Source organism: Ranitomeya imitator, chromosome 1 (assembly GCF_032444005.1).
Source record: "Ranitomeya imitator isolate aRanImi1 chromosome 1, aRanImi1.pri, whole genome shotgun sequence".
Taxonomy (NCBI): domain Eukaryota; kingdom Metazoa; phylum Chordata; class Amphibia; order Anura; family Dendrobatidae; genus Ranitomeya; species Ranitomeya imitator.
The window spans coordinates 7,239,837-7,468,245 of NC_091282.1; the positions used below are offsets into that span (position 1 = coordinate 7,239,837).

Sequence of the window (228,409 nt, forward strand, 5' to 3'; positions counted from 1 at the left end):
GGTGACCGCCTGTCACCTCCATCATCAGTATCTGGTGACCGCCTGTCACCTCCATCATCAGTATCTAGTGACCGCCTGTCGCTTCTATCATCAGTATCTAGTTACCGCCTGTCATCTCCATCATCAGTATCTAGTGACCGCCTGTCGCTTCTATCATCAGTATCTAGTGACCGCCTGTCGCTTCTATCATCAGTATCTAGTGACCGCCTGTCACCTCCATCATCAGTATCTAGTGACCGCCTGTCACCTCCATCATTAGTATCTAGTGACCGCCTGTCACCTCCATCATTAGTATCTAGTGACCGCCTGTCACCTCCATCATCAGTATCTGGTGACCGCCTGTCGCCTCTATCATCAGTATCTGGTGACCGCCTGTCGCTTCTATCATCAGTATCTAGTGACCGCCTATCGCCTCCATCATCAGTATCTAGTGACCGCCTGTCGCTTCTATCATCAGTATCTAGTGACCGCCTGTCGCTTCTATCATCAGTATCTACATAGTAACATAGTAACATAGTTAGTAAGGCCGAAAAAAGACATTTGTCCATCCAGTTCAGCCTATATTCCATCATAATAAATCCCCAGATCTACGTCCTTCTACAGAACCTAATTGTATGATACAATATTGTTCTGCTCCAGGAAGACATCCAGGCCTCTCTTGAACCCCTCGACTGAGTTCGCCATCACCACCTCCTCAGGCAAGCAATTCCAGATTCTCACTGCCCTAACAGTAAAGAATCCTCTTCTATGTTGGTGGAAAAACCTTCTCTCCTCCAGACGCAAAGAATGCCCCCTTGTGCCCGTCACCTTCCTTGGTATAAACAGATCCTCAGCGAGATATTTGTATTGTCCCCTTATATACTTATACATGGTTATTAGATCGCCCCTCAGTCGTCTTTTTTCTAGACTAAATAATCCTAATTTCGCTAATCTATCTGGGTATTGTAGTTCTCCCATCCCCTTTATTAATTTTGTTGCCCTCCTTTGTACTCTCTCTAGTTCCATTATATCCTTCCTGAGCACCGGTGCCCAAAACTGGACACAGTACTCCATGTGCGGTCTAACTAGGGATTTGTACAGAGGCAGTATAATGCTCTCATCATGTGTATCCAGACCTCTTTTAATGCACCCCATGATCCTGTTTGCCTTGGCAGCTGCTGCCTGGCACTGGCTGCTCCAGGTAAGTTTATCATTAACTAGGATCCCCAAGTCCTTCTCCCTGTCAGATTTACCCAGTGGTTTCCCATTCAGTGTGTAATGGTGACATTGATTCCTTCTTCCCATGTGTATAACCTTACATTTATCATTGTTAAACCTCATCTGCCACCTTTCAGCCCAAGTTTCCAACTTATCCAGATCCATCTGTAGCAGAATACTATCTTCTCTTGTATTAACTGCTTTACATAGTTTTGTATCATCTGCAAATATCGATATTTTACTGTGTAAACCTTCTACCAGATCATTAATGAATATGTTGAAGAGAACAGGTCCCAATACTGACCCCTGCGGTACCCCACTGGTCACAGCGACCCAGTTAGAGACTATACCATTTATAACCACCCTCTGCTTTCTATCACTAAGCCAGTGGTCTAATCTAGTGACCGCCTGTCCCCTCCATCATCAGTATTTGGTGACCGCCTGTCACCTCTATCATCAGTATCTGGTGACTGCCTGTCACCTCCATCATCAGTATCTCGTGACCGCCTGTCGCTTCTATCATCAGTATCTAGTGACCCCCTGTCGCCTCCATCATCAGTATCTAGTGACCGCCTGTCGCTTCTATCATCAGTATCTAGTGACCGCCTGTCACCTCCATCATCAGTATCTGGTGACCGCCTGTCGCCTCTATCATCAGTATCTAGTGACCGCCTGTCACCTCCATCATCAGTATCTGGTGACCGCCTGTCACCTCCATCATCAGTATCTAGTGACCGCCTGTCGCTTCTATCATCAGTATCTAGTGACCGCCTGTCGCTTCTATCATCAGTATCTAGTGACCGCCTGTCACCACCATCATCAGTATCTGGTGACCGCCTGTCGCCACTATCATCAGTATCTGGTGACCGCCTGTCACCTCCATCATCAGTATCTGGTGACCACCTGTCGCTTCTATCATCAGTATCTAGTGACCGCCTGTCGCCTCCATCATCAGTATCTAGTGACCGCCTGTTGCTTCTATCATCAGTATCTAGTGACCGCCTGTCGCTTCTATCATCAGTATCTAGTGACCGCCTGTCCCCTCCATCATCAGTATCTGGTGTCCGCCTGTCACCTCTATCATGAGTATCTAGTGACCGCCTGTCACCTCCATCATCAGTATCTGGTGACCGCCTGTCGCTTCCATCATCAGTATCTAGTGACCGCCTGTCACCTCCATCATCAGTATCTAGTGACCGCCTGTCGCTTCTATCATCAGTATCTAGTGACTGCCTGTCACCTCCATCATCAGTATCTGGTGACCGCCTGTCGCCTCTATCGTCAGTATCTGGTGACCGCCTGTCACCTCCATCATCAGTATCTGGTGACCACCTGTCACCTCCATCATCAGTATCTGGTGACCGCCTGTCGCTTCTATCATCAGTATCTAGTGACTGCCTGTCACCTCTATCATCAGTATCTAGTGACCGCCTGTCACCTCCATCATCAGTATTTAGTGACCGCCTGTCGCTTCTATCATCAGTATCTAGTGACCGCCTGTCCCCTCCATCATCAGAATCTGGTGACCGCCTGTCACCTCTATCATCAGTATCTAGTGACCGCCTGTCACCTCCATCATCAGTATCTGTACCGCCCGTCACCTCCATCCTCAGTATCTAGTGACCGCCTGTCAGGAATCCCCTGACCGCTGCCACCAATTTGTCACAATTCACACCGGGACCGTCACCCCTACGTCACGGGTCGGGGTGACTTTGGGCCAACAGACGGCTATCACATGTGCAGGGGGGCTTATCTTAGTTATCCCTCCACTGCTAACAATGCGATGAGAAAACACACACAAGGCTATTGACCTCTTAGTTTACAGCAGGGGCTTATTCTAGGTATCCCACTGCTTTCAATATACCACAAACTGCAGGGATTTATCTATATCCTGCTTACAGTTCCACTTAACACTTGCAGCTCTCTGGCGCCCCCCTTACTCTCAGGTCAGATTAGGTACTGCACCCTGGGTAATTAGTCGCCAGAAAGGTTGCCTGCTATGTACTGGCTATTGGGCATGCTGCAGCGACGCGATAAACTACTCCCACTCAGGCAGGAACAATAATTATCAACGCCGCAGTCGCTTCAGCATAACCCAAAAGTCAGCACACTCTCGCTGCCACCAGCTTCGATTAAACGGGTTCGAAGCTAACCCAACACAACATTAGCGTATTTCCCTTCAAGAGACTTAGGGTACGTTTAGAGCATGGAGAATGAACTAACATATGATATTATATCCCATAAAAAATTAGGCAGTGCTTTATCAAAAATATTTTATAAAGATGTTACAAATGAGACAATTGCAAATATGTACAAGGGTAATTATAACATAAAGGGAATAAAGGAGAAAAGCTAACACTCACATGTTCAAAGCATGGCAGGCACCCAGGCTAGTGCAGTTTTCCATACGTCCCAGTTCATGGGATGTGCTCAGCTCTTCCAGGGAAAAAAAAAGACCAGAAGAAGCTGGGGATGTGTGCAGACAGTTATAGCTAAGCCTGTAACATCCCAGAAAGGGGTTGGATCACCTCGTCCCTCCTACCTCTTCAGTTAACTCATTTTATTCTAATCTATATTTCGATAACTCCGCTACAAAACATGTCATAGTCCTAACAAACCCATCATTCATCTCGGATTAACGTAAGCATTCTAATGAGATCAGATATGTCCTATCTGGGATACATATTTACAGAGAAAACCCTACTTCTTTACCAGATGGAGTTAGAAGCCCGTGTTTCGGGGGATGGGTAGGTCCACCGAGTGAGAATACGAATATATATTTTCGTGATCTTAACGTAAACATTGTGCATAATATCGTGCAAAAACCAGACAAAGAATCTTTCATGGATCCTAGAAACTTCTAGACACTTCTAAACAGTTCTCTGCTAGAGGAAGATTTGAGCCTAGTCGTAAATACCTCTCAGCCATAAACCTCCCCAGTACATTGGCAAAGCAGCTTTTGGCTGAGTGAAAGGGAAGGGGGGCTTGTTAGCCCACAGCCTTGAGCAAGAGAAGCTACTTACATGATATTTCATACAATATCGTGACACTGCCTGTCCCCTCCATCACCAGTATCTGGTGACCGCCTGTCCCCTCCATCATCAGTATCTAGTGACTGCCTGTCACCTCCATCATCAGTATCTAGTGACCGCCTGTCACCTCCATCATCAGAATCTGTACCGCCTGTCACACCTCCATCCTCAGTATCTAGTGTCCACCTGTCACCTTCATCATCAGTATCTAGTGACCGCCTGTGTCACGATTCACACCGGGACCGTCACCCCTATGTCACGGGTTGGGGTGACTTTAGGCCAACAGACGGCTGTCACATGTGCAGGGGGGCTTATCTTAGTTATCCCTCCACTTCACAATGTGATGAAAAAACACACACAAGGCTATTGACCTCTTAGTTTACAGCAGGGGCTTATTCTAGGTATCCCACTGCTCTTCAATATACCACGAACTGCAGGGATTTATGTTTATCCCGCTTACAGTTCCACTTAACACTTGCAGCTCTCTGGCGCCCCCCTTACTCTCAGGTCAGGTTAGGTACTGCACCCTGGGTAATTAGTCGCCAAACAGGCTGCCTGCTAGGTACTGGCTATTGGGCACGCTGCAGCGACGCGATAAACTACTCCTACTCAGGCAGGAGCAATAATTATCAACGCCGCAGTCCCTATAACATCACCCAAAAGTCTGCACACGGTATCACTGCCACCAGCTTCGATTAAACGGGTCCGAAGCTAACCCAACACAACAGTAGCGTAATTCCCTTCAGGAAACTTAGGGTACGGTTTAGAACAGGAGAACAAACTAGTATTAAATAATATACCCCATCAAAAGTTTCAGGCAGTGTTTTATCAAAATATTTTACAAATGATGTTACAAATGAGACAATTGCAAATGTGTACAAGGTAATTATAACATAAAGGGATTACAGGAGAAAAGATAACACACATGTTCTCAGAGCATTGCAGGCACCCAGGCTAGTGGAGTTTCCATTCATCCCAGTTCATGGGACGTGCTCAGGGCTCTCCAGGAAAAAGACAAGAAGAAGCTGCTGAGATCTGGGCAGACAGTTATAGCTGCAGCCTGTAACATCCCAGAAAGGGGTTGGATTACCTCGTCCCTCCTACCTCTTCAGTTAACTAGTTTAACCTAACCTATATCTAATTTCTATAGCTCCGCTACAAAACATGTCATAATCATAACAAATCCAGAATTCATCTCGGATAAACGTGGGCATTCAAATGAGATCAAATATGTCCTATCTGGGATACATATTTACAGAGAAATCCCTACTTCTTTACCAGATGGAGTTAGAAACCCGTGTTTAGAGCGATGGGTAGATCCACCGAGGGAGATTAAGAATATATATTTTCGTGTTCTTAATGTAAACGTTTTGCGTAATATCTTACAAAAACAAAACAAAGAACTTCCATGGATTCTAGAGACTTAGAATCCGGTTCTAGCCTGTCACTTTCCACTGCAGGGATGCCGGTCGTAAATACCTTTGCTCTACGAGCTAGAGGTAATAAACTCTTCTTCCCCCATCCCTTGGAAAGGAAAGCTCTTGGCTGAGTGCAAGAGAAGGGGGACTTTTTTAGCCCGCAGCCTGCTAACAAGAGAAACTACTTATATGATATTTCATACCATATCGTGACAGCCTGTCACCTCCATCATCAGTATCTGTACGGCCCGTCACCTCCATCCTCAGTATCTAGTGACCGCCTGTTCCCTCCATCATCAGCATCTGGTGACCGCCTGTCGCCTCTATCATCAGTATCTGGTGACCGCCTGTCACCTCCATCATCAGTATCTGGTGACCGCCTGTCGCTTCTATCATCAGTATCTAGTGACCGCCTGTCGCCTCCATCATCAGTATCTAGTGACCGCCTGTCGCTTCTATCATCAGTATCTAGTGACCGCCTGTCACCTCCATCATCAGTATCTGGTGACCACCTGTCGCCTCTATCATCAGTATCTGGTGACCGCCTGTCACCTCCATCATCAGTATCTGGTGACCGCCTGTCACCTCCATCATCAATATCTGGTGACCACCTGTCGCCTCCATCATCAGTATCTGGTGACCACCTGTTGCCTCTATCATCAGTATCTGGTGTCCACCTGTCACCTCCATCATCAGTATCTGGTGACCGCCTGTCACCTCCATCATCAGTATCTGGTGACTGCCTGTCCCCTCCATCATCAGTATCTGGTGACCGCCTGTCACCTCTATCCTCAGTATCTAGTGACCGCCTGTCGCCTCTATCATCAGTATCTGGTGACTGCCTGTCCCCTCCATCATCAGTATCTGGTGACCGCCTGTCACCTCTATCCTCAGTATCTGGTGACCGCCCGTCTCCTCCATCATCAGTATCTGGTGACCGCCCATCTCCTCCATCATCATTATCTGGTGACTGCCTGTCACCTCCATCATCAATATCTGGTGACCACCTGTCGCCTCCATCATCAGTATCTGGTGACCACCTGTCGCCTCCATCATCAGTATCTGGTGACCGCCTGCCACCTCCATCATCAGTATCTGGTGACCGCCTGTCACCTCCATCATCAGTATCTGGTGACCGCCTGTCCCCTCCATCATCAGTATCTAGTGACCACCTGTCACCTCCATCATCAGTATCTGGTGATCGCCTGTCACCTCCATCATCAGAATCTGGTGACCACCTGTCGCCTCCATCATCAGTATCTGGTGACCACCTGTCGCCTCCATCATCAGTATCTAGTGACCGCCTGTCACCTCCATCATCAGTATCTGGTGATCGCCTGTCGCCTCCATCATCAGAATCTGGTGACCACCTGTCGCCTCCATCATCAGTATCTGGTGACCACCTGTCGCCTCCATCATCAGTATCTGGTGACCGCCTGTCACCTCCATCATCAGTATCTAGTGACTGCCTGTCCCCTCCATCACCATTTTCTGGTGACCGGCTGTCCCCTCCATCATCAGTATCTGGTGACCGCCTGTCCCCTCCATCATCAGTATCTGGTGACCGCCTGTCCCCTCCATCATCAGTATCTAGTGACCGCCTGTCACCTCCATCATCAGTATCTGGTGACCGCCCGTCACTTCCATCATCAGTATCTACTGACCGCCTGTCGCTTCTATCATCAGTATCTAGTGACCGCCTGTCCCCTCCATCATCAGTATCTGGTGACCGCCTGTCCCCTCCATCATCAGTATCTAGTGACCGCCTGTCGCCTCTATCATCAGTATCTGGTGACCGCCTGACGCCTCTATCATCAGTATCTGGTGACCGCCTGTCTCCTCCATCATCAGTATCTGGTGACCGCCCGTCGCCTCCATCATCAGTATCTGGTGACCGGCTGTCCCCTCCATCATCAGTATCTAGTGACCGCCTGTCTCCTCCATCATCAGTATCTGGTGACCGCCTGTCACCTCCATCATCAGTATCTAGTGATCGCCTGTCACCTCCATCATCAGTATCTGGAGACCGCCTGTCATCTCCATCATCAGTATCTGGTGACCGCCTGTCCCCTCCATCATCAGTATCTGGTGACCACCTGTCACCTCCATCATCAGTATCTAGTGACCGCCTGTCACCTCCATCATCAGTATCTAGTGACTTCTTGTCGCTTCTATCATCAGTATCTAGTGACTTCTTGTCGCTTCTATCATCAGTATCTAGTGACCGCCTGTCCCCTCCATCATCAGTATCTGGTGACCGCCCGTCTCCTCCATCATCAATATCTGGTGACCGCCCGTCGCTTCTATCATCAGTATCTATTGACCGCCTGTCGCTTCTATCATCAGTATCTAGTGACCGCCTGTCACCTCTATCATCAGTATCTGGTGACTGCCTGTCGCCTCCATCATCAGTATCTGGTGACCGCCCGTCGCCTCTATCATCAGTATCTGGTGACAGCCTGACGCCTCTTTCATCAGTTTCTGGTGACCGCCTGTCACTTCCATCATCAGTATCTAGTGACCGCCTGTCGCCTCTATCATCAGTATCCACTGACCGCCTGTCGCCTCTATCATCAGTATCTAGTGACCACCTGTCGCCTCTATCATCAGTATCTGGTGACCGCCTGTCGCTTCTATCATCAGTATCTAGTGACCGCCTGTCTCCTCCATCATCAGTATCTGGTGACCGCCCGTCGCCTCCATCATCAGTATCTGGTGACCGCCTGTCACCTCTATCCTCAGTATCTAGTGACTGCCTGTCACCTCTATCCTCAGTATCTAGTGACCGCCTGTCGCCTCTATCATCAGTATCTAGTGACCGCCTGTCCCCTCCATCATCAGTATCTGGTGACCGCCCGTCTCCTCCATCATCAATATCTGGTGACCGCCCGTCGCTTCTATCATCAGTATCTAGTGACCGCCTGTCGCTTCTATCATCAGTATCTAGTGACCGCCTGTTACCTTTATCATCAGTATCTGGTGACTGCCTGTCGCCTCCATCATCAGTATCTGGTGACCGCCTGACGCCTCTTTCATCAGTATCTAGTGACCACCTGTCGCTTCTATCATCAGTATCTAGTGACCGCCTGTCGCTTCTATCATCAGTATCTAGTGACCGCCTGTCGCTTCTATCATCAGTATCTAGTGACCGCCTGTCGCCTCTATCATCAGTATCTAGTGACCGCCTGTCGCTTCTATCATCAGTATCTAGTGACCGCCTGTCGCTTCTATCATCAGTATCTAGTGACCGCCTGTCGCCTCTATCATCAGTATCTGGTGACCGCCTGTCGCCTCTATCATCAGTATCTGGTGACCGCCCGTCTCCTCCATCATCAATATCTGGTGACCGCCCGTCGCTTCTATCATCAGTATCTATTGACCGCCTGTCGCTTCTATCATCAGTATCTGGTGACTGCCTGTTGCCTCCATCATCAGTATCTGGTGACCGCCCGTCTCCTCCATCATCAATATCTGGTGACCGCCCGTCGCTTCTATCATCAGTATCTAGTGACCGCCTGTCGCTTCTATCATCAGTATCTAGTGACCGCCTGTTACCTTTATCATCAGTATCTGGTGACTGCCTGTCGCCTCCATCATCAGTATCTGGTGACCGCCTGACGCCTCTTTCATCAGTGTCTGGTAACCGCCTGTCACTTCCATCATCAGTATCTAGTGACCGCCTGTCACTTCCATCATCAGTATCTAGTGACCGCCTGTCGCCTCTATCATCAGTATCTGGTGACCGCCTGTCGCTTCTATCATCAGTCTCTAGTGACCGCCCGTCGCCTTCATCATCAGTATCTGGTGACCGCCTGTCACCTCTATCCTCAGTATCTAGTGACCGCCTGTCGCCTCTATCATCAGTATCTGGTGACCGCCCATCTCCTCCATCATCAGTATCTGATGACCGCCCGTCTCCTCCATCATCAGTATCTGGTGACCGTCTGTCACCCCCATCATCAGTATCTGGTGACCGCCTGTCGCCTCCATCATCAGTATCTGGTGACTGCCTGTCGCCTCCATCATCAGTATCTGGTGACCTCCCGTCGCGTCTATCATCAGTATCTGGTGACCTCCCGTCGCCTCTATCATCAGTATCTGGTGACCGCCTGACGCCTCTATCATCAGTATCTGGTGACCGCCCGTCACCTCCATCATCAGTATCTGGTGACCGCCTGTCGCCTCTATCATCAGTATCTGGTGACCGCCTGACGCCTCTATCATCAGTATCTGGTGACCGCCTGTCCCCTCCATCATCAGTATCTAGTGACCGCCTGTCACCTCTGTCATCAGTATCTGGTGACCGCCTGTCTCCTCCATCATCAGTATCTGGTGACCGCCCGTCGCCTCCATCATCAGTATCTGGTGACCGGCTGTCCCCTCCATCATCAGTATCTAGTGACCGCCTGTCTCCTCCATCATCAGTATCTGGTGACCGCCTGTCACCTCCATCATCAGTATCTAGTGATCGCCTGTCACCTCCATCATCAGTATCTGGAGACCGCCTGTCATCTCCATCATCAGTATCTGGTGACCGCCTGTCCCCTCCATCATCAGTATCTGGTGACCGCCTGTCCCCTCCATCATCAGTATCTAGTGACCGCCTGTCACCTCTGTCATCAGTATCTGGTGACCGCCTGTCTCCTCCATCATCAGTATCTGGTGACCGCCCGTCGCCTCCATCATCAGTATCTGGTGACCGGCTGTCCCCTCCATCATCAGTATCTAGTGACCGCCTGTCTCCTCCATCATCAGTATCTGGTGACCGCCTGTCACCTCCATCATCAGTATCTAGTGATCGCCTGTCACCTCCATCATCAGTATCTGGAGACCGCCTGTCATCTCCATCATCAGTATCTGGTGACCGCCTGTCCCCTCCATCATCAGTATCTGGTGACCGCCTGTCACCTCCATCATCAGTATCTAGTGACTTCTTGTCGCTTCTATCATCAGTATCTAGTGACTTCTTGTCGCTTCTATCATCAGTATCTAGTGACCGTCTGTCTCCTCCATCATCAGTATCTGGTGACCGCCCGTCTCCTCCATCATCAATATCTGGTGACCGCCCGTCGCTTCTATCATCAGTATCTATTGACCGCCTGTCGCTTCTATCATCAGTATCTGGTGACCGCCCGTCGCCTCTATCATTAGTATCTGGTGACCGCCTGACGCCTCTTTCATCAGTATCTGGTGACCGCCTGTCACTTCCATCATCAGTATCTAGTGACCGCCTGTCGCCTCTTTCATCAGTATCTGGTGACCGCCTGTCACTTCCATCATCAGTATCCACTGACCGCCTGTCGCCTCTATCATCAGTATCTAGTGACCGCCTGTCGCCTCTATCATCAGTATCTGGTGACCGCCTGTCGGTTCTATCATCAGTATCTAGTGACCGCCCGTCGCCTCCATCATCAGTATCTGGTGACCGCCTGTCACCTCTATCCTCAGTATCTAGTGACCGCCTGTCACCTCTATCCTCAGTATCTAGTGACCGCCTGTCGCCTCTATCATTAGCATCTAGTGACCGCCTGTCCCCTCCATCATCAGTATCTTGTGATCGCCCGTCTCCTCCATCATCAATATCTGGTGACCGCCCGTCGCCTCTATCATCAGTATCTAGTGACCGCCTGTCGCTTCTATCATCAGTATCTAGTGACCGCCTGTCGCTTCTATCATCAGTATCTAGTGACCGCCTGTTGCCTCTATCATCAGTATCTGGTGACCGCCTGTCGCCTCTATCATCAGTATCTAGTGACCGCCTGTCGCTTCTATCATCAGTCTCTAGTGACCGCCTGTCGCTTCTATCATCAGTATCTGGTGACCGCCTGTCCCCTCCATCATCAGTATCTGGTGACCGCCTGTCACCTCTATCCTCAGTATCTAGTGACCGCCTGTCACCTCCATCATCAGTATCTAGTGACTTCTTGTCGCTTCTATCATCAGTATCTAGTGACTTCTTTTCGCTTCTATCATCAGTATCTAGTGACCGCCTGTCTCCTCCATCATCAGTATCTGGTGACCGCCCGTCTCCTCCATCATCAATATCTGGTGACCGCCCGTCGCTTCTATCATCAGTATCTATTGACCGCCTGTCGCTTCTATCATCAGTATCTGGTGACCGCCCGTCGCCTCTATCATTAGTATCTGGTGACCGCCTGACGCCTCTTTCATCAGTATCTGGTGACCGCCTGTCACTTCCATCATCAGTATCTAGTGACCGCCTGTCGCCTCTATCATCAGTATCCACTGACCGCCTGTCGCCTCTATCATCAGTATCTAGTGACCGCCTGTCGCCTCTATCATCAGTATCTGGTGACCGCCTGTCGCTTCTATCATCAGTATCTAGTGACCGCCCGTCGCCTCCATCATCAGTATCTGGTGACCGCCTGTCACCTCTATCCTCAGTATCTAGTGACCGCCTGTCACCTCTATCCTCAGCATCTAGTGACCGCCTGTCGCCTCTATCATCAGCATCTAGTGACCGCCTGTCCCCTCCATCATCAGTATCTTGTGATCGCCCGTCTCCTCCATCATCAATATCTGGTGACCGCCCGTCGCCTCTATCATCAGTATCTAGTGACCGCCTGTCGCTTCTATCATCAGTATCTAGTGACCGCCTGTCGCTTCTATCATCAGTATCTAGTGACCGCCTGTTGCCTCTATCATCAGTATCTGGTGACCGCCTGTCGCCTCTATCATCAGTATCTAGTGACCGCCTGTCGCTTCTATCATCAGTCTCTAGTGACCGCCCGTCGCCATCATCATCAGTATCTGGTGACCGCCTGTCACCTCTATCCTCAGTATCTAGTGACCGCCTGTCGCCTCTATCATCAGTATCTGGTGACCGCCCATCTCCTCCATCATCAGTATCTGATGACCGCCCGTCTCCTCCATTATCAGTATCTGGTGACCGTCTGTCACCCCCATCATCAGTATCTGGTGACCGTCTGTCGCCTCCATCATCAGTATCTGGTGACCTCCCGTCGCCTCTATCATCAGTATCTGGTGACCGCCTGACGCCTCTATCATCAGTATCTGGTGACCGCCTGACGCCTCTATCATCAGTATCTGGTGACCGCCTGTCACTTCCATCATCAGTATCTGGTGACCGCCTGTCGCCTCCATCATCAGTATCTGGTGACCGCCTGACGCCTCTATCATCAGTATCTGGTGACCGCCTGTCACTTCCATCATCAGTATCTGGTGACCGCCTGTCGCCTCCATCATCAGTATCTGGTGACCGCCCGTCGCCTCTATCATCAGTATCTGGTGACCGCCTGTCACTTCCATCATCAGTATCTGGTGACCGCCTGTCGCCTCCATCATCAGTATCTGGTGACCGCCCGTCGCCTCTATCATCAGTATCTGGTGACCGCCTGACGCCTCTATCATCAGTATCTGGTGAATGCCTGTCAATTCCATCATCAGTATCTAGTGACCGCCTGTCGCCTCTATCATCAGTATCTACTGACCGCCTGTCGCCTCTATCATCAGTATCTGGTGACCGCCCGTCACCTCCATCATCAGTATCTGGTGACCGCCTGTCGCCTCCATCATCAGTATCTGGTGACCGCCTGTCTCCTCCATCATCAGTATCTGGTGACCGCCTGTCTCCTCTATCATCAGTATCTGGTGACCGCCTGTCGCCTCTATCATCAGTATCTGGTGACCGCCTGACGCCTCTATCATCAGTATCTGGTGACCGCCTGTCACTTCCATCATCAGTATCTGGTGACCGCCTGTCGCCTCCATCATCAGTATCTGGTGACCGCCCGTCGCCTCTATCATCAGTATCTGGTGACCGCCTGACGGATCTATCATCAGCATCTGGTGAATGCCTGTCAATTCCATCATCAGTATCTAGTGACCGCCTGTCGCCTCTATCATCAGTATCTACTGACCGCCTGTCGCCTCTATCATCAGTATCTGGTGACCGCCTGTCACTTCCATCATCAGTATCTGGTGACCGCCTGTCACTTCCATCATCAGTATCTGGTGACCGCCCGTCTCCTCCATCATCAGTATCTAGTGACCGCCTGTCCCCTCCATCATCAGTATCTGATGACCGCCTGTCACCTCCATCATCAGTATCTGGTGACCACCTGTCGCCTCCATCATCAGTATCTGGTGACCGCCTGTCGCCTCCATCATCAGTATCTGGTGACCACCTGTCCCCTCCATCATCAGTATCTGGTGACCGCCTGTCGCCTCCATCATCAGTATCTGGTGACCGCCTGTCTCCTCCATCATCAGTATCTGGTGACTGCCCGTCTCCTCCATCACCATTTTATGGTGACTGGCTGTCCACTCCATCATCAGTATCTGGTGACCGCCTGTCCCCTCCATCATCAGTATCTGGTGACCGCCTGTCCCCTCCATCATCAGACTTGAAGTCTGTGGTAATCAAACCCTCGGACAAGGGTGGCAACGTGGTAGTATGGTCCACTGAACTTTATGAGAGGGAGATGTTAAAACAACTCAATAACACTGAGTGCTATAAACGTTTGACCTTTAACCCCCTCTTGAAATTTAGATCCGAACTGAGAGAGCTCCTCATGAAAGCCGTGGAACAGGACATTATCACCATGAAGCAGATGGAAGGACTCCTGATTGAAGATCCTACTGTAGCAGTAATTTACTTATTACCTAAAATCCATAAGGATCCAGTTACCCCCCCTCGTAGACCTATAGTGTCGGGGGTCAACAATATCTGTGATCCCCTATGTAAATTAATCGACTATTACCCTTTGTTGAGACCCTCCCGTCCTATCTATAGGACACTACAGACGTCCTTAGGAAGTTGGAGGGGATTCATCTTGAGGAGGACATGTGTCTTGTGACGTGTGACGTCGAGTCACTTTACACATCAATCAGGCATAAGGATGGAATATGGGCCACACAGTTCTTTCTTGAATCTGGCGGTTGTGATCAAGCATTATGTGATTTTCTAGTTAGCGCCCTGTCCTTTATTTTGAAACACACAATTTTTTTTACTTTAAGGAGGGGCGTCCTGTGCACCCTCGTATGCAAATCTCTTCCTGGGGCTGTGAGAGAGGGACATCTTTCAGACCGACCCAAATATTTTTTGTGCAGGAGTTGTGGCGTGGTGGCGCTTTATAGATGATGTGCTTTTGGTGTGGCAGGGTTCAGAAAAGGATTTGCATTCATTCTTTGACCATCTCAATAGGAATGATCTGAACATTAAGCTAACCTATAAGAGTAGCAGACAACAAATTGAGTTCTTGGATGTCCTTATCCAAGTTGATGAGCTTGGGGACATCCAAACGGACCTTTTCCATAAGAAGACGGCAGCCAACACATTACTCCACGCCACCTCCCAACATCCTAGACACCTGCTCAGAAATATCCCTACCGGTCAATTCTTGAGAGCGAGAAGAATTTGTTCTAATAATTCCTTTTTTTGAAAAACAGGCCAATGATCTGTGTACAAGATTTGAGGAACGTGGGTACTGCCGGAAGTCAATTTGTCAAGCCTACACGCGGGCACGGATGAGCAACCGGAGTGAGCTGCTACAATACAAACCAAGGAAGGACAAAGTCCATGACTCTAAGGTACGTTGTATCTTCGACTTTAATTCTCGGAGTGATGAGGTTTTCAGGATACTACAAAGACATTGGTCCATCTTGTCGCTTGACAGCACTCTGAATTGGCAATTCCCCCTCGTTTACATATAGAAGAGCACGTAACTTAAGGGACCATTTGGTGCATAGTCACCATAAAGGTGACACGTCTAAATTCATTTTTGGCTCTAAGGGTCCAGCATGGGGTTGTAATCCCTGCAACAATGTGTGGCCTGCAAGAATGTGGTGAGAGCCAAGGAGTTTGTTAACTTTGACTCAAGTAAAACATTTACCATCACCCACAGTATCAACTGTACTACCAGAGCCGTCATATACCATGCCACATGTTTATGTGGCCTCATCTATGTCGGTATGACGACTCATGAATTTCGAAGACGTGTTAGGGAGCATATTCTGGACATTGAAGGTGCTAAAGACATCAGTGACACCTCAACTCTAAAGTCTATTCCACGTCATTTTCGGGAGGCACATAACTGCGATCCCACTGGCCTGATCTTCAAAGGCATTGACAGGGTTTTTATAGGACCACGAGGGGGTAATTGGAAACGTTTATTAGCACAGAAAGAAACTAAATGGATCTACAAACTAAATACACTATCTCCAGCCGGATTGAATGAATACAATAGCTTTCAGCCTTTCTTATAATGCTTGACGTCTAGTACGTCATCTGATTTTTTGCTCTCAGTTTTGCTCCTATGTCTGCTTTCTCATTTTTAATTGTTTTTAATAAAATAATAAATTATTTCAATTGTGTCTGAGCTGTTTTCAGTCGTTGGTTTTAATCTTTGTTTTTTTATTCAGGTTTTGGTCCCCAGTGTTGTCTTCTTTCGTGTGGTGATTCACCTCCTTCAATTTATATTCCCTTGGTGTCACAAGTGTCATCACACTGTCGCCTAATATTTTTATTATATACTAGCTGAAGAGCCCGGCGTTGCCTGGGCATAGTAAAATATCTGTGGTTAGTTATAGCACTTCACTTCTCTTACTTTCCCATCACGCCTCTCATTTTCCCCATCACATCTTTCATTTTTCCCCTCACTCCTCTTATTTTCCCCCTCACTCCTCTCATTCCCCCCTAACACTTTTTATTTCGACCTCACATCTGTCATTTTCTGATCACTCCACTATTTTCCCTCACTCCTCTCATTTTGCACTCACAACTTTTCATTTTCACCTCACACCTCTCATTTTCACATCAGTATATACATGTTTGTCATCTCCTTTATATATAGTATACACCTGTATGTCATCTCCTGTATATAGTATATACCTGTATGTCATCTCCCCTGTATATAGTATATACCTGCTGTGTGTCATCTCCCCTGTATATAGTATATACCTGTATGTCATCTCCTCCTATATATAGTATATACCTGTATGTCATCTCCTCCTGTATAGAGTATATACCTGTGTGTCATCTCCTCCTGTATATAGTATATACCTGTGTGTCATCTCCTCCTGTATATAGTATGTACCTGTATGTCATCTCCTCCTCTATATAGTATATACCTGTGTGTCATCTCTCCTGTATATAGTATATACCTGTGTGTTATCTCCCCTGTACATAGTATATATCTGTATGTCAATTCCTCCTGTATATAGTATATACCTGTAGGTCATCTGCTCCTGTATATAGTATATACCTGTATGTCATCTCCTCCTGTATATAGTATGTACCTGTATGTCATCTCCTCCTCTATATAGTATATACCTGTGTGTCATCTCCTCCTGTATATAGTATATATCTGTGTGTCATCTCTCCTGTATATAGTATATATCTGTGTGTCATCTCCTCCTGTATATAGTATATACCTGTGTGTCATCTCCTCCTGTATTACACCGCGTTCACACGTTATTTGCTCAGTATTTTTACCTCAGTATTTGTAAACTAAATTGGTAGCCTGATAAATCCCCAGCCAACAGGAAGCCCTCCCCCCTGGCAGTATATATTAGCTCACACATACACATAATAGACAGGTCATGTGACTGACAGCTGGCGTATTTCCTATATGGTACATTTGTTGCTCTTGTAGTTTGTCTGCTTATTAATCAGATTTTTATTTTTGAAGGAAAATACCAGACTTGTGTGTGCTCTAGGGCTAGTTTCGTGTGTCAAGTTGTGTGTGTTGAGTTGCATGTGACGACATGCATGTTGCGACTTTTGTGAGATGAGTTTTGTGTGGCGACATGCGTGTAGCAACTTTTTGTGTGTCCAGTTGCATGTGACAGGTTAGTGTAGCAAGTTGTGTGCAGCAAGTTTTGCGCATGGCGAGTTTTGCCCGTGGCGAGTTTTATGTGTGGTGCCTTTTGAGTATGTGCAAGTTTTGTGTGAGGCAACTTTGTGCATGTGGCAATTTTTCCGCGTGTGCAAGTTTTGCGTGTGGCGAGTTTTCCCATGAGGTGAGTTTTGCACGTGTGGCGAGTTTTGCGTGAGCCTAGTTTTGCATGTGGCGAGTTCTGCGCGTGGTGAGTTTTGAGCGGCGACCTTTGTGTTTCGACTTTTATGTGGCGAGGTTGGTGTATTTGTGGTGAAATGTGTGCTGAGGGTAATATGTGTTCAAGCACGTGGTAGTGTGTGGCGCATTTTGTGTGTGTGTTCATATCCCCATGTGTGGTGAGTATCCCATGTCGGGCCCCACCTTAGCAACTGTACGGTAAATACTCTTTGGCGCCATCGCTCTCATTCTTTACGTCCCCCTTGTTCACATCTGGCAGCTGTCAATTTGCCTCCAACACTTTTCCTTTCACTTTTCCCCATTATGTAGATAGGAGCAAAATTGTTTGGTGAATTGGAACGTGCGGGGTTAAAATTTCACCTCACAACATAAAATTTTGTGGCTGTAGCTGCAACGGTGCAGATGCCAATCCCGGACACACACACACACACACACACACACACACACACACACACACACACACACACACACACACACACACACACACACACACACACACACACACATTCAGCTTTATATATTAGATGTTCCTCACTTTTTGTACACCAGTGAATATGTCCTTGTATGTGTATTGTTATATATGCTATCATTGCTTTTGGTTATATTGGTGCTATATTTATTCATAAATGCATATTTTATACATCTATTATAGTGCACATGTTTTCTCTATGCGTCTTGTTTTATGTTAACGCAGCGCTATGGTTACCTTTTTGCTGGTTTTGCCATTGCCTTATTTATGGGTTGCTGTCTGTTTTATTTTGCATATTGCACTTTATTCACTTTATTCACTCCACTCAGCATATATACTTCTGCGGTGTTGTAAATTTACATCCCAATATTTGTCACTAATGTTTTTTTCTTTTTCAGCTTATATTCTGCTTATTGTACTTCACCCAGTATGCACTTGCTCTGGGGCTGTAAATTTACTTCCCTATATGCATCACTGAAGCTTTCTCTTTTTCAGCTTCATATTTCTCTTCACATACTTACCGACAGTGGCGCCATCTGTTGGTTTTTTTACCTGGCGCGCGTGAGGTATGCACACGCTGGCGTTGCTAGGTTACTGCTATGCAGCGGCGCTGGTTCGGCAACTTGACCTTCTTTCACGTCACCTGTTCACTTTGCGGCCGGTCACCCGGAAGTGCTTCGTGGAGCGGCCGCTGCACTTATCACATTACGGCTTATTCGGCTCTCCGTTTTACCGTTTATGTGTCTTCTTATGGTGCGGTGTTCCGTAAGATACTAAATGGAGGCTTTCTTTCTGGTTTTCTGTGGATGCATCCCTCTGGTCGTATTGTTATCGCCATGGCAACGGCACCTTCCGGTTCTCTAGCGCTAGCGTTGCTCAGCTGTGTACACTTCTGTGGCCATCTATCACATATAAAAAGGTACCCGTCCAACGTCTATCCACCCCTGGACGAAGCATTTCCTTGTGAAACGCGCGTCGGGTGTGGTGGACTCCTGGTTCTTCTCTACCATTTGGGTAAACACTTGTTATTTAGGCACTTCAGCGGTTAATTGTTAGGCAATGGCGGTTTCTATATTGCTCACAGACCGGTGTTTATGGCTTATTTAGCCTTGTTACTCAAAGTTTGGTACACACTGGTTCTGTGTGCAATATCCAGGCTACTTTCTATGTTAAGTAAGGCTTCTTTCACACTAGCGTCAGAATCTCCCCGTCACAATGCGTCGGGGAGAGATTCCGACGCTAGCGTTTGCTGCATTGCACAATGGGTGCAGCGGATGCATTTTTCCGGCGCATCCGCTGCCCCATTGTAAGGTGCGGGGAGGTGGGGGCGGAGTTCCGGCCACGCATGCGCGGTCGGAAAAAGCGGTCCGTCGGGAGAAAAAAACGTTACATGTAGGGTTTTTTTCTCCCGACGGTCCACCAAAGCACAACGCATCCGTCGCAAGACGGATGCGAAGTGTGGCAATCCGTCGCAAATGCGTCGTCAATAGAAGTCTATGGGGAAAAAACGCATCCTGCAAGCACTTTTGCAGGATGCGTTTTTTCTGCAAAGTGACGAATTGTGACGGATTAAAAAAAACGCTAGTGTGAAAGTAGCCTTATGTGTCTCTTTGTCCCTTATATATTGAGTATTAATCAGAGTACTGACTACTAATTACTCTTGTTATACGCCATCCTATTTGCCTTGCCGCTTGATTTAGTATACCTATATCCCATATGTGTATTACATTGTCACACTAAGTGCTCATACATGTTTTGTTGTTACTTCCAGGTTTTTTGTCCACCATTGTTTTGTGTCTGTTGTGTCTCACTCTTGCCTGTTTAGGCAATTTTATGACCACTTTGTGGTCTTTTTGTTATCAATAAAGGACTTTTTATATGCTAATTTGTGTGTGGTGCCTTTCTCTGTAGGTGATTATTTCATGCTTGGCTAACCATGATAGGATACATTATTGGTGTTGTAAACTACACACACTGTAAAAAGCAGAACGTGGCTGGCAGATATACGCCAAACAGAACTCACGTTAATCCACTTAGTGGCAATTTAAAGCAGCCTTTTTTCTTTTTTTGGGTGGGAGACTGCAGGTAAAAACAGGCCCTGTGTATTACACTACACAATGGACAAGGGAGAAAGTGGATTGCTGCAACATTTTTTCAAACTGAGTGTTTTTGGTTTCACTATTCTCTTTTGTGTCTTCAGGTTTCTTGGTGGTGTGTGAACATGATCATACAGACTTGTTCACTGTGCAAGTAGCCCATGTGTTCCTGTTTCCATAATTGTTCTCTTGTGTCTACAAGACTGGGGAGTTCCACCACTCCTCTTGGGCTATCTGCACAAAAGCTGTTCTACCCTGTATGCACACATGGATTTTTCCTCTCTGAACCCTGTTCACACAGGTTATATACAGATGATCAGGTTTTTAAATACATCAGATAGGGATTGCATACATTAGTTAGGACTGCTCTGATAAGGGTATACCGTGAAGATTGGTAGAGCAGCTTAGTATACATTTTTTGCAAAAAACGTATCAACCAAATACCCTGTTTTTTACATCTTTTACTAGCACTTGCGGATTACTGCAACATTTTTTTAAACTGAGTGTTTTTGGTTTTACTATTCTCTTTTGTGTCTTCAGGTTTCTTGGTGGTGTGTGAACATGATCATACAGACTTGTTCACTGTGCAAGTAGCCCATGTGTTCCTGTTTCCATAATTGTTCTCTTGTGTCTACAAGACTGGGGAGTTCCACCACTCCTCTTGGGCTATCTGCACAAAAGCTGTTCTACCCTGTTCTACCCTACCCAGCAAACAACTGGCTAAGACGATGGTGCAGACAACAAGGATTCGGATTCCTGGACCACGGTGTGAATTACTGGTACGATGGACTCCTCGCCAGAGATGGACTACACCTCAACAAACCTGGGAAACACACATTCGCCAGAAGACTCGCTACACTCATCAGGAGGGCGTTAAACTAGAAGAAGAGGGGACGGGAAGAAAAACATTAGACTTGAACAAAGACGACCCAGGAAAACATACTCAGAAGGGAGGTAAGAACATTTCTAAAACAATCCACAGCGAGGAGATTGGAACAAAACAAAATCCTCTAAACTGCATGCTCGCAAACGCCAGAAGCCTGACAAACAAGATGGAAGAACTAGAAGCAGAAATATCTACAGGTAACTTTGACATAGTGGGAATAACCGAGACATGGTTAGATGAAAGCTATGACTGGGCAGTTAACTTACAGGGTTACAGTCTGTTTAGAAAGGATCGTAAAAATCGGAGAGGAGGAGGGGTTTGTCTCTATGTAAAGTCTTGTCTAAAGTCCACTTTAAGGGAGGATATTAGCGAAGGAAATGAGGATGTCGAGTCCATATGGGTCGAAATTCATGGGGGGAAAAATGGTAACAAAATTCTCATTGGGGTCTGTTACAAACCCCCAAATATAACAGAAACCATGGAAAGTCTACTTCTAAAGCAGATAGATGAAGCTGCAACCCATAATGAGGTCCTGGTTATGGGGGACTTTAACTACCCGGATATTAACTGGGAAACAGAAACCTGTGAAACCCATAAAGGCAACAGGTTTCTGCTAATAACCAAGAAAAATTATCTTTCACAATTGGTGCAGAATCCAACCAGAGGAGCAGCACTTTTAGACCTAATACTATCTAATAGACCTGACAGAATAACAAATCTGCAGGTGGTTGGGCATCTAGGAAATAGCGACCACAATATTGTGCAGTTTCACCTGTCTTTCACTAGGGGGACTTGTCAGGGAGTCACAAAAACACTGAACTTTAGGAAGGCAAAGTTTGAACAGCTTAGAGATGCCCTTAATCTGGTAGACTGGGACAATATCCTCAGAAATAAGAATACAGATAATAAATGGGAAATGTTTAAGAACATCCTAAATAGGCAGTGTAAGCGGTTTATACCTTGTGGGAATAAAAGGACTAGAAATAGGAAAAACCCAATGTGGCTAAACAAAGAAGTAAGACAGGCAATTAACAGTAAAAAGAAAGCATTTGCACTACTAAAGCAGGATGGCACCATTGAAGCTCTAAAAAACTATAGGGAGAAAAATACTTTATCTAAAAAACTAATTAAAGCTGCCAAAAAGGAAACAGAGAAGCACATTGCTAAGGAGAGTAAAACTAATCCCAAACTGTTCTTCAACTATATCAATAGTAAAAGAATAAAAACTGAAAATGTAGGCCCCTTAAAAAATAGTGAGGAAAGAATGGTTGTAGATGACGAGGAAAAAGCTAACATATTAAACACCTTCTTCTCCACGGTATTCACGGTGGAAAATGAAATGCTAGGTGAAATCCCAAGAAACAATGAAAACCCTATATTAAGGGTCACCAATCTAACCCAAGAAGAGGTGCGAAACCGGCTAAATAAGATTAAAATAGATAAATCTCCGGGTCCGGATGGCATACACCCACGAGTACTAAGAGAACTAAGTAATGTAATAGATAAACCATTATTTCTTATTTTTAGGGACTCTATAGCGACAGGGTCTGTTCCGCAGAACTGGTGCATAGCAAATGTGGTGCCAATATTCAAAAAGGGCTCTAAAAGTGAACCTGGAAATTATAGGCCAGTAAGTCTAACCTCTATTGTTGGTAAAATATTTGAAGGGTTTCTGAGGGATGTTATTCTGGATTATCTCAATGAGAATAACTGTTTAACTCCATATCAGCATGGGTTTATGAGAAATCGCTCCTGTCAAACCAATCTAATCAGTTTTTATGAAGAGGTAAGCTATAGACTGGACCACGGTGAGTCATTGGACGTGGTATATCTCGATTTTTCCAAAGCGTTTGATACCGTGCCGCACAAGAGGTTGGTACACAAAATGAGAATGCTTGGTCTGGGGGAAAATGTGTGTAAATGGGTTAGTAACTGGCTTAGTGATAGAAAGCAGAGGGTGGTTATAAATGGTATAGTCTCTAACTGGGTCGAAGTGACCAGTGGGGTACCGCAGGGGTCAGTATTGGGACCTGTTCTCTTCAACATATTCATTAATGATCTGGTAGAAGGTTTACACAGTAAAATATCGATATTTGCAGATGATACAAAACTATGTAAAGCAGTTAATACAAGAGAAGATAGTATTCTGCTACAGATGGATCTGGATAAGTTGGAAACTTGGGCTGAAAGGTGGCAGATGAGGTTTAACAATGATAAATGTAAGGTTATACACATGGGAAGAGGGAATCAATATCACCATTACACACTGAACGGGAAACCACTGGGTAAATCTGACAGGGAGAAGGACTTGGGGATCCTAGTTAATGATAAACTTACCTGGAGCAGCCAGTGCCAGGCAGCAGCTGCGAAGGCAAACAGGATCATGGGGTGCATTAAAAGAGGTCTGGATACACATGATGAGAGCATTATACTGCCTCTGTACAAATCCCTAGTTAGACCGCACATGGAGTACTGTGTCCAGTTTTGGGCACCGGTGCTCAGGAAGGATATAAAGGAACTGGAGAGAGTACAAAGGAGGGCAACAAAATTAATAAAGGGGATGGGAGAACTACAATACCCAGATAAATTAGCGAAATTAGGATTATTTAGTCTAGAAAAAAGACGACTGAGGGGCGATCTAATAACCATGTATAAGTATATAAGGGGACAATACAAATATCTCGCTGAGGATCTGTTTATAGCAAGGAAGGTGACGGGCACAAGGGGGCATTCTTTGCGTCTGGAGGAGAGAAGGTTTTTCCACCAACATAGAAGAGGATTCTTTACTGTTAGGGCAGTGAGAATCTGGAATTGCTTGCCTGAGGAGGTGGTGATGGCGAACTCAGTCGAGGGGTTCAAGAGAGGCCTGGATGTCTTCCTGGAGCAGAACAATATTGTATCATACAATCATTAGGTTCTGTAGAAGGACGTAGATCTGGGGATTTATTATGATGGAGTATAGGCTGAACTGGATGGACAAATGTCTTTTTTCGGCCTTACTAACTATGTTACTATGTTACTATGTTACCCTGTATGCACACATGGATTTTTCCTCTCTGAACCCTGTTCACACAGGTTATATACAGATGATCAGGTTTTTAAATACATCAGATAGGGATTGCATACATTAGTTAGGACTGCTCTGATAAGGGTATACTGTGAAGATTGGTAGAGCAGCTTAGTATACATTTTTTGCAAAAAACGTATCAACCAAATACCCTGTTTTTTACATCTTTTACTAGCACTTGCGGATTACTGCAACATTTTTTCAAACTGAGTGTTTTTGGTTTTACTATTCTCTTTTGTGTCTTCTAATTACTCTTGTTATACGCCATCCTATTTGCCTTGCCGCTTGATTTAGTATACCTATATCCCATATGTGTATTACATTGTCACACTAAGTGCTCATACATGTTTTGTTGTTACTTCCAGGTTTTTTGTCCACCATTGTTTTGTGTCTGTTGTGTCTCACTCTTGCCTGTTTAGGCAATTTTATGACCACTTTGTGGTCTTTTTGTTATCAATAAAGGACTTTTTATATGCTAATTTGTGTGTGGTGCCTTTCTCTGTAGGTGTTTATTTCATGCTTGGCTAACCATGATAGGATACATTATTGGTGTTGTAAACTACACACACTGTAAAAAGCAGAACGTGGCTGGCAGATATACGCCAAACAGAACTCACGTTAATCCACTTAGTGGCAATTTAAAGCAGCCTTTTTTCTTTTTTTGGGTGGGAGACTGCAGGTAAAAACAGGCCCTGTGTATTACACTACACAATGGACAAGAGAGAAAGTGGCTGGAAGATATATAAAAAAATACGAGGACTGTAGCACAATTTCAATCTCCTTACAATGATCTCAGGACAAGTATGGCAGCAATAAAAAGGACTGCTGCACACAAAAGTGTGGACAAAGAAACAAGATAGCTGTGCAGAAAGGAGCAACAGGATTTGTGCTTTGAAAAAAGCAGTTGGTTTGCACAGCGGCGTACACACAGCAATGCAGCTATCAGGGAGCCTTCTAGGGCAGCCCAATGAGCTACAGCGCTGAGGGGAAAAAAATGTAGCTTCCACTGTCCCTGCACACCGAAGGTGGTGTTGGGCAGTGGAAATCGCTACAGCACAAGCGGTTTGGTGGTTAATGGACCCTGCCTAACGCTATCCCTGCTTCTGACGAAGCGGCAGCAACCTCTCCCTAAGCTCAGATCAGCAGCAGTAACATGGCGGTCGGCGGGAACTCCCCTTTATAGCCCCTGTGACGCCGCAGACAGCAAGCCAATCACTGCAATGCCCTTCTCTAAGATGGTGGGGACCAGGACCTATGTCATCACGCTGCCCACACTCTGCGTTTACCTTCATTGGCTGAGAAATGGCGCTGAAAGCGTCATACGAAACGCGACTTTGGCGCGCAGATCGCCGACCTCATGGCCGATACCACAGTGGGATCGGGTCGGGTTTTACGAAACCCGACTTTGCCAAAAGTCGGCGATTTATGAAAATGTCCAATCCGTTTCGCTCAACCCTAGTTATAAATATCTAATAAAGACATTTCATTGGATCTAATGAGAAGTTCCAAAAATATTTTTGAGCAGCTCGATGCTGCACCCTCCCATGCTTTAGTGAACTCCTGATTATTCACAGGGAAGGAAGGAAAAACTTGAATTCTCAGACCACGTGGGATTAAGCCACAATCAACATATTTTTCTAGGAACGCCTTATTCCACCGCAACCTGGTACGTTTCTGGAGCAACTCCTTATATTTCCTTATCAACTCAACATCATCTCTGGACTTCGGTCACATGAGGCACCCAGACCCTCATCAAATACTCTGTTCAATTGTGTCCGCCACGTTTTTTCACGTTCGCGGAAATCCATCTGGCCCGAGACGGATGCTGTAAATACACAGAAGACAATCAAATACAGAATCTCAGGAACAGATACCATAAGGGTATGTGCACACGTCCGGATTTTTAGCGTTTTGGAATTTCGCCATAAAAACGCTATAATTCCGCATCAAAAACGCTAAAAATATGCATCCTATCATTTAGAATGCATTCCGGAATTTTTGTGCAGATGGATGCGTTTTTTTCCGCAAAAAAAACGCAATCCGCAAAAAAAATGAACATGCTCATTCTTTTTGCGGATTTTTTGCGGATTCCCTGATAAAAGGACATTCAGGAAAAAAAAAAAAAAAACGCAAAAAATCCGCAAAAATTCCGCGCAAAATCCGCGCAAAAAAAGCGCAAAAACCGCGAAAAATCCACGCGGAAAAAAACGTAAATTTCTGCCAGAAAACTCCGGATTTTGTCAGGAAAATAACCTGACGTGTGCACATAGCCTAATAGTCGTCCTGGGGATGAAATCACACAACTACTTCGGATAATACCTAGTGACGCTTCCTACTGACATCCACAACATAATATGAAGCATATACTCACACAAAAGTAAAAACAAAAATATATTTTATTCAATACTTATAAAACGTTTATCATGAATTACATGTATATAACAGTCGGGATACAATTATTAGTAACAGAGCAATTTGAATATAAGGCACAGGTGCAGCCATGTAAAATGTGAAGCACCACAGGGAGATCATAGGTAAGATGGTGGAAGGATTGGGGCCAATACAACCAGTCTGTCTACAGTGCCAGTGCATGATAACCACAATAAATGTAGTACACTTGCTAATGTAATAGTATAAAGAAATCCTCATCTCTCAGTTTTAAATCAGCCACAACCGCATAGCAAAGGAGCCCCCTTCTATCCACAAACCAGTGTTCCCATCCCACATTGTTACCCATATCCTTCTCCATATGTGCACATACGCGCCCCGACGCGCGTTTCGCCTTTGGCTTCCTCGGGGGGGCAGTATCATTTTACCTATGATCTCCCTGTGGTGCTACACATTTTACATAGGTGCACCTGTTCCTTATATTCAAATTGCTTTGTTAATAATAATTGTATCTTAACTGTTATATACATGTAATTCATGATAAACATTTTATAAGCATTGAATAAAGTATATTTTTGCTTTTACTTTTGTGTGAGTATATGCCTCATATTATGTTTTGGACCCTTGGAACAATGCGATGTGATCACGTTGTTCTGAGCGTCTCCTACGCCCTCCTCCCTGCAGGCCCTGGATCCAAGATGGCCACGGGGGTCTTCCGGGTCCTGCAGGGAGGTGGCTTGCAAGCACCTGTTGAGAGCAGGCGTCGGCAAGCCTCCTGCACTGCCTGTCAGATCGCTGATCTGACACAGTGCTCTGCAAAGTGTCACATCAGCGACCTGACACTATATAGTGTCATGTGTAAAAAAAAAAATTAAAAAATCCTAAATAAATAAAAAAAAAAAAAAAAAAATATATATACAGTGGGGCAAAAAAGTATTTAGTCAGTCAGCAATAGTGCAAGTTCCACCACTTAAAAAGATGAGAGGCGTCTGTAATTTACATCATAGGTAGACCTCAACTATGGGAGACAAACTGAGAAAAAAAAATCCAGAAAATCACATTGTCTGTTTTTTTAACATTTTATTTGCATATTATGGTGGAAAATAAGTATTTGGTCAGAAACAAACAATCAAGATTTCTGGCTCTCACAGACCTGTAACTTCTTCTTTAAGAGTCTCCTCTTTCCTCCACTCATTACCTGTAGTAATGGCACCTGTTTAAACTTGTTATCAGTATAAAAAGACACCTGTGCACACCCTCAAACAGTCTGACTCCAAACTCCACTATGGTGAAGGCCAAAGAGCTGTCAAAGGACACCAGAAACAAAATTGTAGCCCTGCACCAGGCTGGGAAGACTGAATCTGCAATAGCCAACCAGCTTGGAGTGAAGAAATCAACAGTGGGAGCAAAAATTAGAAAATGGAAGACATACAAGACCACTGATAATCTCCCTCGATCTGGGGCTCCACGCAAAATCCCACCCCGTGGGGTCAGAATGATCACAAGAACGGTGAGCAAAAATCCCAGAACCACGCAGGGGGACCTAGTGAATGAACTGCAGAGAGCTGGGACCAATGTAACAAGGCCTACCATAAGTAACACACTACGCCACCATGGACTCAGATCCTGCAGTGCCAGACGTGTCCCACTGCTTAAGCCAGTACATGTCCGGGCCTGTCTGAAGTTTGCTAGAGAGCATTTGGATGATCCAGAGGAGTTTTGGGAGAATGTCCTATGGTCTGATGAAACCAAACTGGAACTGTTTGGTAGAAACACAACTTGTCGTGTTTGGAGGAAAAAGAATACTGAGTTGCATCCATCAAACACCATACCTACTGTAAAGCATGGTGGTGGAAACATCATGCTTTGGGGCTGTTTCTCTGCAAAGGGGCCAGGACGACTGATCCGGGTACATGAAAGAATGAATGGGGCCATGTATCGTGAGATTTTGAGTGCAAACCTCCTTCCATCAGCAAGGGCATTGAAGATGAAACGTGGCTGGGTCTTTTAACATGACAATGATCCAAAGCACACCGCCAGGGCAACAAAGGAGTGGCTTCGTAAGAAGCATTTCAAGGTCCTGGAGTGGCCTAGCCAGTCTCCAGATCTCAACCCTATAGAAAACCTTTGGAGGGAGTTGAAAGTCCGTGTTGCCAAGCGAAAAGCCAAAAACATCACTGCTCTAGAGGAGATCTGCATGGAGGAATGGGCCAACATACCAACAACAGTGTGTGGCAACCTTGTGAAGACTTACAGAAAACGTTTGACCTCTGTCATTGCCAACAAAGGATATATTACAAAGTATTGAGATGAAATTTTGTTTCTGACCAAATACTTATTTTCCACCATAATATGCAAATAAAATGTTAAAAAAACAGACAATGTGATTTTCTGGATTTTTTTTTCTCAGTTTGTCTCCCATAGTTGAGATCTACCTATGATGTAAATTACAGACGCCTCTCATCTTTTTAAGTGGTGGAACTTGCACTATTGCTGACTGACTAAATACTTTTTTGCCCCACTGTATATATATATATATATATATATATATATATATATATGGTTCCAATAAATATGTTTCTTTATGTAAATAAAAATAACAAAACAATAAAAGTACACGTATTTAGTATCCCCGTGTCCGGAGCGACCTGACCTATAAAACTGTCCCACTAATTAACTTCAGTGAACACCGTAAAAAAAAAAGAAAACGAGGCAAAAAACAATGCAAAGCAATAAAAAATACGGATATAAATTACCATGGTACCGCTGAAAACGTCATCTTGTCCTGCAAAAAACGAGCCTCCATACAGCATCATCAGCAAAAAAATAAAAAAGTTATAGTCCTGAGAATAAAGCGATGCAAAAATAATTATTTTCTCTAAAAAATAGTTTTTATTGTATAAAAGCACCAAAACATAAAAAATGATATAAATGAGGTGTCGCTGTAATCGTACTGACCCGAAGAATAAAACTGCTTTATCAATTTTACCAAACGCGGAACGGTATAAATGTCCCCGCCCAAAAGAATTTCATGAATTGCTGGTTTTTGTTCATTCTGCCTCACAAAAATCGTAATAAAAAGCGAGTAAAAAAAATGTCATGTGCCCGAAAATGTTGCCAAAAAAACGTCAACTCGTCCCGCAAAAAACAAGACCTCACATGACTCTGTGGACCAAAATATGGAAAAATTATAGCTCTCAGAATGTGGAGATGCAAAAACTATTTTTTGCAATAAAAAGCGTCTTTCAGTGTGTGACGGCTGCCAAACATAAAAATCCGCTAAAAAACCCGCTATAAAAGTAAATCAAACCCTCCTTCATCACCCCCTTAGTTAGGGAAAAATAATAAAATTAAAAATATATTTATTTCCATTTTCCCATTAGGGTTAGGGTTGGGGCTAAAGTTAGGGTTAGGGTTTGGATTACGTTTACAGTTGGGTTAGGGGTGTGTCAGGGTTATGGTTAGGGTTGGGATTATGGTTAGGGGTGTGTTGAGGTTAGGGTTGGAGTTATAATTGGGGGCTTCCACTGTTTAGGCACATCAGGGGCTCTGCAAATGCAACATGACGTCCGATCTCAATTCCAGCCAATTCTGCGTTCAAAAAGTAAAATGGTGTTCTTCCCTTCCGAGCTCTCCCATGCACCCAAACAGGGGTTTACCCCCACATATGGGGTATCAGCATACTCAGGACAAATTGGTCAACAACATTTGGGGTCCAATTTCTCTTGGGAAAATACAACACTGGGGGCTAAAAAAATCATTTTTGTGGAAAAAAAATATTTTATTTTCACGGCTCTGCCTTATAAACTGTAGTGAAACACTTGGGGGTTTAAAGTTCTCTCAACAACACATGTAGATAAGTTCCTTGGGGGGTCTAGTTACCAATATGGGGTCACTTGTGGGGGGTTCTACTGTTTAGGTACATTAGGGGCTCTGCAAACGGAATGTGACGCCTGCAGACCATTCTATCAAAGTCTGCATTCCAAATGGCGCTCCTTCCCTTCCGAGCTCTGCCATTCGCCCAAACAATAGTTTTCTCCCACATATGGGGTATCAGCGTACTCAGGTCAAATTGGACAACTTTTGGGGTCCAATTTCTCCAGATACCCTTGGGAAAATACAAAATTGGGGCTAAAAGATCATTTTTGTGAAAAAAATAATATTTTTGATTTTTAAGGTTCTGCATTATAAACTTCTGTGAAGCATTTGGGGGTTCAAAGTGCTCACCATCATCTAGATAAGTTTCTTAGGGGGTCTACTTTCCAAAATAGTGTTGCTGGGGGGTTTCCACTGTTTAGGCACATCAGGGGTTCTCCAAACGCGACATGGCGTTTTATCTCAATTCCAGCCAATTTGGCATTGAAAAGTCAAACGGCGCTCCTTCCCTTCCGAGCTCTGCCATGCGCCCAAACAGTGGTTTATCCCCACATATGGGTATCGGTGTACTCAGGACAAATTGTACAACCTTTGGGGTCCAATTTCTCCTGTTACCTTTGGTAAAATAAAACAAATTGGAGCTGAAATAAATTTTTTGTGAAAAAAAGTTAAATGTTGATTTCTTTTTAAAACATTCCAAAAATTCCTGTGAAACACCTGAAGGGTTAATAAACTTCTTGAATGTGATTTTGAGCACCTTGAGGCATGCAGTTTTTAGAATGGTGTCACACTTGGGTATTTTTTTTTATCATATAGACCCCTCAAAGTGACTTCAAATGTGATGTGGTCCCTGAAAAAAATGGTGTTGTAAAAATGAGAAATTGCTGGTCAACTTTTAACCCTTATAACTCCCTAACAAAAGTAGACTGATGTAAAGTAGACATGTGGGAAATGTTACTTATTAAGTATTTTGTGTGACATATCTCCGTTATTTAAGGGCATGAAAATTCAAAGTTGGAAAATTACGAAATTTTCAAAAGTTTTGCCAAATTTCCGTTTTTTTTTCACAACTAAACACAAGTAATGTCAAGGAAATTTTAGCACTAACATGAAGTACAATGTCACGAGAAAACATTGTCAGAATCACCGGGATCCATTCAAGCGTTCCAGAGTTATAACCTCAGAAAGAGACAGTGGTCAGAATAGTAAAAATTGGCCCGCTCATTAACATGCAAACCACCCTTGGGGGTTAATGGGTTAATGAAGGTATGCACAAGGAATACCACAGGGTTGACCATACCCAACCTGTTATGGCTGGCAATCAGGCAACACAGCGTGCAGTAATCAGCGCACATACAGAGATCTGGCAATAACCAAAAACAATAGGACGAGCTCTGAGACGTGGAATCTCTGTAGACTGCAGTACCTGATCTATCCTCACACAACTATAAGCAGCAGTGGATTGCGCCTATCACTACCTATGCAACTCGGCACTGCCTGAGGAGCTGACTAGCCTGAAGATAGAAATACAAGCCTGACTTACCTCAGAGAAATACCCCAAAGGAATAGGCAGCCCCCCACATATAATGACTGTTAGCAAGATGAAAAGACAAACGTAGGAATGAAATAGATTCAGCAAAGTGAGGCCCGATATTCTAGACAGAGCGAGGATAGCAAAGAGAACTATGCAGTCTACAAAAAACCCTAAAACGAAAACCACGCAAAGGGGCAAAAAGACCCACCGTGCCGAACTAACAGCACGGCGGTGCACCCCTTTGCTTCTCAGAGCTTCCAGCAAAAGTTAATAGCAAGCTGGACAGAAAAAACAGAAAACAAACTAGAAGCACTTATCTAGCAGAGCAGCAGGCCCAAGGAAAGATGCAGTAGCTCAGATCCAACACTGAAACATTGACAAGGAGCAAGGAAGACAGACTCAGGTGGAGCTAAATAGCAAGGCAGCCAACGAGCTCACCAAAACACCTGAGGGAGGAAGCCCAGAGACTGCAATACCACTTGTGACCACAGAAGTGAATTCAGCCACAGAATTCACAACAGTACCCCCCCCTTGAGGAGGGGTCACCGAACCCTCACCAGAACCCCCAGGCCGACCAGGATGAGCCACATGAAAGGCACGAACAAGATCTGGGGCATGGACATCAGAGGCAAAAACCCAGGAATTATCTTCCTGAGCATAACCCTTCCATTTGACCAGATACTGGAGTTTCCGTCTAGAGACACGAGAATCCAAAATCTTCTCCACAATATACTCCAATTCCCCCTCCACCAAAACAGGGGCAGGAGGCTCCACAGATGGAACCATAGGTGCCACGTATCTCCTCAACAACGACCTATGGAATACATTATGTATGGAAAAGGAGTCTGGGAGGGTCAGACGAAAAGACACCGGATTGAGAATCTCAGAAATCCTATACGGACCAATAAAACGAGGTTTAAATTTAGGAGAGGAAACCTTCATAGGAATATGACGAGAAGATAACCAAACCAGATCCCCAACACGAAGTCGGGGTCCCACACGGCGTCTGCGATTAGCGAAAAGCTGAGCCTTCTCCTGGGACAAGGTCAAATTGTCCACTACCTGAGTCCAGATCTGCTGCAACCTGTCCACCACAGAATCCACACCAGGACAGTCCGAAGACTCAACCTGTCCTGAAGAGAAACGAGGATGGAACCCAGAATTGCAGAAAAATGGAGAGACCAAGGTAGCCGAGCTGGCCCGATTATTAAGGGCGAACTCAGCCAACGGCAAAAATGACACCCAATCATCCTGGTCAGCGGAAACAAAACATCTCAGATATGTTTCCAAGGTCTGATTGGTTCGTTCGGTCTGGCCATTAGTCTGAGGATGGAAGGCCGAGGAAAAAGATAGGTCAATGCCCATCCTACCACAAAAGGCTCGCCAGAACCTCGAGACAAACTGGGAACCTCTGTCAGAAACAATATTCTCAGGAATGCCATGTAAACGAACCACATGCTGGAAGAACAAAGGCACCAAATCAGAGGAGGAAGGCAATTTAACCAAGGGCACCAGATGGACCATTTTAGAAAAGCGATCACAGACCACCCAAATGACCGACATCTTTTGAGAAACGGGAAGGTCAGAAATGAAATCCATCGAAATATGTGTCCAAGGCCTCTTCGGGACCGGCAAGGGCAAAAGCAACCCACTGGCACGTGAACAGCAGGGCTTAGCCCTAGCACAAATTCCACAGGACTGCACAAAAGCACGCACATCCCGCGACAGAGACGGCCACCAGAAGGATCTAGCAACCAACTCCCTGGTACCAAAGATTCCTGGATGACCGGCCAGCACCGAACAATGAAGTTCAGAGATAACTTTACTAGTCCACCTATCAGGGATGAACAGTTTCTCGGCCGGACAACGATCAGGTTTATTAGCCTGAAATTTCTGCAACACTCTCCGCAAATCAGGAGAGATGGCAGACACAATGACTCCTTCCTTGAGGATACTCGCCGGCTCAGATAACCCCGGAGAGTCGGGCACAAAACTCCTAGACAGAGCATCCGCCTTCACATTTTTAGAGCCCGGAAGGTATGAAATCACAAAATCAAAACGAGCAAAAAATAACGACCAACGGGCCTGTCTAGGATTCAAGCGCTTGGCAGACTCAAGATAAGTAAGGTTCTTATGATCAGTCAAAACCACCACGTGATGCTTAGCACCCTCAAGCCAATGACGCCACTCCTCGAATGCCCACTTCATGGCCAGCAACTCTCGGTTGCCCACATCATAATTACGCTCAGCAGCAGAAAATTTCCTGGAAAAGAAAGCACATGGTTTGAACACTGAGCAACCAGAACCTCTCTGTGACAAAACCGCCCCTGCACCAATCTCAGAAGCATCAACCTCGACCTGGAACGGAAGAGAAACATCAGGTTGACACAACACAGGGGCACAGCAAAAACGACGCTTCAACTCCTGAAAAGCTTCCACGGCAGCAGAAGACCAATTAACCAAATCAGCACCCTTCTTGGTCAAATCGGTCAATGGTCTGGCAATGCTAGAAAAATTACAGATGAAGCGACGAAAAAAATTAGCAAAGCCCAGGAATTTCTGCAGACTTTTTAGAGATGTCGGCTGGGTCCAATCCTGGATGGCCTGAACCTTAACCGGATCCATCTCGATAGTAGAAGGGGAAAAGATGAACCCCAAAAATGAAACTTTCTGCACACCGAAGAGACACTTTGATCCCTTCACGAACAAGGAATTAGCACGCAGTACCTGGAAAAACATTCTGACTTGCTTCACATGAGACTCCCAATCATCTGAGAAGATCAAAATGTCATCCAAGTAAACAATCAAGAATTTATCCAGATACTCACGGAAAATGTCATGCATAAAAGACTGAAAAACAGATGGAGCATTGGCAAGTCCGAACGGCATCACCAGATACTCAAAATGACCCTCGGGCGTATTAAATGCCGTTTTCCATTCATCTCCCTGCCTGATTCTCACCAGATTATACGCACCACGAAGATCAATCTTAGTAAACCAACTAGCCCCCTTAATCCGAGCAAACAAGTCAGAAATCAATGGCAAGGGATACTGAAACTTAACAGTGATCTTATTAAGAAGGCGGTAATCAATACACGGTCTTAGCGAACCATCCTTCTTGGCTACAAAAAAGAACCCTGCTCCCAATGGTGACGACGATGGGCGAATATGTCCCTTCTCCAGGGATTCCTTCACATAACTGCGCATAGCGGTGTGTTCAGGTACGGACAAATTAAATAAACGACCCTTAGGGAATTTACTACCAGGAATCAAATTGATAGCACAATCACAATTCCTATGCGGAGGTAGGGCATCAGACTTGGACTCTTCAAATACATCCTGAAAGTCCGACAAGAACTCTGGGATGTCAGAAGGAATGGATGACGAAATAGACAAAAATGGAACATCACCATGTACTCCCTGACAACCCCAGCTGGTTACCGACATAGAGTTCCAATCCAATACTGGATTATGGGTTTGTAGCCATGGCAACCCCAACACGACCACATCATGCAAATTATGCAGTACCAGAAAGCGAATAACTTCCTGATGTGCAGGAGCCATGCACATGGTTAGCTGGGCCCAGTACTGAGGCTTATTCTTGGCCAAAGGTGTAGCATCAATTCCTCTCAACGGAATAGGACACCGCAAAGGCTCCAAGAAAAATCCACAACGTTTAGCATAATCCAAATCCATCAGATTCAGGGCAGCGCCTGAATCCACAAACGCCATGACAGAATACGATGACAAAGAGCACATTAAGGTAATGGACAAAAGGAATTTGGACTGTACAGTACCAATAACGGCAGAGCTATCGAACCGCCTAGTGCGTTTAGGACAATTAGAAATAGCATGAGTGGAATCACCACAGTAGAAACACAGTCTGTTCAGACGTCTGTGTTCTTGCCGTTCTACTTTAGTCATAGTCCTGTCGCACTGCATAGGCTCAGGTTTACTCTCAGACAATACCGCCAGATGGTGCACAGATTTACGCTCGCGCAAGCGACGACCGATCTGAATGGCCAAGGACATAGACTTATTCAAACCAGCAGGCATAGGAAATCCCACCATTACATCCTTAAGAGCTTCAGAGAGACCCTTTCTGAACAAAGCCGCTAGTGCAGATTCATTCCACAGAGTGAGTACTGACCACTTCCTAAATTTCTGACAATATACTTCTACATCATCCTGACCCTGGCATAAAGCCAGCAGATTTTTCTCAGCCTGATCCACTGAATTAGGCTCATCGTAAAGCAATCCCAGCGCCTGGAAAAATGCATCAACATTACTCAATGCAGAATCTCCTGGTGCAAGAGAAAACGCCCAGTCCTGTGGGTCGCCGCGCAAAAAAGAAATAATAATCAAAACCTGTTGAATAGGATTACCAGAAGAATGAGGTTTCAAGGCCAAGAATAGCTTACAATTATTTCTGAAGCTCAGGAACTTAGTTCTGTCACCAAAAAACAAATCAGGAATCGGAATTCTTGGTTCTAGCATCGATTTCTGATCAATAGTATCTTGAATCTTTTGTACATTTACAATGAGATTATCCATTGAGGAGCACAGAGCCTGAATATCCATGTCCACAGCTGTGTCCTGAAGCACTCTAATGTCTAGGGGAAAAAAAAGACTGAAGACAGAGCTAAGAAAAAAAAATGATGTCAGGATTTCTTTTTTCCCTCTATTGGGAATCATTGGTATGGCTCCTTGTACTGTTATGGCTGGCAATCAGGCAACACAGCGTGCAGTAATCAGCGCACATACAGAGATCTGGCAATAACCAAAAACAATAGGACGAGCTCTGAGACGTGGAATCTCTGTAGACTGCAGTACCTGATCTATCCTCACACAACTATAAGCAGCAGTGGATTGCGCCTATCACTACCTATGCAACTCGGCACTGCCTGAGGAGCTGACTAGCCTGAAGATAGAAATACAAGCCTGACTTACCTCAGAGAAATACCCCAAAGGAATAGGCAGCCCCCCACATATAATGACTGTTAGCAAGATGAAAAGACAAACGTAGGAATGAAATAGATTCAGCAAAGTGAGGCCCGATATTCTAGACAGAGCGAGGATAGCAAAGAGAACTATGCAGTCTACAAAAAACCCTAAAACGAAAACCACGCAAAGGGGCAAAAAGACCCACCGTGCCGAACTAACAGCACGGCGGTGCACCCCTTTGCTTCTCAGAGCTTCCAGCAAAAGTTAATAGCAAGCTGGACAGAAAAAACAGAAAACAAACTAGAAGCACTTATCTAGCAGAGCAGCAGGCCCAAGGAAAGATGCAGTAGCTCAGATCCAACACTGGAACATTGACAAGGAGCAAGGAAGACAGACTCAGGTGGAGCTAAATAGCAAGGCAGCCAACGAGCTCACCAAAACACCTGAGGGAGGAAGCCCAGAGACTGCAATACCACTTGTGACCACAGAAGTGAATTCAGCCACAGAATTCACAACACCAACCCTCCTAGTCTCCTCGTAAGGTAAGTAACTTCCCTCTTGACCAAGTTCAGTTTATTCCCCCATAACAGTTGGAAGAACAAACTGTAGACCCGAGTCCAGAGAGATTTCGGCAAGATGCACACGCTGCCAAGATAAATCAGTAAAGAGAGCAGGTAAGTTTTGATCAGGTTTACCCTTTCCCTTAGGGTCAAATACCAACCCTTCCTTTGGTTCACCTTCTGGGCGGCGATCTCTAGCCTGCTATGCCAATTTGTTTGGGGTAATGCTCTTAGCCATATTCTGCAAGGAATTTTGCAGAGATTTGGGGCCCTGGAAATGTGTCTGAGAGATCAAAACCAGGATCTTCTCCACCGAGATTGATACTCTCACTTATATCACGGTTGATCTTGGACCCAAGTGGCGATCTACCTCTGACCTCAGCTACTCTGCCTCCACATCTGAAGAAGCAAAAATGGTGACATCATAGGTATATGCTACCACCCTCAGAGTGGCTTCCGGTGCTGCCCGGTCTATCCTGACCCCGGCCAATGGTCCATAAACTGCCCTCCTATGAAGTTGGCAACAAGCTCAAGGGACGGCCCTGACAAACACCAAACCCAACCTCAAAAGAGCTGCCCATCCAACCCTTCACAAGCGGGAAACTCTCTGCCCCACCGTACAAGGTCTTAAGCCAATAAACAAACCGCCCAGGGAGGCCATACCTCAAAATGAAAGACAAGGGTACATCAATATGTGGAAAAGAAGGTGATCTGTGCTGTTGGATATGTGTCCATAATATACATCCAATATGCAGCATCAGGGTGTCATTGTGGTTTATTCTTAATGTGTTTTGAAGATGACAAACTTTTTCTTCAGGAGAACAATAACCTTTTGTGGTTCCTCTGAAGAAAAAGTTTGCCAACTTCAAAATGCATGGAGAATAAACCACAATGACACCCTGATACTGCATATTGGAATTTTATTGTGGGCATGAAATCAGCGGCATAAATCACCTTCTTTTCCACAAATCTATTATCGTGTTGGATTCTATAGCTTTCCAAAAGCTTACCCTAGAGCTGTGGTACGCAACCTCACAATGTGAGCAGTTATTGATTTTTTTATTTCAATTTTCACTGATTTATTAGATTAGACTCTTTTGAATTGTCCCCCCAGTCTCTTCAGACCAGGATACATGTGGTTAACCTGATCCAATGGCAGAGAGTACTCCTTCCAGTGACAAGTGCTTCACCGCCTCTCATGTACTGCAACCTGGATCAGAGATTTGCTGGACCCTCGAAAGGAGCAGCTGCACAACCGTCACAAGCTGATTAAACAGCACCTATTGCCAAAACCTCCCTGCCTGCATTAAGAAGTACTGTGGGATGCCTTACTCTTTGACAAGATAAACAGGACAGACCTCATAATTGACTTTGTCAAAGTTCCCGAGGAAAGACACTCATTGGATACTTAAGTCAAAATGGTTACCAAGGCGTCCTTAAAGGTCTTATAGAAATCAGATGTTAAAGTGAACCTGTCACCATTTATGGCCGATATAAGATACAGCATTCTATAATGCCGTACATCTGCCCCCAACCCGACCTGTAAGAGAAGAACAACTTTTATTATACTCACATGCGGGAAGGTCCGGTCCGAGGGATGTCGCTCTACTTGGTCCAGCACCTCCCATCTTCATGCGATGCCATCCTCCTTCTTGCTTCGTGTCGTGCTCCTGCCCAGTCGTACTTCTCGGTCCTGTTGAGGACAGAGAATAGTGCTGCAGTGCGCAGGTGCCAGGAAAGGTCAGAGAGGCCCAGCGCCTGCGCACTGCAGTACTTTACTCTGCCCTCAGCAGGACCGAGAAGTACGCCTGGGCAGGAGAGCGATGCTGAGGAGACTGTGTGGATGATGCAGGGACTCGTCATCCACATGAAGCAAGCAGGAGGCCGGCATCGCAAGAAGATGTGAGGCGCCGGACCAAGAAGAGCAACACCCATCGGACCGGACCACACCCCCGGGTGAGTATAATAAGTTATTTTTCTTCTCTTACAGGTCAGGTTGGAGGCAGATGTATGGCATTATAGAAGGCTGTATATGAGCCATGAAAGGTGATGGCCGCATCTTATATCAGCCAAAATTGGTGACAGGTTCCCTTTAATTCATTTAGAGCATTCATTTTTTTAGGGCAAGCCCTTCAATCATCAATCTAACTTCCTCTTCCCTGATCATCTCCATCAAGACATAAAGAGCAGTGTCTATCTTTGGTTCAGGGACAGTTTCAGCCTGGAAAGCCGAAATATCATCCAAATCCAGTTCACCCTTCCCCAAGACGTGAGAGTAGAATCCTAGAAGAGTTGGAAGGGACCTCCAGGGTCATCATGTTCAACCCCCTGCTCAATGTAAGATTCACTAAACCATCCCAGACAGATGTCTGTCCAACCTCTGTTTGAAGACTTCCATTGAAGGACAATTCATCACCTCTCATGACAGCCTGTTCCACTCATTGATCACCCTCACTGTCAAAAAGTTTTATCTAAGATCTGATCTGTATCTTCTCCCTTTCAGTTTCATCCCATTGCTTCTCGTGTTTCCATGTGCAAATGAGAATAAGGATGATCCCTCTACACTGTGACAGCCCTTCAGATATTTGTAGAAGGATCTGGCAATCTTGAGGGGTCCCGATCTGAATCTTTTCAGGGACCTCATAGTGTCAACATATCCTATGAGACAGTACTTCCTATAATCCCTATAAATCCAAAGATGCATGTCTATCATACCGACACCCCATAAGCAAAGATGTTATACTGGAACTGGAGATCTCCTCATGGCTACCTTCAGTCAAGATAAGATGCTTAAGTTTCCTCCTCAGACTCTGATACAGGCAGTACCTGCTCAGACTTCTCAAGCTCGAGAGCTGGAGTAAGAATCTCGCCACCCTTTTCTTAAATATCTCCCACAACTCAGAGTTACTACTACAAAGATAGAGTAAGGGTATCTGGCTATGAAGAAAATCCTCAAAGGACTGTCTTATCTCCGCTTCTTCCAAGAGATACAAATTCAGCTTCCAAAAGCCTCTTTGTAGGATTCATAGAAAAACAGCTTGAAGAGCAAAAACCCACTAGAATAAAACATAACCTTTACTAATAATATTATAAAAAAGTGGACGAAACAATACAACATATACACAAAGTGCTCACGCCGAAAACCGTGCTCATATAAAAATTGGTTTGATCTCACCAATGATGGACGATAGGAACCCACACCAATGTAGGAGGGTCCCAGGGAGAGTCCAATAGTTTTGGGGTAATGAAGGAACGGGGGATTTCTGTCCTATGCAACCCCTGTCGTGCCCCAGCAATGACTCCTGTCCTAACAAGGACAGGCCCAAATAAGCCCCACTATGGACATCCCTCCACCGTATAAGATGTGATATAGCGCCTCCCTACGCGTTTCCTCTCCAGTCTTGAAGATTCATCAGGGGAGTTTCAACGGCCACCAAACAAAAATATATGGTTTACAAGTCCATATCGTTAATAGTCCATTAATCGGAGTTATATGCAGTGGCAATATATCCTCCAAATATCGGCAGTCCTGTGTGGTGTCTGCCACAAGAAGTGAGTCAGCAGTGTGTGACGCCAACTTCCCCCCTTTTAAGACAAGGTGCCACTCCCCCAGACCAATGATGTCATAAGCGTACATTCCCACCAATCTGTAGCCAAGCCAAATGTGAGGTACAGTTACCGTTACAGTTCCGGAGCGCATGCTGTGATCCCCCCCATGCCACCATGCTGTCGGCGTCTGGGCTCTGCGCCTACAGTGCGGTGCGTTTCAAAGGTGGAATGCATACCTAAGGCGCTGAAAGATGATCAGTTACCCCAGAACCGGAAGTGCCGGTGCCATATTGGGATGTGACATTTTAGATACGCCACTTACGGTGCGCCACTATTGCGGTGCGCTCCAGAGGTGGAACGCGTACCTGAGGCGCCGATTGATGACAAATTGTACCAGACCCGGAAGTGTCGGCGCCATATTAGAAGCGCCGTTTTAAACAGCCACGGTAACACCAGTGACGCTACACATGCGTTACCATGACGACATGTTGGACGCATAGGACGCGTAACCCGGGCACAGTATAATATCAAAGTGTCATTCCATCAATGTGGCCGTGGCAATACCCGTAATACTATCCCCCATATTCATGTATATATGTTAGGCAAATGCAGTCTCACAAAGTACATAACTACCCGCAAACATAGAGATGCACTCATGCTTCGTGGACCGATATTCTACCTATACGCCACAAAGGATATCCAGTAGTGTGTATGAGAGGCTAATCAAATGCCGCACACGTGTATAACCTAAATATTGTATATAGATGGAAAAATGTGGCCGGAAGTGTCCGCTCACATAATTTAACAAACACATAATACATGATATATATATTTTTTGTTGATACACATATACCAAAATATAGTGCTCGCGGGAACAAAAAATCGCTGGAAGTGTCCAGACTCAAATATATATCATCGGTACCTATCATGGGAGGAGGATCCGTATGGCTTAGTGAGGACGGCGCTTCTAATATGGCGCCGGCACTTCCGGTTTTGCGGAGCCCAGACGCCGACAGCATGGTGGCATGGGGGGGATCACAGCATGCGCTCCGGAACTGTAACGGTAACTGTACCTCACATTTGGCTTGGCTACAGATTGGTGGGAATGTACGCTTATGACATCATTGGTCTGGGGGAGTGGCACCTTGTCTTAAAAGGGGGGAAGTTGGCGTCACACACTGCTGACTCACTTCTTGTGGCAGACACCACACAGGACTGCCGATATTTGGAGGATATATTGCCACTGCATATAACTCCGATTAATGGACTATTAACGATATGGACTTGTAAACCATATATTTTTGTTTGGTGGCTGTTGAAACTCCCCTGATGAATCTTCAAGACTGGAGAAGAAACGCGTAGGGAGGCGCTATATCACATCTTATATGGTGGAGGGATGTCCATAGTGGGGCTTATTTGGGCCTGTCCTTGTTAGGACAGGAGTCATTGCTGGGGCACGACAGGGGTTGCATAGGACAGAAATCCCCCGTTCCTTCATTACCCCAAAACTATTGGACTCTCCCTGGGACCCTCCTACATCGGTGTGGGTTCCTATCGTCCATCATTGGTGAGATCAAACCAATTTTTATATGAGCACGGTTTTCGGCGTGAGCACTTTGTGTATATGTTGTATTGTTTCGTCCACTTTTTTATAATATTATTAGTAAAGGTTATGTTTTATTCTAGTGGGTTTTTGCTCTTCAAGCTGTTTTTCTGTCAATTACCCTAAGAGTAGTGCAACGGTTTTGGTATTTCTAGCCGCAGCTGTTTCATTAGGATTCATAGAAAACAAAATTAAGCAGGAGTCGGGGGACTCCGCCTCAACAACAAACACTGCTGAACAGATGGCTTCCTCCTTGAAATAAAGCCTTTCTATTCTATGGGGCACATTATTTTATATGGAGGACTATAGGTCACATTATACTATATGGAGGACTATGGGGCATATTGTACTATATGGAGGACCATGGGGCACATTATACTATATGGAGGACTACTGTCACGCTTGCGCCCTGACTGGTGGGCGTGAGCTTGGGGGTTTGTGGCCCCACTGTGCCACAAAACAGACTACTCTGGAAGGGGCGCGACTATGACAGCTGCCTTGGTCTTCACTGGAGCCTCTGATAGTGAGGTCAGGCTTGTGCGGCAGGCAGCTGCCAGGTGCTACTCCAGGGTGGTGTCTGGCTGTGGCTGCTGATCCCACTTGGGAAACAGGAACACCACGATTGGTACGGGCTTCAGACAGGACTGGCAGATGAGGACAGCTGAAACTAGGACAAGTAGCCTGGCACGGCTGAGACACAGGGCTGACAGGAATGGCAGAGACACAGGGCTGGCAGGAACAGCAGAGACACAGGGCTAGCAGGAATGGCAGGGACACAGGGCTGGCAGGAACAGCAGAGACACAGGGCTGGCAGGAATGGCAGGGACACAGGGTAGGTTGGTGTGGTGTATGAAGGAACAGGTAGGGACATGTTCACACAGGAGGTGCAGGTACGGATATGAAGTATGAAGGAACAGGTTGAGACCTGTTCACACAGAAGGTGCAGGTAAGGAAACAAGCAGGAAGGATAGAAGTATGAAGGAATAGGTTGGGACCTGTTCACACAGAAGATGCAGGTACAGAAACGAGCAGGAAGGAAAGAAGTATGAAGGAACAGGTTGGGACCTGTTCACACAGGAAGAGAACCGCAAGGCTGCAGATAAGAGCGGTAGAGCAGCAAGAGATAGAGCAGCAACAGAAGCTGAGCAGAGCAGATCCACAAGGAATGCGGAGAGGAGCTGGAGCAAGAGATTCCTGCAACAACAGGAGCGGAGCAGAGTAGAATGGAGCAGAACCCCAGGAGTGCGGAGCAGAGGGAAAGCTGCAAGAGAGCGGAGCACAGGCAAAGTCACAAGAGCTGCAAGAGTGCTGAGCATAAGCAAAGAGAGAGGACACAAGGAAAGACACCGCAGGGAGAGAAGTCACAGACAAGGAGACAGAGGTAGGACAAAGTTCAGACAAGGTAATGGAACAAGACAAGGTACAAGAACAAAGACACAGGGACCAGGAGACGTTCGAAAAATCTTAAAGACTTACTGACACGTAGTCATGACCGCGTATCGCCAAAACAGGGTCTTTCCCGTACTCAATCTTCCTGACCCCCACCCCATCCCCAGGGGGCCATTCTCCCCTTCTCCTGTAAATTTAAATTAAACACCAACACGTAAATTTCTTTGGATAATTTTGGCCACAGCGGCCATTTTATTAAACAAACAATAACATAAATAACAACATATATACCATATGTAAAAAACCTGGAGGGGAGGGTTCTTGGGGGTAAGAAATCTGGCTCAAAAATAGGCATAAAGCCACCACCAACTTTAAAACCAAACACTTCTTTACCCTCAGCCGTGACCACCAGCTCAAGGGCACCATGTAACCCATTTCGGGCAAACCAAAACCCCAAAGCTCCCGAGGTAAATTCCCCGTCCAGAGCCCGTAAACAAAAGCCAGATCAACCCCGTAAAAACGTCATCACCACCTCCAAGAACCCCACCCCCCGCCAAAACTGCCACTGTGACAATGATAACGAAAACTCCCCTCTGGCAATAACTGATTAAAAAACCGAGATGAGAAAAAACCCAACTCCCCGGCTACCCCTCCATCAAACTGTTCACTTAAACTAATCCACAATAAAGGGAGGGAGGGTGGGCTTCTCTCCTGATGATTCACCTCACAAGTGATCCTTCCCGCACTTCTCCAGCCCCTGCCTCCTTTCCCCACTAGGTCCACCCCTTATTCAAAAATTTCCACCAATCACCTATAAGATCCCTTTTTTTATTCAAAACTCTAAAACTCCCTTCTTGGCAACGCAGTCATGTGGGGGCTTTCATCCAGCTGCGCCCATTACAGCCCCCCTTCTTGACCGCGTATCGCCAAAACAGGGTCTTTCCCGTACTCAATCTTCCTGACCCCCACCCCATCCCCAGGGGGCCATTCTCCCCTTCTCCTGTAAATTTAAATTAAACACCAACACGTAAATTTCTTTGGATAATTTTGGCCACAGCGGCCATTTTATTAAACAAACAATAACATAAATAACAACATATATACCATATGTAAAAAACCTGGAGGGGAGGGTTCTTGGGGGTAAGAAATCTGGCTCAAAAATAGGCATAAAGCCACCACCAACTTTAAAACCAAACACTTCTTTACCCTCAGCCGTGACCACCAGCTCAAGGGCACCATGTAACCCATTTCGGGCAAACCAAAACCCCAAAGCTCCCGAGGTAAATTCCCCGTCCAGAGCCCGTAAACAAAAGCCAGATTAACCCCGTAAAAACGTCATCACCACCTCCAAGAACCCCACCCCCCGCCACACACGAACAGCCCTGACCACCTCAGGCTCGTGAGTGCCCCACCGCCACCAAAGCTCTCTCGACTCCTTCCTGTAGCCCGAGTGCCCATAAATCCATACCAACATCATTAAGATGCACTCCATCATCCCTCCAATAATTGCCAATCCCATCCTCCAGCTCCAAATGTCTAACGGCAATACCCCCGTTCCGAGACACAAATCCTGCCACCGCCCTATTCAGCTTCACCCGGGCTCTATTGATCCCTCTATGGGACCGTACATCACGCCACTTCCGCCTTGGTACAATGTCCGACCACACCGTCACAACACCCGGGAAAGATACCCACAACCGTAAAAAATCAAAACGAATGTCTCTGATCAACTCCCTCACTGGCCTAACTCCCAAATCATTTCCTCCAAGGTGAACCACCAAAATGTCCGGGGGTCGATCCAATCTAGCGGCATTGGCAACTGCCGGCAACAAACTCCGCCATAACATACCCCGGAATCCCAACCATCTAATAACCACCGAATCCCTTACAAAGCCTAATTGCCTACCATTTCGCCTGACATCCGCACGAAGCGCACCCCAATGAACAAATGAATGTCCGATAATCCATGCCAGGAGGGAGGTTCGACCTGAAAAAACACAACAATGATTAACACCATAACAAGGCTCTCTCCCCCACAGACCTAATTCCTAATATAAGACAGATATCGATCCGAACTCCATCTGCCTATTCTTTTGATAACATCAACGCCTAGGCCCAGACCATCCGCCTCGGACGCAGCACCAATTCGAAATGAATGCGACCCGAAATTCTTCGGGTCAACACCCAACGATCCCAAACCCCTCTTCAACAGCGCCGTAAATTGGTAGCGCGACAAAAATTCCCCGTTCTGATGTCGTAACAAAGGGCCTGCCCTCAGTGCCGACAGACGCCAATAAGATTCCAAACAGTGCTGCGGGCACATCCCGCTACCGTCAACTCTCCCCAGCACCACTCGCCTACCCCTACCAAGCTGATCAGTCTTAGAACGCCTGATCCAAAATACAATACCTCCTGCCCAAAAGTCAACATCTTCCGCTAACAGACCACCCACCTTATTTTTATTTGGGGACACCAGCTCCCCCAGGCGCAAAGCGCCAAAGAACGCTAAAGAGAAGGCTAACCTAAACAATACAACCTCAAACTGCGAACTACAAATACCGCCCAAAGCCTCCCCAAGCCGTTCCAGCATACCAAAAGAAATCGGCCTACGCTTATCAAAAGACACATTGCCCTTCCGAAAACCCTTCAAAGCCTGCCTTATCAAAAAATCTTTTGTCAGATCAGCTGAACCTTGCAACCGAAAACCAAAGGCCAGACCCGCAACAACTTTGTTTAACCTCGAAACGGACCATCCCCATTCGGCCGCCTTACCCATCAAAGCCAGCAGAGCCATAATCTTATCGCCGTCGGATTCCACTGGGCCGCATTGGACCAACCAACCTTCCCACATCTCCCACGCCGCTGCATAATCCGACCATGTCCTGCTCGACAGTGAGGCCTGTATCAAGCGACCACCCCTTCCGCAACAATCTGCCACAGATGCGAAGGACATCCCGCTCCTGTAGGTTCCGAATCTGGCGCCAGTTCCCGGAATCGGTCCCACTGAAAACGAGATAAAGCATCAGCTATATTGTTTTGGACACCTGGTACATGCACCGCCGAAATCCACGAATTCAATTCCAAACACCTCAACACCAATTCCCTAACCAACCTAATCACGGGGGGAGAAGAGGAAGATAAACTGTTGATAACTGACACGACACTCAAGTTATCACAATGGAATCGTACCCGACGATCCTTAAAATTCTCGCCCCAAATAAACGCTGCCACTACAATTGGGAACAACTCCAACAATGCCAAATTTTTGGTTAGCCCGTTTTGCCGCCATTCTTCCGGCCACACTCCGACACTCCATTTGCCTGCACAGTAGGCGCCATAACCGGCTCCCCCTGCTGCGTCCGTATAAATTTCACAATCAAAGGCGTTCAAATCCTCCTGCTGAATCAATGATCTGCCATTATAATTTTCCAAGAAACGCTGCCAAACCAACAGATCGTCCTTGTGCTCCCGGCTCAAACGTATGAAATGATGAGCTGCACGGACTCCCGCCGTAGCTCTGGACAACCTTCGGCAAAAAATCCGGCCCATAGGCATGATCCGGCACGCAAAATTTAAGCGCCCTAGCAACGACTGTAACTCCTTCAACGTCACTTTCCTCAATTTTCCGATTCTGGACACCTCCTGCTTCAGCAACAACAATTTGTCGTCGGGCAACCTGCATTCCATCTTTCTAGAATCGATAAGAATCCCGAGAAAACTTAAGACCGTACAGGGACCCTCTGTTTTCTCCTGCGCCAAAGGGACCCCGAAATGCCCGGACACCCATTCCATGGTGGCCAATAAATTACCGCAAACCGCAGAGTCCGGGGGGCCCACAAACATGAAGTCATCCAAATAATGAATGACCGAAGCAACATCAGAAACGTCTCTAACAACCCATTCCAAAAAAGTACTGAAAGTTTCAAACAACGAGCAAGAAATGGAACAGCCCATCGGCAAACACCTGTCTAAATAAAATTCTCCATTCCAAAAACAACCTAGTAACGGAATGCTCTCCGGATGTACCGGCAGAAGCCGAAAGGCAGACTCGATGTCTGTCTTCGCCATCAAGGCCCCCGCTCCGTACATACGAACCCATTGCACTGCCGCATCGAACGACGTGTATACAACCGAGCATAATTCCTCCGCAATGCCATCGTTAACAGAACAACCTTTTGGGTACGATAGGTGCTGGATTAAACGAAACTTATTTGGCTCCTTCTTGGGCACCACCCCCAATGGAGAAACGATCACCCCTTCCATAGGCAGCGAACTAAACGGGCCCGCCATTCTTCCTAACTCCACCTCTTTTGCTAACTTACTCGAAACAACATCCGCATGTAAACTTGCTGACCTCAGATTTTTTGTAGAAAAGGGGACCGTATGATTCGGGTGAGGAATCCTAAAACCTTCAGCAAAACCGTCCCTAATCACCACCGCCTTCAACCGGTCCGGATATCTACTTAGATAAGGGGCCATCTTTTGAAGCCTCACCGGCGTCACCCCCATGACCGCTACCCCCTGCTGGCTTGCCCCTTGCTTTTCTGAAACATTTTGAAGCCCCGTGTGAAGCTCCGCTACAATGGGAACACACGTGCTTAAACCTGCAGGTATTGCCATACTTGCACTGGCCGTCATTGAACTGCCAGCACGTTCCCGTTTTTTCCTTCGCCCCTTGATACCCCTGTCCTCCTCCTCCCCCTTGTCCTGATTGCTGACTACTACTCCCCGCGCCCCCTTGAAAGGACTGCCCGTACCTCACAGGGGCCATCACCTTCAGCCACAATCCAATGTCCTTATGCTCCCATTTTATCTCAGGCCTAACCGCCTTCCGCTGCCTGAATTGTTCATCGTAACGCTGCCAAGCCTGGCCCCCATACGTACGATGTGCCTCACCAATAGAATCAAAGTAACAGAAAAGACCCGAGCAATTTTCCGGGAATTTTTCTCCTATCACACTGGCCAAGATAGCAAAAGCCTGTTGCCAATTAACAAACGTTTGCGGAATCAGGCGCCAACGCCTTTTTTCCTCCTCTTCCTTTTTGCTATCATCTTTTTTCCCTTTGTCCAGATTAAATTTTTCCAAAGGGAGGAGGGAGAAAATCTCGACAAATTCATCCTTCCAGATCTTCTCCTTCACCTCCTTCTTTAAATGGGCACCGAGGGGACCCTCAAAGCACACAAAGACCTCCCCTTTTGCCCGATCATCCAACTTTATCTCATCCTTCTTACCCGTCTCCGTTTGAACCGACACTGACACCCCAGCTGCCTGGGCCGACGCGGCCGCCCCAGACCTCACTAATTCACCGGAGCCCCCTCCCCCGGCTGTACTAACAGGATCCACCAACCAAGCCCCAGCAGGTGACCCTCCCATATTACTTGCTGGCCCCGCGTCCAATCGCCTCAAAATATGCGACATACCTGCCAAAAGCTCTCTAACGCCAGGAAGCCCAGAACCAGCGTCCCCTACCCCCTCCACTAACCCCACCGTACCCGGCACCGAAATAGGAATAGACATGTACTCACGAGGCTGCGCAGGTGCTGTGTCCCCACCAGCCGTGTCTCCGGAATCCCGCTGTTCGCCATCTTCTGGATGTTCGCTCTCAGATCCGGGGTCGTCGCTGCCGCTGAATTGCCCCAGGCCCGCGCCCCTGGCCTCCACGTCACCAGGGGGGACCGAGACTGGCGATACACTCCTGTCGCTGGACCTCCTGGCGGATCTTGACCTGACGGCTGTTTGCAATCCACCTCGGCCTCCTGGCCTACTTGCCCGACCGGCACCTGCCCCACGACCAACGCGTCCCGGGCCCAGCTGAACCACCGATGCCAGCCTGCCCGTCGCCCTACTCTGTCGTCTCGTGCCGCTGCCAGGCCCACCTAGGGGAGGTGAGCCCGCCGCTGTCACCGCTGCTCCATGGCTCCCCCTCACTGCTGCCGTCGCTGGACTCCTGGCTCCTCCTGTTGTCGCCGCCGCTGACTGTGCTGTAAGTCTGCTGTTCCTGGCGCCGCTGGGGGGCGCCGCACTTCCCCTCGATCCCGGACTAGGCCGCACTACCTGTGCGGCCCTCACCGCTGACGTCGCTGTGCTCCCTTCTCCTCCTGACTCTGCCGCCGCTGCCCGCGCTGTGCTCCGGCTGCTTCTGGCACCGCTAGAGGGCGCCGCACCGCCGCTCGCTCCCGGACTAGGCCGCACTTCCGTTGCGGCCCTGGCTTCCGCTGCGGCCCTGGCATCGGGCCGTGCCTGGCTGGTCGCCGCTCCACGTCGCCGCCTCGCGCCGGCAGAGCCGCCGGGTGGATTCCTGCCGGAGGGGGGGACGGGCAGGATGGTCGCGCCGCGTCCCGCAGCCCCCGCAGGGTCCCCGGAGGGGCTCCGCGGCCTGCGCCTGCCGCGCGGTGACATGTCGGGGGACAATCTTTCTGGGGGCCGGGTTCTCCTGGTCCTGCTGCCCCGGCTCCCGCAGTCGCCCAGCAGCCTGGTGAGCTGCTCTTCCAGCCATCCATCGCTCCTGGACCTGGATTCCCTGCGCAGCTGCTCCACGAGGCTGTCTATGGAGGCCATGGTGAGTAGCTGCACACTTCTTCTCTCCTGATGATTCACCTCACAAGTGATCCTTCCCGCACTTCTCCAGCCCCTGCCTCCTTTCCCCACTAGGTCCACCCCTTATTCAAAAATTTCCACCAATCACCTATAAGATCCCTTTTTTTATTCAAAACTCTAAAACTCCCTTCTTGGCAACGCAGTCATGTGGGGGCTTTCATCCAGCTGCGCCCATTACAGCCCCCCTTCTCTACGTGGCACCCTATAGGACGCCCTTTACTGATGCAGTAGGTCCGAGGTGGAGCAGCTTCCAATGTGGTGACTGTTCTGCATGCCAATGTGTAGAGAGAGCATTTACATTTGACAACAGTGATGCCACTCGTACATATACGATTACACACCATATCTCATGCACTACAGACATGGTCATTTACTACGCGTACTGTCTCTGCAAACATATCTACATAGGGATGACAACTCGTCAGCTTAAAGTAAGGGTTCTTGAGCATATGCAGGACATCAAAAAGGCAGTTACTGCTCAAGATACTACTATACTCAAAATGATTCCGAAGCACTTTTTTGAGGTATCATGACGGTAATCCTAAATGGCTTAAAGTCAGAGGGATTGATAGGGTACAGCTGGGCATACGAGGAGGGGACTACAAAAGAGAACTACTTAAAAGAGAAACGAAATGGATAGTCTCCCTTAATACTATTACTCCAAAAGGCCTTAATGATGCTTTGAGCTTCAAGCCTTTTTTGTAGGTTAGTGCGAATTTTAATCTTTCTTTTTATATGTTTTTTAGCTGTTATATGTCTTTCCATGTATGTTTTTACTTTACCATCCTATTCCTCTGAGCCTGGTGTGTGTGAAGCCTTAATATGGTATACGATGTGTATAACATTGCTATTTACATCTATTTTAGTTTTGTTGCAATAGAGGTGTCATCTTTGACTAGAAACATGAAAATTTGATGACTCTGCCGTGCCTGGCGTGAAAAATCCTTAAGAATTTATATGCGATATGAGGACTAATTATTTAGAACACCTTCCTTGAAAGATCGTGAGGTCTCTTATCAAGCTCGAAGAACAAGATGCCATTTATGGACAGATACTTTCTAATTATTTGATATTGTTATTTTATAAATGCTGTATTGGATGATGTATGAATTTGCCTGTATATTGAATGGAATTAGATATGCTTTTTTCTATGTTTATTATGTTGGGCATTTACATTTGCATATTACTGTCATAGTTATGATAAATGGCAGTTTGTTTTGGAGGTTGTGTCACAATATATATTTCTTTTGTGACCCACCTCCGCACTTGTCTGGTAACAATGTTTTATGTTCTTCTGTGGATTCAGGCACACTTCTATTGCGGTTTGTATACGCCCACACCAGTGAGTCAGGTTAGAAGCTGGAGCGCGCACCGCGCATGCGCTGCCTCTCGACGAGATGGGCGGCTGCTCTCTATGGGACGCGTCGGCATGGTTACGGTCCGGGTCATGTGCCCGGGTCACGTGTCTGTGTGACGTATTCCTTGAGCGCCGCTTCCCTCTCCGCGACGCAACATGGCGGGGGCGCGCCGCTATCAGCTGTTGGTGAGATTCATTAGGATGGGAGCAGTACAAATAGGTGGATGTTAGGCTATTCATTACCTCCTGACGAAACTGCGGGGGCAGTGAAACGCGCCTCGAGGTGCGCTACGGGACCACCATTTGGGGTGCATCATGGCTGCAGGTAATATATCAGTTTCCTATGGCGTGTGACATCATTAGATTGTACAATTACTCTATGGGCACTATTTAGCCTTTGCCTTTGGACTGTTAGTGTGGCTATCACCTTAGCTGGCTACTCTTTAGAGTAACGGATACTATTGGTATATACGCTCCTGATACCTCTGTATATATTATTTGAACGGTTCATTTTGGATCCTGGGAGGTGAGTGTAGTTACTGATTGCCAGCGTAGCTATTACCTTAGTCAGATGTCCTTCTAGGACACTCACATTATTGTGGCTTGCCTCACTAATATTGTTATACTGCTAGTTATTTGGTGTTTGGCTGGCCTCTATTTTTGAATTAGAACTGTGTTACCACATATGCCAACCGTGGAATACGGATATTTTCCATCTTTTGCTATTACTTTACATATGTGGGGCACATTTCGGAACTGGCTTTAGGTGCAATAGCTATTTGTATGGTGCTGGTGTTGTTTATTCCAGATGGATTGTGGTCCCTTCCGGTTTTTTGCTAATATATAGCCTGTCTTACTCTCCCCTTATTTTTAGGGTACTGTTATTGTTTGCACATTTCTCTTTATTTTGCTATTCAATGTCTGTATTTATTGATATATATGCGTGCTTAATAAATTTATACATTTTTACATAGTTTGTACCTTCCTTTTTCTCTATTGGGTACAGTTCAGCAGTGGAAGGGATCACCTGGTGATCATATGTTAGGCTGTTTCGCCGTAGTTTTTACAGGGACCAGGATATTCTGCTTCCTGGAGGGCGGACAACAAGATCAAGGCAAGGCTAGAGCAGAAACACTGAGACCGGGATATACAGCCTCCTGGAGGGCAGACAGACAAGATCAAGGCAAAGTTAGGTGTAGAACCTCCAGAGGAGGAACACAGAGCAAGGCCTGGCAGCTCAGAAGCAAAACACTAACTGAGTTAACACATTGCCCAGGTCCAGTCCACTGGGTGGAGCTGCACTAAATACTGGAGGCCTCTTGGTAATTGGTCAGGAACAGATTAGACAGGTGCACCTGATTCCTATAAGAACCAGAGAGTTCAGGCGCCGACTCGCTATGCACACAGCCAGGAAGCATGCAGAGGGCAGAGGCACAGAATATGGAGCTGGCAACAGACAGAACACAGCATGGAGCAATGAGTAAGATGGTGTGTGAGGGATGGGAGGCCATGTAGTGATGCCAGCAGAGTTGTTACAATTACAACTATTACTATTATTAATAGATCTAATAGTGATTGTTCTGTGCCGTCAGTCTTCCTCAGCCGGTGTAATGAGGGCGGTAAACAAGCATCGAATTATTTCAATATTGTTGATCACTCTCGTTTAATGGCCTGAACTCAGCGCACGTAAATACAACCGAAATGTTTCTGTGTGATGGAGCAATATGTCAGCATTCGGGGCCCCTATTTAAAGTTTTTCCCAGGGTCCCACTTTCACTAAAACTGGCCCTGTCTCTACCACCAATTACCGCTCATTATGTTTAGAGGAACCTTCCACCACCAGTCGCCCCATACAGGTACAATATAACATACAAGACATAATTCTCAGTCTATCAGTGGAGACATGTAGGCTGTACGAGTCCTGTGATATCTGTGGGCTGTATAATATATTCATCATTATATTTATCAGCTTCCTTCCTCTTTCTTCTTCATACATTTGCTGTTACAGTAATTTCATCTCTATTCTCCCCCGGTGATCAGGACACACATGGCTGAGGCTGTGACTTACGCTGACCTGAGATTCGCTGAGATTCCACTAAAGAAGATGGATGCTTCAGGTAACGTCCTGTCTTCTCGGGGACTGGGATGGATTTCTGTAGACTCATGGATGAGACTTGTATTAGACATTATTATAAATAGCTTTTCTACACCTTGTTTCACCAAGTAGTTTTTATCACTTCTTTGGTGTAAATTTTACAACATTTTTGCTGTTTTTATGCCAGTCCCGGCAAATTTTTTTAAAGAAATTGGACATGCCTTATCATTGCATGAGCATGTTTGGGTGGGGTATGTTATGGGGCAGGGTTTATAGGGTGTTTCCTGTGATGGGGCAAAGTTTGGACACACCTTATCATTGGATGAGCATGTTTGGTTGGAGTATGTTATGGGGCAGGGTTTATAGGGTGTTTCCTGTGATGGGGCAAAGTTTGGACACACCTTATCATTGGATGAGCATGTTTGGTTGGGGTATGTTGTGGGGCAGGGTTTATTGGGTGTGTCCTGTGATGGGGCAGAGTTTGGACACACCTTATCATTGGATGAGCATGTTTGGTTGGAGTATGTTATGGGGCAGGGTTTATTGGGTGTGTCCTGTGATGGGGCAGAGTTTGGACACACCTTATCATTGGATGAGCATGTTTGGTTGGGGTATGTTATGGGGCATGGTTTATTGGGTGTGTCCTGTGATGAGGCAGAATTTGGACACACCTTATTATTGGATGAGCATGTTTGGTTGGGGTATGTTATGGGGCAGCGTTTATTGGGTGTGACCTGTGATGAGGCAGAATTTGGACACACCTTATCATTGGATGAGCATGTTTGGTTGGGGTATGTTATGGGGCATGGTTTATTGGGTGTGTCCTGTGATGAGGCAGAATTTGGACACACCTTATTATTGGATGAGCATGTTTGGTTGGGGTATGTTATGGGGCAGCGTTTATTGGGTGTGACCTGTGATGAGGCAGAATTTGGACACACCTTATCATTGGATGAGCATGTTTGGTTGGGGTATGTTATGGGGCAGGGTTTATTGGGTGTGTCCTGTGATGGGGCAGAATTTGGACACACCTTATCATTGGATGAGCATGTTTGGTTGGGGTATGTTATGGGGCAGGGTTTATTGGGTGTGTCCTGTGATGGGGCAGAATTTGGACACACCTTATCATTGGATGAGCATGTTTGGTTGGGGTATGTTATGGGGCAGGGTTTATTGGGTGTGTCCTGTGACGGGGCAGAGTTTGGACACAATTAACGATAAAATACACTGGCGCTATAACTACAGGTATAAGCTACACAAGTGCCGCTGGTGTCCCAGTCGGATAATGTGCCCGATCCGACAAAGAAGCAAGAAAAACCAATATGGAACAATTAGGAATACCGCGCTACAAGTGACTAAGACTGATCCACGTCCGTGATACTAATGTGACATATTGAAACTGCCTATGATGTTGAGCGGCAGCCACTACTGTCTATCCAGTTTGCCGGTTATTGTATGTTTAGTATAGAAGGGTTGCACTAATCCACTATATGCGTAATGTAGCTATTAGTAGCTCACCAGCTGAGCCTGTATGGTAATATTACTATGTCGCACCAATAGATAATGGCTATTGATGTTCTATTACCTACTGGATGCAGCCGTGTGGAGATCATTGAGCGGCTGGGCTGCTTGCTTCAGGTTCAGATGTCGGACCTGCACTCCTAGATGTCAGCTGTGTCAGGAGGCAGTTCCCGTCCGCTTGGCAGGTGAATGTGCAGGTGCCAGCGTCAGCCGATACCAGTGGCTGTGGGTACTGCAGGCGGAGACTGCGAGAGTTACGTGTAGCGCCAGAGACGTCCCAAGCGGGGGCGTCCCTGGATACACGTGGAAAATGGCCGACACTGCAGAGCAGTGAGTGACGTCACTTGGCCTATGGAGCCTCAGTAGGGCCAATTCTAACCTACGCGTTTCAAAGTATCACGCACTCCTTCATCAGGGTTACCGCCCACTGTCTCCAGCCCCGCTGTGCACTAACACCTTCACAAAGCTGCATGTTTCTGACCGCTCTTGATCCCCCATAGAATATTGGCAACTATATATTATCCCTCATCGGGTAAAGGCAGGCACACGGTCGCCCGCTGTGTGTAATCTAATAGATAAAGCTGAATGTGTGTGTATGTATGTATGTATGTATGTGTGTATGTCCGGGATTGGCATCTGCACCATCGCAGCTACAGCCACAAAATTTTGCGCAGTCAAACGTCTGGACCCTGAGAGCGTCATAGGCTATATTGTGAGGCGAAATTTTAACCCCACGCGTTACAATTCACCAAACAATTTTGCCCCTATCTACATAATGGGGAAAAAGTGAAAGGAAAAGTGTTGGAGGCAAATTGACAGATGCCAGATGTGAACAAGGGGGACTTAAAGAATGAGCGCGATGGCGCCAAAGAGTATATACCGATCAGTTGCTAAGGTGGGGCCCCGACATGGGATACTTACCACACACGGGGATATGAACACACACACAAAATGCGCCACACACTACCACGTGCTTGAACACATATACCACCCTCAGCACACATTTCACCACACATACACCAACCTCGCCACATAAAAGTCGAAACACAAAAGTCGCCGCTCAAAACTCGCCATGCGCAAAACTCGCCACATGCAAAACTAGGCTCACTCAAAACTCGCCACACGTGCAAAACTCACCTCATGGGAAACTCGCCACACGCAAAACTTGCACACGCGGAAAAATTGCCTCATGCACAAAAGTTGCAACACATCCAAAAGTTGCCTCACACAAAACTTGCACATACTCAAAAGGCACCACACATAAAACTCGCCACGCGCAAAACTCGCCATGCGCAAAACTTGCTGCACACAACTTGCTACACTAACCTGTCACGCGCAACTCGACACACAAAAAGTTGCTACACGTATGTCGCCACACAAAACTCATCTCACAAAAGTCGCTACATGCATGTCGCCACACGCAACTCAACACACACAACTTGACACATGAAACTCGCCCTAAAACACACACAAGTCTGGTATTATCCTTCAAAAATAAAAGTCTGATTAATAAGCAGACAAACTACAACAAATGTACCCATATAGGAAATACGGCAGCTGTCAGTCACATGACCTGTCTATTATGTGTATGTGTGAGCTAATATATAATGCCAGGGGAGAGGGCTTCCTGTTGGCTGGGGATTTATCAGGCTGCCAATTTAGCTTACTATATACAGGAGGAGATGACACACAGGTATATACTATATACAGGAGGAGATGACACACAGGTATATACTATATACAGGAGGAGATGACACACAGGTATATACTATATACAGGAGGAGATGACATACAGGTATATACTATATACAGGAGGAGATGACACAGGTATATACTATATACAGGAGGAGATGACATACAGGTATATACTATATACAGGAGGAGATGAGACACAGGTATATACAATATAAAGGAGCAGGTGATACACAGGTATATACTATATACAAGAGGAGATGACTTACAGGTACATATTATATAAAGGAGGAGATGACACACGTATATACTATATAGAGGAGGAGATGACTTACAGGTACATATTATATACAGGAGGAGATGACACACGTATATACTATATACAGGAGGAGATGACATACAGGTATATACTATATAAAAGAGATGACACATAGATATATAGAGGAGGAGATGACATACATTAATGATCTGGTAGAAGGTTTACACAGTAAAATATCGATATTTGCAGATGATACAAAACTATGTAAAGCAGTTAATACAAGAGAAGATAGTATTCTGCTACAGATGGATCTGGATAAGTTGGAAACTTGGGCTGAAAGGTGGCAGATGAGGTTTAACAATGATAAATGTAAGGTTATACACATGGGAAGAAGGAATCAATATCACCATTACACACTGAATGGGAAACCACTGGGTAAATCTGACAGGGAGAAGGACTTGGGGATCCTAGTTAATGATAAACTTACCTGGAGCAGCCAGTGCCAGGCAGCAGCTGCCAAGGCAAACAGGATCATGGGGTGCATTAAAAGAGGTCTGGATACACATGATGAGAGCATTATACTGCCTCTGTACAAATCCCTAGTTAGACCGCACATGGAGTACTGTGTCCAGTTTTGGGCACCGGTGCTCAGGAAGGATATAATGGAACTAGAGAGAGTACAAAGGAGGGCAACAAAATTAATAAAGGGGATGGGAGAACTACAATACCCAGATAGATTAGCGAAATTAGGATTATTTAGTCTAGAAAAAAGACGACTGAGGGGTGATCTAATAACCATGTATAAGTATATAAGGGGACAATACAAATATCTCGCTGAGGATCTGTTTATACCAAGGAAGGTGACGGGCACAAGGGGGCATTCTTTGCGTCTGGAGGAGAGAAGGTTTTTCCACCAACATAGAAGAGGATTCTTTACTGTTAGGGCAGTGAGAATCTGGAATTGCTTGCCTGAGGAGGTGGTGATGGCGAACTCAGTCGAGGGGTTCAAGAGAGGCCTGGATGTCTTCCTGGAGCAGAACAATATTGTATCATACAATTATTAGGTTCTGTAGAAGGACGTAGATCTGGGTATTTATTATGATGGAATATAGGCTGAACTGGATGGACAAATGTCTTTTTTCGGCCTTACTAACTATGTTACTATGTATGTTACAGCAGGTATATACTATATACAGGGGAGATGACATACAGGTATATACTATATATAGGAGATGACATACAGGTATATACTATATATAGGAGGAGATGACATACAGGTATTTAGTATATACAGAAGAGATGCCATGCAGGTATATACTATAAACAGGAGGAGATGACACATGGGTATATACAATATACAGGAGGAGATGACATACAGCAGGTATATACTATTTACAGGGGAGATGACATACAGGTATATACTATATACCAGAGAAGACATACAGGTGTATACTATATATAAGGGAGATGACAAACATGTATATACTGAGGTGATGAGGTGAAAATGAAAAGATGTGAGTGCAAAATGAGAGGAGTGAGGGAAAATAGTGGAGTGATCGGAAAATGACAGATGTGAGGTCGAAATGACAAGTGTTAGGGGGGAATGAGAGGAGTGAGGGAGAAAATGAGAGGTGTGAGGGAGAAAATGAGAGGTGTGAGGGAGAAAATGAGAGGAGTGAGGGAGAAAATGAGAGGTGTGAGGGAGAAAATGAGAGCTGTGAGGGGGAAAATGAAAGATGTGATTGGGAAAATGAGAGGCGTGATGGGAAAATAAGAGAAGTGAGGTGCTATAACTAACCACAGATATTTACTATGCCCAGGCAACGCCGGGCTCTTCAGCTAGTATATTATAAAATGTTTATTTTGATGTGCATTAGATTAGACTGTGTTTGCATGTGTGCTTAGAATTAAAAGACCTGCTAGCATTATGCTTGATTAATTGCTGCAAATACATGGTGCGGTTTTAAAAAGAACCTATCCTACTACGGGTTAAAACTTCACTTTTATTAAAAACATAAATATATAAAAATAATAAATGTATGGGGGACATAAATATATAGAACAAAGGGCTATTATAAAAACAATAAAAATATATTGGTATTTATAAAATTGTAATATTAGTACCCTGTGGTGGTATAATACATACACCTATAATATGTAGCGGGTAATGTATCAACAACCCCCTAGGAGTGTGTGTCTGCTCCTACGTGACATACTGGCTCTTCCCGTTTGGGTCCCCAGCGACAGAACTAAGTAAGTAAGCAGTGTGGTATGTGTTGTGAATTCTGTGGCAGAGCTCCCTCCTGTGGTCACAAGTGGTACTTCGGCTGATTCTCTCTGGAAGCTTCTGTTTGTGGAGGAAAGTGGTACTGCTGCTTCTGAGTTTCCTCCCTCAGGTGATCTGGTGAGCTCGTTAGGTACTTCTCTACTTAACTCCACCTAATGCTTTGATCCATGCTTCCTGTCAATGTTCCAGTGTTGGACTTGTTTTTCCCTGGATCATTCCTGTGGCCTGCTGCTCTGCATAGCTAAGTTTTGCTTATGTTATTTTGTTGCTTTATTTCAGTCCAGCTTGCTTTATTGGTTTTTCTCGCCTGCTGGAAGCTCTGAGACGCAGAGGGACCACCTCCGTACCGTTAGTCGGTGCGGAGGGTCTTTTTGTCCCCTCTGCGTGGTTATTTATAGGTTTATGTGCTGACTGCAAAGTTATCTTCCCTATCCTCGTTCTATTCAGCTAGTCGGGCCTCACTTTGCTAAATCTGTTTCATCTCTATGTTTGTGTTTTCATCTTACTCACAGTCATTATATGTGGGGGGCTGCCTTTTCCTTTGGGGAATTTCTCTGAGGCAAGGTAGGCTTATTTTTCTATCTTCAGGGCTAGCTAGTTTCTCAGGCTGTGACGAGGCGCCTAGGTTCTGGTCAGGAGCGCTCCACGGCTACCTTTAGTGTGGTTTGATAGGATTAGGGATTGCGGTCTGCAGAGTTCCCACGTCTCAGAGCTCGTTCTATTATTTTGGGTGTTTGTCAGATCACTGTATGTGTTCTGACCGCTATGTCCATTGTGGTACTGAATTGCCTTTCATAACAGTTATCATAACAGTACAGGAAGCCATAAGTGCTAATGATTCTCAATAGAGGGAAAAAAGAAGTTCTGAGACCATTTTTTTTTCTTTGCACTGTGTTTTGTCTTTTTTTTCCCCTAGACATTTGGGTAGTTCAGGACACAGGTGTAGCAATGGACATTAAAGGTCTGTCTTCATGTGTGGATCAGCTCACGGCAAGAGTTCAAAATATTCAAGATTTTGTGGTTCAGAATTCTTTGCTAGAACCGAGAATTCCTATTCCAGATTTGTTTTTTGGAGATAGAACTAAATTTCTGAGTTTCAAAAATAATTGTAAATTATTTCTGGCCTTGAAACCTCGCTCCTCTGGTGACCCAGTTCAAAAGGTTAGGATCGTCATTTCTTTTTTGCGCGGCGATCCTCAGGACTGGGCGTTTTCTCTTGCGTCAGGAGATCCTGCATTGAGTAATATTGATGCGTTTTTCCTGGTGCTTGGATTGCTGTACGATGAGCCTAATTCAGTGGATCAGGCAGAAAAAAATTTGCTCGCTCTTTGTCAGGCTCAGGATGAGATAGAGGTATATTGTCAGAAATTTAGAAAGTGGTCAGTGCTCACTCAATGGAATGAATCTGCGCTGGCAGCTATATTCAGAAAGGGTCTCTCTGAAGCCCTTAAGGATGTCATGGTGGGATTTCCTATGCCTGCTGGTTTGAATGAGTCTATGTCTTTGGCCATTCAGATCGGTCGACGCTTGCGTGAGCGTAAATCTGTGCACCATTTGGCGGTATTACCTGAGCTTAAACCTGAGCCTATGCAGTGTGATAGGACCTTGACCAGAGTTGAACGGCAAGAACACAGACGTCTGAATGGTCTGTGTTTCTACTGTGGTGATTCCACTCATGCTATCTCTGATTGTCCTAAGCGCACTAAGCGGTCCGCTAGGTCTGCCGTCATTGGTACGGTACAGTCAAAATTTCTTCTGTCCATTACCTTGATATGCTCTTTGTCATCGTATTCTGTTATGGCATTTGTGGATTCAGGCGCTGCCCTGAATTTGATGGACTTGGAATATGCTAAACGTTGTGGGTTTTTCTTGGAGCCCTTGCAGTGTCCTATTCCATTGAGAGGAATTGATGCTACGCCTTTGGCCAAGAATAAGCCTCAGTACTGGACCCAGCTGACCATGTGCATGGCTCCTGCACATCAGGAGGTTATTCGCTTTCTGGTGTTGCATAATCTGCATGATGTGGTCGTGTTGGGGTTGCCATGGCTACAAGCCCATAATCCAGTATTAGATTGGAAATCCATGTCGGTGTCCAGCTGGGGTTGTCAGGGGGTACATGGTGATGTTCCATTTCTGTCAATTTCGTCATCCACCCCTTCTGAGGTCCCAGAGTTCTTGTCTGATTGCCGGGATGTATTTGATGAGCCCAAGTCCGATACCCTACCTCCGCATAGGGATTGTGATTGTGCTATCAATTTGATTCCTGGTAGTAAATTCCCAAAAGGTCGATTGTTTAATTTATCCGTACCTGAACACACCGCTATGCGTAGTTATGTGAAGGAATCCCTGGAAAAGGGGCATATTCGCCCGTCATCGTCGCCATTAGGAGCAGGGTTCTTTTTTGTAGCCAAGAAGGATGGTTCGCTGAGACCTTGTATAGATTACCGCCTTCTTAATAAGATCACGGTTAAATTTCAGTACCCCTTGCCATTGTTATCTGATCTGTTTGCTCGGATTAAGGGGGCTAGTTGGTTCACAAAGATAGATCTTCGTGGTGCGTATAATCTGGTGCGAATTAAGCAAGGCGATGAATGGAAAACTGCATTTAATACGCCCGAGGGTCATTTTGAGTATCTTGTGATGCCGTTAGGACTTGCCAATGCTCCATCAGTGTTTCAGTCCTTTATGCATGACATCTTCCGAGAGTACCTGGATAAATTCCTGATTGTGTACTTGGATGACATTTTGATCTTCTCGGATGATTGGGAGTCTCATGTGAAGCAGGTCAGAACGGTTTTTCAGGTCCTGCGTGCTAATTCTTTGTTTGTGAAGGGATCAAAGTGTCTCTTTGGTGTGCAGAAGGTTTCATTTTTGGGGTTCATCTTTTCCCCTTCTACTATCGAGATGGATCCTGTTAAGGTCCAAGCCATCCATGATTGGACTCAGCCGACATCTCTGAAAAGTCTGCAAAAGTTCCTGGGCTTTGCTAATTTTTATCGTCGTTTCATCTGCAATTTTTCTAGTATTGCTAAACCATTGACCGATTTGACCAAGAAAGGTGCTGATGTGGTCAATTGGTCTTCTGCTGCTGTGGAAGCTTTTCAAGAGTTGAAGCGTCGTTTTTCTTCTGCCCCTGTGTTGTGTCAACCAGATGTTTCTCTTCCGTTCCAGGTCGAGGTTGATGCTTCTGAGATTGGAGCAGGGGCTGTTTTGTCGCAGAGAGGTTCTGATTGCTCAGTGATGAAACCATGCGCTTTCTTTTCCAGGAAGTTTTCGCCTGCTGAGCGAAATTATGATGTGGGCAACCGAGAGTTGCTGGCCATGAAGTGGGCATTCGAGGAGTGGCGTCATTGGCTTGAAGGAGCTAAGCATCGCGTGGTGGTATTGACTGATCATAAGAACTTGACTTATCTCGAGTCTGCCAAGCGGTTGTATCCTAGACAGGCTCGTTGGTCGCTGTTTTTTGCCCGTTTTGACTTTGTAATTTCGTACCTCCCGGGCTCTAAAAATGTGAAGGCGGATGCTCTGTCTAGGAGTTTTGTGCCCGACTCTCCGGGTTTGTCTGAGCCGGCGGGTATCCTCAAGGAAGGAGTAATTGTGTCTGCCATCTCCCCTGATTTGCGGCGGGTGCTGCAAAAATTTCAGGCTAATAAACCTGATCATTGTCCAGCGGAGAGACTGTTTGTCCCTGATAGGTGGACCAATAAAGTTATCTCTGAGGTTCATTGTTCGGTGTTGGCTGGTCATCCTGGAATCTTTGGTACCAGAGAGTTAGTGGCTAGATCCTTTTGGTGGCCATCTCTGTCGCGGGATGTGCGTACTTTTGTGCAGTCCTGTGGGATTTGTGCTCGGGCTAAGCCCTGCTGTTCTCGTGCCAGTGGGTTGCTTTTGCCCTTGCCGGTCCCGAAGAGGCCTTGGACACATATCTCTATGGATTTTATTTCAGATCTTCCCGTTTCTCAAAAGATGTCAGTCATTTGGGTGGTCTGTGATCGCTTTTCTAAGATGGTCCATCTGGTACCCTTGTCTAAATTGCCTTCCTCCTCTGATTTGGTGCCATTGTTTTTCCAGCATGTGGTTCGTTTGCATGGCATTCCAGAGAATATCGTTTCTGACAGAGGTTCCCAGTTTGTTTCGAGGTTTTGGCGAGCCTTTTGTGGTAGGATGGGCATTGACTTGTCTTTTTCCTCGGCTTTCCATCCTCAGACTAATGGCCAGACCGAACGAACCAATCAGACCTTGGAAACATATCTGAGATGTTTTGTTTCTGCTGATCAGGATGACTGGGTGTCCTTTTTGCCTTTGGCTGAGTTCGCCCTTAATAACCGGGCCAGCTCGGCTACCTTGGTTTCGCCATTTTTCTGCAACTCTGGGTTCCATCCTCGTTTCTCTTCAGGACAGGTTGAGTCTTTGGACTGTCCTGGTGTGGATACTGTGGTGGACAGGTTGCAGCAGATTTGGACTCATGTAGTGGACAATTTGACCTTGTCCCAGGAGAGGGCTCAACGTTTTGCTAATCGCAGACGCTGTGCGGGTCCCCGACTTCGTGTTGGGGATGTGGTTTGGTTATCTTCTCGTCATATTCCTATGAAGGTTTCCTCTCCTAAGTTTAAACCCCGTTTCATTGGTCCGTATAGGATTTCTGAGGTTCTTAATCCTGTGTCTTTTCGTCTGACCCTTCCAGATTCTTTTTCCATACATAACGTATTCCATAGGTCATTGTTGCGGAGATACGTGGCACCTATGGTTCCATCTGTTGACCCTCCTGCCCTGGTTTTGGTGGAGGGGGAGTTGGAGTATATTGTGGAGAAGATTTTGGATTCTCGTGTTTCAAGACGGAAACTCCAGTATCTGGTTAAATGGAAGGGTTATGCTCAGGAAGATAATTCCTGGGTTTTTGCCTCTGATGTCCATGCTCCCGATCTTGTTCGTGCCTTTCATGTGGCTCATCCTGGTCGGCCTGGGGGCTCTGGTGAGGGTTCGGTGACCCCTCCTCAAGGGGGGGTACTGTTGTGAATTCTGTGGCAGAGCTCCCTCCTGTGGTCACAAGTGGTACTTCGGCTGATTCTCTCTGGGAGCTTCCGTTTGTGGAGGAAAGTGGTACTGCTGCTTCTGAGTTTCCTCCCTCAGGTGATCTTGTGAGCTCGTTAGGTGCTTCTCTACTTAACTCCACTTAATGCCTTGATCCATGCTTCCTGTCAATGTTCCAGTGTTGGACTTGTTTTTCCCTGGATCATTCCTGTGGCCTGCTGCTCTGCATAGCTAAGTTTTGCTTATGTTATTTTGTTGCTTTATTTCAGTCCAGCTTGCTTTATTGTTTTTTCTCGCCTGCTGGAAGCTCTGAGACGCAGAGGGACCACCTCCGTACCGTTAGTCGGTACGGAGGGTCTTTTTGTCCCCTCTGCGTGGTTATTTATAGGTTTTTGTGCTGACTGCAAAGTTATCTTCCCTATCCTCGTTCTATTCAGCTAGTCGGGCCTCACTTTGCTAAATCTGTTTCATCTCTATATTTGTGTTTTCATCTTACTCACAGTCATTATATGTGGGGGGCTGCCTTTTCCTTTGGGGAATTTCTCTGAGGCAAGGTAGGCTTATTTTTCTATCTTCAGGGCTAGCTAGTTTCTCAGGCTGTGACGAGGCGCCTAGGTTCTGGTCAGGAGCGCTCCACGGCTACCTTTAGTGTGGTTTGATAGGATTAGGGATTGCGGTCTGCAGAGTTCCCACGTCTCAGAGCTCGTTCTATTATTTTGGGTGTTTGTCAGATCACTGTATGTGTTCTGACCGCTATGTCCATTGTGGTACTGAATTGCCTTTCATAACAGTTATCATAACAGGTATGGCTGAGTACTACAATCCCCCCGCCTTTATCTGCGGGTCGCACAACGATGTTATTATTGGATTGTAGATCCTTAATCGCTTTTCGTTCCTGTGAAGTTAAGTTTTGTGGCATATACTTATGTTTATTCTGGTCTAGTTTCCTAATATCTCGTGAGACTAGTGAGTCAAACGTATAGAATGCATTCGAGTATTCTTGGATTGGATTGAACGCCGATATCTCACGAGATATTAGGAAACTAGACCAGAATAAACATAAGTATATGCCACAAAACCTAACTTCACAGGAACGAAAAGCGATTAAGGATCTACAATCCATAGTAACATAGTAACATAGTTAGTAAGGCCGAAAAAAGACATTTGTCCATCCAGTTCAGCCTATATTCCATCATAATAAATCCCCAGATTCACGTCCTTCTACAGAACCTAATAATTGTATGATACAATATTGTTCTGCTCCAGGAAGACATCCAGGCCTCTCTTGAACCCCTCGACTGAGTTCGCCATCACCACCTCCTCAGGCAAGCAATTCCAGATTCTCACTGCCCTAACAGTAAAGAATCCTCTTCTATGTTGGTGGAAAAACCTTCTCTCCTCCAGACGCAAAGAATGCCCCCTTGTGCCCGTCACCTTCCTTGGTATAAACAGATCCTCAGCGAGATATTTGTATTGTCCCCTTATATACTTATACATGGTTATTAGATCGCCCCTCAGTCATCTTTTTTCTAGACTAAATAATCCTAATTTCGCTAATCTATCTGGGTATTGTAGTTCTCCCATCCCCTTTATTAATTTTGTTGCCCTCCTTTGTACTCTCTCTAGTTCCATTATATCCTTCCTGAGCACCGGTGCCCAAAACTGGACACAGTACTCCATGTGCGGTCTTACTATTGATTTGTACAGAGGCAGTATAATGCTCTCATCATGTGTATCCAGACCTCTTTTAATGCACCCCATGATCCTGTTTGCCTTGGCAGCTGCTGCCTGGCACTGGCTGCTCCAGGTAAGTTTATCATTAACTAGGATCCCCAAGTCCTTCTCCCTGTCAGATTTACCCAGTGGTTTCCCATTCAGTGTGTAATGGTGATATTGATTCCTTCTTCCCATGTGTATAACCTTACATTTATCATTGTTAAACCTCATCTGCCACCTTTCAGCCCAAGTTTCCAACTTATCCAGATCCATCTGTAGCAGAATACTATCTTCTCTTGTATTAACTGCTTTACATAGTTTTGTATCATCTGCAAATATTGATATTTTACTGTGTAAACCTTCTACCAGATCATTAATGAATATGTTGAAGAGAACAGGTCCCAATACTGACCCCTGCGGTACCCCAATAATATCCAATATCCAATAATAACATCGTTGTGCGACCCGCAGATAAAGGCGGGGGATTGTAGTACTCAGCCATACCATGTACCATCGGGAATCCATGCGACTGCTGGGGGACCTGTTATGAACAGGTAATTCAGAACCACAATGGACCTTGAAGTTCAGGGCACACAAGGTGACCTGACATTTACCAAAAAACATAGGATGAGCTCTGAGACGTGGAAACTCTGCTGACCGCAATCCCTAATCCTAACACACCACACTAGAGGTAGCCGTGGATTGCGCCTAACGCTCCCTATGCAACTCGGCACAGCCTGAGAAACTAACTAGCCCTGAAGATAGAAAAATAAGCCTACCTTGCCTCAGAGAAATTCCCCAAAGGAAAAGGCAGCCCCCCACATATAATGACTGTGAGTTAAGATGAAATACAAACACAGATATGAAATAGATTTAGCAAAGTGAGGCCCGACTTACTGAATAGACCGAGGATAGGAAAGATAGCTTTGCAGTCAACACAAAAACCTACAAACAACCACGCAGAGGGGCAAAAAGACCCTCCGCACCGACTAACGGTACGGAGGTGCTCCCTCTGCGTCTCAGAGCTTCCAGCAAGCAAAAAACCAATATAGCAAGCTGGACAGAAAATATAGCAAAACAAAAATAACACAAGCAGAACTTAGCTTATGCAGGATAGAGAGGCCACAGGAACGATCCAGAAGGAAGCAAGACCAATACTTGAACATTGACTGGAGGCCAGGATCAAAGCACCAGGTGGAGTTAAATAGAGCAGCACCTAACGACTTAACCTCATCACCTGAGGAAGGAAACTCAGAAGCTGCAGTACCACTCTCATCCACCAAAGGAAGCTTATAGACAGAACCAGCCGCAGTACCACTCATGACCACAGGAGGGAGCTTGGCCACAGAATTCACAACAGGGACCGTGTCACCTACAAGGAATTAAGCCACGACCCCACTAATCGCTTCATTAGTAAATTAAACATCTTGGTCCAAAAAGGTAAATCTAGAGGTATTTTGGATAAAAAAGAATACTCATATATCATGAATAAAAATCCAAGTAGAGCGATCTTCTACCATATAGCGAAGCTCCACAAAAACACCACTGATCCCCCAGGTCGACCTATCATATCTGGCATTAACAGCTTAACAGCTAATTTATCCAGATATGTCGATGTGCACCTGCAAAAGTGCATGAGTTTAATACCAGCATATTTAAAAGATACGGGACACACACTGGAATGTTTGGGGAAGATTAAGTGGAAACAGAATTATATAATGGGTACATTAGATATCAAGTCATTGTACACAGTTATTAATCATGAGAAGGGGTGTCAAGCGGCAGAGTACTTTCTCCAAAGTCTGGGGATATACATGGAAACACAGATCCAGTTCATTCTAGAATGTATTCAATTTATTCTGAACCACAACTACTTCCTATATGAGGGGCAATATTACATTCAAACATGGGGTACTGCGATGGGTACAAGATTTGCTCCTAGTTACGCAAATACCTATGTTGGTAGGTGGGAAACCCTACATATTCATAAGGATGGGCTACTACATCCAGGCCTAGTGGTCTGGCGTCGCTTTATAGACGATGTATTTTTTATATGGGAAGGGTCCTATGAAGATCTGAATACGTTCATTTCAGGGCTAAATGACAATCATTATGGCTTGGAATTTACCGCTAATACCAGCACCAATAATGTGAATTTTCTGGATTTGAACATTTACGTAGAACAGGATCAACTGTACAGCAAATGCTATCACAAAGAGGTTGACTCAAATAGTTTTATTAATATAAATAGTTGCCATTTACCAGTATGGCTGACGAACATTCCAAAAAGCCAGTTCACTAGAGTACGCCGTAATTGCTCTAATCTGGCTGACTTTAATGAGGAAGCCAAGTATCTAACTGAGCAATTTCTGGAAAATGGGTATCCCGAACCACTATTAAGGAAAGCCCAAAATGAAATAACTGAAGTATCCAGAGAATCCATACTACAAAACAACAATAAACCTGCCAGGACAGGAGAAGGCCCCATAGAAGAACAAATCCGGAATCTGTCATTTATAACACAATTTCATACTGGGCATCAAAGATTTGTTAACATCATACGCAAACATTGGTCAGTTTTGCAAAATGACAAGGTGGTGGGTGAACTACTCCCTAGTAATCCTAGATTCATCTACAGAAAAGCCCAGTCCTTGGGGCATTTAATAGCCCCTACAACGAAAATGACCCTTACAGATGGAGTAATAGGGAATTCCACCATAAATACACCTAAAGGGGGGTTTTTACCATGTGGTGGGTGCTATGGATGCACGCAGACTACCTTTAGGAAGACCAGAAAACTAACATTTCAGGATGCGGATGGTATGAAAGAATTTTCCATCAAAGACAATATATCCTGCCACACCGCTGGGGTGATTTATGTAATTCAATGCCCATGCAATAAGTTGTATGTGGGGCGCACCAAAAGGCAACTAAAGATACGCGTTAAAGAACACTTCAAGAATATCCAAAAAGGGTTCCTAGAACATCCCCTATCACAACATTTCAAGGAGAAACACAGGCAATCCTTGAAAGGAACTATTTTTTACAGTATCCAGGCTGTACGCCCTAACAAAAGGGGGGCGACTTTATCAAACAAATGTCAAGAATAGAATCGCAGTGGATTTTTACCCTGGACAGTCTAAAACCGAAGGGCCTTAACTGCGAATTAGAACTATATGCTTTTTAATTCCAACTGTACTGCATATTAAGTTATAACTACAACCCACACTGCTTACTTACTTAGTTCTGTCGCTGGGGACCCAAACGGGAAGAGCCAGTATGTCACGTAGGAGCAGACACACACTCCTAGGGGGTTGTTGATACATTACCCGCTACATATTATAGGTGTATGTATTATACCACCACAGGGTACTAATATTACAATTTTATAAATACCAATATATTTTTATTGTTTTTATAATAGCCCTTTGTTCTATATATTTATGTCCCCCATACATTTATGATTTTTATATATTTATGTTTTTAATAAAAGTGAAGTTTTAACCCGTAGTAGGATAGGTTCTTTTTAAAACCGCACCATGTATTTGCAGCAATTAATCAAGCATAATGCTAGCAGGTCTTTTAATTCTAAGCACACATGCAAACACAGTCTAATCTAATGCACATCAAAATAAACATTTTATAATATATTACACACAGCGAGCGACCGTGTGCCTGCCTTTACCCGATGAGGGATAATATATAGTTGCCAATATTCTATGGGGGATCAAGAGCGGTCAGAAACATGCAGCTTTGTGAAGGTGTTAGTGCACAGCGGGGTGCGGGCAGGGTACCTATATATGGGGCTGGAGACAGTGGGCGGTAACCCTGATGAAGGAGTGCGTGATACTTTGAAACGCGTAGGTTAGAATTGGCCCTACTGAGGCTCCATAGGCCAAGTGACGTCACTCACTGCTCTGCAGTGTCAGCCATTTTCCACGTGTATCCAGGGACGCCCCCGCTTGGGACGTCTCTGGCGCTACACGTAACTCTCGCAGTCTCCGCCTGCAGTACCCACAGCCACTGGTATCGGCTGACGCTGGCACCTGCACATTCACCTGCCAAGCGGACGGGAACTGCCTCCTGACACAGCTGACATCTAGGAGTGCAGGTCCGACATCTGAACCTGAAGCAAGCAGCCCAGCCGCTCAATGATCTCCACACGGCTGCATCCAGTAGGTAATAGAACATCAATAGCCATTATCTATTGGTGCGACATAGTAATATTACCATACAGGCTCAGCTGGTGAGCTACTAATAGCTACATTACGCATATAGTGGATTAGCGCAACCCTTCTATACTAAACATACAATAACCGGCAAACTGGATAGACAGTAGTGGCTGCCGCTCAACATCATAGGCAGTTTCAATATGTCACATTAGTATCACGGACGTGGATCAGTCTTAGTCACTTGTAGCGCGGTATTCCTAATTGTTCCATAAGAATTTGGACACACCTTATCATTGGATGAGCATGTTTGGGTTGGGTATATTCTGGGGCAGGGCTTATTGTGTGCGTCCTGTGATGGGGCAGAGTTTGGAAATGTCTTATCATTGGATGAGCATGTTTGGGTGGCGTATGTTCTGGGGCAGGGTTTATTGGGTGTGTCCTGTGATAGGGCAGAGTTTGCACAAGCTTTGTCATTGGATGAGCTTGTTTGGGTGGGGTATGTTCTGGGGCAGGGTTTATTGGGTGTGTCCTGTGATAGGGCAGAGTTTGGAAATGTCTTATCATTGGATGAGCATGTTTGGGTGTTGTATATTCTGGGGCAGGGTTTACTGAGTGTTTCTTGTGATGGGGCAGAGTTTGGACACACCTTATCATTGGATGAGCATGTTTGGGTGTGGTATATTATGGGGCAGGGTTTATTGGGTGTATTCTGTGATGGGGCAGAGTTTGGACACACCTTATCATTGGATGAGCATGTTTGGGTGTGGTATGCTATGGGACAGGGTTTATTGGGTGTGTCCTGTGATAGGGCAGAGTTTGGACATGTCTTGTCATTGGATGAGCATGTTTGGCCATGGTATGTTATGGGGCAGGGTTTATTGGGTGTGTGTCCTGTGATGGGGCAGAGTTTGGACATGTCTTGTCATTGGATGAGCATGTTTGGCCATGGTATGTTATGGGGCAGGGTTTATTGGGTGTTTCCAGAGATGGGGAAGGGATTGCTTGTGATGCAGCTTGTGATGAGATAGAGTTTGATTGGTTGTAGCTCATCGTATGGATCAGTTTGGGCTCGACCTATCATTGGGCAGAGTTTGGTTGGGTCATAGCTTGTTCCGAGGATGAGATTTCCAGCACAGAACACAAAGAAGAGAATGGACAGTCCACATCTCTGCCACCGACTTACACTTTATATAAAGTTTCTGTAACCTCTTTTATATAGACCAAACCCAAAGTGTCTGACTCCTGAGCAGACGCAAATATTTAGATCGCATTCCCGATTAGATTTGTACATGAGAATTTTTCCTTTTTGCTTTCAGATGACTTAGAGGAGAATGATGCGGAGTATGGGGATGTTATGTATGAGAACATCAATGGACTAAACCCACCAAGAACAAGAACAGAACCATCAGAACAAGCGACCGGCCGGGTGGAGCGACTCAGGACAGGTATTGCAGCACTGCATCATCAGTGTTTATGCGAGTGCAATGCGAGGAACTCGCCCGAGTCTCTCGCATCAATACCCGGCACTGCCACTGGCACTCGGAAACAGCTGCATAGAAATACATGCAGCCGCACGCTCCGGTCCCGAGTGCCGGCGCCAGTGCCGGGTATTGATGCACTTGCAAGTGTGACCCCGGCCTTAGTTTAGTGCGTGTGACTTATGTAAAGAGATCAGTTTGAAAAATAACTTAAAGACTAAAATCCACATCAGTGTCCTAAATACAAGAATATATCCATGCACAAGATAGGCCGGGAACACGAAGACTGCGAGAGCTGGAGACATAGATACAATGATGGAAATGTCATTATGAATGAACCTATGAGGCCAGACACATAACTGGAGAGCAATAAATCCACAAAACGGACATTGTACATAATATTAACTCCTGGCACTAATTGATTCATATTCTTCCATTTTCAATGCAGAGATACGAAAGAGCCTAAAATAATGTATAAGGAAAAACATGAGATGAGGGAGCAATTTGCACTCGAAAGCACTGACACAGGGGTAAAGTCCCCTGACTAAGCCGGATGTGAAACCTCTGTGAATGTCGTGCGCAGAGTTCTCCCTCCTCTCGTCTTTCTCTGGATCCATTCTCAATGAAGAGATGTATTGTATATTACTACCACAATTTAATATTATGCGCAATTTCTATTGGGGTGGTTTTATCGCTCACCTTCTTCTCCATTTATGCGTCTGATATTATTTGTTCATTGTTTTTTAATAGAAATTTTAATAAAAATCTAACATTTATCTTTTCGTCATTCACATTCTTTTTAAAGGCATTCCTCAATTTAAGGTATAATAAAAGTACCGTAGATAAAAAAAAGTCTACACGACCTTGTTGAAATGTTTTTATCATGTAAAACAAAATATCCTACTAAGAAGAGCAATTTCAGATCATTTCCTCTTGTAACGTCGCACGTAATCTGCACAATGCAATAGAAAACTATACTGAAGTGTTTCCAGGTGGAAAAAGAAAAACAAAGAGCTGAAACATTGCAGTTGAATAAATCTGCACAGCTTTACACTGACACGTTCCTGCGGTCCCCTGTGAATTTCTGGAAGTATTCAGGTCTATTAGCGCCACACATCTGGAATTGTCGATCTTTGCGGCTCCTCCTTACAGCAGCTCCATGTCTGTCAGATTACGGGGCTATCTTCTGTGTACAGCACCATCTTCAGGTCACCACAGATTGTCCCTTAGGTTCTGGTCTTGGCCATTGCAGAACTTCCATCTTTTTCTGGAGAAACCATTCTTTTGGTGATTTGGAAGTCACTTAGGGTCATTGTCAATCACAAGGTGAAATTTCCCTTCATCTTCAGCTTTTTCACAAAGACCGGAAGGTTCTGATGTAAAATTGTCTGAGATTTGGACTGTCCATAATTCCCTCCCCCTTGACTAAAGCCCCAAATCCAGCTGTTAAAAAAGGCCTTAAAGAACAATGCTGCCTCCACCTTACGTCACTGTGGGTATATTGATCTTTCTTGATGTGCAGTGTTGACTTTGCAAAAAATATCCCTTCTGGATTATAGATCTCAGGTTCCACCTTGGTCTCATCAGATATAAATAATTTCCCACATGCTTCTGGCAGATTTAATGAAGGTAGCTGGGTCTGTGCCGGGGCCCTGAGCAGGCAGGAGGCCTACTCGCCGTTGGGGACACTGGCACGCTATAGTGCTGGCCTCTGTGAGTGGACCCCCCCGCCTGCTCCGGGCCCCGGCACTTGCGATACTTACCTCTCCCGGTTCCAGCGCTGCAGCGTCTTCCATCCTCTGACTGTGACGTTCAGGTCAGAGGGCGCGATGATGTCACCAGTGCGCGCCCTCTGACCTGTGCAGTCACAGCACAGAGAGCAGGAAGACGCCGACGCTGAGGAGTCCAGAGCAGAGCAGCGACAAGCAACGAGACGTGAGTATTTCATTTTTTTTAAATATTTGGAGCAATATATGGGGAGGGGACCATCAGAAGGGGCCCATATATGGAACATTATATGGGGCTAATTCTATATGGAATATCTTATGGGGCCAATAATATAGGGAGCATCTTATGGGGCCAATTTAATATGGAGCAGTATATGAGGCCAATAATAGATGAAGCTTCTTATGGGACTAATTATATATGGAGCATTTTATATGGCCAATTATATATGGAGCATTATATGGGGCCCATTATACATGGAGCATCTTATGGGGCCAATTATTTTTGGAGCATTATATGGGACCCAATCTGTAAGGAGTATTATATGGGGCCCATTCTGTATGGAGCATCATATGGGGCCCATTCTGTATGGAGCAATATATGGGTCTCAGTATACTGTATGGGGTCGATCATATACTGTATGGAGCATTATATGAGGCCCATTACATATGAAGCAATAGATGGGGCCCATCATATACTGTGGCTCACTATACTGTATGGAGCATTATATAGGGTCAATTCCATATGGATCAATATATGTGGCTCATTCTGTATGGAGTACTCTGTGGTGCCCATTATACTGTATGGAGCATTATATGAGGCTCATTAATCTGTATGGAGCATAATATTGGGCTCCTTATTCTGTTTGGCGCAATATATGAGGCTCATTATTCTGTATAGAGGACTATGTGGTGCCAATTATACTGTATGGAGCACTCTATGGGGCCATTATACTGTATGGGGCAATATATGGGGCTCCTTATTCTGTTTGGAGCAGTATATGGGGCTCATTATTCTGTATAGAGGACTATGTGGTGCCAATTATACTGTATGGAGCACTCTATGGGGTCATTATACTGTATGGAGCATTATATGAGGCTCATTATTCTGTTTGGAGCAATATATGGGGCTCATTATTCTGTATAGAGGACTATGTGGTGCCAATTATACTGTATGGAGCACTCTATGGGGCCATTATACTGTATGGAGCATAATATTGGGCTCCTTATTCTGTTTGGAGCAATATATAGGGCTCATTATTCTGTATAGAGGACTATGTGGTGCCAATTATACTGTATGGAGCACTCTATGGGGCCATTATACTGTATGGAGCATTATATGAGGCTCATTATTCTGTTTGGAGCAATATATGGGGCTCATTATTCTGTATAGAGGACTATGTGGTGCCAATTATACTGTATGGAGCACTCTATGGGGCCATTATACTGTATGGAGCATAATATGGGGCTCGTTATTCTGTTATGAGCAATATATGGAGCTCATTATTCTGTATAGAGGACTATGTGGTGCCAATTATACTGTATGGAGCACTCTATGGGGCCATTATACTGTATGGAGCATTATATGAGGCTCATTATTCTGTTTGGAGCAATATATGGGGCTCATTATTCTGTATAGAGGACTATGTGGTGCCAATTATACTGTATGGAGCACTCTATGGGGCCATTATACTGTATGGAGCATAATATGGGGCTCGTTATTCTGTTATGAGCAATATATGGAGCTCATTATTCTGTATAGAGGACTATGTGGTGCCAATTATACTGTATGGAGCACTCTATGGGGCCATTATACTGTATGGAGCATTATATGAGGCTCATTATTCTGTTTGGAGCAATATATGGGGCTCATTATTCTGTATAGAGGACTATGTGGTGCCAATTATACTGTATGGAGCACTCTATGGGGCCATTATACTGTATGGAGCATAATATTGGGCTCCTTATTCTGTTTGGAGCAATATATAGGGCTCATTATTCTGTATAGAGGACTATGTGGTGCCAATTATACTGTATGGAGCACTCTATGGGGCCATTATACTGTATGGAGCATAATATGGGGCTCGTTATTCTGTTATGAGCAATATATGGAGCTCATTATTCTGTATAGAGGACTCTACTGTCCGGTTTCTGAGCAAATGTAGAATGCACAATAGATATCACTCATGTAATGTAAGAAGTAAGTGAAATCTTTGGCATTGTACTGTACCTAGATTTATCTGCCGTATCCGTACATTATGAATTGTGGTATGTGTTAAAGGGGCCCACCGGGACTCTTTTGCCCAGGGCCCATGGAAACCTGGAACCGGCCCTGCCCGTGACCTAGTGTTGGCAGCACGGTGTGATCCGTGACAACAGGTAACAAAGAAGGTCGGCAGTTTGGATACACTCATGATTTAAAAAAAGGCATAGAAACGAACATGTTTTGACACCTTCAGATTAAGACCTGCCTGGGTCAAAACACGTTGGTTTCTATGCATTTCTATGCCTTTTTTTTAAATCATGAGTGTATCCAAACTGCCTGACCTTTTTTGTTACCTGTTTTAATATGAAGAAATAAGTAGATGTTTTAAGAAACCTTGAATTTCCTGGGATCATTCATCCAAAGAAGCGCTGGATGGCAAGTATTTGATGCATATCAACCTTCACCCAGTGGACCGGTGCAGCCTGGAGGACATATTAACCAGCGGAAGAGGTGAGCTGACAATCTCATTTTATACATATAATCATAAACTGTATGGAGCATTATAAGGGGCTGCTGATTCAATATGGAGCCCCCATGCTTTGTCCAAGAATTGCTGAGGTCACGAACCAGTATATCTCTGGTGTTGGATATACAGTACGTACCGTATTTTGAGAATTTAATCACTATGGTATGGATTTATTTTTTAAAGGTTTTTTTTTTTATCCTGTTACAAATGGATCCCAATACTTCTAATCCTGGACCAAAACAAAAACGCAGGTCATGCGAATTTGCTTTCAAATTTAAGGTTGTATCAAGAGCAGAAGAAAGCAATAACAGTATTGCAAGTAGGGAATTTTGTGTTAACGAAAAACAAGTGAGGGAGTGGCGGAAAATGAAAGCGGACTTGGAAAAGATTCCAAAGGCAAAAAAAAGCTCGACGTGGTTTAAAGATGTCATACGAGGCTCTAGAGACTAAAATAAATAAATAAATAGGTTATGGAGTGTCGTCAAAATAGCTACTGCGTAACACGCATGGGGATTTGCTTATGCGCCCTTCAAATGGCTAAAGAAGACAAATTGAAAGCACCAGGTATTGAAAATGTTGTTGCTTCAGAAGCATGGTGTACCCGCTTCTTGAGTAGATTTGGCCAATGTTTGCAGGAAAGAACGAAGATTTCACAGAAGTTGCTAAAAGACCTTGATGAAAAAGTGATGTAATTCCACTCATTCAACGTAAAACAAAGAAGGATCCATAACTATGACCGGGGAGATATTGGAAATATGGATGAAAAACCCTCCAACGACTTTTGATCTTCCAAGCAAATTGCCTAGGACTGCATCTGTCTGGTCTGTTTTACGTGCAAGGGAATTGGGTGTTCCTGGACTGTTGCCTTAAATGGACTCGGTCATGACTACCTCCCCGTGCCACCTTGTTACATCTGGCGTAGTCGGCAGTATGGACCCCCGCAACCTCACAACTGTAAGAGAGGACTTTTGGAACTTGTTAATCCGTGGCTGCTCTAAAGAATTTAAAGATGGTGTTGACCGCTGCCAAGAAGGTGGTGGTCGTTGGAGCAAAGATGAGAGATGATGCAGCAGAACCCAATTAAATGGGTGGAACAGTCAAGTGTGACCCCGCCCGCTAATGGGTGGAACCCAGAAGAGCAAGATGGCGTCTCCAGATGGGAGACGCCATTACTCACCGTGATGGAACGGATGAGCATGTCGTTCCGCGGTGGCATTGGTCGCTAGGACTGGAGGCAATCTGTGGCCCGGGTGGAGACGGGCCTACACTTCGAGGCCTGGTGGTTGGAGGAGCTGAGCGAATGGCACCCATTCCGGTGATCGGACAAGTGGCCGGTGGAGAGTAAGGAACACGCGGAACCAGAAGGAGCCTGGATGATAAACTGAACTGTGGAAAATATGGGAGACAATACAGTACTATTTTACTCAGAACCACAGGAAATGAAAAAAAACATTTCACAGTAATTTTTTCATGTTTGGCTAATGGAAGTTAGCTGCGGCCTGTCATTATTTTTAAAAGAAAGACCTTGCCTAAAAAGGTCAAATTCCCACCACGAATTACAGTGTTAAATACATATTAAAGGCTGGATGTATGAAGACGGAACAAAAAAATGGCTGAAAGAAATTTGGAATGGACGACCAGGAGCAACCATCATTGCTACAGTACCGTGCGAAAGTATTCGGCCCCCTGGAACTATTCAACCTTTTCCCACATATCAGGCTTCAAACATACCAAATGTAAATTTTTGGTGAAGAATCAACAAGTGGAACACAATTGTGAAGTTGAACAAAATTTATTGGTTACTTTAAATTTTTGCATGATATATGGGAAAAGGATGAAAAGTTCCAGGGGGCCGAACACTTTCGTAAGCACTGTAGTTGGGGATGTGTTCAGAGCCCACACATCTGATGAAATAAAAAAATTGGCAAAGTCTTCTCAAGTTATTTTGGCGGTTATTCCAGGTGGACTTACATCTGAATTGCAGCCCCTAGATGTGTGTTTAAATAAACCTTTCAAAGACCGTGGGCGGAGGATGTGGCATGAATGGATGTCATCTGGAAATCTGATGATGAAGCTGGACATAGAATTACCGTATATACTCCAGTATAAGCTGAGACCCCTAATTTTGACACAAAAAACTGGGAAAACTTATTGACAAGTATAAGCCTAGGGTGGAAAATGCAGCAGCTACCGGTAAATGTCAAAAATAAAAATAGATACCAATAAAAGTAAAATTAATTGAGACATCAGTAGGTTAAGTGTTTTTGAATATCCACATTGAATCAAGAGCCCCGTATAATGCTCCATACAAAATACGCCCCATATAATGCTCCATACAGTTCATGATGGGCCCCACAAGATGCTCCATATTAAAATATGCCCCATATAATGCTGCACAAAGGTTAATGATGGCCCCATAAGATGCTCCATGGAATAATATGCCCCATATAATGCTCCATAAAGGTTGATGGCCCCATAAGATGCTCCATAGAATAATATGCCCCATATAATGCTCCATAAAAGTTCATGGCCCCATAAGATGATCCATAGAATAATATACCGCTTATAATGCTCCATAAAGGTTGATGGCCCCATAAGATGCTTCGCAGAATAATATGCTCCACATAATGCTCCATAAAGGTTGATGGCCCCATAAGATGCTCCGCAGAATAATATGCTCCACATAATGCTCCATAAAGGTTGATGGCCCCATAAGATGCTCCACAGAATAATATGCCCCATATGCTGCTGCTGTGATAAAAAACAAAAATGACATCACCTCTCATCGCTAGGGGAGAGGTGCCGGTGTCCTGAGCAGGTGGGGAAAACGGCGCGCTATGGGGGCCAGGTCCCAGAGTTGCCCCTGGCATTTGCGATATTCACCTGTCCCCGTTCCACCACCGTGCGTCGCTGTGTCTTCCATCTCTCTGCAGTGACTTCTGGGAGAGGGTGTGCACTAACCATGTCATCGCGCCCTCTGACCTGAACGTCTCAGCCAGAGGACGCAGGAGACACAACGCGGCGTTGGAACGAGGACAGGTGAATATCGCATGGCTCACCCTCCCCCTTCATACTCACCACCTCCTGGCACGGTTTCTGCTACTCAGATGGTCTCTAGTGCCTGCAGCTCTTCCTGTGTTCAACGCGGTCACATGGTACCGCTCATTAAAGTTATGAATATGTGCTCCACGCCTATGGGAGTGGAGATGCGTCCATATTCATTACTTTAATGGGTGGTACCACATGAAAGCTGAACACAGGAAGAGCTGCCGGCGCCAGAGACCATCTGAGAAGCAGGGACGTGCAGAGACCGTGCCGGGAGAAGGTGAGTATGATGTGATAGCCGCCACTAATACCACTCCCCCTCTCCCGCTGACCACCTGGGACAATGACTCGAGAAGGGCACTTTCAGTCTAAAAAAACAGGCTGAAAATCTCGGCTTATACTCAAGTATATGCAGTAATAGCAAAGTGGGTTCGTAAGGCATGGGAAGAGATTCCAGGGGACATGGTGCAACGGGCCTTCAAGAAGGGTGGCATTAGTAATGCTATGGATGGCAGTGAAGACAGCGCTTTGTATGAAAACGACAGCAGTGACCGTCATGACAAACTCAGTGATGATGACAATGTTTATGCTGATACCTCTTACCAGCTGAAGACGAAGCTCTGTTTGGACATGCAGATGAGGAATCCAGTGAATTTGAAGGATTTTAACTCTTGTGTTTTAGCTTGGTTGCTGACTGAGCTAAGGTTTTTATACTTTTAAAGTTATTGTTGTTACCATATTGTTTTTGTTGACCCTTTTTTCCACTTACAGAGCTTGTTTAATGTTTTTCTTTTAAAAAAATATTCAAGAACATTTAACCTACTGATGTCTCAACTAATTTTACTTTTTTTGGTATCTATTTTTATTTTTGAAATTTACCAGTAGCTGCTGCATTTCCCACCCTAGGCTTATACTCGAGTCAATACGTTTTCCCAGTTTTTGTGGCAAAATTAGATAACTCGGCTTATACTCGAGTATATACTATATATACGGTAAGTGGGCAAGCTATTTACCAAATGCAAATTTAAGAAAACTTGTCATGGGCTTTTATTTTTGGAGCAGACTACAGGATGTTAGTGGGGCAGTCCGCTACCTCCCGGCCAGGTCTTACTAGTGGCTTATGGCCACAGTTTCCTTGTAAAAACCCTGCGACAAATGTTTGTGTGTATCTGTCTTGGTTTGCAAGTGTGCAGAGCAGGAGGCTCTGAAAAGCTCCAGCTGTGTGAAGTAACACGGAGCCAAGTGGAGCCAAAAGACCTGGCAACCTTCAGTGTGACATGGCAGTGCAACAGGGTAACAGGTCTCAGTTACTGATTGTCTTATTTCCTGTCTGCGATCCAGAGGATACCTTTTGTGTTCCAGTTGTAAGTTTCTTTGGACGTTAAAAGACATTTGTTTTGAACTTTTCTGTGGTCACTGCCTGTCTGTCACACTGCACCGACCCTGCTTCACTACATATGGTTGGAGAATGTGGGCAATGTGAAGTGAGGCATGCCCAAAGCCCGCTGCATGTCAATTATTAGGCCTGCAACACTGTAGTCGAAGCCTGCTGACAAGATGGATGACCTTTTGAAGCAGTTGGTGCTCACGCAGCAGCAGCTGCAGTTTGAGTGGCAACAACAAGAGCAACAGCAGCAGGAGTATCAGCAACAGCAGCAGACAAATAACCTGTTGATGCAGCAGATCATGGCTATGTGAGGGACAGCCCCACCAGTGACGTCAATCCGTTCGGAGGCCCTGTATAAGGTCCGCTGAGGAATATGGGTCCTGAGGACGATGTGGAGGCCTTCATCACTAACTTCGAGCGCACTGCAGAGCGGGAGAGCTTGGCGTTTTCCCAGTGGGCTGAAGTGATGGCCCCTTCCTGACAGGAAATGCCCAGAAAGCTTACTTGGACCTCAGTTGAGACAATGCCCTGGACTATGGGAAGCTGAAAGTTGAGATCCTTGCCCAACTAGGGGTTAACATATATGTGCGTGCACAATGGGTATTTTAATGGTCTTTTGTGGAGTCTTGTCCCACCAGGTCTCAGGCATATGACTTACTGCAGATGGTAAAAAAATGTCTCCAGCCTGAGACCTTAACCCAGTTCCAGATTGTAGAGAGGGTGGTGGTCAGCTGGTGAGGGCTCTGCCAGCAGCCATACAGTGTTGGGTGAGACAAAGGGACCCTGGCACTCTGGACCAGGTGGTTGGGCTGATTGAGCAGTATACGGCCACTCAGGACTTTATACGGGACACTGCTCCACATTGGCTGTCACATCAGGCCCCTTCAGCCCAGGAGCATGGAAAAAATTCATGACCCTCTGCTGGGGCCAATCAGGATCGAGCCTGTACTGAGGGGGTATTCAGAAAAGAGAGTGACAAAAGACCCATTTCCCCTAAATCAACCCCAAGGTCCGGTCATACCACAGCTATTAAGTGTTGCCGGTGCCAAGGGCCTGGACATGTCGCTGCCAACTGCCTCCTAACAGTTGAACCCATGGACTGCGGATATACTTGCTGATGTCTATGTACGCCCAGCCCGTCTGCACTGCAACTACAGACACTGCTGGCAGCGAACCCCAACTGTGCCAGGTACTCATCAAAGAGTACCAAGCTGAGGCTCTCTTGGACTCGGAAAGCTTAGTGACTCTGGTCCATGGGTCTTTTGTTGTCGGGGACAACCCCAATGGATGGAAAGTTGGGGTGGTGTGTATACATGGGGAACTCCAAAAGTACCTGACCACGGAGGTTACTTTTTCCACACCATGTGGAGAAATAAAACATGTGGTAGGAGTGGTGAAGACCCTTCCATATGGGAGTCCACATTCCAAAGAATAGCGGGTATTACTGGCACTGAATGCTGTAAGATTCCCCTGTCTATAGCAATTAGATCTTCTAAGGATCGGACACTCTGGGATCACTGCTGAAAAGGGTGGTGCTCAACATAGGAAATCCACAATCCATATAGCAAACAAAACAGAGAAAAGAACTGTGGCACTCACCCAATTTCTTCAGCTAGAAACGTGTCCTTTATTTAACACTTAAGTCAAAAATAACATTCTTCGGCTTTGACAAGAGTAGGTGAGGGAGCGGGGAGTGAAGAGACTGGACGACGGCCGTTTCGCACACTAGCGCTTCCACGGGTCCATGTGAGCCTTGTTGTATGCAAGGATCACTATGTGTCCCCCAGGATGCGCACAGAAGCATATTGAGGCCGCAGGAGTGCATTGCAGTCACAGGCATAGCTGTGATTGCAATGCAAAATAAAAGTAAGCGTTGGTCTTGGGCAAGCTATTTGCCCAATGCAATTTTAAGAAAACCTGCCACTTTTTTGTGGTCACTGCCTGTCTGTAACACTTCTCCAACCTCGCTGCACTACTATATATATATATATATATATATAGTATGTCATGAACCGGGGGTGTTTGGTTGCCCCAGTTCTTTCTTCAGGGATTTATTTATATCCCACTCCCCAGTTCCGGTTTGGAACTGGCAGCTCTCTGGCACCCCCCTTACCCTCAGGTCAGTCAGAGAACTGCACCTAAGATAATTAGACACCAGAAAGGCTGCCTTACTGTGTACTGGCTATTGAGCACACTGCAGAGAGGACAATATAACTACTCCCACTCAGGCAGGAATTATAATTATCAAACGCTGTCCGTCACTGCCAGTTTTGCCCAACCAGCTCAGAACTCTTCGCTGCCACAGCTGCTTTTACTATGATTAATAGCAGGTCAGAAGCCAACCCCATAAGTAGCGTGATTTACTTCAGAGGACATTGGGGTTAAGTTTTAGAGCAAGGATAATGAAGCTAGTAAATATTATAACTTTTACTCCAAAAAGAAATAGGCAGTGTTTACAAAGAGTATAAAAAATGATATTACAAGATGAGACAATTATAGTATGTACAAAATAATTACAAAATAAAAGGTATTAAAGTTGAAAATAAACTTACATTTTTCTATCATTCCATGGTAAGCCATGCGGCAGGGAGGAGGAGGAGCATATGTCCCAATGCATAAGGCACAGTATCTGCTAGGTGACTTCCCAAGCCAAGAGAGACAGAGGGAGAGAGAGGGGCTCTAGTCTGGCCTCTGTGTCTTATACCTGTGCTCAAACTTAAGGCACTCCCACTGTGTTGACCTCGCTGGGTGGTTGGGGAACTCCCCTTTCTGAACAGTTATGAAATACTATATTACCCATATCACTTAGGCTGCTTTCACACATCAGTTTTTTGTTTTCAGGCTAAATCCGCCTAATTTAAAAAAAAAACGGATCCTACGTAAATTGTGAAAAACTGATGCGCTGGATCCGTTTTTTAGCTGGATCCGGTCTTCTTTAATGCGCATGGATTTTTTTTTGATTTACCATTTCCGGGGATGAGAGAGAGAGGGAGAGAGAGAGAGAGAGAGAGATTGTGTGTTTTTGTCATGTGTTTTTGGCTTGGTTTTCCATCACTGTGAGTTTTTTTCTGCCAGACAAAAAAAGTTGCAGTGGACGTTTTCTCCGTCCACCGGAAACGACTATTTGGATGGATCCGGAAAAAAAATGGATGAAACGTCTGGCCATCAGGCACAATCCGGTGCAACTCAATGGGAAAATAACGGATCCGGGTTTAAAAAAAAACGGATCCGTTTTTTTTTTTTAATTGCCGGATTGTGCCTGAAACAAAAAGCCTGATGTATGTTAGGTGTTGAGTTCCCGCTTCTGCACAAGGGGAATCTCGAGCCATCTCCGCTGCGGTCTCCCATTCTTATCCAGCTGCAGTGGAGTCTGCTCAGCAGAGACGTCGGTCCCAGCGTCTTGCTCAGTCTCACTCTGTACAAAGAGTTACTGCTGCTTTTCCTGCTTCTGCCATTGAAGTCAGTGTTGGGCAGCGGCGAGCAGATGCTTTTGGGGCTAAGTCCTGCTTTTCTTTTTCTGAGCATGCCCAGGGCAAGATCTCCCATTGGAGATCGAGGGTCACATGCTCAGGTACTGCAGCACATTCCATTGGTCCTCCAGGAAGGTCCTGAAAGGGCAAAACTTTGGTAGCAGCTTCCCATTGGTCCTTTATTGGAAGGTCCTGAACGTGCTGCAACTATATAAGCTGCGCATGACCACACGGCCATGCGCTAGTGTACATTTGTAAATGTGTGTGTGTTGTGAGTGAAAGTCGCTCTTTAAATAACCCTCCCTATTGGATGACTGTTCGCGGAAGGTGTATGTTTGCTATCTAGCACCCGACTTAGCCATCAGCACGTTAACATACAATACAGCGTCTTATTGCTGTGACCGCCAGTGCGGCGCCTTGTGCTTTCACAGCGCTTTCCTGACCCAAGCCTGGGTGGTTAGTGGCGTTCGCCAGTGCGGCACTGCATGCACTCTTGTGCTTCTATTGCTGTCACTCTGACACCTCAGTAGCGGTGTCGAGCGCATGAGGTCTATGTACTCAAATCCTGTGTCTTGGGATTGAGTTCTGAGACTCCTTGCTTGCGCTCTTGGTGCGGTACCACGGCCCTGTGACGTAACAGGGTTCGCTTCCTTCACACAGGGTGAGGTTAGCCCATGTGTGTATTCACTTTGTACCGCCATATAGTCCATCATTACTTGGCAGCAGGTTCCATCTCTGCACGGTGGACCCCGGGCTGCGAACGCACCATACTCTGTCTTATTATTTGGTGCATTCCGCTAGCCCTAACAATGTGTGAAAGTAGCCTTAGTGTGAACCTTGTAGAAGAAAGACAAAAATATTGTGCTCAGCATGACATGGGGGTTCATTTAAAGGGACACTGTCACCTGAATTTGGAGGGAACAATCTTCAGCCATGGAGGCGGGGTTTTGGGGTTTTTGATTCACCCTTTCCTTACCCGCTGGCTGCATGCTGGCTGCAATATTGGATTGAAGTTCATTCTCTGTCCTCCGTAGTACATGCCTGCACAATGCAATCTTGCCTTGCGCAGGCGTGTACTATGGAGGACAGAGAATGAACTTCAATCCAATATTGCAGCCAGCATGCAGCCAGCGGGTAAGGAAAGGGTGAATCAAAAACCCCAAAACCCCGCCTCCATGGCTGAAGATTGTTCCCTCCAAATTCAGGTGACAGTGTCCCTTTAAGTATAAACACGAAGTGTATACATGACCTGCTTACAGAGAAATCCATTCCTTGGATTTTGTTGGGTTTGGATCCTAGAGATTTCACTGGGTTATAGATCTATCGGCGGACATTCGGAATATGTAAATTTTATATCTCTATCATTAATTGGGGTCAAGTTATGCCCTAGTATTACGTTTTTAAATGAACAAAAGAGCACGCTTCCACAACTGCCTTCAGCCAGCTTAGGGCCATAAAGTACTCAGTGGGGGGCTGCTAGCACACTAGTATCACGTTGCACAGAGTGTAGAGAGAATGAGCTGGGATGGGGGGTCAAAAAGCCCACAGCGTGTGTCTGTAAAGCCATGGAACCTTATAGAAGAATACTCAGAATATGGCATATTTATATTATCATGACATAGTACACATACAGTGCCTATGCGAAAGTATTCGCCCCCTGGAACATTTCAACCTTTTCCCACATACCATGCGTCAAACATAAAGATACCAAATGTAAATTTGTGGTGAAGAATCAATAACAAGAGGAACCCAATTGTGAAGTTGAGCGAAATTTATTGTTTATTTTACATTTTTGTGGAAAATCAAAAACTGAAAAGTGGGGCGTGCAATATTATTTGGCCCCTTTACTTTCGGTGCAGCAAACTCACTCCAGAAGTTCATTGTGGATCTCTGAATGATCCAATGTTGTCCTAAATGCCTAATGATGATAAATAGAATCCACCTGTGTGTAATCAAGTCTCCATATAAATGCACCTGCTCTGTAATAGTCTCAGGGTTCTGTTTGAAGCACAGAGAGCATCATGAAGACCAAGGAACACAACAGGCAGGTCCGTGATACTGTTGTGGAGAAGTTTAAAGCTGGATTTGGATACAAAATGATTTCCAAAACTTTAAACATCCCAAGGAGCACTGTGCAAGCGATCATATTGAAATGGAAGGAGTATCATACCACTGCAAATCTACCAAGACCCGGCCGTCCCTCTAAACTTTCATCTCAAACAAAGAGAAGACTGATCAGAGATGCAGCCAAGAGGCCCATGATCCCTCCGGATGAACTGCAGAGATCTACAGCTGAGGTGGGACAGTCTGTCCATAGGACAACAATCAGTCGTACACTGCACAAATCTGGCCTTTATGGAAGAGTGGCAAGAAGAAAGCCATTTCTCAAAGATATCCATAAAAAGTGTCTTTTAAAGTTTGCAACAAGCCACCTGGGAGTCACACCAAACATGTGGAAGAAGGTGCTCTGGTCAGATGAAACCAAAATCAAACTTTTTGGCAACAATGCCAAACGATATGTTTGGTGTAAAGGCAACACAGCTCATCACCCTGAAGACATCATCCCCACTGTCAAACATGGTGGTGGTAGCATCATGGTTTGGGCCTGCTTTTCTTCACAAGGGACAAGGAAGATAGTTAAAATTGATGGGAAGATGGATGGAACCAAATACAGGACCATTCTTGAAGAAAACCTGTTGGAGTCTGCAAAAGACCTGAGACTGGGATGGAGATTTGTCTTCCAACAAGGCAATGATCCCAAACATAAAGCAAAATCTACAATGGAATGGTTCACAAATAAACGAATCCAGGTTTTAGAATGGCCAAGTCAGAGTCCAGACCTCAATCTAATGGAGAATCTGTGGAAAGAGCCGAAAACTGCTGTTCACAAACGATCTCCATCAACCTCACTGAGCTCGAGCTGTTTGCCCAGGAAGAATGGGCGAGAATTTCAGTCTCTCCATGTACAAAACTGATAGAGACATACCCCAAGCGACTTGTAATCACAGCAAAAGGTGGCGCAACAAAGTATTAAGTTATAGGGGCTGAATAATATTGCACGCCCCACTTTTCAGTTTTTGAATTTCCACAAAAATTTAAAATACCGTATTTTTCTGACCATAAGACGCACTTTTTTCCTTCAAATTTGGGAGGAAAGTGTGGGTGCGTCTTATGGTCGGAATGTAGCATGTGGGGAGGGGGCAGCAGCGAATGGGGTCGCACTGTGATCCCACTTGCAGGAGGCAGAAAAATGTCCCTGCTGCCCGAATCCAGCGCTGGGGAAACCACGGGTCCCCATGATTAAAGTGCAGTGATTATTCATTAGTCGCTTCCCCGCCCACCTGTCAACACTAAGCAGTGAGCAAGGAGCAGTACATGAATGCTCCTTCACTGAAACACACATGGTTTCCCCAGCGCTGGATTCATGCAGGGAGATGTGTGTCTGGTGGAGGAGGGGGCAGCAGCAGGGGCCAGCGGAAAAAAGATTGCTGCGTACCTGCCTGGGCTGTGCTGGATGCTGGATGCTGAGGCATAAGGACCTGAGATGTCATGAAGTGGGCGGGCTGGAGCATCACATGGCAACACAGAGCCCTCCCTCTTCTGATGTCATCACAGGTCCTTCAGACTCCCCACTAGAATCTGCTGGCTTCCTCTTATGACCTGTGCTGTGGAGAGGCAACAAGAGGGAGGGCTCTGTGGTGTGCAGTCATGGGATGCTTTTACCTCACCACAGTGTGGCTGGCACAATTAAAACGTTAGTCTTTACAACACACAATAAAGCACTCTGCCACTCCTGTAGTGAACTATAACTCCCAGCATGCCATCGGATCTGTAGGACATGCTGGGAGTTATAGTTCTCCCAATGAGATCTGAAAGCAGCACTCCAGTGTTATTTTTCAGTGCTGGAGTAATGCTTTAAATATAAGCCCTGTGCTCCTATTCTTATACTCACCCTTCAGGATCTTCATATAGTACTTTAGAGACACCACACTGGTCCTGCAGCTTCCAACATAATAACATACTATTATATATAATAACACCACATTTAATAGTATGTTATTAAATTTTACCACATTTTTTTGCTTCAAATATTTTTTTCCCTATTTTCCACCTCTAAATCCTGGGTGCGTCTTATAGTCCGGTGCGTCTTATAGTCCAAACAATACGGTAACCAATAAACTTTGTTCAACTTCACAATTGTGTTCCACTTGTCGTTGATTCTTCACCAAGGTATCTTTATGTTTGAAGCATGATATGTGGGAAAAGGTGGAAAAGTTCCAGGGGGCCGAATACTTTCGCAAGGCACTGTAGTAAAATGCACATATGCACATGGAAAGAAAAATCCAGTTCCAGTAATAAAAAGTATCAAAAAATTATTTAAACATATTAAAATATGGAAAACTGCTGACAAGCAAAAAATTACATCATTTGGATGGAAGGTACCATAGGACCAGGACAGTGATCCCCGTAAGGCAGTTCCCCAGCAGAGAGGACTGACAGGAGGTCAGTGTGTGGAGCAGGAGCTCCAGGAAGGTAACCTCAGAGAAGTGGGTTGTAAGAAAGGCAGAGAGGTGTATCTGCTATCTGAACTGTGCGGCATGCGGTCACCCATGGCAACTGGACAAAGTAAGGTCCAGCATGTTTACTGACTGTGTGAAGTGCTAAGGACTATGTGATGTCTGTGATGGGTAACATGGCCTCCAGTGGTTTATGCTGAGTGTATGATAAACCACATGGACTGTTTATGTGAAAAACCGGGCCTGTCTATGATTATCCTGCTGCCAAGCGAGTATTCTCCAATCCGCTAGTGAGTGCTATCTCACAATATATATATATATATATACAACCCCTGGCAAAAATTTATGGAATCACCGCCCTTGGAGGATGTTCATTCAGTTGTTTAATTTTATAGAAGAAAAGCAGATCGCAGACATGGCGCAAACCTAAAGTCATTTCAAATGGCAACTTTCTGGCTTTAAGAAACACTGAAAGAAATCAAGAACAAAATGTGTGGTAGTCAGTAATGGTTACTTTTCTTAACCAAGCATAGGGGAAAAATTATGGAATCACTCAATTCTGAGGAAAAAATTATGGAATCACCCTGTAAATTTTCATACCCAAAACTAACACCTGCATCAAAGTAGATCTGCTCGTTATTCTGCATCTAAAAAGGAGTGATCACACCTTGGAGAGCTGCTGCACCAAGTGGACTGACATGAATCATGGCTCCAACACGAGAGATGTCAATTGAAACAAAGGAGAGGATTATCAAACTCTTAGAAAAGGGTAAATCATCACGCAATGTTGCAAAAGATGTTGGTTGTTCACAGTCAACTGTGCCTAAAATCTGGACCAAATACAAACAATATGGGAAGGTTGTTAAAGGCAAACATACTGGTAGACCAAGGAAGACATCAAAGCGTCAAGACCGGAAACTTAAAGCAATATGTTTCCAAAACAGGAAATGCACAACAAAACAAATGAGGAACGAATGGGAGGAAACTGGAGTCATCGTCTGTGACCGAACTGTAAGAAACCACCTAAAGGAAATGGGATTTACATACAGAGAAGCTAAACGAAAGCCATCATTAACACCTAAACCGAAAAAAAACAAGGTTACCATGGGCTAAGGAGAAGCAATGGTGGACTGTGGATGACTGGATGAAAGTCATATTCAGTGATGAATCGTGAATCTGCATTGGGCAAGGGGATGATGCTGGAACTTTTGTTTGGTGCCGTTCCAATGAGATTTAGAAAGATGACTGCCTGAGGAGAACATGCAGATTTCCACAGTCATTGATGATATGGGGCTGCATGTCAGGTAAAGGCACCGTGGAGACGGCTGTCATTACATCTTCAATAAATGCACAAGTTTATGTTGATATTTTGGACACTTTTCTTATCCCATCAATTGAAAGGATGTTTGAGGACGATTAAATCATTTCTCAAGATGATAATGCATCCTGCCATAGAGCAAAAACTGTGCAAACATTCCTGGAAAAAAGACTCATAAGGTCAATGTCATGGGCTGCAAATAGTCCGGATCTCACTCCAACTGAGAATCTTTGGTGGAGAAAATGGTCCATGACAAGAATCCAACCTGCGAAGCTGATCTGGGGACAGCAATCAGAGAAAGTTGGAGCCAGATTGATGGAGAGTCCTGTGTGACCCTCATTAAGTTCAGGCCTCAGAGACTGCAAGCTGTAATAAAGCCAGAGGTGGTGCAACAAAATCCTAGTGATGTGTTGGAGGGTTTTTTGTTTGTTTTTCATGATTCCATAATTTTTTCCTCAGAATTAAATGATTCCATAATTTTTCCCTATGCTTGGTTAAAAAAAGTAACCATTACTGACTCCCACATTTTTTGTTCTTGATTTCTTTTAGTGTTTCTTAAAGCCAGAACGTTGTCATTTGAAATGACTTTAGTTTTGTGCCATGTCTGTGATCTGCTTTGTTTTCTACAAAATTAAACAACTGAATGAACATCTTCCAAGGCCGGAGATTCCATAATTTTTGCCAGGGGTTGTATGTACAAACATAAGACAGAGAAGCAAATAAGACGAGTGACCTACAGACAGCGGCGCTGATCACTGGCACTGACTGTTCTCTCCCCATTAGGATTTCAGGCCCGCGCCCCGCTCCTGTCGCTGCTCCTGCTCCTGTTATCACTCATGTTATTGGCCTCCAGTATTGGACTTGCAGTAAAGTGTAAGTAACCTTTCACTGAAGAAAAGATGTGTATGGGGTAAGGTCTAAATGTATGAGAATAACAAACACAACTTATAAAGTAATTATCCTGGAATTATTCTACAAAAGATTAAATACAATAAAAAAGATTACAAGCGACATTTAATATAAGGAGGATTTATCATCAACACAAATAATACTGCTGCACAAAGCTCACACAATACTGCTATATAGAGCTCACACAATACTGCTATATAGAGCTCACACAATACTGCTATATAGAGCCCACACAATACTGCTATATAGAGCTCACACAATACTGCTATATAGAGCTCACACAATACTGCTATATAGAGCTCACACAATACTGCTATATAGAGCTCACACAATACTGCTATATAGAGCCCACACAATACTGCTATATAGAGCTCACACAATACTGCTATATAGAGCCCACACAATACTGCTATATAGAGCTCACACAATACTGCTATATAGAGCCCACACAATACTGCTATATAGAGCCCACACAATACTGCTATATAGAGCCCACACAATACTGCTATATAGAGCCCACACAATACTGCTATATAGAGCTCACACAATACTGCTATATAGAGCTCACACAATACTGCTATATAGAGCCCACACATTACTGCTATATAGAGCCCACACATTACTGCTATATAGAGCTCACACATTACTGCTATATAGAGCCCACACATTACTGCTATATAGAGCCCACACAATACTGCTATATAGAGCCCACACATTACTGCTATATAGAGCTCACACAATACTGCTATATAGAGCCCACACAATACTGCTATATAGAGCCCACACAATACTGCTATATAGAGCCCACACAATACTGCTATATAGAGCCCACACATTACTGCTATATAGAGCCAACACAATACTGCTATATAGAGCTCACACAATACTGCTATATAGAGCTCACACAATACTGGTATATAGAGCCCACACAATACTGCTATATAGAGCCAACACAATACTGCTATATAGAGCTCACACAATACTGCTATATAGAGCCCACACAATACTGCTATATAGAGCCAACACAATACTGCTATATAGAGCTCACACAATACTGCTATATAGAGCTCACACAATACTGCTATATAGAGCTCACACAATACTGCTATATAGAGCTCACACAATACTGCTATATAGAGCTCACACAATACTGCTATATAGAGCTCACACAATACTGCTATATAGAGCTCACACAATACTGCTATATAGAGCCAACACAATACTGCTATATAGAGCTCACACAATACTGCTATATAGAGCTCACACAATACTGCTATATAGAGCCAACACAATACTGCTATATAGAGCTCACACAATACTGCTATATAGAGCCCACACAATACTGGTATATAGAGCCCACACAATACTGCTATATAGAGCCCACACAATACTGCTATATAGAGCCAACACAATACTGCTATATAGAGCCAACACAATACTGCTATATAGAGCTCACACAATACTGCTATATAGAGCTCACACAATACTGCTATATAGAGCCAACACAATACTGCTATATAGAGCTCACACAATACTGCTATATAGAGCCAACACAATACTGCTATATAGAGCTCACACAATACTGCTATATAGAGCTCACACAATACTGCTATATAGAGCTCACACAATACTGCTATATAGAGCTCACACAATACTGCTATATAGAGCTCACACAATACTGCTATATAGAGCCAACACAATACTGCTATATAGAGCTCACACAATACTGCTATATAGAGCTCACACAATACTGCTATATAGAGCCAACACAATACTGCTATATAGAGCTCACACAATACTGCTATATAGAGCTCACACAATACTGCTATATAGAGCCAACACAATACTGCTATATAGAGCTCACACAATACTGCTATATAGAGCCCACACAATACTGCTATATAGAGCCCACACAATACTGCTATATAGAGCCCACACAATACTGCTATATAGAGCCCACACAATACTGCTATATAGAGCCAACACAATACTGCTATATAGAGCTCACACAATACTGCTATATAGAGCCCACACAATACTGCTATATAGAGCCAACACAATACTGCTATATAGAGCTCACACAATACTGCTATGTAGAGCTCACACAATACTGCTATATAGAGCTCACACAATACTGCTATATAGAGCTCACACAATACTGCTATATAGAGCTCACACAATACTGCTATATAGAGCTCACACAATACTGCTATATAGAGCTCACACAATACTGCTATATAGAGCCAACACAATACTGCTATATAGAGCTCACACAATACTGCTATATAGAGCTCACACAATACTGCTATATAGAGCCAACACAATACTGCTATATAGAGCTCACACAATACTGCTATATAGAGCTCACACATTACTGCTATATAGAGCCCACACAATACTGCTATATAGAGCTCACACAATACTGCTATATAGAGCCCACACAATACTGCTATATAGAGCCAACACAATACTGCTATATAGAGCTCACACAATACTGCTATATAGAGCCCACACAATACTGGTATATAGAGCCCACACAATACTGCTATATAGAGCCCACACAATACTGCTATATAGAGCCCACACAATACTGCAATATAGAGCCCACACAATACTGCTATATAGAGCTCACACAATACTGCTATATAGAGCTCATACAATACTGCTATATAGAGCCCACACAGTACTGCTATATAGAGCTCACACAATACTGCTATATAGAGCCCACACAATACTGCTATATAGAGCCCACACAATACTGCTATATAGAGCCCACACAATACTGCTATATAGAGCCCACACAATACTGCTATATAGAGCCCACACAATACTGCTATATAGAGCCCACACAATACTGCTATATAGAGCCAACACAATACTGCTATATAGAGCTCACACAATACTGCTATATAGAGCCCACACAATACTGCTATATAGAGCCAACACAATACTGCTATATAGAGCTCACACAATACTGCTATATAGAGCTCACACAATACTGCTATATAGAGCTCACACAATACTGCTATATAGAGCTCACACAATACTGCTATATAGAGCTCACACAATACTGCTATATAGAGCTCACACAATACTGCTATATAGAGCTCACACAATACTGCTATATAGAGCCAACACAATACTGCTATATAGAGCTCACACAATACTGCTATATAGAGCCAACACAATACTGCTATATAGAGCTCACACAATACTGCTATATAGAGCCCACACAATACTGGTATATAGAGCCCACACAATACTGCTATATAGAGCCCACACAATACTGCTATATAGAGCCCACACATTACTGCTATATATCTACTAGCTGAAGAGCCCAGTGTTGCCTGGGCATAGTAAATATCTGTGGTTAGTTATAGCACCTCACTTCTCTTATTTTCCCATCCCCCTCACACCTCTCATTTTCCCCCTCACTCCTCTCATTCCCCCCTAACACTTGTCATTTCAAACTCACATGTGTCATTTTCCGATCACTCCACTATTTTCCCTCACTCCTCTCATTTTGCACTCACACCTTTTCATTTTCACCTCACACCTCTCATTTTCCCCTCAGTATATACATGTTTGTCATCTCCCTTATATATAGTATACACTTGTATGTCATCTCCTGTATATAGTATATACCTGTATGTCATCTCCTATATAAAGTATATACCTGTATGTCATCTCCTATATAAAGTATATACCTGTATGTCATCTCCCCTGTAAATAGTATATACCTGCTGTATGTCATCTCCTCCTGTATATTGTATATACCTATGTGCCATCTCCTCCTGTATATAGTATATACCTGTATGTCATCTCTTCTGTAAATACTATATACCTGTATGCCATCTCCTCCTGTATATATATATATACCTGTAAGTCATCTCCTCCTGTATATAGTATATACCTGTGTGTCATCTGCTCATGTATATAGTATATACCTGTGTGTCATCTCCTCCTGTATATTGTATATACCTATGTGTCATCTCCTCCTGTATATAGTATATACCTGTATGTCATCTCTTCTGTATATACTATATACCTGTATGCCATCTCCTCCTGTATATAGTTTATACCTGTAAGTCATCTCCTCCTGTATATAGTATATACCTGTGTGTCATCTGCTCATGTATATAGTATATACCTGTGTGTCATCTCCTCCTGTATATAGTATATACCTGTGTGTCATCTGCTCCTGTATATAGTATATATCTGTGTGTGTCATCTCCTCCTGTATATAGTATATATGTGTGTCATCTCCCCTGTATATAGTATATACCTGTGTGTCATCTCCTCCTGTATATAGTATATACCTATGTGTCATCTCCTCCTGTATATAGTATATACCTGTATGTCATCTCCTCCTGTATATAGTATATACAAGTGTTATCTCCTCCTGTATATAGTATATACCTGTAAGTCATCTCCTCCTGTATATAGTATATACCTGTGTGTCATCTGCTCATGTATATAGTATATACCTGTGTGTCATCTCCTCCTCTATATAGTACATACCTGTGTGTCATCTCCTCCTGTATATAGTATATATGTGTGTCATCTCCCCTGTATATAGTATGTACCTGTATGTCATCTCCTCCTGTATATAGTATATACCTGTGTGTCATCTCCCCTGTATATAGTATATACCTGTGTGTCATCCCCCTGTATATAGTATATACCTGTGTGTCATCTCCTGTATATAGTATATACCTGTATGTCATCTCTCCTGTATATAGTATACACCTGTATGTCATCTCCTGTATATAGTATATACCTGTATGTCATCTCTCCTGTATATAGTATATACCTGTGTCATCTCCCCTGTATATAGTATGTACCTGTATGTCATCTCCCCTGTATATAGTATATACCAGGGTGTCATCTCCTCCTGTATATAGTATATACCTGTGTGTCATCCCCCTGTATATAATATATACCTGTGTGTCATCTCCCCTGTATATAGTATGTACCTGTATTTCATCTCCCCTTTATATAGTATATACCAGTGTGTCATCTCCTCCTGTATATAGTATATACCTGTGTGTCATCTCTCCTGTATATAGTATATATGTGTGTGTCATCTCCCCTGCATATAGTATATATCTGTGTGTCATCTCCCCTGTATATAGTGTACACCTGTATGTCATCTCCTGTATATAGTATATACCTGTATGTCATCTCTCCTGTATATAGTATATACCTGTGTGTCATCTCCCCTGTATATAGTATACACCTGTATGTCATCTCCTGTATATAGTATATACCTGTATGTCATCTCCCCTATATATAGCATACACCTGTATGTTATCTCCTGTATATATAGTATATACCTGTATGTCATCTCTCCTGTATATAGTATACTAGATTGTGGCCCGATTCTAACGCATCAGGTATTCTAGAATATGCATGTCCCCGTAGTATATGGACAATGATGATTCCAGAATTCGCGGCAGACTGTGCCCGTCGCTGATTGGTCGAGGCAACCTTTATGACATCATCGTCGCCATGGCAACCATTATGACATCTACGTCGATACTGTGCCCGTCGCTGAATCAGAAACGTGAGATGTCTACGTCCTTTATGACATCATCGTCGCTGTGCCCGTTGCTGATTGGTCGAGGCCTCGCGGCCTCGACCAATCAGAGACGCGGGATGTCTACGTCCTTTATGACATCATCGTCGCTGTGCCCGTTGCTGATTGGTCGAGGCCTGGCGGCCTCGACCAATCAGAGACGCGGGATTTCCACGTCGATGCTGTGCCGGTCTCTGATTGGTCGAGGCCTGGCGGCCTCGACCAATCAGAGACGCGGGATTTCCAGGACAGACAGACAGACAGAAAGACAGACAGACAGAAAGACAGACAGACGGAAAAACCCTTAGACAATTATATATATAGAAAAACCCTTAGACAATTATATATATAGATAGAAGATACCTGTGTCATCTCCCCTGTATACAGTATATACCTGTGTGTCATCTCCTCCTGTATAGAGTATATACCTGTGTGTCATCTCTCCTGTATATAGTATATATGTGTGTGTCATCTTCCCTGTATATAGTATACACCTGTATGTCATCTCCTGTATATAGTATATACCTGTATGTCATCTCTCCTGTATATAGTATATACCTGTGTGTCATCTCCCCTGTATATAGTATACACCTGTATGTCATCTCCTGTATATAGTATATACCTGTATGTCATCTCTCCTGTATATAGAATATACCTGTATGTAATCTCCCCTGTATATAGTATATACCTGTATGTCATCTCCCCTGTATATAGTATACACCTGTATGTCATCTCCTGTATATAGTATATACCTGTATGTCATCTCTCCTGTATATAGTATACACCTGTATGTCATCTCCTGTATATAGTATATACCTGTATGTAATCTCTCCTGTATATAGTATATACCTGTGTGTCATCTCCCCTGTATATAGTATACACCTGTATGTCATCTCCTGCATATAGTATATACCTGTATGTCATCTCCCCTATATATAGTATATACCTGTGTCATCTGCTGATGTATATAGTATATACCTGTGTGTCATCTGCTGATGTATATAGTATATACCTGTGTGTCATCTCCTCCTGTATATAGTATATACCTGTATGTCATCTCCCCTATATATAGTATATACCTGTGTCATCTGCTGATGTATATAGTATATACCTGTGTCATCTGCTGATGTATATAGTATATACCTGTGTCATCTGCTGATGTATATAGTATATACCTGTGTGTCATCTGCTGATGTATATAGTATATACCTGTGTGTCATCTCCTGCATATAGTATATACCTGTATGTCATCTCCCCTATATATAGTATATACCTGTGTCATCTGCTGATGTATATAGTATATACCTGTGTGTCATCTGCTGATGTATATAGTATATATCTGTATGTCATCTCCTCCTGTATTAGACCGAGTTCACACGTTTTTTGCTCAGTATTTTTACCTCAGTATTTGTAAGCTAAATTGGCAGCCTGATAAATCCCCAGCCAACAGGAAGCCCTCCCCCTGGCAGTATATATTAGCTCACACATACACATAATAGACAGGTCGTGACTGACAGCTGCCGGATTTCCTATATGGTACAGTTGTTGCTCTTGTAGTTTGTCTGCTTATTAATCAGATTTTTATTTTTGATGGATAATACCAGACTTGTGTGTGTTTTAGGGCGAGTTTAGTTTGTCAAGTTGTGTGTGTTGAGTTGCGTGTGGCGACAACTTTTTGTGCGTTGAGTTGCATGTGACAGGTTAGTGTAGCAAGCTGTGTGCAGCAAGTTTTGCGCATGGCGAGTTTTGCGTGTGGCGAGTTTTATGTGTGGTGCGTTTTGAGTATGTGCAAGTTTTGTGTGAGGCAATTTTTGCATGTGTTGCAACTTTTGTGCATGTGGCAATTTTTCCGCGTGTGCAAGTTTTGCGTGTGGCCAGTTTTCCATGAGGTGAGTTTTGCACGTGTGGTGAGTTTTGCGTGAGCCTAGTTTTGCATGTGGCAAATTTTGCACGTGGCGAGTTTTGAGCGGCGACTTTTGTGTTTCGACTTTTATGTGGCGAGGTTGGTGTATGTTTGGTGAAATGTGTGCTGAGGGTAGTATGTGTTCAAGCACGTGGTAGTGTGTGGCGCATTTTGTGTGTGTTCATATCCCCGTGTGTGGTGAGTATCTCATGTCGGGGCCCCACCTTAGCAACTGATCTGTATATACTCTTTGGCGCCATCGCTCTCACTCTTTACGTCCCCCTTGTTCACATCTGGCAGCTGTCAATTTGCCTCCAACACTTTTCCTTTCACTTTTCCCCATTATGTAGATAGGGGAAAAATAGTTTGGTGAATTGTAAAGCGCGGGGTTAAAATTTCACCTCACAACATAGCCTATGACGCTCTCAGGGTCCAGACGTGTGACTGTGCAAAATTTTGTGGCTGTAGCTGCGACGGTGCAGATGCCAATCCCGGACACACACACACACACACACACACACACACACACACACACACACACACACACACACACACACACACACACACACACACACACACACACATACATACACACACACACACACACATACACACACACACACACATACACACACACACACACACACACACACACACACACACACATACACACACACACACACACACACATACACACACACACACACATACACACACACACACACACACACACACACACACACACACACACACACACACACACACACACACACACACACACACACACACATACACACACACACACACACACATACACACACACACACATACACACACACACACATACACACATACACACACACACACACACACACATACTTTTGTTATTGTTCCCAGCTATATGTACTCAGAGAATTCCCCTGTTGAATGTATTTATTTTAAATTATTATTAAAAATATATTTTTAACCCCTTAGTGATGGAGCCAAATTTTTGAAATCTGACCAGTGCCACTTTATGTGGTAATAACTCTGCAACGCTTCCAAAAATCCCAGTGATTTTGAGATTGTTTTTTCGTGACACATTATACTTTATGAAAATGGTAAATTTAGGTCAATATGTTTTGTGTTTATTTATAAAAAATATCAAGAGAAAAATGTTAAAAAATTAGCAATTTTCAAAATTTTAATGATTATCCCTTTAATCCAGATGGCCATACCACAGCAAACCATTAATAAATAACATTTCCCACATGTCGGCTTTACATCAGAACCCTTTGTAAAATGTTATTTTATGTTTTTAGCATTTTAGGAGGTTTAAAAATGTAGCAGCAATTTTTCATTTTTTCAAGGAAATTTACAAAAACACATTTTTTAGGGACTTATCCATGTTTGAAGTGACTTTAGGGGTCTTATATATTGGGAAACCCCTAAACGTGATACCATTTTAAAAACAGCACCCCCTGACATATGGAAAACTGCTGTCAGGTAGTTTATTAACCTTTCAGGTGCTTTACAGGAATTAATGCAAAGTGGCATGAGAGAAATGACAATGTGTATTTTTACCACCTAAATGCCTCTAACTTCTGAACAGATTACTACAGCCGTCAGACTCTAAGGGTACCGTCACACTATACCATTTCGATCGCTACGACGGTACGATTCGTGACGTTCCAGCGATATTGTTACGATATCGCTGTGTCTGACACGCAGCAGCGATCAGGGATCCTGCTGAGAATCGTACGTCGTAGCAGATCGTTTAGAACTTTCTTTCATCGCTGGATCTCCCGCTGTCATCGCTAGATCGGTGTGTGTGACACCGATCTAGCGATCTAGCGATGCGATCCAGCGATGCGTTCGCTTGTAACCAGGGTAAACATCGGGTAACTAAGCGCAGGACCGCGCTTAGTAACCCGATGTTTACCCTGGTTACAAGCGTAAAACTAAAAAAAAACAAACAGCACATACTTACATTCTGGTGTCCGTCAGGTCCATTGCCGTCTGCTTCCCGCACTGTGACTGCCGGCCGTAAAGTGAAAGCAGAGCACAGCGGCTGTGCTTTCACTTTCACTTTACGGCCGGCAGTCACAGTGCGGGAAGCAGACGGCAATGGACCTGACGGACACCAGAATGTAAGTATGTGCTGTTTGTTTTTTTTTAGTTTTACGCTTGTAACCAGGGTAAACATCGGGTTACTAAGCGCGGTCCTGCGCTTAGTTACCCGATGTTTACCCTGGTTACCCAGGGACCTCGGCATCGTTGGTCGCTGGAGAGCTGTCTGTGTGACAGCTCCCCAGCGAACACACTACGATTTACCTACGATCACGGCCAGGTCATATCGCTGGTCGTGATCGTAGGTAAATCGTATAGTGTGACGGTACCCTAAGGCCGCTATTTGGTCATGAATTGCCGGCAAACATCAGGACCACACAATCATGATCTGAGGACACAGATTGGGATAAAGAGGAAGCCCCCACACTCTGTTAACCATTTATAATGATGTAGTCACAATTGACAGCAGCATCTAAGGGGTTAAACAGATTTGGACGGTGCAAACACTGATCGTGGCTGATGCAGCAAGCTGTCAGCTATAGTGTACAGCTGACAGCTGCTGGACTGTCACCTGTATGGGGATGATAGTCTCATATCTCAGGTCAGTAAAAAGACGTATTGGCGGTCATTAAGGGGTTAAAGAAATAATACTATTGCCTATGCCTTCTTGTCCCAGATACATGTATAGGGGACATCACATAATACTGCCACACACAGAAAAGCTAATCCTTCAATCCAAGGCCACATAATACTGCTACATTATAATTTATACAATGACCACATATTGCTGCCATTCGTTGAAGAAATATCACTTTTATGCAGTACTATTACATTATCATTATTATAAATAAATCTGCACCCATGGGTGACACATTCCCTAACTCCTCTCCAGTCTAATCATTATTACACATCAGATCCTCTTCGATGGGTGACACATTCACATACTCCTCCCCACCATTATTTTCACAGGTTTACCGTTTACAGAGAGGAACTGGAAGACTGCAGCGTACTTCATCTTCATATTAAATGATGTAAATTTCTATTAGCAGTGCATGGGTCAATCTGCTCAGTTGAGAGCTCCAGGAGCTTTCCTGCATTAAGGCTCTTAGCTGTTCACTGCTAGCCACTCCCCTCTCCTATATAATCTGGGCCCTGGCTAGCACTCATTGTCAGAGATAGCTTATGCTGCATGGCTGGAGATTGTTGTTGGTTATTATTGGAGAAGGTGTTTGGTGGATTTATCTGTGACTGTTGCTAGGTTTTGAGTGTGTCGTAATTCCCCTCATTCTCCTACTTTGGTTTAACCCCATCCTCCACACCCTGTTGCATTTGTCTGTTGTATGTGTGAGTATATTTGTTTGTTTGGTATTTTCCTTTATTCCTGTTTGTATACCTTGTTAGTTTGGTTCCTGTGCTATGGTGCCCTACTATTCCCCTCTTCCCTGGGTGGGGGATGGGTACAGACTGAGGGCAGATTCAGGAGCTAAGGCAAGGTACGTGGCCCCGATGTCTTCACCATCAGAAGTAATCTGGGGAACAGAATGAGCTAGGGCACTCTTAGCGTTATGGACAGGGAAGGAGCCCCTAATCCTGGGATACCTAATATCAGAGACATGACATTTATCATTTTTACTCATCCCCGTAGCTAGGGTTATACCCTTTGTAGTCTGAGGTTACACTATCTACCTGCTCTCTGTCCCTCATTTACTAGTGCTCTAAACTTTTTCTGCACATTTGCACTTTTTCACCTTCGATGAATCTATTTTAGAAATTGTTCAATAAAAGTTATTTTTTAAAGGGTTTTTCAAAGTAAACCTTTTAGATACCCTAGTTCTATCTACATTGTTAGCTTACCCATCAAGTCCTCACTCATGGGTCACACATTCCCTTACTCTTCTCCAGTCTTATCATTATTACATATCAGGTCCTCACCCATGGGTCACACATTCCCTTACTCCTCTCCAGTCTTATCATTATTACATATCAGGTCCTCACCCGTGGGTCACACATTCCCTTACTCCTCTCCAGTCTTATCATTATTACATATCAGGTCCTCACCCATGGGTCACACATTCCCTTACTCCTCTCCAGTCTTATCATTATTACATATCATGTCCTCACCCATGGGTCACACATTCCCTTACTCATCTCTAGTCTTATCATTATTACACATCAGGTCCTCACCCATGGGTCACACATTCCCTTACTCCTCTCCAGTCTTATCATTATTACATATCAGGTCCTCACCCATGGGTCACACATTCCCTTACTCCTCTCCAGTCTTATCATTATTACATATCAGGTCCTCACCCATGGGTCACACATTCCCTTACTCATCTCCAGTCTTATTGTTATTACATATCAGATCCTCACCCAAGGGTCACACATTCCCTTACTCCTCTCCAGTCTTATCATTATTACACATCAGGTCCTCACCCGTGGGTCACACATTCCCTTACTCATCTCTAGTCTTATCATTATTACACATCAGGTCCTCACCCATGGGTCACACATTCCCTTACTCATCTCCAGTCTTATTGTTATTACATATCAGATCCTCACCCATGGGTCACACATTCCCTTACTCATCTCTAGTCTTATCATTATTACACATCAGGTCCTCACCCGTGGGTCACACATTCCCTTACTCCTCTCCAGTCTTATCATTATTACATATCAGGCCCTCACCCATGGGTCACACATTCTCTTACTCATCTCCAGTCTTATCATTATTACATATCAGGTCCTCACCCATGGGTCACACATTCCCTTACTCCTCTCTAGTCTTATCATTATTACATATCAGGTCCTCACCCATGGGTCACACATTCCCTTACTCCTCTCCAGTCTTATCGTTATTACATATCAGGTCCTCACCCATGGGTCACACATTCCCTTACTCCTCTCCAGTCTTATCATTATTACATATCAGGTCCTCACCCATGGGTCACACATTCCCTTACTCCTCTCCAGTCTTATCATTATTACATATCAGGTCCTCACCCATGGGTCACACATTCCCTTACTCCTCTCCAGTCTTATCATTATTACATATCAGGTCCTCACCCATGGGTCACACATTCCCTTACTCCTCTCCAGTCTTATCGTTATTGCATATCAGGTCCCCACCCATGGGTCACACATTCCCTTACCCCTCTCCAGTCTTATCGTTATTACATATCAGGTCCTCACCCATGGGTCACACATTCCCTTACCCCTCTCCAGTCTTATCATTATTACACATCAGGTCCTCACCCATGGGTCACACATTCCCTTACTCCTCTCCAGTCTTGTCATTATTACACATCAGGTCCTCACCCATGGGTCACACATTCCCTTACTCCTCTCCAGTCTTATCGTTATTGCATATCAGGTCCCCACCCATGGGTCACACATTCCCTTACCCCTCTCCAGTCTTATCATTATTACACATCAGGTCCTCACCCATGGGTCACACATTCCCTTACTCCTCTCCAGTCTTGTCATTATTACACATCAGGTCCTCACCCATGGGTCACACATTCCCTTACTCCTCTCCAGTCTTATCGTTATTGCATATCAGGTCCCCACCCATGGGTCACACATTCCCTTACCCCTCTCCAGTCTTATCGTTATTACATATCAGGTCCTCACCCATGGGTCACACATTCCCTTACTCCTCTCCAGTCTTGTCATTATTACACATCAGGTCCTCACCCATGGGTCACACATTCCCTCACTCCTCTCCAGTCTTATCATTATTACATATCAGGTCCTCACCCATGGGTCACACATTCCCTTACTCCTCTCCAGTCTTGTCATTATTACACATCAGGTCCTCACCCATGGGTCACACATTCCCTTACTCCTCTCCAGTCTTATCATTATTACTTATCAGGTCCTCACCCATGGGTCACACATTCCCTTACTCCTCTCTAGTCTTATCATTATTACATATCAGGTCCTTACCCATGGGTCACACATTCTCTTACTCATCTCTAGTCTTATCATTATTACATATCAGGTCCTCACCCATGGGTCACACATTCCCTTACTCCTCTCCAGTCTTATCGTTATTACATATCAGATCCTCACCCATGGGTCACATATTCCCTTACTCCTCTCCAGTCTTATCATTATTACTTATCAGGTCCTCACCCATGGGTCACACATTCCCTTACTCCTCTCTAGTCTTATCATTATTACATATCAGGTCCTCACCCATGGGTCACACATTCTCTTACTCATCTCCAGTCTTATCGTTATTACATATCAGGTCCTCACTCATGGGTGGCACATTCCCTTACTCCTCTCCAGTCTTATCATTATTACATATCAGGTCCTCACCCATGGGTCACACATTCTCTTACTCATCTCTAGTCTTATCATTATTACATGTCAGGTCCTCACCCATGGGTCACACATTCCCTTACTCTTCTCCAGTCTTATCATTATTACATATCAGGTCCTCACCCATGGGTCACACATTCTCTTACTCATCTCTAGTCTTATCATTATTACATATCAGGTCCTCACCCATGGGTCACACATTCTCTTACTCCTCTCCAGTCTTATCATTATTACATATCAGATACTCACCCATGGGTCACACATTCTCTTACTCCTCTCCAGTCTTATCATTATTACATATCAGATACTCACCCATGGGTGACACAGTCCCTTACTCCTCTCCAGTCTTATAGTTATTACATATCAGATCCTCACCCATGGGTCACATATTCCCTTACTCCTCTCCAGTCTTATCATTATTACTTATCAGGTCCTCACCCATGGGTCACATATTCCCTTACTCCTCTCCAGTCTTATCATTATTACATATCAGATACTCACCCATGGGTCACACATTCTCTTACTCCTCTCCAGTCTTATCATTATTACATATCAGATACTCACCCATGGGTGACACAGTCCCTTACTCCTCTCCAGTCTTATAGTTATTACATATCAGATCCTCACCCATGGGTCACATATTCCCTTACTCCTCTCCAGTCTTATCATTATTACTTATCAGGTCCTCACCCGTGAGTCACACATTCTCTTACTCCTCTCCAGTCTTGTCATTATTACATATCAGGTCCTCACCCATGGGTCACACATTCCCTTACTCCTCTCCAGTCTTATAGTTATTACATATCAGATCCTCACCCATGGGTCACACATTCTCTTACTCCTCTCCAGTCTTATCATTATTACATATCAGGTCCTCACCCATGGGTCACATATTCCCTTACTCCTCTCCAGTCTTATCATTATTACTTATCAGGTCCTCACCCATGGGTCACACATTCCCTTACTCCTCTCTAGTCTTATCATTATTACATATCAGGTCCTCACCCATGGGTCACACATTCTCTTACTCATCTCTAGTCTTATCATTATTACATGTCAGGTCCTCACCCATGGGTCACACATTCCCTTACTCCTCTCCAGTCTTATCATTATTACATATCAGGTCCTCACCCATGGGTCACACATTCCCTTACTCCTCTCCAGTCTTATCATTATTACATATCATGTCCTCACCCATGGGTGACACATTCCCTTACTTCTCTCTAGTTCTATCATCATTACATATCAGGTCCTCACCAATGGGGAAACATTCTCTTAAATCTCTCCAGTCTAATTTTCGTAATTACACATCAGGTCCTCACCCATGGGTGACACATTCCCTTACTCCTCTCCAGTCTTATCATTATTACATATCAGGTCCTCACCCATGGGTCACACATTCCCTTACTCATCTCTAGTCTTATCATCATTACATATCAGGTCCTCACCCGTGGGTCACACATTCTCTTACTCATCTCCAGTCTTATCGTTATTACATATCAGGTCCTCACCCATGGGTCACACATTCCCTTACTCCTCTCCAGTCTTATCATTATTACATACCATGTCCTCACCCATGGGTCACACATTCCCTTACTCCTCTCTAGTCTTATCATCATTACATATCAGGTCCTCACCCATGGGTCACACATTCTCTTACTCCTCTCCAGTCTTATCATTATTACATATCAGGTCCTCACTCATGGGTGGCACATTTCCTTACTCCTCTCTAGTCTTATCATTATTACACATCAGGTCCTCACCCATGGGTGACACATTCCCTTACTCCTCTCCAGTCTTATCATTATTACATATCAGGTCCTCACCCATGGGTCACACATTCTCTTACTCATCTCCAGTCTTATCATTATTACATGTCAGGTCCTCACCCATGGGTCACACATTCCCTTACTCATCTCTAGTCTTATCATCATTACATATCAGGTCCTCACCCGTGGGTCACACATTCTCTTACTCATCTCCAGTCTTATCGTTATTACATATCAGGTCCTCACCCGTGGGTCACACATTCCCTTACTCATCTCTAGTCTTATCATCATTACATATCAGGTCCTCACCCGTGGGTCACACATTCTCTTACTCATCTCTAGTCTTATCATTATTACATATCAGGTCCTCACTCATGGGTGGCACATTTCCTTACTCCTCTCCAGTCTTATCATTATTACATATCAGGTCCTCACCCATGGGTCACACATTCTCTTACTCCTCTCCAGTCTTATCATTATTACATATCAGGTCCTCACCCATGGGTCACACATTCTCTTACTCCTCTCCAGTCTTATCATTATTACATATCAGGTCCTCACCCGTGGGTCACACATTCCCTTACTCCTCTCCAGTCTTATCATTATTACATATCAGGTCCTCACCCGTGGGTCACACATTCTCTTAAGGCCCCTTCACATTAAGCGACGCTGCAGCGATACCGACAACGATCCGAATCGCTGCAGCGTCGCTGTTTGGTCGCTGGAGAGCTGTCACACAGACCGCTCTCCAGCGACCAACGATGCCGGTAACCAGGGTAAACATCGGGTAACTAAGCGCAGGGCCGCACTTAGTAACCCGATGTTTACCCTGGTTACCATGCTAAAAGTAAAAAAAAAACAAACAGTACATACTTACCTACAGCCGTCTGTCCTCCAGCGCTGTGCTCTGCTTCTCTGCTCTCCTCCTGTACTGTCTGGGAGCCGGAAAGCAGAGCGGTGACGTCACCGCTCTGCTTTCCGGCTCACAGCCAGTACAGGAGGAGTGCAGAGCACAGCGCTGGAGGACAGACAGCGGTAGGTAAGTATGTAGTGTTTGTTTTTTTTTACTTTTAGCATGGTAACCAGGGTAAACATCGGGTTACTAAGCGCGGCCCTGCACTTAGTTACCCGATGTTTACCCTGGTTACCAGTGAAGACATCGCTGTATCGGTGTCACACACGCCGATCCAGCGATGTCTCCAGGGAGTCCAGCGACGAAATAAAGTTCTGGACTTTGTTCAGCGACCAACGATCTCCCAGCAGGGGCCTGATCGTTGGTCGCTATCACACATAACGATTTCATTAACGATATCGTTGCTACGTCACAAATAGCAACGATATCGTTAACAATATCGTTATGTGTGAAGGTACCTTTACTCCTCTCCAGTCTTATCATTATTACATATCAGGTCCTCACCCGTGGGTCACACATTCCCTTACTCCTCTCCAGTCTTATCATTATTACATATCAGGTCCTCACCCGTGGGTCACACATTCCCTTACTCCTCTCCAGTCTTATCATTATTACATATCAGGTCCTCACCCATGGGTCACACATTCTCTTACTCCTCTCCAGTCTTATCATTATTACTTATCAGGTCCTCACCCATGGGTCACACATTCCCTTACTCCTCTCCAGTCTTATCGTTATTACATATCAGGTCCTCACCCATGGGTCACACATTCTCTTACTCCTCTCCAGTCTTATCATTATTACATATCAGGTCCTCACCCATGGGTCACACATTCCCTTACTCCTCTCCAGTCTTATCATTATTACATATCAGGTCCTCACCCATGGGTCACACATTCCCTTACTCCTCTCCAGTCTTATCATTATTACATATCAGGTCCTCACCCATGGGTCACACATTCTCTTACTCCTCTCCAGTCTTATCATTATTACATATCAGGTCCTCACCCGAGGGTCACACATTCTCTTACTCCTCTCCAGTCTTATCATTATTACATATCAGATCCTCACCCATGGGTCACACATATCCTTACTCCTCTCCAGTCTTATCGTTATTACATATCAGGTCCTCACCCATGGGTCACACATTCCCTTACTCCTCTCCAGTCTTATCGTTATTACTTATCAGATCCTCACCCATGGGTGACACATTCCCTTACTCCTCTCCAGTCTTATCGTTATTACACATCAGGTCCTCACCCGTGGGTCACACATTCCCTTACTCCTTTCCAGTCTTATCATTATTACATATCAGGTCCTCACCCATGGGTCACACATTCCCTTACTCCTCTGCAGTCTTATCATTATTACATATCAGGTCCTCACCCGTGGGTCACACATTCCCTTACTCCTTTCCAGTCTTATCATTATTACATATCAGGTCCTCACCCATGGGTCACACATTCCCTTACTCCTCTGCAGTCTTATCATTATTACATATCAGGTCCTCACCCAAGGGTCACACATTCCCTTACTCCTCTCCAGTCTTATCCTTATTACATATCAGGTCCTCACCCGTGGGTCACACATTCCCTTACTCCTCTCCAGTCTTATCATTATTACATATCAGGTCCTCACCCGTGGGTCACACATTCCCTTACTCCTCTCCAGTCTTATCATTATTACATATAAGGTCCTCACCCATGGGTCACACATTCCCTTACTCCTCTCCAGTCTTATCATTATTACATATCAGGTCCTCACCCATGGGTCACACATTCCCTTACTCCTCTCCAGTCTTATCGTTACTACATATCAGGTCCTCACCCATGGGTCACACATTCCCTTACTCCTCTCCAGTCTTATCATTATTACATATCAGGTCCTCACCCAAGGTTCACACATTCCCTTACTCCTCTCCAGTCTTATCATTATTACATATCAGGTCCTCACCCATGGGTCACACATTCTCTTACTCCTCTCCAGTCTTATCGTTACTACATATCAGGTCCTCACCCATGGGTCACACATTCCCTTACTCCTCTCCAGTCTTATCATTATTACATATCAGGTCCTCACCCGTGGGTCACACATTCCCTTACTCCTCTCCAGTCTTATCATTATTACATATCAGGTCCTCACCCAAGGGTCACACATTCCCTTACTCCTCTCCAGTCTTATCATCATTACATATCAGGTCCTCACCCATGGGTCACACATTCCCTTACTTCTCTCCAGTCTTATCGTTATTACTTATCAGGTCCTCACCCAAGGGTCACACATTCTCTTACTCCTCTCCAGTCTTATCATTATTACATATCAGGTCCTCACCCAAGGGTCACACATTCCCTTACTCCTCTCCAGTCTTATCATCATTACATATCAGGTCCTCACCCATGGGTCACACATTCCCTTACTTCTCTCCAGTCTTATCGTTATTACACATCAGGTCCTCACCCATGGGTCACACATTCCCTTACTCCTCTCCAGTCTTATCGTTACTACATATCAGGTCCTCACCCAAGGGTCACACATTCCCTTACTCCTCTCCAGTCTTATCGTTACTACATATCAGGTCCTCACCCAAGGGTCACACATTCCCTTACTCCTCTCCAGTCTTATCGTTATTACATATCAGGTCCTCACCCGTGGGTCACACATTCCCTTACTCCTCTCCAGTCTTATCATCATTACATATCAGGTCCTCACCCATGGGTGACACATTCCCTTACTCCTCTCCAGTCTTATTGTTACTACATATCAGGTCCTCACCCAAGGGTCACACATTCCCTTACTTCTCTCTAGTCTTATCATTATTACATATCAGGTCCTCACCCAAGGGTCACACATTCCCTTACTCCTCTCCAGTCTTATTGTTACTACATATCAGGTCCTCACCCGTGGGTCACACATTCCCTTACTCCTCTCTAGTCTTATCATTATTACATATCAGGTCCTCACCCATGGGTCACACATTCCCTTACTCCTCTCCAGTCTTATCGTTATTACATATCAGGTCCTCACCCAAGGGTCACACATTCCCTTACTCCTCTCCAGTCTTATCATTATTACACATCAGGTCCTCACCCGTGGGTCACACATTCCCTTACTCCTCTCCAGTCTTATCATTATTACATATCAGGTCCTCACCCAAGGGTCACACATTCCCTTACTCCTCTCTAGTCTTATCATTATTACATATCAGGTCCTCACCCAAGGGTCACACATTCCCTTACTCCTCTCCAGTCTTATCATTATTACATATCAGGTCCTCACCCGTGGGTCACACATTCCCTTACTCCTCTCCAGTCTTATCGTTATTACATATCAGGTCCTCACCCATGGGTCACACATTCTCTTACTCCTCTACAGTCTTATCATTATTACATATCAGGTCCTCATCCATGGGTCACACATTCCCTTACTCCTCTCCAGTCTTATCGTTATTACTTATCAGATCCTCACCCATGGGTCACACATTCTCTTACTCCTCTCCAGTCTTATCGTTATTACATATCAGGTCCTCACCCAAGGGTCACACATTCCCTTACTCATCTCTAGTCTTATCATTATTACATATCAGGTCCTCACCCGTGGGTCACACATTCCCTTACTCCTCTCCAGTCTTATCGTTATTACTTATCAGATCCTCACCCATGGGTCACACATTCTCTTACTCCTCTCCAGTCTTATCGTTATTACATATCAGGTCCTCACCCAAGGGTCACACATTCCCTTACTCCTCTCCAGTCTTATCATAATTACACATCAGGTCCTCACCCATGGGTCACACATTCCCTTACTCCTCTCCAGTCTTATCATTATTACATATCAGGTCCTCACCCATGGGTCACACATTCTCTTACTCCTCTCCAGTCTTATCGTTATTACATATCAGGTCCTCACCCAAGGGTCACACATTCCCTTACTCATCTCTAGTCTTATCATTATTACACATCAGGTCCTCACCCGTGGGTCACACATTCCCTTACTCCTCTCCAGTCTTATCATTATTACATATCAGGTCCTCACCCGTGGGTCACACATTCCCTTACTCCTCTCCAGTCTTATCATTATTACATATCAGGTCCTCACCCAAGGGTCACACATTCCCTTACTCCTCTCCAGTCTTATCATAATTACACATCAGGTCCTCACCCAAGGGTCACACATTCCATTACTCCTCTCCAGTCTTATCATAATTACACATCAGGTCCTCACCCATGGGTCACACATTCCCTTACTCCTCTCCAGTCTTATCATTATTACATGAGGTGCGAAACCGGCTAAATAAGATTAAAATAGATAAATCTCCGGGTCCGGATGGCATACACCCACGAGTACTAAGAGAACTAAGTAATGTAATAGATAAACCATTATTTCTTATTTTTAGGGACTCTATAGCGACAGGGTCTGTTCCGCAGGATTGGCGCATAGCAAATGTGGTGCCAATATTCAAAAAGGGCTCTAAAAGTGAACCTGGAAATTATAGGCCAGTAAGTCTAACCTCTATTGTTGGTAAAATATTTGAAGGGTTTCTGAGGGATGTTATTCTGGATTATCTCAATGAGAATAACTGTTTAACTCCATATCAGCATGGGTTTATGAGAAATCGCTCCTGTCAAACCAATCTAATCAGTTTTTATGAAGAGGTAAGCTATAGACTGGACCACGGTGAGTCATTGGACGTGGTATATCTCGATTTTTCCAAAGCGTTTGATACCGTGCCGCACAAGAGGTTGGTACACAAAATGAGAATGCTTGGTCTGGGGGAAAATGTGTGTAAATGGGTTAGTAACTGGCTTAGTGATAGAAAGCAGAGGGTGGTTATAAATGGTATAGTCTCTAACTGGGTCGCTGTGACCAGTGGGGTACCGCAGGGGTCGGTATTGGGACCTGTTCTCTTCAACATATTCATTAATGATCTGGTAGAAGGTTTACACAGTAAAATATCAATATTTGCAGATGATACAAAACTATGTAAATCAGTTAATACAAGAGAAGATAGTATTCTGCTACAGATGGATCTCGATAAGTTGGAAACTTGGGCTGAAAGGTGGCAGATGAGGTTTAACAATGATAAATGTAAGGTTATACACATGGGAAGAGGGAATCAATATCACCATTACACACTGAATGGGAAACCACTGGGTAAATCTGACAGGGAGAAGGACTTGGGGATCCTAGTTAATGATAAACTTACCTGGAGCAGCCAGTGCCAGGCAGCAGCTGCCAAGGCAAACAGGATCATGGGGTGCATTAAAAGAGGTCTGGATACACATGATGAGAGCATTATACTGCCTCTGTACAAATCCCTAGTTAGACCGCACATGGAGTACTGTCTCAAAATTTCCAGCTTCATTTTAGTGACCGACATCAGCCACAGCCATCATAGATACTTCCATATGACTAACATATATAAATCAGGAGGGCGCATGGAAGTTCATTAAAAAATAAACATAACTTTATTAAATAACACACATAAATACATACAACTGTCACATATTGACAGCGTAAACACAGACACAACAAGTAAAAGACACCAGAAAAAATTGGGTCTACCGCATACAAATAGTAAACATAACACCAAACAATAAGGTGTAGTAAGGTGCTGGTAAGAAGAAATCCCCACTAACGTCTCCCAATAGTCCAAGTCTCATCCAAAGTCAATTCAGAGTATAATGTATAAGTAGTCGGAGACTCTCACCCACACTAAGTGCCTAGCATGAGCCACTATAAACGTAAAGGGGGGGGAGAGGGATAAAAAAGGGGGACTGTATTCTCACCTTACTGCAGGTAGGCCGCTTAACACGCCCCGACGCGCGTTTCGCTTCGCTTTCTCAAGGGGATAGTATGCTCTATTAGTGCCCATCAAACCCTATATATAGTGTGCAGATTAAAAGCAGCTGTCCGGTCCCAGATTGCTGCCGTGAACGTCCGGCGCATGCGCGCGCTGCCCTCACAGGTCCACCCGCCCCCGCCCGGTCATATCCGGCCTCGGGAGCCGGCGGGCACCAACAGGTCCCGCCCGCGCCCGCTGCAGGAAGTCGCCGGAGGGGAGAGGGCGGAGCCGCGACGGAGGCGCGCGCACGCGCACCACGGCAGGAGCTCGATGAGACCCAGGCACCGCCTCCTGTGTTCGTTGTAACCTAGCAACACAACTTGCGCAGACATGGGAGGAGTAACTTCACATAAAGAAAAAGTCCGTAGCATTAAGTAGTCCGTGTCTAATTCAGTCTTTTTCGTGTGTAACATGTCTACAAAGAAGCCAGCAAGGAGACGTCTTTTCGTAAGTGCCGGGTATATAGCGAGATCTCATGACTCCCATAGACGACCACAAGCAATTCGATTTCCTCATTCCATTAAAGAGTAAATAAATGCCGTAGGCCGAGTGCATATCGCCAATCTAGTGGAGAGTATCAATCACCGGAGAGCAATAAACAACCTAAATATCAAACATAAAACAAATGAGCATTAAAAACATAGCTAAAATGCAGGGAAAGGGAAGAGAAGGGGAACAAAGGGAAAATGATGACAAAAAATAATGGAATCTTAGTTCACATGAACATCTTCATATTTATAAATAAGGACCAAAATTGAGGGCCTCATTAAGGCCGGCGGGCTTAACGGTACCAAGAGTGACTATCCACATAACTTCCCGTTGTGCCAGCAATTTTTTTTATATTGCCACCCCTAATACCTGTGTGTACGACATCAATCCCTCTAACCCTAAATTCTTTAGGATCACAATTGTGTGCCAATCGGAAGTGTCTAGGGATAGTTTTGAGGGTGGATATATCATCTGCTGTTCTAGCCGCATAGATGTCCCTAACGTGCTCTCTGATGCGTATCCTCAATTCCCGTGATGTTAGTCCCACGTATATAAGGGGACAGGAACATGTAGCGTAGTAAACTACATTTTTAGTGCCACATGAAATATATTCTCTAATATCGAATATTTTTTGGTCCACAGAACTAAAGGTAGAAGTCTGATGCGTATTGACACATGCCACACAGTGGCCACATTTAAAGAAACCTTTTTTGGGGTGTGTACTACCAAAGAAATTAGGAGTCGGAGCAACATAATGGCTTTTAATGAGTAAGTCGCTCAGATTTTTAGAGCGACGGGGAGTCATGAGAGGTCTATCGGTGAGGAAGGGTCTCAGGGAGGGCTCCGCACTGAGAACAGGCCAATATTTCGTTAAAATATGACGCATATTGTCCCACTCGTGGTTAAATACCGAAATGAACCGTATATTTTCCTCTTTCTTGTCCGTTTTTCTTTTATGGTACAATAGAGAGTCCCGAGACACCGACTTAGCCCTATTATAGCCATTTTTGATGCATCTTTTACTATAGCCGCGCTGTTCAAAACGTCTCTTTAAGTCCAGTGCTTGATTTTCAAATTTTTGGTCCGTTGAGCAGATCCGCCTCACCCTTAGAAACTGTCCAACCGGGACGGCCCTAACTGTGGAATGACTATGAGCAGTGGTGGCATGTATTAATGAATTGACTGATGTTTCCTTACGGAAGACATCAGTCTGGATGGTAGAGGATGAATCCACCTCCAGACTGATGTCCAAAAAATCAATTTTCACTGCATCATATCTGTATGTCAATTTAATATTAAAGTTGTTATCATTAAGCATAGCCATGAACTCATCCAGCTGCTGCACCGTGCCCCGCCACAAAAATAAAACATCATCAATATAGCGTAACCAGCACAGCACATGGTCAGCGGCCCCCGCCCCCGAAACACCAAACACCAACCTCTCCCAGAAACCCAGGAAGAGGTTGGCGTACGCGGGGGCACAGGCCGCACCCATGGCTGCGCCGCGCTTCTGATGATAAAACTGGTTTTTAAACGTAAAAAAATTATGCGTGAGGGCAAAGTGCAGCAGCTCCAGGATGAGTTCACACAGTGGGCCGTCCAGGTTGGAGGTCTCCAGGAAGAAGCGGACCGCTCGGACCCCATCCTCGTGACTGATACACGTGTACAGCGTCTCTACGTCCGCAGTCACGAGGATGGTTTCCTTATCCACAAGGAGGCCGTCAACCCTAGCAAGGACGTCCGTTGTATCCCTCACGTGTGAGGGCAATGTCTCTACGATAGGTTTTAAGTAGAAATCGATAAATTTACATATAGGGTCACACAGACCACCTATTCCAGATACAATCGGACGTCCCGGTGGGTTGACGGCGTCCTTGTGGACTTTAGGGAGTAAATATAGCGTCGGCACCTTCGGGCACTGCACTGTAAGTCCTTCAAGAGCCTTTTTGTTGATAATACCGGAATCAAAGGCTTTAATTAGAATCTTTTGGAGTCGTGCGGAGAAGGACGCCACCGGGTTATAACCTAATTTCGTATATACCTGGTTATCCCGTAATTGTCTGAACGCTTCGCGTTCATATTTAGTAATAGGCCAGACCACGATGTTCCCCCCCTTATCAGCCGCCTTGAACACTACATCATCCAATGATTGCAGTTGGCGTATAGCTTCCCTCTGTTTGTTGGTTAAATTATCATAACGGCGGTGTGGGGATAAAGTTTTTAATTCATTAGAGACTAATTTAGTAAATATCTCCACCGCCGGGCAGAGTGATAAGGGAGGGAACCTCGTGGATCTGGGAAGAATGGTACTGGGAAACCCACCTTCATCATCTGGGGTTTGTTCGTCAAGAAGTTCCTCCAGAATACGTATGGTGTCCCTCTCCGCAGGGCTCCAGCCCTCCAGGTCATTAGTACCCCTACAGTGCAGTTTCTTTAGGACCAATTTTCGCGAAAAGAGATGAAGGTCTTTCAGTGCTGTAAAGTAGTTGAAACCATTAGTGGGAGAAAAAGAGAGGCCTTTACTCAGTACCTCAATCTGACTCTCAGTTAATATGTGATCAGATAAATTAATTACCTGCAGACCTCCCTGAGACTTATTCCCCACCGATATCCCCTCAGATCCCTTCTTTGCGTTTTGTCTGGTGTTCATTTTCCTACTGGTCCCACTGCCTGTGGATCCGTCATTTGAGGCTTCGGCTCGATTTTTAGTTATAGTCTGCTGTGTCTCTTCTCTAATTGATCTCACTGAGGCTGACCGGGACCGTGATCGAGACTCATTTCTATAAAATGGGCGTGACCTTTCACCTGGGTTTCTCCACTTATACATCTTGTTCTGGTTTTTATCATTAATATCCCGTTGGAATTTTTTTGATTTCGTCAGTTGTATCTCCTCCGCCCATTTTTGTGTCTCATCCTGTACCTCCACATTAAACTTAACGAGGGCCTCAACAGGCATATCCTTCTTTATATTACTTTGTAACTCCTCCATTTCTTTTTCAATGTTCTGGAGGGATTCAGCATTCATTTCTTTTAATATCTGCATGAAGCCGAATGAACAAACATTTGCATGATTCTCCCATCTATCCCGAATGTCAGAACTTTCCACTGGGAACGAGGGGAACACCTGCACCCGTAATCCCCTTGGTATCAAACCCTTCTGTAGATATTTCTCTAGAAATGCATGATTCCACCATATTTTAGTCCTTTTACGTGTAAGATCCTTAAATTTGTTAGTCATCTCCACAAGACCCTTATCATTCACTTCAACACCCGCAATACTGGTGTCTTTACATGCATCATTCAATTGCGAGAGCCATGCTCCGTCGCGGGCTCTGAAATCCATGGATATAGTACTGGAACCTACTGTGAGAAACACAGACAACAATATGAGTCTCAAAATTTCCAGCTTCATTTTAGTGACCGACATCAGCCACAGCCATCATAGATACTTCCATATGACTAACATATATAAATCAGGAGGGCGCATGGAAGTTCATTAAAAAATAAACATAACTTTATTAAATAACACACATAAATACATACAACTGTCACATATTGACAGCGTAAACACAGACACAACAAGTAAAAGACACCAGAAAAAATTGGGTCTACCGCATACAAATAGTAAACATAACACCAAACAATAAGGTGTAGTAAGGTGCTGGTAAGAAGAAATCCCCACTAACGTCTCCCAATAGTCCAAGTCTCATCCAAAGTCAATTCAGAGTATAATGTATAAGTAGTCGGAGACTCTCACCCACACTAAGTGCCTAGCATGAGCCACTATAAACGTAAAGGGGGGGGAGAGGGATAAAAAAGGGGGACTGTATTCTCACCTTACTGCAGGTAGGCCGCTTAACACGCCCCGACGCGCGTTTCGCTTCGCTTTCTCAAGGGGATAGTATGCTCTATTAGTGCCCATCAAACCCTATATATAGTGTGCAGATTAAAAGCAGCTGTCCGGTCCCAGATTGCTGCCGTGAACGTCCGGCGCATGCGCGCGCTGCCCTCACAGGTCCACCCGCCCCCGCCCGGTCATATCCGGCCTCGGGAGCCGGCGGGCACCAACAGGTCCCGCCCGCGCCCGCTGCAGGAAGTCGCCGGAGGGGAGAGGGCGGAGCCGCGACGGAGGCGCGCGCACGCGCACCACGGCAGGAGCTCGATGAGACCCAGGCACCGCCTCCTGTGTTCGTTGTAACCTAGCAACACAACTTGCGCAGACATGGGAGGAGTAACTTCACATAAAGAAAAAGTCCGTAGCATTAAGTAGTCCGTGTCTAATTCAGTCTTTTTCGTGTGTAACATGTCTACAAAGAAGCCAGCAAGGAGACGTCTTTTCGTAAGTGCCGGGTATATAGCGAGATCTCATGACTCCCATAGACGACCACAAGCAATTCGATTTCCTCATTCCATTAAAGAGTAAATAAATGCCGTAGGCCGAGTGCATATCGCCAATCTAGTGGAGAGTATCAATCACCGGAGAGCAATAAACAACCTAAATGTCAAACATAAAACAAATGAGCATTAAAAACATAGCTAAAATGCAGGGAAAGGGAAGAGAAGGGGAACAAAGGGAAAATGATGACAAAAAATAATGGAATCTTAGTTCACATGAACATCTTCATATTTATAAATAAGGACCAAAATTGAGGGCCTCATTAAGGCCGGCGGGCTTAACGGTACCAAGAGTGACTATCCACATAACTTCCCGTTGTGCCAGCAATTTTTTTATATTGCCACCCCTAATACCTGTGTGTACGACATCAATCCCTCTAACCCTAAATTCTTTAGGATCACAATTGTGTGCCAATCGGAAGTGTCTAGGGATAGTTTTGAGGGTGGATATATCATCTGCTGTTCTAGCCGCATAGATGTCCCTAACGTGCTCTCTGATGCGTATCCTCAATTCCCGTGATGTTAGTCCCACGTATATAAGGGGACAGGAACATGTAGCGTAGTAAACTACATTTTTAGTGCCACATGAAATATATTCTCTAATATCGAATATTTTTTGGTCCACAGAACTAAAGGTAGAAGTCTGATGCGTATTGACACATGCCACACAGTGGCCACATTTAAAGAAACCTTTTTTGGGGTGTGTACTACCAAAGAAATTAGGAGTCGGAGCAACATAATGGCTTTTAATGAGTAAGTCGCTCAGATTTTTAGAGCGACGGGGAGTCATGAGAGGTCTATCGGTGAGGAAGGGTCTCAGGGAGGGCTCCGCACTGAGAACAGGCCAATATTTCGTTAAAATATGACGCATATTGTCCCACTCGTGGTTAAATACCGAAATGAACCGTATATTTTCCTCTTTCTTGTCCGTTTTTCTTTTATGGTACAATAGAGAGTCCCGAGACACCGACTTAGCCCTATTATAGCCATTTTTGATGCATCTTTTACTATAGCCGCGCTGTTCAAAACGTCTCTTTAAGTCCAGTGCTTGATTTTCAAATTTTTGGTCCGTTGAGCAGATCCGCCTCACCCTTAGAAACTGTCCAACCGGGACGGCCCTAACTGTGGAATGACTATGAGCAGTGGTGGCATGTATTAATGAATTGACTTGGAGTACTGTGTCCAGTTTTGGGCACCGGTGCTCAGGAAGGATATAATGGAACTAGAGAGAGTACAAAGGAGGGCAACAAAATTAATAAAGGGGATGGGAGAACTACAATACCCAGATAGATTAGCGAAATTAGGATTATTTAGTCTAGAAAAAAGACGACTGAGGGGCGATCTAATAACCATGTATAAGTATATAAGGGGACAATACAAATATCTCGCTGAGGATCTGTTTATACCAAGGAAGGTGACGGGCATAAGGGGGCATTCTTTGCGTCTGGAGGAGAGAAGGTTTTTCCACCAACATAGAAGAGGATTCTTTACTGTTAGGGCAGTGAGAATCTGGAATTGCTTGCCTGAGGAGGTGGTGATGGCGAACTCAGTCGAGGGGTTCAAGAGAGGCCTGGATGTCTTCCTGGAGCAGAACAATATTGTATCATACAATTAGGTTCTGTAGAAGGACGTAGATCTGGGGATTTATTATGATGGAATATAGGCTGAACTGGATGGACAAATGTCTTTTTTCGGCCTTACTAACTATGTTACTATGTTACATATCAGGCCCTCACCCATGGGTCACACATTCTCTTACTCCTCTCCATTCTTATCATTATTACTTATCAGGTCCTCACCCGTGGGTCACACATTCTCTTACTCCTCTCCAGTCTTATCATTATTACATATCAGGTCCTCACCCATGGGTCACACATTCTCTTACTCCTCTCCAGTCTTATCATTATTACATATCAGGTCCTCACCCGTGGGTCACACATTCCCTTACTCCTCTCCAGTCTTATCGTTACTACATATCAGGTCCTCACCCATGGGTCACACATTCCCTTACTCCTCTCCAGTCTTATCGTTACTACATATCAGGTCCTCACCCAAGGGTCACACATTCCCTTACTCCTCTCCAGTCTTATCGGTATTACATATCAGGTCCTCACCCATGGGTCACACATTCCCTTACTCCTCTCCAGTCTTATCGTTATTACATATCAGGTCCTCACCCGTGGGTCACACATTCCCTTACTCCTCTCCAGTCTTATTGTTACTACATATCAGGTCCTCACCCAAGGGTCACACATTCCCTTACTCCTCTCCAGTCTTATCGGTATTACATATCAGGTCCTCACCCATGGGTCACACATTCCCTTACTCCTCTCCAGTCTTATCGTTATTACATATCAGGTCCTCACCCGTGGGTCACACATTCCCTTACTCCTCTCCAGTCTTATCGTTATTACATATCAGGTCCTCACCCGTGGGTCACACATTCCCTTACTCCTCTCCAGTCTTATCGTTACTACATATCAGGTCCTCACCCAAGGGTCACACATTCCCTTACTCCTCTCCAGTCTTATCGGTATTACATATCAGGTCCTCACCCATGGGTCACACATTCCCTTACTCCTCTCCAGTCTTATCGTTATTACATATCAGGTCCTCACCCGTGGGTCACACATTCCCTTACTCCTCTCCAGTCTTATTGTTACTACATATCAGGTCCTCACCCATGGGTCACACATTCCTTTACTCCTCTCCAGTCTTATCGGTATTACATATCAGGTCCTCACCCATGGGTCACACATTCCCTTACTCCTCTCCAGTCTTATCGTTATTACATATCAGGTCCTCACCCGTGGGTCACACATTCCCTTACTCCTCTCCAGTCTTATTGTTACTACATATCAGGTCCTCACCCAAGGGTCACACATTCCCTTACTCCTCTCTTTCTTATTGTTACTACATATCAGGTCCTCACCCGTGGGTCACACATTCCCTTACTCCTCTCCAGTCTTATCATTATTACATATCAGGTCCTCACCCATGGGTCACACATTCCCTTACTCCTCTCCAGTCTTATCGTTATTACATATCAGGTCCTCACCCAAGGGTCACACATTCCCTTACTCCTCTCCAGTCTTATCATAATTACACATCAGGTCCTCACCCGTGGGTCACACATTCCCTTACTCCTCTCCAGTCTTATCGTTATTACTTATCAGATCCTCACCCATGGGTCACACATTCCCTTACTCCTCTCCAGTCTTATCGTTATTACATATCAGGTCCTCACCCAAGGGTCACACATTCCCTTACTCCTCTCCAGTCTTATCATAATTACACATCAGGTCCTCACCCGTGGGTCACACATTCCCTTACTCCTCTCCAGTCTTATCATTATTACATATCAGGTCCTCACCCATGGGTCACACATTCCCTTACTCCTCTCCAGTCTTATCGTTATTACATATCAGGTCCTCACCCAAGGGTCACACATTCCCTTACTCCTCTCCAGTCTTCTCATTATTACATATCAGGTCCTCACCCATGGGTCACACATTCCCTTACTCCTCTCCAGTCTTATCATTATTACATATCAGGTCCTCACCCATGGGTCACACATTCCCTTACCCCTCTCCAGTCTTATCATTATTACATATCAGATCCTCACCCATGGGTCACACATTCCCTTACTCCTCTCTAGTCTTATCATTATTACATATCAGGTCCTCACCCGTGGGTCACACATTCCCTTACTCCTCTCTAGTCTTATCGTTATTACATATCAGGTCCTCACCCAAGGGTCACACATTCTCTTACTCCTCTCCAGTCTTATCGTTATTACATATCAGGTCCTCACCCGTGGGTCACACATTCCCTTACTCCTCTCTAGTCTTATCGTTATTACATATCAGGTCCTCACCCATGGGTCACACATTCCCTTACTCCTCTCCAGTCTTATCATTATTACATATCAGGTCCTCACCCATGGGTCACACATTCCCTTATTCCTCTCCAGTCTGATCATTATTACATATCAGGTCCTCACCCAAGGGTCACACATTCCCTTACTCCTCTCTAGTCTTATCATTATTACATATCAGGTCCTCACCCAAGGGTCACACATTCTCTTACTCCTCTCTAGTCTTATCATTATTACATATCAGGTCCTCACCCGTGGGTCACACATTCCCTTACTCCTCTCCAGTCTTATCATTATTACATATCAGGTCCACACCCATGGGTCACACATTCCCTTACTCCTCTCCAGTCTTATCATCATTACATATCAGATCCTCACTCATGGGTCACACATTCCCTTACTCCTCTCCAGTCTTATCATTATTACACATCAGGTCCTCACCCATGGGTCACACATTCCCTTACTCCTCTCCAGTCTTATCATTATTACATATCAGGTCCTCACTCATGGGTCAGACATTCCCTTACTCCTCTCCAGTCTTATCATTATTACATATCAGGTCCTCACCCGTGGGTCACACATTCTCTTACTCCTCTCCAGTCTTATCATTATTACATATCAGGTCCTCACCCATGGGTCACACATTCCCTTACTCATCTCCAGTCTTATCGTTATTACACATCAGGTCCTCACCCATGGGTGACACATTCTCTTACTCCTCTCCAGTCTTATTGTTACTTCTTATCAGGTCCTCACCCGTGAGTCACACATTCTCTTTCTCCTCTCCAGTCTTATCATTATTACATATCAGGTCCTCACCCATGGGTCACACATTCTCTTACTCCTCTCCAGTCTTATTATTATTACATATCAGGTCCTCACCCATGGGTCACACATTCCCTTACTCCTCTCCAGTCTTATCGTTACTACATATCAGATCCTCACCCATGGGTCACACATTCCCTTACTCCTCTCCAGTCTTATCATTATTACATATCAGGTCCTCACCCGTGGGTCACACATTCTCTTACTCCTCTCCAGTCTTATCATTATTACATATCAGGTCCTCACCCATGGGTCACACATTCCCTTACTCCTCTCCAGTCTTATCGTTATTACACATCAGGTCCTCACCCAAGGGTCACACATTCTCTTACTCCTCTCCAGTCTTATTGTTACTTCTTATCAGGTCCTCACCCGTGAGTCACACATTCTCTTACTCCTCTCCAGTCTTATCATTATTACATATCAGGTCCTCACCCATGGGTCACACATTCCCTTACTCCTCTGCAGTCTTATCGTTATTACACATCAGGTCCTCACCCATGGGTCACACATTCCCTTACTCCTCTCCAGTCTTATCATTATTTCATGTAAGGTCCTCACCCAAGGGTCACACATTCTCTTACTCCTCTCCAGTCTTATCATTATTACATATCAGGTCCTCACCCATGGGTCACAGATTCCCTTACTCCTCTCCAGTCTTATCGTTATTACACATCAGGTCCTCACCCATGGGTCACACATTCCCTTACTCCTCTCCAGTCTTATCATTATTACATATCAGGTCCTCACCCGTGGGTCACACATTCCCTTACTCCTCTCCAGTCTTATCATTATTACATATCAGGTCCTCACCCAAGGGTCACACATTCCCTTACTCCTCTCCAGTCTTAACGTTATTACACATCAGGTCCTCACCCATGGGTCACACATTCCCTTACTCCTCTCCAGTCTTATCATTATTACATATCAGGTCCTCACCCATGGGTCACACATTCCCTTACTCCTCTCCAGTCTTATCATCATTACATATCAGGTCCTCACCCATGGGTGACACATTCCCTTACTTCTCTCCAGTCTTATCATCATTACATATCAGGTCCTCACCCATGGGTGACACATTCCCTTACTTCTCTCCAGTCTTATCATCACTACATATCAGGTCCTCACCCATGGGTGACACATTCCCTTACTTCTCTCCAGTCTTATCATTATTACATATCAGGTCCTCACCCATGGGTGACACATTCCCTTACTCCTCTCCAGTCTTATCGTTACTACATATCAGATCCTCACCCATGGGTCACACATTCCCTTACTCCTCTCCAGTCTTATCATCATTACATATCAGGTCCTCACCCATGGGTCACACATTCTCTTACTTCTCTCCAGTCTTATCATCATTACATATCAGGTCCTCACCCATGGGTCACACATTCCCTTACTCCTCTCCAGTCTTATCGTTATTACACATCAGGTCCTCACCCATGGGTCACACATTCTCTTACTCCTCTCCAGTCTTATTGTTATTACATATCAGGTCCTCACCCATGGGTCACACATTCCCTTACTCCTCTCCAGTCTTATCGTTATTACATATCAGGTCCTCACCCATGGGTCACACATTCCCTTACTCCTCTCCAGTCTTATCGTTATTACTTATCAGGTCCTCACCCATGGGTCACACATTCCCTTACTCCTCTCCAGTCTTATCATTATTACACATCAGGTCCTCACCCATGGGTCACACATTCCCTTACTCCTCTCCAGTCTTATCATTATTACATATCAGGTCCTCACCCAAGGGTCACACATTCTCTTACTCCTCTCCAGTCTTATCGTTATTACTTATCAGGTCCTCACCCATGGGTGACACATTCCCTTACTCCTCTCCAGTCTTATCGTTACTACATATCAGATCCTCACCCATGGGTCACACATTCCCTTACTCCTCTCCAGTCTTATCATTATTACATATCAGGTCCTCACCCGTGGGTCACACATTCCCTTACTCCTCTCCAGTCTTATCATAATTACACATCAGGTCCTCACCCATGGGTGACACATTCCCTTACTCCTCTCCAGTCTTATCTTTATTACTTATCAGGTCCTCACCCATGGGTCACACATTCTCTTACTCCTCTCCAGTCTTATCATCATTACATATCAGGTCCTCTCCCATGGGTCACACATTCTCTTACTCCTCTCCAGTCTTATCATCATTACATATCAGGTCCTCTCCCATGGGTCACACATTCCCTTACTCCTCTCCAGTCTTATCATTATTACATATCAGGTCCTCACCCATGGGTCACACATTCCCTTACTCCTCTCCAGTCTTATCATTATTACACATCAGGTCCTCACCCATGGGTCACACATTCCCTTACTCCTCTCCAGTCTTATCGTTATTACACATCAGGTCCTCACCCATGGGTCACACATTCCCTTACTCCTCTCCAGTCTTATCATTACACATCAGGTCCTCACCCATGGGTCACACATTCTCTTACTCCTCTCCAGTCTTATCATTATTACATATCAGGTCCTCACCCATGGGTCACACATTCCCTTACTCCTCTCCAGTCTTATCATTATTACATATCAGCTCCTCACCCATGGGTCACACATTCCCTTACTCCTCTCCAGTCTTATCATTATTACATATCAGGTCCTCACCCATGGGTCACACATTCCCTTACTCCTCTCCAGTCTTATCATTATTACATATCAGCTCCTCACCCATGGGTCACACATTCTCTTACTCCTCTCCAGTCTTATCGTTATTACATATCATGTCCTCACCCATGGGTCACACATTCCCTTACTCCTCTCCAGTCTTATCATTATTACATATCAGGTCCTCACCCATGGGTCACACATTCCCTTACTCCTCTCCAGTCTTATCGTTATTACATATCAGGTCCTCACCCGTGGGTCACACATTCTCTTACTCCTCTCCAGTCTTATCATTATTACATATCAGCTCCTCACCCATGGGTCACACATTCCCTTACTCCTCTCCAGTCTTATCATTATTACATATCAGGTCCTCACCCGTGGGTAACACATTCCCTTACTCCTCTCCAGTCTTATCATTATTACTTATCAGGTCCTCACCCGTGGGTCACACATTCCCTTACTTCTCTGCAGACTTATCATCATTACATATCAGGTCCTCACCCGTGGGTCACACATTCTCTTACTCCTCTCCAGTCTAATTTTCATTATAACAATATCAGTGACTTATTCATTTCCAGACATCGACTTGCGCCATCAGTTCGATCATCTTTCCGAGAGTCACGTGAGTCACATGGAGTTGAGCAGACGTCTGACTCAGACGCTTCAGAAGAAGGAGGAGGACCTGGTGGCCGTAGGGGACAGTCTGGAAAAAGCCCGGATGGAGAAGGAAGCAGTAGTTTTAGGTATCCAGAACTTTAACGTGTCTTTACTGAAGTGTGAGCAGACGGCCCGGAATTCTGCAGACAATAAGGAAGCGGCAGAGAGACGTCTGAAAGAGGTGTTGTCCCAAAAAGAAGAGCAGGAGAAAGGTATAAGATGTACCCAGCACACTTCATATCACGTTTTATGCCCCAGTCACATTACTGCCTAAGACACGCAGCAATGTGGGTGCAGCTTTTTATGTGACTGGACTATAAGTACTAGGAGAAACTAAAAATGAATTGTAAATGTACAAGTATGATGAGGTTATCAGCGCATGGTAGCAGTAATATACATCTGGGTGGAGACAACGCTGAAAGTACTATCAGGCGGAATCTGTACATTTCTTTAAAGGGGTGACCAAGATCGGAAAATCATGTCTGCTTTCTTCCAGAATCGGCGCCACATCAATTCCCAGGTTTTATCTGGTATTGCAGCTTAGTCATATTCACTCCCATGGACCTGAGCTGCAGTGCCAGACACTATCCATGGATGATGGACTGCGGGTTTCTGATGGAAAGCAGCCATCTTGGACAACCCTCCACATTTCTGACATTCTGTTCTATATAAACACTAATATGCTGATTCACATATCCGCATTTCCCTTATAAGGAGCAATGATTTATTCCAGACGTCTGTCATCGTAAAGATCAGAACACTGGTATTGACTAGAAACTAGGTGGAAAGCTTCTTATTTCGAGACCTAAGGAGAATTTCTGATGAAATTTAATTAATCCTTCCAATGTCCAGAAGAAGAGCAGTTACAAGAAGAGCATAAGATGGTGGAAGAAGTCTCATAGAAACCTAGAATGTCATCCCGGTGACCAGATCACATCTTCAGAGATCACTGGACAGAAGACAACCATTAGAGAGGGGCCCACATGACATCTAGAGATGGGCCTTTGGGAAAAAAGCATCACTACCCAAGAACAACAATCCCAGAACACAAGATCCTGGAAGACATGTCTAAATGCCAGATTACCATCCTCTAGGTAGTTGTTACCCCCACTGGGGTCACATTGAAGAGAATGTTCACATGACATCTACATAGGGCTGACAGCAGAAGACCACCACTACCCAGATGCAACAGTCCCAAAACACAGGATGTTAGAAGATATTTTTGAGAGACCAGAACTTCATTCTACAGGAAACTCTCCCCCACAGCATGGTCACAGTGCAGGAGACCACCATCAGAGAAAGAAGTACACAACATCTGCATAAATTAAACATGGATGAGGGGTACAGCAACAATCAGCAGACATGCACAAAAATTAGATTATAATATACAGGGGCTTCTCACAAAATTAGAACATCGTCAAAAAGTTAATTTATTTCAGTTCTTCAATGCAAAATGTGAAACTCATATATTCTATAGAGTCATTATACACAGAGTGATCTATTTCATGTGTTTATTTCTGTTAATGTTGATGATTATGGCTTACAGCCAATGAAAAGGCAAAAGCAATTATCTCAGTAAATTAGAATACTTTATAACACCAGCTTGAAAAATGACTTTAAAATCCAAAATGTTGGCCCGCTGAAATGTATGTTCAGTAAATACCCTCAATACTTTGCTCCTTTTGCATCAATTACTACATCAATGCGTCGTGGAATAGAGGCGATCAGTGAGCGACTTTTACTTCTATAGGATTGGGTCGGGTTTCACGAAACCCGACTTTTTCAAAAGTCGGGTCAAGTGAAATCGGCCGATCCTATTAAAAAGTCGGGGCCGGGGTTGGCCGAAACTCGAAACCCAATGCAGTGCATTGGGTTTCCAATGGTTCCCAGGGTCTGAAGGAGAGGAAACTCTCCTTCAGGCCCTGCGATCCACATTTAAGTGTAAAATAAAGAATTAAAATAAAAAATATCGCTATACTCACCCTCTGACGCGCCCTGGTACTAACCGGGAACCTTCCTTTCTTCGAATCAGCGCTTGCAGGACCTTGCTATGACATCGCGGTGACGTCGCAGCTTGTGATTGGTCGCGCGGCCGCCCATGTGACCGCTCGCGCGACCAATCACAAGCCGCGACGTCACCGCGATGACACGCAAGGTCCTGCAAGCGCTGATTCTTAGGAAGGAAGGCTGCCGGAAAGAAGCCTAATAGGAATATACTCACCCTCGGACGCGCCCTGCTTCTTTCCGGCAGCCTTCCTTCCTAAGAATCAGAGCTTGCAGGACCTTGCGTGACGTCGCGGTGACGTCGCGGCTTGTGATTGGTCGCGCGAGCGGTCACATGGGCGGCTGCGCGACCAATCACAAGCCGCAACGTCACCGCAACGTCACCGCAAGGTCCTGCAAGCGCTGATTCGAAGGAAGGAAGGTTCCCGGTTAGTACCAGGGCGCGTCAGAGGGTAAGTATAGCGATATTTTTTATTTTAATTCTTTATTTAACACTTAAATATGGATTCCGATACCGATTTCCGATATTGCAAACATATCGGAACTCGGGATCGGAATTCCGATACCAGATTCAGAAGATCGCCGACTTCATGGCCGACTCCACACAGGGGTCGGGTTTCATGAAACCCGACTTTGCCAAAAGTCGGCAACTTCTGAAAGTGGCCAACCCGTTTCGCTCAACCCTACTGCTGAGGGGTTATGGAAGCCCAGGTTGCTTTGATAGCAGCCTTCAGCTTGTCTGCATGGTTGGGTCTGACTTCTCTCGTGTTCCTCTTGACAATACCCCATATTCTTTATGAGGTTAAGGTCAGGCGAGTTGACTGGCCAATCAAGCCCAGTGATCCATCTGTCCCGGCTCGGGTGTTCAGGCCAAAAGGAGGAAACATGTCTAGTGCTCAGAGACTCAGGAGACCCTTCTGCAGAAATTGTCGATGATTTCACCACTTTGCCAGGGATTGCAATGCCGGGACTGACCTCCATATGACAGTGCCAGCTTTAAACTACCATCCAATGTAGTTGCTGGGTGACCTGCAGCAGCCTCTTATTTGCAAATCCCACAATGGGGAGAGCATGATTTGCATTCGTGCCGTACAGTGCTAGAGAAAGTGAGGTGTTTGGTGGATAGATACCAAGTCTGAATGCACCTTTATGACCCTAGACATCATCGAGAGTTTTTTCAGTCTTATGATGGAATCCGAAGATGGGAGCATTGTTCGTCTTACAGCAGCAGACAATGGCCAGCTGCTCGTGAAGAGAATTGTGTGGATGAGAGTGAAGCTATGTGATCAAGACGTGGGCACAAAAGGAGTGGTTCTGGTGGATCATCCCCCCAGGAGGGGAACGGACGCGACCTTGGGAATGAACATATTACAGGATCTGGATCACCGTCTCTTCACTAAGGAAGGTCCGCGGTACTGGCAATGCAGAACAACCCACCGGCCAACCCATAAAGTTCTGCAGCAGTTAGTGAGAAGTTGCAGCTTTTAGAAAATTGCCTCATCCAGTCGTCCCATGGGTTTGGTCAGAGTACACTCACATATTCTAATGGTGATTGCACCAAAGAGAGAACAACTGCTGATGTTACCTGTGGGAGTCTATCGGAGGCTGAATGGACTGGAGGTGCTGATCGAGCTTGTATACGAGGAAGAGTCCCAAACAAGACTTTTATTGGCCTGTGAGCTAGCAAATGTGAAAGATAGTTGTGTGCCCTTCTGTTGCATTAACATGCTGGATAGCAGTCACTATTTCCGGGGGTACATTGCTGGCTGAAGTCTATGTGCCTGAAGGAAAGATATTCCGAAGAACAGGATTAAGCCTCCAGCCCATTTGAAATTAATCTTGGACTTATGCTGATGAAGTTACCAGGAAAGAAAACCTGACTGCTGAGTGGATGGATAGGATGGGGGTGGATCGAAAGACACCAACCCTGGTTCAGCAGAGGCTTCTGGAAGATACTCTATGGGAATTTCAGGATGCATTCTCTCATTATGGAGAAGATTTTGGTGCTCCTCTAGAATCGAGAATGAGATTCCAACAGAGAATCTTCTGTTCTTGGAATGCTACTGTCAGATTCCTCCAAAAGTGTACCAAGAAGTAAAGAACATGGTGGCCAGCATGTTGGACAACCTAGTCATACGAGAGAGCAAGAGTCCTTGGGCTGAATCAGTGATATTCGTACGTGAGCAGGACGAGTCCCTAAGCTTCTGTGTCATCTATAGAAAACTGAATGCTCACATAGTACGTGACACCTATCATCTCCCCCATATTGAAGAATCACAACCCACTCTGGGTTGGGCTAAGTACTTCTCCACCCTAGATTTGGACAATGGATACTGGCAAGTTCCAGTTGCAGAGAAGGACAAGGCGAAGACGGCGCTGATCCTCTCGATGGAACTCTGAGTTGAGTTCAACAGAATACCATTTGGTCTTTCATATGCACCTGGGACATTTCAGCGGATAATTGAACTTTGCCTGGGTAACCTGAACTTTGACTCCTTTTTGATCTACCTTGACGATTTGGTGGTGTTCGGGACATCATTTGAGGATCATCTGCAGAAATGTCCTGCAGCGACTTCCAGACAATAGGCTGTAGATCAAACCCAAGAAATGTCAATTGTTCCAAGACTGTATAGAATACCTGGGTCATATGGTAACTCCCGAAGGAGTGCAGCCAGCTTCCAGTAAGGTGGATGCAGTCATGAAGTGGCCTCAGCTGAGAACGTTGCTAGAGGGGAAAGCCTTTTTGAGACTTGCAGGATATTACCAACGGTTTGTCCCAAAGTTCGCCTATCTGGTTGGTCCTTTGAACAAGCTGCTGAGAGCCATATCTCGAGGGCCTAAGAATCGTCCCACTCATTGGGGTCCTCAATGACAGAAGGTCTTTGAAGAAATGAAAGCTGCCCTAAACAGATCTCCATTTCTGCCTTAGGCCCGGTTTGATACCCCGTTCATCTCCATTTGATACCTCTACACAGATGGAAGCCTGCATGGTCTGGGAGTAGTGTTATCACAGGTGCAGGATAGGAAGAGAGAGAGTGGTCGCCTATGGAAGTCATTCCCTACGAGAGACAGAGCATAATATCGCAAACTATAGTTTATTCAGGCTAGAGCTACTGGCTTTGGTTTGGGCTATGACAGAACGATTTGCAGAGTACCTAATGGTAGCTTAAGTGGTAGCAATTACTTACATTAATCCATTGGCCCACCTAGAAAATGTCAAACTTTGGGCACTAGAACAGAGGTGGGTGGCACGATGAATCAGTTTAACTACCATATCAAGTTCCGACCAGAAAGGGAAAATGGAAACGCAGATGCATTATCCCGGGTTTACGATGGGACCGCCGACTAAGTGTATCGATAAGGAACCAAGACCCCTGACCTAGCTCGACTGCCTGTCTTTCAGAGCATGGTGCATTTAAGTGGGGTGGGTAGCCTCTGGTGTGACCACGGTGCTCGGAAAAGCTCCTGAGGATTGAGAATGGACCCATAATGAAAACAGAGATGTGCAGCGTGTAAAACACTGGGTCAAGGCCGATATTTGGCCTGAGCCAGAGGAGCGGTAACAGCTGTCCTCAGGGCAGAAAATCTGTTGCATCAATGGGATAAACTCAGTGTGATTCAAGGCCTTTTGTGTCGTAAGATATACAGTACTTACCATCGGAGTTGCAGCTCCACCATCAGGTTGTTATTTCCATGCTATTAGGTCCAGTAGCTGATCCTGAGGCTAATGAGAAAGGGGCTTGCCCATATCTGTAAAAGATGATAATTGAGGCATGCCAAAAATGCCCAGCATGTGCGTCGAGTAAAAGTCTGGAACAGCGAGCTCCTGTTCAGACCATCCAGGCATCCGCTACGCTGAAGATAATCATGATACACTATGTGCAATTAGGATACTTCTGTTCAGGACACTCGTATTGTTTGTGTCACGACCGACAAGGTAAAGTCCACCGGACGACACAACTTATACCTACAATGGGATGGAATGGGGTGAGGAATGCCCTAACCGTAGGGAATGAGGGATGGGGACACCTTCTGAACTTCAACCTAAGCCTTTCCCTAAACTCAGGATAAAATTAAACACACCAGTAGCGCTTCAGTAACTCTGAATCCTGCAGCGGATACAAATACAGTGCCACCCCTCTGTATTAGTAGCTATAAACAAATATATATAAACAATCCGCGCTGGGTTCTGTAGTACAGAACCCAGCGCGGATTGTTTATATATATTTCTTTCCCTAAACTCCCCTAACGCTGTAAGTGGGTCCTTCGCCCTGCTGCTGTCACATACCTAGTCCCTGACTGTCACCTCACGAATCCCTGTCGAATGCATTGGCCGGCAAGGATGCTAGCCTTACCACTGCAGATAATAAACAACACAGGGAAAGTGACAAAACCCAAGACAGACAGATAGAGGGGAAATTAAACTTAACAACTGGGTAAGGCACTAGGACCACAAACTCCAGGAAAACAGCGGACTAACTATGTGACTTTTTAAAGGATGGTTGAAGTGGTCACCACCCACATCAGCTAACAAGCTACAAAACAGCTGCCAGCAAGGGAGACTGACATTAACCCTTGCTGGCCCGAAAGGAAAAAAGCTACATGTAAATTATAGCAGAACCATATCTGCTACAAATCCAAAAAATGAATCGTGATAGTTTGGTGATGACTGATCATTTCCCTAATTATGTCGGTGGCAGTACCTACCAGAGACCAGAATGCTGAATCAGCCCCTGAGGCGATAAGTCTTCACTTCATTCAAGTGTTTGTGTGCCCATGGCAGATTCATTCTGATCAGGGAGTGTGCTTCCAGGGTACCTTAATGAAAGAACTTTATCACCTGGTATTGAGCAGTCTAGGATGACGCCCTATCATCCGCAAAGCAATGGTGCGTGTGATCGTTTCAACCGCACCCTCCTGCAAATGCTGCGAACCCTGGAGAATGCTCAAAAAGCATGCTAGCCAAAATACCTGCCTGAACTAATGTGGGCCTGCAATAATCGAGTGCACAGCACAACTGGGTACTCGCCCCACATGCTGATGTTTGGGAGGGCAGGTAGGGAAATTGAAAACCTACACATGCCTGATACCATGGCTGATCCTCCTTGAACCACTACCTTGTGGGCGCAGGAGCACCGGTGGCGCTTCAGAATGGTGAACAGAGTGGTGGGTGATCGGTTGAGACAGCCGACACATCATGACCAGAGACCAGTACAGAGGAAAGTGTTTGTTCCAGCGGAAAGAGTGCTAGTCCAAGTCAAAAAGCCGTCTGGGAAGTTAGATGACCAGTTGGAGGCAGTACAGTATGTGGTGAATGGGAGGGTGGAGCCCAATATACCTGAGTATGAGGTGGAACCAGTGGGGACTGGGGGACCAACTAGGAATCTCCATCACAGCATGCTGTGACGACATAAGTTTGAAGAACCCGCGGTCGTTGAGGCACCTCGATCTGAGTCAATAGAGCAGACCAGCCCATAAATGATGATTGGTGGGCTGTATCTGCTCCCCTAATGACTGAGGGCCCATCTGTTGCAATATTGCACAGCAGAGAGACTATTTCACAACCTGTGGTTTTCCCCAGAGACAATATACAGGAAGAGACAACTGCCCCAGTCCAAACTGTGACTGTTCCCAGCGATAGTGCTCTTTCAGAGTCAACAATTCCTCGGGCTACCACAGGCATACCCCCACAACGCTATGTGCAGGACGATTTAATCTGAGAAGGTGTGTTGAGGACGCCAACCTCTAGTGGGTTGCCATGTGAGGGGGTGGTTGAAGATTCCCACTCCACACCTGTTTACCTGTGTAAGCATAAAATGTTATTGGTGTTTTAGCCACTACATGGCAGCAGTTTGCAAATTCCTGGGACTGTCACCAGTATGTCAGTTGGCACACAGGGAGATAACTAGTTTGAGCTGCCCTCAGTCAGGTGGAAAACTGAAGGATGACTGAGAGTTGCTGGCGGCCATCTTGGAGTGCAGTTAGAAAGAGACAGATGTGACAGGAACACAGAAGAGTTAAGAAGAACAGGTGTGTGCAGTGTGCTAGGAGCTGGTCCGATTACTGAGGAAAGGTGCAACTGTCCCAGTGATTCCTGTCAAAGAAGAAAAATCACGTTGGGGAGACAACTACGGTTGGATACAGAGTTAGATTCCATCCAAAGCATTGGCTGTGACATGAATGGCCTTCTGCTAGCCTGTCAGGCAAAAACTGTGCTCCAGGTGGCAAGCCCAGGATCCACTCCATGGTCTCTCAGCTAAACGGCTGTGTGGATGATTAGAGAGCCTCTTCTGTGCTCAGGGAACAGCCAGTAAGTCCTGAGTTCAGGCTTCACCACAAGGCGGGAACCTTGGGAGATTGCACGCAGACTTTAGAGAGAGTTTTGTGCCAAATCTAAATTCTCAGGCCTCTTTCACACTTCCGTCTTTCTTTTTCTGTCACAATGCGTTGTTTTGTGAAAAAAAACAGATCCAGCAAATGTTTGTGCTGGATCCGTTTTTTTCTCATAGACTTGTATTAGCGACGAATTGTGATGGATGGCCTTCCATTTCATCCGTCGTGCGCAGGATCCGTCGTAAAATCGCTGTCCGTCGGGCAGAGACAATGCACATAGAAACGTTTTTTGTGCACGTTGGAAAATCGCCCAGCGACGGATCCTGCACTGCCCGTCGTTGGCTATAATGGAAGCCAAAGGACGCGATCCATCGCTGAATGTCAAAAGCAGGAATCCAGTGACGGATGCCATCTTTTGAAGCTGAGCATGCGCGGAAGAATTTCCAGTCTGGAAAATTCTCTCTCGCTCTCTCTTTTTACTATTGATGCTGCCTATGCAGCATCAATAGTAAAAATATATAATGTTAAAAATAATCAAAAAAATAAAAAATGGTGATATTCTTACCTTCTGGTGTCCACCGCAGCCTTCCTGATGCTCGCGGTGCAGCCGGCAGCTCCCATTCCCAGTAATGCATTGCAAGACAATGACCTGTGATGACGTAGCTGTCTCGCGAGACTGCTACATCATCGGGTCATTTTGCAATGCATTACTGGGAACGGGAGCTGCCGGCAGCATCGTGAAGGCCGCAGGAAGGCTGCGGGGGACGCTGGAAGGTAAGAATATCACCATTTTTTTATTATTATTATTTTTAACCTGGGTTGTGTTGTGTATGCGTTTTTGCAGCGGAAAAATACTGCGAAAATGCATACACAACGTGTGCACATAGCCTTGGACAGATCCGTCACAAAAAAGGGACCCGGTGCATCCGTTTTTTACAATCTGCACAGGATCCGTCTTTTCAGCATTTTGACGGATTGCGACTGATTGTAAAAAACGGAAGTGTGAAAGAGGCCTTGGAGGCATTGTTTGCTAAGAGTGCTGTGTGAACCTAAGCTAGATACTCCCCTCGGTGGGTGAGCGTGTGCATAGATAACAGAACAGAATTGTAATTTTAGAGAATTGTTAAGTTTGTGGATCTCTGCTCTGCACCACTGCAGGGGCCGCCTCTTGTACTCATCTAATTACACCCCCGCTCTCGGTAACTCCCAGTTACCGCATTAGGCAGAACCACAAGTCAGACAAATTATAGTATACCCGATAGAACATTCTGGGCCTATCGGTTGTGCAGCGTAGGGGTCCTAGCTGATCCGGGCTAGGTGTGTGTGTGAGAGTTAACTGTGTTTCTTTCTTGCTATTTCCAGGGTAACACAGTTTTCGTTGTTAGTAAAAACTAGTTGCTTAAATTGCCTGGTCCTCAGCCTGCTGTATTCTGGGAGAGACCACCCCGGTACATGGTCTACACCATAATCATCAACATTAGCAGAAATAAACACTTGAAATAGATCACTCTGTGTGTAATGACACTATATTATATATGAGTTTCACTTTTTGTATTGAGGAACTGAAATAAATTAACTTTTTGATAATATTCTAATTTTGTGAGATGTATCTGCAGTATGAATATTTGCTAACCAGTTTATAAAACAAAGGAAAGGATTGTACTGTCCTGAGACTGAAGTAGAAGGTTCTTTGATGGGCTCAGACCCAAATAATAAGAAGCACCATCTTGAAGCTCTTAAGGAATGCCAATCTCTCCAACTCAGAGCTTCTTTAAGTCTTTAGAGATAGAGCCTCACGTGGCTTAGCCCAAGATGCTGTGTTCTTGGTTGTCCTCACCGAGTCAGCTCATGTCAAGCAAAACAACGCGTCCCAGAGACGCCAACAACAGATCCAGAGTCGCATGGCTCTATCCAGAACTTTTTCCAAGGATGTTCAGCTTCATTTCAACCACCAACCAACCCCCAAAAACTCTGTGCTCTAACTCTGGCACTCTACTGGACAAATCATATATTACATCACAAATCTCCAACAATACAGCAAACTGTGATTAACCCTTACATAATGGCTCTCTGGAAAGAGACCACCACTGTTTCAGAAGATTAATTGTCCAGTGCAAGATTCTTGAATATGTCTCTAAGAAGCCCGAACTTCATTCCAGGGCCTAAAGCAAGCACTCACCATGGCTGAGTTCACAGTACAGGAGGCAACTATTAGAGAGAGGGGAATATCTAGCAACTACATGTGAGGCCACATCTAGAATCTTATCCAATTTGGGGCTCAACATTTTAAAAAGGATATTCTGAAGTTAGTCAGTTCAAAGGCGGCAACTAGATTACTACATGGGATGGAGGCCTCTCTTATATTACACGGGATGGAGACCTCTCCTCTATTAAACGGGATGGAGGCCTCTCATACAGTTGTGCTCAAACGTTTACATACCCTGGCAGAATTTTTGCTTTCTTGGCCTTTTTTTCAGGGAATATGAATAACAACAAAACATTTTCTCCACTCGTGGTTCGTGGTTGGGTGAAGCCATTGATTGTCAAACTTCTGTGTTTTTGCTTTTTAAATCATGACAACCCAAAACATCCAAATGACCCTGATCAAAGTTCACATACCCTATTTCTTAATACTTTGTGTTGCCCCCTCTAACATCAATCACAGCTTGAAGTATTTTGTGGTAGTTGTGGATAAGGTTTATTATTTTCTCAGATGGTAAAGCTGCCCACTCTTCTTGGAAAAAATTCTCCAGTTCCTATAAATTCCTGGGCTGTCTAGCATGAAATGCATGCATGAGGTCTCCCCAGAGTGGCTCAATGATATTGAAATCATGAGACTGAGATGGCCACTCGAGAAGCTTTAGGGTAAGTTTAGAGCAAAGAAAACAACACTAGTAAATATTATAACTTTTACTCCAAAAAAGGTTAGGCAGTGTTTACAAAAGTATATAAAAGATATTATAAGGAGACAATTATTGTATGTACAAACAATTACAAATTAAAAGGGGATTAAAGATGAAAATACTCCTCCTGTGCTGACCTCACTGGGTGGCGGAATACTTCCCTTTTGAAAGTTATGAAATCCTGCTATTAGCCTTATCTTTTAGGGTGAACCTCGTAGAAGAAAGATAAAATTATCATTATGCTCAGCATGACATGGGGGTTCATTTAAATATAAACACGAAGTGAATACATGACCTGCTTATGGAGAAATCTGTTCCTTGAATTTCGTTGGGTTTGGATCCTAGAGATTTCAGTGGGTCATATATCTAATGGTGGTCATTCGGAATATGTATCTTTTGTATCTCTATCACTACCTGGGGTCGAATTATTTTGTCTTTAATAACTCTCACACAAACCAGAAAGTGCATGGCTGCAAAGAAAAGAGCTGAGTTCTGCTAATTATCACAGTCCTGATGGAGGGGGGAAGGAGTATAGGATTAAACATGCAGGCAGAGTGAGGAGGAAAGCTGAGGGGGGAAAAGGGGGGTCAAATCTGCTGTGTGTGTGTGTGCCATGGAACCTTCTAGACGTATACTCAGAATATGGCATACTTATATTAACGTGACACCCCCCATTCAAACTTTTGGGGTTGAACATTTGTCACCATATAGCGTGCCTGGGACAGGGCATCCGCATTTCCTTGTGCCTTCCCTGGGTGATGGTCCAGTGTGAAATTGAAATTTTGAAAGGACAGGAGCCATCTGGTGACCCAAATGTTCCTCTCCTTGGCATTTCTCATCCAGGCCAAGGTTGAACGATCTGTCACCAAGCGAAATGGTCAACCAAGCAAATAATAGTGTAGGGACTCAAAGGCCCACTTAATGGTCAGGCACTCATTCTCCACTACGCTATAATTTTTCTCGGCCGGGGTGAGTTTCCTACTTAGGCAGGTGACCAAATTTTCCTCTCCTTTCACCTCCTGTGACAGGATTGCTCCTAGACCCACGTTGGAGGCATCCGTGTGCTCGATGAAGTCCGCACAGCGCCACCTTCATAGACTGGTATGCTTTCTCCACTTGGGGGTTTCACCGCACCATAACTGATTTATTTCCCTTTAGGGGATCTGTTAGTGGTGTTCTTCTCCCAGAGAAATTAGGTATAAACCTTTGGTAATACCCGATGATGCCAAGAAACGCTCTCACCTGTTTGGTGGTAACAGGTTGGGACCAGTTTTATATGGCCTCGATTTTATTTATTTGGGGTTTGATAACCCAACGGCCAATCGTGTACCCTAAGTACCGGGCTTCCTCAAGCCCTATCGCACATTTCTTGGGATTTGCTGTCAAGCCCGCGGTTCTGAGCTAAACTACTACCACTTGTACCTGAGACAAGTGGGTATGCCAGTCAGTACTAAAGGTGATGATGTCATCCAAGTACGCTGAGGCATAAGCCCAATGGGGTTCTAGAACTATGTCCATCAGCCTCTGGAACATGACTGGTGCCCCATGTAGTCCAAAGGGCAAGACGACATAGTGATACAGACCCTCTGGTGTTATGAAGGCGGTCTTTTCTTTTGCCGACTCCATAAGAGGCTCCTGCCAATAACTCTTGGTCACATCAAGCATGGTAAACTACTGGGCCTGAACCAGTCACTCGACCAGCTTGTCCACCTGGGGCATTGGATAAAGATCGAATTTCGACACCTCATTCAACTTACGGAAATCATTCCAGAACCGTATTGATCCTTCCAGCTTCGGGATCAGTACAATGAAACTAGCCCACTCACTCCAGGACTCCTCAATTACTCCAAGCTGGAGCATTTGTTTTACCTCACTCGCGATGGCTTGTCTCCGGGCCTTGTGCACTTGGTATGGCTTCATTCGTATCCTTATGTGAAGCTTGGTGGCAATGCCATGCTGGATGACAGGTACAACCGGGTAGTTCCGAGAATGCATCTGTATTCTCTTGTACTTCAGAACCTCTCGACGCTGCTGTTTAGAGAGAGTGTCACCTATTTTTACCTCTCTCTCGGCCTCTTTTTGTTATATAGGAGGCCCCGTGCTGTCTGAGCATCCACCAAATGCTCTTTTACTATAGGCATGACCGCTGCAGGTGGGTCCTGTATATTGACAATGTGCTCAATTACACTGTAATGTTATGTAGGTTCCTGCTCCCATGTCTCTTTGGCTACATCCAACAAACCTCTAGGATGCCTGCCATACAGTAGCTCAAATGGTGAAAATCCCGTAGAAGTCTGCGTTACCTCACGAATGGCGAACATCAAGTAGGGCAACAACATGTCCCAATCCCTTCCATTATTGGAAACTACCTTCTTCAACATGGATTTGAGGGTTTTGTTGAAGTAGTCGACTAATCCGTCAGTCTGAGGGTGAAACACCGACGTGCACAACTGTTTTATTTTGAGAAGCTTGCACAGTTCCTTTGTTACCTTGGACATGAAAGAAGTCCCCTGATTAGTGAGAATCTCCTTTGGTAGCCCAAGGCAACAGAGTATGGCAAACTCCCGGGCGATCTTAGCAAATACACGTTGGTGGCTCCGGGTGGATTTTACTACCAGCCCTACAAGATCCATCGCCATTCGTTCGAAAAGGTAACTCTATAATGGGTAGGAGGTACCAACTGACTCCTTTGGTTTGTGGTGGGTGAGGTTAGCTGGCACTCAGGACACTTTTTGTAGAACCTCTGCACCTCAACGTAGACTCCAGGCCCCACCAAAAAAGCCTCAATATGCACTTCTGTGTCTTTTTGGCCCCCAAGCTGTCCTAGCATATGGGTGTGAGCCATTTTGAGCAACGCCCGATGGTAGGGTTGGGGCACTACCAGTTGTCCTACCACCTCGTCCCGGATTTTATCAACCCTGTATAGTAACTCCTGGTTGATCGCCATACGTGGGAACACCGTCTCCACACCTGGTTGTTGATCCACCCCCTTTACCTTAATAATAATAATTTAATAATAATAATTTTTATTTATATAGCGCCAACATATTCCGCAGCACTTTACAATTAAGTGGGGACATGTACAGACAATAAATTCAGTACAAGTTAAGACAATATAAAGAGTGACATTAGGGGTGAGGTCCCTGCTCGCAAGCTTACAATCTACAAGGAAATGGGGGGACACAATAGGTGAAAAGTGCTCGTTATTTCAGGTCTGGCAATTATAATAAATAGGGATTTTCATATAAAGCTGCATGATCCGGTCATCAGCCCGTGTGTTTAAGTGCAATAGTCAAGTATCAGGTGCAGTTATCGTGTGCATGGAGGGTGTGGAGACAGATGAGTAGTAGGGGGCAGATTCACATGCAAATAATATTTGGAAGGAGGGAACAGGGCAAAGTTAGTTTACTGAGTAGTTGATGTGGTCGGCTTGTTTGAAGAGATGGGTTTTTAGAGCGCGCTTGAATATGTCGGGGCCAGGGGTGGATTAAGGGTAGCCAGGGCCCCGGGCTGTTCAGAGATTGTGGGCCCCCCCCGGTCATGTGATGGGGGTGGGGTCATGTGACGGGAGTGGTCATGTGATGGGGTGGTCATGTGACGGGGGGTGGTCATGTGACGGGGGGTGGGTGGTCATCATGTTATACCTGAACCTGATTATTCAAGAAAAATAGTTGCTGTGTGAAACTATAACCTGTCAAACATCCATTGATGTAGTCAATTTTCCCTTCAGTTAGGAAGAAAAACAAAACCACTTTAAACCATAGCTTTGAACAGTCCAATTTTAACCACAGTGATCAAATTATATCACATACAATGAACAAATGCCAGACCACATATTACCACCAGTGACCGAATAATATCACATACAAGGAACAAATACCGCTACACCATGTCAAGAGCACATATTACCACCACTTGGTGACCAAATAGCACATACAAGGGACAAATACCACAACACCATTTCCAGACCAGATATTACCACCACATAGTGACTGAATGCTACAATACTGACAGTAATAAATAAATAAAAAACAAAATACTATCACCATAAGTGCCAGTATTCACAGGAGATCTGTAATTAGTATGCAGTGTCTGTGTAGAGGTAATACAGAGATCACTGGCGACATTATACACTGGAGCTCTGTATATGGTTTACAGCAGGGGTGTCAAACTGCATTCCTCGAGGGCCGCAAACAGGTCATGTTTTCAGGATTTCCTTGTATTGCACAGGTGATAATTTAATCACCTGCACAGAATGATCCCAGCGCCTTGTGTAACGCAAAGGAAATCTTGAAAACACGCACGGTCTGAGCTGAGGCCCTCGACGAATGCAGTTTGACACCCCTGGTTTACAGTGTATAGATAACACTGACTCACCAGTGACGTCTCTAGCGGTGAAGTCCTTCATCTGTCATGAAGCACAGACCGCCATCATTTATTCCAGCCAGGGCTTGTTTGTTGTTTCTGCAGGAAATAACACAGTTATCTCGAGCTCCGCTTGCAGAACACATTGCTTAAATTTTCACAATTTCAACATTACACCACATGAAGAAAAAAAGGCGACATAGTGTCACTCTGCACAGTAACAGGACCGCCTCCCCATTTAAAAAAAGTATACGCAAAAAAGAAAATAAATACATCACTGCAGTAATAATATCCCTTAATTAGCCCGTACGGAAATAATATTCCCCACCCTGGCCCCGTTTATCTCATTCCTGGCTCCTGCAATATAAGTATCCATCCTGCCCCATATGATTTACCCATCCTGCCCCATCTGTCTCCATCCTGTCCCATGACAGTATGTTCAACAATCTGCCCCAGTGTGGCCAGCATATTACCCCCAGTGTGTCCAGCATATTACCTCCACACAGTGTATCCAGCAATCTGCCCCAGTATGTCCAGCATTGCCCCCAGTGTGTCCTGTCCAGCAATATGTCCCAGTATGTCCAGCAATCATCTGCCCCAGCCAGACTGTGTCCTCCAGGCTCCAGCATTGCCCCAGTCAGTGTCTCCAGCAATCATCTGCCCCAGACTGTGTCCTCCTCCAGCATTGCCCCAGTGTGTCCAGCAATCATCTGTCCAGCCAGTCCCCAGACTGTGTCCTCCAGCATTTCCCCCCCAGTGTCTCCTGCATTGCCCCCCCCCAGTGTCCAGCAATAGCAATGCAATCATTTGAGGCCCCCAGTCCCGACTGTGTCCTCCTCCTCCAGCATCATTGCCCCAGTGTGTCCAGCAATCATCTGCCCAGCCAGTCCCCAGACTGTGTCCTCCAGCATTTCCCCCCCAGTGTCTCCTGCATTGCCCCCCCCCCCCCCCAGTGTCCAGCAATAGCAATGCAATCATTTGAGGCCCCCAGTCCCGACTGTGTCCTCCTCCTCCAGCATCATTGCACCAGTATGTCCAGCAATCATCTGCCCAGCCAGTCCCCAGACTGTGTCCTCCAGCTTTCCCCCCCACCCTGTGTCCCCTGCATTGCCCCCCCCCAGTGTGTCCAGCAATAGCAAATGCAATCATTTGAGGCCCCCAGTCCCAACTGTGTCCTCCTCCTCCAGCATCATTGCACCAGTATGTCCAGCAATCATCTGCCCAGCCAGTCCCCCAGCATTCCCCCCCCCCCCAGTGTCCAGCAATAGCAATGCAATCATTTGAGGCCCCCAGTCCCGACTGTGTCCTCCTCCTCCAGCATCATTGCACCAGTATGTCCAGCAATCATCTGCCCAGCCAGTCCCCAGACTGTGTCCTCCAGCATTCCCCCCCAGTGTCTCCTGCATTCCCCCCCCCAGTGTCCAGCAATAGCAATCATTTGAGGCCCCCAGTCCCGACTGTGTCCCCTCCTCCTCCAGCATCATTGCCCCCCCAGACCCAGTGTGTCCAGATATCAGACTGCCCCAGTCCCAGACTGTGTCCTCCTGCTCCCAATCACCCCCATCACCCCCACTCCCGACTTCTCCACTCCAGATTATTAAAAAAAAATAAAAAAAAATTCTCCAGTCCTCACCTTACCAACGATCCAGGCGGTGAGCTCCCTCCAGCAGCGCGCACTCGCCAGCGACTGACAATGACGTCAGACGCCTGCGACGTGTGCGCTGCGCCTGCGGCCGACGGCTGTTAACTATTGCAATAGGAAACTAACCGCCGCAGGCAGCGCCGCTAGGGGCCCGGTGAGCAGATGAGACGGGGCCCGATGCGGGCCCCCTCTCTCTGCCCACCGGGTCCGGGGGGGCTCCCGGCACGGCATGGGCAGTGTCAGTGATCGAGACGAGAGTGACGGCACGGCAGGGGCACGGCGGCCGGCCGCACGGGCCCGGCACTCGGCAGATTTAATCAGGACTCAGCAGGAGGAGGAGGTTAACGCGTCGGCGCGTCGCCACCGCGGCGCCGGCGGCGGCAACACATACACACAGTCTTCTGACAGGGGCAGCAGGCGGGCGGCTGGGTGGGTGGGTCACGGCCGGGGGTGCCACTGTGTCAGTGACTCACTGTGTGCTGTCATATGATGATGCGACTTGCTGCGAGCCTGCGAGTAATGCCCTGATGATGGCGGCGGCCGGCGGGCAATCTGTGCGGTAGCCCAGGGCCCCCCCACACCACTGGGCCCTGGGCTACCGCCCAGATTGACCCTCTTATAATCCGCCCCTGGTCGGGGCTAGGTATCAGTCTGATCGCCTGGGGAAGTGCATTCCAGAGAGCTGGCGCAGCACGAGAGAAGTTTTGGAGACGGAGGTGCGAGGTTCGGATTACGCGGGATGTTAGTCTTAGGTCATTTGTAGAACGGAGGGCACGTGTAGGGCGATAGACGGAGATGAGAGAGGAGATATAAGGCGGTGCAGAACTGTGGAGAGTTTTGTGGGTGAGAGACATGAGTTTATACTGGACCCTGTAGTGAATGGGTAGCCAGTGTATTGACTGGCACAAGATGGAGGCATCGGTGAAGCAGCTGGACAGAAATATGACCCTGGCTGCCGCATTTAAGATGGATTGGAGAGGAGAAAGTTGGTAAGAGGGAGACCGATCAAAAGAGAGTTGCAGTAGTCCAGACGGGAATGAATGAGAGCGACAGTAAGAGTCTTAGCAGTTTCAAAGGTGAGAAAAGGTCGGATTCTGGTGATGTTTTTAAGATGCAGGTGACAGGAGCGAGTGAGTGATCGGATATAGGGAGTAAAGGAAAGTTCGGTGTCAAATGTGACCCCAAGACAGCAGGCATGCTGCTTGGGAGTTAGGATAGGTTCACATTGCGTTAGGGCAATCCGTTTAGCGCATACGCTAGCGGATTGCGCTAACGCAATGTGCCAAAAGGGAGCGCGTTTGGCGATCCCGCTAGCGCAGATGCCCGATCTGCGCTAGCGAGGAACGGACCTCGGACGCTGCAAGCAGCGTTCGAGGTGCGTCCAAAACTAACAGGACATCGCTAGCGCGTTCCAAAAATGGCATGCGCTAGCGATGCGCTAGAGATCCGTTAGCACATTGCAGTCAATGGGTGCGCTAACGGATCCGTTGCATGGCGCTAATTGCGACAATTTTGCCATGTAACGGAGTCCACTAGCGGACACCCATTAACGCAATGTGAACCTAGCCTTATGGTTGAACCCTCCAGAATAATTTCAATGTTGGGTAGAGTGAGGTTAGTAGAAGGGAGAAACACCAGTAGTTCCATTTTTGGAGAGATTTAGTTTCAGATAGAGGGAGGACATGATGTTAGAGACAGCAGACAGACAATCCTTGGTATTCTGAATTAGGGTAGGGGTGATGTCGGGGGAAGAAATGTATAATTGGGTGCCATCAGCATAGAGATGGTACTGGAACCCAAATCTGCTGATAGTTTGTCCAATAGGGGCCGTGTATAGAGAGAAGAGGAGGGGGCCCAGGACTGAGCCCTGCAGAACCCCGATAGTAAGGGGACGAGGAGAGGAAGAGGAGCTGGCAAAAGATACAGTGAAGGAGCGGTCAGAGAGGTAGGAGGAGAACCAGGAGAGGGCTGTGTCCTTGAGGCCTATGGAGCGGAGCATAGTGAGAAGGAGCTGGTGATCCACAGTATCAAATGCAGCAGAGAGATCCAGGAGAACCAGCAGAGAGCAATGACCTTTGGATTTAGCTGTTATTAGATCATTAGAGACTTTAGTGAGGGCAGTTTCAGTGGAGTGTAAAGAGCGGAAACCAGATTCTAAGGGGTCAAGAAGAGAGTTATCCGAGAGATAGCGGATTAGACGGGAGTGGACCAAGTGTTCCAGGAGTTTAGAGATGAAGGAAAGGTTAGAGACAGGTCTGTAGTTAGCCGTGCAGTTCTGGTCCAGGGATGGCTTTTTAAGAAAAGGGGTAATGATGGCATGTTTAAATGAGGAGGGAAAGATACCTGAGGAAAGAGAGAGGTTAAATATTTTAATCAGGTGAGTGGTGACCACTGGTGAGAGAGACTGCAGGAGAGGTGAAGGAATGGGGTCACTATTGCAGGTTGTAGGCCGAGCAGAAGTGAGGAGCTTGGAAACTTCTTCTTCTGAAACAGGCTCAAAGATGTCTAGTGAGCATGAGGTGCGGCAGGGAAGGGGATCCAGACACTGAGGAGATTGGGCTGAGATATCCTGATGGATGTGGTTGATTTTTTCTAGGAAATAAGTGACAAGATCCTCACCGCTGAGGTTGGTGATGGGGGCCTGTACTTTAGGTTTTAGGAGGGAGTTTAAGGTTTCAAAAAGTCTTTTGGGTTGTTGGATAATGAGGTGATGAGGGTGGTGAAGTAGGATTGTTTGGCCAGATAAAGGGCAGAGTTATAAGTTTTGAGCATGAACTTATAGTGGATGAAGTCTTCTGCTAAGAGAGATTTTCTCCACTGCCGCTCTGCACACCTTGAGCAGCGCTGAAGAAAGAGTGTTTGCATAGTGTGCCAGGGCTGCCATTGTCTGTGTCGGGTCTTTCTGCGTGTAGAAGGTGCTGCTTCATCTAGGGCATTCTGCAGTGTAATATTGAAGTGTGACAATGCTAAGTCTGGACAGGAGAGGGAGGAGATGGGGGCTAGAGACGTGTGGAGGTTGTCCATAAGCTGCTGGGTATTAATGTTATGTGTATTCTGTGCCTGCGTCAGAGAGGGATCCTGGAGCTGAGCTGTCCCAAACATACCAGGGGACACTTCCATATCGGGGATCAATGGGGTCTCCTCAACCTTACCTGCCAATAACACTAGGGGAAACCTATCAGAGTTACACTCTGTCCCTAGGTTGGCAACCCCTTCGGCAGGTATCTCTGACTTGGGATCTTCAGGTTCCATGCCCGGGATAACATTTACCCTGGCAGAATTAATTTTATTTTTCCTTAGAGACCAGAAGAGGGGCAAATCCCTTCCCAGGACAGCCCTATAAGGAAGGGTCTTCACTAACCCCACCGCATGTTTAATTTCCCTGCACGGCGTAACAATGAGACCACCACTGTCGGGTACTCGCGGAGATCACCATGAATGCATACAACACCCACATTTTTCCCAGTGGGTTCTAAGCCCGACATTAATGCACAAGTGTCACCAGGCTCCCTGAGTCCAGGGGGGCCTCGGCCTGTGTCCGTTGATGCCCACCTGGCACAGATGCGGTTCACCCACTGGGATAAACGGATCTGAGGTGAAAATGTTCGTGGCGTACATTGACATATGGCAAGTATACCTGCAGTCCATGGGTACAGCTTTCATAAGCAGTTGGCAGCCACATGTCCTAGCCCTTGGCCCCGCCAACACTTAATAGCTGCGGCACGACTGGACCTTGGGGCCGATTTAGGGGAACTGGGTCCCTCGTCACTCACTCCGGGGTACTCCACAGTGCGGGCTTAGTCCTGATTGGCCCAAGCATAGGGTCATGGACTTTTCCCAGGCTCCTGGGCTGTTCAGGACAGACATGATAACCGAAGTGGAGCAGAGTCCTGTATAAAGTCCTGAGTGGCCGTATACTGCTCAAACAGGCTGACCACCTGATCTAGTGTGCCGAGATCCCTTGGCCCACCCAACGCTGAATACCCTCTGACAGAGTTAGTGTTAGCTTGTTGACCACCACTCACTTCACCATCTGGTAAGGAGTTAAGGTCTCAGGCTGAAGCCATTTTTTTACCAGCTGTAACAAGTCATACAGTGGGTATGGAAAGTATTCAGACCCCTTTAAATGTTTCACTCTTTGTTTCATTGCAGCCATTTGGTAAATTCAAAAAAGTTAATTTTTTTCCTCATTAACCCCTTCCCGATCCATGACGCCACGTAGGCGTCATGAAAGTCGGTGCCAATCCGACCCATGACGCCTATGTGGCGTCATGGAAAGATCGCGTCCCTGCAGATCTGGTGAAAGGGTTAACTCCCATTTCACCCGATCTGCAGGGACAGGGGGAGTGGTAGTTTAGCCCAGGGGGGGTGGCTTCACCCCCCCGTGGCTACGATCGCTCTGATTGGCTGTTGAAAGTGAAACTGCCAATCAGAGCGATTTGTAATATTTCACCTATTAAAACTGGTGAAATATTACAATCCAGCCATGGCCAATGCTGCAATATCATCGGCCATGGCTGGAAACACTGGTGTGCTCCCCCCCCCCCAGTCCTTCGATCAGTCCTGCACACTGCTCCGCTCCCCTCCGTCCTCCTGTCCGCTCCCCCCGTGTTCTTGTCCGTTCTCCCCGTACTCCAATCCCACCCCCGTGCTCCAATCCACCCCCCGGTGCTCCAATCCACCCCCCGTGCTCTGATCCACCCCCTGTGCTCCGATCCACCCCCCGTGCTCCGATCCACCCCCCGCGCTCCAATTCACCCCCCCCCCATGCTCCGATCCACCCCCATGCTCCCCCCCACCCCATCATACTTACCCGGGGTCCGTCCGTCTTCTCCATGGGCGCCGCTATCTTCCAGAATTCCAGAGTCGTTTCAAGTGCATTTTGATCACAGTGATCAAAATAAAAAAAATACTAAATGACCCCCCCCTTTGCCACCCCCATAGGTAGGGACAATAATAAAATAAAGAATTTTTTTTTTCTTCCACTAAGGTTGGGGTAAGAACTAGGGTTAGGGTTAGGGTTTCGGTATGTGCACACGTATTCTGGTCCTCTGCGGATTTTTCCGCAGCAGATTTGATAAATCCGCAGTGCTAAACCGCTGCGGATTTATCGCGGATTTACCGCGGTTTTTCTGCGCATTTCACTGCGGTTTTACAACTGCAGTTTACTATTGGAGCAGTTGTAAAACCGCTGCGGAATCCGCAGAAAGAAGTGACATGCTGCGGAATGTAAACCGCTGCGTTTCCGTGCAGTTTTTCCGCAGCATGTGTACAGCGATTTTTGTTTCTCATCGTTTTCCGCAGCGTGTGCACATACCTTTAGAATTAGGCTATGTGCACACTGTGCGGATTTGGCTGCGGATCCGCAGCGGATTGGCCGCTGCGGATTCGCAGCAGTGTTCCATCAGGTTTACAGTACCAAGAAAACCAAATCCGCTGTGCCCATGGTGCGGAAAATACCGCGCGGAAACGCTGCGTTGTATTTTCCGCAGCATGTCAATTCTTTGTGCGGATTCCGCAGCGTTTTACACCTGTTCCTCAATAGGAATCCGCAGGTGAAATCCGCACAAAAAACACTGGAAATCCGCGTTAAATCCACAGGTAAAACGCAGTGCCTTTTACCCGCGGATTTTTCAAAAATGATGCTGAAAAATCTCACACGAATCCGCAATGTGGGCACATAGCCTTAGGGTTAGGGTTGGAATTAGGGTTGTGGTTAGGGTTGTGATTAGGGTTATGGCTACAGTTGGGATTAGGGTTAGGGGTGTGTTGGGGTTAGTGTTGGAGGTAGAATTGAGGGGTTTCCACTGTTTAGGCACATCAGGGGTCTCCAAACGCAACATGGCGCCACCATTGATTCCAGCCAATCTTGTATTCAAAAAGTCAAATGGTGCTCCCTCACTTCCGAGCCCCGATGTGTGCCCAAACAGTGGTTTACCTCCACATATGGGGTACCAGCATACTCAGGATAAACTGCACAACAATTATTGGGGTCCAATTTCTCCACTTACCATTGTGAAAATAAAAAATTTCTTGCTAAAACATCATTTTTGAGGAAAGAAAAATGATTTTTTTATTTTCACGGCTCTGCGTTGTAAACTTCTGTGAAGCACTTGGGGGTTCAAAGTGCTCACCACATATCTAGATAAGTTCCTTGGGGGGTCTAGTTTCCAAAATGGGGTCACTTGTGGGGGGTTCTACTGTTTAGGCACATCAGGGGCTCTGCAAACGCAACGTGACGCCCTCAGACCATTCCATCAAAGTCTGCATTTCAAAAGTCACTACTTCCCTTCTGAGCCCCGACGTGTGCCCAAACAGTGGTTTACCCCCATATATGGGGTATCAGCGTACTCAGGAAAAACTTGACAACAACTATTGGGGTCAAATTTCTCCTGTTACCCTTGGGAAAATTAAAAAATTCAGGGCTAAAAATTTATTTTTGAGGAAAGAAAACTTATTTATTATTTTCACGGCTCTGCGTTATAAACTTCTGTGAAGCACTTGGGGGTTGAAAGTGCTCACCACACATCTAGATAAGTTCCTTTGGGGGTCTAGTTTCCAAAATGGGGTCACTTGTGGGGGATCTCCAATGTTTAGGCACACAGGGGCTCTCCAAACGCGACATGGTGTCCGCTAATGATTGGAGCTAATTTTCCATTTAAAAAGCCAAATGGCGCGCCTTCCCTTCTGAGCCCTGCCGTGTGCCCAAACAGTGGTTTACCCCCACATATGGGGCATCAGCGTACTCAGGACAAACTGGACAACAACATTTGCAGTCCAATTTCTCCGATTACCCTTGGAAAAATAGGAAATTCCAGGCTAAAATATAATTTTTGAGGAAACAAAAATTATTTTTTATTTTCATGGCTCTGCGTTATAAACTTCTGTGAAGCACCTGGGGGTTTAAAGTGCTCAATATGCATCTAGATAAGTTCCTTGGGGGGTCTAGTTTCCAAAATGGGGTCACTTGTGGGGGAGCTCCAATGTTTAGGCACACAGGGGCTCTCCAAACGCGACATGGTGTCCGCTAACAATTGGAACTAATTTTCCATTCAAAAAGTCAAATGGCGCGCCTTCCCTTCCGAGCCTTGCCGTGTACCCAAACAGTGGTTTACCCCCACATATGAGGTATCGGCGTACTCGAGAGAAATTGCCCAACAAATTTTAGGATCCATTTTATCCTATTGCCCATGTGAAAATGAAAAAATTGAGGCGAAAATAAATTTTTTGTGAAAAAAAGTACTTTTTCATTTTTACGGATCAATTTGTGAAGCACCTGATGGTTTAAAGTGCTCACTAGGCATCTAGATAAGTTCCTTGGGGGTCCAGTTTGCAAAATGGTGTCACTTGTGGGGGAGCTCCAATGTTTAGGCACACAGGGTCTCTCCAAACGCGACATGGTGTCCGCTAACGATGGAGATAATTTTTCATTCAAAAAGTCAAATGGCGCTCCTTCCCTTCCAAGCCTTACCATGTGCCCAAACAGTGGTTTGCCCCCACATATGAGGTATCGGTGTACTCAGGAGAAATTGCCCAATAAATTTTAGGATCAATTTTATCCTGTTGCCCATGTGAAAATGAAAAAATTGAGGCTAAAAGAAATTTTTTGTGAAAAAAAAGTACTTTTTCATTTTTACAGATCAATTTGTGAAGCACCTGGGGGTTTAAAGTGCTCACTATGCATCTAGATAAGTTCCTTTGGGCATCTAGTTTCCAAAATGGGGTCACTTGTGGGGGAGCTCCAATTTTTAGGCACACGGGGGCTCTCCAAACGTGACATGGTGTCCGCTAAAGAGTGGAGCCAATTTTTCATTCAAAAAGTCAAATGGCGCTCCTTCCCTTCCAAGCCCTGTCGTGCGCCCAAACAGTAGTTTACCCCCACATATGAGGTATCAGCGTACTCAGGACAAATTGGACAACAACGTTCGTGGTTCAGTTTCTCCTTTTACCATTGGGAAAATAAAAAAATTGTTGCTAAAATATCATTTTTGTTGACTAAAAAGTTAAATGTTCATTTTTTCCTTCCATGTTGCTTCTGCTGCTGTGAAGCACCTGACGGGTTAATAAACTTCTTGAATGTGGTTTTGAGCACCTTGAGGGGTGCAGTTTTTAGAATGGTGTCACTTTTGGGTATTTTCAGCCATATAGACCCCTCAAACTGACTTCAAATGTGAGGTGGTCCCTAAAAAAATGGTTTTGTAAATTTCGTTGTAAAAATGAGAAATCGCTGGTCAAATTTTAACTTCCTAGCAAATAAAAATTTTGTTTCCAAAATTGTGCTGATGTAAAGTAAACATGTGGGAAATGTTATTTATTAACTATTTTGTGTCACATAACTCTCTGGTTTAACAGAATAAAAATTCAAAATGTGAAAATTGCGAAATTTTCAAAATTTTCGCCAAATTTCCATTTTTATCACAAATAAACGCTGAATTTATTGACCTAAATTTACCACTAACATGAAGCCCAATATGTCACGAAAAAACAATCTCAGAACCGCTACGATCCGTTGAAGCGTTCCTGAGTTATTACCTCATAAAGGGACACTGGTCAGAATTGCAAAAAACAGCCAGGTCATTAAGGTCAAAATAGGCTGGGTCATGAAGGGGTTAATGTTCACTCTCCACCACATCTAGACTGAAAAAACAAGAGAAATGTAAAAATTTTTGCTAATTTATTAAAAAAGAAAAACTGAACTATCACATGGTCATAAGTCTTCAGTCCCTTTGCTCAGTATTGGTAGAAGCACCTTTTGAGCTAGTACAGCCATGAGTCTTCTTGGGAATGATGTAACAAGTTTTTCACCCCTGGATTTGGGGATCCTCGGCCATTCTTCCTTGCAGATCCTCTCCAGTTCCATCAGGTTGGATGGTGAACGTTGGTGGACGCCATTTTCAAGTCTCTCCAGAGATGATCAATTGGGTTTAGGTCAGGGCTCTGGCTGGGCCGGTCAAGAATGGTCACAGAGTTGTTCTGAAGCCACTCCTCTGTTATTTTAGCTGTGTGCTTAGGGTCATTGTCTTGTTGGAAGGTGAATCTTTGGCCAAGTCTGAGGTCCAGAACACTCTGGAAGAGGTTTTCATCTAGTATATCTCTGTACTTGGCCGCATTCATGTTTCCTTCAATGACAACCAGTCGTCCTGTCCCTACACTTGAAAAACACCCCCATAGCATGATGCTGCCTCCACCATGTTTCACTATTGGGATTGTATTGGGCAGGTGATGAGCAGTGCCTGGTTTTCTCCACAGATACCGCTTAGAATTATCACCAAAAAGGTCTATCTCGATCTCATCAGACCAGAGAATCTTATTTCTCATAGTCTGGGAGACCTTCATGTGTTTTTTAGCCAACTCTATGCAGCTTTCATATGTCTTGCACTAAGGAGAGGCTTCTGTCAGGTCACTCTGCCATAAAGGCCTGACTGGTGGATGCTGCAGTGATAGTTGACTTTGTGGAACTTTCTCCTATCTCCCTACTGCATCTCTGGAGCTCAGCCACAGTGATCTTAGGGTTCTTCTTTACTTCTCTCACTAAGGCTCTTCTCCCACGATTGCTCAGTTTGGCTGGATGGCCAGGTCTAGGAAGACTTCTGGTGGTCCCAAACTTCATCCATTTAACTATTATGGAGGCCACTGTGCTCTTAGGAACCTTGAGCACTGCAGAAAATCTGTTGAAACCTTGGCCAGATCTGTGCCTTGCCACAATTCTGTCTCTGTGAGCTGTGAGGTCTTCTATAGACAGGTGTGTGACTTTCCAAATCAAGTCCTATCAGTTTAACTAAACACAGCTGGATTCCAATGAAGGAGTAGAGCCATCTCAAGGAGGATCACAAGGAAATGGACAGCATGGGACTTAAATATGAGTGTCTGTGCAAAAATTTCTACATTTCTGTTTTTTTCAGTCATGGGGTGCAGAGTGTACATTAATGAGAAAAAATGAACTTTTTTGAATTTACCAAATGGCTGCAATGAAACAAAGAGTGAAAAATTTAAAGGAGTCTGAATACTTTTCGTACCCACTGTATGCCTGAGACCTGGTGGGGTGAGACTCCGCAAAGGACCACTAAAACACCCGTTCAACCCGCACATATGTATTAACCACCAGATTTTCATAGTCCAGGGCATCATCCCGACTGAGGTCCAAGCAGGTCTTCTGGGCATCTCCTGTCAGGAAGGGGGCTACCACTTCAGCCCACTGAGACATTGGCAAGCACTCCCGCTTGAACATGTGAGGAAGGCCTCCATGTCTTTCTCAGGACCCATCTTCCTCAGCATTGACCGGACTTTGTACCTGGCCATAGAACGGATCTGGGTCGCTGGTGAGGGCACCTCTTGCAGAGCCGCAATCTGTTGCAGGATCAGCTCATTAATTTTCTGCTGCTGCTGACACAGCAGCTGCTGTTGGAGATTGTGCTGCTGCAATTGGGGCTGCGTCTGCTGCCATTGCTCTTGTTGCCGCTGAAACTGCAACTGCTGCTGCTGCGTGAAGGCCAACTGATTGAGTTTTTTTTGTCCATCTTGTCAGCAGGCTTGTGCTGTAGCGCTGCAGGTTTAATTACTGACATGCAGAGGGCTTTGGGTCAGCCTCAGTTCAAACTGCCCGCATGCTGCAACCACGCCGCACACTGCATTGATCTCCCGGTCATGGGGTAATGCGACCCTTGTTTTTGACCCCTGATGAACCCTCAACAATATGGAGGGGGAAACGCGTCGGGTTTTTCTCTTAACTTCCGCTGATAAGTATTGATTTTCTTTTTCCTCAATGTTGGTTCCCTTCCTATCTCTAAGGCGAATGATATTGGCCTTCTTGATCTAGGGTCGATTGTGTGTCTCCGATTTGATCCGCTGCAAGCTATATATATTTTGTCAGCGTATGGGTTATTAGATTTGCAATTCTGAAGCAACATTGGAATTTGTCACTTTGGTTCACACTCCGTATGGCATCTATTGAATATAATCTCATTGTGTGTGCTTAGATGACAAGTGTATTAATGTGTTTGTAAAGACTAGGGTTGAGCGACTTTTCTTTTTTTAGGATCGGGTCGGGTTTCACGAAACCCGATTTTCTCAAAAGTCGGGTCGAGTGAAATCGGCCGATCCTATAGAAAAGTCGGGGTCGGGGTCGGCCGAAACACGAAACCCAATGCAGTGCAATGGGATACTAATGGTTCTCAGGGTCTGAAGGAGAGGAAACTCTCCTTCAGGCCCTGGGATCCATATTAATGTGTAAAATAAAGAATCAAAATAAAAAATATTGATATACTCACCCTCGGACGCGCCCTGGTTCTAACCGGCAGCCTGCGTTCCTAAAACTGAGCATGTGATAGGCCTTCGATGACGTCGCGGCTTGTGATTGGTCGCGTGAGCGGTCACATGGGCGGTCACGTGACCAATCACAAGCCGCGACGTCATCTAAGGTCCTTCACGCGCTCATTCTTAGGAAGGAAGGCTGCCGGTTAGAACCAGGGCGCGTCCGAGGGTGAGTATATCAATATTTTTTTTTTTTATTCTTTATTTTACACTTAAATATGGATTCCGATACCGATTCCCGATATCGCAAACATATCGGGAATCGGTATCGGAATTCCGATACCAGATTAGAAGATCGCCGACCTCATGGCCGACCCCACACAGGGGTCGGGTTTGATGAAACCCGACTTTACCAAAAGTCGGCGACTTCTGAAAATGGCCGACCCTTTTCGCTCAACCCTAGTAAAGACTACTTGATCCCTCTGTAGACGTTTTGTGGAAGTAAATAGATATTTTTCAGGTGGTCTGTTTTTTGCAGCAGATTACAAAAAAGACTACAGATGGTCATTCAAGCTGCTTCTCTACCCACAACCTTTTTTATTTTGAGATAAGTCCTGATTCTGGACACTCCGAGATAAGTTTACTGCACTTTACCACTTTTTTGAGCGAGACAATTGGGTCTCACTACTCAGGATTGTCTTTTTTTCCAATTTATATGTATGTGTGTGTTTTTTGTGTATCCTGGGTTAGTTTCTAGGGTGGTCTAGGGCCATTTAGGGCTACCGACGTTGAGCGGGGGCGCCACAGCGTCAATAATTAGGGTGCCAACCTCCGCAGCTAGGAAGGGACCTATTAGGGCCCTGCAGGGTGAGAATAGGTTTTTGCCCCACCAAATATCCCTAATATGACATCTGCCTCTGTACTATGTTATTGAACCCCTAGTATTGATGTCTACTCTATTTAATGATGTTTCAATGATTTTATAGGGTTTTTTTTTTGTTCTGTCTGGTTTTCTACTTGCTATAGTGATCCCTAAATATTGTTTTGGAGGTTTTTTTGTGCAGAAACCACTCAACAAGGCACTGAAAAGACATCATTACCCAATGCTGACATTAGATGATGTTCTACCAGATTTATCAAAGGGTAAAATATTTTCTCTATGTGATGTTAAAAATGGATTCTAGCATGTGGAACTGGCTGAAGAATCAAGTTTACTGACAACATTTTCTTCACCATTTGGACGCTTTAAATGTCTGAGAATGCCCATGGGACTAAAACCTGCTCCAGAGGAGTTCCAGCAGAAATTGATGCAGGCTTTGGAAGGACGTCCTGGAGTGAAAACAATAGCAGATGATATCCGATAGTGGGAGAAGGTGAAGATATGGAATCTGCAATCAAGGATCATGATCAGAAGATGATACAATTTTTGGACAGATGCAGAGCGAAACAGATAAAGCTGAACATGGACAAATTCAAACAAAAAATGACAAAAGCTGCATACATAATAATAATAATCTTTATTTATATAGCGCCAACATATTCCGCAGCGCTTTACAGTTTAACAGCTTCAAACACAACAGTCATAAGTAACAATGTTAACAATACAATAATTAAAGCACAATAAGCCGCCCCTGCCCGTGAGAGCTTACAATCTACAATGAGGTGGGGAGATACAAAGTACAGGTGTGTATTTACAATGATGTATTTACAATGATGGTCCGGCCATCTTCAGGGGGTGGGGGATAGATGGAGATAGTGAATGGGCTACACACACACACAAACATAACATGACTTTGATTAGTGAACATGATAGGCCGCTCTGAAACATTGGACATCATCTGACTTCAAACGGTGTAAAAGTGGATCCTGAAAAGCTAAGAGCAATACAAGAGTTGCCAACTCCTACTGATGTTTGTGGAGTACAGCGATTTTTGGGCATGGTAACTTCTCTCCAAAGTTTGCAGACATCTGTCAGACATGTGTGAGCCACTGAGACAGCTAACCCACAAAGATGTGCTCTGGGAATGGACAGAAAGCCAGGAAACTGCTTTCCGATCAGTAAAGATTATGAAGGTGTCATGTCGGACACTGTTCACACTAGGGCGTCCGACAGACAGCGGTAATTCTGCATTTGTCCACTATACGCTCAGTGGCGCCAGCTAGATTTTATCCAGGTTATCCAGGGTTAATCTGGCTGGTAATCTGGTTGGAGGCTGGGTCACGCCCGTGGCCTTTATATAGTCATTCTGGACTTTGGGCGTCGCCGATTATAGCTTGTGTCTTGTGCCTGGTGATCTCGGTCTGGAGTGGTGGTCTAGGAGTTGAAGTATTGTATCTGGTGATGTGTTATCCTTTGTCATATGTCTCCTTCCTATATTTGTGTTTATTTTTGCCCTGTGCACATTATAGTGTTTTCCTGTGTGTCTGCGGCGAGGTGCGTTTTTAGTTTTCTCTGTCTGTACTTTCTGTGTAGGTTGGTGTGAGGTCTTATCACTGGGTGGCGGGTGGAGGTTTCAGCATAGAGCTGAAACAGGAGTCAGGGTCAGGCCTGGCGGCCCAGACAAGCACACCATCAGTGTAAATTCTGGGAGAGGGACAGACAGGGTTTTCCCTTGTCTGAGGGATATCGCAGGGGCTCGGGTAATCAGCTTTAGTCTACCCAATACCCCCGTGACAGAAGGCTATTGCAGATGCAGCAACCCTAAAGTATTTCGATTCAGATCGAGAAGTGATGGTTAGTGTTGAGCGATACCGTCCGATACTTGAAAGTATCGGTATCGGATAGTATCAGCCGATACCCGAAAAGTATCGGATATCGCCGATACCGATATCCGATACCAATACAAGTCAATGGGACACCAAGTATCGGAAGGTATCCTGATGGTTCCCAGGGTCTGAAGGAGAGGAAACTCTCCTTCAGGCCCTGGGATCCATATTAATGTGTAAAATAAAGAATTAAAATAAAAAATATTGATATAATTACCTCTCCGGAGGTCCCTGGACATCACCGCTGGTAACCGGCAGGCTTCTTTGCTTAAAATGAGCGCGTTTAGGACCTGAGAATGACGTCGCGGCTTCTGATTGGTCGCGTGCCGCTCATGTGACCGCCACGCGATCAATCACAAGCCGGAACGTCATTCTCAGGTCCTAAATTCCTAGAATGAGGAGTTTAGGGCCTGAGAATGACGTCGCGGCTTCTGATTGGTCGCGTGCCGCTCATGTGACCGCCACGCGACCAATCACAAGCCGGAACGTCATTCTCAGGTCCTAAATTCCTAGAATGAGGAGTTTAGGGCCTGAGAATGACGTCTCGGCTTGTGATTGGTCGCGTGGCAGTCACATGAGCGGCACGCGACCAATCAGAAGCCGCGACGTCATTCTCAGGCCCTAAACGCGCTCATTTCAAGCAAAGAAGGCTGCCGGTTACCAGCGGTGATGTCCAGGGGCCTCCGGAGAGGTAAGTATATCAATATTTTTTATTTTAATTCTTTATTTTACACATTAATATGGATCCGATACCGATTCCCGATACCACAAAAGTATCGGAACTCGGTATCGGAATTCCGATACCGCAAGTATCGGCCGATACCCGATACTTGCGGTATCGGAATGCTCAACACTAGTGGTGGTACAATGTGATGCTTGAGAAAAAGGCCTTGGAGCTACATTAATGCAGAACAAACAGCCACTCACATTTGCAAGCAGGGCCCTTACACCAACAGAGCAGGCATATGCTCAGATTGAGGAACTACTGGCTGTGGTATTTGGGATGGAGAAGCTTCACCAGGACACCTATGGTCGACGGGTAACAGTGCAGTCAGATCACAAACCTTTGGAGAGCATTACAAAGAAACCATTACTAAATGCCCCAAAGAGACTACAGCGCATGCTGTTACACGACATCAGGTCCTGTCCAGAAAGAGACTTACTGATGGCAGATACGTGAAGCAGAGCTTACCTTCCTCAACAAATGATGAGGAGAAAGACATTGAAGCCATCAATATGTGTTACTACCTGGCAGTGTCAAAAGGAAACTTGAAGCAAATACAGACTTGCACAGAGAAGGATAAAAGTCTGCAGAGTTTAAAGACTGTCATCTTCCAGGGCTGGCCAAAATATAAGCAACATGCTCCGAGGGAAGTTTCTCCATTTTCCCACATAAGAGATGAATTGTCAGTGCAGCAAGGGATCTTCTCTAAAGGAGACAGGGCTGTTCTACCAGAAGTTCTCAGAAGAGACATACTGAAAACATTGCACTCTTCTCTCTTAGTCATGGAAGGATGTCTACGTCGAGCACGAGAATATGCTTATTGGCCAGGAATAAATGACCACATAAAATACTATTTAGCATAATATGAAATATATGCATTGTGCAGTGATAAGCAACCAAAGGAGACATTGCAACCTCATGAAATTCCACATAGACCATGGTCAAAAATAGGAACGGACTTGTTCACATGGAATGACACAGAATACCTGATTACAGTGCACTATTTTTCCGAACTTCTGGGAGGTTGATTTGCTGCAGGGCACAAGGGCGAGAACAGTGATTAAAAAGCTCAAGACCCATTTTGCCAGGTATGGCATTCCAAATATTGTTTTCTCGGACAATGCGGCGCAGTTTACTTCAGAAGAGTTCAAAACCTTCAGCAAGAAACATGAATTTGAACACCAGATGTTTTCTCCGATATTCTCAGAGTAATGGGAAAGCAGAGTCAGCAGTAAAAACGGCCAAAAAACTCATGCAGAAAGCAAGACAGGCAGGTATGGATGTATATCTGTCCATACTTGGTCATAGAAACACACCCACCCAAGGCCTAGACAGTAGTCCGGCACAGGGGCTCATGAGTAGGCGTACAAAGACACTCTTACCAACTGCTAGTCATTAGTGATGAGCGAGTGTACTCGTTGCTCGGGTTTTCCCGAGGAAATGTAATAGTGTGCAGGGTTGAGTATGTCACCATAGAACAGACAGACCAACTGTTGAAGGGAATTTATTGACTGGAGTAAGATTCTCCTCGCAGGGAGTAAACAGGGGGTTAATAGAGATAAAGCAAGCAGTAAACAATTAAGCGGTATCAAAATGGTTAACTAGTGTTCTTGTAACTTATCAGTCCAGGGAGGTCCTGACTGGAGGGACCTTATTCCAAAGTGGGTACAGTCACCAGCAGCGCTTGAGATCCTGAAGTCCCTCCTCTGTCTCCTGGGAACTGGAGACTCCGGGGATAAGTCTTTGAAGTCTTTTCTCCCAGTGAATCTGGAAGCAGGAAGTAACACAGCATCTCTGCTGCACAGTCTCTGTATATTAGCCTGGCAGTCTTTCTGCAGTAGCAATGCTACACACACACTGAGCAGTTTACGTGTCACACTCAGGGGTCCTGGCTTGTCACTGCGGTTACCGGGACCAAGTGCTCAGGTCACTGTCAGGGGATACGATACGTCTTCTCTGATTACGGAGGCTTCCAAGTCCACACTCTCACATCCAGCCTTCACTACGGCTGGTATCTCAGCCTCAGTGTCCTCACGGGGAGCACTCTCTCGGGGAGTGTGGAGCTGCAGCCTGCTTTCTCTCTGGCGTGCTGTCCCCTCTGTGTTAGGGTTGGCGGAACGCACCAAATATATATTTATTAGAAGGAGTTGGTGCGTTCGTAACCCGGGGTCCACCGTGCAGGAAAGCACCTGCAGCTAGACATGGCGGTACAATGTAGTAGTATAAACAGACTCTGTTACTTCACAGAGTCTGTAAGCAAAGATAACGCTGTGCCCTGATTGGCTCACAGAGGCACACAGCTACTTAGTAGAGCAGATGGTGGTCATGCAGTCAAATGCAAACATAAAACTCCTCGCCGGAGGTGCCAGCATTCTAGGGGCTTATTTCAGCCGGGTCCCTGAATACACACACACAAATCTCCTCACCGGAGGTGCCAGCATTCTAGGGGCTTATTTCAGCCGGGTCCCTGACTGCACACAAACATGACCACATTGGCGCTGAGCTCATGCATAAATTGATACTAGCGCATGCTGTGCGGTCATGCGCACCTCTTATAGCTGCAGCACGTACAGGACCTTCCTAGAAGGACCAATTAGAGGCTGCCACAGACATTGAACACCTTCAGGACCTTCCTAGAGGACCAATAGGATTTGCTGCAGTACCTGAGCATGTGACCCTTGATCTCCAATGAGAGATCTTACCATGGGCATGCTCAGAAGAGGAAAAGTAGTCCCAAAGACTATAAATGTAAGGATGAATGACCTCGGGGAGATCAAAACATCCAACACCGAGGAGACACCATCACGTGTTTCTCAACACAGTGATCCAGAACACTGCCCCCATCCCTTATGGGAAATATGCAAATGCATGTAGAAAAGCCGCGAAGACACCATCACGTGTTTCTCAACGCAAGCAATAAATAGCCAGGTCTTTCACTGGGAAGGAACAACCACGGGAAGGACAGCATCCAAAAGGAAAACCGCCTATGCCAAAACATGGTATCCATCCACAGACAGCTGTTTCAGGGTATTTTCCCCTCATCAGTGTTGAGTAGGAAACTGGCTATTAGGAGCAGTGCCTGGTAAAAGGACCCCATGGGGGCAGTTATCTGGATCACTGCTTTGAGAAACACGTTATGGTGTCTCCGTGGTGTTGGATGTTTTGATCTCCCCGAGGTCCTTCATCCTTACGTTTATAGTCCTTTTACCAGGCACTGCTCCTAATAGCCAGTTTCCTACTCCACACTGATGAGGGGCAAGTACCCCGAAACAGCTGTCTGTGGATGGATACCATGTTTTGGCATAGGCGGTTTTCCTTTTAGATGCCGCCCTTCCCGTGGTTGTTCCTTGCCGGAACCACACTAAGTCGCCAGGAGCAAAGGTCAGAGCAGGGCGCCAATGTGCATCGGCGGAGGACCTCATTCTCTCCTTGGAGGCCCGAATGGCATCCTGAGTGCGGTCCCAAATGTCCTGCGCCTCCACAGCCCAGTCTGCCACCCTGGAGTCGGCGGAAGACACTGGCATAGGCACAGGTACCTGCGGATGCTGACCATAGTTTAGGAGGAATGGGGTCTGTCCGGTGGAGTCAGCTACGGCGTTATTCAGCGCAAACTCCACCCACGGTAACAAGGATGCCCAGTCATCCTGCCTGGCTGAGACAAAATGTCGAAGATATGTGACCAAGGTCTGGTTGGCCCTCTCTACCAACCCATTCGTCTCGGGATGATAAGCTGAGGAGAGATTCAACTCAATGCTGAGTAGACGACAAAGCTCTCTCCAGAATCGAGACGCAAACTGGGGACCCCGGTCACTGACAATTTTGTCCGGCATACCATGTAGGCAAAATATGTGTTTGATAAACAACGCCACCAGAGCCCGTGCAGAAGGTAACCGTGGAAGAGGCACCAAGTGCACCATTTTGGAAAAATGGTCGGTGATAACCCAAATAATGGTGCAGCTACGAGACTTGGGTAAGCCCACCACAAAAACCATCCCGACCATCTCCCAGGGTCTATCTGCCACCGGCAGGAGGTGAAGCAACCTAGCTGGCCGTTGACGAGGAGACTTGTTCCTGGCACACGAGACACATGCCCGAACATAGTCTGTGACATCACGGGCCATGTGCGGCCACCAATATGTCCTAGCCAGTAGCTCAGATGTCCTTTTGGTCCCAAAATGTCCACCCACCCTAGACAAGTGAGCCCAAGAGAGAATCTCCGGATGCAAACTGGATGGTACAAAAGTCTTGCCCGGAGGCACAGACTCTAGCGAAACTGGGGCCACAGTTCTCAGGCTCTCGGAAGGGACAATAAGCCGAGGCTCCTCTTCCTCCTCCTCAGATGATACAACAGAGCATCGACACGAATGTTCTTCTCCCCGGAAAGAAAATGGAGGGTGAAATGGAACCGAGAGAACAAGGACCATCTGGCCTGTTGTGTGAAAAGCTCTTCAGACTCACCCATCTATGGTTCCCTACAGTCAGTTGTACGGTTGGAGAGTTCTGGTGTGGGGGGAAGCAAGGGGAATTTGGGTGCCACCTCTGTGGATTGTACTGGATGTGATGTTGAGGTGGAGAAAGAGGAGGAGAGGCCACTTGAAACTGTGCTTGCCATCCACTTGAGCACATGCTCTTTCTGGACCTCATCAACAAGGCGTACCGCTGTGCATCTGCCAAAGAAAGGTAGTGGAGTAGCCCATCCTGTAACAGAAGTTGTCAGTTGTCGTTGCATAGGATGTGACGTTGTTGGTTCACTAGTGCTTTCATTAACATTACCACCTGCCCCACATACACCTTGAACATCAAGCCTAATCCTCCTTCCACCATGGTCTCACTTTTTCCCAGTCATGTTGCTCAGACAGTGTGGTAGGAGCACAGTATTAGCAACAAAAAATAGATTTGAAACTCTGCACCACCTGTGCAAACAGCTGAACTTCAGAGGCAGTAAATGATAAGGTGAAATATGGTGTGCTAAATCGCATTAGTCACAGAAAAGAGATTTGCTTGAGTGTTGATGGGGCTTATATTACAAAGAAGATATGCTCCTAGCAATTATAATATTAGATCTCTGCTACTGTATCACATTAGTAACAGAAGAATTTTTGGGGGGCATCGGTGGATGAGCCCTCTATAGCAGACTAGATTTTGCAAACAATTTGAAAAAGAGATGTCCCCTACTGATTGACGTTGGTAACAGAAGAATTTTTGGGGGGCCTGAGGATGAGTCCTCTATAACAGACTTGATGCTAAATACTATTTGAAAGTGAGCTGTCCCTTATGGTATGACATTAGCAACAGAATAATTTTTGGGGGGCTCATGGATTAGGCTTCTATGACAGACTAGATACTACAAACAATTTGAAAGTGAGATGTCCCCTACTGTACGACGTTAGTAACTGAAAAAATTTTTTTTTAGTGTGGGTGATGCCTGTATAACCTAGAAGATATGCTCCAAACAATTTTAAAATTGCATCTAACCTGCTGTATCACGTTTGAAAAACTAAAACTTTGTTTTTTCTGTGTGCAACAGCTCTGCACACACAACAATCTCACACAAAATTACAAAATGTGATATGGTGGACTGTATCATGTTTAGCAACAGAAAAAAAATATTTCTGTTAAGTGCATGAGGTCTGCAGACAGCTTAATTTCAACCCAACAAAATGACAATGTGGGATACAGCGTGCCGTATCAAGTTTTGCATGTTTGCAACGAGGACGTTAAGGAAGTAAGTGGAGGCGGCGTCCGGCGCACGGAGGCCCTGACTGATGGCTGGGAGGCGATTATGTCAGGGGGAAAAGACATGCCCCCCTGACAAACTACAGGTAGGAAAGGCAAATTCTAAAAACGAATAGTTCAGCGTTGGCAGGGACCCCAACTAAAAGAGCCACCTTGAAAGAATGCAGCATTAGTGCTGCACAAGCTGGCTTTTTTAGTTAAAACTGCCTGGGGGGTGACAGGTTCCCTTTAATAGAGCTACACACCAGTGCGTTTCCTAATATCCTGTACCAGCAGTATCCGAGAAACTGATTACTGCTTAACCAAGGCACATAGCCAAATCATGTTTAGACTTAAATGAACGTTCATTTCATGCTGAGAACATGATAATTTTGTCAGCCGTCTATGGGTTTCTCCCCAGGAGTTATGGCTAATAGCCGGATTTCATAACTGTTGTAAAGGAGAGTGGATTCCATGGCGCAGCCCACTCCTTGATGTCATGACCAGGGGGGTATAAGATAGTGGGACCTCATTTTGCACTAGTCTTTGCCCAGGGAGCCAGCTAAGAGACACTCTGTGATGCATTTTGATGTCACCCCTCCCCCACGCAGCATGGTCAGCCATGATATGAGTAACCTGTAAGTTTCTTCCTTCTTTTATTCCCTTTTTATTTGTAGTTGCATTGTACTTATTATAATTGTCTCATGTTGGTAATATCGTTTTATACCTTTTGTAAACACTGCCTACTCTTTTTTGGAGTAAAAGCTATAATATTTACTAGTCTCATCCTCCTTGCTCTAAAACGTACCTCCAGCGTCCTCTGAAGTAAATTACGCTTCTGATTGGGTTGGCTCCTGACCCGCCATTAGTCATAGGAATAGGAGCTGGTGGCAGCAGATTGTGCATGAGCTTGTTGGGTAATGCTGGCAGTGATGGAACTGGTTTTATAAGTGTATTGCTTGGCTGCGGCTGGGAATAATTATATCACCCTCACTGGAGTGTGTGCCCAATAGCCAGTACATAGCAGGCAGCCTTTCTGGTGACCAATTTTCCTTGGTGCAGTTCCCTGACTCACCTGAGAGTAAGGGGGGCGCCAGAGAGCTGCAAGTTCCAAACCAAAACTGGGAAGTGGGATGTAAATAAATCCCTGAAGAAAGAACTGGGGGAACCAAACACCCCCAGTTCATGACATATGCACACTGTGGAATTTAACTATCACTAAATAACAAGGTGATGTCTCAATTCCTCAGTTCAAAGTGTCTGGGACTCTGTGATGGACAGCTCTGTCACTCTATCATGTGCTGGGGGTGCCTAGCTGTCAGTGCTTTGATTGACAGCTCGATTGACCTATCTGACTGGGAGGTGCAAAGTGTCCACAGGTGCTCCCTGCTCTTGGCAATTGCCATGCTATTTATGTGAGCTGTCTGGCCCATATCGCTAACAGTCGAAAGCTTGTGCTCTCTGGTGTGTTCCCCTGTTGCCTTTGCCGGAAGTTCTGAACTTCTTCTGCTGCTGACCTTTGGACTGTGGTCTGACTACCCGTTTGTTATTGCCCCTTGCTTATCCACTATTTCTCTGGTATTCTGACCCATGTGACCTGACTTACGACTTCATATTTTCCCTTGGTTTACTACATGCTCTTTTGGTATTGACCCTGGAACATCTGATTTCTCTGATTCACAGCCTGGCCGTGGGTTGTGACTAGCGTCACACTTGAGATACAGCATGGTGAAACACTGTATTCACCCCAAGATTGCTGAAAAACAATGTCCTTTAATTCACTTTATGCGGCATTAGACATCTGTGGAGAGGCGGCAGGTAAAAGTGAGGGGTGCGGGACAGGAGAACGGACGACGGCCGTTTCGCACAAATGTGCTTCCATGGGTCCTGGTGAAGCTGCTCCGGCTTCATGTTATGTCAGCACGTGGCCAATGCATGCTCTTATATTTAGGTGATGGGGTGGACAGCTGCCGCTTCCTAGAATGTGAAATATATTTACTTGTGTAGGTAGGGAATGTAGATTATGAGATTGTGGGAAGAAAACGGAGAACCTCGAGGAAACAGGAGAACCCCAAGGAAACCCAGGCAAACACAGAGAGAACATATAAACTTCTAGCAAATGTTGTCTTTGGTGGGATTTGCTAACCACTGAGCCACCGTGTTTTCCTATATATAGAACAATGCTAACCACTGAGCTACATTGTTTCCTTATATATAAAACAATGCTAACCAATGAGCCACCATGTTTCCCTATATATATATATAGGACAGTGCTAGCCACCAAGCCTCTGTGTTTCCCTATATATAGGACAGTGCTGACCACTGAGAAATTGATCTGAGGATTGTGTGGATTTATCTCTGAATGATATAGATAATAACTTTCATGTACTGCGGCGCTTCCATTTATTTCAGGATTCTGTCCAGAAAACTGGAAATTGTTCGGCAGAAAATGTTTATACTTTTCTAAATATGAAAATTCGTGGGAAGACAGCCGACGAAACTGTGAGGCCAAGTGGTCCCACATGGTGGTGGTACAAGAGGATGACGCCGCACTGAAGGTAAAGTCCACAGAATCGTAGAACTGCTGAGAATTTTGCTTCATTCCTGATTGTGGTTTATATAGAAAATAATAAACTCTGCAGATAACATAAAGAACATGGAAGAAAGTAAAGTAATAACTAACAGCAGTAAATATAACAGTGAGTGATATGAATAACCACCTATAGCCAAATTCTGACTGTAATCTATAACACACAGATTATAACTAGTGGTGAGCAAGTATGCTCGTAACTAGGGTTGAGCGAAACGGGTCGGCCATTTTCAGAAGTCGCCGACTTTTGGCAAAGTCGGGTTTCATGAAACCCGACCCGACCCCTGTGTGGGGTCGGCCATGAGGTCGGCGATCTTCTGAATCTGGTATCGAAATTCCGATCCCGATTCCCGATATGTTTGCAATATCGGAAATCAGTATCGGAATCCATATTTATGTGTAAAATAAAGAATTAAAATAAAAAATATTGCTATACTCACCCTCTGACGCGCCAATCACAAGCCGCAACGTCACCGCAACGTCACCGAAGGTCCTTCAAGCGCTGATTCTTAGGAAGGAAGGCTGCCGGAAAGAAGCAGGGCGCGTCCGAGGGTGAGTATATACCTAATAGGAATATACTCACCCTCGGACGCGCCCTGCTTCTTTCCGACAGCCTTCCTTGCTTCGAATCAGCGCTTGCAGGACCTTGCGGTGACGTCGCGGCTTGTGATTGGTCGCGCGAGCGGTCACATGGGCGGTCGCGCAACCAATCACAAGCCGCGACGTCATCGGAAGGTCTTTCACGCGCTGATTCAAAGGAAGGAAGGCTGCTGGTTAGTACCAGGGCGCGTCAGAGGGCGAGTATAGCAATATTTTTTATTTTAATTCTTTATTTTACACTTAAATATGGATCGCATGGCCTGAAGGAGAGTTTCCTCTCCTTCAGACCCTGGGAACCATGGGAAACCCAATGCACTGCATTGGGTTTCGTGTTTCGGCCGACCCCGACCCCGACTTTTTTATAGGATCGGCCGATTTCACTCGACCCGACTCTTGACTCCATCATCAGTGTGCTCGTCACTGCTCGTTACTTGCTCCATCATCAGTATGTTCGTCACTGCTCATTACTTGCTCCATCATCAGTGTGCTCATCACTGCTCGTTACTTGCTCCATCATCATAGTGTTCGTCACTGCTCGTTACTTGCTCCATCATCAGTGTGTTCGTCACTGCTCATTACTTGCTCCATCATCAGTGTGTTCGTCACTGCTCGTTACTTGCTCCATCATCAGTATGTTCGTCACTGCTCATTACTTGCTCCATCATCAGTGTGCTCATCACTGCTCGTTACTTGCTCCATCATCATAGTGCTCATCACTGCTCGTTACTTGCTCCATCATCATAGTGTTCGTCACTGCTCGTTACTTGCTCCATCATCAGTGTGTTCGTCACTGCTCATTACTTGCTCCATCATCAGTGTGTTCGTCACTGCTCGTTACTTGCTCCATCATCAGTGTGCTCATCACTGCTCGTTACTTGCTCCATCATCAGTGTGTTCGTCACTGCTCGTTACTTGCTCCATCATCAGTGTGTTCGTCACTGCTCGTTACTTGCTCCATCATCAGTGTGCTCATCACTGCTCGTTACTCGCTCCATCATCAGTGTGCTCATCACTGCTCGTTACTCGCTCCATCATCAGTGTGCTCATCACTGCTCGTTACTTGCTCCATCATCAGTGTGTTCGTCACTGCTCGTTACTTGCTCCATCATCAGTGTGTTCGTCACTGCTCGTTACTTGCTCCATCATCAGTGTGCTCATCACTGCTCGTTACTCGCTCCATCATCAGTGTGCTCATCACTGCTCGTTACTCGCTCCATCATCAGTGTGCTCATCACTGCTCTTTACTCGCTGCATCATCAGTGTGCTCATCACTGCTCATTACTCGCTCCATCATCAGTGTGCTCCTCACTGCTCGATACTCGCTCCATCATCAGTGTGCTCATCACTGCTCGATACTCACTCCATCATCAGTGTGCTCCTCACTGCTCGTTACTCGCTCCATCATCAGTGTGCTCATCACTGCTCGATACTCACTCCATCATCAGTGTGCTCCTCACTGCTCGTTACTCGCTCCATCATCAGTGTGCTCCTCACTGCTCGTTACTCGCTCCATCATCAGTGTGCTCATCACTGCTCGATACTCACTCCATCATCAGTGTGCTTGTCACTGCTCATTACTAGCTCCATCATCAGTGTGCTCATCACTGCTCGTTACTCGCTCCATCATTAGTGTGCTCGTCACTGTTCATTACTCGCTCCATCATCAGTGTGCTTCTCACTGCTCATTACTTGCTCCATCATCAGTGTGTTCGTCACTGCTCGTTACTCGCTCCATCATCAGTGTGCTTCTCACTACTCATTACTCGCTCCATCATCAGTGTGCTCATCACTGCTCGTTACTCGCTCCATCATCAGTGTGCTCCTCACTGCTCGTTACTCGCTCCATCATCAGTGTGCTCATCACTGCTCGATACTCACTCCATCATCAGTGTGCTCCTCACTGCTCGTTACTAGCTCCATCATCAGTGTGCTCATCACTGCTCGTTACTCGCTCCATCATTAGTGTGCTCGTCACTGTTCATTACTCGCTCCATCATCAGTGTGCTTCTCACTGCTCATTACTTGCTCCATCATCAGTGTGTTCGTCACTGCTCGTTACTCGCTCCATCATCAGTGTGCTTCTCACTACTCATTACTCGCTCCATCATCAGTGTGCTCATCACTGCTCGTTACTCGCTCCATCATCAGTGTGCTCATCGCTGCTCGTTACTCGCTCCATCATCAGTGTGTTCGTCACTGCTCGTTACTCGCTCCATCATCAGTGTGCTTCTCACTGCTCATTACTCGCTCCATCATCAGTGTGCTCGTCACTGCTCGTTACTCGCTCCATCAGTGTGCTCGTCACTGCTCATTACTCGCTCCATCATTAGTGTGTTCATCACTGCTCATTACCCGCTCCATCATCAGTGTGCTTGTCACTGCTCATTACTCGTTCCAGCATCAGTGTGTTCGTCACTGCTCGTTACTCGCTCCATCATCAGTGTGCTCGTCACTGCTCGTTACTCGCTCCATCATCAGTGTGTTCGTCACTGCTCGTTACTCGCTCCATCATCAGTGTGCTCGTCACTGCTCGTTACTTGCTCCATCATCAGTGTGCTCATCACTGCTTGTTACTCGCTCCATCATCAGTGTGTTCGTCACTGCTCGTTACTCGCTCCATCATCAGTGTGCTCGTCACTGCTCGTTACTCGCTCCATCATCAGTGTGCTCGTCACTGCTCATTACTCATTCCAGCATCAGTGTGCTCGTCACTGCTCGATAGTCATGTGAAGTGCCCCATGGGCTAGGGGTACTCGTACCAGGTCCTTCGGTTCCCGGGGGGATGTCATGGTGGCTGATCCGGACCGTGGCCCTTGGGACAGACGAGTTAAAGGGAAAGGTCTTTACAGGGGAAATGTTCGTGATGCCACTTGTGATATTCGGTCAGGGTGACCGACGCTGCTTTAAGGGGTCCGCTGGGGTGATAGTATTGCAGCTAGATGGTATACCTTCCTAGAGGTGAAGTATGACCCCAGGGCTTCCCAGTGTGTAGATGGAGGATGGTGAGAGGCACAGTGAAGAACGAGGACACAAGGTTGCAGTCTCTTTACCTTTTACTGAAGGCTTCAGCATCCACAGTCCAGAGCACCAGATCACAGGGCAGACAGAGTCCGGCCGGTTTGGAGGCAAATCCAGAGTCCCCTTGTCCAGGTAGAAATCAGCAGCCTTCCTCTAGAGCCGTGGTGTTGTAGTCCCTTCCTGCTGAGCTTCTCATAAGGTTCTCACAGATGTTGAAGATGTTATGTCTCTCTCTCTGTCCCCCAGATGAATAGAACAAACCTGTATGACCGGTGGCTTGAGGCGTTTTACAGGGATTCTATCATGCCCCAGCCTCTAAGGGGTGCCACTGTGCCTCCTGTGTATAGGGGCGAACAGGTAATGTGAAATTAGCTGTCCTACCGGTCTCTGGAGCAAGGCATAAAGGATCGTTGCTCCCTCGGTGTTCCGGCTACCGGGATCCTGCGCCTCAGAAGGAGGCAGCCTGTGTAGGGCAGAACCCCTCCTGGTATCCACTCCTTTGCTACGACTTCTTCACCCTCTCTACAATACAGTTCTCCTTCAGTGTCTCTTCCTATAAGCTGCCGCACTTAGGGCAGGCACAGCTCCGTGTCCTTCTGTCTGGATCTCTGACAGGCTCCCAACCCTGTCACGGACCAACTGCCTGAGCGAAGCTCAGCCAGCAACTCACTAACTTCCTCCCCAGGCAACCAGTTTTACCTAATTGTGAGGAGTGCCCTAATAAATAAGAGCAGAGCTCCCCTTGGTGGCCTGGAGTGCGAAATGTGTTGCATGTTTGTGATACCTGGATTTCAGTTGTCCTTCTTTGCCTCCAAACGTAACATCACTCCCCCCAAGAGGAGAATGATATTACTGCAACGACACTGGGGCGCTGCACTCCCTCCCCCCCCCATTAAATCCAGTACTCCAAGACCAAAATCTACAGTTTGGTACATCCTGAGAAAGAAAGAAAGCACTGGTGAACTCATCAATGCAAAAAGACCTGGGCACCCACAGAAGACAACAGTGGTGGATGATCACAGAATAACCTCCATGGTGAAGAGAAACCCCTTCACAACAGCCGATCAAGTGACCAACACTCTCCAGGAGGTTCGCGGATCAATATCCAAATCTACCATAAAGAGAAGACTGCATGAAAGTAATACAGTGGGTTCACTGCACGGTGCAGCCACTCATAAGCATCAAGAAGAAAAAGGCTAAAAAACATCTAAAAAAGCCGCACAGTTCTGGAAGAACATTCTTTGGACAGATGAAACCAAAATCAACCTCTGCCAGAATGATGGAAAGAGAAAAGTATGGCGAAGGCGCGGTACAGCTCATGATCCAAAGCATACCACATCATCTGTAAAACCCGGCGGAGGCAGTGTGATAGCTTGGGCATGCATGGCTGCCAGTGGCACTGGGTCACTAGTGTTTATTGATGATGTGACACAGGACAGAAGCAGCCGAATGAATTCTGAGGTCTTCAGAGCCGCCATACTGTGTGCTCAGATCCAGCCAAATGCAGCCAAACTGATTGGTCGTCGTTTCATACTACAGATGGACAATGACCCAAAACATAAAACAAAGCAACCCAGGAGTTTATTAAAGCAAAGAAGTGGAATATTCTTGAATGGCCAAGTCAGTCACCTGATCTCAACCCAATTGAGCAGCATTTCACTTGTTAAAGACTAAACTTCAGACAGAAAGGCCACAAACAAACAGCAACTGAAAACCACCGCAGTGAAGGCCGAGCATCAAAAAGGAGGAAGCACAGCGTCTGGTGATGTCCATGGGTTCAAGACTTCAGGCAGTCATTGCCAACAAAGGGTTTTCAACCAAGTACTAGAAATGATCATTTTATTTACAATTATTGAATCTGTCCAATTACTTTTGGTCCCTTTAAAAACAGGCTGGCACAAGTTAAGGAGCTGAAACTCCTAAACCCTTCATCCAGTTTTAATGTGGATCCCCTCAAATGAAAGCTGAAAGTCTGAACTTCAACTGCATCTGAATTGTTTTGTTTAAAATTCATTGTGGTAATGTCTATAACCAAAATTAGAAAAATGTTGTCTCTCTCCAAATATATATATGGACCTTACTGTATGTGGAGGATTATGGAGTGCATTATACTATATTGACTATGAATTGCAATATAGTAAATGAGCAAAATGCTGCTCATTCATCGAGTGTTTGGATTGTTTTTGCCGGAACAAAGTTCATAGTACTCAGCAGCACATCGCCTGGTGAAAGCAATAACATAATAATGTATGGGGACAGATTGGTATATTAGTGATCATTCTGTGCTCAGCTTTCTTCCTCAGCTGGTGTAAAGAAGCTGGTAAACAAGTGCCGAATGACTTCAATATCTTCAGTCACGCTAGTTTAATGGCCTGAACTCAGAGCATGTCAATACAGTAAAAAAGGTTTCTGTGTGATGGTGCAATATGTGAGCATTTGGGCACCACTTTAAACTTTTGCCCAGGGCCCCACTTTGTCTAAAACCAGCCATGCTCTTCAAAAAAGCGTTGAAAAGGTTATCTGGGTTCAATTACTCGTCCTGTGGAGTACACTTCAGTGTTATACAACCCTGCACAAAATTGTGTTATATAAAACTAAAAAAATTTTGAAAAAATGTTTATGAATTCAATGATTCATCCATACACTGTAACATTTCACTGACATATTAAAGGGACTCTGTCACCTGAATTTGGAGGGAACAATCTTCAGCCATATGGGCGGAGTTTTCAGGTGTTTGATTCACCCTTTCCTTACCCGCTGGCTGCATGCTGGCTGCAATATTGGATTGAAGTTCATTCTCTGTCCTCCATAGTACACGCCTGCACAAGGCAAGATTGCTAGTGTGCTAGTGTGATCGGTGAGAGGTCCCCCGAGAATTGCTCAGGGTTTTTTTGTTATATGAATGCTATTGGGGAGTCTTACCGGACTTATGGGGGCCAGGGTTGGCTTAGATACGATGAGCAATTCCAGCAGCGGAAGGCGATTAGGCCTAGCATTCAGTGGGATCACAAAGATATAGCTTTGTGGATGAAGGTGATGGTTCCATCACGCTTCGGGTCCAGTAGCCAATCTTTTCCTGGAAGCGCTGGGGGTTCAGGGCAGTCGGGACACTCAGCGGCAATGCAGAGAGGACTGTGCTTTGCATTCAATGAAGGGTCATGTAAATTTGGGGGAAAATGCAAATTCAAACACGAATATGCATCTTGTCGGGGACCGCATGTGTCATCCAAATATTTTAAGGGTGGCAGACAGAGAGGCGGAGATGGTCATGAGAAAAGGAATGACACCAATTCGTCTGGACGTGATGGTGCCATTTCTAAATAGGTACCCTGATACGGCAGCGGCAGCTTTTTTAGGAGGTTTTCAGGATCGTTTCCGTATTCCATTCGTTGAGGCGGAACGTAATTTTTCCACAGAAATATTGAAATCGGCTTTGCAATTTCCTGACGTGGTTGCTAAAAAACTGGAAAGCGAAGTTAAACTGGGCAGGATGGCCGGCCCTTTTCCAGTTGCTCCCATACACAACTTGAGGGCTTCCCCGTTGGGCGTGGTGCCAAAAAAGGAACCCAATAAATTCAGATTGATTCATCACTTGTCCTTTCCGAAAGGGTCCTTAGTAAATGACGGAATTGACCCTCAGTTATGTTCTGTGATTTACACTTCATTCGATGCTGCTATGGATTGGGTACGTTTATGTGGGGGTGGCGCATTGTTGGCGAAAACAGATATCGAAGCGGCGTTCACCCGGAGAGTATGCATCTCCTGGTTTGCTATTGGGAAGGAGGTTTTTTCGTCGATCGCTGTCTCCCCATGGGTTGTTCTCTTTCCTGCGCGTACTTCGAAACTTTTAGCACTTTTTTGGAATGGGTGGTAAAAGACATGTCGGGCTTGAAATCGTGCATTCACTATCTGGATGATTTCCTGTTTATAGGCCCGGCTAAAAGCACCGATTGCTCGGTGCTATTACACACTATGGAGAGAGTGTCTAAGAGTTTAGGTGTTCCTTTAGCTGCGGATAAAACTGTGGGACCAGTTACCGTTCTGAGTTTTTTGGGGATCAAAATTGATACCTTGTATATTGTACTTGTTTTATTATGTATACCCCTCCTCACATGTAAAGCGCCATGGAATAAATGGCGCTATAATAATAAATAATAATAATAAAATAATACCTTAGAAATGGTGTGCAGGTTGCCTGATGAAAAGGTTAACGCTCTGAGCGAAGTGGTGTCTAGGGCATGTAGTGCTAAAAAATTAATTGAGGCTGAGGGAGGTACAATCTTTGCTTGGCAAGTTGAACTTCGCTTGCCGTATTATGCCGATGGGAAGGGCATTCTGCCGCAGGTTGTCGTTGGCGACCAAGGGCGTTCGATCTCCTTTTCATTTTATCAGACTAAAGAAGGAATTGTGGGAAGATTTGGCAGTATGGGCAAATTTTTTGGAGAACTATAACGGAAAATCTACCTGGATCAAACCAGTTGTGAATTCAGATGATTTGGGTTTCATCATTGCCATGGTTTCTGGCGGGAGCAGGGTTGGCTAAAAAATCGGGTTCTGCCCCATTTGTTCCCTATCGTTGTTGCGTTGTCGTTATGGGGAGATAGAGTGAAAGACAGGAAAATTCGTTTTCCATGTGTGTGCGACGCGGTGGCTGTGGCGATAAATTCACTGTCGGCTGACTCACCGGCGGTGGTAAAAATTTTGCAGCGCTTGGTGCTTCTGGGTTTATCTTTGAATTTGTGGATTGTTCCGGAAGTCAGGTCGATGGCTTCTAACCCTGTTTCTGTTGCTCTTTCTCACCTGCAGGGACACCGTTTTCGAGAGTTGGTACCTCAAGCGGAGTCAAGGTTGCGGGTTCCCTGTTATGCCCTGTCCTGTGTGTCAATGATTTCATGGAGAAGGGCGGAGTGTTGTCTAACCCCATTTTAGTCCATGAAGACGGATCCTTTTTATCTTGCTTTCAGTTCATAGCAGTATTTACGAAATGTTTGATTTCAGGGGGAATTTCACCGGGGGATTACAGTGGACATTCATTCAGAATCGGTGCAGCGACGGAGGCAGCCAGGAGGGGCCTGGGCGAGGAGGTGGTTATAAAAATCAGGTGGTGGGAGTCAAGAAGATTCATTTCCTATATCCGCCCGAACTTGGTCTAATGGTTGAATAGGTTTAAGTTGGTTTATCTTATTGTTGTGTTATTTATTTCAGGCTATGGGCACCGGCTGGTGTGGATCATGGGCCATTCTTTCGGTTTTTGGGCAGCATTGCGGGCCGCAATTTGACCAGACGGGCGGCAACTGGGGTTCTCAAGAGAGGCAGCGATTCTGCGGTGGATCGGGAAGTGCGGAATGATATGGAGCCAATTTTTGCCGGAGTTCCACCAGTTTGTACAATTGGATCGAGCTCCGGATGTGGTAGTAATTCATTTGGGCGGGAATGACTTGGGCAAAAGGCCCTGTAGGGAATTGATAAAAGACATTAAGTTCGACATTTTAAGACTTTGGGCGGTGTTTCCGAAGTTGTTAATTGTCTGGTCTGACATTATCCCTAGGAAGGTGCTCCATTGAGGGAATAAATAAGGCCAGAATAAAAGTCAATAGGGCGGTATCTCGGTTCATGGCACAGAATGGGGCGTTGGTATTGCGTCATGTAAATTTGGAATCGGGAAAGGGCGAGTTTTGGAGATCAGATGGTGTGCATTTGAATGCAATCGGGGTCGACATGTGGTTTCTGGCCATTCAGGAAGGCATTGAGATGGGTTTAAAGGTGTGGAGGGACACAAATGTTTGAGGGGTCAAAACATTTATGTTGGTGGCGGGGGAGGGAGGTCCTCGAAGTTGGTGGAAAGAGGGGAATGGCGGATTGTGGGGGGGAGATCTCTAGTGGTCCTGGACTCCCCTTGAGTAGATTGCGAGTGGATGTGGTAGATCAGCCCATGGAGGGGCTGATTAAAGGATTTGGTAATCGGTTGGTTTGGCCGGGTTAGTCATTATCTGCCTCCAAGCTGGTGCATAATGGCTGGAGGCAAGACTAAGCCTGGAGGCCAAGGTACATAATTTGAATATCGGCAAGGTTTATTTTGACGCTTTGAGGACCACCACTCCCTGGGAGGGGGATATTGTTTACTTGTTGTATTTAATGTTTAATAAAAGGCTGCTGTGGCCATTTAGTCCAAATTTGGTGTAATGTCTTTATTCGGGATGGGATTTTATGATGAGGTAATTTTCCGTTAGATCGGAATCAGTAAGTAATTAAGGTTGGGCAGTTTAGGTCAGTAAAGGCGGTCATGAGTCACGTGTACCCCTTACGTCACTGTCCGTGCAGTGACATTCCTCCGTCCTCCGCATTGATCACCATCAGTCACACTCCAGAAGCAGCTGTCGATGTCCCTCCTTCCTCTGTTTCTCTTTTCGATCATCTTTATTTTCGTATATCTTTCAGAGTTTTCTTGCTGAGGAACAAGAAGATTTCTGGGTCGGCAAAGAATTAAAAGGAAAATACTGGAATCCAGAGTGGAAATGGCCGAAAAGCTACGACACGTGAGTCTTGTGCTGCCCTTTGCTACTTCTGTAGATACCTCATTCTACATAGGGGGTCCACGGCTCCACCTGTCTCTCATAGACTCTTCCTCGAGTCATCACAGATGCGGCAGTAGTTACAGTCATGGCCAAAAGTATTCACACCCCTGCAATTCTGTCAGATAATACTCAGTTTCTTCCTGAAAATGATTGCAAACACAAATTATTTGGTATTATTATCTTCATTTAATTTGTCTTAAATGAAAAAAACACAAAAAGAATTGTCCTAAAGCCAAATTGGATATAATTTCACACCAAACATAAAAAGGGGGTGGACAAAAGTATTGGCACCGTTCGAAAAATCATGTGATGCTTCTCTAATTTGTGTAATTAACAGCACCTGTAACTTACCTGTGGCACCTAACAGGTGTTGGCAATAACTAAATCACACTTGCAGCCAGTTGACATGGATTAAAGTTGACTCAACCTCAGTCCTGTGTCCTTGTGTGTACCACATTGAGCATGGAGAAAAAAAAGAAGAACAAAGAACTGTCTGAGGACTTGAAAAACCAAATTGTGAGGAAGCATGAGCAATCTCAAGGCTACAAGTCCATCTCCAAAGACCTGAATGTTCCTGTGTCTACCGTGCGCAGTGTCATCAAGAAGTGTAAAGCCCATGGCACTGTGGCTAACCTCCCTAGATGTGGACGGAAAAGAAAAATTGACAAGAGATTTCAATGCAAGATTGTGCGGATGTTGGATAAAGAACCTCGACTAACATCCAAACAAGTTCAAGCTGCCCTGCAGTCCGAGGGTACAACAGTGTCAACCCGTACTATCCGTCGGCGTCTGAATGAAAAGGGACTGTATGGTAGGAGACCCAGGAAGACCCCACTTCTTACCCCGAGACATAAAAAAGCCAGGCTGGAGTTTGCCAAAACTTACCTGAAAAAGCCTAAAATGTTTTCGAAGAATGTTCTCTGGTCAGATGAGACAAAAGTAGAGCTTTTTGGGCAAAGGCATCAACATAGAGTTTACAGGAGAATAAAAGAGGCATTCAAAGAAAAGAAGACGGTCCCTACAGTCAAACATGGCAGAGGTTCCCTGATGTTTTGGGGTTGCTTTGCTGACTCTGGCACTGGACTGCTTGACCGTGTGCATGGCATTATGAAGTCTGAAGATTACCAACAAATTTTGCAGCATAATGTAGGGCCCAGTGTGAGAAAGCTGGGTCTCCCTCAGAGGTCATGGGTCTTCCAGCAGGACAATGACCCAAAACACACTTCAAAAAGCACTAGAAAATGGTTTGAGAGAAAGCACTGGAGACTTCTAAGGTGGCAGCAATGAGTCCAGACCTGAATCCCATAGAACACCTGTGGAGAGATCTAAAAATGGCAGTTTGGAGAAGGCGCCTTCAAATATCAGGGACCTGGAGCAGTTTGCCAAAGAAGAATGGTCTAAAATTCCAGCAGAGCATTGTAAGAAATTCATTGATGGTTACCGGAAGGGGTTGGTCGCAGTTATTTTGGCTAAAGGTTGTGCAACCAAGTATTAGGCTGAGGGTGCCAATACTTTTGTCTGGCGCATTTTTGGAGTTTTGTGTGAAGTGATCAATGTTTTGCTTTTTGCTTCATTTTCTTTTGTGCTTTTTCATTTAAGACAAATTAAATGAGGATAATAATACCAAATAATTTGTGTTTGCAATCATTGTCAGGAAGAAACGGAGTATTATCTGACAGAATTGCAGGGGTGTCAATACTTTTGGCCAAGAGGCTTGTTATATAATTGATGTCAGATTATAATGAGGTCGTCTATTATTATATTGTGACCTTATATCAGTATATGTTATAATAGACGCATGACCCCGGTGGTGACTGTCATCTGCTGGTGCGGGCCGCCTCCTGGAGGGTTCAGTCTTGGCTCACACATGGCGTCAGCGTCACAGCTCTGGAGTTACAAAAAACAAAAAACTGACCAGCACCTTCAAACAGAACAAAGCCAGTGTGAATGGGTGAAAGCTGACATGACTGCATAATATACAACCAAGTGAACACGCCCGCCTCTGTTAGCGCTAAGATGTCTGCAGACATTGAACTTATAACATTTGATCAGTGTGATGCAGCAATCACTAATGGGTTTGGGGAACACTCGCTTGGCTGCGATATTCATGCACACAGCAACGATCTTTCACTTAAAAAAGTCTATGTGGTTTATTTTCTCCATAAACCATTGAAACAGGAACAAAAGGCAAACAGTCTTACATCAGACAGACGAATCCTCCATGTCCATAGTAGAGCTCCACTCTCTCAGGCCTGTGGGCACACAGGCTGTACCATGTCCAGCACGCAGGCTCTATAGCCTAAACACAGTTTCTCACTGACCCTGGTCAGCATAACATGGTTTTCGGTCGGTTACCTGTTGGTGTCGGCCACACAGGTTCCCGGATCTCTCTTATCCTCATAGGTATCCCATAAACACAGTCTGGGTTACCTGCTTGACAGCGTTGCAGGTTTCACCGGCTGGCGTCACATAGGTCCTATGCTCCGGAGAAGCTGCCTTACGGAGATCACCAACTTGCCTGGCAGGTACACATCAGTCACTTCCAGACCCAGGTAAGACGGTAGCTTCCCCAACAAAGTAGCCGTCACCGGCTCTGCAGATCCATGGCCTCACCTCATGCTATTCAGGGATCCGGTCCACACACAGGACCTCCCAACACAGAGGCCACTCCAGATCACAGCCTCACCAGGTGCTCTTTAGGGATCCGGTCCACACACAGGACCTCCCAACACAAAGGCCACTCAAGATCACAGCCTCACCAGGTGCTCTTTAGGGATCCGGTCCACACACAGGACTTCCCAACACAAAGGTCACTCAGGATCACAGCCTCACCAGGTGCTCTTTAGGGATCCGGTCCACACTCTGGACCTCCCAACACCCAGACCTTTCCTCTGACAGGACTTACAGCCAAGAACCATTCAGGTCCATACACTCAGAGCCATGTGACCCACACCCTGGTCACATTATATACATGTAACCACTCCCATAGGTGGGAGGTGTGTGTGTGGTTAGCCAGACCCTCCAAGCTCTCCGACTAACCCTCCCTTTAAAGCTACACCACTACTTGTGGGACTACAAGTCCCAGAACAACCTTACTTCAGGCTTACAGCGCAGAGTATCTTCCTCTGCGACACATACCGGCCATTTACGATAATGCCGGACTTTGTCTCATCACCACAGTTATGCCTGTGACATCCATGCATTTCTTTGGCCTCAATACGCCTACCTGTAACAGGGGTCACTGCATCACATCAGCATTACTGCTACATGGAGTATACTTATAAAAACAAAGGTACTTAAAGGACAAATTTGCCAATTGACATGTGCCCATTTCTTACATTTAATGTTTGCAGACATCTTAGCGCTTACAGAGGCGGGCATGTTCTCTCCGTTGTATATTATGCAGTCATAGCAGCTTGCGCCTGTTCGCACTTGCTTTGTTCTGTTTGGAGGTGCTAGTCAGTTGTTTGCTTTTGCAATATATGACTGGAGGTGTTGACTGTTTCCTCTCTGACTGATCTCCTCACATCAGCCTAAGGGTTCTTTCCCACATCCTGATATATCCGGTACTGGAAAAACCAGAACCGGAGATATCCGTGTCCATGTGTATGTGTTTCATACATGTGGCATACGTGTGACAACTGCATTCCGCCCGTGTGCCGCATCAGTATCACATGTACCGGAGCCTGGGAGTGAGCGGTACTGTTCACGCTGCTCCTTGAGGCCAGGTGCTGAAGACAGCTCTCATCATTGTCCCCTGCCCACAAAGTGATCAGCACAAGCAGGGGACAAATGTGAGAGTTGTATTCAACTGATATCAGAGAGCAGGCAGCGGCTGATGGGAGTAATCATCACCCAATGAATGCGCTATAAGTAAATAAGAAAAAAACTAAATATAATGGCATAGGTTCCCCTGTATATTTGATAACCAGCCAGGCAAAACCAACAGCTGCAGGCTGCAACCTTGATGGTTGTGATGGAAAGGGCAATAATGGGGGTGATGGGGGAGGAGGAGGAAATGGTGGATGTTATGACCTGGTGGTTAGGACAAAAAATGGACCTGATGGTTAAGAGCACCCGGAAAGACCTGATAGCCACAAAAACACAGGACAAGCGCTGGGAAGTGGGAACTCTGCTGACCGCAATCCCTAAGCCTATCACACACACTAGAAATAGCCGTGGATTGCTCTTAACGCTCCCTATGCAACTCGTCACAGCCTCAGAACTTGCTAGCCCTAAGAAAGGAAAATAAAGCCTACCTTGCCTCAGAGAAATTCCCCAAGGGAAAAGGCAGCCCCCCACATATAATGACTGTGAGTAAAGATGGAAAACACAAACACAGAGATGAAATAGATTTAGCAAAGACAGGCCCGACTTACTGAACAGACAGAGGATAGAAAAGGTCACTTTGCGGTCAGCACAAAAACCTACAAAAAGCCATGCAGAGTGAGCAGAAAAAACCTTCCGCACCGACTCACGGTGCGGAGGCGCCTCTCTGCGTCCCAGAGCTTCCAGCAAGCAAGACAATATTTACAATAGCAAGCTGGACAGAAAAAATAGCAAACAAGAAAATAGCAAGGAGGAACTTAGCTTCTGCTGGAGTAAACAGGTAACCAGAACGATCCAGGAGCGAACTAGACCAATAGTACAACATTGACAGCTGGCATGGGACAGAGATCTAAGTGGAGTTAAATAGAGCAGCCCGCTAACGAATTAGCCTCGTCACCTGTGGAAGGAAACTCAGAAACACCCACAGCCACCAGAGGAAGTCCATGGACAGAACCAGCCGAAGTACCATTCATGACCATAGGAGGGAGCTTGACAACAGAATTCACAACAGTACCCCCCCTTGAGGAGGGGTCACCGAACCCTCACCAGAGCCCCCAGGCCGACCAGGATGAGCCAAATGAAAGGCACGAACCAGATCGGCAGCATGAACATCAGAGGCAAAAACCCAGGAATTATCTTCCTGACCATAACCCTTCCACTTGACCAGGTACTGGAGTTTCCGTCTCGAAATACGAGAATCCGAAATCTTCTCCACCACATACTCCAACGCCCCCTCAACCAACACCGGGGCAGGAGGATCAACGGATGGAACCACAAGCGCCACGTATCTCCGCAATAACGACCTATGGAACACATTATGGATGGCAAAAGAAGCTGGAAGGGCCAAACGAAATGACACAGGATTGATAACCTCAGAAATCTTATACGGACCAATGAAACGAGGCTTAAACTTAGGAGAGGAAACCTTCATAGGAACATAACGAGATGACAACCAAACCAAATCCCCAACACGAAGTCGGGGACCCACACAGCGCCGGCGGTTAGCGAAACGTTGAGCCTTCTCCTGGGACAATGTCAAATTGTCCACCACATGAGTCCAAATCTGCTGCAACCTATCCACCACAGTATCTACCCCAGGACAGTCCGAAGACTCAACCTGCCCTGAAGAGAAACGAGGATGGAAACCAGAATTGCAGAAAAACGGCAAAACCAAAGTAGCCGAGCTGGCCCGATTATTAAGGGCGAACTCAGCCAACGGCAAAAAGGACACCCAATCATCCTGATCGGCAGAAACAAAGCATCTCAGATATGTTTCCAAAGTCTGATTAGTTCGTTCGGTTTGGCCATTTGTCTGAGGATGGAAAGCTGAGGAAAAAGACAAATCAATGCCCATCCTAGCACAAAAGGATCGCCAAAACCTCGAAACAAACTGGGAACCTCTGTCCGAAACGATGTTCTCCGGAATACCATGTAAACGAACCACATGCTGGAAAAACAATGGCACCAAATCAGAGGAGGAAGGTAATTTAGACAAGGGTACCAAATGGACCATCTTAGAAAAGCGATCACAAACCACCCAAATGACCGACATCTTTTGAGAGACGGGGAGATCCGAAATAAAATCCATAGAAATATGCGTCCAGGGCCTCTTTGGGACCGGCAAGGGCAAAAGCAACCCACTGGCACGAGAACAGCAGGGCTTAGCCCGAGCACAAGTCCCACAGGACTGCACAAAAGAACGCACATTCCGCGACAAAGACGGCCACCAATAGGATCTAGCCACCAAATCTCTGGTACCAAAGATTCCAGGATGACCAGCCAACACAGAACAATGAATCTCAGAGATAACTCTACTAGTCCATTTATCAGGGACAAACAGTTTCTCCGCTGGGCAACGGTCAGGTCTATCAGCCTGAAATTTTTGCAGCACCCGCCGCAAATCAGGGGAGATGGCAGACAAAATTACCCCCTCTTTGAGAATACCCGCCGGCTCAGGAACACCCGGAGAGTCAGGCACAAAACTCCTTGACAGGGCATCAGCCTTCACATTCTTAGAGCCCGGAAGGTACGAAACCACAAAATCAAAACGGGAGAAAAATAACGACCATCGAGCCTGTCTCGGATTCAACCGTTTGGCAGACTCAAGATAAGTCAAATTCTTGTGATCTGTCAAGACCACCACGCGATGCTTGGCTCCTTAAAGCCAATGACGCCACTCCTCGAATGCCCACTTCATGGCCAACAACTCTCGATTACCAACATCATAATTGCGCTCAGCAGGCGAAAACTTTCTAGAAAAGAAAGCACATGGCTTCATCACCGAGCCATCAGAACTTCTTTGCGACAAAACAGCCCCTGCTCCAATCTCAGAAGCATCAACCTCAACCTGAAACGGGAGCAAAACATCTGGCTGGCACAACACAGGGGCAGAAGAAAAACGACACTTCAATTCCTGAAAAGCTTCCACAGCCGCAGAAGACCAATTGACCACATCAGCACCCTTCTTGGTCAAATCAGTCAACGGTTTAGCAACACTAGAAAAATTAGCGATGAAGCGACGATAAAAATTAGCAAAGCCCAGGATCTTTTGCAGGCTCTTCACAGATGTCGGCTGAGTCCAATCGTAAATGGCCTGGACTTTAACAGGGTCCATCTCGATAGTAGAAGGAGAAAAAATGAAACCCAAAAATGAAACCTTCTGAACTCCAAAGAGACACTTTGACCCCTTCACAAACAAGGAATTCGCACGAAGGACCTGGAACACCATTCTGACCTGCTTCACATGAGACTCCCAATCATCCGAAAAGACCAAAATATCATCCAAATATACAATCAGGAATTTATCCAGGTACTCTCGGAAGATGTCATGCATAAAGGACTGAAATACTGATGGAGCATTGGAAAGTCCGAATGGCATAACCAGGTACTCAAAATGGCCCTCGGGCGTATTAAATGCTGTTTTCCATTCATCGCCCTGTTTAATACGCACAAGATTATATGCCCCTCGAAGATCTATCTTGGTGAACCAACTAGCCCCTTTAATACGAGCAAACAAATCAGACAGCAGCGGCAAAGGATACTGAAATTTGACTGTAATTTTATTAAGAAGGCGGTAATCAATACAAGGTCTCAAAGAACCATCCTTCTTGGCCACAAAAAAGAACCCTGCTCCTAACGGTGATGACGACGGGCGAATATGGCCTTTCTCCAAGGATTCCTTTATATAACTCCGCATAGCGGCGTGTTCTGGCACAGATAAATTGAACAATCGGCCCTTAGGAAACTTACTACCAGGAATCAAATTAATTGCACAATCGCAATCCCTATGAGGAGGTAGGGCACTGGCTTTGGGCTCATCAAATACATCCCGATAATCCGACAAAAACTCTGGAACTTCAGAAGGAGTGGAAGACGAAATAGACAAAAATGGAACATCACCATGTACCCCCTGGCAACCCCAGCTGGACACAGACATAGATTTCCAGTCCAATACTGGATTATGAACCTGTAGCCATAGTAACCCCAAAACAACCACATCATGCAGATTATTAACACCTATAATATCGCCTTTAATCAAAATTAAGCCAAGTGATAATTATTACTAACACCAAGAATGAACACCAGGCCATAACATATGAAAAAAATCAAACTTTATTTTGAACATATCTAAAACCATATACCACACATAAAATTATGGAGCAACCAAAATACAGAGACAACCGACAGGTATGACTGGAACAGTGGCAAAGAACTATATATATAAAAAGAGTAACCTTCCAATCAATCATATAGTGCGTATATAGACACCCGCAAGAAAGAAAGAAAAAAAAAAAAATCCTGCAGGTGTAGCCAGTAGTATCCCCAATTCAGCGGTCATAGATGACAATGCCCAAAGATTATTTAAATAGAATATAAGAAATATGTATATATTAACCCCTTAAGCCCCGAGGGTGGTTTGCACGTTAATGACCGGGCCAATTTTTACAATTCTGACCACTGTCCCTTTATGAGGTTATAACTCTGGAACGCTTCAACGGATCTTGGCGATTCTGACATTGTTTTCTCGTGACATATTGTACTTCATTTTAGTAGTAACATTTATTCGATATAACTTGCGTTTATTTGTGAAAAAAACGGAAATTTGGCGAAAATTTAGAAAGTTTCGCAATTTTCCAACTTTAAATTTTTATGCCCTTAAATCACAGAGATATCTCACGCAAAATACTTAATAAGTAACATTTCCCACATGTCTACTTTACATCAGCACAATTTTGGAACCAAAATTTTTTTTTGTTAGGGAGTTATAAGGGTTAAAAGTTGACCAGCAATTTCTCATTTTTACAACACCATTTTTTTTTAGGGACCACATCTCATTTGATGTCATTTTGAGGGGTCTATATGATAGAAAATACCCAAGTGTGAGACCATTCTAAAAACTGCACCCCTCAAGGTGCTCAAAACCACATTCAAGAAGTTTATTAACCCTTCAGGGGTTTCACAGGAATTTTTGGAATGTTTAAATAAGAATGAATATTTAACTTTTTTTCACACAAAATTTATTTCAGCTCCAATTTGTTTTATTTTACCAAGGGTAACAGGATAAAATGGATGCCAAACATTGTTGTACAATCTGTACTGAGTACACTGATAGCCCATATGTGGGAGTAAACCACTGTTTGGGCGCATGGCAGAGCTCGGAAGGGAAGGAGCGCCATTTGACTTTTAAATGCAAAATTGACAGGAATTGAGATGGGACACCATGTTGCGTTTGGAGAGCCACTGATGTGCCTAAACATTGAAACCCCCCCACAAGTGACACCATTTTGGAAAGTAGACACCCTAAGGAACTTATCTAGATGTGTGGTGACCACTTTGACCCACCAATTGCTTCACAGAAGTTTATAATGCAGAGCCGTAAAAATAAAAAATCATATTTTTTCACAAAAATTATCTTTTCGCCCCCAATTTTTTATTTTCCCAAGAGTAAGAGAAGAAATTGGACCTCAAAAATTGTTGGCCAATTTGTCCTGAGTACGCTGATACCCCATATATGGGTGTAAACCATTGTTTGGGCGTATGGCAGAGCTCGGAAGGGAAGGAGCGCCATTTGACTTTTCAATGCAAAATTGACTGGAATTGAGATGGGACGCCATGTTGCGTTTGGAGAGCCCCTGATGTGCCTAAACATTGGAACCCCTCACAAGTGACACCATTTTGAAAAGTAGACCCCTTAAGGAACTTATCTAGATGTGTGGTGAGCACTTTGACCCAACAAGTGCTTCACAGAAGTTTATAATGCAGAGCCGTAAAAATAAAAAATCTTATTTTTTCACAAAAATGATCTTTTCGCCCCCAATTTTTTATTTTCCCAAGGGTAAGAGAAGAAATTAGACCACAAAAGTTGTTGTGCAATTTGTCCTGAGTGCGACGATACCCCATATGTGGGGGTAAACCACTTTTTGGGTGCATAGCAGAGCTCGGAAGGGAAGGAGCGCCATTTGACTTTTCAATGCAAAATTGACTGGAATTAAGTTGGGACGCCATGTTGGTTTGGAGAGCCCCTGATGTGCCTAAACATTAAAACCCCCCACAAGTGACACCATTTTGGAAACTAGACCCCATAAGGAACTTATCTAGATGTGTTTTGAGAGCTTTGAACCCCCAAATGTTTCACTACAGTTTATAACGCAGAGCCGTTAAAATAATTTTTTTTTTTTTTTCGCAAAAATTATTTTTTAGCCCCCAGTTTTGTATTTTCACAAGGGTAACATAATAAATTGGACCCCAAAAGTTGATGTCCAATTTGTCCTGAGTACGCTGATACCCCATATGTGGGGGGGAACCACTGTTTGGGCGCATGGCAGAGCTCGGAAGGGAAGGAGCGCCATTTGGAATGCAGACTTAGATGGATTGGTCTGCAGGAGTCACGTTGCATTTGCAGAGCCCCTGATGTACCCAAACAGTACAAACCCCCCACAAGTGACCCCATATTAGAAACTAGACCTCCCAAGGAACTTATCTAGATGTGTTGTGAGAACTTTGAACCCCTAAGTGTTTCACTACAGTTTATAACGCAGAGCCGTGAAAATAAAAATTCTTTTTTTTTTTCACAAAAATGATTTTTTAGCCCCCAGCTTTGTATTTTTACAAGGGTAACAGAATAAATTGGACCCCAAAAGTTGTTGTTCAATTTGTCCTGAGTACGCTGATACCCCGTATGTGGGGGGGAACCACTGTTTGGGCGCATGGCAGAGCTCGGAAGGGAAGGAGCGCCATTTGGAATGCAGACTTAGATGGATTGGTCTGCAGGCGTCACGTTGCATTTGCAGAGCCCCTGATGTACCCAAACAGTAGAAACCACCCACAAGTGACCCCATATTGAAACTAGACCTCCCATGGAACTTATCTAGATGTGTTGTGAAAACTTTGAACCCCCAAGTGTTTCACTACAGTTTACAACGCAGAGCCGTGAAAATAAAAAATCCTTTTTTTTCCCCACAAAAATGATTTTTAGCCCCCCAAATTTTTATTTTCCCAAGGATAACAAGAGAACTTGGACCCAAAAAGTTGTTGTCCAATTTGTCTCGAGTACGATGATACCCCATATGTTGGGGTAAACCCCTGTTTGGGCGCACGGGAGAGCTCGGAAGTGAAGGAGCACTGTTTTACTTTTTCAATGCAGAATTGGCTGGAATTGAGATCGGACGCCATGTCGCGTTTGGAGAGCCCCTGATGTGTCTAAACAGTGGAAACCCCCAATTATAACTGAAACCCTAATCCAAACGCACCCCTAACCCTAATCCCAACTGTAACCCTAACCACACACCTAACCCTGACACACCCCTAATTCTAATCCCAACCCTAATCCCAACCGTAAATGTAATACAAACCCTAACCCTAACCCTAGCCCTAACCCTAGCCCTAACCCTAACCCTAATGGGAAAATGGAAATAAATACATTTTTTTTAATTTTATTATTTTTCCCTAAGGCTAGGTTCACATTGCATTAGGGAAATCCGTTTAGCACTAGCGGATTGCGCTAACGCAATGTCTTTTTAGGTGTCGTGTTTAGTGGTCGCGTTAACGTCCCCGCTCTGGAAGATCGGGGATCGGACCTCGGGCGCGCCGCGGACGCTGCAAGCAGCGTCTGAGGCGCGCCACAAAAGAACGGCACCTTGCTAGCGCGAGCCGAAAATGGCACGCTCTAGCGATGCGCTACACCCGAAAATCACATTGCTGTCAATGGTTGTGCTAACGGACCCGTTGCACGGCGTTAATTGTGACATTTTCGCCGTGCAACGCTGTCCGTTAGCGTTAACCCATTAACGCAATGTGAACCTAGCCTAACTAAGGGGGTGATGAAGGGGGGTTTGATTTACTTTTATAGCGAGTTTTTCATATCGGATTTTTATGATTGGCAGCCGTCACACACTAAAAGACGCTTTTTATAGCAAAAAAGTTTTTGCGTCTCCACATTTTGAGACCTATAATTTTTCCATATTTTGGTCCACAGAGTCATGTGAGGTCTTGTTTTTTGCGGGACGAGTTGACGTTTTTATCGGTTACATTTTCGGACATGTGACAGTTTTTGATCGCTTTTTATTCCGATTTTTTGTGAGGCAGAATGACCAAAAACCAGCTATTCATGAATTTCTTTTGGGGGAGGCGTTTATACCGTTCCGCGTTTGGTAAAATTGATGAAGCAGTTTTATTCTTCGGGTCAGTACGATTACAGCGATACCTCATTTATATCATTTTTTTATGTTTTGGCGCTTTTATACGATAAAAGCTATTTTATAGAAAAAATAATTATTTTGGCATCGCTTTATTCTCAGGACTATAACTTTTTTATTTTTTTGGTTATGATGCTATATGGCGGCTCGTTTTTTGCGGGACAAGATGACGTTTTCAGAGGTACCATGGTTATTTATATCCGTCTTTTTGATCGCGTGTTATTCCACTTTTTGTTCAGCGTTATGATAATAAAGCGTTGTTTTTTGGCTCGTTTTTTTTTTTTTTTTCTTACGGTGTTCACTGAAGGGGTTAACTAGTGGGCCAGTTTTATAGGTCGGGTCGTTACGGACGCGGCGATACTAAATATGTGTACTTTTATTGTTTTTTTTGTTTTTTTTTTATGTAAAGAAATGTATTTATGGGAATAATATTTTTTTTTTTTCTGCTTTATTTAGGATTTTTTTTTTTATTTTTTTTTACAAGTGTGGAAATTTTTTTTTTTACTTTTTCACTTTGTCCCAGGGGGGGACATCACAGATCACCGATCTGACAGTGTGCACAGCACTCTGTTAGATCGGTGATCTGACATACAGCCGGGCAGGATTAGAGCTGCAGCTGCAGCCTGATCCTGACCCGGAAGTGCTCCCTGCAGGACCCGGATGCAGCCCGGCGGCCATTTTGGATCCGGGGACTGCAGGGAGAAGACGCTCGGTACACGGTGAGCACATCACCGTGTACCGATCGTCTCAGGGAAGCCCGCAGGGAGCCCCCTCCCTGCGCGATGCTTCCCTGCACCGCCGGCACACCGCGATCATCTTTGATCGCGGTGTGCCGGGGGTTAATGTGCCGGGAGCGGTCCGTGACCGCTCCTGGCACATAGTGCCGGATGTCAGCTGCGATAGGCAGCTGACACCCGGCCGCGATCGGCCGCGCTCCCCCCGTGAGCGCGGCCGATCGCATATGACGTACTATCCCGTCCATGGGAATTAAGTCCCAGGTCACCTGGACGGGATAGTACGTCATATGGGATTAAGGGGTTAATGTTAAATATATTAAAAGACTAATAGGGAATAAATATATCTTAGTAACAAGTGCAATGTCACCGACAGCCGCAGCATCATGGACAACCACCGTGCAGTCACCAAAATGTTCACAGTACATATAGAGGAAGGACCATAGTTACCAAATGAAAGCCACCAGTCAGGGACCCACGACACCCGACGTGCGTTTCGCTGAGGAAAGCTTCGTCCAGGGGTCAAAGCTCCCTGGACGAAGCTTTCCTCAGCGAAACGCGCGTCAGGTGTCGTGGGTCCCTGACTGGTGGCTTTCATTTGGTAACTATGGTCCTTCCTCTATATGTACTGTGAACATTTTGGTGACTGCACGGTGGTTGTCCATGATGCTGCGGCTGTCGGTGACATTGCACTTGTTACTAAGATATATTTATTCCCTATTAGTCTTTTCATATATTTAACATTAATATATACATATTTCTTATATTCTATTTAAATAATCTTTGGGCATTGTCATCTATGACCGCTGCATTGGGGATACTACTGGCTACACCTGCAGGATTTTTTTTTTTTTCTTTCTTTCTTGCGGGTGTGTATATACGCACTATATGATTGATTGGAAGGTTACTCTTTTTATATATATAGTTATTTGCCACTGTTCCAGTCATACCTGTCGGTTGTCTCTGTATTTTGGTTGCTCCATAATTTTATGTGTGGTATATGGTTTTAGATATGTTCAAAATAAAGTTTGATTTTTTTCATATGTTATGGCCTGGTGTTCATTCTTGGTGTTGTTAATCATGCAGATTATGCAACACCAAAAAGCGGATATCCTCCTGATGTGCAGGAGCCATGCACATGGTCAATTGGGTCCAGTACTGAGGCTTATTCTTGGCCAAAGGCGTAGCATCAATTCCTCTCAATGGAATAGGATACTGCAAGGGCTCCAAGAAAAAACCACAGCGCCTAGCATACTCCAAGTCCATCAAATTCAGGGCAGCGCCTGAATCCACAAATGCCATAACAGAATAGGATGACAAAGAGCAAATCAGAGTAATGGACAATAGAAATTTAGACTGTACCGTACCAATGGTGGCATACCTAGCGAACCGCTTAGTGCGCTTAGGACAATCAGAGATAGCATGAGTGGAATCACCACAGTAAAAACACAGCCCATTCCGACGTCTGTGTTCTTGCCGTTCAGCTCTGGTCAAAGTCCTATCACATTGCATAGGCTCAGGCCCATGCTCAGATAGTACCGCCAAATGGTGCACAGCTTTACGCTCACGCAAGCGTCGATCGATCTGAATGGCCAAAGACATAGACTCATTCAGACCAGCAGGCATGGGAAATCCCACCATGACATCCTTAAGGGCTCCAGAGAGACCCTTTCTGAAGATTGCCGCCAGGGCACACTCATTCCACTGAGTGAGCACAGACCACTTTCTAAACTTCTGACAATATATCTCCGCTTCATCCTGACCCTGACACAGAGCCAGCAAGATTTTCTCTGCCTGATCCACTGAATTTGGTTCGTCATAAAGCAATCCAAGCGCCAGGAAAAACGCATCAACATCACGCAATGCCGGATCTCCTGGCGCAAGGGAAAATGCCCAGTCTTGAGGGTCGCCACATAACAAGGAAATAATGATCCTTACTTGTTGAACAGGGTCACCTGAGGAGCGAGGTTTCAAAGCAAGAAACAATTTACAATTATTTTTGAAATTCAAGAACTTAGATCTATCACCAAAAAACAAATCAGGAATTGGAATCCTAGGCTCTGACATCGGATTCTGAACCACAAAATCTTGAATGTTTTGTACCCTTGTAGTGAGATTATCCATCCAAGAGGACAGACCTTGAATGTCCATGTCTACACCTGTGTCCTGAACCACCCAGAGGTAAAGGGGAAAAGAGAGACAAAACAAGCTGCAAAGAAAAAAAAATGGTCTCAGAACTTCTCTTATCCCTCTATTGAGATGCATTAATACTTTGGGCCAGCTGTACTGTTATGACCTGGTGGTTAGGACAAAAAATGGACCTGATGGTTAAGAGCACCCGGAAAGACCTGATAGCCACAAAAACACAGGACAAGCTCTGGGAAGTGGGAACTCTGCTGACCGCAATCCCTAAGCCTATCACACACACTAGAAATAGCCGTGGATTGCTCCTAACGCTCCCTATGCAACTCGTCACAGCCTCAGAACTAGCTAGCCCTAAGAAAGGAAAATAAAGCCTACCTTGCCTCAGAGAAATTCCCCAAAGGTAAAGGCAGCCCCCCACATATAATGACTGTGAGTAAAGATGGAAAACACAAACACAGAGATGAAATAGATTTAGCAAAGAGAGGCCCGACTTACTGAACAGACAGAGGATAGGAAAGGTCACTTTGCGGTCAGCACAAAAACCTACAAAAAGCCACGCAGAGTGAGCAGAAAAAACCTTCCGCACCGACTCACGGTGCGGAGGCGCCTCTCTGCATCCCAGAGCTTCCAGCAAGCAAGACAATATTTACAATAGCAAGCTGGACAGAAAAAATAGCAAACAAGAAAATAGCAAGGAGGAACTTAGCTTCTGCTGGAGTAAACAGGTAACCAGAACGATCCAGGAGCAAACTAGACCAATAGTACAACATTGACAGCTGGCATGGGACAGAGATCTAAGTGGAGTTAAAGAGTGCAGCCCGCTAACGAATTAGCCTCGTCACCTGTGGAAGGAAACTCAGAAACACCCACAGCCACCAGAGGAAGTCCATGGACAGAACCAGCCGAAGTACCGTATTTTTCTGACCATAAGACGCACTTTTTTTCCTCCAAATTTGGGAGGAAAGTGTGGGTGCGTCTTATGGTACGGATGTAGCATGTGGGGAGGGGGGCAGTAGTGAGTGGGATCGCACTGTTATCCCACTTCAGGATGTTCCCGCTGCCCAGAATCAGCGCTGGAGAAACCATGTGCTCCCGATGATTAAGTGCAGTGAATATTCATTAGCGGCTCCCCGCCCACCTATCAGCTGAGCTGTGAGCCAGGAGAGGCAAATGAATGCTGCACTTAAGCAGGGACACACATGGCTTCCCCAGCAGCTGGGGGGGAGGTCTGTGTGACCGGGGGAGAGGAGGCAGCAGCAGGGGCCAGAGGAGATCGCTGCATACCTGCCTGCCATGCCTGGGCTGGACACTGAGTTCTGTGCAGGAGGACCTGTGATGATGTCAGGAGTGGGCGGGCTGAAGCATCACATGGCAGCTCAGAGCCCTCCCTCTTCTTGACATCATCACAGGTCCTTCAGGCTCTCCAGTTTCCACTAGAATCTGCAGCTTCCTCATAACCTGTGCTGTGGAAAGGAAAGCTGTCATGGGATGCTCCAGCTTTTACCTCACCACAGTGTGGCTGGCTGCCACATTTAAGAGGTTAGTCTTTACAAAAAACAATAAAGCACTCTGCCACTCCTTTGGTGAACTATAACTCCCAGCATGTCATAGGATCTGCAGGACATGCTGGGAGTTATAGTTCTCCCATGGGATTTTAAAGCAGCACTCCAGTGTTATTTTGCAGTGCTGGAGTGGTGCTTTAAATATAAGCCCTGTGCCCCCATTCTTATACTCACCCTCCAGCATCTTCATATAGTACTGTACAGACACCACACTGGTCCCGCAGCTTCCAACATAATAACATACTATTATATATAATAACACCACATATAATAGTATGTTATTTATGTTATTAAATATTTTACCACATTTTTTTGCTTCAAATATTTTTTTCCCCTATTTTCCACCTCTAAAACCTAGGTGCGTCTTATAGTCCGGTGCATCTTATAGTCCAAAAAATACCCATTCATGACCACAGGAGGGAGCTTGACAACAGAATTCACAACAGGTGGAGGTGTTAGAATGGGCAATCATGGGGGTGCTGGGGAAGAAGGCAATGATGGGGGAGAGGGAGAGGACAATAATTTGATGCGAGGGGAGTAGGACCATGAGGGGTGTGGGGGATTGGGAAGGGGAGAAGGGGGATTTATATTGGATTTAAGAACAGGGGGAGGTGGAGGAAGATGTTATTGCTTAGTATTCTTAACACAGTCCCTTATTATATATTGGACTACTCACTTATTATGTATAGCACCATCCTTAGTTATATAGTTTCCTTTCTAATTATGTATTACACCGTCCCTTATCACATACATTCTCTCTAGTTATATATGGTGCTGTCCCTTATTATATAGCTTCCTCTGCGGTTATGTACAGTGCTGTTTCTCATATACTGTATTCTTGTTCATTTTGTTATTCTCAGCGCCCTCTTTTATTACATAGTCCCTTCTTTTGTTAGATATAAAGTGACTGCTGATGGAGGAGCCGGTGACCAGACGACGAGTCCATAATCTCCTCCATTTCAAAAGAAGCCTTTACATGCTGTCTCAGCCATCATTGCATTATACAGCTAACCAGACAGGACAGTATATAATAAAAAACAGGGCTCTATATAATCCAATATGTAAGGGGCTGTACTGTACATAACGAGAGAGGGCATTGTATAATAAAGGATGGCAATATACATAATATAGGTGACTATGTAATATATATACATGTATGTGTGTGTGGCTATATATATATATATATATATATATATATGTACTCAAAAATAAAGGGAACACTAACATCCCACATCCTAGATATCAGTGAATTAAATATTCCAGTTGTAAATCTTTATTCATTATATAGTGGAATGCGTTGAGAACAGTAAAACCCAAAAATGATCAACTTAAATCATAACTAATATCCCATGGAGGTCTGGAGTTGGAATGATGCTCAAAATCAAAGTGGAAAATCAAATTACAGGCTGATCCAACTTCAGTGGAAATAATAATAATAATAATAGTAATAATTTTTATTTATATAGCGCCAACATATTCCGCAGCACTTTACAATTAAGCGGGGACATGTACAGACAATAAATTCGGTACGAGTTAAGACAATTTAAACAGTGACATTAGGGGTGAGGGCCCTGCTCGCAAGCTTACAATCTACAAGGAAATGGGGGGACACAAAAGGTGAAAAGTGCTTGTTATTTCAGGTCTGGCAATTATAATAAATAGGGATTTTCATATAAAGCTGCATGATCCGGTCATCAGCCCGTGTGTTTAAGTGCAATAGTCAAGTATCAAGTGCAGTTATCGTGTGCATGGAGGGTGTGGAGACAGATGAATGGTAGGGGGCAGATTCACATGGAGATAATATTTGGAAGGAGGGAACAGGACAATGTTAGTTTACTGAGTAGTTGATGTGGTCGGCATGTTTGAAGAGATGGGTTTTTAAAGCGCTCTTGAATAGGTCGGGGCTAGGTATCAGTCTGATCGTCTGGGGAAGTGCATTCCAGAGAGCTGGCGCAGCACGAGAGAAGTCTTGGAGATGGAGGTGCGAGGTTCGGATTACGGGGGATGTTAGTCTTAGGTCATTTGTAGAATGGAGGGCATGTGTAGGGCGATAGACGGAGATGAGAGAGGAGATATAAGGCGGTGCAGAACTGTGGAGAGCTTTGTGGGTGAGAGAGAGGAGTTTATACTGGACCCTGTAGCGAATGGGTAGCCAGTGTAATGACTGGCACAAGATGGAGGCATCGGTGAAGCGGCTGAACAGAAATATGACCCTGGCTGCCGCATTCAAGATGGATTGGAGAGGAGAAAGTTTGGAAAGAGGGAGACCGATCAGAAGAGAGTTGCAGTAGTCCAGACGAGAATGAATAAGAGCGACAGTAAGAGTCTTAGCAGTTTCAAAGGTGAGAAAAGGTCGGATTCTGGAGATGTTTTTAAGATGCAGGTGACAGGAGCGAATGAGTGATCGGATATAGGGAGTAAAGGAAAGTTCGGTGTCGAATATGACCCCAAGACAGCGGGCATGCTGCTGGGAGTTATGGTTGAACCCTCCAGGGTAATTTCAATGTTGGGTAGAGTGAGGTTAGTAGAAGGGAGAAACACCAGTAGTTCCATTTTTGGAGAGATTTAGTTTCAGATAGAGGGAGGACATGATGTTAGAGACAGCAGACAGACAATCCTTGGTATTTTGAATTAGGGTAGGGGTGATGTCAGGGGAAGAAGTGTATAATTGGGTGTCGTCAGCATAGAGATGGTACTGGAACCCAAATCTGCTGATAGTTTGTCCAATAGGGGCCGTGTATAGAGAGAAGAGGAGGGGGCCTAGGACTGAGCCCTGCGTAACCCCGATAGTAAGGGGACGAGGAGAGGAAGAGGAGCCGGCAAAAGATACAGTGAAGGAGCGGTCAGAGAGGTAGGAGGAGAACCAGGAGAGGGCTGTGTCCTTGAGGCCTATGGAGCGGAGCATGGTGAGAAGGAGCTGGTGATCCACAGTGTCAAATGCGGCAGAGAGATCCAGGAGAATCAGCAGAGAGCAATGACCTTTGGATTTAGCTGTTATTAGATCATTAGAGACTTTAGTGAGGGCAGTTTCAGTGGAGTGTAAAGAGCGGAAACCAGATTGTAAGGGGTCAAGAAGAGAGTTATCCGAGAGATAGCGGATTAGACGGGAGTGGACCAAGCGTTCCAGGAGTTTAGAGATGAAGGAAAGGTTAGAGACAGGTCTGTAGTTAGCCGTGCAGTTCTAGTCCAGAGATGGCTTTATAAGTAAAAGGTTTATGATGACATGTTTAAATGAGGAGGGAAAGATGCCTGAGGAAAGAGAGAGGTTAAACATTTTAGTCAGGTGAGTGGTGACCACTGGTGAGAGAGACTGCAGGAGAGGTGAAGGAATGGGGTCACTATTGCAGGTTGTAGGCCCGAGCAGAAGTGAGGAGCTTGGAAACTTCTTCTGAAACAGGCTCAAAGATGTCTAGTGAGCTTAAGGTGCGGCAGGGAAGGGGATCCAGGCACTGAGGAGATTGGGCTGAGATATCCTGATGGATGTGGTTGATTTTTTCTAGGAAATATGTGGCCAGATCCTCACCACTGAAATTGGAGATGGGGGCCTGTACTTTAGGTTTCAGGAGGGAGTTTAAGGTTTCAAAAAGTCGTTTTGGGTTGTTGGATAGTGAGGTGATGAGGGTGGTGAAGTAGGATTGTTTGGCCAGAGAAAGGGCAGAGTTATAGGTTTTGAGCATGAACTTATAGTGGATGAAGTCTTCTGCTAAGAGAGATTTTCTCCACTGCCGCTCTGCACACCTTGAGCAGCGCTGAAGGAAGCGTGTTTGCATAGTGTGCCAGGGCTGCCGTTGTCTGTGTCGGGTCTTTCTGTGTGTAGAAGGTGCTGCTTCATCCAGGGCATTCTTCAGTGTAATATTGAAGTGTGACAATGCTAAGTCTGGACAGGAGAGTGAGGAGATGGGGTCTAAAGATGTGTGGAGGTTGTCCATAAGCTGCTGGGTATTAATGGTACGTGTATTCCGATAAGTGTGGTAAGTGGGGGGTATCCCGGGTGAGGAGACAATTCTTGACAGAGAAGGAAAGCAGGTTGTGGTCTGAGAGCGGGAGAGGGGAGTTAGTAAAGTCGTGCAGCGCTCCGGGATGGGAGAAAACCAGGTCCAGAATATTTCCGTCCTCATGCGTAGGAGAATTAGTAAACTGTGAGAAGGTTGAATGAAGAAGTTAGAGAGAGAAGATGAGAGGCAGATTGGGAGAGGGGATCATTGATGGGGTTGTTAAAGTCTCCCATGATGAGGGTGGGGATGTCACAGGATAGAAAGTGAGTAAGCCAGGTGGCAAAGTGGTCTAGAAACAGGCGGGAGGAGCCTGGAGGGCGATAAACAACCGCCACCCGCAAGGGGAAGGACTTAAAGAGTCTGATGGCGTGGACTTCAAAGGAAGGAAATGTAAGTGAGGGAACCGGGGGGATGACCTGGAAAGCACATTGTGATGAAAGGAGCAAACCAACACCTCCACCCTGTCTGTTCTCCGGTCTGGTGGTATGTGAAAATTTCAGCCCACCAAATGAGAGCGCGGCAGTGGCAGTGGTGTCTGAGTGATGGATCCAGGTTTCTGTAATAGCCAGAAGGTTAAGGGAATTAGAGAGGAAAAGATTGTGAAAGTTAGTTTGTTACACACAGACCGTGCATTCCAGAGAGCACAGTGGAAAGCAATAGAAGAAGGCATGCACTGAATGTTAATAAGATTAGCAGGGTTTCTATATGTAGCTGGAGGAGAGTAATGTATGCTGATGGAGGGAGGTCCAGGGTTTGGGGAGATGTCACCTGCAACTAGTAGAAGGAGAAAAAATAGAAACAAGACAAGACAAGGAAATGATGCTCAGTAGTGTGTGTGACCTCCACGTGCCTGTATGACCTCCCTACAATGCCTGGGCATGCTCCTGATGAGGCGGCGGATGGTCTCCTGAGGGATCTCCTCCCAGACTTGGACTAAAGCATCCACCAACTCCTGGACAGTCTATGGTGCAACGTGATGTTGGTGGATGGAGCGAGACATGATGTCCCAGATGTGTCCAATCGTATTCAGGTCTGGGGAACGGGCAGGCCAGTCCATAGCTTCAATGCCTTCATCTTGCAGGAACTGCTGACACACACCAGCCACATGAGGTCTGGCATTGTACTGCATTAGGAGGAACCCAGGGCCAACAGCACCAGCATATGGTCTCACAAGGGGTCTGAGGATCTCATCTCAGTACCTAATGGCAGTCAGGCTAAATCTGGCATGCACATGGAGGGCTGGAGTCTCCAGGCTCTGTCACATCTGTCACATGTGCTCAGTGTGAACCTGCTTTCATCTGTGAAGAGCACAGGGCGCCAGTGGCGAATTTGCCAATCCTGGTGTTCTGTGGCAAAAGCTAAGCGTCCTGCATGGTGTTGGGCTGTGAGCACAACCCCCATCTGTGGATGTCAGACACTCAGACCATCCTCATGGAGTCAGTTTCAAACACATGCACATTTGTGGCCTGCTGAAGGTCATTTTGCAGGGCTCTGGCAGTGCTACTCCTGTTCCTCATTGCACAAAGGCTGAGGTAGCGGTCCTGCTGTTGGGTTGTTGACCTCCTACGGCCCCCTCCATGTCTCCTGGTGTTCTGGCCAGTCTCCTGGTAGCGCCTCCAGCCTCTGGACACTACGCTGACAGACACAGCAAACCTTCTCGCCACAGCTCGCATTGATCTGCCATCCTGGATGAGCTGCACTACCTGAGCCACTTGTGTGGGTTGTAGAGTCCGTCTCATGCTACCACAAGTGTGAAAACACAACCAACATTCAAAAGTGACCAAAACATCAGCCAGAAAGCATTGGTACTGAGATATGGTCTTTGGTCCCCACCTGCAGAACCACTCCTTAATTGAGGGTGTCTTGATAATTGCCAGTAATTTCCACCTGTTGTCTATTCCATTTACCCAACAGCATGTGAAATTGATTGTCAATCAGTGTTGCTTCCTAAGTAGTGTTGAGCGATACCGTCCGATACTTGAAAGTATCGGTATCGGATAGTATCGGCCGATACCTGAAAAGTATCGGATATCGCCGATACCGATATCCGATACCAATACAAGTCAATGGGACACCAAGTGTCGGAAGGTATACTGATGGTTCCCAGGGTCTGAAGGAGAGGAAACTCTCCTTCAGGCCCTGGGATCCATATTAATGTGTAAAATAAAGAATTAAAATAAAAAATATTGATATACTTACCTCTCCGGAGGCCCCTGGATTTCACCGCTGGTAATCGGCAGCCTTCTTTGTTTAAAATGAGCGCGTTTAGGACCTGAGAATGATGTCGCGGCTTCTGATTGGTCGCGTGCCGCTCATGTGACCGCCACGCGTCCAATCAGAAATCGCGACGTCATTCTCAGGTCCTAAATTCCTAGAATGAGGAGTTTAGGGCCTGAGAATGACGTCGCGGCTTCTGATTGGTCGCGTGCCGCTCATGTGACCGCCACGCGACCATTCAGAAGCCGTGAAGTCATTCTCAGGTCCTAAACTCCTAGAATAAGGAGTTTAGGGCCTGAGAATGACGTCGCGGCTTGTGATTGGTCGCGTGGCGGTCACATGAGCGGCACGCGACCAATCAGAAGCCGTGACGTCATGGAAGTCCCTAAACGCGCTCATTTTAAACAAAGAAGGCTGCCAGTCACCAGCGGTGATGTCCAGGGGCCTCCGGAGAGGTAAGTATATCAATATTTTTTATTTTAATTCTTTATTTTACATATTAATATGGATCCGATACCGATTCCCGATACCACAAAAGTATCGGAACTCGGTATCGGAATTCCGATACCGCAAGTATCGGCCGATACCCTAAGGTTCCGATCTAACCTGACTAATGACTGTTACAGATCCCCCCAGCACCAAGAATATGTTATGCAGTATATGTATGTATAATAGTTTCCATGTAAAATGCATCAGTCCACAGGCTGCGCCCCTGGACAAGATATTCTCTTTCTGACCTCCTCCACCTTTGTAATTCCCACAGTAAATACCAGCAGGCTCCGGCCCCCTGCGGCTATTGTAATGTATGTCTGGCCTGCTGTTTTCCTATTGGCCTGCCCTGTGTATCTGTGTTATATATTCTGTGTGCTGTAAAAAAAGTGTGTTCTTTAGACTGGAAATACGTGGAGAAGCAGTCAGCTTTTATATGCTCTCATGTAATCAAGAAATTCCTGCCATCGTCCTTCATTCAGAATCTAGCAAAAGCAGAGTGGACCTCCTGAAACACGGGGTGGTACTGAATGCAGTACCCCAGCTTGGTAGACCCCGTTACACTGGTGACAGACAGTGGGATATGATACCCCTTCTACAGGAGTTAAAGAGGACTACACTGAAAGATCTGGTGGAAGCCCGAGGGTTAATCGCCAGCAACAAAACAAAAGTGGATTTGATAGCAGCCATCATGGAACACGACAGTGCAGCGCCCCCCAATGTGAACGTGGAGGAGACTGAATTCCAGAGGGAGGTAAAGAACAGACTGGCGTTCTATGGCCCAAACCCTGCAGTAGAGATCATACGAGAGGTGATGGCTGATGTGCGTACTGATCTGAAGGAAGAGATGGCCGAGCGGACCAGGATAGAGCTAACCAAGATGGAGATGGCAGAGCGGACGAAAGTGGAGCTGGCCAAGATGGAGATGGCAGAGCGGAGAGAGGAGAGTCAGCGAGCAGGGGGAGCTCTGGCCTCTGCCCAGGTACCTTCAACAGTAAGCCACAAAAAGATCCAGTATAATGCCTTCCGACAGTTGGGGGAGGCAGAGGAAGACATTGATGGGTTTCTGCTGGACTTTGAGCGGCAGTGTGCCCTTCATCAAGTGAAACCGGAGAAACGGGTTCAGATTCTGGCCAGCAAGCTGACAGGCCGGGCAGCGGACGCCTATCACACGGTACCTGATGAGGACTGTATGGACTATGAGTGGATCAAAGAAGTGATCTTGGCCCGGTATGCGCTGACACCAGAGGCATACCGCCAAAAGTTCCGCGGACTTATAAAACGAGTAACCGATACCCACGCTGAATGGGCCTGTAAATTACGGCGGTCACTGCTACAGTGGGTACAAGGGAGCCAAGCAACCACTAAGGAGGATGTCCTCCAGCTCTTCTTGTTAGAACGATTCTTTAATGGACTAAACCCCGAGACACAGGAATGGCTTCGGGACAGGCAGCCAATGACTCTTGAGGAAGCCGCTCGTCTGGCCGATGAACATCATGACGCCAGGAGGCCTCAGTTGTCCGAATCAAAGATGGTCACTAGGGGTCCGCCCATGGACCTGGAGGGCCCAAAACCACCGAAGATTGTAGGGGGACCAGCTAGAAACCCGGCCTACGACAGTTCCCCTGGGGCGCGATGCCACACCTGCCGTCAGCTGGGCCACCTGCAAAGACAATGTCCCAACCGGACTCAGCATACCTAGTGGCCAAAGGCGGGAACAGCTACCTTCCGCTGGGCCACTGTACACTGCTACCAAGGCGAAGCTGACCCGGCATTGGGGGCTACAACTAACCAAGGGGTGGAAGACATGGAGGAAGTGCTGCATGAAGTAGACCCCGTGCAGGCAGCCCGGGCAGATAATCGACAACAGCATCGACAGGTCGTGTGGGTTAATGGAAAACGCATGCAGGGACTAAGAGATTCCGGAGCAACTTTGACCCTTGTGAAGCCTCATCTCGTCCGGGACCAAGAGAAGACGGACCGGACAGTGGCAGTCCGTGTAGCAGGGGGAGCCATATACCAACTGCCCACTGCCAGGATTCACCTGAACTGGGGAGTTGGGGATGGCCTTGTTGAGGTCGGCTTGATGAAGGATTTGCCTGCAGACGTTTTGCTGGGAAATGACTTGGGGCCCATGTTGTCTGCCTTCTCGGTTGCCCCTCTGGCTGAGACATATCCTGTGACCACCCGAAGACAAGCTCGAGCTGCGGAGGCGGAATCACACTCAGAGGAGGCCCAGGTAAGACACCCTAGCCCTACATGTATTCCCATAGCCAGACACATTTCTTGGGCCACCCCAGATGAATTTAAGAGGGAGTCACTTGAGGATCCTTCATTGGAGGGATATCGTGGGAAGGCACAGGAGGGGAGAGGGGTACTGGAAGGGGAACAGTTTATATGGAAGCAGGGACTCCTCTACCGGATCACAGAGCAGCACCACACAGGGACGAGCTCCACTATAAAACGACAGCTGGTAGTTCCCAAGAAGTATAGGCAGGAGTTACTGCGAATCTCTCATGACATACCCTTGGCCGGGCACTTCGGCGTCAGTCGCACCAGGCATCGTCTGACACAAAACTTCTTTTGGCCGGGGGTAACCTATGATGTTCGTCAATACTGCCAGACCTGTGACAGTTGCCAGCGCATTGGCAAGAGGGGAGATCAATGCAAGGCCAAATTACGCCCCCTCCCCATTGTGGAGGAACCATTTAGCTGAGTAGAGGTCGATCTGATAGGGCCATTAGCCAAACCCAGTCCGTCAGGGAATAGGTATATATTGACAGTGGTAGATTATGCCACACGGTATCCAGAGGCGGTTGCGTTACCTAACATACTGGCAGAGACGGTGGCGGCCGCCCTGCTCCAGGTTTTCTCATGGGTTGGATTTCCCCGGGAGATTATCTCAGACCAGGGTACCCAGTTTACAGCAGAGGTGACCAACCAACTGTGGAAGCTGTGCGGAATAAAGTCCATTAGAAGCGCCCCGTACCACCCGCAAACCAATGGGTTGTGTGAACGCTTTAACGGGACGTTAAAACAACTCATTGGTACTTTTACCAGGACCTACAGGGACTAGGAGAAATTCTTGCCTCACCTGCTGTTTGCCTATCGAAAGGTGCCCCAAGAATCCACGGGGTTCTCCCCCTTCGAACTGGTATACGGAAGACGGGTAAGGGGACCCCTAGACTTAGTGCTAGAACACTGGGAAGGGGAGGGCATCATAGAAGGGGTACCTATTGTACCCTATGTGCTGGAATTCCGGGACCGCCTACAGGACCTGACCCAGGCTGTACGTGGGAACATGCAGGTGGCCCAGCGGCGCCAGCGCGTATGGTACGATCAGAGGGCCAGAGAGCGCACCTTGGAAATAGGGCAGAAGGTCCTGGTGTTAGAGCCCACTAGGCAGAACAAGTTCCAAGCTGCATGGCAGGGGTCCTACCAGGTAGTGGGGAAAATAGCCGACACCACCTATAATGTCGCCGATTGTGACGACCCCAGTGTTATCCGCATGTTCCACGTGAATATGCTGAAGCCCTATTGGGAGCGCCCTGAAAAGGTAGTGGCCATCTGTGCACCTGAAGCAGAGGATTTAGCCGGACTTCCCTTGCCTGATGTCTTAGGGGACAGGACTCAGTCTAAAACATGGGACCAGGTACACTGGGGTGAAGACTTAGGTCCCCGGGAGAGACAGCAGGGGGATGAGTTGTTGAGGCAGCGACAGAGGATGTTTTCGGGGAAACCCGGGCACACTCAGCTGGTACAACACAAGGTTGAGACCCAGGATCAGACCCCCCTGCGACAAAACCCCTTCCGCGTCCCTGAGTCTGTACGAGAAGGGATGCGACAAGAGATACAAGAGATGTTGCGTTTAGGGGTCATTGAAGAGTCAGATAGTCCCTGGGCATTCCCTGTAGTGTTAGTGCCCAAGAAGGATGGGACTACACGGTTTTGTGTAGACTATCGTAAGCTCAATGAGAAAACAGTGACGGATGCGTATCCCATGCCGCGTGTGGATGACTTGTTAGACCGGCTGGCAGGGGCAAAGTATTTGACCACCATCGATCTATGCAAAGGCTACTGGCAGATTCCCCTTAGTCCTGATGCTATTCCCAAGTCGGCATTTGTCACCCCGTTTGGCTTTTTCCAGTTTCGAGTTATGCCATTCGGGATGAAGACTGCCCCAGCGACCTTCCAGAGGCTGGCTGACCGGCTTCTGGATGGTCTCCAGGACTATGCGTGTGCCTACCTGGATGACATCACCATCTACAGCGTGACATGGGAAGAGCATCTAAATCACCTAGAGACAGTATTAGACAGGATCCACAAGGCCGGAATCACCCTGAACCCATACAAGTGTCACGTGGGCAAAGCAGAGGTTCAGTATTTAGGGCATTGGGTGGGAAGTGGGAAACAGAGACCAGAACCAGCCAAGATTGAGGCCATAACCAAATGGCCCACCCCACGCACTAAAACCCAGGTCAAGGCATTTCTAGGCACAGCGGGGTATTACAGGAAAATTGTTCCCAATTACAGCAGCGTAGCCAAGCCCCTCACTGATCTGACCCGTAAGAACCAACCCCGCCAGGTAACCTGGACCCCAGAGTGTGAGGAAGCCTTCCGCCAGCTAAAGGACGCCCTCACCAATACCCCTGTATTGGCCGCACCCGATCCAACTAAACGTTTCCTTGTTCACACAGACGCTTCTATGTTTGGATTGGGGGCAGTACTAAGCCAAGTCGGGCCGGACGGCCAAGAACACCCTGTAGCTTACCTGAGTCGGAAACTACTGCCCCGTGAAGTGAGCTATGCGGCCATCAAGAAGGAGTGCCTGGCAATAGTATGGGCACTCAAAAAGTTACAACCATATTTGTATGGACGACAGTTTTCCCTCCTAACGGACCATAATCCCCTAGTCTGGCTTAATCGGGTCTCTGGAGACAACGCCAGATTACTGCGGTGGAGTTTAGCCCTACAACCTCTGGACTTCACCATCCACTACAGACCCGGCAAGCAAAACGATAACGCCGATGGACTAAGTCGACAAACGGAACGTGTACCAACCCCATAAACTTCGGTCATCCCCAAACTGATCCGTTAAGGATCAGACTGTGTATGCCGAACGCGTCGCTGAAAAGGGGAGCCGTGTTATAGAACCCCCCAGCACCAAGAATATGTTTTGCAGTATATGTACAGTTAGGGCCAGAAATATTTGGACAGTGACACAAGTTTTGTTATTTTAGCTGTTTACAAAAACATGTTCAGAAATACAATTATATATATAATATGGGCTGAAAGTGCACACTCCCAGCTGCAATATGATAGTTTCCACATCCAAATCGGAGAAAGGGTTTAGGAATCATAGCTCTGTAATGCATAGCGTCCTCTTTTTCAAGGGACCAAAAGTAATTGGACAATGGACTCTAAGGGCTGCAATTAACTCTGAAGGCGTCTCCCTCGTTAACCTGTAATCAATGAAGTAGTTAAAAGGTCAGGGGTGGATTCCAGGTGTGTGGTTTTGCATTTGGAAGCTGTTGCTGTGAGCAGACAACATGCGGTCAAAGGAACTCTCAATTGAGGTGAAGCAGAACATCCTGAGGCTGAAAAAAAAGAAAAAATCCATCAGAGAGATAGCAGACATGCTTGGAGTAGCAAAATCAACAGTTGGGTACATTCTGAGAAAAAAGGAATTGACTGGTGAGCTTGGGAACTCAAAAAGGCCTGGGCGTCCACGGATGACAACAGTGGTGGATGATCGCCGCATACTTAATTTGGTGAAGAAGAACCCGTTCACAACATCAACTGAAGTCCAGAACACTCTCAGTGAAGTAGGTGTATCTGTCTCTAAGTCAACAGTAAAGAGAAGACTCCATGACAGTAAATACAAAGGGTTCACATCTAGATGCAAACCATTCATCAATACCAAAAATAGACAGAAAAACACCTCAAGAAGCCAGCTCAGTTCTGGAAAAGTATTCTATGGACAGATGAGACAAAGATCAACCTGTACCAGAATGATGGGAAGAAAAAAGGGAACGGCACATGATCCAAGGCACACCACATCCTCTGTAAAACATGGTGGAGGCAACGTGATGGCATGGGCATGCATGGCTTTCAATGGCACTGGGTCACTTGTGTTTATTGATGACATAAGAGCAGACAAGAGTAGCCGGATGAATTCTGAAGTGTACCGGGATATACTTTCAGCCCAGATTCAGCCAAATGCTGCAAAGTTGATTGGATGGCGCTTCATAGTACAGATGGACAATGACCCCAAGCATACAGCCAAAGCTACCCAGGAGTTCATGAGTGCCAAAAAGTGGAACATTCTGCAATGGCCAAGTCAATCTCCAGATCTAAACCCAATTGAGCATGCATTTCACTTGCTCAAATCCAGACTTAAGACGGAAAGACCCACAAACAAGCAAGACCTGAAGGCTGCGGCTGTAAAGGCCTGGCAAAGCATCAAGAAGGAGGAAACCCAGCGTTTGGTGATGTCCATGGGTTCCAGACTTAAGGCAGTGATTGCCTCCAAAGGATTTGCAACAAAATATTGAAAATAAAAATATTTTGTATGGGTTATGTTTATTTGTCCAATTACTTTTGACCTCCTAAAATGTGGAGTGTTTGTAAAGAAATGTGTACAATTCCTACATTTCCTATCAGATATTTTTGTTTAACCCTTCAAATTAAACGTTACAATCTGCACTTGAATTCTGTTGTAGAGGTTTCATTTCAAATCCAATGTGGTGGCATGCAGAGCCCAACTCGCGAAAATTGTGTCACTGTCCAAATATTTCTGGCCCTAACTGTATGTATAATAGTTTCCATGTGAAATGCATCAGTCCACAGGCTGCGCCCCTGGACAAGATATTCTCTTTCTGACCTCCCCCACCTTTGTAATTCCCACAGTAAATACCAGCAGGCTCCGGCCCCCTGCGGCTATTGTAATGTATGTCTGGCCTGCTGTTTTCCTATTGGCCTGCCCTGTGTATCTGTGTTATATATTCTGTGTGCTGTAAAAAAAAAGTGTGTTCTTTAGACTGGAAATACGTGGAGAAGCAGTCAGCTTTTATATGCTCTCATGTAATCAAGAAATTCCTGCCAGCGTCCTTCATTCAGAATCTAGCAAAAGCAGAGTGGACCTACTGAAACACGGGGTGGTACTGAAAGAGGTACCCCAGCTTGGTAGACCCCGTTACAATGACTAATTGTGAAACACTGCGATCTCACCACAAACTGGTGTGTGGATTAACCTTGTCCTGTCTGGGAATGACATAATACTAGTTTAACCCTTTAATGCCCCAGGATGAATATGGAAGGAACTCAGGAGCTGTGACATGGTCATTGCGTGCCTATAACTGCGGTGACTGGAGCTGAGCTCTGATTGCTGCTGTTTACCACTTAAATGCTGCCATAAATCTCTCTAATAAAGTGGTCACCAGTTCATGTTTAAACGGGCTCCAATCGACCCCCTGAATGGATACATTGGCCGCCAGAGTCCTGCTAAAGGTTGCAGTAGCTGCCATCTTGGTACTCCTGTGAGGTCCAGCCTCGGGAGAATATGGTTTACATTATAAAGTAAATGCAGAAAGAAAAAATAAATTAAAATGCCCCAAAAGAGGAATCAAAACATCATATGTGCTCCAAAAGGGTATCAATAGAACAATCCTCTCATCAGGTAACATACAACCCCCCACATGGGGGCATCAATGGAAAATAAAACATGTTCAGGGTCTCAGAAAATGGCGACACAAACCTTATTTATTTATTTTTTACAAACATCAGAATTGTTTTTCACCAATCAATAAAATAACATCTATACAAGTTCAGCCTTCGTCGTTACTTTACCATACAATGAACATCGTAAAAGCAAAACCCCAAAAACTATGAAGGAAGTGCCGAGTTTCTGTAATTTCAGGGCACTTGGATTGTTTCCATTTTTCAGTCCATTATATGGTAGAATGTAAGGTGGTGAGGTGACACAAGCCCTCATAAAGGATAGACAGGGTAAGGCTGCTGGAGGAAGCCCCCATCTGCCACAAGGAGGGGCTGTCAGCTGCTGGAAGGTCCATGTTTGGTTCCTTTATGGATCCTGTAGTAATTATTGGGATCCGCAGAGCGATGGGTCACAATCTGAGCTCTGTACAGGGACGTTCACTGACGGTTTCCATTTTGTCACTTGTGTTTTCCAGATCATGGACAGATCATTGCTGGAAACTGAGCGAAGGACAATTAACCTCGGAATCGTGTGGCTCCCAGAATAAATGGATTTGTGAAAGGAATCTCTTACTGACATCGATGAGGAGGACTACCTATGAGAATAAGTACTATTTCAGCTTTTCTTTGTGGGAGAAAGAATATCAATGTAAATACTGGGAATCCTACTAACCCCGGCTGATCATCGCTGTGTCGGACGCCGCCGCCGTGAGAACAGCGCAGACATTTCCCTTCTATTAATGAAATAAAGAAAAATCCACAAGAAATATCGCAATAAATCCACAATCGGGAGAGAACGTGGCCGAAATCCAGAATAATTAAACAGTAATAATAATCGTTAGGCGACGGCGTCATCACCCGATCCTGGGGAACAGGAGATGTGTGACACCACAAAGCTTCCCGTCTGCACTCTGTGTCCTCCGTATACCTGTATACCAGCGAATGCCGCTCGTCCACACTCCCATGGAAGACAATGGGAGGCTCCTATAAGGCAAACTCCATTATCTACTAGGGACGCAGACAGTTTCAGTTTTTCTGCTTGTTTTTTTCTTCTCACACAGGGTTTAATGTGTTGTTGTTTTTTTCTGTGTTTGTGTTTTTTTATTATGGTATATAACGTTTCAAAATATAAGAAAAATAAATATTTTCAGGGTGATAAAAAAACAGGAAGCAGTGAGTTCTCAAGTAAATGCTGCACTTTTGGTGCAGAAAATCAGCTGTGTTCAGCAGTTCATGCAAAGTGGAGGGGATTCGTTGAGCGCTGCGGCCCACTCTGCAGAGAAAGACGCTGCTGACGGTTTTGATGAGTTTTTTTCATTAGGCTTTTATGTGGAGTCTAAAACAACACATAAAAGCTTTGAAAACACATAAAAAACAGTAGATGCAATAATCCGAGCAGATCATTATTTTCTATTTTGGTCCAAACACCTGTAGAAAAAATCAAGGTGAAAAAATGAAAAAAAGCAGCATTTTTGCATGTGTGAACAAGGCGGCATTGTTTTTGCAGAGTCCACCGTGTGAAGAGAATGGTCTGGATGAGAATATTACAGACAAGCTGTTTCCAGCCAGCTAATGCTCGGCATGCTCATTGCTATCTAATTAACGCTGCTGGTGATTAAATTACATTGAAAGAAGTGCTGTGTGTGGTAATGTGGGGGGCGGAGCCTCGTGTGGTATGTGGGGGGCGGAGCCTCATGTGGTAATGACGGGGGGCGGAGCCTCGTGTGGTAATGTGGGGGTGGAGCCCTGTGTGGTAATGTGTGGGGATGGAGCCTCATGTGGTAATGTGTGAGGACGGAGCCTCGTGTGGTAATGTGTGGGGACGGAGCCTCGTGTGGTAATATGTGGGGACGGAGGTTCGTGTGGTATTGTGTGGGGACGGAGCCTCGTGTGGTAATGTGTGAGGACGGAGCCTCGTGTGGTAATGTGTGGGGACGGAGCCTCGTGTGTTAATGTGTGGGGACGGAGCCTCGTGTGGTAATGTGTGAGGACGGAGCCTCGTGTGGTAATGTGTGAGGACGGAGCCTCGTGTGGTAATGTGGGGGGACGGAGCCTCGTGTGGTAATGTGTGGGGATGGAGCCTCGTGTGGTAATGTGTGGGGGCGGAGCCTTGTGTGGTAATGTGTGGGGATGGAGCCTCATGTGGTAATGTGGGGGGCGGAGCCTCGTGTGATAATGTGGGGGTGGAGCCTTGTGTGGTAATAACGGGGGCAGAGCCTCGTGCGGTAATGTGGGGGGCGGAGCCTCGCGTGGTAATGTGTGGGGACGGAGCCTCGTGTGGTAATGTGTGGGGACGGAGCCTCGTGTGGTAATGTGTGGGGACGGAGCCTCGTGTGGTAATGTGTGGGGACAGAGCCTCGTGTGGTAATGTGTGGGGACGGAGGTTCGTGTGGTAATGTGTGGGGACTGAGCCTCGTGTGGTAATGTGTGGGGACGGAGCCTCGTGTGGTAATGTGTGAGGACGGAGCCTCGCGTGGTAATGTGTGGGGACGGAGCCTCGTGTGGTAATGTGTGGGGACGGAGATTCGTGTGGTAATGTGTGGGGACGGAGCCTCGTGTGGTAATGTGTGGGGGCAGAGCCTCGGGTGGTAATGTGTGGGGACAGACAGAGCCTTGTGTGGTAATATGTGGGGACGGAGGTTCGTGTGGTAATGTGGGGGGACGGAGCCTCGTGTGGTAATGTGTGGGGACGGAGATTCATGTGGTAATGTGCGGAGACGGAGCCTCGTGTGGTAATGTGCGGGGACGGAGCCTCGTGTGGTAATGTGCGAGGACAGAGCCTTGTGTGGTAATGTGAGGGGACGGATCATCGTGTGGTAATGTGAGGGGATGGAGCCTCATGTGGTAATGTGTGGGGATGGAGCCTCGTGTGGTAATGTGCGGGGACGAAGCCTCATGTGGTAATGTGTGGGGACGGAGCCTCATGTGGTAATGTGGGGAGATGGAGCCTCGTGTAGTAATGTGGGGGGGGCGAGATTATGTGTGGTGATGTGTTGGGGGGTGGGATTATGTGTGGTGATGTGGTGAGGGTGGGATTATGTGTGGTAATGTGGTGGGGGCGGGATTATGTGTGGTAATGTGGTGGGGGGGCGGGATTATGTGTAGTAATGTGGTGAGAGGAAGGGATTTGTGTGGTAATGTGGTGGGGGGTGGGATTATCTGTGGTAATGTGGTGGGGGGTGGGATTATGTGTGGTAATGTGGTGGGGGGCAGGATTATGTGTGGTTATGTGGTGGGGGGGCGGGATTAACTGTGGTAATGTGGTGGGGATGGGATTATGTTTGGTATTGTGGTGGGGGCCAGGATTATGTGTGGTAATGTGGTGGGGGGGCGGGATTATCTGTGGTAATGTGGTGGGGGATGGGATTATGTTTGGTATTGTGGTGGGGGCCAGGATTATGTGTGGTAATGTGGTGGGGGGGCGGGATTATCTGTGGTGATGTGGTGGGGGGCGTGATTATGTGTGGTGATGTGGTGGGGGGCGGGATTGTGTGTGGTGATGTGGTGGGGGGGCGGGATTGTGTGTGGTAATGTGGTAGAGGCGAGATTGTGTGTGGTGATGTGGTGGGGGGCAGAGCTACTGTGCAGGGGGCGGGATTAGCGAGTAATCACGATGCCTCTTATATATATATAGATGAGAACATTTAGGTGGAGCTGAATTCTCATCTTTTTTAAATCCGTATTTATTCTCCAGATTGTGGACTTTTTGCAGTTCACTCTCGGTATATCTTGCTGAATCGTAAAGGACAAAGAAAATAGTGAAAAATAAGATCTTGAGGATGCTCACTGGTCCTGATGTGCCCACACTCTGCTGCCTGGTCCTCGGGGTCTGCTCCTTTCTTCTTGCCCTGTCGCACGCATTTTCTTCTACTCCTTCACTTTAAGCCTTGGACCTGGCGCAATGATCCCCCATTCATCAGTGTGCACCGAGCCGCCACAGCGCATGGTGTGACATCCCAATATGACATCATATATCACCTAAGTGCACATTCACAATGGCAGCATCAGGAGATGAGAAGAAGAGACACGGAGGATGAAAAGAAGAGTTGCGGAGGATGAAAAGAAGAAGCGCAGAGGATGAAAAGAAGAGGAACAGAGAATGAAAAGAAGAGGCGCGGAGGATGAAAAGAAGAGGAACAGAGGATGAAAAGAAGAGGCACGAAGAATGAAAAGAAGAGCCGCAGAGGATGAAAAGAAGAGTTGCAGAGGAAGAAAAGAAGAAGCGCAGAGGATGAAAAGAAGAGGAACAGAGGATGAAAAGAAGAGGTGCGGAGGATGAAAAGAAGAGGCGCGGAGGATGAAAAGAAGAGTCGCGGAGGATGAAAAGAAGAGGCGCGGAGGATGAAAAGACAAAGCACATAGGATGAAAAGAAGAGGCGCGGAGGATGAAAAGAAGAGGCGCGGAGGATGAAAAGAAGAGGCGCGGAGGATGAAAAGAAGAGGGGCGGAGGATGAAAAGAAGAGGAGCGGAGGATGAAAAGAAGAGGCGCGGAGGATGAAAAGAAGAGGCGCGGAGGAAGAAAAGACGAAGCACGGAGGATGAAAAGAAGAGTCGCGGAGGATGAGCAGAAGAGGCACGGAGGATGAAAAGAAGAGACACAAGATGAAAAGAAGAGCAGAGGATCAAAAGAAGAGGGGCGGAGGATGAAAAGAAGAGGAGCGGAGGATGAAAAGAAGAGGCGCGGAGGATGAAAAGAAGAGGCGCGGAGGAAGAAAAGACGAAGCACGGAGGATGAAAAGAAGAGTCGCGGAGGATGAGCAGAAGAGGCACGGAGATTGAAAAGAAGAGACACAAGATGAAAAGAAGAGCAGAGGATCAAAAGAAGAGGAGTGGAGGATGAAAAGGAGAGGCACGGAGGATGAAAAGGAGAGGCGCAGAGGATAAAAAGAAGAGGGGCGGAGGATGAAAAGAAGAGGAGCGGAAGATAAAAAGAAGAGGAGCGGAGGATGAAAAGGAGAGGCACGGAGGATGAAAAGGAGAGGCGCAGAGGATGAAAAGAAGAGGAGCGGAGGATGAAAAGAAGAGGAGCGGAAGATAAAAAGAAGAGGAGCGGAGGAGGAAAAGAAGAGGTGCCGAGGATGAAATGAAGAGGCGTGCAGGATGAAAAGAAGAGATGCGGAGGATAAAATGAAGAGGTACGGAGGATGAAATGAAGAGGGACAGGAGGTCCAGGCAGGAGGCGCAGGAACCACAGAGCAGATGTGCGATGAAGAGGGCGTCAGAGAGTTATTTTTTTACATCCTACATTTATAACGCTGTGGGGTCTGGAGAGACCCCTGACATAAGTCACATTTAATTCACAGAGAATAACTTTGTTGTGGGTCCCGTTTTCATATAAAATCCACACGATTAGTAAAATTCGAATCTTGTCCAATCTGCTCACCTCTAGCCGGAAACTTTACTCTGTGGCTCAGAAAAAAGACTTTTAAAAGTCTCCAGTCATTTTGTGCGCCACGTTCACCGCTGCCTATCATCCTGTATACAGAGCTGTGTCGGGGTCCGTTTTTTTCAGGGATAGTTACAGTTCTCATAGTAGGTACATATAGTTTTTGATCATGTTTGGGGGTGTGAGGAGACAATATCACAAACATTGGGCCATTCTTATCTTTGTATTTAGTTTTCTTACCCAATTGATTGTGTGACATAAAAAACACAATACTTTAATAGGTTGGCTGCCTCCGTAACCCCATCATAGTGGACTTGGATGCAGCCGGTGGGCCCTGTGAGGAGGGGATAGGAATTTTGAACCCAGGTCTATATACAGTTGTGCTCAAAAATTTACATACCCCATCAGAATTTTTGCTTTCTTTGTTCAGAGAATATGAATGATAACACCAAAACGTTTCCTCCACTCGTGGTCAGTGGTTGGGTGAAGCCATTTATTGTCAAACTACTGTGTTTTCTCTTTTTACATCATAATAACAACATTTTGGTAAAGCTGCCCACTCTTCTTGGCAAAAAGCCTCCAGTTCCTGTAAATTCCTGGGCTGTCTAGCATGAACTGCGCGCTTGAGATCTCCACTAACCATGAGTGGAGAAAAAGGTTTGGTGTTCTTCATATTCTTTGAAAAAAAGGCCAAGAAAGCAATGGGACATAGTAACATAGTTACATAGTAACATAGTTAGTAAGGCCGAAAAAAGACATTTGTCCATCCAGTTCAGCCTATATTCCATCATAATAAATCCCCAGATCTACGTCCTTCTACAGAACCTAATAATTGTATGTTACAATATTGTTCTGCTCCAGGAAGACATCCAGGCCTCTCTTGGGACGTACTTGGACATTCCAGCATGGCAACGATCCAAGACACAAGGCCAAGTCGACCTGTCATTGGTTACAGCAGAACAAAGTGAAGTTTCTGGAGTGGCCATCTCAGTCTCCTGACCTCAATATCATTGAGCCACTCTGGGGAGATCTCATGCGCGCAGCTCATGTAGACAGCCCAGGAATTTACAGGAACTGGAGGCTTTTTACCAAGAAGAGTGGGCAGCTTTACCATCGGAGAAAATAAAGAACCTCATCCACAATTACCACAAAAGACTTCATTGATGTTAGAAGGGGCAACACACGGTATTAAGAAATGGGGGATGTGAACTTATATCAGGGTCATTTGGATGTTTTTGGTTGTCATTATGATATTAAAAAGAGAAAACACAGTAGTCTGACAATAAATGGCTTCACTCAACCACTAACCATGAGTGGAGAAGAAATTTTGGTGTTATCATTCATATTCTCTGAAAAAAGGCCAAGAAAGAAAATTCTGCATGTAAACTTTTGAGCACAACTGTAAGGGAAGCACCCAGAAGAGGGTCCAAAGAGGCGTCTGTGATGGGATCAGCCCGTCTGTTACTTTTGGGGGCGGACTGAAAGTCGCGTAGTCTCTGCTCAGTCTTCTTCTATCAACACGTTGTTACATTATTGTACAATCGTTACCTTGGAGATTAATATTGTACGTCCGTTAGATTTTATCTTTTATTACTTTTCTTTAATAAAACTGGCCTTTTTTTAACTTGCCAAATTTTTATTCTCTTTTCTTGTCCCTTTAGTCAAGTTACATTTTGCTCGTATATCCGTCATTCTCCGTGTACAGACCTTTGCGCCTTTGTTATACCCCGGTCCATTGAAAACAAAATACAGGTGGTTTAATATTTTTTTCAATTACTTTTATTATTTTTGTCACTTTCATAGTTCCTCAGTGGGAAATCACACTTAGGTTGTAGGAATCACTGAAATTAGTACTTGTCCCACTCTTGAGGGCCTGTGCACATGGTCAGTATTTTACATCAGTATTTGTAGCCAAAACCATGAATGTGCCATAAATCCAGCAAAAGTGGCGTGCTTCTGTAAAAACACCTTTCCCCTTGAAGAAACAAGTACATTGTTGTGATGTATAATGTGAATTGTGCTATACATTAATGGAGTTAAGGATGTGTGTAGTGTGACAGTAGGCATAGTAAGAGTTAATGTTTGGGACTAGCCCACAGTGAGAGGGACTAAGCTGAAGAGGCAAGCGACAGTCTCCTATTAAGAGATCAGATGGGGTCCAGGGTGTGTAGAGAAGACCTCTGCCAGACCTCTGCCCTTCCCTAATAACTTCCCTCTCCAACATCACTGAAGGAGAACTTACTCGCCTCCTTTCCAAATCACACAAAGAGGTAAGCTATAGGCTGGACCACGGTGAGTCATTGGACGTGGTATATCTCGATTTTTCCAAAGCGTTTGATACCGTGCCGCACAAGAGGTTGGTACACAAAATGAGAATGCTTGGTCTGGGGGAAAATGTGTGTAAATGGGTTAGTAACTGGCTTAGTGATAGAAAGCAGAGGGTGGTTATAAATGGTATAGTCTCTAACTGGGTCGCTGTGACCAGTGGGGTACCGCAGGGGTCAGTATTGGGACCTGTTCTCTTCAACATATTCATTAATGATCTGGTAGAAGGTTTACACAGTAAAATATCGATATTTGCAGATGATACAAAACTATGTAAAGCAGTTAATACAAGAGAAGATAGTATTCTGCTACAGATGGATCTGGATAAGTTGGAAACTTGGGCTGAAAGGTGGCAGATGAGGTTTAACAATGATAAATGTAAGGTTATACACATGGGAAGAAGGAATCAGTATCACCATTACACACTGAACGGGAAACCACTGGGTAAATCTGACAGGGAGAAGGACTTGGGGATCCTAGTTAATGATAAACTTACCTGGAGCAGCCAGTGCCAGGCAGCAGCTGCCAAGGCAAACAGGATCATGGGGTGCATTAAAAGAGGTCTGGATACACATGATGAGAGCATTATACTGCCTCTGTACAAATCCCTAGTTAGACCGCACATGGAGTACTGTGTCCAGTTTTGGGCACCGGTGCTCAGGAAGGATATAATGGAACTAGAGAGAGTACAAAGGAGGACAACAAAATTAATAAAGGGGATGGGAGAACTACAATACCCAGATAGATTAGCGAAATTAGGATTATTTAGTCTAGAAAAAAGACGACTGAGGGGCGATCTAATAACCATGTATAAGTATATAAGGGGACAATACAAATATCTCGCTGAGGATCTGTTTATACCAAGGAAGGTGACGGGCACAAGGGGGCATTCTTTGCGTCTGGAGGAGAGAAGGTTTTTCCACCAACATAGAAGAGGATTCTTTACTGTTAGGGCAGTGAGAATCTGGAATTGCTTGCCTGAGGAGGTGGTGATGGCGAACTCAGTCGAGGGGTTCAAGAGAGGCCTGGATGTCTTCCTGGAGCAGAACAATATTGTATCATACAATTATTAGGTTCTGTAAGAGGACGTAGATCTGGGGATTTATTATGACGGAATATAGGCTGAACTGGATGGACAAATGTCTTTTTTCGGCCTTACTAACTATGTTACTATGTTACTATGTTACACCTCACCACCTGTGCACTTGACCCCATCCCTTCCCACTTGCTCCCCAACATGCTCATTCCAGCCCTAACCCATCTCTTCAACCTATCTCTATCTTCTGGTACCTTCCCCTCTACCTTCAAACATGCCACCATCACACCAAACTAACCTTGACCCAACTGCTATGCCCAGCTACCGCCCCATATCACTGCTCCCGTTTGCTTCCAAACTCCTTGAGCAGCATGTCCATGCTCAACTTTCCTCCCACCTCTCATCTAACTATCTCCTTGACAACCTCCAATCTGACTTCTGCCCCCACCACTCCACCGAAACGGCCCTGACAAAAATTACTAATGACGTAGTCACAGCCAAAGCTAATAGACAGTTCTCCATCCTCCTCCGTCTTGACCTGTCCTCTGCTTTCGACACAGTCGACCACCTCCTACTGCTACAGATTCTTTCTTCCCTCGGCATCAAACCCCTTGCCCTGTCCTGGATTGCCTCATACCTTTCCGACCGCACATTTAGCGTTTCCCACTCCCACACCACCTCCTCATCCCGCCCTCTCTCTGTTGGAGTCCCTAAGGGCTCTGTCCTAGGGCCCCTACTTTTTTCCATCTATACCAGGGGTGTCAAACTGCATTCCTCGAGGGCCGCAAACCATGCGTGTTTTCAAGATTTCCTTAGCATTGCACAAGGTGCTGGAATCATTCTCTGCAGGTGATTAAATTATCACCTGTGCAATGCAAGGAAATCCTGAAAACATGACCTGTTTGCAGCCCTTGAGGAATGCAGTTTGACACCCCTGATCTATACCCTTGGCCTAGGACAACTCATAAAGTCCCATGGCTTCCAGTACCACCTGTATACAGACGACACTCAGATCTACCTCTCTGGCCCAGATGTCGCCTCTCTGCTGTCCAGAATCTCGAAGTGTCTTTCAGCCATATCCTCCTTCTTCACCTCTCGCTTCCTAAAACTCAATGTAGACAAAACTGAACTCATCATCTTTCCCCCATCTCACGTATCCCCCCTACCTGATCTATCTATTATGGTAAACGGCATCATGCTCTCTCCCGCACCTGAAATCCGCTGCCTCGGGGTAACTCTCGACTCTGCCCTGTCCTTCAAACCCCAAGTCCAAATCCTTGCCACCTCCTGTTGCCTCCAACTCAAAAATATTGCTAGAATCTGTTCCTTCCTCAGCCCTCAAACTACTAAGACTCTTGAGTATGCCCTTATCATCTCTCGCATCGATTACTGCAACACCCTCTGCTGTGGCCTCCCCGCTAACTCTCTCTTGCACAGATCCAGTCTATCCTCAACTCTGCTGCCCGGCTAATCCACCTCTCTCCTCACTACTCCCCTGCTTCACCCCTCTGCAAATCCCTCCACTGGCTCCCAATTCCCCAACAAATCCAGTTCACATTATTAACAATGATCTACAAAGCCGTCCACAACCGGTCCCCTCCCTATATCTCTGAACTAATCTCCCAATATCTTCCCTCACATAATCTCCGGTCCTCCCAAGACCTCCTTCTCTCCTCCACACTTATCTGCTCCTCACCCAGCTCCCTCCAAGACTTCTCCCGAATATCCCCCATCCTCTGGAACTCTCTGCCCCAACACGTCCGACTATCAACCACATTCGGATCCTGCAGACGGAACCTGAAAGCCCATCTCTTCAAGAAAGCCTACAGCCAGCACTGACCTCGCTGCCTCCTCACCACCACCGGAGCTACCGCCTCACCAACACCGGAGCTACCACCTCACCAACACCGGAGCTACCGCCTCACCAACACCGAAGCTACCGCCTCACCACCACCGGAGCTACCGCCTCACCAACACCGGAGCTACCGCCTCACCAACACCGGAGCTACCGCCTCACCAACACCGGAGCTACCGCCTCACCAACACTGAAGCTACCGCCTCACCAACACGGGAGCTACCGCCTCACCAACACCGGAGCTACCGCCTCACCAACACCGGAGCTCCTACAACCCTCAACCTACTGTCTCCTTCCCCATAATCCTGTAGAATGTAAGCCCGCAAGGGCAGGGTCCTCGCCCCTCTGTATCAGTCTGTCATTGTTAGTTTACTGTAAGTGATATCTGTAGTTTGTATGTAACCCCTTCTCATGTACAACACCATGGAATCAATGGTGCTATATAAATAAATAATTATTATTATTATTATTATTATTAAAAGTTCTACAGTATTTTAACATAGAATCTTTATTTTGCTGGATTCTGTGTCTGTTGTTGCTGGCAGTTCTCACGTTCTTAGCCGTGATATGGGTATTTTTCTTTTACACTACCCTGTCTATTGTCATTGCCACTTTTCCTCTTATCATACATTTTTTATAACACTGTAATTCAATTTTGACAATCTTTTCAACCCCAATTATTGAGTCGTTGCCAAAAAAAGTAATTAAGAAGTGCTAGATAGGCACAAGTTCAAAAATCCTAATGTAGGAACATGCCACTGTTTTGGTACAGTATTTACGGTTGTTAAATTAGACTAGTGTAAGGGTGGTGGACAATGACTGTCAAGTCTCTACCCTTGAAGACACCAATCGCTTTATGTGTATTATGTAAGGCATGTTTTGTAAATACTGTGTCATGTGAACTGTGCTGAAATATATAATGTAGGATGTGATCATAGAAGGCATTATAGTGTAAAGTAATGTATAATGTCATGTAATGCGTGGTGTAAGATATAGTGTTCTAAGATAAGTAATGTAATGCAATAGGAATGTAGATAGTTTAATATAGGGTAAGATAGAATTAATATTTGGGACTAGCCCATATTAGGAGGGGTTAGTGTTAGGGAATGTGACTGATTCCTGATGGTTTTGTAGATAGGGTTTATATGTACAGTGAGCAGTGCTGCATAAAGAGTGACCCTGAGTGAGGTGAGACTAAGAAGGAGATATAAGGCGATCCTGAAGAAAAAGTAAAAAATAAGACAGTGTGGCATTCCGGAGATGAGTCCTCAGAGTGGTCGTCTAGCCATGAGACCTGGAGCTTATACTACAGAAGGTAATGAGCCTTAGCAAGACTGAGAGACGGGGACTTGTGAAGGGTCCCGGGTGATAGAAAGGGGACTTGTCAATCAGGACTGCGTTAAAGCTGGGTTGTGGTGAAGTAGGGAGAAACAGTTTGCATTGAAAGCACTGGATACAGTGTGGAATAATGCTCCATACTGTAAAAGAAACATCCATAAGACTTTGTACCCGCTATCCCTTCTCTACAACGCTTACCTAGTTACTGCTCAGTAAAGAGTTTATTTTGGAAAAGTGGTCTCCCTCATTGAACTGTGAAACATCTCGTCCTGTCAAGCCCACAACACTGGTTATTTGCGGCAGAAATGATAGGTTGGTACATGACTAAAAAGCCCGCACATCCATCAGGCCGCAGTAAAACAGACACGTAAAAAAAATAACTTATAGAGTTTTACACTTTATACAACTATATAAAGAAGTAAAAATAGTTTAAAAATGGAATTCAAATTTGCTCAGGTCTAATATTGAGTCGTTTGTGCCATTTTCTCAAGTCGTAATTTCCTCCTCCGTAAGACATGACTCAGAACTTCCCTCATAGCAGCAAATAGGAGCTGAACATTTCTCCTCTTCTTAGCACAGACCTGAAACTTTCACTTCTGTAAAACCCAAAATGTATAAATAAAAGACTGAAAATACAAGTTGTTTGTAGCAGGTCGGGGACTTCACAGGACGTCTGTGTGACAGAGGCGAATGGGGGAGACAGGTGACGTACCCGTAGGGTCTACGTAATCACCGGTGAGGACCATTTCACAAGATCCATAAAGAGTAACTACTTTTCCTGATTTTTCAGTTTTAGCAGGAACGTGAATCGCATGCAGATCAGTAGCGGTCCATGTCTGAGACCCCAGTGATCACTCAATAGATCCAGAAAAGTGCACAGCTCAGCAAACAGTCACGCACAGACTAGAGTATGGATTCAATAGAAAGTGTGACATTATATGGATTATGGAAAAGGCCAAAGAATACAACAAGGGGATCAACTTCTGCTTCATCGACTACAGCACATACTTCAACTGTGTTGATCACTAGAAACTTTAGAATACCATGAAGGATATGTATGTGCTAAAGCATCTGATCAGCCTCAATAGAAACCTTGAAGCAATAGTCCAAACAGAACACGGCAACATGACATGGTTCAAAATAGAGCAAGACATCAGCCAAAGCGGCATCCTGTCACCATTTCTCATCGATCTATACGCAGACGTTATTTTCCGGAAATCTGAGCTTGCTGAAAAGGAAGAAGGAATCACACGTGCTGGACGAATCATTAACAATCTTAAATACGCAGACGATACAAAATTAATAACAACAAGCGTAGATGGAATGAAGGACTTATTACAGAGTGTCAAGATGGAAAGCTCGAGCATGGAACTGCTACTCAACACAAAGAGGACAATGATATTGAATATTGCAAGGTATAACCGGAACATATCTGAGATATACGGCGACGAGCTGGAAGAAGTAAAGGACTTCCGCCTACTCAGGTCAATCATCACTCAAGATGCAACAATGACACTGGAAGTCAATAGAAGAGCTTTGGGCAAATCATGAATGAAGTCACTGGACAAGTCACAAGGAACATTTCACTGTTGATGAAGTCACTGCTTGTACATAGTCTCTTAATTTCTGTGGTAACATAAAGTTGTTAAGATGTAAAGTTGAAAGATAAAAAGCAAGATAGACAAAGAATCGATGCCTTCAAAATGTGGAGCTGGAGAAGTAGAACAAACAATTTTGGAACAAATCAAGAAAGACACGTCACTCCAAGCAAGGATAATCAAGCTACAACTGGCCTACTGTGGACACATCATACTAAAGAGAGCAAACATTGAAGAAGGACATCATGGTCTGAGGAATAGAAGGAACAAGGAGAAGAGGAAGACCAGTAACCCAAATGGCTTGATACTATCAAGTGAGGAAGACCCTGATGGAACAATAAAGGCTTGCACAAGATCGATCTTCCTACAAAGCGTTGATCCATCAAGTCGCCATGGCTCGAGATCAAACTGAAGACCTTGATCGCCTCTGGTATCATAAATAATGACATCTGAGTATTCCACCGCTGAGTGATCATGATGGAAGAGCTGATGAGGATGCATGGAGGACTAGACGGGGCTGTGGCAGCTGGACAGGTGAGAAGTGAGGTCTTTGCTTTTTCTGGCCCTCTGCAACTCAGAAAAATGGCAGAAACCATATGCCCATTTGCTGAATTGGCAAAAAACAAATTGCAAAAAATAAAATGTAATCATAATAATCCGATTGTTTTTTAAAGTTTAAGGTGACTGCAGTTGTCACGAGGAGTAACAATGTAAGATGAGCACCGGGAGATACAGCACTAACATCAATGAATCATCAGCAGACCATGAGGTGAGTATGTGGATTTTTGTTTTAGGTGGGGGACTACAGCAGTTAGGAAGGGGCTGTCCAGCAGCAGACCACCTCTGGATTGGCTGCAACGGTCGCATGGAGTATCAATGTCAGAGGAGCAGTGGGAGATGCAGCACTAACATCACTAAATTATCAGCAGTCCATGAGGTGAGAATGTGGATTTTTATTTTAGGTGGGGACTACAGCGGTTAGGAAGGGGCTGTCCAGCAACGAGTGCTCATCTCTTGCATATATCCAATCGGTGGTTGTGGCTTTTGGTGTTCTCGCCACCTTAGGGTTGTGATGTATTATTGAAAGGAAGCCATTTCCAGGACCCAATGGGAAAAGACTACCAGTCCACATGGGAATCTTTTCAATTACGTCTATTACTTACACCTAGAAGAGCCAGAACCCACCCGACATTAATGTCTTTCCAGAATCACGATTATGTCCACTCCCGTCTTACCCGCTATCTCTCAGATAACTCTCTTCTCGACCCTCTTCAATCTGGCTTCCGCTCTTTACACTCTACTGAAACTGCCCTAACTAAAGTCTCTAATGACCTACTAACAGCTAAATCTAATGGTCACTACTCCATGCTAATTCTCTTGGATCTCTCTGCAGCATTCGATACTGTGGATCATCAGCTCCTCCTCACTATGCTCAGCTCCATCGGCCTCAAGGACACCGTTCTCTCCTGGTTCTCCTCCTATCTCTCTGACCGATCTTTCACTGTATGTTTTGCTGGTTCCTCCTCCTCTCACCTTCCCCTTACTGTTGGGGTTCCTCAAGGATCAGTCCTAGGCCCCCTACTCTTCTCGTTGTATACTGCCCCTATTGGACAAACAATCAGTAGATTTGGTTTCCAGTACCATCTCTATGCTGACTACACCCAATTATACACCTCTTCTCCTGTTGTCACGCCGACCTTTTTAGAAAACACCAGTGATTGTCTTACCGCTGTCTCTAACATCATGTCCTCCCTCTGTCTGAAACTAAACCTGTCAAAAACTGAACTCCTCGTGTTCTCTCCCTCTACTAACCTACCTTTGCCTGACATTGCCATCTCCGTGTGCGGTTCCACCATAACTCCAAAGCAACATGCCCGCTGCCTTGGGGTCATCCTTGATTCTGACCTTTCATTCACCCCCTACATCCGATCACTGGCTCGCTCTTCTTACCTGCATCTCAAAAACATTTCTAGAATTCGCCCTTTTCTTACTTTCGACTCTGCAAAAACTCTTACTGTTTCACTTATTCATTCTCGTCTGGACTATTGTAACTCTCTACTAATCGGCCTCCCTCTTACCAAACTCTCCCCGCTCCAATCTGTCCTGAATGCTGCAGCCAGGATCATATTCCTCACCAACCGTTACACCGATGCCTCTACCTTGTGCCAGTCATTACACTGGCTACCCATCCACTCCAGAATCCAGTACAAAACTACTACCCTCATCCACAAAGCACTCCATGGCTCAGCACCACCCTACATCTCCTCCCTGGTATCAGTCTACCACCCTACCCGTGCTCTCCGCTCCGCTAATGACCTCAGGTTAGCATCCTCAATAATCAGAACCTCCCACTCCCGTCTCCAAGACTTTACACGTGCTGCGCCGATTCTTTGGAATGCACTACCTAGGTTAATACGATTAATCCCCAATCCCCACAGTTTTAAGCGTGCCCTAAAAACTCATTTGTTCAGACTGGCCTACCGCCTCAATGTATTAACCTAACGATCCCTGTGTGGCCTATTTAGGAAAAAAAAAAACCTATTGTTTTTATTTATTTTTTTTTTTTTATTAATTTTTATTTATCTATTTTTTTAAATAGGCAATCAGGTTCCTCGCATCATGTTCTCATTCACTTTAGGCAGTTAATAGCCCTCTGTGTCTGTACTGCTACATACCTAGGCAGTTAACTGGTTCATGCAGCTTTACATGAACACCCGAGCCTTACACTATGGCCGGTCCGAATAACTAAAGCAATTGTTACCATCCACCTCTCGTGTCTCCCCTTTTCCTCATAGTTTGTAGCTTGCGAGCAGCAGGGCCCTCATTCCTCCTGGTATCTGTTTTGAACTGTATTTCTGTTATGCTGTAATGTCTATTGTCTGTACAAGTCCCCTCTATAATTTGTAAAGCGCTGCGGAATATGTTGGCGCTATATAAATAAAAATTATTATTATTATATTATATTATCCCTGTGACCATATGGTTACTATAATCTCCACCTTCCCTTACAACTGGAAATATCTAATAGTATCAGGAAGACTGTGTGATCTTTTCAGGAAACCAGAACATCCAGGTTAAAGCTAAAGGCTCCTGCCACCACTAGGGGCGCTCTCTGCTGATGGATTTACTATATTAACAAGTTTATGGTGAATCTATCGCTAGATTTCACAATACGAGCAGCTTACATAATTATATAGATCTTAGACCTGGTAAAACTGCTGTACTTACTTTGAGTATCTATATCACAATGGCTGTATAGTTCTGACATTAAGATGATCATTTTAAAAGAACTCATGATTCCGAGTGTATTGTGTCTCCACCCCCACCCAATCTTACTGACAGCACTTTGGTCTCCACCCATCCAATCTGACTGACTGCACTTCAGTCTCCACCCATCCAATCTGACTGACAGCACTTCAGTCTCCGCCCACCTAATCTGACTGACAGCACTTCAGTCTCCGCCCACCTAATCTGACTGACAGTACTTCAGTCTCCGCCCACCTAACCAGACTGACAGCACTTCAGTCTCCACCCATCCAATCTGACTGACAGCACTTCAGTCTCTGCCCACGTAATCTGACTGACAGCACTTCAGTCTCCGCCCACCTAACCAGACTGACAGCACTTCAGTCTCCACCCATCCAATCTGACTGACAGCACTTCAGTCTCCGCCCACCTAATGTGACTGACAGCACTTCAGTCTCCGCCCATCCAATCTGACTGACAGCACTTCAGTCTCCGCCCACCTAATCTGACTGACAGAACTTCAGTCTCCGCCCATCCAATCTGACTGACAGCACTTCAGTCTCCGCCCATCCAATCTGACTGACAGTACTTCAGTCTCCGCCCACCTAACCAGACTGACAGCACTTCAGTCTCCACCCATCCAATCTGACTGACAGCACTTCAGTCTCCGCCCACGTAATCTGACTGACAGCACTTCAGTCTCCGCCCACCTAACCAGACTGACAGCACTTCAGTCTCCGCCCATCCAATCTGACTGACAGCACTTCAGTCTCCGCCCATCCAATCTGACTGACCGCACTTAAGTCTCCGCCCATCCAATCTGACTGACAGCACTTCAGTCTCCGCCCATCCAATCTGACTGACAGCACTTCAGTCTCCGCCCACCTAATCTGACTGACAGTACTTCAGTCTCTACCCACCAAGCGTAATATTACAGCTTGTTATTCTCCCACTTAGCATTACATTATTACTATTATTTCTGCCAAACATGTCTGACATGTCTTACAGCAGATTCCTACCTACCCATAAATGCAGTCATTCCTGAGAGACGTGTCCACATTCACCCCAGAATTCAGCCTAAGTGAGGTATTCACATTTGTTAGGGACCCATCAGTCCTATGAGACCACCTTGACATTGGTTGACAGGCAGATATTATTTGGCCAAATTTTGTGCAAAGTGTCTAATTTTTTTATAATATTCAAAAGCCGTTTTGCTAGTCATATATTCATGAATTTCACATTGAGATGCTTTAGCAGGATAGAGTCCAACTTTTTGTTATACAGGTCCTTCTCAAAAAATTAGCATATAGTGTTAAATTTCATTATTTACCATAATGTAATGATTACAATTAAACTTTCATATATTATAGATTCATTATCCACCAACTGAAATTTGTCAGGTCTTTTATTGTTTTAATACTGATGATTTTGGCATACAACTCCTGATAACCCAAAAAACCTGTCTCAATAAATTAGCATATTTCACCCATCCAATCAAATAAAAGTGTTTTTTAATAACAAACAAAAAAACCAACAAATAATAATGTTCAGTTATGCACTCAATACTTGGTGGGGAATCCTTTGGCAGAAATGACTGCTTCAATGCGGCGTGGCATGGAGTCAATCAGCCTGTGACACTGCTGAGATGTTATGGAGGCCCAGGATGCTTCAATAGCGGCCTTAAGCTCATCCAGAGTGTTGGGTCTTGCGTCTCTCAACTTTCTCTTCACAATATCCCACAGATTCTCTATGGGGTTCAGGTCAGGAGAGTTGGCAGGCCAATTGAGCACAGTAATACCATGGTCAGTAAACCATTTACCAGTGGTTTTGGCACTGTGAGCAGGTGCCAGGTCGTGCTGAAAAATGAAATCTTCATCTCCATAAAGCATTTCAGCCGATGGAAGCATGAAGTGCTCCAAAATCTCCTGATAGCTAGCTGCATTGACCCTGCCCTTGATGAAACACAGTGGACCAACACCAGCAGCTGACATGGCACCCCACACCATCACTGACTGTGGGTACTTGACACTGGACTTCAGGCATTTTGGCATTTCCTTCTCCCCAGTCTTCCTCCAGACTCTGGCACCTTGATTTCCGAATGACATGCAAAATTTGCTTTCATCAGAAAAAAGTACTTGGGACCACTTAGCAACAGTCCAGTGCTGCTTCTCTGTAGCCCAGGTCAGGCGCCTCTGCCGCTGTTTATGGTTCAAAAGTGGCTTTACCTGGGGAATGCGGCACCTGTAGCCCATTTCCTGCACACGCCTGTGCACGGTGGCTCTGGATGTTTCCACACCAGACTCAGTCCACTGCTTCCTCAGGTTCCCCAAGGTCTGGAATCGGTCCTTCTCCACAATCTTCCTCAGGGTCCGGTCTCCTCTTCTCGTTGTACAGCGTTTTCTGCCACATTGTTTCCTTCCAACAGACTTACCATTGAGGTGCCTTGATACAGCACTCTGGGAACAGCCTATTTGTTGAGAAATTTCTTTCTGGGTCTTACCCTCTTGCTTGAGGGTGTCAATGATGGCCTTCTTGACATCTGTCAGGTCGCTTGTCTTACCCATGATGGGGGTTTTGAGTAATGAACCAGGCAGGGAGTTTATAAAAGCCTCAGGTATCTTTTGCATGTGTTTAGAGTTAATTAGTTGATTCAGAAGATTAGGGTAATAGGTCGTTTAGAGAACCTTTTCTTGATATGCTAATTTATTGAGACAGGTTTTTTGGGTTATCAGGAGTTGTATGCCAAAATCATCAGTATTAAAACAATAAAAGACCTGACAAATTTCAGTTGGTGGATAATGAATCTATAATATATGAAAGTTTAATTGTAATCATTACATTATGGTAAATAATGAAATTTAACACTATATGCTAATTTTTTGAGAAGGACCTGTATATTGTATATGGAGGTAGCTGCTCCCAGTATGCACTTATTCAGACTATTTTGGATGTGCCAGACAGTTTTTTGTTATGTCAACAAGAATGACTGACAACTTATTTTGAGCAGTGTGAGATCACAGCAGCAGCAAGGAAAAGAGACAATGAGGCGCTGTCGATCAGTGGATGGGGTAGAAAATGAGTAAATCTATCATAAATGGTTACACATCATTCTGATGTTGATTTTAAAGCAAATATTAGAAATCTGTGTAATGAATGATGCAGTTTGCATTGTAAAATCCTGCAACAGCTTTATCATTTCCGGCTCAGAGAGCTCCCCCTTGTGGCAGCAGCAGGAAAGCCGAATTGCATTATGTCAAACTGTGGATGTGTGAAGATATTGGCATTTGGGGCTATTCATCTACTTGTATCTGAGGTGCACACATTATGTTTAGGCACAATGCGCTCAGTGGCCATTCTGGGCTTAGGTTCTTGGGATCTGAGAGGGGAGTAGAGATAATGAAAGAGGAACAAAGAAAACAAGATAAGTAGAAAAGAAGAAGACAAGAGGAGACAAGAAGGAAACGAGAGGCAATAAGGAAAAGACGATTAGATGGAGATGAAAAGAAGAGAGACAGAATAAAAGGGAAGGCTGATGAGAAAAGGGAAAGACAAGAGGGGACAAGGGGAAGACGAGAGGAGACAAGGGGAAAGAGAGGGGAGACAAAGGGAAGATGAGA

The 228,409-nt window shown here is 45.6% G+C and overlaps 1 protein-coding gene across 1 annotated transcript; it reads left to right on the forward strand.

The window, feature by feature from the left end:
* Nucleotides 1-54,049: 54,049 nt before the first annotated feature.
* Nucleotides 54,050-209,163, forward strand: LOC138658169 (B-cell differentiation antigen CD72-like). The gene is made up of 7 exons (XM_069745695.1): nucleotides 54,050-54,139; nucleotides 72,112-72,240; nucleotides 91,250-91,339; nucleotides 126,563-126,853; nucleotides 166,756-166,901; nucleotides 176,990-177,087; nucleotides 208,484-209,163. Exons 1-7 carry the CDS (start codon nucleotides 54,070-54,072, stop codon nucleotides 208,677-208,679), a joined length of 1,020 nt encoding a protein of 339 aa, XP_069601796.1. The 5' UTR covers nucleotides 54,050-54,069; the 3' UTR covers nucleotides 208,680-209,163.
* The last annotated feature ends 19,246 nt before the right edge of the window (nucleotides 209,164-228,409 follow it).

What these genes read in the sequence shown, in the direction of transcription:
- LOC138658169 (XM_069745695.1), top strand. Translation starts at nt 54,070, where the DNA reads ATGGCTGAGGCTGTGACTTACGCTGACCTGAGATTCGCTGAGATTCCA. An exon ending in TATTGGACTTGCAGTAAAGT is followed by an intron (nt 91,340 to 126,562) that starts GTAAGTAACCTT and finishes ATTCATTTCCAG; the next exon opens with ACATCGACTTGCGCCATCAG. An exon ending in TGGCCGAAAAGCTACGACAC is followed by an intron (nt 177,088 to 208,483) that starts GTGAGTCTTGTG and finishes TGTGTTTTCCAG; the next exon opens with ATCATGGACAGATCATTGCT.